The sequence below is a fragment of the Myxocyprinus asiaticus genome, chromosome 25, assembly GCF_019703515.2.
Source record: "Myxocyprinus asiaticus isolate MX2 ecotype Aquarium Trade chromosome 25, UBuf_Myxa_2, whole genome shotgun sequence".
Classification (NCBI taxonomy): domain Eukaryota; kingdom Metazoa; phylum Chordata; class Actinopteri; order Cypriniformes; family Catostomidae; genus Myxocyprinus; species Myxocyprinus asiaticus.
In genome coordinates, this window is record NC_059368.1 from 14,095,979 (window position 1) to 14,331,556 (window position 235,578).

At 39.6% G+C, this 235,578-nt stretch overlaps 1 protein-coding gene and 1 pseudogene across 1 annotated transcript; one reads left to right on the plus strand and one right to left on the minus strand.

The window, feature by feature from the left end:
- Positions 1-20,841: 20,841 nt before the first annotated feature.
- Positions 20,842-171,109, plus strand: LOC127416380 (hemicentin-1-like). Its single transcript, XM_051655706.1, has 107 exons — positions 20,842-21,423; positions 50,020-50,090; positions 54,846-55,004; positions 55,324-55,446; positions 57,657-57,828; positions 58,356-58,462; positions 60,423-60,543; positions 62,336-62,599; positions 62,715-62,859; positions 63,422-63,543; positions 69,945-70,214; positions 80,308-80,449; positions 80,554-80,681; positions 81,143-81,256; positions 81,337-81,495; positions 81,728-81,922; positions 82,301-82,396; positions 85,359-85,486; positions 85,941-86,085; positions 89,717-89,829; positions 90,667-90,826; positions 91,230-91,413; positions 92,018-92,145; positions 94,139-94,405; positions 94,540-94,635; positions 94,744-94,938; positions 95,034-95,164; positions 96,196-96,343; positions 96,473-96,599; positions 96,698-96,852; positions 96,965-97,243; positions 97,519-97,800; positions 98,606-98,714; positions 98,808-98,977; positions 100,609-100,763; positions 100,917-101,040; positions 101,144-101,245; positions 101,877-102,053; positions 102,144-102,295; positions 102,582-102,705; positions 103,214-103,389; positions 103,995-104,091; positions 104,392-104,514; positions 118,664-118,819; positions 118,918-119,199; positions 119,440-119,607; positions 122,839-122,952; positions 123,323-123,409; positions 123,526-123,717; positions 123,802-123,975; positions 124,183-124,296; positions 124,397-124,542; positions 124,636-124,786; positions 125,086-125,268; positions 125,399-125,512; positions 125,676-125,863; positions 126,051-126,147; positions 126,359-126,520; positions 126,629-126,742; positions 127,151-127,353; positions 127,474-127,555; positions 140,048-140,179; positions 140,274-140,423; positions 143,475-143,631; positions 144,094-144,218; positions 144,343-144,526; positions 144,646-144,743; positions 144,933-145,211; positions 145,309-145,505; positions 146,216-146,297; positions 146,402-146,538; positions 146,995-147,136; positions 147,227-147,371; positions 147,454-147,581; positions 147,663-147,819; positions 148,200-148,321; positions 148,404-148,568; positions 148,657-148,764; positions 148,939-149,076; positions 154,323-154,457; positions 154,548-154,817; positions 155,037-155,227; positions 155,307-155,520; positions 155,662-155,796; positions 155,972-156,162; positions 156,433-156,514; positions 156,679-156,948; positions 157,053-157,223; positions 159,007-159,177; positions 159,259-159,429; positions 159,580-159,750; positions 159,965-160,135; positions 160,375-160,545; positions 160,660-160,806; positions 160,933-161,070; positions 161,156-161,277; positions 161,409-161,646; positions 162,111-162,173; positions 162,268-162,387; positions 162,499-162,633; positions 162,882-162,995; positions 163,080-163,205; positions 163,563-163,691; positions 164,857-165,219; positions 166,462-166,581; positions 166,723-166,849; positions 167,186-171,109. The coding sequence occupies exons 1-107, from the start codon at positions 21,174-21,176 to the stop codon at positions 167,550-167,552; spliced, it is 16,881 nt and encodes a 5,626-aa protein (XP_051511666.1). The 5' UTR covers positions 20,842-21,173; the 3' UTR covers positions 167,553-171,109.
- A 23,139-nt stretch (positions 171,110-194,248) lies between these two features.
- LOC127416393 (cytosolic phospholipase A2-like) lies at positions 194,249-201,994 on the minus strand (annotated as a pseudogene).
- Positions 201,995-235,578: the final 33,584 nt, after the last annotated feature.

The window sequence follows — 235,578 nt, forward strand, 5'->3', positions numbered from 1 at the left end:
AGGGGCTCTAGAAACATCCTGGCCATTGTGAGCAAATCCTGGCCAACAACTGAATCGACATGGATCAGGTTTTTTTTTTTTTTTTTTTAACATAAATGTATGCATAACTGAAAGATAGGATTAACTGGAGATCCTGTTTGCATGTGGAGCCATTGTGGCCCTATCAGGGAGCCAGGCCAGCGTTTGTACTTGTTCTGGTCTAATAACTGTAATTTGTGTCAACTCATTCCTAAGCAACTCGACCGCTCATGTGTTTCCAAAATAAACCTGTTCTGCACCATATAACGCATGATTATACTGTAAAAACAATGGGTTGTTATTTATTATGTGATTTGTGATGCTCAGTGGCAACAACATAGGAAACAGAACTGATGTGAAAATATACTTTTAATATCTTATGTAAAATATCTTAATATCTTTTATGTATTTTGGGATTTCAATAAATCTAAGAGTGGTTATATTTCACTTTAGAGATCAGGGATCGTGGACTGAACACCTCCATGGAAATAGGTTTAAAGTTTTAATCAGATAGTTACATAAAGTTGTATTAAAGGGATAGTTTACCCAAAAATGAAAATCTCACATCATTTACTCACCCTCATGCCATCCCAGATGTGTATGAGTTTCTTTCTTCTACTTAACAGAAAGATTTTTAGAAGAATATTTCAGCTCTGTTGGTCCTCACAATGCAAGTGAGTGGTAGCCAGAACTTTGAAGCTCCAAAATCAGATAAAGGCAGCATAAAAGTAATCCATATGACTCCAGTGGTTAAATCCATATATTCAGAAGCGATATGATAGGTGTGGGTGAGAATCAGATCAAAATGTAAGTCCTTTTTTTACTTTAAATATTCTTTAACTTTCACATTGTTCTTTTATTTTTGGCTATTTGCACTCTACGTGAATATCACCACCTACTGGGCAAGGAGGAGAATTTATAGTAAAAAAAAAAAAAAAAAAAAAATGGACTTAATGATCTGTTTCTTACCCACACCTATCTTCTTCTGAAGATAATGATTTAACCACTGGAGTCTTATGGATTACTTTTATGCTGACCTATGTGCATTTTAGAGCTTCAAAAATGTGGTACTCTTTCATTTGCACTGTTAGGACCTACAGAGTTTAAATATTCTCCTAAAATCTTTGTTTGTGTTCAGCAGAAGAAAGAAAGTCATACATATTTGGGATGGCATGAGAGTGAGTAAATGATGAGAGAATATTCATTTTGGGGTGAACTATCCCTTTAACATTAGTTAATGGATTAGAAACTAGCATAATCCAACAATGAACAATAGTACATATAACATTTAACCATATATAATAAATGCTGTAAAATATATATATATATATATATATATTAGTTCATAATACCCAATGCTGTATTAACTAAAGTTAACATATAAAACCTTGCTGTAAATCTGTACCGTTCTTACCACAGTTCCACAATTGTTAATTCCCACATCCCATTGCACTAAAAGATTTCTTATACAGTTTTTGAGAGCTAATATGAAGCATATGTATCACCCTCCAAAACTTTATGAGACTGATGAGATTTGTGGTGTCAGTTTTGACCCTGTGCAGTGTTCCTGTGCCCTCAAGATTCAAACAGATACACAGCCAATCTGACGCCTCATGCTTAATTGGATCATTTAATCATGTTTTGTGTGTGTGTGTGTGTGTGTGTGTGTGCATGTGGGTAATTGTGTGGTTAGTTTGTCTGAAATCCTCAGGCTCAGTCTAGTGGCAAAGATGTGTTCTGACAGCAGCAGTATTAATATTTCAGGTGCGAGGCCTTGTCTCACAACAGCAACTAACACGTGAGGGGTCCAGGGAATGTTCTCGTCGGGACATTCAAATCAGCACAGCGCTAAAAAGGAAAAAAAATACTTTGTTCAGCAGAACGAAAGCTCTAAAAGGGAATATAACTGTGGACTATACAAAACCTTTGCTGTCAGTTGTCTCTTTAGCATGTTAAACCCCAACATGCTACTTGATTGAGTGTGATTTTGCATTCATGTGAATATTGAATGGTTTTACAGAAATTGTTTGCTCATTTATGATGAATGAGGCCAAGTGGATCCTTTAAGACCCAATTAAATCAAAATTGGAGTTTGGTGGCTTTTAGTGCGTAGCTATTACCTTTGAAGCCACCAATATGACAGTGCACTCCTCAAAGTTTACAAATGTAACTTTTTGCAGATATGCACATTCAAATTGCTGTCTTTCACTCCTAGGAAAACAGACCACAAATATTGATGACTCATCTTGAACTACACAGATTTTTGTCCAATCAAATGCCCTAGAATGAGAACTTCCCTCCCCCTATACCACCTGCAACTGACTAGCACATAGCAAATCATGTTATGTGGCTAATGCCTACTGGCAATTAAAAAAAGAGACAAGCCCTTCAGTGTCCTGACTTTCAATAGGAAATAGTATGTCAACACAGGTAAGAAAATTGTGCTCATGAAAGGATTTATTTTACCTTGGGGTCTTAAAGAATAAGTGCAGTCTCAAAGATGGCTATGCTCACATGCAGCTAACGTACACTATGTTAAGTTAAAACCGGGTCACAGTGTACTCATAAAGACCAGATAAAACATAATTAATGCATGCTTCATGAAGTCACATGCATTAACGATGTGGCCTGGTTTTATGAAAGGCAGCCAGTTTAAATTTGAGTTATGTAGGGTGATGATGTCATTTCTAGTAGTTTTGACTGTCAGAGACTTTCTTCTGAGTGAAACACTAATAGGGGATGCTGGGAGATTTAATAGATTGCAGTTTATGTCATGTTTTTTAACGTTTAAGGGATAGTTAATAAAAAATAAATAAATAAATAAAAACTGTCATCAAATACTCATCATGATGTTGTTCCAAACCCGTATTACTTTTTTCTTCTGTAGAATACAAAAGGAGATGTTAAGCAGTATGTTAGTCTCAGTCACCATTCACTTTCATTGCATGTTTTTTTTTTTCATACAATAAAAGCAAATGGTGACTGAGGCTGTCATTCTGCCTAAGATATCCCATTGTGTTCCACAGAAGAAAGAATGTCATGCGGGTTTGGAATCAACATGAGGGTGTGTAAATGATAACAAAATCTTCATGTTTGGTTAAACTATGCCTTTAAGATATTTTTTAAGTTATTAACTATATGTAATCACAATTTCACATTATTGGTTATGAATTAGGTTATTAATAGGTTTCCAGGATGCAGTGAAGACTTCATCCCTGTCTGTAATATTCCTATGGTCATAAAAGCAGTTCATAACAAGTTTTTAATAATCTCCCATAATTCCATCAGAATAATACTCTGTAAGTCTATACAGTAATAACATTCATCCCAGCCAGTGGTTTGTAACTTGTGTTCTGTTCACTTCATTACTCATAATATATACCAGTTGCATGAGTTATTGCAATGTGTTAATTTAAAACACCACCGAATGACTCTAGAATAACAAAGAAATCAGCATAAATGAAGAACTGTCCCAGTAATTTTACAACTTAAAATAGTTCATTAGCCTTATGAGTTGCAGACATTCTGACTGCTAGCATCTGATGCTGCAACCTGGTCATTAATTCTCCAGCAACTGTCTGTCTTACACATTTATTGTTTATATCGAGCAGCTAAATGTAGCAAGTCTAATTTCATTATTCTGCCGGGCAGGTCATTTTTCACTCTGGATTTTTATTGCAAATATCACACATTAATCATAACAAAATGTCAGATTTGACCTATGGAAGCAAATTAACCTGTCTTATGGTGAAATTAGTTCTGAGCATCATTATTTCCAGATAAACCATTTTTGTTAATTTCTTTAAAAGACTCTGTAAGTCTGTAGGTAGTCTGATTTATTTAAAACAGGTTTTCAGGAGTTATAGGATGCGATATTGTTACCGGAGACAAGAAATCACACGTGTAATCTCTTATGACGACTTAATTGCTGGATTAGAAGAGTTCAGACCAACAGCCATCTCGAATGATGGAGCCTAGACAAAAGACAACCCAGTGACTGTGGACGCAGACTTTAGACCTGCGAGACACCCGGAGAAGAGAAATGAATCTTAAAGAGATGGCAGTTTTATTTTGTAACAATCTAAACCACAGAACATTCTATGATACTCCATACGCACAGAAAGCCCACGTACATCTGTGATTAAAATGACAGTTGGATAGTTTGTATATTGTGAAAAAAGATAACAGGAAAATAAAACATTCAAGGACAGCTCTGTTCAACCTTCCCGCCACAGATATCAAACCGAGTTTGATATAAGAAGTTAGAAATATATTAAAAGATACAGGATAAGCACCTCCATGCATACAGACTAATGTATCCATATAAACACCAGAAGATTGGGTCATAAATGCTTATTGTTCCAAAAAAAACACTGATATGTACAGTATATATACCGATCAACCACAACATTAAAACCACCTGCCTAATATTGTGTAGGTCCCCCTTGTGCCGCCAAAACAGCGTCAATCCGGTGCTATTCTTCTCACTACAATTGTACAGAGTGGTTATCTGAGTTACTGTAGACTTTGTCAGTTTGAACCAGTCTGGCCATTCTCTGTTGACCTCTCATCAATAAGGCATTTCTGTCCACAGAACTGCCTCTCACTGGATGTTTTTTTGTTTTTGGCACCATTCGGTGCAAATTCTAGAGACTGTTGTGCATGAAAATCTCAGGAGATCAGCAGTTACAGAAATACTCATACCAGCCCATCTGGCACCAACAATCATGCCACGGTCCAAATCACTGAGATCACATTTTTTCCCCATTCTGATGGTTGATGTGAACATTAACTGAAGCTCCTGATCCGTATCTGCCTGATTTTATGCACTGCACTGCTGCCACATGATTGGTTGATTAGATAATCGCACGGATGATTGTTGGTGCCAGACGGACTGTTTGAGTATTCCTGTAACTGCTGATCTCCTGGGATTTTCACACACAACGATCTCTAAAATTTACTCAGAATGGTGCCAAAAACAAAAAACATCCAGTGAGGGGCAGTTCTGTTGACGGAAATGCCTTGTTGATGAGAGAGGTCAACAGAGAATGGCCAGACTGGTTCGAACTGAGAAATTCTACGGTAACTCTGTACAATAGTGGTGAGAAGAATAGCATCTCAGAATGCTATTCTGAGATGCAGGTTGACGCTGTTTTGATGGCACAAGAGGGACCTACACAATATTAGGCAGGTGGTTTAAATGCTGTGGCTGGTATAGTGCATTCATAAAGTATTCAGACTCCTTCATTTTTTTCACATCTTGTTATGTTGCAGCCTTATGCTAAAATGCTTTAAATTATTTTTATTTTTTTCTCATCAATCTACACTCCATACCCCATAATGACAAAGAAAAAAACAGATTTTTGATAACTTTACAAATTTATTAAAAAGAAAGGAATGAAATATCCCATTGACATACGTTAGTATTCAGACCCTTAACTCAGTACTTAGTTGAAGCACCTTTGGCAGCAATTACAGCCACAAGTATTTTTGGGTATGATGCGACAAGCTTTTGCACACCTGGATTTGGGGATTTTCTGCTATTCTTCTCTGCAGATCCTCTCAAGCTCTGTCAGGTTGGATGGGGACCATTGGTGGACAGATATTTTCAGGTCTCTCAAGAGATGTTTGATTGGGTTCAAGTCCAGGCTCTGGCTGGGCTGCTCAAGGACATTCACAGAGTTGTCCCTAAGCCACTCTTGTGTTGTCTTGGAGTCATTGTCCTGCTGGAAGATGAATCTTTGGCCCAGTCTGAGGTCCTGAGCGCTCTGGACCAGGTTTTCATTAAAGATATCTCTGTATTTTGCTGCCTTCAGATTTCCTTCAAGCCTGACCAGTCCCCCAGTCCCTGCTGCTGAAAAACTTTAGGTTACTCACATAACCCCGGTTCTCTGATAACATGAAGTGAGGTATCTCACTAAGGGAACGCCTCTGGCATGACCGATTGAGGAAGCTCCAATGACACAACGTTTGTCAAGATTGACAGACCAATCGCTGCAGCCCTTAAGGAGTCCCACCTCCCTAATATGAACCACAGCTATCTGTTGCTGCCTTATTTTCTGCATATCTCTTCTCAGTGCAAACTGTAAGGAGGGCAATGATGTGAGATACTTCACTTCCTGTTATCAGTGAACCAGGGTTACATGAGCGCTCTTTTTACCACTCGTTCGGTGTCTCAATAATGGATATTGACAACTCCCAAATTGCAGATATGCTAGTTGAAGCAGACGCCACAAGCAGATAAAACGCAGAACCTAACAATTGTACTGAATCACACATCCTGATATTCAGGAGATGATATCAGAAACAGAAGTATATGGCTCCGCTTATGCAGCCTATGTCTTTAAAGAGGTTCAAAGGGGGGCTGAGACAGCGAGTTCAGGACCACGAACAGGTCCCACAGCAGAACGACTGATCTAGAAACCTGGTGTAACTTCTGAGCGCCTCTCATAATATGACAAATAAGTGGGTGCTGGCCCAAAATGCCATTGTCAATGCCGACATGACATGCTGATATAGCAGCCAAATAGACTTTGACCATAGAAAAGGCGCTGCCCTAATTCAAAAGGTCTTGCAGAAAACACAATACATCCATCACCGAACACAAGTATGGAACAGTATGTCTGTCTGCACAGCATCATTCAGACTCTTCCCATTTGAGATCTTATAATGAACGTGTAGAGGCTGCTCTTGTGCTCTGGATCGTTTCAATCACTCTCGGGTGCAAACCGGTTTGATTTAAGTTTAGCCTCTCGTGGGCCAGGCCCAGAGAGCCAACATCTGAGGAGAGGGATGGAAATCTTGAGAGAGAAGATCTCTACGCAGTGGTAGAGGCCAGGGGTGGTCATAAAGCAGTTGAGCTATCTCTGCCATCAACAGCTTCCCTGGCCAGTTCGGAGCAATTCGAATAAGAGAATGACCAAACTCCCTCACTCTCCGCAGCGTGGGTCCGATTAGGCTCAGTGGGGGAAACGCATAAGTTAGGTTGTGTAGCCAGTTTTCTGTGTGTGGGTCTAGTAAGAGACTATTTAGCAGAGATGGGCCACTTCTATCAAAATGAATGGGAGAAATTGGAACACCCAACCAAGGAGCTCTAAGTGCCCAACTGTCAACGGATGTAGAAAGGAAGTCCCGCCTTACAGAAAAAAGAGCCAATAACATTTTAGATACAGACATCGCCTGTCAATAAATTCGAGAACGTGCATGCACTTTAGCTATACAAGCCGAGAAGATAGCATTTTTAACATAATATGAGGTAAAGAAGCACAATTTATGATTCCAGTATTGTCAGATTGTATTGCTGATTTGAAATATGTTCTTTGATTATAATCTTGACCAACTGTTTTTGAGATTTCTGACTTTCTTTATTCAAGTAGATAGGAGCTGCACTGTCATGACTGGAAATAGCGTCCCGAGAACGTTCGAAAGATGGCTGACAGAGGACTGACTTGCTAGAAAGACTTTGGTCTAGTTTAGAGAGTTGGAAATAGAGAAGGAAATAATAGCTGTGCTCTACATTGACCCTGAATTTTAAATAAGAGCAAGGCTACACTTAAGCACATTGCATTCTGGCCTTTATTGTTATTATACAGGCTAAAGCTATGACTGATAGCACAGGCAGAATCCTATTTTACACACACACCCTTGACAATTTCCATTCAGTACTGTGCAAATGTTAGATGTTTCACAAAAACTTTTGCCTTCAGATTGTTATTTTATATGTTCTGCTTTAGTGTGTCACTAAAAAATATCAATTTTAGATTTCCAAACATACCTTTTACAAATAGAATATATAGACGTAGAACAAGGAGTCCTGCAACAGTTGGTATATGGCCTTCACAGAGCCCAGATACTGTATCAACATCATTGAGTCACTCTGGGATTACATAAAGAGAAAGAAGCAATTGAGACAGCCTAAATACATACAGTACAGCTGTGGCAAGTTCTCCAAGATACTTGGAACAACCTGCCTGCCAACAACATTGAAAAAAGTGCGTAAGTTTACCCAGAAGAATTGCTGTTTTAAAGGCATAGGGTGGTCACACCAAATATTTATGTATTTTATTTATTTATTTATTTATTTTTATGTTTACTGCACTTTGCAATAAAAATTGTTTATGGCATTATTTTTTAAAAACATTGTCACTATATAATATTTTTCATTGTGCCTTAACCATTTGCACAGTACTGTATCTCTATGAGAACGCTCGGTGGATTATTAATATGAATAAGTAATTTAAACATTTTCTGAAGAAATTATGAGTGCTGCTGCTAGCCACTCACCTCCATGCAAGTGTCTTGTGGGTTGTTGCCAAGATGTTGCTATGTGGTTGCTAAGGTGTTCTGAGTGCTTTTTTAACTGTTGTTATGCGGTTGCTAGGGTGTTATGGGTGTGTGACAGACTTGACAGATTTGTGTGTGTCTTCCTAATTACTACTAATAATAAATAGATAGGGTGTATTTATTTATTTATTTTTATTGCTTAAACAGTATTTGCTATGACTGTATTTCAGCATTCAACACCCAGCTTTCAAGGGTATCAACTGATCTTTTAATGGTATTGTAAATATTTAACAGCAGACAAGTAATGGTTCTGTATAGCTGAAGCAGTGTTATGAATGAGAATCGGAGTGTGCAACTGCCCTGCTTTAAGCTTGTGGGTCAGGGACATATCCATGCAGACTGCAACACGTGAGTCTTTTCCCCCCTGACCCCGTTCTAGAAAAACAGCAAATGGATGGCACCATGTCAATAAAGGGTTTAAATTTTAACCAGCATATGACTAGTTGAGGGGACTGCCATTTCACTGTGACCCCTAATATCTCATGCTGAGTCAGGGGAACGGATGAGTTTGATGGGATTGTACACTGATGGCAAGAGGCCAAAAGTGGTATGATCAAACTAGCTGTGATTGGATGAATGCTGTGGAACAAGCTTCAGCAATGGAAAACCCTGTTCACATTTGCATAAAGTGTTTGTAAATATGAAAAGCTGCTGCCTTTAGAAAGGGAGAGAAGAAAAGAGCAGTCTGGCCATATGAGTTAATGTGTGAATGCACAGCAAATTATGGAGGGAGAAGAGAGATATCAGATATCAGTGAGAGATAAGAGCTTCCCATGTTCCTGTATGATCATATCATGTGCTTTCTGAGAACTGAATGTACAGTAAGCAGAGTCCAAAATTAACTTTTTGCCACACCTGCCATTGGCCAGGAGAATTGAAAAGATTTATTGGTCATAAATATTTCTTGCCCGCCATGAAACTGTATTTTGTATCATTTGTTAAAAAAAAAATATTCATATCTCAATGACAGTGGAGTTATTTAGCTGTTTTTTTCCTTGCTTATTCTCTTGCTTAGTCTCTGTCTTTTGATGAATTTGAACCTGTCACAAAAATTTAAGTTTAGCCTTCTTAGTTTTTATTTTGGTGGCTTAATACAATGAATATTCCACATATGAATATTTCACAAATTCATGTTTTTTTGACTGTTTGGATGCCTTTGATTTAAATTGTACATGTCACTTACATACTCTAAATAAGGGTCGGGTTATCGTTCTTGCAGTTTCACTTTAAATATAGTTCCTAATAAGGTTATTGGTCAACTAGCATTTTATTTACTTGCCAAAGGCAATTTTTATTTGAATTTGTCGCTTGCCGGGTGTTCATTTTTTAACCTGCTATCGCATTACTAACATTAAGATTAACATTTAAATTCTGAAATTCCGTTACATAGTAGATATAGTAGATCACATACATTTTTGGATTGTAAGATTGTTTAGACAATGAAAGATAATGAAACTCAGTATTTGTGTAATTGTTTGCTCTTGCTCAGTGAGTGCAGACAGGTTTATAGACAATCAATGTGCTTTTATCTCCTCCAATATAAGTGACTCTTTTAGCTGAGTTAAGCAGGCTTTATCATTTTAAAATCAACTCATCTCTTTCTCTCTCTCTCTGCCCCCCACCTCCTCCTCTCTTTCTCTCAATCACATGTTGTTCGAATAGGCAAATCTCTTTCAGGACTCATGGCCATAGGTTTACTTTATAAAGTTTCTGTCCTTCATCAAATGTCACTGTGTTCTAAACAAATACATTCTCCTATGCACAACACATACACATACACACAAGCACAATTACATTTTGAAAGCCATGCAAACATGTTATGCATTAAGCACATTGTTGATGCAGGATGAAAAATACCCTGGCAGTCAAATCAAGTTAATTGCACAGACAAACACAAGTGCTCTGTGTTCTTTTATGGGGCCATCATTTTGGAACATTTGTGCTTGGATTCACATTTATGTGGTGCCCATAATATGTACAAAATACTGTAGGTTTTATGGAAAGATAAGCTAATCTTTGTTGTTAAGGTTATGCTCCAAATATGAGCTGCTCACTATACTAAACAAACGTATTAGAACGTATTAAACAAATCTCTGCATTAAAGATTTTTTCAAGAATAAAACAGTACAACAGAACCATATGGCATTTAGTAGCAATATCATAAATATCTTTGACTGAAAAAAAAAAGTCAAATAATTTCTTGAATGTCTTGGCCCTTATTTTTTTATTCTTGGTTTTTTTCTTAGTTTAATTTTAAAGGAATATTCTGGGTTCAATACAAGTGAAGCTTCTATTAACAGCATTTGTCGCATAATGTTGATTTCAACTAAAAATAATTTTGACACCTTGTTTAATAATAAAAAAAAAAAGCAAAACCTTGACAATCTCATAGTATGGCATAGTTTTTGGAACGCATGTTTCCCACAGTTGTTTGCTCAGAATGTAATCTGTTGTTGTTTTGAAATGGTAATGTATAAACGTGTCCCCACAGCTCCTCTACGAACTTGTGGCCCTTTGCCTTACTGGATCTCTGCACACACACACACTTAAAGGTGCCATTTTGTCATCACTCATCATGACTTACTCACATGCTCATACCAAGCAGGCATTAAATTCCTTAAGTGATTCACAGATGATAAGAATGACCTTCATCAAGGCTTAAAGGACTTCTATTACCTCATTCTGTCTGCCTCTTGACTGACAGCAAAGAACTCTGTGTATTTTATAGATGTGAAATAATAATTGAAGTGACGTGCAAGCTGTTTATCCTTTCCATTTGAAAGCTCTGACTGCTGAAGTGTGAGCGCACTGACGAAGCTGGTCAGTGCTTTCAAATGTAAAGTAGACAAAGGACAACACAGGAAGTATATAGTTTATTCAAGGACACAGATTAAAGGGGGCCTGGGTAGCTCAGCGAGTATTGACGCTGACTACCACCCCTGGAGTCACGAGTTTGAATCCAGGGCATGCTGAGTGTCTCCAGCCAGGTCTCCTAAGCAACCAATTTGGCCCGGTTGCTAGGGAAGGTAGAGTCACATGTGGTAACCTCCTCGTGGTCGCTATAATGTGTGATTCTCGCTCTCGGTGGGGCACGTGGTGAGTTGTGCGTGGATACCACGGGGAATAGCGTGAAGCCTCCACACGTGCTACGTCTCCGCGGTAAAGCACTCAACAAGCCACGTGATAAGATGCGCGGATTGACGGCCTCAGACGTGGAGGCAACTGAGATTCGTCCTCCGCTACCCGGATTGAGGGGAGTCACTACGCCACCAGGAGGATTTAGAGCATATTGGGGATTGGGCATTCCAAAAAAAACTAAAACAAAAAAAAGGACACAGATTAAAGAGAATAGGTTAGTCAATGGCAGGATATTCAGCTTTAGAATTTGGAGAGGATTCAGTATTGAGCACAATTTAGTTCTATTAAACATCAATCCAAAACAGTTTAAGCTGAGAAAACCTGCTGTTTATATTTTAGGCATATAATGCTGCCAGAGGAGATCTGCTTCAGCTCAAATGCACTCATATACATACACACTTTTATTAAAGGAATAGTTCACCTAAAAATGAAAAATCTTAATCTGTGTTCTGCAGAAAAAAAGACAGTCATACACATCTGGGATGGCATGAGGGTAAGTAAATAATGAGAGAACTTTCATTTTTGGGTGAACTATTCCTTTAAGCCACATAGAAAATAGATCACAATTACAGTATACAAGACAAATAAATTATTTCAAATAAATCTCTTCTCAACAAAAGGCCTGGTTTCAAAAAAGTGATTTTGTGTCCAAAGAAGTTGCACATGATTTCTGCTCTGATAATGAATGACCTCCCTTTGATTTAAAAAATGTCGATCCAAACACACAGCTCTGCTTACAGTAAAACCAAGTGACTCTAATCCACCCCCTTTAATTTAATCGGTGAAACTATTCATGCTCAGTGTGCTTGTGTAAACTGCTAAGTAATATCGTAAATGACTACTGTGTGACCCACAGAAACATCCTTTCTTCTATATAGTAGGCTCCAAAAGCCAGACTATTTTGCTTTCTTTTCCAATTTAATGTAATTTTTTAGTAATAATATTTGTATATCAGCATAAATGCTATATTCAGTGGCATGCTGATATAATTCTCATATCAGCATATAATGACAATTTACTGTTAGTGAGACATTACATAGAGTGAAGCAAGAAAGTAATGATTAAAAAATAGAAATGTTATATCTTTCCCAGCCTGTTTGCTCCCTGTGCTCCATCCCTTGTTGTCAAGGATGGTGTGAGTCTTGTGTCTGAGAACAAGCATTGTTTCATTGGAAACAGGATCAGTGAGTGTTGTTCCCACATACACACTGTTCCTGTTTGGCATTCCATTCTGAGACAAGAGATGGACAAATAAACATGGCCAATCAGCACCTGTACACAGGCCGGACCTGGAGTATTATGCAATGTTTGAGCCCAGAAAAGGTACTTGTTATGGGAAAGCGTTTTACAGCTGGATTCGCCAATCAATGTGCGGCTCTACTACTGTATATTGATATTAATAGTGTAACTACTTGAACTGACAGTATATTAAATCAACAGTGTGTTTTTGTGCCATATATTTATTAAAGCCTGTAAACTGGTCAGGGAACAGTATATTCCTACATGGGCTTAGGTGGAGATCACAGGGCTCCCCCTGCTGCCTGTTACTTCCAGCCAGTATCACCCTGTTACATTATCTTGTGGCCCGTGCACTATGTGTACCTCTTTCAGTACCAACCAAAGCATTGTTGTGTGCGTTATTACTATAAGGTGACCAGATTTTGAAATGAAAAATGGGAACATTTCAAGTTCAGTGTTCAATAGGTCATTGAAACTTCATGTTACTTATTAAAATAGGGGACAAATCGGATTTTATGTATTTTGACCATGGTGAATGTGGTAATGTGCTGAACTATGCACTGTAAGAAATTTAGTTAAACTTAAAAAAAAGAGTAAGTAACCTAGTTATTTACTTTTGAAATAAAATTTGATAATAAAATAAATAAATATCATAATTTCAATAAAAATATCTTGTCAACTAACAGTGGAATTAACTCTCTCTTTTTTTTTTTTTTTTTACATTATATCAGTGTATTGCCATTGTGCCATTAGTTTACTCTAAAACACAGATTCTTATGTTATCTGAAGAAATTAGTAAATCTAAGTTGATCTGTCAAAAATATAAACTTAACAAATCATGGAAATATTTTTTTACAGTGTGGTATGTCATGCTCTATTGAATACTGTAGCCTATGTCTCAATGAAATTCAAATACGGAGGTAAAGTTGATCATTTTTAGTGCTCTTCTGTTTCATCTTCAATGAGTTCATTCTTTTCTATGCTGTACAGATGTCATTGTGGCATAAAAGTGAACTAAACAAACATGTATAAACAATGAGGAGCTATTGCAGCTGACTCCACAGCACAGGGTCCTGCCCTTTGTGCATCTTAATCATTTCATGAAATACAGTGAAGAATGTAAACCTTAAGCATCTAAAACTTTTTATCATGTGACACAAAGATATTCGATATTGTATAATAATGATAATAATAATTATCATAATGCTATTTTACCTAACTGTTTGCGTATCTCATATAGACCTGTTTTTCTTAATTACTACCTTTTATTTTGATCAAGTCTTATGTATTATGGTGCTCCTTTTCACTCGTTTCCCTGCAAAGTGCAAATCTATGCTGTAATGTACTGACTTACTGTACATTTCTTTGCAGGTATTTTATTATTTTAAAAAATCATGTTATTAATGTCATATTCTTATTTTACATTTATTTCGGGTATAAATTAATACAACAAATGAGTAAATATTTGAGAAGGTGCTTCCTTTAGTGTGTAAATATTACTAGTGTGAGAGGGAGGTAGAGGGGGTGGTGGGCCGATAGCGCTGATATACACAACACACACTGATTAAAGATAAAATTATTAATTTTATTTGTTCATCTGCAGGGATTAATTTGACTGCTTTTCACCAGCATGTTGTAGTACATTCAGGAACATGTTACACTGTGCAATACAATCCTGCACCAAATTCAGAACCTGTTAATAAAATACATAACAATGTAACATTATTACATAAATAGCTAGTATGTGCCTTACTTTGAAGCTTATAAAAATGATGATAATTCTCTTCAATTGTCTGGTCCAGTTCTTAATGGCAAAACTGGCCTGACGAAGTAATCAGTAAAGGAAGACAAATGAATTGAAGATGCTATAGTGAGCAGCCCCCTCTGTTGGTCAAAATAAACAGCACATGGTAGGCTTTGCTGCTCGAGCTTTCTTGCAATGTAATATTTCACTATGAATGCTGTCTTGAACGCTCGGGAAAAACAGGGACATTTACGAGAACAGCTCAAGTCGAGGAATGACCGGGAATGTCCCCAGAAAACGGGGATGTCTGGTCACCTTACATTACTAGGTTAAAAAAATGTGCAGATGGCACAGAATTGCAAGCCCAGAAAAAAACAGCGGAGAGAGGTTTTATCTTGCCACTAGTGACAGTTCACATGGCAGCTACACAACATTCCTGTAAGCTTCATCAGGGGGGCACTTGTACCCTTCTCTCATCTCTCATGCCTCATTCTTTCTTTCATTTGTGTGGGTCTATTAAATTAATTTGGTCCTCGTGTCTCCATTCTACAATCATGTACTAACTATAGTATATAATAAACTGTGGGATATGTATTTACGGTATATACTGTATATTATTATTGCACAAAACCCGTTGTCCTTATGAACATACTGTATGTTGCCAGTGCAAGTTACTAGTGTATTGTGTAGGTTTGCATGTAGATTGAAATTTTGTATCTCATTTGAAGCAGAGTTTACACATTTGTATCAGTGTATATCTGTGTGCATTTGTGCAAGTGCAGTGGACTGGATTGACTTGTGTAGTCAGACACAAAGAGGGTCTTTTTGGGGATTAGGTGCAGTATAATCCCTAGGATTAGGGCTATTGAATTACAGCACTGAGGGTGCTTCATTAGTGTTCAGTTTGTGTTGGATGTGGGGGCGGATGGGACAGGGTGTCATGTGTCCTGTTTTTGGGAAGAACAGCACATGCTTACGTTTGTAAAAGCTTGTTCTGCATTGTTGATGTCAACGTCAATGGATGGTTTTTATATACTGTAAATACTAACGCGCTAACTCAAGTGTAACAAGTAGGTCATAAAATCTCAACAGGGCTTCCAATTCGCCAAAATACATTTTTGGTCTAGATTTGTGCTTGTAGCTGTGGGGGTGAATGTGGTGAATATCAGACCAGGGGAAAGTCTAGAATTTATTCTCCATGTGTTCAGTATGGGTTTGTATGTTTCTTTTTTATAGAATGGTAATGTCAATGTTCTTATATATTAAATTATTAAATAAATTGGTTTACCAGTTTGTCCTCTTCTCTTTTGCTGTTCTACTTGCTTTTCTCAACAAATAGGAACATTTGAGAGGAAGTTCTGCATCAGATTGCCATGGTTGTGGTAATGTCTTTTGGGAGGTTGCATAAGATTGGGAAGTCTATTGCACAAGCCAAACACGTAGAGAACTTTCTGTATGTTCTGGCACAATTACACAATCCCCATCCGGCAATTAGCCTTTGCTCAGTATTGCATTTCCCTGGTTTCTTCCCATTTAAACAGCACTTTTTTAGGTTGGCATCTCACTGTTAAAATGCCAAACTAGTTGGGTGTACAAGTAGGTAGGTAAGTATTCTGTGACTGTTATGTGTGCCTATGCAAACATTTACTCTGGATTCATTAAGTGTAGACGTTTGCATTTGTTTTGTGCCTAAATAGAATCAAATTTTAATAGAATTTTCCCACAAGAATTCCTGGTACAGTATTTTTACCTTTTAATTTTATTCTAAACCACATATGACTTAAATAGCACTAATAATACCCAAGCAGCCTTAAGTTTTTTAAAGGAAAAATTCTGTCATCATTTAATCACAAAATGAGATGCTAGGCAAATGTTAGTCTCAGTCACCATTCATTTTCATTGACCCCATTTTCACCTGGTATTAAGATGCGTTTTTGGTGATCCGATCACGTGTGATCATTACTAAATTCAGATCTAAATGGGGTCTAAAACGTTTTGTGATCAGATCACAAAAACCACAAATGAATGTGGTCGAAATGCATATGACCACATCGCATTTGAGGTGTAAACGCTAATCCGTTCTGTATGCGTCCTGGCAGCAACGAAGCTCCACCCTCACCTGTCAATCAACCACTGCGCTAAAACAAGTGTTTAAACTTTGTTGGTTACAAGCGGCTTTAAAAGGAAATAACTATCTGATTGGAAATTTTTATTTTTAGTCATTAGTAATGTGACTTTTCCAATGATGTAATCAGTAAATTAATTTGATTACAATTTTAAAGTAGTATTTATTACTATTTTGTAGTGTTTTACTTTTTAAAAGTAACTTACCCAACACTGATGGTGACTGAAGCCCTGTACACACATACAGCTAATTTATCTCTTAGTCGCTAGTGGGTGTTTCTACTACTGTCACTCTAACTTTATTGGTGGACTGCACGTCTGTCCATGTCTTTTGAAAATCTGATCACAGATGAGGCATTTTGACAGTGAAACTAAGATATCACTCTAATTTGACAAGGATTCAGTTTTCTTTTCCCTAAAAATGCATATTCTACAGGGGAGATTGTTTTTATATAACCTGCAGCAGTGCTCAATGCATCATATCATTAGTAAGATGAATCTGTCAATGTACAAATCAAATTGACTCAGACTGCCGTCAGTTTCTTTTCCATGCATCGTTTTTATTATATCCATGCATGTGATTACAGACGAATCATATAGAACAGTGAAATCGCTGACAGAAACTTCTCCTCTGTCTTGCCTTCACTCGACTCCATTATCTCGAAGGAGACGTTAACGTGAGCTCCACTGACACCCTCTTCACTCCTATTGGTTGTCGCTCCCAAAAGTTGCTCCTCATTTGCATAAAGTTAACGTTTTCTCAACTTTGTAATGTCACTCACCACACCCACGTGTAGATGTCAGAGGTTGCTGTCGCTCGTGTCGTCAGAAGTCGCCAGCTCTCATTGAAAATGAATGAGAAGATGTTGCTGCATGTGTGTACAGGGCTTGAGGCTGTCATTCTGCCTAACATCTCTGTTCTATGGAAAAAAGACAGTCATACGGGTTTGGAACAACATGATGGTGAGTAAATGATAACAGAATTTTCATTTTTGGGTGAACTAAGCCTTTAAATATGTGTGTGTACATACATGTGTGTGTAGCAGGCACAATGTCTTTTTTTGTTTTTTTTTTCCTAGCATTGTGTATCTTTGGCAGCAACCCGCACTGGCAGCCTGCTGGTTTTGGGCCCTGATTCAAACCCGCAGCCAGCAGATCAATGGGCATATCCAACATAAACATCCCCGCCTCAATTCCATATCATCCCCTCAAGCCAAAGGAGAAATAAGATAAACACACGTGTGTCAACATGGTGGGACCATAAAAAGAGGATCGTATGAGAGTGAGCTCATAAATGGTCAGTTACTGGTCAACTTGGTAAAGCTTTAAGATCTGACTTTTTTATGATGCCAGTAGAGTGTTGCGTAAAGGCTGCAGTTTTTATTGCATCGGAGCACCTCATCTGTTATCATTTTGATGTTCACCAGACATTTTAATCTAATATGAATGAAACTTGTCTTAATATGTATTTAGGTTTGTCTCATATTAATAAGTCAATGGTGGTATGTTTGTAGCTTTCGTGATATTGCATTTTAATTTTAATTCATCAATAAATTAATAATATTTGTTAAATTCTTTAAATTATCAAATATTGTTATTTTTATGTATCTGTGTTGTGTTTTCTTATTTTCTTTCCCCATGCAATATGTGTTGTCAATAGTTTTCATGGGATTTTAGATCATGCTGATTTTTCCTGATATGTTGCGCCCTCTTTTGGACAAAATCGAAACTTCATTCTTTTTCTTATGTGGGGGTGCTTTGAGATAGGTGAGAGTGTGGGAGAGTAAGCCACCCTTGTAATCACTCAAGCCCTTGGCAGCATTGCTTTGAACTACCATTTTCATAGAGATCAGGATTTTTATTAATGTTGGACTAATGGACCAAAGTCCATAGGAAATTGGTTGCTAATTGGATTTTAGAAAAGTCTCTTTTTTTTTCTTCCCTTTAATGATTGAAAAGTGTCAGGTGTTTCATGGAAGAGAATGGAATGTCTTTAAGGAATTAAGAAAAGAGCCTGACCTAGCCATTAAAGAGATCACAGGGTTTTGTGTGTGTGTGTGTGTGTGTGTGTGTGTGTGTGTGTGTGTGTGTGTGTGTTTTATTATTATTTATTTATTTTAGCTTGAGCCACATCCATTCAAATGTGGAAAAGCATCAGTTGTTCTTATTTTTGCATTGTATTTTTGCAAATTTACTTCGGAAGGACTTATGTGGGGAAAAAAGTATATTTTTGAAAATACGTTAATTAAGCAGATTAGTTTAGTTGAATGCTTGAAACTAAAGAAGACTAGGAAGATATCTAAGATTTAAATCTGGGAATAGTGACAGGTAATAATATCAGTACATCTTGTGTACAGGAGATAAAAACCCAGATAAAAGTGTTCTTTTGATTGCTAATAGTCAGAAGAATGCTTTTATACCATGTATTTGGATTGTCGAAGAAAGAAACATTAAATCAAGTCTCGAACAAGTCTTTCCTATCCAGTAAGGCTGTGGATCAGTGTTTCCTAATTTTGTCTTTCAGAATTATCATCATCGTTAAAAAATAAAATAAAAATGCTGTGGTGACATCCAGTGTCAAACATCTTTCTTCAAAAACACACCAACACATTTACATTAACACAGAACTGTGAATTAATGACAAACTATTCCCTTTCCCCCTCCTGCCAAATGCCTTAAACTTAACATCTCAATCAAACAAAATGGCATTATTGTTTTGTGGTCTGACGGATGGCCAACTCAAAGCTTCTCACCAGGATATATTCATGAACTGGTCTACCATGCATGGTCCTCTGTTTTTGGCTCCTCTTTTGCACAGTTTTCCTTTTTTTTACTACTCCATTATGCCTACACACAAAAATCTGCTGACGCTCATCCTTTACTAACTAGGCATAAAGTCTTGCTTTACAGGCAGACATTTCATTGACTCCAAAAATGTACCACCAACCCAATTATGTCATTTAATATTTTCAACAGTGACCTTTCACAGATTTAATTGCCTTTTACAGCTGGCTGACTTCATTTTCTGTGCACAAGTGGTGTTTTAGAAGAGACATGTTGTCTCAACATCTGTTGCCTGCCATTAGGTGGTGGTATAAGGGAACAAGAACACAGGCGACAGAGCTTAGCGTTGGACCTGTGTCTGTGTCCATGCAGTCCAGAGATCCTGAATACATTGAATGGCTGATAACCAACACTGTCTTAATAACTGACATAAATTAAGCTACTTTTCATTTCTAATTTATTTGATATCTACTTCATTGAAGATACTGGATAATAATGTGCAGAATTAAAATGTAGATTTTTTGGGAGATAGGCCTATCTATACTGGGTTTTATTTTAGGTTATTGCTAGGTCTGATCATTTAGGTTATTGATTATTTTTCTGTTATTTATTGTTTATGATATTTTACAGTGTATTTTATTGAGTTGGATGGGTTACTTGGGTAATAGGCACAGTTTCTTTTATTTTCTCCCAAAACACAAAATTTCAACAAAAACTACAGCACTTTCCTTAACACCTGTTTGTGGCATGCAATGTCTAAAGGTTAATTCTGAGGTCATTTGATGTAATATTTTATAAGGTTTAAAATGTTGCAAATTTATGTTGAAAATCCATGAAATTATCACATTCATTTTGAGACAAATTACTTATTTGTCATGTTCAGTTTTGTTCAAGGTGATTAAATCACAGGTTTTTCAATAACTGTTCAATAAATGAAAAGAGAGAATTTGGGGTAAAAAGCCCCCATGAAACATAATAGATTTGTTATGAAGAATGTTCAAAGTGGGCTCACATTGACTGATCCATTAACAATGGAGATTTGTTTGTTAATAGAATAGGTTACTTCAGATGTTATGAAATACTAAATCTGACAGAAACAAGAAATAAGAGGATTTTTTTTTTTTTTTTTTTTTTAAGTGATCATTTTGAATAAACAATCTTTAGTTGTTACACAAAAAAGCATCTTGCTGTCTCAAAAGTATTATAACAATGTTCTTAATTTAAACGGTGTTGCGTTGGGTGTAAATACAGTTTTAACAGTAGCCTATTTTTAATATCCTTTTTTTTTTATTTTTTTTATTTTTTATTTTTTATTGGATAAGGTTTCATGTTTCCTATTATCCAACTCATAGGTCTGTCACAATGCACAGGACACCCTCAACCCCAAAAAGAGCTTCAGACCAATCAGAGCGCAACGGTTTAATACAGCGAATTCGCCTGAGGTGCTTGTTGTCTCGCGCCTGGTGAAACGAATTTAGAAGATCAGCAGTTAGAAAGGCGACAGTTTGCTGAGAAACTTCAGAGGAGGAGGACGCGAGCGAGAGAGGGGTCACGCGCGCAGGCTTAAACAACTCGCAAGCATCCTCGCACAAACAACGGTTTTCTCCCCTTTTTTGTCTGTTGAAAGACTTTACTTTTTACATTAGTGTCTGTTTCGAAACCATGTCTTGCCAATTCCCTTCAGTTAGTCGCTAAATTTTGTATATCTTTTTCTTTTTTTTTTTTTTTTTTTCCAGCTGTTTTGCTGAGGAACAGAGGTTCCTCTGAACTGGGAGACCTCAAGATGGACTTGAGACTTTTGCCGTTTTTGCTTGGTCAGGTATTAGTCTTTGTCGTTTTGTCAGCAGCCCAGGACACAAAAGAAAACATCCCAGAGGGAGCGTCGACCTTGGCGTTTGTTTTTGATGTCACCGGCTCCATGTACGATGATTTGGTGCAAGTGATTGAAGGAGCGTCGAAGATTTTGGAGACTTCGCTCAGCAGACCCAAGAGACCACTGCACAACTTTGCCCTGGTTCCCTTTCATGACCCAGGTACAAAATAACCATAAACATGACTTTTCAGTATGTCTTATTAATTTCTGTTATTCCATATCGTACTTAAAATGAGAATTAATTAAATTACTCTGTATCAGCCTTTATGTTTATTCACATTTATGTTCTTACAGAACTGAATTTCACTTCACTCAGTATCCTTGTAGAATTTGAGTAAAATGCCTGTTTCTGTTTTGCATGTTTGAATACTTCTGACTAGTTTTTACAGTAGAATAGAAACTTTGTGCTTAGTTTTCACAAGAACACTCCTCCTATCTGCGTTCTTGTGAATTACATAGCAACACTGATGCTGAACAGACCTGATGAATGAATGCAGCTAATCTAAATTCTTGTTGCCAAAAACACGACAAATCTGGTAGTTTGCTGAGAGCTGCTTGTTATTAATGCTGAAGCGCCTCGCACCTACGGGCGGTATCAAAGCATTGTTTGTAGCTCCCAGATGTTCTGTGTGGTGAGTTCACTGTCATTATCATTCCCTCTATTCAGGTGGAACAACCTTGGAAGCAAGCATTTGACTGCCTGCTCCTGCAGTCTTTTTTCCAAGCACCATTGTGTGACTGTATAGGAGGATAATGTTACTCTAATAGCTCTAATAATCAGGTATTTTCAAAGTAGATAAGTGTGAGTTAAAAATCATTAAGTTAGAAACATATACACACATACTGGACTCTTTTGTCTAAAGGAAGCCCACACGTTCAGAAGTCCCTAAATGATTGATCAAAAACAGACTCTTTGGTCAGTGGCACTCTCATCTCCAAACTTTATTTTTTTATTTTTTGAGAGCTGAACATGAAGGAGTCTCTATCATGTGAAAAGAGAAGATGTATGTGTTTGACTCTGTAATTAGTTGGTGCAAATACGAGTACAAGTTTACTCAGCCTTTTTAATCTTAACAAAGCCCAATGAAAACTTGTGGAGTATGAGGTGAGAAATGACATTTAAAGTGTAAACGTGAAGAGCAAGCAACAACTTGTTGTAAATATGGCAGTAAGGACAAAAAACGATGTATCTAGAATCTCCACAAGCCTACAAAGAATGAGCAAGAGAGTCTCAAAAGAAAGTATTGTTTCAAGAGATGTAAAGCCTCCCCCTTCTTCATTCCCAACCTGAATCTGACCTAGAGTGTCCAAACACAGCGTGCCAAATACATTTTCCATCCACTCCTTGGGGCGCTGTGGAATTTCTTTCAAGATGCACGCTGTATCTGGTTATTGCTTCAGAATGCGCTGTCCACTGTAACTAAACCGAAAGATTTGCAACACAAAAGAAGACTCTTTGAAAGTGAGAGAGAGAGACTGAGAGCGAGAGAGTATGCCTCTTCCTTTGCAAAAACGGTAAATCAGTATTCCAGATGTGTGCAATCATGTACTGAAATCAGGCTGTTGCCTATTTGTTTGCATTATTGCAGATCGTTTTACAAAGCCTCACAGATGGGGAGATGCTGCCAAACAAGTGGAATACACATTATTTAGACAACACATAACATGAACAGCTTGTTTGTCAAGAAATTGTCAATCTGCAAGGAGCTTTCTGGAAAGTGTCCATTCGTTTTATTACACAAATCAAAAAAACAACATTACTCCCAGGACAGGAGGAACTGGATGGAGCTCAATTTGTTGACATTTAGGGATCTATGTATAGGCATTAGTTTTAATTCATTTTAGTCATTTGCCACATATGGCTTCTGCAGCTTCAGTTGTGAATTAAGGTATGCATACCCACCAATTTATTTCATTTTTTTTTAACATGCAGAAGAATGCCTTGTTTAGTCTTCTATGTTTTAGTCAGAAGTTTGGGTCCATTTGTTTGTTTGTTTACCTATCCAACCAAGACAAATGCTGAGGAAGGAGAGCTCTAATTGGAGAATTTGATGAGTTTGTCAGTTCTTGCAAGAATATCTTTAATTAAGGTATGGGTGAAAAAACATGCTTATAGAGTAAAAGGATTAATCCCCTGGTAACTGTCTGGCTTTGACCTGGAAAAGGTAATAGAAAGTTCTTTGGGCACTAAAGAAGGGTTAATAGCTAGAGGAGACTTCAATGAGTTTCAGATGTCCAGAGAGCTTTTAAAGAGCAACTGGCTCATTGATAAGTGTGTGGCCACAGGCTCTCTGTGCTACTGCTTTCGTGAGAGTCCAATGATGTGCTTCCCACATACACATACATGTATATAAATGCACACAGACAGATGCCAGTAAATGTTACTCCCTGTAATCCAGTTCCTGAACTTACATGTGTTTATATCTTTGTGTTTATGTATGTACATGCATGTGTGTGATTTTGTGCTTACATATGATTGTCAGGGACTTAATACTGAGTGGGGATACTGACATCTGTCTCTGGTAAGCCACTGCACATTTAGCATGTTAATTTGTCATTGTAACACTTGCAGTATATGTCTTTAAATACCATAGATTCATAGGTTGAAGAAATACCGGTAGTTCACACATTATTTCATTCCAAACCTGTAGGCTGTTAATTTTTTTAAAAAACACCAAAATACAATTTTTAATGATCTTTATGCAGCTCTATTCCACACAACAACAGTTAATAGTGACCACATGCTGTCAAGCTTAAAAATGAAAAAGTATAGAAGCAAGTACTGGATTCTGGGCAGGCTTTATGGAGATGGCGAGTCTCACATCAGAGACTAAATATTTTTTCATATTGTCACATGTAGTCACACCAAGAATATTTATTCTGTTCTTACCTGTGATCCTAAAACTGTCAGGACTGGCAGTGAAAAATTATATTAATTTTATAACGGACAATTTGCAGAATGATCAAATGGGATTCTTATTGGACCATTATTCCAGGGGACTGGCTGAATTTCCCAGGTACCTGAAGATCCTGATGGTGGCTGGGTGGTTATGAATATCGCTCACTGTGGTGGAGAGAAGGGGCTTTATTTTGTTTTGGAAGTTAATGATAGCTTTAATTTCCAAAGCAAATAGACCAAGCGCTTTTGTCTTTCTCTTGTGGATGAAAAAAGTGTACTTATTTTGGTGTGAGCTCTGAAGCCTGATCTCATGAAAATTATATGACTGGTGATATTTTTGCTAAATGATATTATGTGGTTCCTACATGTATCGCAGCAGTTCTGGGGTGAAATGTCCACTTTGTGGCACTAAAGGCATGTTAAAATGTCTCCCAAAAAGAGGAGGATTTGAAGGTAAATGCTCTGTTGAGTTGTAAATCAACAAAACCTACTTCCCTACCCTAAACCCTGAACCTAACTGATAACATCATAAAAAGCAAATGTGAGATGAAAAACAGATGATTTGTTAAAGGAATAGTTCACCCAAAAATGAAAATTCTTTCATCATTTACTCTCATGCCATCCCAGATGTGTATGACTTTCTTTCTTCTGCTGAACCTAAATTAAGATTTTTAGAAGAATATCTCAGTTCCGTAGCTCCATACAATGCATGTGGATGGTGATCAGCACCTTAAAGCTTCAAAAAGCTCAGACACTCCAGTGGTTAATGTCTTCTAAAGTGATACAATCACTTTAGGTGAGAAACAGATCAATGTTTAAGTCCTTTTCATTATAATTGTTTACTTATGGTCTCTCTCTCGCTTGACGTAAGCACGTTGGCATGTTCACACGAGAACTGACATGAAGCACCGGAAGTGCAGCTCAATTTGTTGACAAGAAAATACAGTTCACAAGCTTCAATGGTTTGCTTTCATTTGAGCATGCCAACTCGCTTATGTCACATGAGAGACTGCGTGAACTCGGTCCTCTCATGAACGCGCATTGGAGGGCGACCAGAAGAAGACAATTATAGTGAAAAGGACTAAAATATTTATCTGTTTCTCACCCAAAGTGATTGTATCGCTTTAGAAGACATTAATTTAACCACTGGAGTTGTATGGATTACTTTTACTATGACTGTCTGTGCTTTTTGGAGCTTTAAAGTGCTGATCACCATTCACTTGTATTGTATGGACCAACAGAGCTGAGATATTCTTCAAAAAATCTTCGTTTGTGTTCTGCTGAAGAAACAAAGTCATACACACCTGGGATGGCATGAGGGTGAATAAATGATGAGAGAATTTTCATTTTTGGGTGAACTATCCCTACATACTGTACATAAAACCTACCTCAATACCCTAAACATTAAACCTAAACTTAACCGACAGTGACATAAAAAGGAAATGTAATATAAAAAACACAATTGCTGAAGCAACCACATAATTTTGTGGTACTTCTTTGAAACTTTCGGCAGTTTTGGTACTTCTATGACACCTTAGTATCGCAAGTGCAACGCTCTATCAGTTGAGCTACCAATTTGATTGCATTGGAACAAGCTTTTAAATGTAGTTGGTTGTGTAATGCAAACATTAAAATTGATCACCTTACAAGTCATGTGCTATAGTAAAAGTGTTTTGATGTCATAAGATAGCATTAAGAGTAAGAGGGTGAAAGGTAAGTGTTTATGAACAGATAATCTGTCATGTTACTTGTAATTTGTGTGAAAGGGAATAAAAGTCTTTGTTGTAACGCCTCTAGTTTTCAATTCACCAGCAAACTGCCGTGATGTACAACAAGCCACGTGAAAAAAATATTTTTTTCGAAACTGTAGGTATAGTTACATGATTCTATGAGGCCAAGTTGCAGCTTTGACTCTCTGTCTTCTCTTTCATGCACACACACAGACACACACACACACACGTTGGTGCGGCTATCCTTATGAAGACTCTCCATTGACATAATGATTTTTATACTGTACGATATAACTATAGATTCTATCCCCTAAACCTAACCCTCACAAAAAACTTTCTGCATTTTTACATTTTCAAAAAAACATCATTTAGTATGTTTTTTTTTAAGCGATCTGAATTATGGGGACACTTGAAATGTCCTCATAAACCACATTTATAGCATAATACCCTTGTAATTACCAGTTTGTAACCTAAAAAAATTTCCTTGTAAACCACCTAAACCTACAAACACACACACACACACACACACACACACACACACACACACACACACACACAAGCGATCCTTCAACTCTACATCCAGTTATGATTTCAAATAGTGTATAGCTGACAGCCAGCTTTGTGAATGAACATCGGACTGACATGCTTAACACCAGTTGATGCCTTTGGAGCTGTAATAACCTCAACATTCTTAATGAGCATTCTTTTCTTAAGTTTGTCATCTTAGGTTTTCATCTATCTGCTATCATCTATCTGGCCACATCTGCTCCCTATAGTTAAACATGTTACTAAAGCTTTCAAAATTGGGTAGGAGGAACACCTTGGAGCTTAGATGCTTTTAACGCTAAACATTTTCAAAGCTCATTCCACAACTAAACATCTCTTTGACTCTTTAGGTGCTAACTCTTAGAGTCTACATTCATCTTAGAATAACCCTAGATTACAAGGGTATTGGCGTGAACACCGTCCGTAATGATGCCATTAGGGAGGAATTTGTGGCATTGGGTAGGGTGGGTTAAATAGGGTTTCAGAGTATGGTGTAATTCTCCTGCCTCATCTCTTTAATAATAAGGAGAGAATAAGATAACACTCTCTAATTTAAGAACAGTGTGTGTGCTGATTCTAGTGCCTCAGTTATTACACAAGAAACCATTTTTAAAAGTGCTTCTGTACCCAGTAGTTACTGTAAAGCAACAAGTGTACCGTTGATTCTCAGCTATTCAAACCATCTTAAATTTATAAGGAGACTCATGAAATTCTATTTTATAGGTTAGCAAAGAGCTCCTCTTTTATACATATTATATATAACATTCATATTTACATTTATGCATTTAGCAGACATTTTTATCCAAAGCCACTTATAATGCAGGTATACAGTTTTGTGTTCCCTGGGAATCGAACCCAGGACCTTGGGGTTGAGCAGAGCCAACTATTTATTTTTCTAGCAGGGCTCTTCACAGATTCAATACAAGTTCTATTGGAAACTATAAATATCATGAGCAATTTACTGCAGTTGTTGGGATTCCATCTAGATTGTGACCACACATTTGGCAGCTGATTGCGCTTCTGAACAGTAGGACTTGTGTTGGCCTTGACAACTTCTTCCTCTTAGTTTAAAAAAAAAAAAAAGGATGACATGATTTGCATTTGGTCTGTTTCTACTATGTTTGATGATTTGAGTCCATACTTGTCTATTCAAAATGAAACTTTTTTCGAGCAAGCATGAAAAATGCATGTGAAATGTGTACATTTTTGTTTGAAATGAAACATGCTGCACATGACATGTTCCACACTTCCTCTCTTTTATCTTAAGAGCTAACTTTTACTGCATTTGAGACACAATGAGTAGGTTTCACTAGACAGCTGGAGTGCTTTTTTTAAAAAAAATTTCACTTAAGGTAGTAAAAATGAGACATTCTTGTTTTTACATATCTAATTTTCTTAGAAAAACATTCAGAAAGATCAGGATTAGCAAGAGATATTCTTGATAATTTTGTCTCCTTTTCAAGGATTTGTTTAGCTTTCATTTCAATTTTTTTATTTCTCCCAACTCATGACCCCTGATTTGCATTACTTTCTTAATCGGTCTATTCACATCTCTCTTCATCACTTTCTGTCTCCCTGTTTTTCTCCTGGGTGAGTCGCTGTCTTACTGCTGAAACATTTCCTGAATGGCTGAAAAAATGCCACTCAGCTCCCAGTTGGCATGTCAGCATCTGCTGTGTGTGTGTGTGTGTGTGTATGTGTGTGTTATGATCTCTGGCCTGATCTCTGGCTTTAAGAAGTCCAAGCGATGGAGACCTTCAGACCCTCAGTTCAGGCTTTATCTTTAGTCCATTGTCCACCTTGTTGAAAGTTTTGTGGTGTGTGCATGAGAGAAGTCTGAGAAAATGGATGGTTAGACAGATCCCTCTCTTGGTTAGTGGTTTTGAGTGAGTGTAGCATGTGTGTGGTCGATAATTTGGTTGATGGTTTAGGACTTTGTCTATACGGCATTTGACACATTGAGGCAAATATACTTGACATCAAAGCAACAGTTGCCATTGCTGAAGAAGTTTGTACACTTTACATCATGTATAAGCACTGGCCAACATGCTCACAGTGACCTCATAGAAGCTCTATAGGCCCAGGTTCTGAAATACAACTGATGTTTCTGGTTTCTAAATGATTGTATTTTAAGGGTAATGGAAGCCATATGTTATGTGGTTGTAGATGCCTTTGCATATTGAGTACCTAAGATGAGCTGCTTTGATTTATGAGGCATTACTCAAGTAAGACGAATTTTAGGGATTTAAAGGATTAACTGTTTTGAATGTGATCCAGATCCTAACTTTTCTTTTTTATACGTTAATGCATAATCAAAGAAAACTGTGTGAAAAGTTGATCTGTCCACTTACCTAAAGTACCTCCTATCACTTCTTTTAACTCTGCCATAAATTGGACGTTGAGTCAAATTTTGAGTAAAAAGACACAGAGGAGGGTTTTATACAGTCAGATGTGCCCTGAAGGCTCAGCTCTAACCATCTCTAACCCTCTCTGTCACTATAAAGCTTCTATATAAATAAGTTATGGAACTGTCAAGAGAGGGACTACATTTCTGTCAGATGCTATGTGTGCCTTGCCGACTTGTGTAGGGTTTACTTGTTTAGGCATTCTATGTCCTTTAAGTTTTGAGTGAATATAATAAGATATAAAGATGATATCTTTCTTCCAAAAAGATCAGGAGAATAAAAAATGAATATGAATAAAGTGAGAGAATAGTTTCCTTAAGCCCCGTCCTACGGTTCAGAGCTCAGATTATCGCTCGAACCGTCAGATCATGCTGGAAGACAATGACGGCAGGGGAGAGGGCTTACCCCTTACATCAGGATGGGACCTTAACAGTGGAGGGTGAAAACAATGGCAGCATAACAAAGCAATGAAGGACAGCTGTGCGGAGTTATGAAGTATAGGCTGGATTATGATTGGATGAGATGCCTAAATTGAATGAATGATGTGATGCTTACTACAAGTCTTCCTGATAGAACTATCGCTTCTGCTTCCATTTTCTTTGGTCTTCTTTCATATTACTCTGTAATAGTGTTTGATACAGTTTTTCTGCTAGTTTGACAATATCACTTGTTAGTAACAAAAAAAAAAAAAAAATTAACCATTTGGTGACAAACTACTATGATGCAAATTAACAAGCTGTCCCCATGAGCACAGCTGGATGAATAGATGGGCAGGGGTGGACTGAGCCCACCCAGATGTGAGTCTTTCTCAACCAATCAAACATTAGGTACACAGGGTATTAATTAAAAAAATAAATTTTTTACGATTTGTGCATTTGTTAAAAGCAATCTGAGGGTGGGCTGTGTGTTGCAATCTTTGAGGGTGGGCTGTAGACCTCCGTAACCAATCACAAAATTGCACTAGAAATTTTTAGAATTTTTTTGTTTTTGTCATTGGCCAAAGCAACATGTTCTACACTCAAGATGCAGCTTCACTCTGCTGCAAACCAGAGAGTCAGAGACAGTCACGCAAGTGAAAATGTTAATAAGAGATAATTTTGTGCAATTTTTTTTTTTTCGTGCCTTGAAAAAAGCCTGGTGGTGCTTCTTGCAGTAATATTGATGTAGCTGCTGTTAAAATACCACCACAGACTTCCCCTTCCCAAGACAAACATGCCCGTTCCCCCGTTACCGCTCATCAAATATCTCTCTTCAACTCAGCTCCTCAGAATACATTGCGGGAGCAAGCGAATACTGAACCTCAATTCTAATACACCATCCCAGCTAATATTAGCTAGCTACCCCAAACGGGCATTTTGGGGTGCTATTTATCCTGATTAGTTAAGGCCAGATGGTTCCGTTCGTGACCATGGCTGGAAACAGTGTTTTGGAGGACATGTGCTTCTGTTTCTCCCTGTAGTATGTTTGGTGTTGCTGAAAGATGCATCTTACATCTCTTTTATTTACAAATTTTTACAGTCCTGTGATAGTTTGTTGTTTATTGTTTGTCATTGCACTTTAAATTACTCTGTTTTGCCATGAAAATAACTTTTGGTGCTATCTGTCCGTCTGTCCGTCCGTCCATCCATCCATCATTTATTTATATTTATTTACTGTATGTATAGTTTCAGAAGTTAAAATAACAATACCATTAACTACACTACAGGTCAAGTCAAGTCATTTTTATTTGTATAGCGCCTTTTACAACACACCTCATTTCAAAGCAGCTTTACAGAAGATCATGCATTAACAGAAAATGAAACTGTAATATCTGTAATATCTTAGAGTCATCATTGTGTAGTTTGATAAAATAAGATTGTGAATTGTGTTTAAAAATAAGTAATTAAATAATAATTGTATTTATAACCCCAGTGAGCAAGCCAAAGGCAACTTGTGTAGGGTTTTGGCCAAACTCAGTAACTACACCAACACTGGAACTGAGAAAATGGCTTGAATTGTTTTGATTTGGATTTTGTAGCTACTGCATTTTCACAACATTTTTTTTACTGAATCTCAGCATATAAGCCAAACTCATCTGTCACAGGACAGAACAGTCTAAGATTTTAATTTACCATTTTGCCTTTGTAGGGCAGTATAATTGCTAATTATATTTCCATTGAACAAATGAATCAGAAAAGTCAAAGCAAAAGAATAATCATCATTTAGTTTTATATAATTACTTCTTTAAGCAGTTCCCATCTGTGTTCAAATTTTAGGTTCTTAATCTTATATGTAATTGATCACCCCATCTAATATATATCCTTATACTCCGTCCTTGTATTCATCCTTGACATTATATCTCTCCACTCCATCCTTGCATTTGTGGGGACTCTGATTTGTCTTTGTAATTTCCTTTAAGGCCACTATTCTATTTACTAAAAATATTACTAAAATATACAAAAAATGAAAGTGTTTTTTTATAATTTATTTCTTAGTAATGGATGTAGTATACCAAGAATAAGGTTGTCACGGCCCACTTTAATCTAATGATTACATATAATGCTTATCTGTTTAATTTCTGTATTAAAATATATTATTAATATGGGGAATAAGTATAAAATATTGATATAATGGGCCTTATGATCTTCACAATTACGCCAGCAGCTCTCTTTCACAGAAATTTTATACTCTAGGCTTATTTAGTGTGTATAGTTATAAAAAAATAATAATCTTCTTCTATACATATTCTCTCCAGACAGATACCTCCACAGAGACATTCTCTCCACCTATGACATTCTAAATTTGCCCCTCAGTCCATGTCCATGAATACTAAAACAATGTTTCAAAAGTATATCCTCAAGATTTAAACATTATATATTAACATGATTTTAGTGAGAAAATTGCTTATTACTCGTATCTGTGTAAAGTAATTCAGTATTAATGTTATGGCCCTGTCACCTCGTCAGGTTGGGTTTTTTCTGACGGGACCATGACATCATCGCCCCATGTTCTGTCTTGTGTTTCGTGTCCTGTCTTTGTGTTGAGCGCACGGGTCCGGGTGTGAGTTACCGCCGTGCGCTCTTTGGTAATGTCACGGTCCTGTCACTCTGTCAGGTTGGGGTTTTGTCTGATGGGACTGTGACATCATCATCCCATGTCTTGTGTTTCGTGTACGTTCTTTGTGTGAGCACACTGGTCCGGTTGTGAGTTACCTCCGTGCGCTCTTCGGTCGGTCTTGTTTCATGTCTGGAGCATGGTGTCTGGAGCAGTATAGGACTTCCTGTATGGTTCGGTTTTGGTTTGTGTCGGGATCCGGACACTCATGCTCCATGTTCTGTTTGTTTTGTTCTAACTGTGTTGACTTTTTCTCCCTCATGTGTTTCAGGTGCCGCTGGCATGCAGAATCAGCATTTCCATGGGAACCCTGATTGTTTCCATGGGAACGCTGATCATGCAACGTTCAGCTGGCGAACGGCACCTGTCCCTTGTTTGTTCCTGCTTTTTAAATCCCTTCGTGTGTCATGTTTGTTGCTGGATTGAAATTAATGTGTTTAGTGTAGAAGTGTGTTTGGTGTGAAGTAACTTACCTCACTCTCTCTGCCTAGTTGGTCCTGTCTCGTGTATCTGATTGGTTGCTCGTCTCTGCCCGCATGTCGGGAGTGTGGTTGCCTTCCGGTTTGCTGTACGCTTTAGCGGAGGTTTTCTCGCGGGTCTGCTCCTCGCTGTCACGCGAATGCAGTCTGGAGCTGAGAAACTTCTGCTGGATTCATTGGTGGCGAAGTATTCTCTGAGGGACTCGACTTGGAGGCGAAGGTAGAATCCATATTTAGGAAGTTTATTACACACAGCAAACAAATCCAAAACACAGGGCAGAGACGTAATCGTTGAAGCAGGCAAATTAGTCATTATTAAGTAATCAGTCCAATGAGGCAAACAGAGCAAAACAGTAATCCAAAAATTAGTAATCCAATAAAGCAGGCACAATGGTCATACAAGAAGGCAATGAAATTGGCAATGGGAAAAACGCTTGGTAAGGCAGTGAAACTGGCAATACTTCGCAAAGTCACATTGGAAAGGCATGGCTATTTATATAGTGTAAACAGGAAGTCACCATAGAAGAAACGGTTCAATGTTAGTATTCGGGAGAGGGCTCCCTCTGGCGGTCGGCTGAATGAATACCAGCCTCATTCGTTACATTCAGATGTGAAGGGGGAGGAGAAATTATGCGTGCGTTAGGTGCTTCGACACAGAAGTCTTTCGCATAGGATCCTCTGGTGTTTCCTCGCTCAAGCATCCTTGGGAAGCTTCCTCCTTCCTCGATCCTCGCCTCCTCGAGGTGCGTGTAGAGGATCGATACGTCCTTCATCATGGCTGACTTTGAACGGTTTTCCGGGTCACGGGCTGAAGGACGGAGGAGCAAGGACACGAGGATGCCCATTTTGGAAATGAGAAGCACCCTTAAATTAGAGATTGACTGAGCAGGGAGGAGAATTTATGGTAAAAAAAAGGACTTACCTGTAAATATTGATCTGTTTCTCACCCACACCTATCATATTGCTTCTGAATACATTGATTTTACCACTGGAGTCTTAAGGATTACTTTTATGCTGACTTATGTGATTTTTGGAGCTTGTAAAATGTTGGCACCCATTCACATGCATTGTATGGACCAAAACAGCTGAGAAATGTATCTAAAAATCTTCCTTTTGAGTTCAGAAGATGAAAGAAAGTCATACACATGGCATAAGGGTGAGTAAATGATGAGAACATTTTTGGATGATCTATTCCTTTAACATCTATAATGTTTACATGTTGTGCTATAGTTTTGAAATGGTGTGTATTTTAGCATTTATGGACCCCTTTCATTACCATTGAAAGTGCCTCGCTATAATGTAACTGCAATTTTTGTTGTTTTATAAATAAGGTAAGAGCCAAAGTTATTGATTTATTGATTTTTTTTTTGTGGTAGTCAACATTATGCCACAGATGCTGTCGATTGAGCTTAACTTGTATTAAACCTGGAAAACATTCCTAACATCCATCTAGATGTTAAAGGGTGAAAGATCCAAAGAACTGAAGATAAAAAAAAATTTCACCACTTTATGAAAGCCGGAATTTTAAAGTGGTGAAGTGTGCTGTAGGGACACTAATGGCTCTCAGCTGCATTCCAGCTGTATTTAGCTACATCCAATAAAGAACGCATACTAACATAGCTCATGAACCCTACATATTTCTGGTACAACAACAGGATTTGTCTTCCTAAGTCATAAATTGGATTATTTCAGAAATCTTGTCAAAGTTGTGTGGGATGATGTCTGAGCTTTCTGCGTGGGTGGAGGGTGCTGACTTTAATAATGTGTTCAAATCATCCTGCATTCCCTCCCTATTATCCCCCATTATAGCTGCATGATGGCTGATTGTAAGTATGTTTTTGGTCTACAAAGCATTAATTACATGCAGATGCCTGACTTCATCTTTCAGCATGGTCAGTTTGGAATGCAGTTGGCTACATGTGGGACTTTCATAAGAATTATTTGATATTTATTAAAAACTATTTATTTGTGTATCCTCAGAAAGGAGTGATCATTACTCTATGTGCTTTGTAAGTGTTGTATGCTCTTTAGTTTTGATTATTTTCAGAAAATAATTTTCTTTGTGGTGCTTGTGGCAGCTGCAATCACATACTTAGGGAAACACCTTGCCCCATTTTGACAGTTTTATGGGGTGCTGTTACACCACCAGCCATCTGATAGTGTCAGTCAAATGCAGGACCCTTCTGCAGAGGACTCCTACTGAACATTCTGAGCTTCTCTAATGCAATGACATATAGCCAAGGCTGACCAAGCCAATCATGCTGTCTTAAATTGGAAACAGACTGGCTTTAGACCCCTGGGCATATCCTGAGTCGGACTTCTGATAAGGTCAGCAATACCAGACTTCTGCTCTTTATCATTAACAAACACTTTGTAAGAAGGTCTTTTGCAAAGGTTTCACTATCTTGGATTTTACATGATCTTTAGACTAGGTATGGGCATGAGTACTAGGGTACTCGGACGTAGCAGCAATGATCGATCATGAAAATGATGATCGATGGTGATCATACATGATGTGACTTCTCACTTAATTCGAAATTCAGTGACAATTACCTGACAACTAAACACAAACGTGTCAAAGAGGGAGCTTATTTTTAATTTTGAGATTGATTACATTGTAATTTTGAGGGGTATATTGATTGTCAGAGACGTCTCATAGCAACCAAACTGATATACGATGCTGCAATGCTATCGTTACAATAATCAAAAGGGAGTGTAATTAACCGTGTTTTGAACACCTGTCTCTGCAAAACGTTTGCTAAACACGTTTTATTATCATTTAATGTAAGAACTTTGACTCGTTAATGGATGTTATTTAATAAAAGTGAATGTGTGTCACTGACTGAAAACCTCCCTGCCCTGGGTGCCGAAATGTTTACGTGAAGTCACACACACCTACATCTCGACGAAATGGGAGTTGAAGATTTTCGCACAAGTTTCCAAGTTAGAAGTCATCCAAGAAAGTGTCATTCATTTTTTATTAATGACTGGTTAGGTGTTTATGGAAAATATGTGTTTTTAGTCGTTTATTGAAGACAGAGAGTGAGTCAGCTTCATGGATGGAGTTGGGAAGGTCATTCCACCATCGTGGTATGATGAAGCTGAAAGTCCGAGAAAGTGTTTTGGTGCCTCTTTGTGTTGGTACAACAAGGCAACGTTCCTTAGCCGACCGCAGGCTTCTAGTGGGCGTGTAGCTCTGCATAAATGATTTTAGGTATGCTGGAGCAGACCCAGTAACTGTTCTGTATGCCAGCATCAGAGCCTTGAATTTGATACGTGCATCAACCGGCAGCCAGTGGAGAGAGAGACAAGGAGTGGTGTAACATGCGCTCTCTTTGGTTCATTAAAGACCAGACGTGCTGCTGCATTCTGGATCATTTGCAAGGGTCTAATTGCACATGCAGAGAGGCCTGCAATGAGAGTGTTACAGTAGTCCAGTCTAGTTATGACAAGTGACTGGACAAGCAGTTGTGTTGCATGTTCAGAGAGGAAGGGTCTTATCTTCCTGATATTGTAGAGTGTAAATCTACATAATCTTGCGGTCATTGAGATGTGGTCTGTGAAATTTAGTCTGTTGTCGATGGTTACCCCTAGATTTCTGACCGTTTTGGAAGGTGTTACTGTAGTTGCACCCAGCTGCACAGTGACGTTGTGTTCAACAGCAGGGTTGGCTGGAAAGATAAGGAGTTCAGTCTTGGCTGGGTTGAGTTGCAGGTGGTGTTCCTTCATCCAGGCCGAGATGTCTGCCAGGCAGGCAGAAATTCACTGTGGTGTCGTTGGGCTGGAAAGACAAGTAGAGTTGCGTGTCATCAGCGTAGCAGTGGTAAGAGAAACCATGTGCCTGAATGATGGGTCCCAGTGATGTTGTGTATATAGAGAAGAGAAGTGGCCCAAGCATTGATCCCTGAGGTACCCCAGTAATAGCTGATGTGGCTTGGACACATCACCTCTCCAGGCTACCTTGAAGGACCTACCTGAGAGATAGGAATTAAACCAGTCAAGCACAGTTCCTGTGATGTCCAGCGAGGAGAGTAAGATGGAGTGGTGGTGGTGTAGTGGACTAAAGCACTGAACTGGTAAGCAGAAAGTTGTTGGTTCAATTCCCACAGCCATCACCATTGTGTCCTTGAGCAAGGCACTTAACTCCAGGTTGCTCTGGGGGATTGTCCCTGTAATAAGGGCACTGTAAGTCACTTTGGATAAAAGCGTCTGCCAAATGTGTAAATGTAATGTAAGATCTGATGGTTGACTGTGTCAAAGGCTGCAGAAAGGTCCAGCAGAATCAGGATGGATGATCTCGATTCAGCTTTCGCCTGTCTCAGCGAGATAGGCAGAGATTTGATTGAAAACTGCCCTTTCAAGTGTTTTTGCCATGAATGGGATGAGATAGACTGGTCTGTATTGTTCTATTTGTGTGGGGTTAAGTGTGAGTTTCTTCAGCAGCAGGGTTACTCGAGCCTGCTTAAATGTAGTGGGAAAAGTGCCTGTAAGTAGAGATGTGTTAATTAGGTGTGTGAGTGCAGGCAGGATGGACGGAGAGATGGCCTGGAGAAGGTGAGAAGGAATGAGGTCAAGGGAAAAGGTGGTGGGGTGGTTGGAGAGGAGGAGATTAGAGACCTCAGTGTCAGTCAGAGGAGAGAACATAGAGACAGAAGAATTGCATACAGGGGACAGGTGTTTGACAGGGTGTGGTGCTGAGGATGTATTGCTGATGGTTGTAACCTTAATAAATGTGGCAAAGACATCTGCTGTCAGTGATGTGTCAGGTGGTGGAGGGGGAGGGCAGAGAAGTGTGTTGAATGTTCTAAACAAGCTGCAAGTGTCTGTGGTGCTGTTGATCTTGTTCTGGTAATAGGAGGTTTTTGCAGATTTAACGTTATCTGAAAAAGTTGCAAGCAGAGACTGATATTTACCTAGATCTGCTGGATCTTTAGATTTCTGCCATCTCCTCTCAGTTGCCCTGAGGTCAGTCCGATGTTCACGAAGGACATCAGACAGCCAGGGGCTGGGTGGTGTAGTACGTGCTGGCCTAGAGGAGATAGGACAGATGTTGTCTAGACAGGTTGTTAAAGTAGAGCTTAGTGTGTCTGTGGCAGTGTTTACATCAAGCGTGGAAAATACATTTAGTGTGGGAAGAGAGGTAGAGACAGCAGTGGAAAGGCATGAGGGTGAAAGAGAACGGAGGTTACGGCGAAAGGAAACCAAAGGTGGAGTCTGTTTTAATGTAGATGGGAGAGTCATGTTGAATTGAACAAAGTAGTGATCAGAGACATGTAGAGGAGTAACAAGAATATTTGAGTTGGTACAGTTACGTGTAAAAATGAGGTCCAGCTGGTTGCCCGATCAGTGAGTTGCTGTGGTGTGTAGTCTTTCCAAGTCAAATGAGGCCAGAAGAGTATTCAGTTCAGTGGCCTGGGGCTTGTCTTGGTGTATGTTGAAATCACCAAGAACCACAAGTGGCCTACCATCCTACGGCAAGGAGGACAGCAGGACATCCAACTCCTCAAGAAAGTTTGTCAGCTGACCTGGAGGGCAGTAGATGATAACAACATGTATTTTTGTGGGTTGCATTGTAGTAATAGCATGGAATTCAAAACTAGTATTGTTACATAGTGAAGAGTGTGGTGAAAAAGTCCAATTGTTATGAATGAGCAAACCTGTTCCCCCACCCCTACCGGTGTGTCGAGGGGTGTGAGAGAAGGAGAAGTTGTTGGAGAGAGCAGCAGGTGTTGCTGTATCCTCTGGACGTATCCATGTTTCTGTCAGTGCCAGGATGCTGAGGGTGGACTGTGTGGCAAAGGCTGGAATGAAGTCAGCTTTGTTCACAGCTGACTGGCAGTTCCAGAGTCCCACTGAGAAAGAGAACGGAGCAGGTGCTTAAGTGCAAAGTGGCCATAGGTTGTGTGGGTTGCGTTTGGTCTTGCATCAATATTGTGTAAACGGTCTGTAACAGATAACAGGGATGTGCTTGAAGGCATGTGTTATTCGTGAAGTAGACATGTTAGTATATAGAAGGAAAATAAGACAAAAGATAAAAGTAAAAGATACTTAAGTGCTATGGTGAGTGGCACCTTGTCGGTGTCCTTGCTCAGTGGACTCGCATAGGTAGACTCGCTGGTCTTTACACAAGTAGGTCTTCACAAGAGGAGGGCTTTACACGAGGGCTACCACTTCCGCTGCCACTTCCGCGTCAGCATTCAAGTAAAATATATACACGATGTTAACAAGCCGATCAGTAAAAAAAGCAGGACATGCCTTAATGCTACTTAGCGCAACAAAGCTAGTCACGTGGTCAACTGAAACTGAAACTAAGGGTTGCACGAGGTGACAAGCGTGTGTACAAACGCAACTTCCGTATACCGCAAATGAATTATGCTGCACTTTAGCAATAAATAATACTCTAAAACAAGTGAAGCACTGTTTATAGACATTAAAAAGAATGATAGTTTTACACACAGGACAACCAACTCTAAATCTAGCAGTGAATACCCTGGGACAAGTAAAACAATATAGCGCACACCAACACACCTTTAAGCGACACTAGTTCAAGACAGTAAACAAACAGCACAAGTCTAGCAATGAATACCACTCTTCAGCAAAGTAAAACAATGAAATAAACACACTTACACGTAACTGCAGACTCCTGTAGATAGATCGCTTCTCATGCTAATGGTATACAGTATATCACAATGTTTTTTCTGGAAATTAAATGAAAAAAGGCTAATATATTAAATAACCTTGTGGTAATGTCTGTTTTGGATAATCCAGTGAATTAAATACGTTTGAAATGAAAGGTACTTAATTTCAATTGATGATGTTCTGTTATTAATTGGAACTTAATGGATGCAAAAGAAAGAAAATTCATAACAAAGAAAATCATTCATAAACTTTGAATAGTAAGTCTTGTATTAGTGTGGCTTCACAATAAAACATAAGATTCAAACAGTAAAACCAATATAAAACAAATATTCTAAATTCTGATCAGAAGAGCCACATTCAAATTTGTAAAAAAAAAGGGACAATACACAAGCACCTGTGACCATACATCAGTTGAATTCTATATATTATTGTCACTGTGATATTCTATTCTGCTCTTGCAATGTTGCTCTGCAACAGTAAACAACTATAAACTCGATTTTACATTGTGAATAACAATTAAATAGCACATTCTTCCTTGTACTGGCACGTCTCATTCTGTATTTTCCCATTACTACAAATTTCTTCATTGCATTCACGTGTAAATATCGATTTCCATTTGTTCTCTTGTTACCTCTAGGTGTATTCCACAAAGACTGTGGAGTCTATCCTGAACACTGGGTGTGCCAGTATGCTGGCAGCCCTGGCTCGAAAACAACGTAGAATTGTTCTTTTTCATTAGTAAACTTTTTTCTTTCTGCTTTTCTTACAAAGACTTACTGTTTTGGTAGTTTCCTGGCATGATGTTGAACCAATTGAAATGATTATCATACATCAGAAAAATATTTCTGTTCCTAGAAGAGTCTGTGCAAAATATTTGCTGTCAGTGTATGTTTTTAATAACTTGCTGTTATTTCATCCAAATGTTTAACAATTCATTATAGTATAATTTCTGTTAGTAATTTGGTGTATTCATTGTTATGTTATTTGGTTATTTCTGGAGAAGGTTGCTGACTCATGTAACTACAATTTAGAAAAATATGGCTATCAAATCCACATAGACCATATTGGATCTACCTCCAAAATGAAAGTGTAGCTTTTGTTAGAAATTGAAAACTGAAGGGGTCCCTGATGATTTACTATGAAAAGACTCTTATATTAAATTTACAAGATCTAAATAAGTTTAAAGATTTATAAAAATAACAACTAAATCATTTAAAGTAATTTTAAGTATCTACACTAGTATCAAAGTATTGTCATTGCAATCCACTGCCTGTAATTAATGCAATGTGTTTATCCCTGGAGCATAAACAGCATCTAATTCTCTTAAATTGTTCATTTGCACAGTACATAGTGAGTTTGATTCAGGAAAAACAATTAAACAAATGTTCAGGACTGTTAATATAATTGCTTCCGCATCTATATAAACTCAGTGGCCATTGACAGGAGAGATGTGGTGGAGGGCTACTAACTAACTTCCACAGTGGCTTCAAAGCCTCCATGCATCCTTTTTTTTTATTACACTGACAAGCTGAAGTGATTTGGCCTCTAGAGAAGAGAACTTATTTTATGAAAATGAGCTTTTAATAATAATTACAGGGAGAGCATATTTGAACATATTTTAGACCATTAGTAACTTGGGCTAAAATAGAATATTAAAAACAATATCAGATGTTACAAAAAAAAAAAAATCATTCTTCTGAAGGAGATTTTTTTGCCTACAAATTTTGAATTTTGGGGGCATTTTGTCACATTCGTTGGCATTTTTGCCCCGAGCCCCCTTAATTTCTGACTTAAGTTCTGTCCAGTTCTTTGGCCATAATTCTTGGAAAAAGACATGGTAGTGATTTTCAAGGCATTGATTGGTTTTAAAGGGTCATGACACACTCTTTTTTTTTTCTGTTTTGTTATTAAATTTTTTTTATTGATTCATATATTAAACACCCCCAAACCCCACCCCGACCCCCAACAACACCCCAGTGGTCACACATGATTATAGACACACAAAAAAACAAAAAACAAAACAAAAAAGAAAAGTATATAAAAATCAACCACTACACCTCTCTCTCCACTGCCCCTCCCCGAGAGCCCTTCAGAAATGGCAGATATTTGCCCCATTTCCTCACAAACAATTCCAAATTCCCCTTCTTCAAAAGCTGCCACCCTCCCCATCTCTGAGCACCACTCCTGGAGGCGCTCCAGACGATTTCCATCCCCTTAAAACTATTTGTCTGGCGATCATGATGCTGGTTAGGACCCAATTTTTTGTGTGCTTATTCTCTATATTGATGACCACCCCGTCGTCTAAAATACAGAGTCTGGGGCAAAATGAAATTTGAGTGCCCAATACATCACATATAAAATTCTGAACCTTCAACCAAAATTCTTGGATATTAACACACCACCAAAAGACATGGGTTGTGTTTCCATCTTCTGATTCACATCGCCAGCAGGTGGGTGTGTCTTTAATACCAAGCCTATACAATCTAGAGGGGGTCCAATAGAATCGATGTAAAATCTTGAATTTCTCAGACTCTGAATTAGCAGGGAGTAATACACTGATGCCTCATGACCTTTTCCAAAAGCAGTAAACGCCACTCTCAGAGTGTCTGACGCTTTAGGGGGGTATATGCTACTCCCAAAAATAGTACAGAGCAGCTATAAATACCTAAAAACTGAGATCTGGGAATCCCAAACTGTTGAACCAAATTTTCAAAGGATCTCAACACTCCACTCTCATATAGGTCACCGAGTGAAGCAACCCCCCTTACAATCCACTCTGACCAGCAGAAAGGGGACTTATTAATACATAATTTTGGGTTCAGCCATATGCTCGAGGTAACATTTAAATAAATGTCCGAATTAAACACTCTGGACACTTTTGTCCATACCGAGTGAAAATGCGAGACAACGGGGTGTAACTTAACTTCTCCAATTAGTTTGATAGAAAGGCTTTGCAATGGCGAAATAGGGGCAAAAACTTCCTGTTCAATTCAAAACCAGGGAGGGGCTCTCTCAGGTGGAAGTGACCAATGAGCCAAATGTCTGAGACCGAATGCATAATAATAAAACAAAATCTTGGGTAGGCCTTGCCCACCTTTGTCAATCGGTTTATGCAGCTAATGAAATGTAATCTGGGACATTTACCATTCCAAATGAAGGACTTCGCTATGCTAAAAAATTGCTTGAAATAAGAGAGGGGGACATCTATAGGGAGAGACTGTAGCAGGTAGTTGAATTTTGGAATACAATTCATTTTAATAACATTAACCTTCCTAATCATAGATAAATGTAATGAAGCCCACCTGCCCACATTGCTCGAAAACCTTTTTATTAAAGGGTCAAAATTAACAAAAGTATGCTGTCAGACCCAAAGCTTTGGATTTAGACCAATTAACTCTGTATCCTGAGAACTTTGAAAAGGAATGAATAATTCTGTCGAGGCAAGGCATAGATCTAGTAGGGTCAGAGACGAATAATAAAATATCATCTGCATAAAGCAAAAGCTTATGTGTCCTACCTCCCACCACCACCCCTGGAAAATCATCTTCCTTTCTTATCGTGGCTGCTAATGGTTCCAGGGCAAGACAGAACAACAATGGGGAAAGAGGGCAACCCTGAGTAAAATAATCTGAAATTAATCTATTTGTTTGTACCGCCGCTACCGGGTGTCTATAAAGTAACTTAATCCATCCAATATATTCCCGAACCCATATATTTCCAAAATCTTAAAAAGATAATCTCATTCTACCATATCAAACACCTTTTCAGCATCAAGTGAGATGGAATCGACCGGAGTCTGATCATTCGCCACTGACCACATGATATTGATGAAACACCTAATGTTATCAGAAGAGCTGCGGCTCCGAATAAACCCCAACAGACCTATATGTATAAGAGATGTCATAACTATACTTAATCGGTTAGCCAGTATTTTTGACAATATTTTTATGTCTAGCTGGATCAGGGAAATTTGCCGGATCTTATGTCACTTGGATCTTTGTCCTTTTTAAAAATCAAACTGATCCTGGCTTGTGTCAGGGTTGGCAAAAGTCATTCTTTAATGATTCCATATAAACTTCAAACAAAAGCATAAGATCCATAAGAACTGCCTTAAGTGCCTTCCAAGCCACACCCACAGAGGATACTGAGGACCAGTTGGTCTCCATATAAACATTGATTTCAGCCTTTAACATTTGTTGAAATTCAGGATTTTGCAAAAGGGATACATTAAAGCGCCAACTATATGAGTTCTTTTTCTCCGTATGTGGCAACACCTCTAAACTCACCAGGGCATTGTCTGAGACTAAGATGTTTCCAATTGAGCAATCAACAACAGATGAAATGAGGGACTTAGATATATATATATATATATATATATATATATATATATATATATATATATATATAATATAAAAATCTATTCTACAATAATTCTTGTGGACTGATGAATAAAATGTATAGTCCCTACCAGATGGGTTCAAAAGTCTCCAAATATCTGTAAGACCAAGATTTTTACACATCCTGTGAAACATCAGTGTTGCTCTAGGGGGCTTGCACACTTTTGCTTCACAATGATCAAGAACTGAGTCCATCAAAAGATTAAAGTCTCCTCCCAGTATTATATCATGAGGGGTGCCAGTGGCTTGCAACATTCTTTCAGGATCTATAAAAAAGCCCTGATCATCAACGTTAGGTGCGTAAAAATTAGCCAAAATAAGACTTTGCCCCTGAATTTCTGCTAAAACAATAATGACTCTTCCTAATTTATCTTTAATCAGTTTGAGACATTTGAATTGTAGATGTTTACTTATCAGTGTAATGACTCCCCTGCTCTTACTTGAGCCAGCACTAAAGAAAACCTGTCCACCCCATATCTTCCCAAATTTTCAGCTTCCTGCGGGGAAAGATGCGTTTCTTGAAGAAACACTATATCATATTTCTTACACTTAAGAAGAGAAATAACCTTCCTTCTTTTTATGGGGTGCCCCAACCCATACACATTCCACGTGGAGAGAGACAATTTGACATTTTGACATATGAGAAAAAATAAATTGTGTGTCAAAAACTAAATTATAAAGACCACATTCCAGCATTAGAGTAACAATCAAACCCCAAACTTCCCCCAGAACCAAAAAAAAGAAAAGAAAGAAAAATGTGCGCATTAACCCCACGCATGACAGCACCAACTGGCGTCCATCCCTCTAAGCTCAAACAGTCCATGTATGCCTACTATGCTGTTATGCTGAGCAGACTCGGAAAGAGCCCGCCCAGGAATTCCACCATATTCTTACCCTCTGCTCCCTCAGGAATTCCAACAATACGGACGTTATTTCGCCAACTACAATTCTCCATATGCTCCAGCTTCTCTCAGACGTGGTCCAAATCCGCCTTGGTCACTAGCAGATTAGCGGCTAATTCTCTCTCCGATGACTCCATATAATCTATCCATTTCTCAACGTCCCCCACTTTTGTAACCACCTCAGTGAATTTCGTCTCCATGGCAGTGATTGATCGATGTATTACAGCAAGATCCTCCAAGTCAGCAACGACCTTCGTCAGCATTGCCGACAAGTTCAACAATTCTCGCCGAATTTCCCGCACTTCAACAGCCAAATCTGCTCCGTGGTCTTGTCAGGGGTGTCAGCTTGAGCACATAAGTGTCTTTTAATGTCTCCAGAGCCCAAAGAGTTTGAATTCTTTGACATATTGTCTTCCTAGAACAGTTATGGAACAGGGTGTATCGAATCTCACTGGTTTATGACAATAATAATGTTAAAACTAGCAAAGTGCGCAGAGCTCGCCATTCATACGTCCGAACCTCGCAGGGTGCCACGCGACTCCGACTTACTCTTTTTTCAATATATTTTTATTATTATTATTTTCCCTGAGGTCCACTTATAAAGTAAGTAAAGCTATTTTTGCCCCATCTTTCAATAACAGTTCCTTTTGCAAAGCTTGAATCATATTGTGGCTGGTTCACAAGCAATCCATGCTGATATGAGCCAAAAATAAATATAATACGTGCTGAAACATATATAATCAAAATAAGTTTTGAGTTCTGAAAATTACAGAATGTTTGTGTTATACAATGAACTCTTATATGTCAAAAGATCAAGTAAACTTAATTCCTCATGTGTTGACACCTTCAAAATTGGTGAAGATTTTTTCCCCACTGTGCCCATCCTTTCAGTCCACTATAATTTTTGACTGCCCTACCCTTCAATAACGGCCTCTTTTCAAATCCTGCATTACATTGTAACAATATTACAAAACAATCTTTTCTGAAATCTTTCTACTGTTGGGATTCTTTGGACGGATATTCCTGTGTGTCAGGTGCTACATACAGCCAGGAACTGTCACAGTCTGGCCTGACTGTGCCTCTCCTGACTGTCTGTCTGGCTCGTCTGAGTGTTTTCTTGTGTTGGTCTTGTCTCTCACTCCCTCTTGTGTCTTGCAGGTGCCACGTTAAGAACGGAAGCTCCGTTACCCAGACAATGGCTCGTTCTCCAATTAACAAACATTGGCGGCACCTGCTCCCTATCAACCTGTTCCCTTCTTAAGCTCCACTTATGTTTAGTTCTTTGTTGAGTCCATTTTTTTTGTGCTTGCTGTTATACAGTATGTTTGTCTCCAGTTGGTTGGTTCCTGTTCCTGTGATTACTTTGGTCAGTTTCTGGTTTTTGAGTTTTTCAAGTATATCATTCAGTTTCTGTTTTTTTCTCCTTGCGGGTGTTTTGATTTGTACTTTTAGTTTTGTAAATAAAGCCCACATCCTTGCCTCTCTGCGTTTGGGTCCTGCCTTGCTCTCGTGCTCTCCGTGACAGAATGATTCAATCAAACATGGACCCAGCAGAGGCAAGGGACATTTCTTTTGATCCTGCTCCAACCCGAAAGGAATGGGCCTCTCAAAGTACCGCCCAGCTCAACCACACCCTGGCCAGCTTCCAATGGTTCAATGGGATCTTTGTTCTGTCAGTGGTTTTGGCATCTATGCTATGGAGCTGGTCAGTGAGCCTCACAGGTGGTGCTTTGACGTGACACAGTTGAAACAGCTTTTCCTTTTGGGCTTGGACAATCCGGGCTTGGAGATTTTTGTTTTACCCTTCTGGGATCTGTTGGACCATGTCTGTCGCCTTGCAGAGATTAAAAGTCTGCTGCAGAGATGGAATGCCAGATTAAAGAACCCCTCGCAGCCCATGCCTTGTTCCCCCCCGGGCACTTCTCGGGCTTCATGTTGGTGTAGGAGGAGGAAGCTCACGGCTGACCCCCAGGAGGCAGAGGAGCTCGCTGGTGACAGCCAGGAGGCAGTGGTCATTCCCGCTGCAGCGCTCTCAACCACGGCGGCCGCGGTCCAGCCTGTCCAGTTCCTCCCAGCCATGTAGGTCGTTCCCTTGCCACAGCCAGTGCTCAAGGCCACGGAGGGCGTTCCCCAGTTGCTGCCAGTTCTCATGGCCACGGAGGGCATTCCCCAGTCGCTGCCAGCATTCCTGGCTTCGGAGGCCATTCCCCATTCGCTGCCAGTGGAGTATTATGGATTACTTTTATACTGCCTTTTGAACCTTCTGGGTTATGGTCACCATTCACTTGCATTGTGAGGACCAACAGAGCTTAAATTTTCTTTTAAAAATCTTCGTTTGTGGTTTGCAGAAGCAAGAAAGTCATACACATCTGGGATAGCATGAAGTTGAGTAACTGATGAGAGAATTTTTGTTTTTGAGTGAACTATCCTTTTAAGCTTGGTTTTGATCACCTAAATGTTCTTTTTCTACACTTAAGGGCTCATTTTAAGCTTGCTATGTCTTAAGAGGTTTTGATATTTTTGTGCAAGCAAGCGTGCAAGTCAAGGTGCAAGTGGGCTGGTGAAATTGCACCACAAAGAGATAATAGGCTGGGTCAAGTGCAGTTTAATTCTGAGGATTTCTCCGGTAATTGCACCATCTGCGTCCTATTATACATTACATTCCCTGTGTTCTCTATCGGCCTGTCTCACCTGTGGTCTTGATGGTCTTACAGGACACTTGAAACATGCTGTGCTGCTCTCCCACTGTTCATTGTTTTGTGATGTATATTTGTTACATGTTTCCATGTTTATTATGTTATGTTTAATTTCTGTACAGCATCCTTAAGCTTTGGAAAAGCGCTATACAAAATAAATGTAAAGTATTATTATTATTATTATTATTAATATAGATATACTGTTACTGACAGCCCTTTAATATCATTGGTGGATTTCCCAAAATGCAGATGCAAGAACTGAGTTTAGACATTGCGCCGAGAATAGACATGCTTCTCAGACTTAGTGCAATTACCAATTTCTCAGGAAAATAGCAAATTGTGCTTTGCACTCTCACCCAGCCACTTGCGCTTTGTGCTGGCACGAAAATGCACTTAGAATAAGCACTCGCAGGAAAATGTGATTAGATGTAGTGCACGGTCTTTGTGCGTAGCGCTGCAGCTAGCGTGGTCACAAAAATAGAGCCCTTAAAGGGTTTCTCATATACTGCCAAAATATGAGAACTTTGAAAAGAGTTATGCACGCATTTGATTATACAGTGTTTTGAAGAAGTTACATTAGACCGTAATGTTTGTCTTTCTTTAAATAAACTAAAAGAAGCCATAAATCAATTATAATTTTTTTTTTGGCTGAATAATGTAATGTACTGTATGCAAAAAGGAGAAAACAACATATAGTGTTACAGACTTAACAGTTCTGTAGGGACTACGTAACTTGTGCTAAAGTGACCTATATAATTTTGGTGTCAAGTAATTTGTAGTTTTTGGATGCCTTCCTTGCCATAAAAAAACATAATGATAATAATATGACTACTTTGTTTTCATTAAAGGAATAGTTCACCCAAAAATGAAAATTCCATCATCATTTACTCACTCTTGTGTTGTTCCAAACCATATTACCATTCGCTCTCATGGCATCTTTTTTTCCCATACAATGGAAGTAAATGGTGAATGAGGTTTGATTTTATAGATGGCTTAGGTCGGACTTGTGAACAAATGTCATGACGTCAAACCTGTGGTATTGCTGTCATATCTGATTTGGGCACCACATACTCCTCTCATCAATGATTTGATTTGAGAGTGAATAACGACATAAATTTCAGTCTGTTCATCACACAAAGTGATTGTATGGCTTCAGAAGACTTGGAATTTAGTGTACTAGTCATACTTTCACTGTCCTTTCATTGTGTTATTTTTTCCTTTTTGGAGCTTGATAGACCGAAGTTACTATTCACTTTCATGTTGGGCAAAAAGCTGCGTGACAACTTTTACAATTATTTCCTTTTGTGTTCCACATAAGAAAGAAAGTCATACGGTTTTGGAGCAACATTAGGGTGGATATAAAATGACAGAATTTTCATTTGTTGGTGAACTAGTCTTTTAAGCTGTTGGCACTATAGTTAGCTGGTCTCTTTGTATGCTTCCATAAGGGGGAAAAAAACTAAACATGTATAACAGTTTTACAGCTCATCAAACCTTGAACAAAGAAAGCTGGAAAACGAAGACAATATGGCTTCAAAAACAGAGCATGATGTCATTGGCCTTGCACACTGACACAGGCAACCGCAACACAATGACCTCACACCAGATTCCCGCCGCTGACAGAAGAGCATACCTGAGTTATAAGGTCTTTCCTATCACGAAGGAGACCAGCTGATGTGAAAGGAGATGAGAGCATAATAAGAACAAGCTGAAATTTCACAGCAGAGCCACTGTAAATTAGACCCAGCAGGGTTACCTACCACAGCATTCATGGTTAATTAATTTGATATTAGCTCAGCACAATCAATCAAATTAAAATCGTGATGTGGTCTTATGTGGTTGTTAAACCATGAAAGGCTGCAATTTAAATAAATATATAGTCTTTTTGCAAGGCTGTTTAGTTGGCTCCACACAAACTCCATCTCTAAACATGGTCTAAACTCAGTTCTTCTATAACATGATGCATTGTGAAACCTAAGCACTTCAGGTTCATTTTATTTTCCACATTTGTGTAATTCCAATTTATTTATTTATTTAATTTTGAAGTTGTTGTGAGATACATATGTATTGGGATGACAGTATAAGGAGGTGTGTATTAAAAAAACACGTGGAAAATAAAAGAAAAATTTTGTGAAATTTAAGGCTTCAGGGTTTAACCTGAGCTCTTTTCACTTCTGCTTGAAAGTGAACAAATAATGACAGAAATATACTGCTGTTATATTATAAAATTTTAATATAAAATATAATAACAATGATTCAGTAATATAATGATAATTAAATAAGTTGAGTGGGTTACAGAAATAACTGGATCTTTCTACTGCTACTACTGCAACTTATATCATAGATTTTAAAATGCTTGAGTTGTCAGATTTGTTAAGAAGTGTAAACTAACCCAGAGAGAGAAAACATCCTGTCTTTGACTGTGTTGTATTGAGGAGATGCCACTGGATAGAAGGAAGACTTCTTATCTGTCGAGTTTCACTAAGACCTGTCCCTCTTATTGTCTCTGTTCCACACATACATCAATGAAATCCACAAGTTCCCAATCTTGCTTTCTGAATGATACTCCAATGAAATGTCTTTGATGGCCCTCAGCACTTAGAGCTCTTATCAAAGCCACAGTCACCTATGTAGAGACCATGATTCTGTACAGTACTTATTCTGTGCATGTATTTTCAGATCTCTTTAGTCCTTTTGACTCCAGTATTGGTGTTTGATGTATATAAGATTTCCTACTACTCCACTTTTATGACTCAGAAACCCTCCTGGCACTGAACAGGAAGCTCCCTGTCACTCCAGTTCAACTGTGACCCTTGATCCTAGACATCCGCCACTGGCTGCCAGCACAAATATTTGGCATCTATGTGGACAAAAGAGAAACAGTTTTAATCTTTCAATGTAAGAGGCCATTTGACTGTGATCCAACAGAGTATATTTTTGCCTCTAACAGCAGTCGTTTTGTTTCTGCAGAGATTGGACCCATTACAATAACAACAGATCCAAAGAAGTTCCAGGATGAGCTAAGGGAGCTTTATGTCCAGGTGAGTTCATGCGCTTCACATTGTTTTTGTTGATATAAACAAGGGATAATTCACACACAAAAAATGAAAAACCTGTCATCATTTACCTTCATGTTGTTTCAAACCCATATGAGTTTCTTTATTCTGTGGAACACAAAAGGCAATGTTAGCCAGAATGACAGTGTCAATCACTATTCATTTTCATTGTATGGAAAAATATGCAATGAAACTAAATGGTGACTGTGACTAACATGCTGCTAAAATCGTTATCTGTGTTCTATGGAAGAAATAATGACATACAGGTTTGGAGCAACATGAGGAAGATTAAACAATGACAGAATTCTCATTTTGAGGTGAACTATTATTAAACATCTTTGATCACAGGGGCAGCATGTGTCCATTTGGATTCATATTCACTCTATAAATGTGTTCACATCAAACTATTGCAGAGAGTACATCTTAACAGCCAAATGAAGATTGCAAATGTCTTGGTTTTACTGAGAATATCTATCAAAAGTGATATGTTTCCTGTGAAGCTGTGTATATTCCACCCAGGGGATGGCATCTTTGGCTTGTGTAAATATATATCTGGCAAGTAGAATTATTTAAATGAGCATGTGGTTTGAGAGCTGTGTAATCTGTGCATAGAGGTGATCTAAATGGTACAGTATTCATTGCAAGTTTGGCAACTGAGAGACAGATGGTATTGTGTGGAGTTGTTTTGCCTTGGGAGCAGTTTAATATGGGCACTCTATTAAAGATGCACCATCTTCTCAAAACAATGCCAATTTATCTGCCATGTGCTTCACATCACTCTCAGCATTTGTCCCAGCTGTTTCGGCCAAAGCAGAGGAAATGCAGGCACCCTGATTAAGTGCAGTTCTGTACTGGCACAAAGAAAGTGTTTTTTCTTTCTTTCTTTCTTTCTTTTTTTTTTTACTTTTTTGAGGCAGAAGTTCAAGCAGAGCAGGATTTGTTCTAGTTAATTCATTGTAAGTGTGTGTGTGCATTTTTCATTTCCAAAACATTGGCTTCTAATGGATAAATCACTCAAATTGCAGTTGCTGTTAATGTCTTTTCCAGCATTCTGAGAAGATACTGTCATTTTAAATGAACTACTAGGGTACATTCTGAGAACATTCCGTAACCTTTCCTACAATCCGGTTGCTGTTTAGTGTTTGTGTTGCTATCTGCTGTTTCACTGTGTGTGTATGTGTTTGTGTAAAGAACAGAAAAGGAAAGATCACTTGCTTCCAGATGTTTCATTCAGACACGTGCCTTCTAGAACACATAATGAAGAAGACAAGAGTCATCTTTGATTTCCAATTGAGAAGAGACAGACATGCATACAGGGGCATAGGAATGATCGAAAACTGGGGGGGACACATTCTAATACCCTGTCTACACCAGACACGAGCGATGCGTCGTGTCAAAAGTGATAAGACCCATTAAAATCAATGATGCTGTCTACACTGGAAGCGTCCGTTGCGTCGCATCATGCCAACTGTAAACAAGTGTCCCATTCCATTTTTGTACTGCACGTGCTGGCGCTACTACTGCCAACAACACAAATAAGTGGTTTAGAATGTTCATGTCGACTCATCTAGTGTAGACATCCTCAAGCCGTTGCATTGCGTCAATAGACCTGCCCGGTGTAGAAAGGGTGTTCTCATCTGCCTCTCTTCACAATACGACAGTTTTAAAGAATTTTATGTTTTTAAGAATATGTGATATAATTTGAAAGAAAGCATATCAACTGAACTTTTAAGAAACATCTGCATTTTTTATGATAGAAATTTAATAATTAGAACTAAAATGTATGAATGAAAATTTTCATATAAAAAAAGAAAATGAGTCATTTAATTTAATGACTGCTGTCAAACATTTTCTGTCAGCCAGAACCAAAGAATCAAAGCACAAAAAAAAATCCTTTATGTCCATGTCAGATATGATCTTACCTGAACATTTTCAGAAGCTTGTGTCACCTCTCTGTCTACACTGTTGGTGACTTGGTCACTGATCTTTTTTCTTTTTTTCTAAAATAGATATGCCACAAACATCACCACTACCATTAATCTAAAGTCAATATAATAGCCAAACAAAAAACATGGAAAATTCAAAGAATTGTATATTTTTTAGAAGTATACTATGACATTAGATTATTGTTGTCACACACATGACTCTAATAAAAGAAATTCCGAATGTCTGTCCCCATCAGTTTTTTGGCTGGTGGTTGTAAACTCAGCAAAATAAGAAACATCCTCTCACTTTCAACTGCTTTTATTTTCAGCAAACTTAACATGTGTAAATATTTGTATGAACATAAAAATATTTAACAACTAAGACATAAACTGAACAAGTTTCACAGACATGTGACTAACAGAAATGGAATTATGTGTCCCTGAACAAAGTGGGGGTCAAAATCAAAAGTAACAGTCAATATCTGGTGTGGCCATCAGCTGCATTAAGTACTGCAGTACATCTCCTCCTCATGGACTGCACCAGATTTGCCAGTTCTTGCTGTGAGATGTTACCCCACTTTTCCACCAAGGCACTTGCAAGTTCCCGGACATTTCTGGAGGGAATAGCCCTAGCCCTCACCCTCCGATCCAACAGGTCCCAGACGTGCTCAATGGGATTGAGATCCGGGCTCTTTGCTGGCCATGGCAGAACACTGACATTCCTGTTTTGCAGGAAATCATGCACAGAACGAGCAGTATGGCTGGTGGCATTGTCATGCTGGAGGGTCAAGTCAGGATGAGCCTGCAGGAAGGGTACCACATGAGGGAGGAGGATATCTTCCCTGTAACGCACAGCATTGAGATTGCCTGCAATGACAACAAGCTCAGTCCGATGATGCTGTGACACACCGCCTCAGACCATGACGGACTCTCCACCTCCAAATCGATCCTGCTCCAGAGTACAGGCCTCGGTGTAACGCTCATTCCTTCGATAAACGCGAGTCCGACCATCACCCCTGGAGAGACAAAACCGCAACTCGTCAGTGAAGAGCACTTTTTGCCAGTCCTGTCTGCTCCAGCGAAGATGGGTTTGTGCCCATAGGTGACATTGTTGCCGGTGATGTCTGGTAAGGACCTGCCTTACAACAGGCCTACAAGCCCTCAGTCCAGCCTCTCTCAGCCTATTGCGGACAGTCTGAGCACTAATGGATGGATTGTGCATTCCTGGTGTAACTCGGGCAGTTGTTGTTGCCATCCTGTACCTGTCCCGCAGGTGTGCTATTCGGATGTACCGATCCTGTGCAGGTGTTGTTACACGTGGTACAGCTGTACATCCTGTCTCCCTGTAGCGCTGTCTTAGGTGTCTCACAGTATGGACATTGCGATTTATTGCCCTGGCCACATCTGCAGTCCTCATGCCTCCATGCAGCATGCCTAAGGCATGTTCACGCAGATGAGCAGGGACCCTGGGCATCTTTCTTTTGGTGTTTTTCAGAGTCAGTAGAAAGGTCTCTCTAGTGTCCTAAGTTTTTATAACTGTGACCTTAATGGCCTACCGTCTGTAAGCTGTTAGTGACTTAAAAACCATTCCACAGGTGCATGTTCATTAATTGTTTATGGTTCATTGAACAAACATGGAAAACATTGTTTAAAACCTTTACAATAAAGATCTGTAAAGTTATTTGGATTTTTCAAAATTATCTTTAAAATACAGTGTCCTGAAAAAGGGACGTTTCTTTTTTTGCTGAGTTTATATGAGACATTATTGGTCATTCAGTGTTTCAGTGAAAAAGACTAACAATAAAGAGGTCAGTGATTTAAAACTCGCTGAAAGTTACCAAAATGTAAAATGTTTTCATTTGTTTAACAACATTAACTTACAATAGTCAAAAATGACTCTGTTTGCTCACGTCTTTTCTCGTGTAGATTGCAGCTCAGTGTGTCTGTCGCTGCTGGCAGGTTGTTGGGCTCATTAATATTAATCCTGTTGTCTGCGTTCACTCGAACTGATTAGCTGAATTAAAACGTGGACTGTGAGCGCTAACCAATGTGATTGCCACTTTTGTGTTAGTTCTGCCCACTGCCTAAGCAACCAGATGGCAGAGGCTTCGCCTGGGTCTTAAAGGCTTCGGTTTAGGCGAATGGCTGCACTTTTTTCCCCTTGCACTACAATTAAGCAAAGTAAACGTATTAAAATTTAATTATTATTTCACAAAAAGTGGGGGGAATGAATTTAGTAATTTAGTAAAAGGTTAATCGTTCCTACACCCCTGCATGCATATATCACCAAACATGGATGTACACAAACAGTTGACTTAAATCCATGCCTGTTTTAAGTAAGGCACGTATGTAACTGGACTCTTGGAAGTCATCCAGTCCAGGCCCTCAAGTTGGGACCAAGATTGCGCTGGACAGGCAAATTCATTCCAAGGTCAACATCAGTTGCAGACATGACTGACTCCCATGACAAGCATGCAAAACATTTATGCTTTCATGATTAGGCCAAATCTGCTTGCTATCTGCCAGTTGTTTGCCCATTTCCAAATTGTTGCAATTAAGATAAATATCTGGCTTTAAGGATTTTGGATGTTCCACTGACAGAACACATCGACTATGTCTCCCATTAATGGAAAAGCCAAGTTTGAAGCTAAAGTGCTAAAAGTTTGGCCTTTTTCTGTTTTTGAAAGATTACATATACAAAGAAAATCCAATGGTTTTTTCTCTAAGAAAATACGTAAAATAGTATCCAGTTCTCTGCGTCTTTTACCACATGATGAATAATGATATTATGAGAAATAATGATGGTAATCTTCAGGGAGGGGGAGACTGCCCAGAGATGAGCATTGGAGCCATCAAGATAGCCCTTGAAATCTCCTTACCAGGGTCCTACGTTTACGTGTTTACTGATGCCCGATCAAAGGACTACAAATTGACCCATGACGTTCTGCAGCTGATTCAGCAGAAACAATCACAGGTAATCCAACTATTTTCAATCAACTCCCTCATGTCCTCAATTAAGTATTTTGTTTGTTCTGTTTTGCTCTGTTATCTCTTTTGTAGCTTGTTCTTTTCTGGTCAAGTAAGGAACTTTGTATTGTAGCACTTTCTTTTCGTGATGTTTCACTTGTGTTGTAGCATTCCACATTTGTGAGTCACTTTAGATAAAAGCATCAAAATGCAAATTAATTAATGTAAATTTTATGCAAATGCACCTGGAGGTGTTATTCCGTTTACTGGAAATGTGCAGTAGAATAGCACTACTAATGGTCTGTGTTGTTTGGGTGTGTGGACAGGTGGTTTTTGTGCTGACTGGAGACTGTGATGACAGATCCCACATCGGCTATAAGGTGTATGAAGAGATCGCCTCGACCAGCTCAGGACAGGTCTTCCATTTGGACAAGAAACAAGTCAATGAGGTGAGACACTCATCTGATACATTTATTTAGACATTGCTATGTAGTGGGTAAAGTCTCCATCCACAGTGATTGACTTTGGCTGAATGGTAGAGCAGAATCATTTGTTTATCACCACACAACTAAGGTCAGCAGAATTCGTTCCACAATATACTGAATGTTAAGTTAAAGAAATAGTCCCCTTGACACCTAACATGAGTTTAAGTGTCTTGTTTAAGGGCCCAATGATGATAACTCAAGTATGAACTTTTGTTAAGTCCAAACATGCAACCTCTTGGTTACCGGCCCAGATTTTTAAACACTGGACTAGACCGTCCCATATATGATGAAAACTTGTTTGACAGGTAATTAGAATGAATAGAAAAAAAGATCTGACAGAGGTGCAATGATGCAACTTGCCCTCTTTTGAAGCTTTTTCTTCATTTGACCCTGCTAACATGGACATATGTCCAGGATACTGTTTTATAACTCTCTGAAAAACATGGATCTTTTAAATGTTCCAAGAAATTCATATCAATCTTCATATGCGTCAAGCTGGTGATGCTCCAGAATTTTTTCAATTCAAACCCAAACTGAAATATTTGAGGAGACATAAAAGAGTTTTTATTTGCAGTTATAATTCTAGATGTCTGCAAAAGCACAGCTGCTGATCATTTACTATAATTTTAAATCTTTCTTTGCTTTGCTGTCAATATCAAAAGGCTGATGAATAGAATTGTTAAATTTTCTTTTATTCTAATCTTCGTTATTCTTTTTCTCCTTTATATACTTTACAGTGTTTTTCTGATTCTCTGATTTAAATTCAACGTGAAACAGCATTAAGCAGCCAATTTTACTCCCATAATGTGACATATTTCTGTCACAGTCTGTCTCCCTCATTTTCTACAAGGATTCTTATTTTGAAGTTTTCCCCCGGACTTCATTTCCCATAGTGCACTGCCCTCATCACTTTCATCTGTTTCTTATTATCCTCACCTGTATTCCATTCACTCATTAGTTCCTTTTGTATAAATATCCTCTAGTTTTACCCACTCCTTTGTCAGTCCTTGAGGTGTTACATTGAGATTAAGAAGTGTTACGTTGTGCTTGGTTTTTGATGTTAGGAGTTAGTGTTTGTTCCACTCCCGTGATTACTGTTGTTGAGCCATTTGTTTGTCTACTGCAGTGATTGCAATTGATGGATTTAAAGATTCCACTCCTGCGTCTCCCCTCTTTTCTTTTTTTAACAAGAAAAAAAAATATAGGACAGCACTTGATTTTATCAATTGGGATCTGATTGGATAGTGAAAAGTGGGTGTTTCATACCAGAATTGAGCCAGGTGGTGGAGGGGAAGAGTTGGAGGAAAAAAAAAAAAAAAGAGTTGACTTGGTGACGTATAGTAAACAGACATAATAAATTACAAAATTTTAACAAAAGATTACAAAGACAAACATTGTGCACAGTTGAATCGTGCACAGTAAGACCAGTAACATGTATTAAGAAAGCCATTTTTTTTTAATTTTATATTGACTTTAAAGGTTACATAGAACTCCTCTTGATTCTAAGCAATTCTACTTGTACATTAAAAAATATAATTTTTTACACTTTTCAACTGTTTGTGACAAGGGGGATTTTGACAGAATGTACATCTGAAGTCTGTCCTTATATGTCATGAATGCATCTGGGTATCAGTGTGTGTTTGTTGAGGGGCCAGAGAGATGAAAGGCATAATGACATGTTAACCTTGACCTATCAGTTTAACTTCAGGAGCTTAAATGAAGAATGGCAGAAGTCAGATCTTGCCTACCCATGTCTTGGCCTCTGTTAGCTACCCTGACACTTATGAGAGCTGAGAAGCTGGACACAGTTTTTAGTAGCTGGGATGATGGAGGAAGGCCTTGTAGTTTGGCACTAGATGTTCACTCATGCCATTTAGCATTTAGAGAAAATTAGATCACTGATTTATAGGTGAAAGATATTTTTCTTTTATTGTCTGGTGATGAACAGACCTCCCGTCAAGGGGTTGGACTAAGAGGTCACATGAATCTCGCAACCATTCCTGTGGCATTTACATTTTTGTCCTAGTTTCTATGGGTCCATGGATCCATAACTGTGTAAGATAATCATATAAATTGTATTATATGTGCATCCATCCATCAATCCCTTTCACCCACTACTGTATTTACTGATGAAGTTATCTGGTCATCTTTACACTGTAATCCTTTCGCTGCAGGTGTTGAAATGGGTGGAGGAGGCAGTGCAGTCCTCTAAGGTTCACATGCTCTCTACTGATCACCAAAATGGGCTTACTAATACCTGGCAGATCCCCTTTGACCCCAGCCTGAAGGAAGTGACTGTTGCCTTAAGCGGTCTTGCACCAAACATCGAGATACGAAATTCTCAGGGTAAGGAGAGCAACGCAGAATCCAGACACATTGTTTAATATTAGATATATGTAGTCTCAGTGTTATTTGGTGGGTATTTGGTGACTCTCTAAACCTACACCTTTTAAAGCTTAGTCATTTATATTCAACTATTCAATAAAAAAAAATTTCATAATGACTACAGGAAAACCGTCATTTTGCGGAGGTTTTTATGTTTTGAAATGTTAACATGTTTTCTGAAATGTATAATATTTGATGACATATAACTTTGCCCACTCGAGTCTGCACACTTTTTTTTTTCACATTTTCTGAGCTGACTGTGGGGCAAAAACAACTGAATTGTTCAGAATTTAATGAATTTTTGTCAAATGTGTTAAAAGGAGATGAGAGTACTGCACTCTTATTTGTAGCTGAGAGCATGATCTAATTAGCCAAAATATTTAATAAACCAGCATGCAAGGGGCAAGCGATTCTGTGCAGGCCTACATGTAACATACATAAATGTTCCTTAAGAGATTGTAATATGTATCTACTGCATGTGATCCTAGGAAAACTTATTGGGAATAAGGAAGGTCTGTCTGAGCTTCTTCACATCCCCAACTCTGCCAAAGTCCTCAACCTCAAAGACCCAACACCAGGAATGTGGACCATAAAGGTGATTATGAAGTTTATCACCAACTAAGATGCACAAACACAGTCGACAGGTCTTTTGTGTCTTTGTAGATGATTTTACTGTGTAACTAGTAAATTGCCAGAAAGGTAGAGATCCTTTTAGTCAGAATTAGGTCAGTTCACATAGTGAAGGATAGGTACGGAAGTCCAAGGTTGTGTGGTGAAGTCATTGATGTTGTCACTCTGCTGCTGTCGAGGAGTCTTGGTATGTGCCTTTAATTACCCCGCTGTGTGGTAGACAGGAACAGGGGGTTGCTCCAAGTTACCCAAAGTCACAAAATGCCAGTTAAAGGAAATGACAAAATTGACTGATTTGTGTTCCCCGTGACTCGTGTGCACTCTTGGATGCCTCTCAAATGCTGCTCAATCTGTTCTCTATAACTGTACTTCGAGTTTGGAGAGCAGAATTTTCAGTCTACTTTTCCTCTCAACTAGTGAGATCTTTGTCTGGCACGATGCATGCAGAATCCACCCTATCTATCTGTCAATTCCTTTTTCCACCCAACCTCTTCCTCTCTCTCCAGTATTCACTACTGTGTGAGTCTTAGTATTTGTGCTTTAGTTACAAACTCTGTGCATCTCACCTGTCACTTCTGTGCCCCCTGATACCAAAGGATATCTATCTCACTCTTTCTCCCTCTCCCTCTCCCTCTCTCTCTCTCTCTCTCTCTCTCTCTCTCGCTCTCTCTCTCTCACTCACTCACTCACTCTGTGTATTTTGCTCCCCATACCCAGTTCATATTTTGTCTCTGTTTCTTGTAATTATTTAATGCTGTTATAATAGTTTTAATATAATGTAATTGAATACTAGAGAATTTCATTAAATTGTAATGTATTTTATGAATACAAACGAAAATCCAAACAGAATGTGTAACAGCTAAAATGAGGTGAAAAAATAAAGACCAAAAATAATTAGCATGATCACTTCTATTACTCTCTTTATTTGAGCCTCAGTGCATTTACTATAAACTCAAGTGCTCAGACAGCCCATCTCTCACAAGAACTTGCCACTGAAATAAGAAAAACTCTTCTTATATTTATTTCATGCCAAACAACTTTTGATAGTGTTTGTTAGAAGAAAGCAGGCAGATTGTGATCACTTTCTGTGGGTTTTGTCCCATGTTTTTGGTGGCATCCTACAAGTTTTACTGCCTCATGGCTGTTTTAGGTTGGATTAGAGAATGTTTGACATGAATTATGCTACCAGTTTTAGTGCTTGACTGTACAAGTTCAAAGTGGGCTTTAAAACTTCAGGATGAATGAATGTAATCTTTATCTTAATCTTTTGTTAATTGTTCTGTTATGGCCTTTTGGAGGGTGTTTGTCAGCTTCCCATTCTAGCACTGAGATCATCCCCTGAACAACCCCTTGCCCCTTTTCCCACATCCTATGTCTTTCCTTCTCTCTCTTAGTCCTGCGGCCCTCTCTTCTGTCTCTCTTCATCTCTTCGATGAATCCCTCAGGATCTTCTTTTCACTATTGACCCAAGCTATGAAGGTTTCTTGGCGTCACACCATGCAGTGCTTCACGGCCTGTGATAATTCTTTAGGATGGTTGTAATTTTAAAAGAATGCAAGCAGAGGATGGGTTACCATGGCTCACCCTGGAGCAGTTAGCTGCAGACAACATCAAGCATACGCCAGGCTCTCAGCACCAAAACACTCTTAAAGGACAGCAGAGAACAGCAGGGATCATGTTTAAATGACTGGGACTAATCAGTCTGCCAAAAGTGAAAGAAAGAGAGTCAAACTAAATTGTTCCAATGTTTTGGATTTTGAGCTTATTGTCATAAATTGGTTTAGGTGTGTCTCTCCTGTGCATCTCACTATAAAGAGCAACTAATGTCATAGATAGGAATGGATTCTGTTATCTTTAAAAAAAAAAAAAATACTGTGTAGCTTCTGTTTTATTTATGATATTCTTTTGTTGTCATTTGACCTCAGACGTCCAGTGAGGGCAGACATTCGGTTCGTATAACAGGCCTTAGCACCATTGATTTCCGTGCAGGCTTTTCCCGAAGACACACTCTGGACTTCAAAATGACATCCAGCAGGCCAGTCCAAGGTGAGTTAGTGATCAGACATTTTTGATACAATAGAAGGTAGGTTTTAGGAAGTGTGACTCTATTCTATTTCAGTGGTCCTTAACTGATTTTGCTTCCTGACCCAGATATTACATTGGACATTAAAGAGATAGTTCACCCAAAAATTAAAATTCAGTCGTTGTTTACTCACCCCTGTTTTGTTATAACCCAATATGACTTACTTTCTTTTTCTTAACACAAAGGGATATTTTCTATGTTAATCTGAGTTTTTGTCCTAACTAGCTGTGACGAGCTAAGGTACATTATTTCGTTCACTTGGTTTATTTTTTCGGCATTGGCGCTGGGTAGCCCCGCCTGATGTGAACTGACACCGGTCCAAAAACTTTCTCATAACAGTATATTGAAGCCAGCATATAATGAAACGGTTACAAACTACTTGATTTTGGCAGAAAATTTCAAACTTACCGAATGAGATACTTTTGCATCCTTTTGAAGCTTGAAGAGGTGGTCACCATAAAACTGCCATTGTATGACATCACTGAGCACAATTTTTTTTCACAGTTTCTCCCTTTGTGTTAAGAAAAAGAAAGAAAGTCATATTGGGTTATAACAACACAGGGGTGAGTAAACAATGACTGAATTTTCATTTTGGGGTGAACAATCCCTTAAGTGGTGACACAGTTACCATACTTTTATTGATTATTTTATAATTAATTTACCAAATAATTATTAATACCATGTTTATGGTACAATAATTTATCAAACGTTTATTGTATGAAAGTAAAACAATATCCTTAAAATCAAACCTTGAAATGTATTAATATTACCATAAACTGCATTGGCCCAACAATATGCAAGTAAACCTGAATTTAATGTAATCAGGATGTATTTTCTTTTGCTTTGCATAGTTGTGTTCATGGTTTTTGAGGATGAGGGCATGTAACGCAACCTGTCCATGTTGTCATCTGCCTAATTTGGTTAGGTTCTACCAAGTGACAGATTATTTGCTCCAAAATACTGTGGAGGCTGATTGGATTTTGACATCAAGATCTAGGAAGAATAAAAAAGTTGATAAGCCTATTTATTTTGCTATCTTAACTATGCACTGTATTACTAATATTGTAGTACCCATGTTTTTTGGCAGAAACCATAGCTTTAATGCAATTACCATGGTGTTAGTACAGTAATATGATGATAATATAGTAACCATGGTTAATTTTGTGGTTACTGTAAATTTAAAAATATCATGGTGAAACCATTGTTACTGTAGTAAAACCAAGGTTGTTTTTCTAAGGTAAGGTTAAGGTTCGGTTTAGGGGTAGGGGTTAGTGTGTGTCTGTGGGACTCTAAATAAACACAATAAACACACTGCAGTGATGCCCATACTGTATGTTAGTATTTAAATATGGGTGCAAATAGTGTCTGACACTATTTGCATCAGGTTGCAAATAGTATCTACCATTATTTGCACCAGGGTTGGGGTGCAAATAATATCTGCCACTATTTGCACTGGGGTGTAAATAGCATTTACAATTATTTGCACCAGGGTGCAAATAGCATCTACCTTAATTATTTGCGTTTAGCATTCTTTTTCCCCTAATGTCCCCAAGAACAGAACTGCGTCAGTTAGGAATCACTGTTATATTCTTCTATACTGCTGTTTGTGTTTCTGTCTGGACCACACACATTGTCAAATTTATAAGGTCATCATAGTTGCTGTTTATTTGAGCATTTAAAACATGTTTTGGTTAACCTTTCTAACCTCTATTCCTCTACACATACACAAACACACACACACACATACACACACAGGAATCCCCACCTACATCCTGCTGAACACCACAGGTCTTTCCCCTCCTGCTCGTGCTGACCGCCTGGAGCTTATGAGCATCACTGGTAATGTAATGAAGACGCTACCCATTCGCTACTACCCTGAGCGACGCCCTTTTGGCATTTGGAACATCACTGAGTTTATTCCACCCAAAGAGGCCTTCTTTCTGCGAGTCACTGGCTATGACCGTGATGGCTTCCTCTTCCAGAGAGTGTCCAGTGTCTCCTACTCCAGCATTGTACCAGGTCAGATTAGTGTAGACAAATCCCACCAGAGAGTATTCAGTCCAAGTATCAAATACATGTATGTGGTTTCTCTTGTATTTTACTCTCTGTGTGGCCTTTCATTCTTAATTTGTAGATGCACCCAAAGTAAGCATGCCCACTCATACCCCGGGTTATTACCTCCAGAAGGGAGGCATTACTTGCTATGTGGATAGCCTGATCCCCTATACCTTGCGTTTCACCAGGGAAGGAATACGCCTAGGTGTGGAGCAGCTCTTCAGGTACTAATTAATTTAAGGATAAATATAGGGCAACCTGATGCAAAACCATGTACATTGTCATATTTTCTTTTTCAATGTCATAGTTAGCTTTGTATTATAAAGCACATACACATGTGTAAATAGTCTAAAGTAAATTTATAGGTGACATACTGTATGGTGAAAAACAAGATTTCCCTTGCCTAAATTAAGACCTGAGAAACCATGACTAACATTATAAGTGGACTTAATGGAAAAAAAAAAAATAATAAAATGCTATGCAACTGTAGAATATGGCTCAGTGATCTTTAATTACTTTCTTAATAGAGGTCACTTGTAATCAGGCAGGCACAAAAGCAATTTTCAACATGTTAATTGCTGGAACAGTCCCCCTGGAGCAACTTTAAATTAAGAATCATTCTCAAGGCCGCAGATGGTTATATACTGATGGTTAATATATTAACTCGTTATATACTGCATCTGCCCAGTGATGGTGGCCTGATGGTTAAAAATGTTTGTTATTGTGTCTTTGTGTGTTTATTTTGGAAAGGATTATTTTATGACATTTTTGTTAAATCTGTTTTAGTGAGTCCTCTAATGCATCATGGGAGATTGCCCAAGTGTCTCTGAAGGACGAGGGCTTTTATGAGTGCATCGCCATCAGCAGTGCTGGGACAGGACGTGCTCAGACCTTCCTTGATGTTTCTGGTTAGATTATCACTTTTCGTTTTCATCTACATTAAAGACTGTTAATATGAGTAACAGACATGATGAGAAATTATTGTATCTATTAATCAAAGTTTGCATAGTCTCAAGGAGATTCCTACAATTAGATGAGCACTGAATCATGCTGCCTTTTTTAACTCTTTGCATGACTGAATGGTCAGGCTATGCGTGTAAACCCTATACCCTGGTGTGTAATAGATATCATATGAGGAATTTGAGAAAAATAAATACAAAATAAAAAACGAATTATTGAGATGTTTTGATTCTAACATGCCAATTCTCTCATGTATACTTCAGAGAGAGTCTGTGTATATGTGTGCATTAATGTGTGTGCAGGCTCTATTTTCGTGAGTGCACAAAGCGTAGCACTACACGCTACGACAGTGCGCAATGTCTTATCTAATTGTCTTGAGAGCACTAATTAAAAGTGTAATTTTTGTGCCAGCGCAAAGCACAAGTGGCCGTGGGTGGGAGTGTCTGCACAAACTGTGGGTGTATGCACGCAAACTGTGGGTGTATTGTATTGTAATGAAGTGGCACAAAGCACAATTTGCTATATTCCTGAGAATCAGGTCATTGCGCTAAGACGTTTCAAAACCATGTCTTATCTCAGTGCAAAGTTTAAACTCGCAATGGGAGAAAGGTGGCGTCAGGTTGTTCCTGGAAATGTTCTTAGCCTTACAGGCTCCATATGGTTAGGATTAGGGTGGGGTGGGGTTAGGGCATCTGCTGCATGCCAGGAACAAAAAGAGGCACTCTTGTATAATGGGCAAACCCTTGTATAATAGACAAACTTTATCCAGACTCTGAAAGTATTGTGGAACATCAAATTAAGTCCCTGACATTCACTGTTGTAGCCGTTTTATGAAACAAAAATGTTTTTGTGTTAAACTATCTATAGATCATGATTTATTTTTCAGTTATTATTATGTTTATATTTACAACTGTATTTATGATCTTATTTAGATTGATATTTTTCCACCTGTTGTCATAGAGTGATTTTAAAGTCACTGCAAAAGTGGCCAGTGGATGAAGTTGGAGAGGGTAAAAGGTTTGGATCTGGTATGATTTTTTTGAACACTTTGTTATTTTGATTATGTTTGCTTTTTTTTTATTTTTTAAATGACACTAAATCGACCGGTAGAAGTGAAATGTGTGCCTATACATTCACTGTTAATACTAGCCATGATTTGTGTCAGTAGATGAAAATTATTAGTAATACTTAAATTCTCTATAATTTAGTGGAGCATTCACTTCAAATTCTGATGAGAATCAATTCACGAGAAATTTACATGCATACAAAAGGAGCACGTCACTGTCATAGAAATATTACTGACATTCATAAAGGATGCAGTTAATGCACAAAAAAGCGTAATTTTCAATTCTTCTAATTCATTGTATGCAGTCCATTTACTCTACCAACTTCTTATGAATGTGCTGTCTTTGTTTATATCACTGGTGCCTCAGGTGATGGATTATATAATAGGATGCAGACAGTGGAATAACTGTAGAAGAACCTCAGAATTAAATTGCATTTGACCCAGCCTGTTTGCGCGTTGATGATTTTGCCAAACCCACTTGTGCCTAGGCTTAGCGCATGCTCGCACGAAAATACCAAAACTTCATGGCCATGCTCACTGACATTGCGTTTATGACTTATGGCATAGCGCTGCACATTTTTTTCTTTTGGATTTTTCCCCTTTTTCTCCCAATTTGGAATTCCCAATGTGCTTTTTAAGTCCTCGTGGTCGCGTAGTGATTCACCTCAGTCCGAGTGGCGGAGGACGAATCCCAGTTGCCTCCATGTCTGAGACCGTCAGCCCGCGGATCTTATCACTTGGCTTGTTGAGTGCTTTGCCACGGAGACATAGTGCGTGTGGAGGCTTCCCGCCATCCACCGCAGCAACCACTCTCAACTCTCCACGCACCCCACCGAGAACGAACCACATTATAGCGACCACGAGGAGGTTATCCCATGTGAATCTAACCTCCCTAGCAACCAAGCCAATTTGGTTGCTTAGGAGACCTGGCTGGAGTCACTCAGCACGCCCTGGGTTCGAACTAGCGAACTTCAGGAGTGGTAGCCAGCGTGTTTACCACTGAGCTACCCAGCGCTGCACTTTTCACTAGCACTCTTAAAATAGGGCTCTGCGTGTGTGTGTGAGTTCAATCCACCTGGCCAGAATCCCGATGTAATCAAATCAGATATAAGCATTGTTCCATAAATCTGCCCCCATTTCATCCAAAGTAGGGAAAGCACTGGATTCCTCAGATTAAATGGGCCAGTTAGAGTCTTCAGTTTACTTCATGCTCTGAGTAACACACGTGTTGCTCATGAAAAATCTTCTGTGTGTGAGTTTGTGTGGATACAGCTTTAGTTTGACTCATCAAGGATTCAATGTGTACTTGCATTGAACCCTGTCAAACTATCTGTGTGTGGCTTCACCATTGGAGCTTGATTGATGTCTCTACACATATCCGTCGTATTTACCTCATTTTACTGAGCGTAATTAATTGTTTCTGTACTCTTTCAGTATTATCTTTATGTGCAGAAGGTTAAAAAGAGGATAATTACTTGTACTCAGGCTGTAGAAAGGAATATTAATAGACTAGTAGATTAACAGATCTCTAAACAAGTACAACATCTGTCAGTCATTTGATTGCAGTTGACCTGAGGATATTAGCTGTGTTTCAAAAACCTAATGGCACGTTCAGCTGTCCAAATGTGGCTATGATGCCCAAAAATGCTGTTTAGGTAGCCGGCTCATAAGATTTGAGTCACAGCCAATGTCCTCAGGTCAACTGCAATCAAGTGGTTTGTAGGTTTTGTGCTTGGAAGCAAGAGCAATGTTTTTATTATTGGACGTTTTCAGTAAGATAAATATTTTTATGTTTGGTTTAGTGCTGCTCAAGAACTCAGCAAAATATAGTATGCAATAGCATGTAATTGTGGTGGTACCAACTGTCACTTCTCTCTTTTTTACTTGTGTGTTATTTAAATACTTGTTTCACAATACAGAATCAGAATGAGCTTTAATGCCAGGTGTGCTCACGTACATGGAATATTTTTTTGGTGATAGGAGAAACAAGCAAGTGCACACAGAACATTACAGTGAGACAGAATATAAAGCAATGTAAGAGTATAAATAGATATACAATATAATAGGACAAATAACATAGAATGGCGTATGTCAAGTCATTTTTATTTGTGTAGCGCTTTTCACAACACACATAGTTTCAAAGCAGCTTTACAGGAAATCATGCATTAAAAAAACAAAACAAAAAAAAACTGTAATATCTATAATGTCTTACAGTGATCATTGTGTAGTTTGATTAAATATGATTGTAAAATGTATATAGAAATTAAATAATTAAATAATAATTGTATTTAGAACCCCTGTGAGCAAGCTGAAAGCGAATGTGGCAAGGAACACAAAACTCCATAAGATATTGTTTAATGGAAAAAAATAACCTTGGGAGAAGCCAGGCTCACTGTGGGGGCCAGTTCCCCTCTGGCTAGACAACATGAATATAATGCCAATATTAGTTATTTGTGTGCAGTGCAAGCCATTGTTTACATTTGTAAATTAAGTAGGATTTTTTTTAATGAACTTTAAGAATAATAACTAATGTCTTTGAAGTCCATCCTGGATTAACTGCAGATGTTCACATAGATGCATTGTCCTTTGTTAGTTGGCTGATGGAGGCTTTTTTTGGCAATTAAATGATAGTCTATGTATTGTCCATCAATAGATAAAGGTGATGCAGGCAGAGATAAATTATGAGGTGCATCGCAGTTCAACCTGCAGGGCATTTCAGTGAGGTTTGGTGGGGTCCATCCGAAGTCCAAGGTTCAGGCAGTGGCATATGAAGTATCCAATGTCTTGCAGTTGGAGTTGGCATTAGTTCATCCTCTGAAGTGATGTCTGGCTAGCACCAGCTGTAGTTTGTCATCATCTCTCAGCGACACGTAGCAGTGGAGTCCCTCACCAAGCAGGAGTGGAGCTGGATCTGGCAGGCTCTGGTAACAGACATGGAAACAAATAAAATAATATTAGCATAGATGCCATTCAATTTTATGCAGAGTTATAGATCATGATGGATGTTTCTGGTTCCGGCAGACCTAACTAAAGCAGCCTAATTGTGAGTTGATGGATAAATTAGGTGTGTAAATAGAAGAGTCTTTAGTCTACACTTAAACTGAGTGAGTGTGTCTGCATCCCGAACACCGTTAGGGAGACTATTCCATAGTTTAGGAGCCAAATATGAAAAGGATCTACCTCCTTTTGTGGAATTTGATATTCTTGGGCTTATTAACAAGCCAGAATTTTGTGATCATAATGAACGTGATGGAATATAGTGTGTCAGAAGGTCACTTAAGTACTGTGGAGCTAGATCATTCAAAGCTATGTATGTAGTTAACAGAATTTTTAAATTAATACGAAATTTAACAGGTAGCCAATGTAACGACAAAAAAATTGGGCTAAAATGATAATATTTCTTGGTTCTAGTCAGCACTCTTGCAGCTGCATTTTGAACCAATTGAAGTTTATTTATTGAATTTGCTGGACATTCTCCCAGTAATGCATTACAATAATCTAGTCTTGAGGTCATGAACGTATTAATTAATTTTTCGGCATCAGCAACAGAGCATGTGTCGTAATTTAGCAATATTTCTCAGGTGGAAGAATGCTGTTCTACAAACAATGGAAATTTTCAAAGGACAGATTGGTATCAAATATAACACCCAAGTTCTTTGCAGAAGATGACATAACAGTGCATCCATCGAGAGTCAAATGATATTTTAGCATCTTATTTTTAGAGGTTTTTGGTCCAATCATTAGTACCTCTGTTTTGTCAGAATTGAGTAGAAGGAAATTGTACATGCAAGTGGTAATATATGTGCAAGGTAGGGGTATGTCCAGTTATTGAATTAAATATGAGTGAATTTACATATGTACATGACATATTTATACATTATTGCACTATGGGAGTCCTGAGGGCAGTTTAATTGTTCATTTGGTTAATGGCCAGAGGGCAACAGTTCAAAAACAGAGTGGACATGGTGAGTGGGGTCCAGAGTGATTCTACCTGCACGTTTCCTCACTCTGGAGATATACGGGTCTTGGAGAGTGGGCGGGGGGCACCAATAATCCTCTCAGCAGTCCTGACTGTCCATTGTAGTTTCCTTCTCTCTGATTTGGTGGCTGAACCAAACCAGACAGTTATAGATGTACACAGGACAGACTCAATGACAGCTGAGTAAAACTGAGTCAGCAGCTCCAGTGGCAGGTTGAACTTCCTCAGCTGGCGAAGGAGGTACAACCTCTGCTGAGCCTTCTTCACAATGTAGTCTATGTGAGTGTCCCACTTCAGGTCCTGAGAGATGGTAGACCCCAGAAACCTGAATGACTCCACTGCTGCCACAGTGCTGTTCATGATGGTGTTGGGGGGTGGGGGGTATTCCTCCTGAAGTCCACTATCATCTCCACTGTCTTGAGCGTGTTCAGCTCAAGGTTGTTGTGACCACACCAGACAGCTAGCTGTTCAACCTCCCATCTGTATTCAGACTCGTCACCATTGCGGATGAGGCTAATGACCATGGTGTCGTCTGCAAAGTTCAGGAGCTTGACAGAGGGGTCTTTTGCAGTGCAGTCATTCATGTACAAGGAAAAGAGAATGCATGCCCGAGGAGCACCAGTGCTAATAGTGAGGGTCCCGGATGTGATTTTCCCCAGTCTCACTAGCTGCTGCCTATCTTTCAGAAAGCTGTTGATCCACTGACAGACTGTGGTTGGCATGGAGAACTGGGTCAGTTTGGTTGAGAGAAGATCAGGCATGATGGTATTGAAGGCTGAAGGCCTATGTATTGTTATCTAATATTCAACGCAGAGGAAAGAATTAATGAATGGAAACTAATTTTCAATGTCCCATTTTCTAGTTATCCGTGGCTGAACTGTCTCCCTGGCTGTGCTGTCGTAGGGCCAATGGCTTGATTAGCAGAGTGACAAGAAGAACCTCCCTTATGAAATTTATATGTTTCTGTATAAATTCCCCACTTATGCCCTAATCCACACATCTGTCAACACCCTCCCCGTTTCCCTTCGCATTGCACACTCATTGCACAAACTGTCAGATTTGCAAAGTTCACAGACATCCAAAGACCTTATGAGAACTCAGAGATACCTGGAAAATAATTTGTGAAGGTAAACTGATTCAGATGTCACAGATCAGGCTGTTGACTTCATTTGTTTCTGAATAAACACTGAAAGCACTTTGTACATACAGTATGACATATGATTTAAAACAGTATGACATATGATTTAAAACATATGATCACACATTATTCTCTTTGACTCATTATTGTCTTTGTATTTGTGCAGAGCCTCCTCCAGCTATCACAGTGCCCTATAACGCAACAATGCCTCCTGGTGCAAATGTGGTTCTGACATGTCTCGTAGCCAGCACAGTGCACTTTAACCTGACCTGGCAACGTGGGGATGTGGATGCCAGATTGGACCCACGCATGCGGGTCACTGCCAACCTGTCCTTGGAAATCCAGCGGGTCACTCCTGATGATGTTGGCTGGTACACCTGCATTGCAGCTAATGAGGGTGGAATTTCTGCCTCACGTGTCTACCTTAGTGTGCAAGGTAAGTGTATGTCTATTGACTTGTGTCTGTGTGTATTTTTGTGTTACTACTAAAGCAATTAGCCTCAAGAGGCTGTGTATTGTATTGAATTTACCATTGTTAAGTGGTGTTGTTTGGCATGACACAAAGCGGAGCAAAGTATACCGATCAAAAAGAACTTTAAACATGGCTCATCGAATCAGATTTTTGAGCCAGAGCTATCAGTTTTATAATGAAAGTTTTATTCATTTTTATTGTACCAATTGTTATTATTACATCAAAGGTCAAAAACAGTTCACGGTTTTAATTAATGACCACATTTATTTTCCACAAAGGATGTTTAAATTACTAGGTACTAAGACTCCTGTAATACATGCATAGAAAAAGAAGTGCCACAGGTCTCTCGGCAGCTCACTCTCTCATTCCTCTCTAACAAAAGATATGTTTTCATTGCAGCCTTGCTCTAATATTTCACTGCAATATTTTATAGCACTTGTGAAAGTGATTTACGCTGTGCTTGTTCACTGTTTGAGATCCTGTAGTTTCCATTGTTGTTTCAAGATTCACTTCTCTTACATGGAATTAGGAACACTGTGAAAGATACTACTCAGCACTATGTCTGTCAAAGCATTTTGCTTTCTCTCAATGGGTAAAATAGTCATCCCATAGGAAATAAAAATCACAACTGCGATCTCTTAAATCTCTCAGTTGTTTTTCCAAAGAGATTACATGGAGGGCAAAGGAAAAAAGTTTCCATCTGCTTCTCAGGTTTGTCTCCTTTAGAGTTTCAGAAGACATCTCAACAATGTCTCATACTGTGCACTCCCATTTGTCAAAATACAAAAATCTGCAATCAAAAGTAAGAGATTTCAATATGAACTCTTCATATCAATATCAAGATTTTTCATCAAATTCTAACAGGCCCAAATGATAAGGATCATGCTGTCCATTTTAACATTATTGCTACTCTTATTTTATGTTAACAATTGTCTCATGTGTGTGTATGTATGTGTATGTATATATATATATATATATATATATATATATATATAATTTCTCCCAAGCCATTTTCAGATCTGCATTTTCGGCTATTTGTCTCAAACGTGAAGTCTCATGAACAATGAAAAAGCAACCTCTATCATTTTCTGGGATAAGCTGTTAAACCAAAAGTTAAACCTCAAAATAGAGGGGTTACAAAGACATGTCTCAGTCTGGTTGAGATTCTAAAGGGTCATGAGATATCAGATATGGAATCATGGCTTGTCTTCTGTTTCTCATAGTAAAGCAATTTGTATGTTAGTCATGCTCAACTGTCATGGATTAGTAAAAAGCTGTTGAGATTTGGAAGTATGATGAATGGAGTTATAGATGGATAGATGTGACTTAAGACTGTCCTTTATGATGATAAAATGTGTCAAGCCCCTGAGAGCCCCAGTAGGGCTGGGTTTGAATTTATAACCTGGAGAGCGGGAGTGACATTTACTGTATAGTTTTACCTCATTGCTAAGTGATGAGTCTTTTAGTTTTCCAGAACATTCTTTCCCAAGACCTGAAGAACGGGTTTTCCCTGCATCCTACTTCTCTCTGTCTCTATCTCTATCTGTCTGTCTTTGTCTCTCAAGATTCAAGTAGCTTTATTAGGTAAAAAAAAAAAAAAAGCTTTACCAAAAAAACATTGCCAAAGCATTAGTAACGTTATATACATTTGTGCACATACATGAAAAAACGTACATTTCACGTACAAAATTAAAAAGTTCATAAAAATTAATACTATTAATAAAAAATGTAAACTAAAATTGATTCATTTAATATAATTAAAATAAAATAAAAACAATGCCTGTTTTACTATTTACACAAATCTTTCTATCTCTGTGTCTGTCTGTATCTCTGTCTCACTACCTCTCTCTGTTTCCTTTTCCCTTACCCTCTATTTTTGTTCTGTTTCTGCTCTTTAAGCCACTTTGTACTTATTGTGTGTCAGTCTTTGGCTTTTTAAACAGCTGTCACCATTGGACTGACACTGTACATGTGTGTGTGTGTGTGTGTGTGTGTGTGTAATCACCACCTGCTAGGATTCCAGTGCTGTCTTAGTCATTATGAGCCCTTTGAAGTGGGACTGCTGACACAGGGAAGTCTGGGCAGTCCATAGTGATCTGCCCTAATCCCTTAAACAACATTACTTTGACCTGCACAGTCCACACTCACTGTTTACAGCTTCAGTCCCTCTGACACAAGTACATGTGTGTCCTACAAGCCCCGAGAGCCAATGAGTGTCTAGAACGTTACACACCCATGATGAAGTCATATACAGTATCTGTAAATGGGGTCATGTCAAGGAATTGTATTTTTTCCTTGAGGAAATTATAATGTTAATAAAGATTTTTGCAACAATTTTTTTTAAAAATGTAAATCATAATGTAGTTATTGCATGACCTTTTTCCACCCTGTCTCTGGCCTGAAACGCGACTTGACGTGGCTACATGGCATGGCAGTATCCTGACTTGGCCATGGTAGGCGTGGATGCTGGCTCGTTGGCCGTGGCAGGCATGAGCACTGACTCGTAGAGCAGAGGCGGGCCTGGACCGTGGAGCGGAGGCGGGCCTGGACCGTGGAGCGGAGGCTTGCGTGTGACATGGCATGGAGCAGTCTGGGGCTTGGCTGTGACATGGCATGGAGCTGACTCTGGCGTGGCTGTGACATGGTATGGAGCTGGATCAGGGGCAGAAGGTGGCGCAAGCTCTGCGACCATGACGTGGGACCCTGGCTCGGTGTCCACCTCCCCCATAGTGAATGATGAACCACATCAGTAGGGCAAATTGATAAATTGAGTCAGGCTGTAGGTATTCCGGCTGCCTGGCATCAAGGAGGAGATTGGCTCATTCAGCCCAAAGTGAAAAGCAGTCCTTGAGGCAATCTCATTAAAATCGACCCTGCTGGCCAGAGCACAAAAGTCCTCTACATATTCCTCCAGGGGACGATTCTCCTGACGTAAATGAAGAAGCTGAACTGCTGGGTTCATTTTGCGGTCAGGTATTCTGTAACAAAGTTGGCAGGCAATGGCAGGCAGACGAAGATGATGATGATGTGAAGAACCCAAGTGCAGTTTGTTCATAAACGTAAAATCCAAAAGCCGTGAACAGAAACATAAACATGAACTGAACTGAACTGAACTGACTTGACTTCCAAACAACATGACATAAACAATACCTGACACTGAACAATGGCAAACATGAGGATATAAATACATGGACAAAGGTAACAAGACAACCAATGAACAGACAGAACTATAAACAAGATAATACTAATAAACTAAAACCAATGACAAACTAGAACTGATAAAGAGATAAGACAATGACCATGAACCAATGACATAACAGAACTAATAAGACTATAACCAATAGGAACAGGACGCATGAACATGAGGGAAACAGGATAATCACATGACTTGACATGGAAACAGGAAATAACATGACATGGAAACACTTTTCAAAATAAAAGTCATTAACACAAAACATGAACAAAAATACATCTAGACATGACAGAATCAGTCAATTTTAATAATATAAGTAGGCCATATGTTCCAGTAATAATATACTGTGCATAATAATAATAATAATAATAATAATATAAATACTGTAATATTAGTAATGTACATGCATAACATTCAAAATATTTTATTATCTTTCAACAAACATCATTGTTGTTCGACTGAAATAACAACAGACAACTGAAAAAAGTTGGCACACTGTTGCTTCCTAATACTTAAATTATCCGGCGCACAAGATTCTGTAATAAAATAATTCTATATAAAGCTGAAAATAAATCTGTATCCAGCTGTAGGTAGAGTTAGGGACGGTCGGTCCAGGGCTTCACCTCTGTTGTTTTGCCGCTTCAGTTCGCATCCTGTAAAAGAAAACAGATGTTCACTGGGTGGGGAGTAGCCATTTTGCCACTTAAATAAACAACAATGGGTGTCCGAGGGCCTGGGTAGCTCAGCGAGTATTGATGCTGACTACCACCCCTGGATTCGCGATTTCGAATCCAGGGCGTGCTGAGTGACTCAGCCAGGTCTCCTAAGCAAACAAATTGGCCCAGATGCTAGGGAGGGTAGAGTCACATGGGGTAACCTCCTTGTGGTCTCTATAATGTGTGGTTCTCGCTCTTGGTGGGGCGCGTGGGGAGTTGTGCGTGGATACCATGGAGAATAGTGTGGGCCTCCGTGGAGACGTAGCACGTGTGGTAACGTGCTCAACGAGCCACGTGATAAGATGCACGGCTTGACGGTCTCAGACATGGAGGCAACTGAAATTCATCCTCCGCCACCCGGATTGAGGCGAGTCACTACGCCACCACAAGGACTTAGAGCGCATTGGGAATTGGGCATTCCAAATTGGAGAGAAAAGGGGAGAAAGAAAAAAACAATGGGTGTCCCGATGCCCTCATATTGGCCAAATAGGGGGTGTCCTGGCTAATACAAGACAGCTGGCAAGCTTACTAGCGTATACTTCATTATCATTTGTTGCACTCTGTGCTGTTTTTTTTGTTGTTTTTTTTTTTTAAATAATAAAATAATTGAATTTTAAATCAATATTTCATGAGCAATTCTGAATTAGATGGTAAATAACCATGTTATTATGATCATGGTTTATTTTGCCATAAAAATGGCTGACTATATAATTCCTTACAGTATCAAACAAACACAGACAGATTAAACATTAGGATTACATTTGCAACTCATCGTCTCAAATATACTGTAATGGGCACTGCTCTATCTTCCATATAAGTTTCTTTGAAAAGCATGAATCTTGGTCCTTAAAAAATACATCAAGAAATGTGCCCAACAAAAATAATGTAATCCTACATTGTGTTCAGGAACTTTGTTTGAATAAGACAGTCATTCCTAATGGTGGGATCCTTCCGTTTATGCAGAGATGCAGTTTTTCCACAACAAGGAACACAACATCTGGGGATCTTAATCGATATATTTTTGTTAGTTACAGTAAAGTAACAACAGAGTGTTTTTGCAGAGTGGAAACAATACATTCTCTTTTTGGACTGGAGAGGAAGTTTTGAATTCTGAAACTTACAGTATGTTTTTATAGTACAGTGACCTTACTGTATACTATGTCAAAATATCAAGGAAAATGTTATTCCTCATGACATGACCCCTTTAATTTAGTTAAACAGCATGAACCAAAGGTGTAGTTCATCACATTGACATTATGGACTATGGACATGTACAGTGCATCCGGAAAGTATTCACAGCGCTTCACTTTTTCCACATTTTGTTATGTTACAGCCTTATTCCAAAATGGATTAAATTCATTATTTTCCTCAAAATTCTACAAAAAATACCCCATAATGACAACAGGAAAGAAGTTTGTTTGAAATCTTTGCAAATTTATTAAAAATAAAAAAACGAAAAAAAAAAAAACACGTACATAAGTATTCACAGCCTTTGCTCAGTACATTGTTGAAGCACCTTTGGCACCAAATACAGCCTCAAGTCTTTTTGAGTATGATGCTACAAGCTTGGCACACCTATTTTTGGGCAGTTTCTCCCATTCTTCTTTGCAGGACCTCTCAAGCTCCATCAGGTTGGATGGGGAGCGTTGGTGCACAGCCATTTTCAGATCTCTCCAGAGATGTTCAATTGGGTTCAAGTCTGGGCTCTGGCTGGGCCACTCAAGGACATTCACAGAGTTGTCCCTGAGCCACTCCTTTGTTATCTTGGCTGTGTGCTTAGGGTCGTTGTCCTGTTGGAAGATGAACCTTCGCCCCAGTCTGATGTCCAGAGCACTCTGGAGCAGGTTTTCATCAAGGATGTCTCTGTACATTGCTGCATTCATCTTTCCCTCGATCCTGACTAGTCTCCCAGTTCCTGCCACTGAAAAACATCCCCACAGCATGATGCTGCCACCACCATGCTTCACTGTAGGGATGGTATTGGCCAGTGAGCGGTGCCTGGTTTCCTTCAGACATGGCGCTTGCCATTCAGGCCAAAGAGTTCAATCTTTGTTTCTCATGGTCTGAGAGTCCTTCAGGTGCCTTTTGGCAAACTCCAGGCAGGCTGTCAGGTGCCTTTTACTGAGGAGTGGCTTCTGTCTGGCCACTCTAACATACAGGCCTGATTGGTGGAGTGCTGCAGAGATGGTTGTTCTTCTGGAAGGTTCTCCTCTCTCCACAGAGAAATGCTGGAGCTCTGTCAGAGTGACCATCGGGTTCTTGGTCACCTCCCTGGCTAAGGCCCTTCTCTCCCGATCGCTCAGATTTGCCAGGCGGCCAGCTCTAGGAAGAGTCCTGGTGGTTCCAAACTTCTTCCATTTACGGATAATGGAGGCCACTGTGCTCATTGGGACCTTCAATGCTGCAGAAATGTTTCTGTACCCTTCCCCAGATCTGTGCCTCGATACAATCCTGTCTCTGAGGTCTACAGGCAATTCCTTGGACTTCATGGCTTGGTTTGTGCTCTGACATGCACTGTTAAATGTGGGACCTTATATAGACAGGTGTGTGCCTTTCTAAATCATGTCCAATCAACTGAATTTACCACAGGTGGACTCCAATCAAGTTGTAGAAACATCTCAAGGATGATCAGTGGAAACAGGATGCACCTGAGCTCTATTTTGAGCGTCATGGCAAAGGCTGTGAATACTTATGTACATGTGATTTTTTTTTTCGTTTTTTATTTTTAATAAATTTGCAAAGATTTCAAACAAACTTCTTTCACATTGTCATTATGGGGTATTGTTTGTAGAATTTTGAGGAAAATAATGAATTTAATCCATTTTGGAATAAGGCTGTAACATAAAATGTGGAAAAAGTGAAGCGCTGTGAATACTTTCCGGATGCACTGTACCTGTATGGAAGCTTGACAGTCAGAAAATTTCCAAATGCTTTTTATCTTTATTTTATCTTCATTATTCATTATCTGTTGGATACTAACTTCTTTTGTTAAATCTTTGCCTGAAAACCTTGCTTGTGCTACCATTTTTTTTTTAAACAAATGCCAGTTGGTTTGATATTCTGATACTGCAATGACATTCATACAATAGAGGGAAGTCAGGTTCCGGAAGTATAAATTTTTTCCACAGGCAAATACATTTTTAACTTTAACTTATAAACCTTTAAAGACAGACCTACCACGAGCGAGAGGTACTCGCTGAGCTACCCAGGCCCCTCAACTTGATTGTTTAAAAATTGTGTCTAATAGTGGAATTCCTTGTGAAGAACTTCACTACCCATGCAATAAAATAAAAAAGTTTTGTTTCTCTACTTATACTCAACAACCAGTAGTTTTATATTTTTTCCATTGTTTTTAATTAGATTATGTCATTCGCAATGCTTTATGAGATTGTAGTTCATGCCATCATAAAATACGTTAAGTACACAGTCTTGTACCTTTGTCTTCAAATCAAAGTTTATAATGCCGTGATCCACATCTAAGTTGATTGTTTGGTTCGTGGCTTAGAACTCTTATGAAGGATTTTATGAAACCCCTATTGAAAAAACAATTATGGGAAAAATACTTCCGGAACCCATACAGCTGAAAAATTGGGCGGGCACAGTTGCACTATATTTTAAGTGTAACTTAAGTATCCAAATGGTTTTCGGGGCCACTGCACTATACATCACCTGGACCCCTGGTCTTTGCAGTTGACATTTTGCACAGTATGTTAGAGCTGACATTACCAACATAGAATCTGCATACTAAAAATGTGTCATAACATTTAAACCAGAACTTAAAGAGTGTCATTTGCTTTGAAACTAAACTAAAGAGAAGCATTTTAGCTATTTGAATTAGGGTGTGTTCACACTTGGCAGGTTTGGTTCAATTAAAATGAACTCTGGTGCGATTGCTCTCTTAGTGCGGTTCATTTGAACAAATGTGAACGCTGCCATCTGAACCTTGGTGCGCACCAAACAAGCGGACCGAGACCCTGACTAGTGGGTCTTAGTCCACTTCCAAATGAACTCTGGTGTGGTTCGATTGATATATGAACGCAGCATGGACCAAAGACGTCTAAATGGACCAATAACAGGAAGTAATTTGCCTTATACTGACCTCAAGCATACCTGGTTCTTCTAATCATAGGAGCTATGTTGCCCATTACAGTTCGGTACAGCATTGTTTTGGATGTTCGGCAAGTTCCGTCACAAAATATACATCATAAAAGCTGTCCAATCAGGTTGTGACCTTATCTTTATACCTTTTGTTTTGTAGCTTAGGTTCGGTGTTAAAAATGCCAGTGTGAACGCTAAGCGAACCAGGACTAAATGTATCATTTTTTTTCGGTCTGGACCAAGAGAACCAAACTACAAGTGTGAACACACCCTTAGAGTAGCCCCAGGCAAAGAATTGTAGATGAAGCTTAGCGTCAGTGAGTTGTTAAAATTGAGCCCTTAGGCTGACAGAGTCTATTAGAGTACACTTTAGTGAGTAAGACTTGGGATAATTACAGCTTTTAATGCTACACACAAAGTGACCTCTCAACAATAACACTTTAACTGCCTGAGCATGCTTCACACAACAACTCTCCTTCACAGCCATAGTTACACTTGTGTTCACAGAAGACTCTTTTTATCTCTCAGATCTAATTTTGAATGAGCTTTAATCATAAAAAGTAGGGTTCTGGAAATTACTTCACTCTATCCAGGCAAACATTCCGTTTACAAAACAGTAGAAGACCTCTTAAGCTCTGTACCCCATGGAGCATGTTAGCCTTGCTAATAATGCTCAAGTTTCTCATTTCTGTCATAATATCTCAGCGATCCAGTACTTAAAAATTCTGTCATCCATTGCTCACCCTCATGGCGTTCCAAACACGTATGTCTTTCTTTTATCTCTCGAACACGAGAAATTTTGAAGAATGTTGATGCTGCTTTTTTTCCATACAAAGCAAGTGAATGAGGACTAATACTGTCAGTCTCTATTATTCTTCATAACATCTCCTTTTGTGTTCCACAACAAAGGTTTGGAACAACATGATGGTGAGTAAATTATTTAAAAAATAAAAATTTTGGGCGAACCATCTCTCTGGGCATGATGTCACACATCCTGCTCTGCATGGATCTGGGACAGGCAAAGACTGAGGTCAGAGAATAGTGTACACGCACCTCATATTTGCTTCAGCAGGTCATTTTGACAGTGAGGAACAGTGAGAAAACACTTTCATTCAGCAGGGACTGCACATCATTAATTGATCAGAAACATGCCTCATTTTTAACAGCTGAGAGAATCTGGAACCAATAATCCCACTTTAGTGGTTGTGCAAAAAGGAGAAGGAATGATGGGAGATTTGCTATGAAATGAGTTTGGCTGGAGCCAGAATCTTATCATGGATGTAAAGCAGGACATTTTTAAAAGGGTATTGTGTAGACACATGAAAATTGCAGAGTTGTGTGTTCATGTTTGTAATTAAGATTACAAGCACTAAAGACTTTAGTCACATACAAATATTTGTCTATGAATATAATTATTTTCATGAAAGTTATAAATCTTTTAGAAGTTAATTACAAATAATTACTAACAAATTACAGCCCAGAGTTTGATGTGTGAAGCATGACCTATTGATTAGAAAGATGAAAAATAGATATAATAATTTTTTTCTTTTTTCTTTTTTTTTTTTTCCTGAAATAAATGTGTGGTGCTTGGCCATGCAAAACTTGCTGCCACAATGCTTGGGTGTTGTGGGTGATTGCAGGGGCGTTGCTTTGTGGTTGCTAAGGTGGTTTTAGTGTTTATGCAGTTGCTAGGGTGATCTGGGTGGTTGCTAGAGAGTTACTAACTCAGTTCATACTTTGGGTTAGGGATTTAAACAAAGTAAAATTTACATTTACATTTATGCATTTGGCTGACGCTTTTATCCAAAGCGACTTACAGTGCCCTGATTACAGGGACAATCCCCCTGGAGCAACCTGGAGTTAAGTGCCTTGCTCAAGGACACAATAGTGGTGGCTGTGGGGATTGAACCAACAACCTTCCGCTTACCAGTTCAATGCTTTAGTCCACTACACCACCACCACTCCAAATTATGCTTGATATTAGCAACATAACTTGTTGAACAATTTCGGTATGCTATTCAACACTATAATCAAACTGTTTTCACACCAGAACCACCATTGGCGATGGTGGATCCGCGGAACCAGACGTTTCAAACTGGTCAAGAGGTTTGGATCAGGTGTACAGCCAGAGGCTATCCCTCACCCATGGTGGTGTGGACACACAATGATATGTTCATTATGGGTTCCAGCAGGTAAGAAACACAACAAGCTTAGTTTGAAGATGCTCTCTATTTGTTTTCCATTATTGTACTCTGGTTGTGCTGTGTTCTTAGCCTGTTGTGCTCTTGTTACCCAGGCACAGAATGACCCCTGATGGCACACTGGTCATCAGGAACACAGCGCCAAAAGATGCAGGGACATATGGCTGTTTGGCTAGTAATGTGGCAGGAACAGACACTCAGACTGCTATCATCAGCTACATTGGTCAGTGCCGAGATCAATAGCTTGACTCTGCATTTACTCACCCTAATGCGGTTACCATATGACTTTCTTCCATGGAAAACAAAAGAGAAATTTTGAAGAAAGTACTGGTTGCTCTTTTCCATGCAATTAAAATGAAAGGGGACTGGATCTTTCAAGCTTTGTAAAGGATGCAAAAGCCCATAAAAGTATCAAAGAAATGGTTAAAATGACTAATGTGCTATGTTCTAAGTCCTTCTAAGATTTGTTCCCAAATTGGACATTAACTATTCCTGCAACACACATAAATAAGGAAGCAATTCCCAAACCAAAGGTCTGAGATGTTTTTACTGCTAAACTTTAAACTCAGTCAAACAATCAGAGAAATGACTGTAAATCAGTGAGAAATGTGACATATAGAGTCACACCCTGTAGTTCTACACTAGTCTTTAATTAAGCCTCCTGTGATCTTTGTCCTTCTATAGAATCTCCGCAGGTGACAGTCCCTCACTCTGAGCTGCTGACTGGTCTAGGACAGACAGTCATTATGGAGTGCAGGGTCACAGGAATTCCAAAGCCTGACATCCTGTGGTACAAAGGTCAGCTGGTCAACTTATCTTCTTTAAACTAGTTCTCTATTGATTGATGCCATCAAACCTAATGTATGTTTGATCTTTAGGTAATGTTCAGCTGAGGCCATCTGCATTTTTGAGTATGGACCCTCAGCTTGGTACTCTGAGCATTCAGCAGACTAAGGACACACATGCAGGAGAGTACACATGTGTGGCTGTAAACTCAGCCGGCTCTGCACAGGGGTACATCACACTGGACGTGGGCTGTAAGGATATTTTACACACCACACATCTAAAATAAAATAGATAATTATTTAAAGGATTCCCAAAGCTACTGAAGGGTGATTTACTGACAATCTTTTTTTTTATTTTATTTTATTTTATTTTTTTTCAGTTTTGAAAAATAAACAAATAAAGACTATGGATAAATAAAATGCTGAATAATGAGTCATCACATTTTACAAATAAAGCTTTTGGTCTTTCACCTGTATTCCACAGCTGCCCCTCAGTTCACACGAAAGCCTTCTGATCTTTCTGCTGATATTGGCACAAACATTACCTTACCATGTCACGCCCAGGGTCACCCAGAACCTCAGCTCTCCTGGAGACGAGAGGACAATGGCGCTCTCCTCTCTCAGCACCATGGTCCCAGTACTGTTACTCAAAAAAGTGATGGGGACCTTTTCATCACTAGTCAGTGTCTTTCTCTTTCTGTCTCTCTTTAGGCCTGTTCACACCAAATTTTAATGTAATTACATTAAAATTTAATTTAAAATTGAATTGAATTTAAACTGAAACAATGCATCTCAGGTAAATTTTTCTTAATTGTTCGGAACTTTGTTTTTGTTTATATGTTTTTTTTTTTTTTTTTTTAGAATAACCAACATTCAGCATCAGACTTGTTGTGAATAATTTACCTATATTTATTGTTTGCAAATATTTTATGCTTTCATGTCGCTTCAGTTGCATCTGAATTGGTGTGAACAGGCCTTTTCTTATTTATTTCAAGATATTTATCTGTATTTTACAGATCGCAAAGGTTAATGTCCTTTTTTGTCCTTTGCATTTTAGACCTTTGGGTAGACGATGAGACCACTTATGTATGTGAAGCTCAGAACCCTTTTGGAAAAATACAGACTAAGGCCAAAGTCACTGTTACTGGACTGGGTAAGACATCTGAGAGGTTCTTCACTCATAAATGCTGTATATGTTTTAAGTTTATACTGATCCCTCTGTCAGCAGACCACTTGAAGCAAGAAGGTGGTGTGGAATATTAATTGTTTTGCACTTCCGTCATCTTAGTCACATGCACATTTTTTTTGGCTTAATGCCCAAAAGCATGAGTTTGAGAGAAGTTCAGTGTGTTTGAGAGTATATGAATGTATAAGGCTCAGGGGTACATGTGTTTCCAATTAAGAGAGAAAGGATGCTATAACACAAGGTCAACACCAAAGTAAAATTCAATACATTCTCTGTAGATGGGGATATACTGCACAAAATCCATGCAGGACATTAAAACATCCATAATGTATGTCCATTGTAGTGTCTGTACCTTAGTGTTTAGATTGCGTTTGGATTTGAGGTTGTTTAATTACATTTTAAATGTTAGATCGGAGTATGTGTTCTTGTATTTGAAAGAGCTCTTGTTTCATACATGCCTGCGTGAATAGGTGTCAAAGTGGTTTTTGATCAAAGTGTTGTAGACCGGGGGGCCTGGGTAGCTCAGTGGTAAAAGACGCTGGCTACCACCCCTGGAGTTCGCTAGAATCCCAGGGCGTGCTGAGTGACTCCAGCCAAGTCTCCTAAGCAACCAAATTGACCCGTTTGCTAGGGAGGGTAGAGTCACATGTGGTCACTATAATGTGGTTCATTCTTGGTGGGGCGCGTGGTGAGTTGAGCGCGGATGTCGCGGTGGATGGTGTGAAGCTTCCACACGCGCTATGCCTCCGTGGCAACGTGCTCAACAAGCCACGATAAAATGAGCAAGTTGATGGTCTCAGACGCGGAGGCAACTGGGATTCATCCTCCGCCACCCGGATTGAGGCGAATCACTACGCGACCACGAGGACTTAAAAAGCGCACTGGGACTTGGGCATTCCAAATTGGGTGAAAAAGGAAAAAAAAATAATAATAAATGTTGTAGACCGAGCACTGGCTCGTGGTCCATTTCTCTAGCTAAAGTGTCCTGCATCTCTGATTTTTCTTCTGAGATTTTTTTTTTTTTTTTTTTACCTGATTTGAGCTAAAGAAACACAAATCACAAATACACTTTCTATCGGTTTGACCGATTTGTCGGTTTGACCGACTTTCTATCGGTTTGACCGATTTGTGATACACTTTACACTGTGATCCATTTGTGGTTTCTACAAACACTGAAGACTGACTGTTAGTATCAACACAAAATCTCATCAAGAGTCAGTTGGTTTTGTCATTGTAAAGTACACAGTGTGTGAGAGACCTTTAGTGTCTGCATGCTTGCATTTTTATATGTTGTAACAGATCTCTACTTGTTTGGGAAAAGAGGAAGCAGGAACCAGATAACAATCAACAGACTTTTAATAAAACACTGACAGAGACTTAACATAAACAAAAGTGCACACACACAAAAACTGCTGCTTGCCTCTCTCTTTCTCTCTCTCTCTGGCATCCCCGGCTCCTCCTTTTATCTCACTCCCACTGATTGGGCAACTGGCGTGCATCCTCTTGGCCCGGCCACGTCCTCCTCCACGTCACATACCCCCATGCCCGATTCAGGCCGGGTAAACCTTTGGTCTGACTTACCTCCTGGAGGGGAGGAGTTGCCCCTTCGGCCATTCCATCGCCAGCTAGTCTTCCCCACCTCCTGGGTAGGATGAGGGGAGGGTTGAGAGAAAGAGAGCGAGGGAGACAGAGAGGGAGAGAGAGAGAGAAAAGAAAAGGGAAAAAAAAACTTCAGTTCTCGACCATGCCGCCATTTGGTCCTCAGCCAGCTGTCCAGCGATCCTCTGTGACATGGGGTGATGGCACTGGATTCCGCCTCCTGGCGACCGGCAGCAGCTCCTCTGTCCCCTGGCAGAGGCAACGGCTCCTCTGCTTCCTGGTGGACGGCAGCGGTTCCTTCACTTCCTGGCAGACAATAACAGCTCCTCCGCCTCCTGGCGGATGGCAGAAGCTCCTCCGTCTCCTGGCGGACCGCTCCAGTACCATCGAACCAATCCTCTCCTTGGCGACACGATCCTCCGTCAGCGGCGAGGGCTCTCCTCCAGTCCAGGGTTTCGGCACCAGTGAAACAGATCTCTACTTGTTCGGGAAAGGAGTAAGCAGGAACCGGGTAACATTCAACAGACTTTTAATAAAACACTGAAGACTTAACATAAAGAAAAGCGCACACACACAAACACTGCTGCGTGAATCTCTCTCTCTCTCTCTCTCTCTCTCTCTCTCTGGCATCCCCAGCTCCTCCTTTTATCCCTCTCCTGCTGATTGTGCAACTCAGCGCCGGGCGTGCATCCTCTCGGCCTGGCCACGCCCTCCTCCTCTTCACATATGTGTATGGCATATCTCTCTGTGTGAGTGAGTGCAATGTGTCTCTGTCTGATAATTCCCCTTTGCTGAGCCCTAATACCCCAATGACACTTTTTATGTGTATTCCAAGGTATCTATGGAAACTCAACAAGCAAAACACCAGAGGTGCAGCCAGTCCACTGAGTTTTCAGTGTCAGTATTTCCAATGGAGACTTGACTGTCCTCTCTCCTGATTTAATCAAACAATCTTACTACAAACAATCAGTTGCAGGATTGAAAAGCAGTTATTCCAATATCTCTACCTTTTCCTGAAGATAAAGGTTAAGAGAATGCATAATACCTCAGTAATAGAGGTTTTGGTGTGAATGGCTCCTTTGCTGTCAGAATGGTATGTGTGACGGGTGGACTTATGTCTGGACACCATATTGAAACTATCTGTCTCTTGGAAACTGCAGCGTTCTCACACCACTGTTCAGAGCGATGGAGTGATTTGTTTGACTTCTACAGCTCTCAGCTAAAAAGCAATATTTCAGCGAGCTGTATGTTCAGTATATACAACTTTTAATTTCCATACAACTGTAGATATTAACATTTAAACTCTGTGTGTGCATATGTGTGTGTGCAGTATCTCCTGTGATAGCGCTGAGCCCAACATTCGCCAATGTGATAGAGTACCAGCAGGTCACTCTGCCCTGTGTGTTACTGGCCGGAAACCCTCTTCCTGAGAGACATTGGCTGCATGACAATGGCTTGGTGAGTTTACACATCCACACACACTAATACTCAAATTTAATTTGACCAATAACGTTCTTAAAAACATGAAATTCAAGTTCACCTTATTTACCCAGTTGATAAATGCCCCTTGTCTCGTTGCGCATGGTTCAAAATAAAAAATTATTCGTTCATAATTTTTAATAAAACAATTTAAAGATTTTCTCTGTGTCTGAAATGGCATAATCTTGTCTCTGACATAATCAAGGTTGTTCTGGCAGGGAAAATATTATTAACCAGCCTAATTATGCAATCCTGATGGATAAAATCAAGTACCACCTTCCTTTATTTCCCACCCTACTGTATATTATCTCAAAAATTAAGTTAACTGCTCTGTGAATGGCATTCATGTTGTCTGTAAGCAATCTTGGACAATCAAATGTTTTAACGTGATTGTGATTTAATGCGACTGTACATGTGTTTGACCATGTCTCAGGTTACATCAAGTCCATATGTGACTGTGAGACGTGATGGTAGTCTACATATAGAACGGGTCAGTCAGCAGGATGGAGGACAATACACGTGTTTGGCTGAAAACGTGGTGGGATCCAGCAACCGCACCACCATACTCCACGTGTATGGTAAGATATAAAACAAAAACAGACACACACTGCTGTAATTCTGTCACAGTTTACTATAAGCAAAATCAAACCTGAATTACACACTGTATAGGGCTGCACAATTATGACAAAAATTATAATTAATAATTGCCAATTATTGCCCTTGATATTGAAATCACAATTATTAATGTTGATTAAAAGATTATATTATTGTGACGTCACAAAGTAGGCAACTGCATTGTTCTTCAGAGTAGTAGATTTCAATGGTGGATATGAGCTGCACTCCAGTTTCTTTTCAGCATCTTTTAAGCATTAAATATTCTAATAATGTTTGTTAATGTCTGGCCTAATAAAAGTTATTTTAACGGGATATCTTTGGTATAGAAGAAATATATGTAGGTTCTTTCTGAACTATTGACAAAACCAGTTTTTACTTGATTCTGTATGCCTGTGTGACATGTAACAGGTTGATAAATACACATCCCCACACGTTTAACACAGAAATTGAGCAACGAGACGAGCACTTCCATACAATGACTGCTGTCACTGACTTCAGGTTTATACTGTTTGAGCCCTGCTGTTCAGCGCAAGCTCACTGATGCTCCGCACAGGGTTCTACACTCTTAAAAATGCTCTCATTAAAAATTAAGCTGTCTAATCAGCATAATAAATCAATTCTTTTTTATTTATCTTACCTTACCTTTATATTTGCTTTTGTTCTACAGCTTCTATTCGAGTGTCAGGTGATTGTTTCTTCAGTAATAATTTTCATGTCCCACAGAGGTGAAACATAAAGCAAGCATCTGGGCATCAGACTGTTTAAACTTTGCACAATAGAATCAGTTGTCATTACTGACAGGACGAGGGACTAATTTAAGCCTTGCCCTTCTAGTCAGTGAGTCACATTTATGATTAAAAACAGAGGGAAGGTGTCACACTTAATGACTGCTGTAACGAATTCACAAGATGGGCAAAGAGGAGGCAGGAACCAGCTGAACAGTCTACATAAAACTTTAATCAAACAGAACTAAAACATAACATAAACTGCAAAACAAACAAAGATGCACACACACACAGCTTCATGCGTCTCTCTCTCTCTCTCTAACTGGTGTCTCCGGCTCGTCCTCATCCCCCTCCCGGCTGATTAGGACGATTCAGCGGCGGGCGTGCGTCCTCACGGCCTGGCCACGCCCTCCTCCTCGTCACACTCCTCCACCACCCGGTTCAGGCTGGGGAAACCTCCGGCTTGATGTACTCCCCTCCCTTCCTAGAGGGGAGATGTCGCCCTTCCGGCCATCCTTCTGCCGGCAGGTCTTCCCCGCCTCTTTGGACCCTGGGAGAGACAAGGGAAGGTAGAGGGGAGAGGCTGAGAGACAGAGGGTGAGAGAAAAAGTGGTTCACTGGTCCCCGGACACACTGTCTCCTGGTCCTCAGCCACTCCTCCGCCCCCTGGCGGACGAGAGCCGCTCCTCCCCTGGCAGACAGCAGTGAGTCCTCTGTCCCCTGGCAGACGGCAACGGCTCCTCTGCTTCCTGGTGGATGGCAGCGGTTCCTCCGGCGGACGGCAGCAACTCCTCCGTTCCCTGGCGGATGGCAGCAACTCCTCCATCCCCTGGTGGACGGAAGTGGCGAGGACTCCACGACAGCGCATCCCTCCTCCTTCCTGGGTTTTGGCACCAGTGTATTGGGTTCAATGAAATGAGGAAGCGGGAGATGGTGATTCCAACTCAGGAATGTCACTTTTATTGATACACAAAATAAAACACATTCGCTCAAGCGTAACGATGCAGCTTCAATTCAATGGCATCGGCCAACACACAAACAGCTTCTCAGCTGGGCTCTCCCTCTCTCACACTCTGAGGACTGGCCCTTTTGTTTCCCCCGTCTCTCACTGGGAACACAGAAACAAGCAATTACCAGCAATTCATCTCAGGTGAGAACCCTTACCACTTACTCTATTTCCAGACAAACGCTCGACCATGCCCTTGCCTCCACAACTCTCTTTGACTTTGTTCTGTGCCTTATCACTGCAGCAGTAGTATAAATATTAATTACAACCTGGCAACTCATAATCGTTATTGTATATTTAAACGATTCCTTACTATGTACATTGAGTTCAGCAGCGATCTCCGAACACTTTTTTTCTTTTAATGGTCTGTCATGATAAGACATATGAGATATGTCATACAAACATACTGTACATGCTGAATCCAAACGAGCACTTTCCACACACCATGCTTTTTCTGCAGAAAAAAAACACTTCTGTCCTCCAGCAAAAAAAAACAAACACTTTATACATGAACTGCACTCATTGGTCACTACTTTGGTGGCGTGTTCCCGCCCCACCCGCAGCCAGTGATAATTTCAAGCAAGCCGGATGTGCATTTTCAATGTTTCAAGGCATTAAGTCCAGACAGTCAAGTAATTAACACCTCCCACTGAGAGGTGATAATGGGCACTCTGTCTCCCTCTGCCTGGCCAGTGATTATGTTAATGAGGCTAACACCTGAAAATCATTGGGAAAATCAGCTAGTCTTTAAGCCATCTTTAGAATACTCAACCAATGCAAAAACACATTGTTAATAGAAACCATTGACGCAAAAGGTGCAGACTTAAATTGAACGCTAAAATCGTCAGTTTTCACAATTACATAGTTGTGGCAGCCATAATCGTGATTAGTTTTTCAATTAATTGTGCAGTCCTAATACTGTATAAATCAGATCTTGGATCAGACCTGTTCTGAAAGATTTGGATTATTCTAGAATCAGACCTGAAATTATTCTTAATTGCAAGTTGACAAGATATCCTTGATTAGACTTCTGTCCACTTTGCACTCAGGGAATTTGGTTGGCTATTTGTGGTTGGTCACTTTACATGTCAGTCAGATGGCCCCAGTCGATGGTTCTCTGCCAGAAAAAGCTTAAAGTTGGACAAGACTTTATGCTGATATTCAAAAGTTAGGCTCTATGGGACTGTGTACAATCAGACTTGTCCCAGGGGAATTATGGAATGAGAAACCAGACCAGTCAATAAAAGCAAGACTGTAAAAATCAGACCAGTCTTAAAAAATGACATCATGCATGATTACAATTCCCAAAACAGACTTCCAGTTTTGATCAGATCTGTATTTCAAAAGACCATGCATAATCAGTCCTGTTGTAAAGGATTTATTTTCTGTGTAACCAGACCTCTATTACATAGCCCAGTCCTCTGCCTCCTCCCTTCCATGACTGTACTGTATACAATAAGCCTTTAGTTCAATCTCCCCCTAAAGCAGATGCCTTCATCATTCATTCATTTCACTTGTGAGAATTAAAAACAGAACCAGCAGTGTGAGCTGAGCACTTCTGCAGAGAAATAAAAAATTGACTGCAATTTTTTTTTTTTTATGTGATCACTGTTGGAGAACCAGTCTGCCTTCACAGATAGAAATTCACAGAGTAATCTCTGAGACTACATTAGTTTATGCAGTGCTTGTATACTATACTAAGGAATGCTAAATAATGTAAAGTGACAATGTCAGGGACATGGATCTCTATTTTCTGCCATACATTCACAAATAAGATGCTCTGTGTAGTGATGCTTTTGTAAGTATTTCTTAATCCCACCTTATATTCAGCCAAGTGTTTCTGTATGTGGTTTCCCACTCTAGTGATGCCCAGTATTCAACATGGCCCTCAAATCTTCAGTACCATTGAAGGGAGACCTGTTTCTCTGCCATGTCGTGCACATGGAGTCCCCAAACCAGACATCACCTGGTCTAAGGTATTTCTCTATCTCTATGGAATCTCTCTCTCTCTGTCACTCTCTCTGTCTCTCTCTCTATCTCGCGCACACACACACAAATACAGTATATTGTGAATTAGGACAGAAAATATACTTTTTAGAGTATGTTTGAAACTTTTGAAAAATAAAAAAGAAAGCGGCAATTGATTGTTCCAAATCCAAATGTCACAAAGCTATCATTGTCATGGGTAATGCAGTGCAACCACATTCAAGACATGTTTTGCCACTTTACAACTTAACAAATGCATTATATCACTTGTCAAAAGAATTACATTTCTTTGCCAGTCTGGACAATAAACATGTCAGTCCCAGAATTTGTTACTAACCACTATGCATTCCCAAAAGTTTGGTGTGGCACCATGTCAATGTGTGGGCTTACTTTTGGACCTATAAATGTGCTATAAATGAGGTGAGGGAAATGTGATGCTGTTAAATTGTACAGCAGCTGGAGATTTCTGATCACATTAAACCTTTACATTCACTCTGTGGTTTATCCGGATCAGATTTGAGAGCTTACAGAGACAGTTCACCCCTGGACTAGCCTTTGCTTTTGTGGTGATTTATGATTTTGCAGGTACAGATTTTGATGGTTAGGAGCTTGTCTGACCTTTCAAACTCTAAATGTTCTATTTACGTAAACTAAATAATTAAAATTCTGACTGATGTTTCACATTTGTCCTGCTGTTTATCAATCTAGTTTTTAATCTGTATATCTATCTGTGTATCTATCTGTGATCATTACAGTCTTACATTGCACCCTGATATTGTTTTTAAATGAACTGATGATAATGACATTTTGTGATGATGTTTTCTGAGCGAGGGGAGTTGCTTGATCTGAATGGCAGTGCCTTTTCTCTGGGTGAGGATGGCAGTCTTCACATTGTCTCCCCCTCTGGTGAAGAGTCTAGCGAGTTTGTATGCATGGCTACCAACGCTGCTGGATACAGCTCCAGAAAGGTCCAGCTCACTGTCTATGGTTAGAGCAGCTTCATCTACTGATCTCTCCCTTTACCTTGAAACCTTTTCATTTTCATCTCTGCTCCATGTGTTCCAAGAGCTTCCTTCAATGGTTCTGTGAAACATGTCTTGTGTTGTCTTCAGTTTTTCACAGCGTCATTCTGCGGAAATGAAATGCAGCATCAGAGCCATCTTAAACTTTGTCTCTGTCAATAAGAATGTGTCTTGTTTTCTGTGGCTTTGCACGTTGATCACTACATTGAGTGTACTAAACGATACTGGGACTTTGTTCTCAATCATCTAGTATATCACTCTCATTGTTTCTGTGTCTTCATTTGTGGACTGAGATGTTTTTGTGTAATAGTTATGTGGATTCTCTACTCTCACTAATTTAACTTGCATTTGTTTGTGGACTTGTGCAGTGAGGCCCAGGCTGAGCGGTGCAGGGGCTGGTGGAGCAGAAAGACCGAATAATTCAGATGGGCTGTTGGAGATGTCAGTAAAAGTGGGTGATGATGTCACACTGCCATGTGAGGTGGAGAGTGTACCTCCTCCCATCATCACCTGGGCCAAAGACAAGCAGCTTATCTCTCCCTTCTCACCCAGGTGTCACTTTCACTATGTTTTATGTCACTTATATTTTTATGATCTCATATTAATTTAGAGCCTACATGGAATATGTGTACTTTTAAAAATGTATTTGTCACATAGCAGGTTTATTTAAATTGAACTCCTGAAGGCATAAACATGAAAAAAAACAAGAAAATTTTAAAAGAATGGTGACCAGTAACAGGACTTAAGGTATACTTTTACCTAGATATATTGTAACCTAAAATCTTGATGTTAAAAAGTTCATGGACATGTTATATGTCAACTGCCATGTGATAAGTACATTATACTTACTGTACAATATGTCCTACTTTTAACTCATTTTATGACTTCACACTAAAGCTTTTATGCAAGTAGCTTTTTTTTCTCAGCATTGTTTTTCAAGGGTTGATGTTTACTGTACAGCCTAAAGGCAGAAAGACTGTGGTCAGATTAAAATTACACATTAAACTCTCTTTTTTAGCTTACCATGACATTTCAGAAGCTCCTCTGTAAACTAGGAGCACCTGTGTGGTTTTACTGTAGATGTGTAAATCCAAATTGTATTCTCCCCATGTCATGAATTAAAAATGATTTCCTTATTTGACCTCCTCTTTCATAGACACACTCAACTATCATCAGGCTCTATGAGGATCACAGAAACACATGTGACTGACAGTGGCCTGTACCTCTGTGTGGCTTCAAACATAGCAGGAAACTTCACTCATATGATCAAGCTCAGAGTTCTGGGTAGGTGAAACAGCAACAGTTAACCGTAGGCAATGATTTATCTCTATCTCTGTTTAAACACATTTATTTACTTGCATGCTTTTACAGCTGTAAGTTTATCCTTGTAGGTGAAATGTGTTCATTAAAGCAGCAATACATTTTGTTGCTAGGTTTAGTTTTATCTCATGAAGTTGTGAGCACACATAGGCCCGGAGGTGTTTAAATGGATCACAATGGCACATTGGTCCTGCTATGACATCAGGCTTAAATCAGTCATATTTTAATAGATCTTTTGTGAGACATCCTGAATTGATTTATAAGTTGTCTGATCTAACCCACATCTATAAAACAAATATTTTGAATGAAAACCACATGTAAATCAAAGCTACATGAGGATCATTAAAGACTGATTATTGCATGTTTAAATTTCAATTTCACATCCTACACCACAGTGCCGTAAGTACATCCACATGTTTACATTTCACACATGCTAATGTACTTATACCCAGGGCAGTCACACATCAGAACACTTTCCTCATTTGTTTATTGTTCAGAGTATTCCCTCCAAAGATATTTGTGTTGCATAGATTTGCCCCTCTCCCTTTGAAAGATGATTTTAAAGAAGCAAATTCAGTAAACTGGCTCTCCTTTAAGCAGATCATTTTAATATAACACATCTGATTTATTCTATATTCTTTCATACAACTGTTAAAGGGATAGTACACTCAAAAATATATATTCTGTCATAATCCACTCACCTTTATTTTGCTCAAAACACATGGATTCTTTTTTTCCTGTGGAACACATATTTAGCTAGATATTTAGCTTAATGTCCAACATGCTCTTTTCCATACAATGAAAGTGGATTGTAGGGGGTCAAACTCCAAAATTTAAACATGAAAAGTGTAATTATTGTATGACTAGCAGAACCAAAATGGAATAACAAAAAAATAAAATAATAATAAATCTCAAACTACTTTAAAACACTCCCTTTGTCTGCCATTGGTCATTCAACAGGTAGTTATGAGTACTCCTTTAAACAAACTGCTTGCAACTAAATTTTATGTCATTATTGATGCAGAAATTTACCCTTAAACTACTTTTTAATAGGATGGCTTACTGAGATTAAATTGAATCGATATACATAAACAAGTTGGGCATTTGTTGATTTCATAAAGTGTTGCACACTGTACATGTGAGTGTGTTTAAGTGGGTGTTAAGAGGCCAAATGAGGTTCAGCACTTCTGAGCTGCAGCAGAGCTGGCACTATACTATATATGAGAAAGCATGGAAAGAAAGATCAGCTATGCCTCAGTTGCTCTGAGCAAAGCCTGATAAAATTATAGTCTCATTAACATAAGATGCTCACAGAGCACACTTAAACACATCTGTAAGTAAAATTATTTATAATGACTGCAATTAAACCCCAAGTCATTTTAATCTTGGATTATAGTCCTCCAGACGACTATGAGCAGATACATTCTAACTTAGTCTGAGGAATGAGAGGGACATAAAAGGGGGAGTGCACTATTTGATTTATCATAGCTAGCAAATGTCTCATCAGAAAGATTAAAATCCAAAAGATGTGAGAAAATTATCAGTAACAGCCGAAGGCAAATAAGGACAGGTTGCTATTTTTGAGCACAGCCAAAAAATATCTTTTGAATACTTTATAAGCAATAAATTATACCAAATCACATGTTATGAAAGAATATATTATTTGTGTGTAGATTTCCCACTGTTTCCCACAAATGCAAGAGCACATGTTTGCCACTTTGTCCACTTTGCTCTTTTCTTTCTCTTTTCTTTTTCATTTTTATGCAAAAATGAATATTCTGTCATTCATTTACTCATTCTCATGTTGTTCCAAACCCATATTGCATTCTTTCTTCCAAGGAACACAAAGGGCAGAATATTCATTTCACTTTCATGGCATCTTTTTTCTATACAATAAAAGTGAATGGTGACTGAGACTGTCAGTCCCTATCATATATATATAATTTTGCCCCCTCAGTTCCTCCCAGCATCCGTGCAGGTCCTCGAGCCATGAAAGTGCAAGTGGGGCATGCCATAGACCTGCCTTGTGTTGCACAGGGTGTCCCAGAACCCTCTGTATCATGGCTGAAGGATGGCACTGCCCTTCTGGCCAGTTCTCTGTACAGGATATCAGATGGAACTCTGACTGTGAGCCAGGTGGGGCTTATTAATGAGGGTGTCTATACCTGCTTGGCCTCCAATATCGCCGGACAGGATGAAGCCAATATTCAGCTCCAGGTGCAAGGTCAGTCTGGAATTGGCATTTAGAATTGTAAATGCAGCAATTCAGCTTGAAGTGGATGATAAATTACATGTAATCATATGGAGCTTGGCTTGGTAATCCACTTCTTTATCATTCACGGCCTCCATTCTCTACAGTCCCTCCCGTTGTGGAGGTTTCTGAGCCCCCTTTCAACAGTCCCTTACAGGAGAGAGTGGCTAACCAGCAGATCGCCTTCCCCTGCCCTGCCAAAGGTGAACCCATACATTTATCTTCATAAATCACTAATTATACACCTGGATTACCAAATGCTTACAATATAAATGCTTGTTACACAACTCCCTGTCATTTTACTTATGCAGGTACCCCTAAGCCAGTAATAAAGTGGTTTAGGAATGGTCAGGAGTTGACAGGAAAGGAGCCGGGAGTGTCTATTTTGGAGGATGGCACACTTCTCATCCTAGCCTCAGTGTCCCCTCTTGATAATGGGGAGTACATATGCATGGCTGTCAATGATGCTGGTACAACTGAGAAAAAATACCAGCTGAAGGTCAATGGTTAGTGCAACAGTTAAAAAAATTCTTAAGCTTGTTATCCTGGCTCCCCATTCATCACATTTCATCACATATGTGTCCTGCTTTTCTTTATCTAGTCCCACCTGATATTCGAGATAATGGCCTGCTGTCCAATGCCTCTGTAACAATGAATCAACAGACTAGCCTGGTGTGTGACGTCACAGGTACACCTGTACCTGTCATCACCTGGTACAAAGATGGAGTTCTGGTCAGTTCTTAATATTAATTCACTCATTTACTAATGCATGAAGCATACTTTCTTAAAACAGCTGAAAAGTTTTTAGTTGTGGAGCTATATTGCAGTATTATATTTTAACTGGCCAAAGAAATGCTCTTACTTTTCACTTTTCAGCTAACTTCTTTGTTTTATTTGCATTTCAATCATTTCTCTTTGTCCTGAGTCAACCTTAGTCAACCATTAAAAACATGAAATAAAAAACTGATCCCAGTTACTTTATTAAACATACATAGTCTTATTGTGCATGTTATTCTTAATAATAAAAAAGTGTAATAATTAGCTAAATTTCTGTCTTTAAAGCAACTTTTCTGCTGATCTAACCAAGGCCACACAAGGAGAATACTGTAATGTTAACCAGTAATATCATTGCCTAACATGTTCCAATGCAATTAAATTCACTCTAAATATTATTTTTGGAAAAATGTCACATTACAGACAATAAATGCATTGAGAATGCTAATTCATGTAGTCTTTATGTGCATAAACCACTTTATGTAAGCCTAATGAGAATTACCGAATGAGGCCTATCACAAATTACTTATTTTCAATCACTGGGTTGGAGCTTCAAGGACAGGTCATGAAATGCCAGTGCCTCTCATAAATCTGCCTTTAAGAGAGTCAATTTCAGAATGAAGTGTACATCATAAAAAGACCCATTAGGAAATCTCTAATCACACTGCAGGAACAGCAGTCTCATGTCAGCTAATTCAGATTAATGATAGCGTACAAAAATACCAGACGTTTGGATTCTAATAAACACATTTTCATGATAAACATTACCTTTCCTAATGACATTTTTGTGATGTTTGTGTGATTATTTACCCTGATCAATTAAAGCCATTTTAATCAGCTTCATAAAGGATGCAGTGTGAAAGAAACAGCAAGGTGGTTTTGTAATGAAACTAACAGTGAGTGTGATTTGGATATATTATGTAATTTTGAATATGTATTGAAGTTGTTATTTGTAATTATTTAAATAGCTGGTTTTACTGTTTAACCAGGTGGTTCCTAGCAGTAATGTGCAAATTCTTCAGAAGGGAAAGACTCTAAAGCTGCTGAAAGTGGCCGTTGAAGATGCTGGACGCTACAGCTGCAAGGCCATTAACATTGCAGGAAGCACAGAAAAATATTTTTACTTAGATGTTTTGGGTAAGTTGTGGTTTTATGTTTCTTTTCATGTCACTAGGGAAGATATTTGCTTATATGTATGGTATTACCTAGGTTTGCTTTTTTACAAGTTTGCATTACGTCTTTACATATTCGATTTCCTCCGTGTAGTTCCTCCTACAATCATCGGGACAGTTGGGTCACGTGACCTCTCTGCTGTGCTTAATCAGGAGATAATTTTGGAATGCAGGGTCAAAGGTGATCCCTTTCCAACAATTCAGTGGTACAAGAACAGAAAGTAAGAACACTTTATAGCTGGTCCAGATTTATTTTTTGAGATAACAATACTAGGAGCACAGTGCATTAGGAGTACTATCTCCCTCTCTTTGCTTTTAGGCAAGTGTTTTTGGGTGACCCCAATATTGAAGTTTCAAACCAAGGACAACAGTTGAAGATAAAGAGTGCTCGTTTAGGTGACCAGGCACGATACCAGTGTAGCGCCACTAACGCAGCAGGAAAGCAGTCCAAGGAATTCAACCTTAGTGTCTTTGGTATGCTAAAAAAAAAAAAAAATCAGAAACAACATGAAAAATGAGTTTCACATCAACAGAATAGAACTAAATTTCCTGCACTTTCTGTCTGTCTATCCATCTGCCCACTCAGTGCCACCAAGTATTAAGGGAGGAAATGTGTCTTCTGAGGTGACAGTTGTTCTGGGTAATGTGGTGACTCTGGAGTGTGAGGTACGGGGTGTGCCTCTCCCTTCCATCACCTGGTATAAGAATGGAGAGGCCATTCTGTCCAGCAGACAGGCCCAGTATGAGGACCGAGGACAGTTCCTCAGGATCCTTAGAGCTCAGATGTCTGATGTTGGACAGTACACCTGTAAAGTCACCAGTGTGGCTGGTACTGCTGAAAAGGTTTATGAGCTGGATGTCTACGGTGAGGACTAACTAAGGAGTGCTTTATTGTAGTTTTCTTTTTTTTCTGGATTTTCTGACTTTGTAGGATTTTTAGCTTTTTACCTTTTGTTACTTTGTCTAAAGGCCTTTTCAAACAATGTCCATATTTTGGAACAAAAAACGTGTTCAGCTGGATTTTTAAACAAAAGAATATGAAATATTAATATTCAAATTAAAATATTAGTAACAATAACTATACGTCTTTACATAACATTTGTTCACATATGCTGTTCTCTGCTTTTTTCCATCATGTAGTTCCTCCCTCTATCACTGGGGTCTCTGATGGTCCCACAGACATGAAAGTTGTGCTCAGTAAATCTCTGATTTTGGAGTGTGAGGCTCAAGGTCAACCTCCTCCCTCACTAACCTGGCTGAAGGATGGTTCACCAGTGACAACTAGAGAGAACCTGCAGGTTCTAGAGCAGGGTCGAAAAATCAAGATCCTCAATGCACTACCATCTGATGCTGGTCAATATGTCTGCGTGGCAACCAGCATTGCTGGAGAGAAAGAGATCAAATATGATGTTAATGTTTTAGGTATAAATAAATTTACACACACACACTTAAACAAAACAATATCTGCAAAGACATTTAGTTTTCTAGGACATGGTAGAATAGTTAAGCTCTTCTAGAGGTATTCTTGTCAACTGGATGTGTTACTCTGCTGTTGAAAGACCTTTTGCCATTCATCCATGTAACTTCATCCAAACAATACTGATCCTCTTCTCATTTGGTCATTAGGTAAATCCAACAAATTTTTTTTAGCAATCCTCGAAACTATTGTATCAATATGTTAAATGTTCACCAATCAAGACAAGAGTCTTGACAGAGTCTTGCAAAATATTTCCAGGCACCCCATTCTTCACTATCCACGGGAATTCAGCCTCGTGACGTGTTTATGTGTGCATGAGCCAGACAGATCTTGTTTCATCCGGCACATCGATCTTGTGAACATCTGGACATCACTACTCTCCTAATTCATGTGCAACATTCATTCAATCCAAATTTGTGTTGTACATTCACTGGAATGTCAGTGCAGGAAATCAAGAGCAAAGTGTGCTTTATGAGCCAATAAACTGGTTAACAATGAATGGAGGAAATATTTAAAATATACAGCGAGATTAAAATAGTCTGTGATAGAAACTCAAAGAGACAGCATTTGATGATGTGACTGAAGCATGTGGCATTCATTAACTATCTATGTGTGTCTGTGAGAACAGTTGCTCATGCATTATTTCAAAGACAGTGTTGATCCATGCATTGTTTGGTTTATAAGATGGACCAGTTCCAGAAATGCTGTAGTGTTTGATAGATTCTGCTCTTATTTTGTTTGTTTATTCAGTTCCTCCTGTTGTTGATGGGGCAAGTGACACCACAGTCACCACTGTCATCATCAACAATATTGTAGAGCTTGAGTGTCACGCTACAGGCACACCTACACCAACAATCACGTGAGAACACAAATACACACACACACATACTCACACTTATGCATAACTCTCTCGCAAGTCACTCATCTGTAACCTCACTCTCTTTCTCTGAAGGTGGCTAAAAGATGGTGTGCCGCTGAGGCAGGGCGAGGGAGTGAGGATCACATCTAATGGCCGTCGATTGGTCATCTCTCGTGCTCAGGTGTCTGATACAGCAGTTTTTCACTGTGTAGCGACCAATGAGGCTGGAGAAAAAGAGAGAGAGTTTAAAGTATCTGTACATGGTAATGATCAGATTTTGTTTTTTGATTTAAAGAGATAGTTTACCCCAAAATTAAAATTCTGTCATCATGTCATCATCAAATTCGTATGACTTTCTGTCTTCTGTGGAACATAACAATAGGTGTTCGGTATTATGTTAGGGACTGACAGCCTCATTTGCCATTCTGTTTCATTGCATCTTTTTCCATACAATAAAAGTGAATGGTGACTGAGACTGCCAGTCCCTATCATTCTGCCTAACATCTTCTATTGTGTTCCGCAAAAGACAGAGGGCTCTGTTTTTGTAAGCATGCAAAGCACAGTGCTACGAGCAAAGACCGAACACTACATCTTATCCAATTTTCGTGAGAGCGCTAATTCTAAGCTAAATTTTTGTGGCAGTGCAAAGAGCAAGTGGGCATGGGTGGGAGTGTTTGCGCCATCTGTGGGTGTATGTGGACAAGCTGTGGGTGTGTATTATGGTAAAAAAAAAAAAAAAAAGCAATGCGCAATTTGCTATTTTCCTGAGAAATTGGTCATTGTGCTAAGACTTTGCAAAGCCATGTCTGTTTCCAGTACCATCTAAATTAATTTCCTAAATTTGCAGTTTGGAGATTCCACCAGTAGATTGTAATAAAGTTCATGTCCAAAATATAGTGGAACATCAAATTATTTCCTTGACAATCGCAGTTTTATGAAACAAAAATGTATTAGATTTGTGTTAAACTATCTATAGGTCATGGTTTATTTTTCAATTATTATTATTATTATTATGTTTATACTTACAATTGTATTTATGATCTAATTTTTATTGGTATTTTTCCACCTGTTGTCTCAATAAATGAATTAAATTTTTTTTAATCAAATTCGGTAAATGTGAAGTGCGTATATTAATAATATAGTACATACATTCTCTATAATTTAGCAGAGCCTACATACAAATCCTGAACCACATTTTCCATACATATAAAATGAGCGTGTCACTGACATAGAAATATGCCTGACATTCAACAAGGACGCAGTTAATGTGCAAAAGAATGTGCATATTCACATAGTCCATATTTCTATTCTTCTAATTCATTGCATACAGTCCATTTACACTACCAACTTCTTATGAATGTGTTGTCTTTAGGGAATGGACTATATAATAGGATGCAGATGCTGCAAAAACCGGAGAAAATCCTCAGAATTAAATTGCACGTGACCCAGCCCATTAGCGCTTTGCACAGGCGAATTCACCAAACCCATTTGAACCTAGACTTAGTGCATGCTTGCACAAAAATACCAAAACTTCATGGCCATGCCCATTGACTTTGTTCTTATGACTTATGGCATAGTGCTGCGCTTGGTGCTAGCGCTCTTAAAAGAGGGCCTACAAAGTCAGACAGGTTTTCTTGAAACAAACACAAGGGTGAGTAAATGATTACATAATTTTCATTTTTGGGTGAACTATGTCTTGAATATCTATAATTTCCTGCAAATGTTTTGTTAAATTTTTGCCTCATCTGCTGACAGAGGGGATATTTTAGGTAACTTTTTACAGGCTTTTACTTGTATCTTTTATGTTCCTTTAAATATGTTTCAGATACAAACATGTTGCAGGCACTTTTGTGGTTACATTTTGCTTTCTATTTCTGTGATATTTGTCTGTCAGTTCCCCCAACCATCCGTTCTACTGGTCCATCTGAGAGGTCAGTGGTCCTCCACATGCCCATCAGCCTTCAGTGTGTGGCCAGTGGAATTCCACCTCCTAGCATTACATGGCTTAAAGATGGCCGTCCTGTGGACACTACACAAGAATTCCTGAAGGTCAGACTTCAAAGAATGACTTTAGTTCCCTGAAGCCTTTTAAAGCAAATAAGGTGTTGGCAAGGTTTATTTAACCACACTTACCCAACAGTTCTGTTTTATAATACAGTTGTACTATCTCCTCTGTCTTTATCTCTCTGTGGTTACATGTAGCTGGAGTCTGCCGGCAAGGTGTTGCACATAAAGAAGGCCAGACTGGAGGGTGCTGGGAAATATACATGTGTGGCAACTAATGCGGCAGGGGATGCACAACAGCACATTCGGCTCAATGTGCACGGTAGGAAAAATACATTTTAACTTCGCTAAATAGTTGTACTTAAATACCTAACATACATCTCAATTTAAAATGAAGTTATTTGTACTGTATATGTGTTTTGTAGAACCTCCAAGCATTCAGCATGCTGGAGAAACACTCAATGAAACAATTCTAGCTGGTTTTCAAATTCACCTGAAGTGTAAGGCAACGGGAAGTCCTCTGCCAGGTGAGTCCCACATTTCCCATCTTAGGACAATATTAGGTTACATCTCAATTTGTCAAATTATACTATACACTAAAAGTATGTACTGATGTTTGGACAGTACATACTTTTAAGTGTGTATCAAAAGAGTATGCCCGTATAATACCATGTCATGACATTTATACTACAGACCCCTTTGTCACGTACCGTTTCCATTTGCCACATGTTTTCATCCATTTTAACTCATTACCTTAAAATTAATTATTGCTTAACTTTTACATTTCATACATTTAAAAACTTTTGTAAAAGCTTCAGCTTCTCATTCCTCTCCACTTTTCTTCTACTGAAAATAAAGTCGTCACAAAAGTCACAAACTCTTCCTCTTCCATTGCACAAGGGGTTGCGGGTATTAATAAGCTTGAATGAATTTACATTTAAAAAATTCACAGGAAATGTATATCATTAGGGCACCTTTGGCTTAATGTGTTCAACACTGATGATTTGGGACACACAAATTCTAATCTTGCATTCTGTCTAGGATGAATAGTATGCAAACTGGACTCCAGGTTTAAATTTGCACTAGCCAATGATAGATTCCGAAAATAGAGATAAATGCATCTCTAGTTTATACTGTGTGTTTTCTCTCTTGCTTTAGCTGTGGCGTGGTATAAGGATGGCCGTCCATTGACAAGCGCTGCTGGAGTGAACATACAGAGCAGAGGCCAGGTGCTGGAGATTGACCGTGCGCAGGTGTCAGATGCTGGTCTCTACAAGTGTGTGGCCATCAACGTGGCTGGCAGTACTGAGCTCACACACAGCCTGCAGGTGTACGGTGAGTGTGTTTGAAGGAGGTGGTTGTCAGTTTTTCCTAAATGTTCCTAAAAGTTGTCACTGTTTCCTAATACACTTTTCTCTCTGTTAGTTCCTCCCACTATTTCCAGTAATGGAGGAATGATAACAGTGGTGGTGAATAATCCAGTCAGGTTGGAGTGTGAAGCCTCAGGAGTCCCTGTGCCCAGCCTCACCTGGCTCAAAGAGGGCAGCCCTGTCTCCAGCTTCTCAGATGGCATCCAGGTGTGTGTTTTTGTGTGTGTTGGTGGTAGAGTGGGGGTTTGGATACTGTAATGTGTACATATCCATATTTATTGCACTCAGCTCCACCAGCTTTGCTGGACAACCAGCTTAACCATACAAGCAAGATTGCTGTGCTGGTTCACCAACTAAACTAGCTTTAAACAAGCACTAATTAGCATCAACTAGTTTGCAAATGCATGGGAATTCATACTCAAGCTGGTCTCTTCAGCAAGATAATTACAAGTTTTAACCAGTTTAATTCAGTGTTCAAATTTCTCTCTTTTAGGTATTGTCAGGTGGCAGGGTATTGACGTTCCTTAGCGCACAGGTCAGTGACACTGGTCATTACACCTGTGTGGCTGTGAATGCAGGTGGAGAAAATCACAGAGACTATGATCTGCATGTGTACGGTGAGCCCAGAAAACTCTCTCACTTCAAACCCAGTGAAATTTTGGTTAGGCTTGTTTGCATGTAAATAATTCCAGTTGTTTCGAGTCTTAATTCATATGCTGACTGCTTATCATTCACACAGAAAAACAAGTTGATGATTGGAAATGCATGTATGTGATTAGCATCAATAAGAATCTTGTCAAAAATCTCTTTCACATGAAGAGTGAATAATTTCTAATTTGTCATGTCAGTATGTCAAGAAGTTTTTTTTTAGCTCAATTCCCTGTTTTATAGCATGACGTAAGGTTGACTGTGCTGAAAAGCAGACTGAATAGCTATGGTAGTCATTTGTGAACCATTAATAAACACTTTGTGTCTAGGAAAGGTTTGGATTAGTGCATGTGTCTGGACACATGGCCAGACTGGCGAATCATGCCAGTGTTTAATGAATATAAGAGATCATACTGCTTTCAGATTTCAGATAAAGAAATATTTATGTTTATATGTGTGTGTGCTTGTGTCCCCCAGTGCCACCCAACATCATGGGTCAGGAGGTGAACAACACAGTTTTGATTGGTCAGACAGTGCAGCTGCATTGTCAAAGTGATGCCATCCCTCCGCCTACACTGAGCTGGCGGAAAGACAGTCGACCACTCTTTAGAAAGCCAGGACTGAGCCTATCAGAAGACAGCAGTTTGCTTAAGGTACAACACATCAACCAGCATGTAATTGCTACATCAGCATGTAATTGCTACACGACTGCTTCAGTAGCTTCATGGTGACTTGAAGCTTCATGTTAGTGTAATATTGCTCATTCTTAGAGTTAGGGGTTTGAACAAACCCCTAAACCGAAGTATTAAACTTTGGCGCATAACTCATCCCCACACCATTTGTTATACGAACATGAATGGCACCACGAATCAAGAGGCGTGTTGAGGAGAGGTGTGCTATTACTTTTCAGACATTGGACTTAATATTTTTGGACAATAAAACAGGCGAAAACATCACATTGACTTACATTGAAGAAGTGACCCAGGCCATATCAAGGAACCATTATATCTTAAAGACTTGAGTCTTTTGACTTGGACCAGTAAACAAGGTTTTCTACTGGCAAACACCACACACATTTTCTGCAAAAACTTATATAAAAAAGTTATTGAATTAGATTTTGCATAATTTTTGGTTAAAAAGGAAAACAAAATAGTGTGATACAGTGACAAGGAAGGAATTTGTTGGATTGTTTTTCTAGTTTACAGAGCATGACATTGATGGTAATGTTTTGATTTTGGTAATGGTTTTCTATTGACAGATAAACAGTGTACAGGTCCAGGACACAGGCAGGTATACATGTGAGGCTACCAATGTGGCAGGAAAAACAGAGAAGAACTATAACCTGAATGTGTGGGGTGAGTGCAAATTGTTTTCTACTGTATGTCAGACATTACAGGCTAATGTACCATGTTGCTGGCTACCACATTGTCATTGCTTTACATATTATATATTCTAACAGGGATTTTGGGTGGTGTTGTCAGTAGTACAGTGATGACCCACTGTATTAAATTCCCCCCACCCCTGTGTGTGTGAAATCTAGGATGGATGAAGCATGATCTCATCTATGACCTGTTTTAAAGTAACTGCAGTGCACACCAAATTGTTTGCCTCTCTCCCTCTTTTTGTAAACTTATAATACACTCCCTTTTTCCCAGTTCCTCCCAGTATCCGTGGATCTGATGAGGTGTCTCCTCTGACTGTGATTGAGGGCAGCCTCATCATGCTTGTATGTGAATCCAGTGGGATCCCTCCTCCCAGTCTCACCTGGAAGAAAGAGGGTAAGGCTTATCTTCACTGTTTTCATCACCATCTTCCAAATCCTTATAACTTTATAATCATGACCATCCTTGCTACATTTATCATCAACTTCAGCCTCCTACTCCATCTGTTTTAACTAGGGCTAAGTGCTAATGTAAGCATTACTATTTCTATTGGTCATGCTTAGGGTTAGGGATTTGACAAACCCCTAACTTTAGGTTTTAAACTTTGTTCATAACTTGTCCCGCCCAACTTCTGCTCAGGCAAGCATCTCTCGCATTTTCTTGAGTGAATTAAAAAAATCTAGGTGTCTTGGACTTCTGGTTTAGCATCTGCCATGTGAGATCTTAAAGTCGGGTGCTCTACAAACCATCCTTTAAAATTTGCGTCAATACTAGATACAGTGTTATCTTTTGTGTCTTACACAATCATAGACGATTTTTACAACAGCTGTACCTGATTTTTTTTTTGCATTTATCCGGGTTGATACCATGTCTACAAAAGCCCAACATTGAAAGAAGGCTGATCTGGTCGCTGCTAATGAACGTTCGTCAGAATCGGCTAAGTGTGACAAACCAAACTCGCCTGAGAGTGTTGCGATTATGGCTGCCATTAAAACGGTGAAGAGTGGAATTTATGAAAACTTTTATGCACACGCCGCTGTAATTCGAGGTTAAATTTCCTCAATTCAAGAAGAAATTCATAATGCACTCTCATCCTTGATATCAGATGTTAAAACCCAAGGTGAGCACATAACTAGCCTAGAGACTGCTGCTTTGGATTGGACAACCAGGGTGCTTCTCAAACGGAAGGCTGCAGCCTAGTTAGGCTGTGTTTTTCCTAGAACAGTTCTTCGGAGGCTGTAGGCTAGACTCCTCCTCAGCATTCAGTACTAGAATGAGACGGTGAAGTAAGTGCACATGACAAACCATATTCTTAGAACCATGTGATATTTTACTTTGTTTAGAAAACCCATATACTTCAGAAAACAAAAAATATGTCCTTTATCTCTTAATTGTTTTAACAAATACACTGATGCATCCTCCAAAATATGGCAAAAGAAGGCAGCGAATTGAGGCTGCCTTCCAAGTGTCCTCACAATTGAGACAGACTTTGATGGTGCTTGATGACATGGCAGCAGAGATATCCAGCCTAACGAGGCTGCAGTCTTCAGATTGAGAAGCACCACCAGTCTGCACTCACTTGAGCCTACTGTTGCTTCTCATCAGAAGGAGGTAACTGCATTACAACTAAATGCATCAATTTAGAGTGCCATTCCTGGAAAAGTAACCTCCGTCTGGTGGGAATCCCAGAAGGTCTGGAAGGTCCACAACAAACGAAGTTCATGGCAGAAGCATTGGCTGACATATTCAACCTACCTGTGCCCATCGTACACTCGCACTGAAACCAGCAGAAGGTAGCTGACCCTGTGCTTTCATGATTTGTTTTCATCATTATGATGTTAAGGAGGATATTCTGCGAAAGGTGAGCCAGGCTAAACAGCTCAAATTCAAGGACATATTTCTGGATTTTCCTCCTGAAATTGCCAAGAAGCAAGCTGCCTATTATGAGGTGAAATGACTGCTGAGGACTTTGTCTGAGGTGAAGTATGGGTTGAAGGGTCTTGCCAGTTTCAGAATCAGGCAGAATGGTGTCAAACACAAGTTTGACACTCCGACAGCGGCAATGGATTTTGTGAGACAGTGCCTACTACCCGCTTGAGTAAATGGGTACAATGTATGCCGGGTTTTGGACACAGCTTGGATGGCCCTTTTCCTCTTTGTCCTGGATAACACGACGGCTTTCTTTTTCAAAAACTTCAGACCAAAAAACACAGTTCCACTGTTCAACTTTCCATCTAAGATGAGACCGAGTCCAGAGAAGTTGGCAGCGCTTCTTGACAGTGTTGATGTAGGGCATCTGCTTTGCATAGTAAAGTCTTAACTTGCATCTGTGGATGCAGCGGCGAGTGGTGTTGACTAACAAAGGTTTACTAAAGTTATTCCAAGCCCATGTTCATGATATCCATTACAGATGTATGCAATTTTTTAAGACCGTGACGTCTGAGGGATAAGAGATCAAGCGCATTCAGAAATGGTTTTCATCTTGCCCTTTATGCACCAAGATTTGACCAGATTCCTTGAATATTTTAACTATATTGTGCACTGTAGAGGGTGAAATGCCCTAACTCCTTCCAATTTGTCTTTGGGGAACATTGTTCTGAAAGTTCTGGATTATTTGTTTAAGCATCTGTTGGCAAAATGACAAGTCTTGAACGATCCTTGCTCTTGAATGTAGGAACATTTTTGGTTGTATAAGTATACGTGGTATGATTAAAGTGCCCGCGCACCTCCATCATTAATTATTTTATTTTTTGGAGTCATTAAGAATTTTTAGTGATTCCAAACTCAATTCAACACAAACAGCACATGAAAACATGGAATCAACTTTCATCAATATATGCCATCACCAAAACTCTTGAATCTTAGTACAGTACCAAAAAACGTGGGCTATGTCCCCGTCCTCCAACTGGCATCGCCAGCAAGTAGGTGTGTCTTTAAGGCCAAGCCTATACAATCTAGAGGGAGTCCAATAAAAACGATGCAGAATCTTAAACTGAATGAGGCGCACTCTTGCATCCCTAGACATAGACTTGACATTTTTTAAAATCCTACCCCATTCTTCATCCTTCAGTACTAAAGTCTACAGTCTCTCTCCCATAACTTCTTAAGAGATGTTAAAACCCCATCCCCTAGACTCTGAATTAGCCAGGAATAGTACGCTGAAGCCTTGTGACCCTTTCCAAAAGCCGCAAGTACCATCTCAAGAGTGTCTGCCACTTTAGGGGGCTGAGTACTACACCCAAAGGTGGTACAAAGTAGATGGCGCAGCTGTAAGTACCTGAAGAATTGAGATCTGGGAATCCCAAACCACTGTATAATATTTTCAAAGGACCTCAATGCTCAGTTTTCATACAGGTCACCCAGCATAGCAACTCCCTTCTCAATCCATTCTGTCCAGCAAAAAGGGGATTTGTTAATACACAATTTAGGGTTTAACCAAATACTTGCAGCAATGTTCAGGTAAATGTCTGAATTGAACACACAGGAAACTTTTGTCCACACTAACTGCATGTGCGAGATAATGTGATGTATATTTACTTCTCCAGGCAGCTTGGTAGAAAGACTTTGCAATGGCAAGATAGGGGCAAGGACCTCCTGTTCAATAAAGAGCCAGGGAGGAGCTCTCTGAGTTGGAAGCGACCAATGCGCCAAATGTCCTGGGAGACCAAAAGAATAATAGTAAAACAAAATCTTGGGGAGACCTAACCCACCTTTGTCAGTTGGCCTGTGTAACTTGTTAGAATGCATCCGCTGACATTTACCATTCCAGATAAAGGATTTAGCTATACTATCAAATTGTTTAAAATAAAAGAGGGGAATTTCAATGGGGAGAGACTGTAGTAGGTTGTTGAATTTTGGAATAAAATTCATTTTTATAACATTAACTTTCCCAATCATAGATAAATGTAGTGAAGCCCAACTGTCCACATCACTCGAAAACCTTTTTATTAAAGGGTCAAAATTAATTCTAACTAAATCACACAAATTTGCTGAGAATAAAATACCCAAATACTTAATGCCCTGTTTGGGCCACAGAAAGGCGCCTGGCTGAAAAGCCGTTACCGGGCAGTACGCTGTCAGAATCAAAGCTTCGGATTTAAACCAATTAACTCTGTATCCTGAGAATTTAGATATGGAATTGATAATTCTGTGGAGGCAAGGCATAGATCTAGTAGGGTTGGAGACGAATAATAAAATATCACCTGCGTAAAGCAAAAGCTTATGCGCCATACCTCCCACCACTACCCCTGGAAAATCATCCTCCTTTCTTATCGCGGCTGCTAATGGTTCCAGGGCAGGACAAATGGGGAAAGAGGGCAATCCTGTCGGGTGCCCCTATCCAGAGTAAAATAATCTGAAATTAATCCATTTGTTTGTACCACCACTACCGGGTGTCTAGAAAGTAACTTAATCCGTCCAATAAAAATATTCCCGAACCCATATATTTCCAAAATCTTAAAAAGATAATCCCATTCTACCATATCAAACACCTTTTCGGCATCAAGTGAGATGGCAGCGACCGGAGTCTGATCATTCGCCACTGAGCACATGATATTGACACGGAGTTGCAGCCCCGAATAAACCCCCCCGATCTATATGTATAAGAGTTGTCATAACTTAATCGGTTAGCCAAAATTTTTGACAATATTTTAACATCTAGCTGGATCAGGGAAATTGGATGGTAACTCTTACACTCGCTTGGACCTTTGTCCTTTTTAAGAATCAGACTTATCTGGGCTTGTGTCATAGTTGGCGGAAGTTTTCCATTCTTTAATGATTCTGTATAAACTTCTAACAAAAGTGGAGCCTGTTCTGTAGCATAAGATCTAAAAAATTCAGCGGCAAAGCCATCTGGCCCCGGAGCCTTGCCTGTAGGCGGGGCCTTAATTACCTCGTCAAGCTCCTCCAAGGTTATCCCAGAACCAAGAGAATTTTTCCCCTCAGTCGTCAATCCAGGGAGTTCTAATGGTTCCACAAAGTTTCTAATATCCTCATCAGTAGACGAAGATGTGGAACTATAAAGATCAAGATAGAACTCCCCAAAAGCATTACCAGTATCAATGGCCGATGTAAATATTTCACCACCAGCAGATTTGTGGGAATGGTAGAAAAAGACACTCTCTGCCCCATATATCCAGCCAAAAGTCTTCCTGCCTTGTCCCCCTACTCAAAGTATGACTGTCCCACCTCGAATAACCAAAACTCCACCTTCCGTGACAAAATAGTATTATATCTGTATTTCAATCGGGTCAATTCTCGGAGGCCATTAGAAGACATTCGGTGCTTCAGCTCTGCTTCAGCACTTTTAATATTCCCTTCCAACTCCATGAGTTCTCGTGCTTTGGATTTTTTGGTGAATGAGGCATACTGTATGATCCAGCCCCTAAGAACCACCTTAAATGCCTCCCAAGCCACACCCACAGAAGATACTGAGGACCAGTTGGTCTCCATATAAACATTTATTTCAGCCTTTAACATTTGTTGTAAATCAGAATTTTGCAAAAGGGATACATTAAAGTGGCAACTATATGATTTTTTTTTCTCCATATGTGGCAACACCTCTAAACTCACCAGGGCATGATCTTAGACTAAGATGATTCCAATTGAGCAATCAACAACCGATGAAATGAGGGACTTAGATATATAAAAAAAAATCTATTCTAGAGTAAATCTTATGGACTAATGGAAAAAAATGTATAGTCCCTACCAGATGGGCTCAGAAGTCTCCAAATATCTGTAAAACCAAGATTTTTACACATTCTGTGAAGCGTCAGTGTTGTTCTAGGGGACTTACATACTTTTGCTTCACTATGATCAAGGACTGAGTCCATCAAAAGATTAAAGTCTCCTCCCAGTATTATATCATGAGGGGTGCCAGCTGTTTGCAACATCCCTTCAAGAACTATAAAAAAGCCCTGATCATCAACGTTAGGTGCATAAACTTTAGCCAGAATCGACCTTTGCCCCTGAATTTCTGCTAAAACAATAATGACTCTTCTTAATTGATCTTTAATCTGTTTGAGACATTTGAATTGTAGAGGTTTACTTATCAGTGTAATGACTCCCCTGCTCTTACTTGAGCCAGCACTAAAGAAAATATGTCCACCCCATATCTTCCCAAATTTTTCAGCTTCCTGCGGAGAACGATGCGTTTCTTGAAGAAACACAATATCATATTTCTTACGTTTAAGAAAAGAAATAACTTTTCTTCTTTTCATGGGATGCCCCAACCCATTCACATTCCATGTGGAGAGAGACAATCCACTCATACTAACATTTGACATTTTGACCTATTAGAAAAAACATATTGTGTGTCAAAAAATAAAATTATAAATACCACATTCCCCATTAGTGCAACAATCAAACCCCAGACACCCCCCCCGAACCAAACAAACAGAAAAAAGAAGAACGTGCACATTAACCCCGCGCACGACAGCGCCAACCGGCATCCATCCCTCTAAACTCAAACAGTCCATGTATGCCTACGAGAGTCCCTGCGACAACTTTGCCATCGGATTGCTCAAGTCCGGTGTTTCTATACAAATTTTGTGAAACAGAATTACATAACAGAAAATAATCTATAAAACAAACTCCAGCCAATAGGCAGAATAAACACAAAGAACATGTAGATTCATTCACAAAACTGTCTCAAAGGTGTGTTCCTCCACAAAACAAATTCCAGCAAAAAAATAAATAAATAAAAGCAGACAGTCAATGAATGTTCAATGGGCTGGCTGTTCATGAGTGCAGCAGATTACCTAATCCTTCCAATGTCCTGCAAAAAATACTCCATGAAACAAACTCCAGCCCATAGGAGGCATAAACACAAAGAACTAGCAGATTCATCCACAACTGTCCCGAAGGAGTGTTATTCCACAAAACAAACTCCAGCCGCTAGGCAGGACCAGCACAAAAAGAAACAAAAAAGGCGCCCAGCTTCCTCGGACAGTCGAGTGTATGCTCAGCGAGTTAATTCACTTGGAGGCACGTGAGAAACACACCATGAATTTCTCAGTCCCTTGATTTTATGAAAGACATCGCTTGTTGTGGGCATGTAAATATTTTGTGGCCATCCTTAGTATCTATTCTTAATTTGGCCAGAAACATCAGTGCAAAGCGATCCTCCGTCGATGCAAGAGTTTCTTGAAGGAGTATTACTACACAAGACAAACTCCAGCTGCTAGGTGGAACCAACACACAAAGAAACAAAATGATGCCCAGCTTCCTCAGACAGTTGAATGTATGCTCAGCGAGTCAACTCACTCGGGGGCCACATGAAAATCACCAAATGGTTTACTCACCCCATTGTCTCTATGAAAGACAATGCTTGCTGATGGCATGTAAATATTTTGCGGCCATCCTTAGTATCTATTCTCAGTTTGGCCAGAAACATCAGTGTAAACGCGATCTTCCGTTGATGTAAGAGTTACTTGCATTCCTTGAATCTATCACATTTCTCTCATCGAATTCGCAAAGTCTGGGAACAAGAAAATGCTGTGATTCTTCCAAGAAAGCTTTCCTTTGCTCCTTTCCTCGCGCAACACAAGATCTTAATCGTATGATCTCAGAAATTAGGCCAGAATTAGGCCAGTGCCTGTCTCCCTCAGCTGACCTATGAGCTGGGACTCTGTGAGCTCGCTCGATTTCCAGCTTGTGGCCTGTTATGTTGAGCAGACTCGGGAAGAGCTCGTCCAGGAATTTCGACATATCTCAACCTTCTTCATGCTCAGGAATTCCAACAATTCGGACATTGTTTTGCCGGCTACGATTATCCAAATCCTCCAGTTTTTCTAAAATGCGTTGCAAGTCTATCTTGGTCGCTAGCGGATTAGCAGCTAATTCCCTCTCCGATGACTACAGATAATCGATCCGCCTCTCGACCTCCCCGATTCTTGTAACCAACTCAGAGAATTTTGTTTCCATCACAGTAATCGATCAACGTATTACAGCAAGATCCTCTAAGTCAGCAACAACTTTCATCAGCATCACAGACATGCTTGCCAGTTGCCACTGGATTTCTCCCACTGCACAGTCCAAACTGAGTCTCTGATCTGTGTCCTTGTCAGAGGTATCAGCTTGAGCACATAAGTGTCTTTTAATATCTCCAGAGCCTGAGGATTTTGAATTCTTTGCCATATTGACTTAAAAGAACAAATATGTAGCAGAGCATATCGAATCTCACCGTTTTATGACATAAAAATAATTAAAAACTAGCAAAGTGTGCAGAGCTCGCCGTTTACTTGTCCGACCCTCGCATGGCATCACGTGGCACCTCCATCATTAATTAAGGGAACAATATGTGTGTTAGGAATTTAATTAAGCTGTCTGTATGTCTACGTCATTAATGTAGGGAAATTTAGTAATGGAATTCGTCGTTTTCGACAACATTATAAGAAAGATAAAGGACAAAAATTAGATTATTTGTCTGAATAAAATTCTCCACCATTAAAATCGTAATAATACGTCTCGTATCCGCTCACAAGTTCTATTGTAAGGAATTAGCTTTAAGAAGGGAATTATGATTAATTCAATTATTGGAGTAATATTATTTTCATGGCTTATTGAAAATAATATCACAAATATTTTAGGTATAGCTTTAGGGCTGGATCTTTGAAAAAATCAAGTCACGAGATTATCAAAATATACCACAGTCAAATTATCTTTGAATACAAACAAGACTTTATTGCTAATCTAAACATAAAACTAATCTAACACATACAAACATGAAACAGGTTGGTGAGTAAAGTGAATCGAGTAGCTTGACTGGAAATGATCTATACAGAGAAAATGAACTTTACGGAGTCTGTAGACAATGCCTTGAGAACCATTGATACTTAATTCAGTCTAACTCGATTTGCAATTGGGTAACTCGAATTATATTAAAGAGACACCAGCACTTTCAGCAAAGTCTGGAGATGTACTTGCGTTTCCTTGCGTTACTTGTTTCTTTGGCTTGTTGTAGAAAGTTCTGGTGTTTCCGTCTATGTTTTGGACCTCTGTTAAGATTGTGGATAGTTTGTTGCTGGGATGATGAGGCGGGGCTTTGAAGCGAGGCCTTCCGTGAGGGAAACTCGCCACTCCCGTCACATGTGTGTCGTAGTGCAGAGAAGAGAAGGGCTTCCTCTGAGCTTTATTCCGAGCCTTCCTGGACTTCTACATTGCATGGAACTTGAGGGATGCCAGGGCGAGGCTGCAAGCCACAATGTCAAGGGCGTGGAGGAATGAGGAGCTGCAGAGGAAGTGAAGAAACAAGAGAAGAGAGAACTCAAGGGGGTTATTCAGGATGGTCTTTTAACCCATTCGATTTGTTCACACCCCAAAGAGGCAGAGGCGGCTTTTCAGAGGGCCCATGGTCGAAGTGTCCTCACCTCAAATAATTAATTTATGGCCTTTGTTCCAAGGTTTGTAAGTTTCCTGCTCAAAAACTGAACATTTTAATCTTGAGTTTCATAAGAAAACTATAACTGCAAATAACCCGAAAATACTTCACACCATCATTCTGGAATTTAAGAGACAATCAATTACATACCAAACACTTGTACATTCTTATTAAATTACAGTTATAATTCAGTTATAATGCATGATAAAACTTCCTACTAATTAGTTTTTTAGTTTTAACATGGATAATACAAGATTAAGGTTTATTTGTCAGTTATAAGTGATTACAAATCACTACACATATTTTGAAAGGTACATCATGCTATAATCATTAATTTGTCAGTTATAAAAGTGACAATAGGTCATACCACATCATTTTCAGAATGATCTAGCAAGGCAAGGTATTGTGTACATTTCAGTGCAAAAAGGGATTCTGTGCATTTAGAGGGTTAACTCATCGAAGTACTGTGACTTTGTGTGAAATGTTCCTGGATTAAGATGAGATGTCTTAGTATCATAATCATGCAAACATGAGGGTCTCACAAGGAAGCCTGCTTTAGCTCTGTGTGGAAGTTCAGAAGGTCATGCTGAGTCTGCCCCATGTCACTGTCCTGTGGGTTGAGGGGCCTCTCTGACCAATGGCCCTTTTCTTTTAAATCATGCTGTTTTAGCAGAATGGTTAATTTCCTTGAACATTTTATCATCCAAAGGCAGGCCTCAACTAGACTCCTTGATGCCTAGCAGAGCAGAATCTTTTAATTTATGACGTTGAGGAATTCCAGGGTTAAAAGTTTGGGTTTTCTGGATTCAAGTCATTTTGCATAGCATTTGTTTGTTCTTCTGCACCGAATGTACTACATGAAAAGACTAGGCTGTTTTTGGAGGCTCCTTATACAGTATACAATATTATGACACAATTGCCTCACCTGTTTAACATCTCCTGTTTCACATTGCCTTGTTATTTCAACTCGTCAAATTGTTATTAGTCTTAAATTGCCCCTGTCTCAACTTTTTTGGAGTGTGTTGCAATCATCTGATTTGAAATTACTGTACATTTAAAAAAAAAACTATGAAATTCACAAGGTAAAACATCATTTAATGTGTAGTTGTAATGTTTTAATATGGCAAAGGGTGAATATAATTTACAAATCACTCCTTTTTGTTTTTATTAGCACTTTTCATACTGTCCCAACTTTTTCGGAATTGAGGTTGTACAAGGAAATATTCTTTTTTTTTTCTCATGAACATCAGACCTTTTCCCAAATTGATTTTTTTTTCATAGATCAGAAACTTCTTCCTTATCTTCAGAATTGCTCATATGAAAGTATAGTAATTTCTGATCATTCTCCAGTTGTTGTAGGGCTTCAATTTCCACAGACACCACCAATAAATCATCAATGGTGACATAATCCAAGTCTTTTAACTGACAAACAATTTGTTAAATTTATTTCCTCCAATATAACATATTTTATTGAAGTTAATGCTACACCAGGTATGGCTTATTCTACAATTGTGGAAGTTTGAAATGCTACCTGTGTGGTTTAATAATCTCATACTCTTCTCATAACAATAGAAAGCAAAATAGTCACCTTGATGAACTGTCCCTCTCTATAGCAGCTTTTGATGATCAGTATTCCTCAGATCCTTCCTCTAAACTTTATGAAGAGTGTCAATTTGCTTTTACGTGCAGATTCATAAATCTGAGATGTCTCGTCTGATATCCCAACTTAGACTACCTTCAGGAGCTACTGTTTTTGATTAAAAAGAGATAAATGCTCAGTTTAAACAATTTTATGTAAATGTGTACACTTCTGAGAAAGCGTTTGACTGTATTGAGTGGGACTGTCTTATTAATGATTTGGAAAGATTCAGAATAGGTCTCAAATTTATTTCTTGGATAAAAATTATTTATACTACTCCCAAACCGTCTGTACATACAAATAACATTACCTCTGATTATTTTTCACTATGTCGGGGAACAAGACAGGGGTACCCCCTCTCTCCTCTTTTATTCACAATTTCCATTGAACCTTTGGCAATTGCACTACGTGCCGACACAGAGGTGCAAGGTATGTTTCATGCTGGTCTAGAACAAAAGATTTCTTAAACGCTGATAATCTTCTTTATTTTTATCGAATCCCCTTGTTTCAATTCCCATGTTCTTTCAATATTGGACTCATTTAGTACCTTTTCAGGGTATAAGCTGAATCTCTCTAAGAGTGAATTATTTCCGGTGAACTGTGCTGCATTAAAAATCTCATATTCAGGTTTCCCATTTAAAATTGTTACTAGTCAATTTAGGTATTTGGGTGTTCAAGTGACTCACAGGCATGCTGATTTGTTTAAAGCTAATATTATCCCTCTATTCAGTCTCACAATGTCTTTGTTTCTGTCATGGAAATCCCTTCCTCTTTCAAATTATTATTTTTTTTTAAATATTTATTTCAATGTTTACCCATATTTATCCCTAAATAGTTTTTTACCAACCTGGAAAAAAGTATTTTTTCTATTATTTGGAATAATAAATTATAAAGGCGAATAAAACAAAAACACCTTGTGAAGCCGAAAGAGCTGGGTGGCTTAGCTTTGCCAAACTTTCAAACTTATTACTGGGCCCCCAATTGTAGAAATGTATTGTACTGGGTACAATATGACCTCCAGCAGTGTAAACCTCTCTGGGTTCAAATGGAGGCTATATTTTGTACCCCAGCAACATTAACATCTTTTATTTACTCCCCTATTCCTCCCACTCTCAGTATATTGATCAAGAACCCTATGGTTTAGCATTATTTGAGGATCTGATCTCAGTTTTGTAGAACACTATGGCTTAAGTGTCTCTCTCCAGTTTCTCACATCTTTGGCAATGTATCTTTTTCACCCTCATCTTCTGATGGGGCTTTTAATACCTGGAGAGCACAAGGCTTAGTAAAAATTGGTCAGTTATTTATTGATAATAACTTTGTTTCATTTGACCAACTTAAAGAAAAATTTAAGTTACCTAACTCACACTTATTCCAATATTTTCATGTAAATATTTCTCTGATTTTCCCTCTATTCCACCCAACAGCATTCTCGAGTGCATTATAGATCAGCATAAATGGATAAGGGGTGCCATTTCTAGAATTTACAGTTTAATAAATAAAAAGCAAGCCCCTTTTAATGGGCCATTAAAGTTTCTTTGTGAGGATAACTTGAAGATGACAGTGGATGGTGACACTTGGGACTCTATCTTAGAAAGAATATACAGTTCCTCAGTTAATTCTAGGCACTGCCTTATTCAGTTTAAGGTAGTACATTGTGTCCATTGGTCTAAAGCCCAACTCAGCAAAATATTTCCTCATCTTGACCCCACCTGCCAACGATGTGCTGTAGAGCCAGCCTCTTTGTGTCATTCATTTTGGTCTTGTCCTAAATTATTAAAGATTTTGGGAATTTTGTTTTAGCTGTTTTTCAGACATTTTGCTATGGTAAGACCCAACCTCCTGACAGCCTTATTTGGTGTTCTGCCAGAAAATATTAAATTAACAGCTTTAGAAATTGACAATATAGCACTTTCCACACTGTTGGCCAGATGACTTATACTTATTAATTGGAAGCAACCATCTCCACCATCCTATTGTCAGTGGGTTTTGGATCTACTTTTTGCCCTCAAACTTGAAAAGATTCAATTTGGGATCAGAAAGAAACCAGATCTTTTTACTAAATCATGGAGCCCTTTTTTACACTATTTTAAGGAGACAGGTACTTATTAAAATCTGTTCTTTTCTCGTTTTATTTTTGTGTCTCCTTTCTTTTTTCTAACGTTATATTATAATTTTACTGTAACTTAAAGACCCCCTCCAGTGAAAACCAAGTTTTTAACCTTGTTTACATGTCCATATGGTGTTTTTTTATATGCGAGAAGACATACCATATGTAAAATCAGCAGTCAATGCCATGGCTAAGCATTTTCGCTTTGGAACTCAGTGTACCAAAGACAGTCTCAAAAACATGGATTCAGACAGCCAGGGTTTCATACGTCACAAACCTAAGGAACCAATCCCGTCGACTTGTGGGGTGGGGCTCTCCATACCAATAGCATATGCTACGGCGAAGCAAGGGGTATCAGGAGAAGCCAGGTGTTGCTACATATTGGTATTTTGCAAGACGTGTTCTGTTTTTGGATGCAAAGTTGCGAAAGGACAAATGGTGAGCCTTCATGTATTACCAAAGGATCTGAAAATACGAAATAAATGGGTGCAGTTTATTTGGAAAAATCATAATGTCCCAGCAAAACTTCCAGAGAAAACTCAGGTATGCAGTAGTAATTTTCCAGAGAACTGTTTTGAAAATTTTACCCAAAAATAGATGGGTTTTCCACTAAACTTATTTTGAAGCCCAACGCGGTTCCATCAATTTATCCTGGGGACACAGCGAGTATGAGCCAACATGTTGGTCAACCGGTAAGTTTCTTTTTCTTGTGTTTTATCCATTAACTGTGTCCAACAAATCTGCAGTGTGCTAGATAAAGTTAGCCAATGTTAGCATGCCAAGTTACATGATGATTCATGTCAAATGCTGACAGGAAATTACTGTTATGTAACTTACGTTTCTAACGTTGTAGAAAGCAATACATAAAATACATTACCATTGTGATACCTCGACTTGTAGGCGACCCTGTACAATTCGCTCTTCTTCATAATCAGTTTCTAGTTCAAACATATATGGCTGAATTACTCCAATGTTACCACTTGCCATCGTGTAGCGTTTAGTACTTTTACAGTGTACAGAGTTGAAGGTGAGCAGGTAGCCCGAGCTTCAGGCGAGCGGTGCTTGGGTGAGTGGAGATGGAGACGGGGACTAATTTGCATATTCATAGATCCATGCATACTAAATGAGGCAAAGGTGTAGATTGATATCTAAGCCATTTAAGGCATGAAGAGATTATTTTCATGGAATTTTTTTTTTTTAAATATGTAATTTTGATTAACAAAAATTAGTTTTAGGAGTTAAACCAGTAACTGAAGAGGGACTTAAATTTTTTTAGATGTGACTTTTGTAGTGTATGTTAACATGTAAGGATGTCCATGTCATCCTCGTAATGTGAAGCTCTGTCTTGAGTGGGTTTTTGTAATTGTATTTTTCGAATAAAAAATAAATAAATCTAGGTGTCTCGTCTATGTCTCAGGCTCAGAGCTAAAGGGCGACTCTCGGGTGCGTGTTCTGTCTGGTGGTCGTCAGCTGCAGATCTCCAGTACTGAGAGAAGCGATGCTTCTTCTTACACCTGTATGGCCTCCAGTGCAGCCGGCAATGTGATGAAAGAGTACAGCCTGCAAGTTTATGGTACCTCATTCTCTCTCACACAATACTACAGGCACCACTAAAGGATCCCGTAATCCCACTTTTACTACTATGTTTGTTATTTCCTTTGCACCAAACAGCTCGTCCCTCCATCAGCTCCTCAGCTCAGGGTCAGGATGAGGAGACAGTGACGCGTGGTGGAAATGTTACCCTACAGTGTGAAGCTGATGGGGTTCCCAGGCCTGCTATTACATGGATGAAGGATGGCAGACCTCTGAGCACCAGCCGCAGGACTCAAATACTTAATGAGGGCAGATTGTTACACATCCAGGATGCTCAGGTGGCCGACACTGGACGATACACCTGCATCGCTGTCAATGTGGCAGGACAGACTGATAGGAAATATGACATCAATGTACATGGTAAAAAGTTCGAGAGAGAGAGAGGAAAAGAGAGTGCTTGTGATTTGAGACATCTTAAAATCTATTGAATGATAGGTGCTTGTTATTAGCATTATTCTATCATAATTCTATTGTTCATCTTACCAGCAAAATTAAAACCAGTCCTTCAGATCACTAGAGAAATAATGTTACTTATGTTATATATAATGAGGTTCTGTGATGTCATTCACAAATTTTCACATTTTATATGTGTCTCTTCAGTTCCTCCCACCATCATGGGACAGACATTGGTGCCTGAGAATGTGAGTGTCGTTGTGAAGAACCCAGTTGTTCTTACCTGTGAAGCCTCTGGAATGCCACCACCAGCCATCACCTGGCTCAAAGACGGCCAACCAATCAGCATGTCCAGCTCTGTTCGGGTCATTTCAGGTATTTATTTCTGCTTCTGGACCGTATTTGGCTTGTGATTGGTCCAAAACGTCTACACCATACAGTATATCTCTGCTGAGACCAGGTAATAAGGTTAACCAGGTGTAATAACTCAAACAGAAAAAGGTGCAACAAGATAGTTTCAGTAAGCGGCCAAACACCACAGATCAAAAGATAATTAAAAAGAAAAACAGTGCGACAGATGTTCTCATAACATGTGAAGGCTCTCCATTAATGACTTCCAGAGTAAATACAGACTGATCCTCTGCCAACAGCAAGTATAAGGTACATCCATCATTGTAACCTCAGACATCATAAACTACCAGAGGTCACCTCTGTAAAGTAAACCACATTGAAAATGAATCTGTGCTGAGCTATTCAGCTGGGATGCCACAGACATGGAGCTGTACAGGAAACATCATCAAAACTCCTAGTAAAGGGCTCCTAGTATAATATTGAAAACAGTTATTCTGAGGGGAGGAATAAACATGTGACCACATTATTGATCATGGCTTCATTCAGTAAAATGGCCACAGAGGAGAAGTAATGCGAGCCACAGTCACACCACATTCATAGATGCTGTATATTATTTCTGACCACAAAATTCTGTCCCTCTGTATTAGAGATTGGGACACAGTAGTCTCTGACAGCACTGCCTCGGACCATCCATTGTCCATTCACTGACCACCTGATGTATATTGCACAAAAAATGGCAAATGCTGGCCAAATCAGATCAGATTGGTTGGCTTTACAAAACTTCCACAAGTAAGAGCACAGTTTTTTTATCAATCCGCCTGGAGCTGTGTTAAGAAGGTACCAGGTTGATACACCTAGTACTTTTGAGGAAGAACCACTCAAAGTTTAAAAAGCTAGCAGCATCAGGGCCTGGGTAGCTCAGCGAATAAAGATGCTGACTACCACCCCTGGAGTTGCGAGTTCAAAGTCTCTTAAGCAACCAAATTGGCCCGATTGCTAGGGAGGGTAGAGTCACATGGGGCAACCTCCTCATGGTCGCTATAATGTGGTTCTTGCTCTCGGTGGGGCACATGGTGAGTTGTGCGTGGGTAACATGCTCAACAAGCCACGTGATAAGATGCACGGATTGATGATCTCAGAAGCGGAGGCAACTGAGATTCGTCCTCTGCCACCCGGATTAAGGCGAGTCATTACACCACCATGATGATTTAAGGAATTGGGAATTGGGCATTCGAAATCGGGGAGAAAAGGGGAGAAAAAAAAAAGCTAGCAGCATCAGAGTTTTGTCTGAGGCACTTAGTAGCAAGTAAACTAGATATCCACTAGAATATCTGTATAGTCCACTTTTTTTTGTTTTCTGAATTATGTCTGTTCTGAATTTGTCTCATGACAAAAATTCATAAATCTTAAAGTTTATTCATTTACTGCTATTTTTTCTGTTTTCTGTGCAGCCGTTCTTGAAAACTGCCACACTACTATTTGAATTCATTTTCCATGCTGGTCTGATATTGTGGTTTATACCATGGGGCTTTTGAATGCTTGATTCTGATAGTTTGACAGACGTTCTGAGATGTGCAATTATTTTTCAGTAAACAAACGGCTATGAAGTAGTTCCAGGTCTTGACCACATAACGGTTCCATATCACTTTGCCAAATTATTTCAGTTATATCAAAGATCAGTACATGCTACCACAGCAAAATAACACATTAAAACAAATGCAATGGCTAAGTACATTGGATAAGAATGACAATTTTTACAATATCCTACATTTAAATACATTTTTGTGTAAAGCCTTAGCTCACGCTACCTTTCTCTCTCGCTCTCACCCACACTCACACACACTGACACACATATTGTACATACGCGTAGCATAACACATAGAGCCTTGATATAAACACATCGCTTTCGATTTGATCAATACAACAGTTTCTATATTATCCAAAATAACTTTTAATATCTATGGAAAGCACCTTCATGCTCAATCTCTCTCTCTTTCACCCACACACTCACACGTGGACACACATACATACACACACACACATGCGAGCAAGACACCTTTAATGTCACCTTAAAGGCCTTAATGTCAATGGACACCTGTGACTCAATACAACAGTTATTTAGCAATGGAAAAGCTACACTGCTGTTGAGAAGTCTACTTAACTAAAATATTGGCGATTTGAAGCGATGTTACTGCTGATGAGAGTCGCAGCAAATACAGGTAATCCTGCACACAATCTCTCTCCTGTTTTATTTTTCTTTGTTTCTCTTGCTCACGCACCCACACACGCGCACTACCTTGTTACTCCAGTAAGTGCTTAAAAGCAGTGGGCACAAGCCTCCGTTACTAGTTCTAAAGTAGTTTTCAAACTAGCAACGAAGGCTTGGACTGTATCAAAGTAAGACGCTGAATCCGTGGCAGAAAAAAGTAGTTTCACACACAAGAGCATTTTAGGGACAAAAACCAAAAAAAAATTCTTGAGAGAAAACCCTGAAAGATGTATTAAGGTGTGGTAACCATTGTATAAGTGGAATAATTGACTCCGGCCCATTGAATTATTGAAAAATAATGCACACCCGAGGTGTAACGGCCACTCTGCTTTTGCATTACCACCTCAGGGTGGGCATTATTTTTCAATAAAAAACAGGCCATCGTCAATTATTCCTTACATAATTATTTCAGATAGCCCTGCCCTAAACAACATGTTAAAACAAAACAAACTGTGGTTGGTTACTTAACAGGTCATTTCCTGCCAAAGCTGCAGTGGAGACCACTGCAGGAAGTCTAGCTACTCAAGATTAGGGACACAAGTGAAAGAAAGAAAGGGACGTATTTGTTCAGGTGATCAGCTTAGAGCTCTCCTGGGGAGTGAAAATTATTCGTTTACAGAAGCTGTGAGTGAAAATGGGACGTTTGCCTTGTGTTGGTGGGTTAAGCTCTGTTTAAACAGCTGCTGACTTAAGGCCTCTCGTTTCCTACCAAACAATAAGGACATTTATACAGCCTGTTTTTCTGAGACAAAGTGAAACTCTTTCTCGCTGTTTGATCATTTTTCATTTTGCAGATGCAGCTCCCCTCAGTAAATCCCAGATTCTTAAGTAATTCCCTAAGAGAACAGTACAATCTATCCTTAAACTAATTTTTTTCCTGAATTTCAATATTTGTAGAAATCATTCAGTCACTAAGCCAGCTGTGCTGTCATCAGTGAAGTGCCAGTGGCAACGGATGATTTTAACATATGTAAGTGTCTTCTTAGGTGGGCGAGGCCTGCGTTTGATGCATGCTGTAAGCAAGGATGCAGGGAGATACACCTGCACTGTGTCCAACTCTGCTGGAGAGGAAAGGAAGAACTTTGACCTCAATGTCCTAGGTAACACAACACTTTACATGGGACAGTTTTGAAACATAGGCCCTTTTCCAAAACCTAGTGAGCTGCCCCTGAAGTGACTGATTTGAAGTGGTCTGCTTCCAAAAAAAGTTTACTCGACTCTGTCCGCAATTTTGGATGGACATTTTCAGAGCTCGTCACAATGCTTTCTGGCATTGCTTTATTTGCAAAGTGTCCTTGCGATGTTACCTTAGAATCTGGCCAAAAAGTGGTGTCTTACAAGGCAGCATACTTTAGTTGTGCTGCCTACTGCTTGAAACAGCCTTTGCCTAAACATTTTGCCTAAGCAGCTTGCTTGACTTTTAAACAAAGCTTTATTTTAATCTGTAAATCTTTGTTCTATCAACCTAAGTACCACCCAGCATTGTAAATGAGGGCACAGTGGAAGATGTGAAGGTGAAAGAGAGACAGAATATCATCTTGGCCTGTGAAGTCACTGGTAGGTGACACAAATCACTGGCCTGTCCGCACAAATATGCAGACAACATATGCTCTCAAATTCCTCTGTGTTTATGTCTTACCATTTGTTAACCTTTAATTTTTTGGGTTGCCTAGGTAATCCAGTCCCAGAGATTACATGGCTGAAAGATGGGCAGCCTTTGGCTAGGGATACAAGGCTGCAGGTGATGTCAAATGGCCGTTTCCTACAGATCAATGGATCTCAGGTGGGAGACATAGGCAGGTATAGCTGCTTGGCCTCTAACAGTGCTGGAGACAGGACCAGACACTTCAACCTTAATGTTTTAGGTATATTTATGTTGCAACATTAAATTGTGTCTCCAGTGGACTTTTGTTAGTACATTTTAACCCTATGAATGTTTCTGTGCCCAGTCTCTCCCACTATCACTGGTTCTGGTCCTGAAGGCTCTGCTGAAGAGGTTACTGTTACTTTGAACAGCCCCACCTTTCTTGTGTGTGAAGTGCAGTCATACCCCCCTGCCATCATCACCTGGCTCAAAGATGGCGCACCCTTTGAATCCAGCCGCAATGTCAGGGTACTTCCAGGTCAGATCTTAACAGTTCCAACTTGCACTGTTCTGCTGTGAGCTGTTTAAAGGGAACTATCTCTTTAAAGCTACATTATTACTTATTTGTATGCTTAATATGTCTTACGTCCTTCTTTAGAATTGTGATGTAAACAGATGCTGTAATAACCTGACTACACTAACACACATTACAGTTTAGAACTCTCACTGCTGTGTCTGTCATCAGGTGGCCGCACTTTACAGATCCTGAATGCGAAGGAAGAGGATGCTGGGAGATATACATGTGTGGCGACTAATGAGGCTGGAGAGACTCTGAAGAACTATGAGGTCAAAGTTTACGGTGTGTGTGAGAGACAACATCACCACCTGTTGGTGTATAGGAATGTAACATCTATGTGTCAGTTCTCTGTAACCCGTTAGTAAATGTCCCTTTCCTGCAGTCCCTCCAGTTATCAATAAAAATGACATTCCAGTAGAGGGTCTGGTCCCTAAAGAGGTGAAAATCAAGGTTAACAACACCCTTACACTGGAGTGTGAGGCTCAGGCTATCCCAACACCTACATTAGTGTGGTACAAGGATGGCCAGGTATAAAACACATATCTCAAAAGATGCAAACTTTTGCTAGGTATACAGCTGTGATTTTTGAGTCTTGACTCTGCTGTTTTTCTCTCTCCATAGATCCTGAAAGCAGATGGTCACCTCACTATTACAGCTAATGGTCGGATAGTTCAAATTAAACACACTCAGGTTTCTGATACAGGTCGTTACACCTGTGTAGCCAGCAACATCGCTGGAGAGGATGAGAAGGACTTTGATGTAAATATACAAGGTGAACTGGGTTTTACAAGCTTGAGTTGAATAAGAGTTAGAATATCGTAGTGAGGAACTCCACTGACTATCCTTTAAACTCATACAATCAGTATGCAGAATTCAGTAGTCATTAGTTTGATAAACCAGAAAAAAAAATAAGGAAGATGTCTCCCTCTCGTGGCTGCTTTATGTATTGCTAACTTAATGGCTGTACCAAAGAATACACCATTTATCAGCTGTTTTTTACAACTTGTATCTATAGATAGTTAATTTTGTCTTTAGGCTTTATCTCTATCCATAATCCTGTCTGTATCTCAGTTCCCCCTAGTTTCCAAGGCTCTAGAGACTCAGGCCCTGGTAATAATGGAGACGTGAGGGATGTCATTCTCAATAATCCCATCTCCCTGTACTGTGAGACCAATGCCGTCCCCCCTCCTGTACTCACCTGGTACAAAGACGGACACCTGCTGTCCTCTAATGATAAAGTAGTCATCCTGCCTGGTGAGAGACTGATTACTGGTAGTTACATTTTGATTTGTCATGGTAAAATAATTTGTTTAATATGTTGTGTCCTTGTTGTTGTGCCTCCTTTTATAAGAATTGTATTTTGTGCCTTTTATTTCTCACACAGGTGGAAGAATCCTCCAGATCCCCCGGGCCCAGGCAGAAGATTCTGGGAGATACACCTGTGTGGCTGTTAATGAGGCTGGAGAAGACTCAATTCAATATGACATCAGAGTGTTGTGTGAGTCCAACCTGAATATAAAATTTTCACGCAGAACCTGAATATTAGCTTTTTTTCTTAATTGCTGAAATATGTCAAGAGAAACAAGTAACATGTAAAGTTTGTGTTTACTGTTTATGTGCTTACATATGTGCATATTTTATCGATGTCTTGATTGTGATAGTGCCCCCTTCGATTCGTGGAGTTGATGGTGACCTGCCTGATGAAGTCACAGTACTGGTTAACAAGACCAGATTACTGGAGTGTCAGGTGGATGGAAGCCCTACCCCTAAAATCAGCTGGATCAAAGACAGTAAACCCCTCACCCTAGACAGCACACGCAAACTTCTGTCTAATGGCAGGACACTGCAGGTGAGAGACAGAAAGATTTCACATCAACACTGTGATACAATAGTGATTAATTGTAAATATTTTCAAGTTAAGGAATAGTTCACCCAAAAATGAAGTCATTATTTACTCACCCTCCATAGAACACAAAAGGAGAATTTCTGAAGAAAGTATACTTCATAAGTGCCATCCGTTTGTATGTGTGTTACAGATTTTGAATGCACAGGTGATAGATACAGGACGTTATGTGTGTGTGGCTCAAAATCTAGCTGGAACAGCAGAAAAATACTTCAACGTCCATGTACACGGTGAGATTATCTTAAAGTAAGGCCTGTTAAGATATGCTAGGTCGAAAAAACTATCCCCATATTCCTTGAGATTTGTATAAGGGTCTGTGTTGCTTTTTTATTTATTTATCATAAATGAAGAACGTTATATTTTTTTCTATGTTGATGAATGTGAAATGCTGAATAACTGATTAAACATAAATGGTTGCATCATGATTGTGTTTGTTGTCAGTGACTCCCTTTATTGTGGGCATCAGAGAGGAGAATGTGACAGTGGTGCTGAATAACTTCATCTCTCTGAGCTGTGAGGCAACTGGACTCCCACCTCCCACCCTCAGCTGGGTCAAAGACGGGAGACCTTTACAGGCCAGCACCAATGCACTCATAATGCCTGGTACACACACACATTATATGAGGACTATATAGTCTACACTCTATACATATTACACATAAGTTGCACTTCTTCCACTCCGTATCTTACTCTAGTTTTTTCTCACACTAGGTGGTCGTACTATCCAGATCCTTAAAGCAAAAATGTCTGATGGTGGGAAATACAGCTGTGTGGCGATCAACCCAGCAGGAGAGGCCCAAAAACTCATTTATCTTACAGTATATGGTTAGTATGTTTCTGCATGTGTGTATGTGTACAGTGTTTGTGTTTTATATTTGCTTGTTATAAACCTGGTGTAAAACATTACAAAAATTGTTCTGATTAATTATATTCTTTTGTTGAATACACCTACAGTATAAATGCAGGTGCTCTATAGTCCTTCAGTTTCAGAAATGTAAGAAAATACTATTTGAGTAAAGTAAAAAATTACAGTTTTGAAGAGTAAGAATACATTTAGTTTTGTTGCTTTTTGCCCTGGTGCCATGGATTGTAAAAAAAATTTCCACCGCAAAGCCTACTGTAGAAACTTCACTCACATTTGACAAAAATGACATGGTTAAGTAATTTTATATTTCATGATATATTACTCTGAGGAAGTTATTGACCTAAATTACTAATGTCTCATCTCTTTAGTGCCTCCCAGTATCAAACAGAGCAGTGGGGATTCTCCAGTGGTGTTGAACGTGCGGGTAGGCAAATCCGTCACTCTGGAGTGTGTATCTAATGCTGTGCCTCCTCCCATCATTACCTGGTACAAGAACGGACGCCCCATTACTGAAACTGCCAACCTGCGAATACTAGCTGATGGACAAATGCTGGAATTGAAAGAAACAGAGGTGTGTTTAAACAAATGAGAAAGGGTTCGGTTTGAATGAGCATTTAAAACAAAAGCATTTGCTTGCTAGAAAAGCGGAATGTATAATTTGATCTGCTCTACCACTCTTTCTCTCTGTCAGGTGTCCGATACGGGCCAGTATGTCTGTAGGGCCACAAATGTAGCAGGTCAAGTGGATAAGAACTTTCATCTCAACATACATGGTGAGAAATGACAAACTGTAACTTCAGTTTGTGATGCAAAGTTTAACTCCTTTTGTGCTGTTGACTGAAGGTTAGTTTGAGACTAAGACCCCGTTTACACCTGATATTAAGATGCATTTTTGGTGATCCAATCACATGTGGTTAGCGCTAAATACAGGTCTAAAATGTTTTGTGATCCGATCACAAAAACCACATATGGAGTTTCATAAAGTTCGGGAGGAGCAATTTCATTTAATATGGCCTATCACACGGCCAGAGTAAGCATATATAAACAGCTGCTTAACTCTACGTGGCATTCTTCTGGCATTTGGCTCCACCCACTTACCCATGACAGATCCATGCGACAGTTTTGAATGACACACTACTCTGCGCAAAGCATTTGCCCTCATCAGAAAAGCTCTTACATTTACATTTATTCATTTGGCAGACGCTTTTATCCAAAGCGACTTACAAAAGAGGAAAACATAAGCGAATCATCTTAAGGAGACAGTGGTATGAAAAGTGCTGTATTACAAAGTTTCACTAGCTTCATAATATTATTCAAAACAGAATAAAGTGCAACAGGAATTTTTTTTTTTTTTTTTTAATGACTGGTTAAGTACTCTTCCATTGTAATCGCTACATTATTCACCAAGCTTCTGCAGCAGCCACTATTCATATTTCGTGGCAACGCTGGCTGCCAATTTAACCATTGTATTTGCATCTTTCTTTTATTCTCATTTTGACACAGACCTGCAGACCTGGCATCGAGGCTGCCTCCGCATAGGTCACTGCTTCGCCGTAAACCTGTCGTACAGCCCACTATGACTGTACACAGGTCCTCTCGTCCTATTTATCTGCCTGGAGTGGTCCCAGCGTGAGGCTGCCTCCTCGAATGGGCGCTGCTCCGGCTTTATGCCACTTGAGCTCTATTTCAACTTTTATTTAAGGCGAGGGAATCGAAAGATTAACAGTTTAATTCAAACAATATTCCAATGCACTCCAGCGTTTCAATCCGGTTTTGCCGCACAAGTGATTCCTGTCAGCCCGATTACCTCACCATGCAGCTCGTTTAGGGCGTGTTCCATTCAGTGATCATTCCCATGCCCTATTCCCTTCGAAGACTTTACCATCAACTATGAGATATTTGGTGGGGGGCTCAGAAAATTCAGAACTCACTTTTAAGCCTTTATTATCAGAAATTCCGTTTGAAGTTATCTTCCAAAATGACTATCATGATTGTTCTCCCTTCAAAGTGCCCTTTGGAGTGTGATTTATTCCATTTGGAACACAGGGGCAATCATGCAACAAGCAAACTTCCTTTCAAATGACCACTGCTCTAATTACAAACATCTTTCCAAATCAGTACAGACATTTTAGCGCGAGCTCGCTGCCACAGCAGCATCCACTCAGAGCATGCTACAGCTCACTACGGCTATATACAGCTTCTGTCCCAACAGACCCGAGCCGAATTCGGCTCTACAAACGATGGGTCACACTCCGCGTCACAACTCATTCATGAATCATTCCGCAAACATGTCTCGCCTACTCACAGCATTCGAGCTTGCCATGCAGCTCAGATAACTATGAAGCAAGCACTTTACAAACTTGTAAACTGTTCATCTCTAGACTATAACATGACTTTCTCTCCTCCCACCCTGGACAAATGTGTCATGCAGGTTAAATCAATCCATCATTTTAATTTTGACAAGTCTTCTCTTTTATGAGGGTCTTCTCTTCTCTCTTTTATTTAAAAAAACTTTGTGTTTGAAAATAGTAAATTATTGAATTGAAATTAAAAAATTGGCTCCTTAGTGAAAAAAGGTTCCCGATCCCTGGTCTAAGGTGTCTGTATGTGTGTGGCCGAACTCTCGCACAGGTGTCCTGTTTTGTTTTTGTCACCTGTTGTGGCATTTGCCTCATGATGTACGCTCTGGTTTCGTTTAGTGTGAGTATGTGTGGTATCGTTTTGTTTGGCATTGCTGTGCATTCTCTTGTCTTGTTTGTCGGTTGGCATGGGCGTATATTGCCTTATTGTCTTGCGGATGTGCACTCATGACATTCGGATGTTTTGTCTTGTGAGAGCAGATGGCTTTGTTTTGTTTCTGTATCACTGCATGTCTCTCTGTCGTACGTCATACCCCGCCTCCTTGTTTGCCTATTATTAGTCACACCTGCCCTGTCTTGTTAACCTGTTGATTTCTCTCCCTGTTTTAGTCTCCTCATGTTTGCTGTCCAGTGCCAGTTCTTCTTGTCTTCCAGTCAGTCTTGTGTTTTGTTCCAGTCGGTGTTAATTACCTTTCCTCATTCTGTCGGTCCGGTTGGTCCTTTTTCCCTGTTACCCTCTGCCCCAGCCTGGATACATTTTTCCCCTATGGGGAGTTTATGTTTGTTTTTCCCCCTTGTGGGAGTTTTTGTTGGTTTTTGTTTTTTATAAATAAATCCCCTTTTTTACTCTGCGTTTGGGTCCTGTCAATCTCTGCTAAATTGTGACAGTATTTATTCACAACACTACTGCAAACGGTGCCCATATTGTATCTATTAAATCCAATTCTCAGGCACAAACTCCAAATGATTTTGTATGTCCTCGTCAAAACAAGACGAGTCACCCCGAGCCAATAATACAGAGTTAATTGAATTACTCACATTATGTTGGTGAACAGTCTACAAAGCTCCAAACCATACGCTTAAGTTAAATAAATATCAGACTACGGTATTCATCTTGGTACCTAGTTTCAGGTGCCTTCTAATTTAATGACAAATCACAACTTTAAATGATGTTGTACGTATGCACATCCAAGCATGTATCCTGACATTGCTTCACATATGTTCCAGATATTTAATCTAGCAAACAATTAAGTTTAAGGTGTCCGGGGGACACGTGACGCCATGCGAGAAGCAAACGTGTGAGCGACTAGCTCTGTGCACTTTGCTAGTTTTTTAATTATTTTCATGTCATCCGGTGAGATTCGATACACCCAGTTACATATTTGCTCTTTGAGGTAAACATGGCAAAGAAGTCAAAATCCTCAGACTCTGGAGACATTAAAAGACACTTACGTGTTCAAGCTGAGGCTTCTGATGGGTCTGGGAGCCGGGGACTCAATTTGGATGGCGTGTCGGGAGAAGATATTCAGCGTCAACTGTCCAACATCTCAGTGATGCTTACGAAGGTTGTTGCTGACTTGGAGGATCTCGGCGTAATACATCGATCGATTACGCCGATGGAAACAAAATTCTCTGAGTTAGTCACAAGAGTTGCAGATGTTGAGAAACGAATCGATTATCTGGAGTCATCGGAAAGGGAAATTATCCGCTAATCCGCCCGCATCCAAAACAGACTTGGAACACATTTTGGAAAAACTTGAATATTTCGAAATATGAGCCGAAGGAATAACATACGAATGGTTGGAATTCCTGAGCATGAAGAGGGCAGAGATATGGTGAAATTCCTGGATGAGCTGTTCCCGAGTCTGCTCGACATAACAGGCCATAAACTGGAAATTGAGCGAGCTCACAGAGTCCCGGCTCGGAGATCTACTGAGGGAGACAGGCCCCTCTCAATTCTGGCCAAATTTCTGAGATCATCCGATAAAGATCTCGTGTTGCGCCAGGCGAGGAGCAAAGGAAAGCTTTCTTGGAAGAGTCACAATATTTTCTTGTTCCGGGCTTTGCGAGTTCGACGAGAGAAATGCGATTGGTTCAAGGAATGTAAGAAACTCTTACATCATCGGAAGATCGCTTTTGCACTGATGTTTCTGGCCAAACTGATAATAGACACTAGGGACGGCAGCAAAGTATTTACATGTCCCAAACAGGCATTCTCCTTTATAAATACATTGGAGTGAGTAAGCCCTTTGATGTTTCTTATATTAGTGGACTGACTCGCTGTTCAGTAACTCGATTGTCTGAGGAAGCTGGGCGCCATTTTTTTTTTTTTTTCGTTTGCTCCATCAGAATTGCTAGCGGCTGGAGTTTGTTTTGTGGCATGACTCCTTCAAGAAACTTTTGCATTGATGTAAGATCGCTTTTACACCGAAGTTCCCGGCCAGATTGAGAATGAACACTGTGGATAACTGCAAAATACCTACATGCTCACATAATGGACGTCTTTTATAAAGTTGACAGGCTGAGTAAGTCATGATGTCTTTTTTTATTCGGCCTCCGAGTGAGTTTGGCTCTTGATCATCCGAGGAACTGGGATGCCTGTTTTGTTTCTTTTTGTGCTGGTTCCGCTAGAGTTTGTTTTTGTGGAGTATTTTTAAGAGACATTAGAATGATTATGTCATCTGCCGTACTCATAAACAGCCGGCTCACTGAACAATTGTTTGTTTGTCCGAGGACACTGAACGGCTTTATATCAGCTGGAAGTTGTTTTGTGGAGGAACACACCTTCAAGACAGTTCTGTGAATGAATCTACATGTTCTTTGTGTTTATTCTGCCTGTTGGCTGGGGTCTGTTTCACAAAGTATTTTCTGTTATGTAATTTTGCCTCACAAAATTTGTGCAGAAGCACCGGACTGGCAAAGTTGTCGCGGGGGTCCCCGCATGAAGCGGAAAAATTTGGGAAGATATGGGGTGGACATGTTTTCTTTAGTGCTGGCTCAAGTAAGAGCAGGGGAGTCATTACACCAAGCATCTACAATTCAAATGTCTCAAACAGATTAAAGATAAATTAGGAAGAATCATTATTGTTTTAGGAGAAATTCAGGAGCAAAGGTTGATTTTGGCTAATATTTACGCACCTAACGCTGATGGTCAAGGCTTTTTTATAGATCTTGAATGGATGTTGCAAGCCGCTGGCATCCCTCATGATATAATATTGGGAGGAGACTTTAATCTCTTGATGGATTCAGTCCTTGATCATAGTGAATCAAAAGTATGTAAGCCCCCTAGAGCAACATTGATGCTTCACAGGATGTGTAAAAATCTTGGTCTTGGCAGATATTTGGAGACATTTGAACCCATCTGGTAGGGACTATACATTTTTTTCATCAGTCCATAAGATTTATTCTAGAATAGATTTTTTTTTTTTATATCTAAGTCCCTCATTTCATCTGTTATTGACTGCTCAGTTGGAAATACCTTGGTCTCAGATCATGCCCTGGTGAGTTTAGAGGTGTTGCCAACAATGAAATCATATAGCTGGTGCCTTAATGTATCCCTTTTGCAAAATTCTTATTTCCAACAAATGTTAAAGACTGAAATCAATGTTTATATGGAGACCAACTGGTCCTCAGTATCCTCTGTGGGTGTGGCTTGGGAGGCACTTAAGGCGGTTCTTAGGGGTCGGATCATACAGTATGCCTCATTCACCAAAAAATCCAAAGCACGAGAACTCGTGGAGTTGGAAGGGAATATTAAAAGTGCAGAGGCAGAGCTGAAGCACCAAATGTCGTCTGATGGCCTCAAAGAATTGACCCATTTGAAATACAGATATAATACTATTTTGTCACAGAAAGTGGAGTTTTGGTTATTCAGGGCAAGACAGTCATACTTTGAGTCAGGTGACAAAGCAGGGAAGCTTTTGGCTAGATATATAAAGCAGAGAGAGTCTTTTTCTACCATTCCCTCAGTGAAATCTGCTGGTGGTGAAATATTTTCCTCGGCCATTGATATTAATAATGCTTTTAAAGGATTCTATCTTGATCTTTATAGTTCCACGTCTTCGTCTACTGATTAATATATTAGAAATTTTGTGGAACCATTAGAACTCTCTAAACTGATGACTGAGCAAAACAATTCTCTTGATTCTGAGATAACCTTGGAGGAGCTTGATGAGGTAATGAAGGCCCTGCCTTTTTAGATCTTATGCTACAGAACTGGCTCCACTTTGTTAGAAGTTTTTACGGAATCATTAAAGAATGGAAAGCTTCCGCCAACCATGTCACAAAACCATGATCAGTCTGATTCTTAAAAAGGACAAAGATCCAAGCGAGTGTAAGAGTTACCGTCCAGTTTCCCTGATCCAGCTAGATGTAAAAATATTGGCAAAAATTCTGGCTAACCAATTAAGTAAAGTTATGACATCTCTTATACATATAGATCAGGTGGGGTTTATTAGGGGCCGCAGCTCTTCTGATAACATTAGGCATTTCATTAATATCATGTGGTCAGTGGCAGATGATCAGATTCCGGTCGCTGCCATCTTGCTTGACGCCAAAAATGCATTTGATATGGTAGAATGGGATTATCTTTTTAAGATTTTGGAAATATATGAGTTCGGAAATACATTTTTCGGATGGATTAAGTTACTTTATAGACACCCGGTAGCGGCGGTACAAACAAATGGATTAATTTCAGATTATTTTACTCTGAATAGGGGTACTCGGCAGGGTTGCCCTCTTTCCCCATTATTGTTCTGTCTTGCCCTGGAACCTTTAGCAGCCGCGATAAGAAAGGAGGATGATTTTCCAGGGGTGATGGCGGGAGGTGTGGTGCATAAGCTTCTGCTTTATGCAGATGATATTTTGTTATTCGTTTCCGACCCCACTAGATCTATGCCTAGCCTCCACAGAATTATCAATTCCTTTTCAAAATTTTCGGGATACAGAGTTAATTGGTCTAAATCTGAAGCTTTAGCTCTGACTGCATACTACCCAGTAACGGCTTTTCAACTGGGTGCCTTTTAATGGCCCAAACAGGGCATTAAGTATTTGGGTATTTTATTCCCAGCAAATTTATGTGATTTAGTTAGTTAATTTTGATCCTTTAATAAAAAGGTTTTCGAGCGATGTGGGTAGGTGGGCTTCATTACATTAGGTTAATGTTATTAAAATGAATTGTATTCCAAAATTCAACTACCTACTACAATCTCTCCCTGTAGATGTCCCCCTCTCTTATTTCAAGCAATTTGATAGCATAGCGAAGTCCTTCATTTGGAATGGAAAGCGTCCCAGGTTACATTTCATCAAGTTACATAGGCTGATTGACAAAGGTGGGCTAGGCCTACCTAAGATTTTGTTTTATTATTATGCATTCGGTCTCAGACATTTGGCTCATTGGTCACTTCCACCTGAGAGAGCCCCTTCCTGGTTTTGTATTGAAAAGGAAGTTCTTGACCCTATCTCACCACTGCAAAGCCCTTCTATCAAACTAATTGGAGAAGTTAAGTCACACCCTGTTATCTCGCATTTACACTCGATATGGACAAAGGTGTCCAGAGTGTTTAACTCAGATATTTATTTAAACATAGCCTCGAGCATATGGCTGAACCCTAAACTATGTAATAATAAGTCCCCTTTCTGTTGGTCAGATTGGATTGTGAGGGGGGTTAATACACATGGTGACCTATATGAGAGTGGAGTATTGAGATCTTTTGAAAATTTGATTCAACATATTGGGATTCCCAGATCTATTTACAGCTGCGCCACCTGCTCTGCACTGTTTTTGGGAGTAGCACGCACCCCCCCTAGAGCGGCAGATACTCTGGGAGTGGTGATTGCTGCTTTTGGGAAGGGTCATGAGGCATCAGTGTATTTTCGGAGCTTTAAATTCTCTCAAAAGATTATGGGAGGAAGATTTAAATTTGTTATTGGAGGAGGGAGTGTGGGCTAGGATTCTAAAAAACGTTAAGTCTGCATCTAGAGATGCAAGGGTTTGCCTTATGCAATTTAAGATTTTACTTCGATTTTATTGAACACCCTCTAGATTGTATAGGCTTGGTCATAAGGACATACCCATCTGCTGGCAATGCCATTCTGAAGATGGAGACACCACCCATGTTTTTTGGGGGTGTCATAAGATCCAAGAATTTTGGCTGAAGGTGCAAAGTTTTGTGTGTGATGTGTTGGGCACTCAGGTCTCGTTCTGCCCCAGACTCTGTATTTTGGGAGATGGGGAGGTCATGGATTTGGAGGATAAGTACATGAAGGACTGGGTTTTGACCAGTGTGATGATTGGTAGGCAGGTTATTTTGAGGAGTTGGAAGTCAGATGGAGCACCCTCGTTCCCGGAGTGGTGCGCAGAGATGGGGAGGGTGGCTGCCTTTGAGGAGGGGTCGAGCAGAAGGATGGGAGTTAGGGATTTTTACAATAAGAAATGGGGCAATTACTTAGCATTTTTGGGGGAATCTCGAGGAGGGGCGGTGGAGGGAGTAATTTAGAGTTTATTTGTATTTTTATTTATTTATTTTTTTAATACTTGATTTTTCTATTTTATTTTTTTAATTTATTTTTTAGTTTTTTTTTAGTTTTGTGGTGTTGTTTTTTTTGTGTGTGTGTCTGTATTCTAGAATAACGTAATGGTTAGCTTTTGCTTTTAGAGCAACCCATTACTGGATTTGACTTCCAGCTGATTTGAAAGATCTAACAATTCATGGTGATTTCTCAGAAAATTAAAAGTCTGGTTACTGTCATACCAGAATTGCTAAAAAAAAATGTTAAAAAATAAAAAGGTTTAAGGTGTCTGCAGATGCTACATTGAATCATGTCTCCCTCAACAAATGTTTGTACAAGCATATTCGCAGGTGTCTTGCGACACCACCTAATCGTGAAAAAAAAAAAAAAAACGCAAGTTCAAAATATCTTCCTATAAGTGCTTTTACTTGGGATCCCTTTTTATGATCCTGGCTCAACTATTTGTCTGTTACCCCAATCGCCAGCGGCATTTAATGCTAGGTCTTTCTGCAAATGCATGTTTTACATATTACTGTTTACATTATCCGTAAGTGTTATATTATCCATAAACCTATCCCTCTAGGAAGCAGCAAGTACTGGTAGCCCTGCTTCCAATGTTTCCAACAATGTACACCCACTATCAGAGTGCTGGGCTAGGCCATTATCTGAGCAGAATGCAGATGCCTGCCTAACTTTGAGCCTCGGCTAGCCGCAACGTTAGCTGCGGACCAATGTGATCTATGTCCGACTGCTTCAGGTTCCTTTGGTCACATTCACTAATGGCTCTAATACCAACCCACTGCAGCCTCAGTATTTTACCATGCTTCTGCTGAAGCCCCTTTTGTCTATGCCTCGTCGCAGCTGTGAAAAGCCCTGACTTTGCAACTGCAAGTCCCTTTTTCCTCTAACTCATACGTACCACCCCGGTACCTAACTGCAAATCCTCTCTTCGGGCAGTGCGCTCAAGCTTGGCGACACCGCAACCACGGCGCCCCTGCTATTGGCTCAATACATCTCCAAAGCAGCGCAAATGCGCCGTTCACGTGCTGCAACCGCAGCATGTCTCTCAGGCCTTGCATCTAAGCATCCATGGCTCTGTAACCGTGATGTGTTTTTCTGCTTAATCGTCCCATATTATGCCACTCATACCAAACGAACCATTACCCACCTAGTGATTGACAACAATCGGACTGTTTTAGGTCTTCCCTAAACAGTTCACCATAAGCCTGCTTATCTGCATAAATCAATTTCATTCAAATATAGCCTACAATATGCCCTCTTGTCAAACTCCATGCTTGAAAACTCAGCCCATTCGTATCACAGAGTGAGTTTTTTGTTTATATGCAGTGTAAACTTTTCACATGAAAATACGAACTCTTCCTGTTAAATGCCGTGTGGTCTCGTGCTCGAGGATTCAGCCTTTTTGTTTTGCATAGGGAGTTCTTTTAAAATGCAGCATATATCACTTTTACAAGAATCAAGTGTTCTTCCATCAAATGCTGTGCGGGCCCATGCCTGCAGATTCAGCCACTCACTGCACTGAGAGAGCTCAGTAAAATACAACATAAACCATTCTCACATGTATCGTATGCTCTCCCATTGAATGCAGTACGGTCCCGTGCTCGAGGATTCAGCCCGTTCATATCGCAAAAAAGGGGGAAGGCTCTAATTTTAAAGCAAATTTAATCACTTCATTTGAATGCAGCATGGGCTCTTTCGTTTGAATGCAGCAAGAGTCACCACATCCAGGCCATGGACTGGGGGGGGACTCTCCCGTTCAAACGCAGTATGGCTATCCCGTTCAAACGCAGTACGGCTATCCCGTTCAAAAGCAGTACTGCTCTCCTGTTCAAATGCAGAACGGGCTCTCCCATTTTGAATCACAGTAAGAGCTCTCCAGTTCGAATGCAGCGAGAGTCACCACGTGCAGGCTGTGGGCTCTCCTGTTCAAATCGCAATATGGCACTCCCATTCAAACACAGTACGGCTCTCCTGTTCAAAAGCAGCACGGGCTCTCCCGTTCTAATCGTAGTAAGGGCTCTCCTGTTCTAATGCAGCAAGTGTCACCACGTCCAAGATGTTGGCTCTCCTGTTCGAATCGTAGTAAGGGCTCTCCCGTTTTAATGCAGCAAGTGTCACCACGTCCAGGCCGTGGGCTCTCCCATTTGAATCGCAGTGAGGGCTCGTGGGAGGACCTCCATTCGAATGCAGGCTGGGCTTACCCGTTCGAATCACCATACAAACCTTACGTCAGTAAGATACAGGATATGCAGCAGAGTAAATAATTTACGCGAATCAGATCAACAAAAGAGGACATTCAGTTTTCATCTTCAATCTGCCAACTCCTATCCAGCCCTTCCAATCTCTAGCATACTATCTCTATTACAGAGGGTCCCAAACCAAATCCTCTTTCGATCCGCTCTTCATCGACGACAAAAATCAAGAAGTTTCCCGATTCTGGTTTCAAAAACACTTAAAATCCGTCCTGCTCAAATCCTGCATCTCAGCAAAACTATACTCAAGCTATTCCTTCTGCATCGGCGTCATGACCACAGCAGCCCACAAAAGCCTGCCTGAGCACCAAACCCATTTAATGTGTTTAATCCGTTGGTCATCCAATGCATATCACAGCTATATCTGTACCAACCATCTCCACATCAAAAAAGCCACAACAAGCATTTATCAGCTAATCACAAAATCATTAATAGTCGAGGCCAGGGGGCGCTTGCTTCATCCTTGTCCATTCACTAGTATGGCCCTACCATTTGGATGGCGTGAGGATCCCACCGGCCAGTCTGGTAGCCCCCTAGTCTCAAATCGCTGTGAGGCCCTGCCTGCTTAAGCACATCAAGGGCTCTCCCGTTTGAATCACAGTGAGGGTTCTCCAGTTCTAATACAGTGTGAGCTAACACACATTCATTTGTATCATGGGCTCTCCCATTCAAAGCGCTGTGAGGACTCCCCAGTTCGATCGCAGTTTGGGCTTGCTAGCTCAAAGGTTCACTCGTTCGCTGCACGGGCCCATCTCGTCAAACCAATTGTGTCTGGAGGCAGTTGCACAGGGGCGGCCTCCACGTTCACTCTGCATTTTCTACCTATACTGCACTTCCCAGTTTCCTATCCCTCAAGCGGACCTTAGCATGAGGCTGCCTCCGCTAGCGGCTCCGCTCATTCTATCATCTTTGGCACCTCTGCCCACACACAAGGGTTAGCAAGCGCCCCCAGGTTCATCTTTTTTTTTTTTGGGTGGAGGGGGGGGGATAAGAGGCATCATAATAAATTTGATCTCTTCCCAAACATATCACTTCGTACTACAAGACTCTGTAGCTAACTGTTCGCTGTTGCTGTTTTTTGGGGGGTATTTGAGCTCAGGTCAAGTCTCGAGCCTCGAGCCCTTCACCCAGGACAACGAGCCAAACACATTTATACTATCCCCAATGCAGGATTATATTAACTTGCAAACTACTGAAAAGGAGTTTCATAAACAAAGTTCGGGAGGAGCAAGTTCATTTAATCAGACCTATCACACAGCCAGAGTAAGCGTATATAAACAGCTGCTTACCTCTACGTTGTATCGATTCTTCCATCTTCCCTCCACTTCCCCATCTCCACCTATCTATTCAGCAGTAACTAATCTAAGTCCGGGGGGTATTGGAGCTCAGGTCAAGTCTCGAGCCTCGAGCCCTTCGCCCAGGACAGCGACCCAAATACGTTTACACAATCCCCAATGCAAGATTATATTAACTTGCGAACTACTGAAACGAATGTGGTCAGAAACGCATTTAACCGCATCACATTTGAGGTGTAAACAGTAATCCATCCTGTATGCATCCCTGCAGCAGCAAAGCACCTCCCCTTACCTGTCAATCAATCACTGCGCAAATACAAGAGTTGAAACTTTGCCGGTTACAAATGGTTTAAAAGGGAAAAAAAACATCTGATTGGAAAATTTAAAAAAGTGGTTACATACAAAAACACAAGAACTTTTTGGATCTTCAGTGTGTCTGAAAGCAATATGCAGGGACCTATGAGAAGCACAAACATCACTAAATCCACTAATTATTGTTGGTAATCCACTAAAATAATGGACAACTCTGCTCGAAATGTTGCTTTTGTGCTTAGATTAAATTTCAGCTGCATCTGGGAGAAATATCACACCATTTTTTTGCAAATTATTTGTCTTTTCTGACTTTGCTGCGCTTTAATGTCATACTGTAACACAATGACATAGTGATTGATTTATGTCATCATGAAACAGAGTCCCTCCCCTCCAAATCCAATCGTTAAGTGGTCACAGGAGACACATTTAAGTGACCAGGTGTAAACAGCGATGTGTCTCATCTGACCACGAACCAGGTTTTAATGGGGTCTAACAGAAGTGAAACCATTGTGCAGTTCCCCCACAGCTGGACAGCCAAGCAGTGGAGCATGTGGTGGAAACCATCAGCAATCCCATCACCTTTGCTTGTGATGCCACAGGAATCCCCCCTCCCTCTCTCACCTGGCTAAAGAACGGCAGAGTCATTGGTGAGAAAATCTAATGAAAACTTACATGTAAGCTTTACATTTCACTATCACGTTTTAAACTTAGCATATGCTCATGTTTTTGTTTTCTTTCTAGAGAACTCTGAGTCTCTGGAGATGCATATCCTGTCTGGGGGCAGTAAGTTGCAGATTGCCCGCTCACAGTTATCTGACAGCGGTATTTACACCTGTGTGGCCTCCAATGGGGAGGGCAAGGCCCACAAGAACTACCATCTTACAATACAAGGTACAGAAACATTAACAAGCAAACATACAGAACAGAGCACAATAACACATGCTGAAATAACATTTGCAAAAATTGAAATGTCTTAAAGGAATGGTTCACCCAAAAATGAAAATTCCCTCATAATTTACTCACCCCCATGCATCCAAGATGTGTTCTTTTTTTCTTCTGGAGAACACAGTTGAAGATTTTTAGAAGAATATTTAAGCTCTGTAGGTCCATAATGGGAATGGGAGCCAAACTTTTGAAACTCCAAAGCACATGTAGCCATTAGGGCTGCCACGGTGTATGGTGTTACCGGTTTTACTCGGTACAAGGGACAACACTGGTATAAAATGTTATACTGTGTTAAAGGGGGAAACATTATGAATGGAACTTCCAATATCAATACAATAGCATAATGAATAGAGTGTAGCAGAAAGTTCGTATTTGGGTCAAAAGGAGGCAGTGGGACACGCCGATTCCAACTCAGGAATGTCACTTTTTATTAACAGAAAATAAACAAGCGCAAGGGTGAAGCTTAAATTCAAACACACAAACAGCTTCTTAACCAGGCTCTCTCTGCCTTTCGGTGGACTGGGTCATCTTTTATCTCCCCCAACTCTCACTGTGAACATGGAAATGGTAATTAGTCACAATTCATCTCAGGTGGATGTCCTTACCACTCTCCCTCTCCCCAGATGGGCGCTTGACCACGTCCTAACCTCCACAAATAGCCTTAAATAATAAACGGGAGAGCCAATGATAAATGAACCAAAATAACGCATTGAAAGCCAGAGTATCAATTTACACAGGCAGCAAAGTATGCACACTGACAGAAGACGTTTAATTGCAGGTAGCGAATATGTGCATGGTGGGTAACTGTAAGATGTCTCGGATTCGGAATGACACAAGAAATGCTGTTAGACACACTGACACATGCTTGAAGAAACAAACTTTATTATATTTTTAAGGACAGATAACAGAAAAGCCATCTATGCGCATGTCTGACGTGCTGTTTGTTCGGAGGCGTGCAGTCTTGTGGAACACGTGTATGTAGAGGGTTCTCACTCTTTCTTTGTTTTAGTCTTCTGAAAATGTTTTGCAAGAATAGTATCGTCTATGAGAATGATGCAAATGACCTCAGACCATCTCAGCTCAGGAGGTGCTCTGAGTTCAGTTTGCTTTATTTCCACAGAGCAGTTCATTGTGAGCGCAACTCTGCAGGGTCACTTTATATATAGCCTATACATCTGTGATGTAATTATTAGAAAAACACATTCACCTTGAACCATGATTTATATTTCAGTGATTACCATCACTATAATTATTATGTTTACATTTATAATTGTTTTTATATCTTAATTTGTATTAGTAGTTTTCCACCTGTTGTCATACATGGATACTTGTGTGACAGTAATTGGAAAGGTGTTTTTTTTAACCACTTTATTTAATTGATTTTTCATTTCGTTTGAAGTGCAATTTGAATTTAGAAATGACTTTGGTTTAAGTTTTCAGTTTTTTAAATAAATGAATTTAATTTTCAATGCAAAATCACTAAAGCAAGTATATTCACCGATCCCTCAGCCAGGGGGTTGACGATGTAATTGGATATTGTGATATTTTTTTTTTTATATAAAAATATTGTGAACATATTTCTTGTATATTGCCCAGCCCTAGGAAGAACAAAACAAATTTATTCACATACATTCAAAGCCATTACCCTTCCGAAGCAGCTAAACTGGGATGGGATGAAAGGTAATAAAACACCAACATTAAACTCGCAACAACCCACAATAAGTGATGTATTTGCCCAGACAACAAAAAACCTGATTGGTAGCCCATGATGGAGAGAATGCACGGATGAAGCAGGTTCGTTGCCAAAGAGATGTTGCCCTAAAGCCATCTTTCAAAAAATTTAATAACACACCTTTTAATTGCACTTCATTTTTTTCAGTTTCATTTGAATTTTTAGTTAAAATTAAATAAAAAATAATGTTAAAAGTTTGAAATCAAGCTGCCTTACATTATTTTGTAGGCTATTGCTTAACGAAAATTACCACATATACCACTAGCGTCCTACCAACGGTAATACCGGTGTTAGTCGGTTTGAACGTGAACACCGCACCAGTGTGAAAATTATGATATCGTGGCAAGTCTAATAACCATTATAAAAGAAATCCATACGACTCCAGTGGATTCATTAATGTCTTCTGAAGCGACGCTAGGTGTGTGTAAGGAATAGGTCAATATTTAAAACTTTTTTAACTAAAAATGTTCACTTCTGGCCAGCTTGTTGATGATGGAGGAGTTCAAACTGCCTCTCACGTGACGTAAGCGCGAAAGCCTCCTCTACATAGATATTCATATGTAGATACCTTATTAGCAACTTGTCCTATGGACCTTGATACTGTTTCCACACAAAAGCTGTTTGTGGAGCAGTCTGAGCAAGAAGCTCAATCTGAGGCATCTCCTCCATTCACCTGCACTCAAACTGATTCAAACAACTCTCCTTGTTGACCTTTCCAAGATGGCAGCGCAGTTGATATATCCAGCCCAGCCGAATGAGGCATCCATGTATGAATATCTATGCTCCTCTAGTCTAGTGTAAACAACACAGCACTTCCAATTTTTTTTTCCGTATTTCATGCGTCAGTTCTTGCATGAACTTGCCAACGTGCTTCTATCACGCGAGAGGCATCGTGTATTAGACCCTCGTAATTTTTTGTAAAAAAAAAAGTTTCAAATATTAATCTGTTCATTAAACACACCTAGCGTTTCACTTCAGAAGACATTAATGAATCCACTGGAGTCGTATGGATTACTTTTATGATGGCTATATGTGCTTTTTGGAGCTTTCAAAAGTTGGCACCTATTCACTTTTATTGACCTACAGAGCTGAAATATTCTTCCAAAAATCTTCGTTTGTGTTCTGCTGAAGAAAGTCATACACATCTGGGATGGCATGAGGGTCAGTAAATGATGACAGAATTTTAATTTTTGGGTGAACTATCCCCTTTACACTTGTTTCTGCTGTTATTAGATATTTACCATCTTTTTTTGTGTGTTCCTCAGTCCCACCCACCATCGCAGGCTCTGACTTACCTAGCGAGGTTAGCGTTCTGCTAAACGACAGTATCCAGTTGGTGTGCCATGCTGTAGGAACTCCAACCCCTGAGATCCAGTGGCTGAAGGATGGAAAGATCCTTAGCAGAAATGCCAAGAACATCAAGTAAGATCTTTGTCTGTTTTTTGTCTGTGTGTGTAAAGCTCAAGATTATGCTGTTAAACTGAGTCTGTTTTGAATCAATTAAATATAAATAGAAAATAGATGCTAGGAAACAACATATCTACAATAAATAGTCAAACCTCTATTGTGTTGTTCTTGCTGGCTGGATGCAACAACAAAGGTTAGCCGATCCTTTTTAATGAATAAATTTTTGAAAGACATGCTTGTAGATTTATGACACTTAAATCAGTCTAATTATACTTACTGGTTGTCTATATGACAATGTCCAAATAAATAAAATAAAAATATACATTCCACAAACACAGTTTGGTTGTAATGCATGGCATTTTAATATAAAAAAAATACAAACATTTGCATGTTGTTGTTGCAAAAACAGAATCCTGAAACAGAAAATTTGGTGACAATACTAGTTAGTAAATATGAGTTAAATCTCCGCACCTGCAGAATCAGTCTTGATGGCGGCACACTGACTATGACAGCAGTCAACACATCAGACAGTGGGAAATACACTTGTGTGGCCACCAATCAGGCTGGAGAGGAAGACAGAATATTCAATCTAAATGTATATGGTGAGTTTTATCTTTACAGGGTTCTTCACTGCATGAGGTGTAATTTTGTTACAACTGTAGAATGCATCCAAACCGAACAGTAGTATATTTCCAGACATCTGATAGCTGCATGTCCTGTTCCCAGTTCCTCCTCTGATCCAGGGGAACGGGCCTGCTGCCAAGGAACTGACCACAGTGCTGGGCAGCTCAATAAATATTGAATGTCTAGCTAGTGGTTCTCCACCTCCACAGCTCAACTGGTTGAGGAACGGTTTGCCGCTGCCAGTGTCTTCTCAGATCCGCTTGCTGTCTGCGGGCCAGGTCCTGCGGTAAGAGATCTCGCACTTTCAAAACAAGATGTCTAATTAATGGAAGATTTCAAAGTCATATTACTGAATGCCTGACATGTCATTGTAATTCTCCATGTCTGATGGTAATTTTCTTTTAGAATTGCCCGTGCACAAGTTTCAGATGGAGGCATCTATACTTGTGTGGCCTCCAACAGAGCCGGAGTGGACAACAGACACTACAACTTACAGGTGTATGGTGAGTTAACCTGTCTGTGTGTAGGTCTCGAGATTTATTTAAATTTAGATGCATTTACTGTGAAAACATTCTGCCTTAAAAAATGTAATAACATATTTGTGTGATATCGCTGATGTTTTCATGTTTCGTGTTGTAGGACTACATCCCTGCATACTGAACAATTTCATTTACTGTGTCAATTTTTCTCAGTTCCGCCCAGTTTGGACGGGGCAGGCAGCACAGAGGAAGTGACAGTTGTGAGAGGAAATACGGCCTCTTTCATCTGCAACACAGATGGGAAGCCCAGCCCTACCATTACCTGGCTAAGAAATGGTGCAGTACTGCCTAAAGATACGCACCTGTCGCTCCTTAATCAAAACGCCACCCTGCAGCTTTCCCTTGTGAGAGTCAACCACACTGGACGCTACTCCTGCACCGCACATAACCAGGCTGGAGACGCGAGCCGCCACTTCAGCCTCAAAGTATTGGGTGAGAGAAAGAGTCAGAGAGATTTATCAACAATACAAAACAAGACAAAATTCACACCTTCTTTCGCAGTCACATTGACATCTATGCCCTCTCTCAGACCCACCGCGGATCAATGGCTCTGGTGTGCCCACTGAGGTCTCTGTGGTCATGAACCATGTCCTATCGCTGGTGTGTGAGGCTGAGGGCATACCTGTGCCCACTCTCACCTGGCTGAAGGATGGACGACCGCTGCCTCAGACAGACAGCATTCGGCTCCTCAGAGATGGAGAGGTGCTCACAGTTGCTTCTGCTCAGGTAAGACAGATGACTACAATAAGAACTAAAAGTCTGATGTCAAAATAGCCAGTAGCATTCTTTTTCCCATTTTTTCTGGTGCATGTTCCATCTCCCATGCTGCACAATGTGCACAACATAAGTAGGACATTTGTTGTTTCTTGAACAATACTCTTATTAATCAGTCAGCCCTGGCCCTAACTCTAAAATCAGAGCTTTGATTGGTTGATTGAAATATTGTTCCAGGAACAACAAAATATGTTGTTCCAAGAACACACATACATGGTCAGTATGTGGAAACCCAAACACCAAACCCATATGTGCCTGTTGAACATTTAATTTAAAAACCATAATAGTGAGATGGTGCTCCCATTCCTAGCTTCCACTCTTTTGGGATGGCATTCCATTAGATACTGAAGCATTGCTGTAGGGATTAGCTCCTATTCAGACAGAAGAGTATCAGTCAGGCCAGGCTCTGAGGGACACTGGCATGCAGGAACAGAAAAGGGTCCCATTCTACTGAAAATGTTTGTCTAATGAGATTGCCTTAATTTTTTAATGTTCCTCTTAGTAATGTGTGTTGCTGAAATGGCCTAACCTGTTAAATAGAAGGGGGTGTCCACATAAGTTTTAGCCATTTAGTGTATCCTACTTGTGTAAATAATTTTGTGTCTACTGTGCATGTGTTATCTTCCATGTTCCTTTGTCCTCTTTTACTAACTTACATGCAGGTGGAGAACACTGGACGATACACCTGTTTGGCCACCAGCCCTGCTGGAGATGATGACAAAGAATTTCTTGTCAGAGTACATGGTAGGTCTTAGAAGTCATTATCTTTTCCATAATTTCAAAATAAGATGTCACCACACCTAATTTGCAGTAATCACATATAAAGAACTTTTTTTTTTTGCCAACAGTTCCACCCAACATTGCTGGAGATAGTGGTGTCCAAGATGTGTCTGTTGTACAAAACCGACAGGTGACCCTTGAGTGTAAATCTGATGCAGTTCCACCTCCAAAACTCTCCTGGCTTCGAGATGGAGCACCTCTGAAGGTATCATGATGTGAAATTATTAGGTTAGGGAAAAGCCATGATGTGAATAATTAGGTCAGAGGTCGGCGACCTTGTGACAACCATGCAGAGCATGCAGTGATAGTCACTGGTCTGTGATAAAAAACATACAATATGTTTTTTTTTTTAATATATATTTTACTATGGGTGAAATAGCACAGAGATTAACAAGGAAAATTAAAATTGGCACTTCTTGTCAAAAAAGGTTGCTGACCAATAGATTAGGTACTCTTGGGTTTTATATGCAGATACTTGTTTGTTTTTAGAGTTTTCCTGTTTATTTGTTGTCTTTGTTGTTTATTTGTTATTTATTTGCTGTCTGTTTCACCACATTCAGTTGCACTCCAATGTTGTCAGTGATAGAAATGGAGAATTCATGATTAGATTACTAGCCAGTTTTGTTTGTGAGGCTTAGCAACTTTTCAAATCCTTTTCTAGATGTCTCCACGGGTTCGTGTCTTGTCTAGCGGTCGTTACCTGCAGATCAATAATGCAGAGCTTGGAGACGGGGCCCAGTACATTTGTGTGGCGAGCAATGTTGCTGGGGAAACCAGGCGTCACTTCAACCTTAGTGTCAATGGTGATCAGCAATTTCTTCAGTTTCATTGTTTGTTTTACTGATGTAAGCACATCCCAGTATATTAAATTAGTAAAATGTGTCTATCGCCAGTTCCTCCCACAATAAAAGATGGTCCTCAGTCTGTGTCAGTTCATATTGACCAACCGGTGTCGCTAGATTGTATTGTGAATGGAGTACCTGCTCCACGCATTACCTGGAGGAAAAATGGATCCATCCTCGCAGGAAACAACCATAGGTCAGCAGCACCAATTCAGTCCAGTTCACAGCTCTCAATGTGGTTAATAGGAAATAACACAATGCATGTGTCATCCATTTAGGTACAGGTTTGGTGAGGATGGCTCACTCCACATCCTCTCAGCCCAGGTGACTGATACGGGCCGCTACCTTTGCATGGCCACCAACCAGGCAGGGACAGAGCGTAAGAGAGTAGATCTGCAGGTATATGGTAAGTTTTGAAATTTATACATATGCTTTGAAATACATACAGTGCATACAGTGAAAACGCAAATACTTTCTCCCACCCCAGTGCCACCCTCCATTGGAGAGGGTCCCACTAACATCACTGTGACGGTGAACGTCCAGACCACCCTGTCCTGTGAAGCTACTGGCATCCCCAAACCCTCTGTCAGCTGGACCAAAAACACTAAAGCTCTCAACACTGACCAGGACCAGAATATGTACAGGTTCAGCCAGGTTTCCTCCCTCTCCTTTTATCACCTGTCACTGTATCACCAACCAAATGAGTATTACTCGCAGTTTGGTCAACATTATACTCTCAAGTCAACATGAAATGGCATTCGCAATCCATTTTGCTTCTGTAATGTGACGGATTTCCAAGTAAAACGGGCTGTTCATAAAAAAAAAAAAAGTATAGGGCAGACTTGATTTTATCCATCGGTAATTGCTTGAATTGAGAAAAGTGGGCATTGCACACCAGAGCCTGGTGGTTGGAGTATGAGGGATTGGTGACATCAACCAAAAAGGAAAGTCATTCCAAAGGGAGTGCAGGTTATTACATTTTGATGAAATATTACGAAGACACACTGTTTTTTTCTTTCTTTAGGGTTCTGTCATCAGGGTCTCTGGTTGTCATAGCACCCACAGTGGAGGACACTGCATTGTACAAGTGTGTTGTATCCAATGAGGCGGGCCAGGAGAGTAGAACCATTCAGCTGACTGTACATGGTGAATGCTCTATTAACACATGTGACATCCATCATAAAGATCTATATCTTTATGTAAACTTCAAGTTTATTTTCTTCTACAGTTCCTCCCTCTATTGCTGATGAGACCACAGAGCTTGTGGTGAGCAGACTGTCCCCAGTGGTCATCGGCTGCACTGCCTCTGGAGTGCCTCAGCCTGTTCTATACTGGAGCAAAGATGGACTAAGACTAGCTAAAGATGGAGAGGGCTATAAGATACTGCCGTCAGGTACGCTTTAAAAACTGCAGTAAAAACAAAAACAAAAAATTAAGTTTATTAATCAACTTCTAAGTGTTGTTTTCCTGGTCTCTCTTAGGTCCTCTTGAGATCACTGCTGCAGAACTGAGTCACACAGGCCGTTACTCTTGTGTGGCCAAGAACGCTGCAGGGACTGCCCACCGACACGTTCAGCTCACAGTAAACGGTAAGAGACAACAAGTGCTGAAACATAAACACTTAAACAGAAAAAGACAGCCCAACACACTTTCAAACATGCATCTTTATTTATTCATTTATTTTTTTACCTAGTAAGATCACGTATGATATGCAGCCATACATCCATTTCGATTAAAGATTGCCTATCTTTTCATTTTCTTAGAACCTCCGGTGATACAGTCACACCCCTCAACACTGGATGTAATCCTGAACAACCATGTGACCCTGCCCTGCAGAGCGACAGGCTCTCCACGCCCAACCATCACTTGGCAGAAAGAGGGCATCAACATCTTCACAACAGGTGAAAGCAAAAGTTGCCACTGAGGTTACAAGCGGTGGCATGCTAAACAGGTTTTCCAAAAAACATCTCCTGGAAAAATGTATAAGGACATTAGGTACCTACTTTACAACCAATTAAAAAATTTTTGGAAGCATGTTTCAGCTTGAATGGTTAGATTGGTTTACAAGTAGTTTATTTATTATCATTTGGGATGCTACTTGTATTTAACTTAATACACAAAGCCCAGTAGTGTCTACTGCTGACACTCATTATTGCCCATATGTGAATTTCACTATGTATTGAATGGTGAATAAATGAACGTGTGTGAGTACTTTAATGGAAATTAATGTGTAATTGATGTAATGCCTCTGATGCCAATGTTATCTATGATGGACATGAGCAGAGTGAAATTTTCAGGTTCTCATTCTAACATTCGTTCGGTATCTCACTATGGGAAATGCCTCGGCCATGGCCAATACTGGAAGCACCAATAACACCCAGTCTGTAAGGAGGGAGTTCCACCTCCCTATATAAACCACTGTCATAGGTCCCTACTTCATTCTCATTCTCTTCCCCGTGAAGATCTTTGGAAGCTATACTCAGCAGGACTTATAAGATGTGGTCGCTTAACAGTTCATTAGGCGAGCCGTTCAGGTACGTCCCAGAATGCGGCTGTTCTTTTTGCAAGTATATTCACTGTCAAAGTGAATATATTTTCACTATATTATATTGTTTTCTTTAGATGGCGCGAACCAGCGCGTCGAGGTGGGTTTGCGTATTTTCTGCTGAGTTTCAAGCTATTATAGCTTCTACCTCTATGGCAAGAAAATTAACACAGAGTCAAGTGGCATGTTGTGGTGAACTGCTTCTGTGTTCTTGAGTTCGGGTTCTGTCATGGCAACTGCAAGCTCACCGAGAGGCAGAGCGAAGGGGAAGGATCCCTCCCGTCCATGCGCTTGTGGATCTATGATCTCACTGAAGGATTCCCACCCGCTATGTATCGCCTGCCTGGGGGTCAGGCATGCACAGGCCACACTCGCTAATCCCGAGTGTTGCCCGCATTGTTCTCATTTCGTACGGAGAGTTTTGGAAAGGAGGGTGCAGGTCGCGGCATCGAATAATGAGGATCCCTATTTTTCTCCACCGCCAGTGGAGAAAGACCCCAACCCCAGCTGCAAGGATAGCGAAGCTAGGGTGATCTCATGGAGGAAGTCTCCCCCGATCTTCCTCCCCTCTTTGAATCAGCCCCTTTGGTGAGGGACAGGGAAGAGGAGGAGTATGATGCTGATGATCTTCTTTTGGAGGACGATGACGAGGAGGATGAAGATGATGCCATTCTCCCCACTCTTCCTCCTTCACGGCCGGGTAGCGCTATGGATGCAGCCCCTCTTCTGTCCAAGGAGAGCTAGACATTATTGAGATGAGTAGGAGGGCGGCAGCCAAGCTCTCCATCGACTGGCCGTCACAGCAGACTGGCCAAGGTACAGAGAGGGATCTGTACGATGGCAAACGGCTGCCGTCTCGTGCTGCTCCGGTAAAGCAATTTATTCCAGCCATCCCAGCGTGTGTTGCAGAGATGTGCCGGTTTTTGGACAAGCCTTTTTCACACAGAGTACCTGTTAAAGGTTACTCTATGCTGGATGTGCATGAAATGGAGGACCTGGGGATGTCCAGGTCCCCTCTAGTTGAGGTGTCGGTGGCGAATCACCTTCACCCCAATCGTTGGGCATTTTTTTAGTCTTCATTGCTGGGATGGACGGAGAGGTTGTCAGCCTCCATTTTACCAAAAGATCTACCGATCTTCAGCCCTAGCTGTAAGGGCTCTTAACGTGTTGTGGGAAGAGATCTGCGTTATTGCGGATCTCAACCTACATACATCAAGAGGGGCTGTCCAGAGCTGTGGCCGCAGCATGGGTCTCGCCGCTGTGGGTGAATGGGCTTTTTGGCTCGGTTTGTCTGGCCTGTCTGAGAAGACACATTTCCTCTGCCCCAGTGGATCCAAAAGCCCTTTTCGGGGTTACGGTGTCCACAATGCGGCAGCAGTGTGATTTGAGGAAACAGGATGGGGAAGTATTCGAGACTTGCCTTCCCTTAAAAACCACTGCTCGCCTCCCGCAGCCGTCATGTTCTGGGTTCACAACACATTTTAGAGGTGGACAATCTGGTTTGAGAACCCAGACCAGGCCTCCCCCACCACCCCAGCAGTCAGGGCAGGGAGGGGCACAGCCGAAACAGCCCCAGCTGAGAAGCAAGGCTTCTTTCGCGGCGGCCAAACATCGTCCGTCTAACCATCAGGGAAACAAGGAGACGGGTGACCTAACTAATGTTCTAGTTTGGGACATGGAGTGGGTGAACAGCACTCGCAGGGTCTCTGTTCTACTCCTCCCTCAAGAAGTGAGTTTGTTTTCTGCCCATCCAGCCAAGAGGACTTGGAAGGGGAATCGAACCATAAGTTTTGTGTTACACGGTTCATACACAAATGATTTAATGGGAGTGTTGGTACCAGTTCCCTCATTGTCTCTCAGTTTTCATCTCCCCTCTCCACCCACGGGGTCAGAAAAGAGAGAAGAGAAAAGTTTTCACAAAAACATGTGTGTGACAAAAATAAAAATCTCCTCTGTGCATCCAGGCAATGGGCCAAGGGCACAGCAGTGTGTGAAAATAAATAACAAAATAATACCGAACTCAGAGCTGCAATCCCCAGCTCCACTGCTAGATGGTGCTGCAGCACTATCAGTGAGCGAGAGCTTCAGCAGGCCTCTCTCTGTTCACACAGAAAGTTGGCACACATGCACAGTTCATCCCTGGGTTTTATCTATGATAAAACGGGGTTATCGGCTGCAATTCACCATAAAACCACCTCTGTTCAACAGTGTGTTAATGTCAACAACGAAGGGGGAGTCAGCTTAGATTTTAGAGGAGGAAATAGCCAATTTGCTGAGCAAAAGAGCAATAAGGATTGTGCCGCTGGAGGACAGCTGTCAGGGCTTTTACTCCAGGTATTTCGTCAACTCCAAGAGAGGAAGAGGTCTCCGTCCCATTCTGGATTTGCAAAACCTCAACAAATACCTCAGAAGTTACAAGTTCAAAATGCAGTTTATTCGTCTCAGAGACTGGTTTACGTCAGTCAATCTGAAGGACGCATCACTCAGAAAATTCCTAAGATTTGGCACCGAGAGTCTACAGCAAGTGTGTGGAGGCAGCACTAAAGTCGCTGAGGTTAATGGGTTTTAGGGTGTCTGCTTATCTAGACGATCTACTGCTCTGCACACTGTTGCGGCAGCAAGCATAGATAGATATGAGAACGCTGGTGTCTCATTGAGCGAATCTGGGATTCAAAATAAACGAGACAAAGAGCTATATGATGCCCTCACAGGAAATAATTTATCTGGGTCTCAGATTGAACTCTGATTAGTATCGAGCATTTCTGTCAGAGGAACGCATCGGATCAATTTGCGGTTGTTTGTCCCTTTTTCAGAAAGGGAAAAAGTCTCATTCAGGTTGTGTCTACGCCTATTGGGTCTGATGGCCTCAACGGTGTCAGTCATTTCTTTGGGACTACTGCGAATGAGAGTTTCAGAATTGGGTTGCAGCGTAGCACTTGTGTCCTCGCAGTCACTTAAATTTGAAGAGTAAGAGTGACGTCAGAGGGGATGCTTGTTCTCCATCACTGGAGAATCCCTGCTTTCCTTAACGGTGGAACCCCTTTGGGGGTGGTCTCTCTGAGGAAAGTGGTGATGACAGACGCAACAATCACAGGTTGGGGTGCGGTAGGTGAAAGCAGAATAGTGAATGTGTAGTGGAGATAATTCAACTTTTATGCGCCCAGCCTTAGCAGCTCCCGCTGCGCTGGAACCGAGTCGCTCTTTGATCCTGGCCCATGAGAGGCTGGATCAAATCATTTGAGTGCCACTGGTTCCATCATGGGATCTCTCTGTGGTCCTAAATGCGCTTTCTCAGCCTCCCTTTGAGCCAGTTGAAAGTATAGAATTAAAGATCCTTTTGCTAAAGGCAGCTTTATTATTGGCCTTAACAACTGCAAAGCGGGTTAGTGACTATATGCTTTGTCAGTTCATCACTCTTGCTTTGTGGTGGATTTATCGAGAGTGTCTTTTATTACGAATCCAGCTTTTGTGCCTAAGGTGAGCATCTCTGTGCTCAGCTTTAAGCCGGTGGATCAGCTAACATTTCACCCATCGCCTTTTTCCTTGCCAGAGGACGTGTGGCTTCACTTTTTGTGAGCAGTTCGTACTCTGTTTTTACGTAGAAAGAACGAAGACATTGAGGAAGAGTAATCAGCTTTTTGTTTCTTGGGCTGATTCTTGTAAGGGTAGACCCATATCACGACAGCACCTGTCTCATTGGGTAGTAGAGGCTATTATATTAAGTTATAATAGTCTGGGGCTGCAACCTCCGGAGGGCTTGAGAGCTCATTCTACCAGAGGCATGGCTACCTCATGGGTGCTGTTTAAAGGCATTTCAGTCCAGGACATTTGTGCAGCTGCGAGTTGGGCATCGCCTCACACTTTTGTCCGATTTTATAGACTGGATGTCACAGAACCATCATTGGCTCTTTCAGTCCTTGGTGTGGGTAGTCAATCTGCTGATGTGTACAAAAAAAAAAATACACACACAAAACAACAATAACACAGTGAATTGTATTATTTTGACGGTCTGCTTCAGACAGCATATCTGCAATACAGGAGTTGGCTATATCCCATAGTGAGATACCGAACAAATGTTCGAGAAATTTAGGGTACTTACGTAACCCCGGTTCTCTGATAACAGGAGTGAGGTATCTAACCATGCTTCCCTCCTTGCAGTTGCACAGAGAAGAGATATGCGGAGAATGAAGTAGGCACCTATGACTTTTTATATAGGGAGGTGGACTCCCTCATCAATGCTGTGATTGGTCTGTCAGCTGACAGACTGGGTATTATTGGTGCTTCCAGGATTGGCCATGCCCAAGGCGTTACCCATAGTGAGATACCTCACCCCTGTTATCAGAGAACCAGGGTTACATAAGTAAACTAAAGTTTCTGTCCTCTCTTTCCACAATGGCAGCTACTCTCTAATGTCCCTCGACGTTGTGCCAAGTCATTACTATGCCAACCAATGTATAAATACTGGATATTGATTACCCTGTCTGAACAAACTTATCTGATTTCATTGCTTGCAAAATGACAGTCAGTCCTTAAGATCAGATTTGAAAAACAAATTGGATTTATGTGCAATTTGTACAAAGCTTTAATGTCTTTCTCCCTTAGGAAGTGGTTTTACAGTGCTTCCCAATGGTGGTCTGCAGATCTCTAAAGCCAAAGTGGAGGATTCTGGAACCTATATGTGTGTGGCTCAAAATCCAGCAGGCACTGCATTGGGCAAAACCAAACTCAGAGTGCAAGGTTAGTCTCACACAGAATTTGTTCAAATTTAAGAAGTCTGTGTGGAAGGGTCTCTCAAATATTACATAATGTATTTCTCTTTGCCTGCAGTCCCTCCTGTAATTACTTCTGACATCATGGCGTACACTGTGGCACTGGATGCATCTGTAACTCTGCAGTGCTATTCAGAGGGTTTCCCATCTCCCTCTATCACATGGTACAAGGATGGGCAGCTGCTAAGCGAGTCAATGCGCCAGCGGGTTCTCGGCACAGGGGCACTACAGATCGCTTTTGTCCAAACTGGAGATACAGGCAGATACACTTGCACTGCTGCTAATATGGCTGGAAGCGTCAGCCTGGAAATGAGCCTCACTGTACAGAGTGAGTCATGGATGGATGGATTATTTTTATATAGTGATCAATATAAATTAAAGTATACTATATACTGTATAGTGATCTGTATAATCATTGTGATTAATATATTGTATTTCCCAATATAAATAGTTCCTTGATTATACATTGATAACCTGGTAGAATAACTTCAGTAAGGCTGTCAGGCTGTCTCCTGTTATTATTACAGTCTCTTTCTCTTTACCTCAGTCCCTCCCTCCATCCGTGGAGGAGAGTCAGAGGTGTCTGTGGTGGTGAACACCCAAGCTCTGCTAACCTGTGTGGCAGAAGGGGTCCCACAGCCCATCATCACCTGGGAAAAAGATGGTATTGCACTTACCGACACCACTGGAGAATACACAATCCTGCCCACAGGAGAGCTGCTCATAGTCACTGCACAGGTCAAGGTCCCAATCATTCTTGTATTCAAATTGATTATTTATTGTGAAATTTTTCTGATGCATCTCTCTGTATCTGTAGCCTGAGGATTCTGGGAGTTACACATGTGTCGGCACCAACTCAATAGGGCAGGACAGTCGAACCATTGGTCTATCCATCCACACACACCCAGCCTTCACTGAACTCCTGGGGGATGTGGCTCTGAACAAGGGAGAACGCCTCCTACTGACCTGTGGAGTCACTGGTATCCCTCCACCCAAGATCACGTGGGCATTCAACAACAGTATTATCCCTGGTATGGATCATACCGCTAATCCTGTTGTTAGATTTATGAGCCTTCCTCTGTTCAGCACTACTAATAATCAATAGACTGTGATGCATGAATAAGCTTGAAACAGGAAAGTATTATATAATACATCCTTGTCTCTGCCCACAGCCCAGTATGATCATGCTAATGGCCACAGTGAGCTAGTGATTGAGCGTGTGAGTAAAGATGACTCAGGCACTTACTCCTGTTTGGCTGAGAACAGCGTGGGATCCATCAAATCTCTGGGATTTGTCTATGTTAAAGGCAATCAACTGCACTTTTCACAGTGTCTTAATCTGCTTGTGGCATCACCTTTTTCTGCACTCATGTCATGTACAATTGAAACCCAGTGGACCAAGTCCATTATGACTTGTTTATCTATTCCAAGGTTCTTCAAAGTTTTTCCAATAGCCTCAATGTCTTTTCTATCTTTCTTCAGAACCACCAATAATAGATGGAGATGTTCATTCAAATCGCATTGAGCCACTGGGAGGGAATGCCATACTCAACTGTGAGGTACGAGGTGACCCTCTGCCCACCATCCAGTGGAGCAAAAAGGGCATCAATGTGCTGATTAGCAACCGAATCCGCCAGCTTGACAACGGATCTCTAGCCATCTACAGCACAGTGGTACACAACACAACAGTCCTGACTTCACACTTCAGTCACAGACATAGCTGCACAAATGCAAAGAATATAAAAAAAAGCTGTAAAGTTTGTAAAGTTGCTTTGGAGTAATATACATTGTGAAAAGCACTATACAAATAACTTGAGTTGAGTGATGTTTTGTATAAACTTGTATAAACTTTAACCCTTGAAATATAATGTTATTAATAAAACGTATTTTTAGAGCTTCTCTATTCATTGTATTTCTAAACTTTTTTTCCTAAACTCTTGCAGAGTGAAGATGCCGGAAACTACAAGTGTGTGGCCACAAATGATGCAGGAGTGGTGGAGAGAACAGTCACATTAACTTTACAGAGTAAGTAGTCTGATGTTCAAACATCATACTTCGTCGTCCTTAGTCAGATTGTCACATAAAATATGTAAAATATGTAAAATACTGTAACTTACAAAAATAAACTCTAAATTGCAAAATATTGTACTTGCTTGTGTTTCTGTAGTAACATCAGTGCTATCCCATAGGTTCTCCAACCATCACTGTAGAGCCAGTGGAGACAGTGGTAGATGCCGGTTCCACAGTGGTGCTAAATTGTCAAGCAGAGGGAGAGCCCATGCCTGTCATTGAATGGTCTCGTCTAGGGCGCCCCCTGTTGGGTAACATGCACATTACTACATTGAATAACGGTTCTCTGCGGCTCAGTAGTGCACAGAAAGAGGACACAGCTGAATATGAGTGTGTGGCCCGAAATCTGTTAGGCTCCGTGCTGGTGCGCGTGCCCCTCACAGTGCGTGGTGAGTTAAACTGGCTTTCACTCTTTTAGCCAGTATTCAGACTTTTATTATGGAGTCACATATATTATAATATGGGATTGAATTGTATGTGTTTTTTACTATAGTTCATGGAGGGTTCTCTGAATGGATGGAGTGGGGAGCCTGTAGTGTTTCCTGTGGTACAGGAGCTCAGAGGAGACTGAGACAGTGCAATAACCCACTACCTGCTAATGGAGGGCGTCGCTGTATTGGTTCAGCAACAGAAATGCGCAGCTGTCAAGGCAAACCTTGTCCAGGTAATTTAATTTTTACATTTTAAATGAATCTTTTGCTGCTTTAGACTAGGCCCAGCATTGCCGGTTAAGTTTCCTAAACACTAGTATTACAATCAGGGACAAAAAAACGGTTCAAGGAACAAACAAAAAATCAAATCAAATCACCTTATTGTCTCACAGCCATATACACAAGTGCAATGGTGTGTGAAATTCTTGGGTGCAGTTCCGATCAACATAGCAGTCGTGACAGTGATGAGACAGTACCAATTTACAGTAACATCAAATTAACACAACACAATTTAAACATCTGATATACACATAATTACACTCAACAATATACAAATAATAACATACACTGTACAGTATACAATACGCACTATAAAAAACCCAGAAAAAGAACAATGTTTAGCAGAATGTAACCGAAAACTGGAAGAAAGTGATTTTCAATTGTTCTGGAGTGAAAACGTTATTTTTAAATGCTGGTAACCGGTTACAACCAGTTAATTTTGTTACGATAATTTTTTCCTGAAACCAAAGGCCAAAGGGTTTATCACAGTACATTTTTGGAACTACACCACTTCATGTTGCCCGAAAAAATTAAACATGTGCTTTGATCCTGAAGGAAACTGCTGCATCACACATTTCAGCCCATTGTGGATGTTGCATTCTCTGAATGAAGACCTTTTTAACAACTATGTATAATTTCTACATATACATGCACAGCTAATCCAGGTATAAGGAAAACATTATTAGAGGTAAAAAGAAAATTTCTCAGTTGTTTCCAAGTTTTCACTGAATTATTGTTAGATATGATGCATTAATACAGATTTGCTGCTGCTGGGTTTTGACTCAGAAGCAGATCTAAAATAATATTCTTAACTGTTAATTAACTACTTGTTATGATTTTTATGCTGATAAATCCATCACCCAGGAAAACAATTAATTGCTTATTTTTGCTTATTTTGGTGAGGCAAGTGGCTTATTTTGGGCTTGTTTTTTTCAGACCATGCTGCTTGTTTCTCTTGTGAGATCTGGAACACTGCAAATTGGTATTTCACCCACCCCTTAGCACAGAGTATTGTCATTTTTAAAAGAACATTATTAACCGTTCTTTTATTTTGTTCTAACCGGTAACCTTATGGAAAGGAGGCTGTGGAACTTCTGAACCAGAATGAAAAAAATACTTTTTTTGCTCAGAACGAACCGAAATGAAAAACAATTTGTTTTTAGTCCCTGATTACAATCCATTCTTGTCGCGCAACTTGCAATTACGAGGGTGTTATGAGCCATGTTTCAGTAGCATCTCTGATTTAAACATCAGTTGCAAAAATGAAATTAGTTAAGTTCCATTCATTTCTGTGAATAAGTTCACACTGTTCATTTCAATGAATCTATTAAAAATGTTGCGAATCGCTTGCCTCATAACTAATGTTCATGGAATTCTCAGCTTGGCATTTTTCATATAAAAGTGTTTTAGTAAATATTTATAGAAGTTGATGTTGCTGTTTATTACTATGTATTGGACAATGAGTTTCACTGTGCGAGTCTAGTAGTACACATACAGGCTAAAATAATGCCAACTAAAAACAAATGCATTTGTTGAACATAAACAAAAGGCTTAGATAATTTTGTAACCATGTTGTGTATATTGGTGGACAACATGAATATGATTAACTAGATTTTTAGTTTTACAGTAAACATTTGGAATCTACTTTCAATCTCTGATTGAACAAAAACATCATTTTAAGCCATTTCAGAGTAAATTCATATATTCATTATTTTTTTTTTGTTTGTTTTTTTGCAGTGGATGGTAATTGGTCAGACTGGTCTCCTTGGGAGGATTGCTCCCGTACCTGCGGTCAGGGTAACAAGACTAGGGTGCGGAGCTGTAGTAACCCTGCTGCACAACATGGAGGCAGAGCCTGTGAGGGCAAAGCAGTGGAGGTCATCATGTGTAGTATTAGGCCATGCCCAGGTGAGTGGAGGAACATACCTTCTTTTGCACATGCATGAGAATATCTGTTTTTGTCAGTCTGACTGCCTCCTTATTTGTCAGTGGCGGGGAACTGGGGTACCTGGTTGCCATGGAGCCCTTGCAGTGAAACATGTGGCAAAGGGATGCAGACAAGACTCCGACTGTGCAACAACCCTCCACCCTCATTTGAAGGACCATCTTGTGGAGGACCTGACACACAGACACAAGTGTGCAATGAGAGGAATTGCCCTGGTAAGCGTTGTGGTCAAAGTAACTCAAGAGTATATTTTATTCCATTTTTTATTCTTTCCCTATTCTCAATTTAATATAAATATCTATTCAAATCCAAGTTTAAAAGATAAAAAGTTGCATTGGCTTATTCCTTTTCCCCCTCTTCAACAGTGGATGGAAAGTGGTCATCCTGGGTGAGCTGGGGAGCATGCAGTGTTTCTTGTGGAGGCGGTACTAGGCAAAGGACACGTCTCTGTGCAAGTCCCGCTCCCCAGCATGGGGGACGTCAGTGTGAAGGAAATGACATCCAAATTGATTTCTGCAACACTGAACCCTGTCCCAGTGAGTAAACACATTCTCTGTTTAACACACACACATACACAGGACTGTTTCTAGTCATAGGCGAATCAGGCGGTCGCCTAGGGCGCCACCTGCTGGGGGTGGCACCAAAGAGGAGGCCCGCCGCCATGCACCCCAATAACACTCCCACACACACACACACACACACACTTGTGTAATGAAGAAAACAATGAGTTGAAATAATCTCTCTCCATAGTCCATGGTAACTGGGGCCCATGGAACAGCTGGGGCAGTTGTAGCAGAACCTGTAACAGTGGTCAGATGCGTCGTTACAGAACATGTGACAATCCTCGACCAGCCAATGGGGGCAGAGCATGCACTGGATCAGATGCACAAATGCAGAAGTGCAACACAATCAGCTGCCCTGGTAAAGCAATCAGATACACATAATGCACATACAGTACATAACACAAAAAAACAACAACACACAACCTGTGGTTTGCATACATGAATAAGCAAACTAGTGATGATATACAGTAGCATAAAGATTATGACTGACAAGATTACTTTGAACTTGAACAAAGGATACATGCTAAATTGGATAAAATGTTTTTCTAGAGTCATTTTGTCCATAACTCTTTGTGCGCTCTGTGTTTGTGTATGTAGTTGATGGAAAGTGGGCCTCATGGCAGTCATGGGGGGAATGTTCAGCATCATGTGGGGGTGGAGAACAGACACGTGTCAGACTCTGTAACAATCCATCACCTAGCAACAACGGTCGCACCTGTCCAGGAGACTCTAGCCAGTTATCAAGATGTAACCTACAGCCATGTCCAGGTGCATTTCAAACTAGCATATAGGGTTCTCTTAGAAATTATTAAGTTATTTTCTTATGATTAAAGGGGAAGTTGTTTACACACAGTATGAAACGTGTTCACCTTTCTCTCTAAGGTGGCCCTCAGAAAGCCAGAGGGAGTATCATCGGAAACATTAATGAAATGGATTTCGGCATTGCAATCCTCAACGCCACCATCTCCAGCATTCCCACAGGAGGGAGAGTTATAAAGGCCACCATCACTAATATACCCAGGATTCTGGGTCGGTCTTTGTTACTCATTCTATGTTTCCCAATTGAAGAAGTCATCAACACACTGTATGTTGTGTTTTGAATGCTGGTCCTGCCCCCACCAGGCCTATAAATATGTTCTATGCATCATTCTTTAGGCCCTGCTATGAGGAAGTTGATCTCTATCCTGAACCCCATCTACTGGACCACAGCAGAGGAGGTGGGTGAAGCCATCAATGGCTACACGCTCACAAATGGCATCTTCAGACGAGAGACTCAGGTTGAGTTTGCCACAGGTAAATGCATTTACCTCACTTAATGTGTAGCAATGCTTGAAAGTGACTGTTTTCTTTTTTCATACTGTGTTTGTGTTGATTGTAGGTGAGATTCTAAGAATGACCCATGTGGCACGGGGGCTGGACTCAGACGGAGCACTTCTACTGGACATTGTAGTTAATGGACACATCCTGCAACTGCCCTCCAACACAGACATCAGTCTCAAGGTAGAAGCCCAACACTTATACTGTTAGGAAATGTTTTACCTTGAAAATGATATACTACAAAATTTAATTTTCATCTCTTAATCCCATATAAGAAATGTATTGTAAAATATAGTTTATTTTTTAAACTCTAGGACTACACAGAAGACTACATCCAGACTGGCGCTGGTCAGCTCTATGCTCTGTCTACACGTATGTTCAGTATAGACAAGGTGAGTGTGCCTTACTCCTGGAATCACACCATTACATATGGGCCCTCCAGAGGCAAGATGCCCTATCTGGTGCAGACGCTCCACGCCTCGGCAATCAACGCTCTTTACCACCCTCTAGAGGAGATGCTGGATTTCACCATCCATGCCACTATTGCTAAAGGTAAAATACACAAATAAATCAGAAAACAGTTTCATTAGGGATGCATGATAGATTGGTGACCATGCTGATATTGGCCAATATTATTTCTTTTAATTACTTTTTATTCTTTTTTAGTTATTGATCTGATTAGGCCAGTATTAAAATTGGTTATCCATCCAAGTGGACAGTAAATTGTAATGCTTTGATGCCAGATTTCACTTAAAGCACATAAAACTCTTTAGTGATAAGCTACAGTAAAAACGGATAAAACAGTTTAGATTTATTATAGTGGCAGTCATATTGGTTACCACTTACAACATAAAAGTAATTTTTGGCTGTTGGTATTGACACCAAATTTCTGTAGGCAAATTCTAGTTAACAGTTTTATTGTCATAGTTCAATTCCATTCAAACTGTTAAATGTAAAAGTTTATTTGAGCTTCAAAATGTTTTCCCTCTCTGAATAAAATACACTTTACTCTTCAGGAGAGCGCAGTTATCAATGTCCCAAGGGTTTTCAACTGGACTCCACGGGCCCATATTGTGCAGGTAGAGTCAGTGTTTATTTATTTAACATTTATGAAAATGTAGTTTTTTTTACTGAAGGAAAAACATTTGTGCTTGTCTTCCTTTCCGGATGAAGATGAGAATGAGTGTGAGGAGGGAAATCCTTGCTCACATGCCTGCCACAATGCTATAGGCACATATTACTGTTCCTGTCCCAGAGGACTCACCATCTCAGCCGACGGCAGAACATGTCAGGGTACGAGACACACACCCAACTCACACATAAAAGAAAGCAGGACTGTTCTGTTATTTCTCTAAATTAGAATAACATTCATGGCTGAGATACTGCTTCTATTGTTTACCCTAGATATTGATGAGTGTTCTTTGGGTGGGCACACTTGTCACAATGGACAAGATTGTGAGAACACCATTGGCTCATATCGCTGTGTGATGCGCTGTGGGCGGGGCTTTAGGAGGACAGCAGATGGGCTGAGCTGCTCAGGTTCACAATTTTTCCTAATTGCATGTTTATGTATATACTGTTGAAATATATATATATATATATATATATATATATATATATATATATATATATATATATATATATATATTATATTTAAGGCTGCAAAACCTAAACCATTCTATCTTTTATATTAATGACCAATGAGAACATAGGTCTGCCCTCTGGCTATTCATCAATGCCTGCATTCTATCATACATTTTAATAGCTTGTTGTGATGTCTTTTACAGATGTGAATGAGTGTCAAGAATCTAACCCCTGCCATCAGCACTGTCTAAACACCATTGGCAGCTTTCGCTGTGCTTGTGAACCAGGGTACCAAGTCAGGAGTCGGCGCTGTATCGGTACATTACAGATGTCATATAGCTTAGAAAAAGGGTCAGTAACACAAAATACTCTGCAATAAAAGCATTTCTTCTTCTCCTCAGACATAAACGAATGCAAACAGAGAGTGTGTCGCTCAGATCAGCAGTGTAAAAACACACGTGGTGGATACACTTGCATTGACCTCTGCCCTACTGGCATGACCAAAGGAGGCAATGGCACTTGCATAGGTTTGTGTTTGACCACACTTCAGAGTTAAATCCTATCTTTTTAAAGTTGCTTATGTTTTGTGTATAAAGTGCTCTTAGAGGGCCGTTGTGTTGCATGATGCCTAACTTTTATTACAGGTGAAGTGCTGAACCTTTGTGCCTCTAGTGGCACCAAACTGCATTGTCAAAATAATGATTGTTTCCTAACATACTGAAGCCCATAGAGGCTGTTCATTGTTGGTGCCAATATTGTTGCAAAAATGACATATTTCTCCTTTTAATATATTTTATTAATAAGTTTGTAAAGGATATTAAATAATTAGTGTCTTTAGATTAATGAAAGAATAATGTGTACAATAATTTGGATTCTGTTTGCAGACATCGATGAGTGCCATGATGGCATTCACCAGTGCAGGTATAATCAGATCTGTGAAAACACCAGAGGGAGCTACCACTGCACCTGCCCCAGGGGGTACCGCTTTCAGGGTGTGGGCCGCCCATGCCTTGGTATGTAGCAAGTCCCCCACACCTAACTCAAATCCTCTCCAACAACCTAACATCCTGGGCTGCTGCCTGCTGGCAAATACAAACCTGCATCTGCATCAAACCTTCAACTTTTCCTTCATTCTATCATTGCTTTTTAATTCTGTCACTTTTTATAACTTCAACAACCAACTCACACTGCACAAAATAATTTGTTTAATCAGTATTTTGTCTTATATCTAAACAAGATACATTTACTTGTCTTGAATTAAGTTTATTTTTCTAACCCTATTGGCAGATTGTTTCTTCTTGTTTCAAACATACATTTAGCAAAGTTTATGCTTAAAACAATAAACAAAATCTCAAAAAAACAAGTAAAAATACTGAATAAGAACATGATTTACAGTATTTTTGCAGTGCATCCAAACATCATTCACAACCTGTGGTCACTTCCTTCCACACAGCTTGCTTATGTTGCTGCAGTGCTTTTAACTTAACCGACCTGCAATCTTTAGAAAAGAAAACACCACTGATAACATATCAAGGATCCAAACCATATGAGCTGCTGCAGGTGAAATTATTATTTAAATTGAGCACATGTTCGTGCAAGTGGTTGATAAGAGTGGCAGGGGATTTTGTACTGGTAAGTAGGTCCACTCTCACAGCAAGGCCAGCACGACTGACATGGCTCTGTCCTCCCTCTTTGTCTATCACTTTTGATCTTTTAGCTTTTGCTTTAGATCCCCCTGAAGTGCTGTGCTTTGCAGTTACATTTCTTGAATGTCCTCAAGTGGCAATTTTGGCATTCAAGTTTTTCTTTGGTCTTTCTCAGTTGTGCTTGTCTTCCCTCAGAGTTTCAGAACTGAGACTGTATTCACTTATAAACTGAATTGCATTCATTACTAGAGAAACAATACTCCTTATAAAAAATTACTAAATTCACTTAGTATTTTTGCATGTAAAACATGCTGTTATTGAGGGATTAATACTCATCCCTAGTGTTTTTTCTCATCCCCCTCCCCTTTTTTCTACTTCACTTTTGCTTTCCTCTATCTTTGATCTGCTTATATTCATCTCATCTTTACTTCCATTCCCTGTCCTTGTCCCTTTACTTTTCTTCTGTCCATTATTTTTTCTTCTTGCTTTTCCCCATTTCTCCTTCTCTGTTTTGGGCTTGCTTTGAGAGCAGACATAAACGAGTGTGAGCTGATACCTGTGCCCTGTGCCTATCGGTGCGTGAACAGTCCTGGCAGCTACAAGTGCCTCTGTCCACCGGGGCTCCACCTGCTGGGTGATGGCAAGTCCTGTGCCGGACTAGAGCGCTTGCCCAGCTATGAGAGTTACTCATACGGGTACAGAACCTCCCAATCCTCCTCTGATCGGAGCTCCTACCAGCAGCACTACCATAGCCTGGCCTCCCAGAGTTACCACTCATATACCCCCATCGGGGGACGCTATGAAGCCTACAGACCATCCAATGCCCCTTCACGCAGTCGTAGGGACACTAATACCTGCCCTCCTGGTTTTATGGTACAAAAGGGCCTGTGTTTAGGTAACTACAAGAGTAACTGTTGAGCTCTAGTGGAGCTTGGGTTGTCAAATGGTTGTCAATGTCATATGCCAAGTCAGATGATATGATACTGCATGTTATACTGTACCTTTCTCCTAATAGGTTTTAAACTGCTGCTACTATGCTCACTGATATGCTAAAACATTAAAAAGAAGCAATACTGTATGTGTTATTTTGCAATATTATGTGAATGACATTAGGGTCATGCATAAATGTAAACAAAATGAAATACTAATTAAAAAATATAATAACCTGTCAATATCGGACACATTTCAACGGCTTGTGGCTGTCTACACTGGACGCGTTGAAGTGAACATTCTAAATTACGTGTAGCACACACAGACCAGTCAGCTGTGAGCTTGAGTAGATATTTTCAATGGAAATCCACTGTTATAAACTTTTACTTATTATAGAACTTTTATTATAATGTTATTGTTAGAAACAAAAGATTATTTAAATTAGTAGATCAGAGACCAGAAACCTCATGAGCTGGCTTTGATGTAATGGTCAGTAGTTATAAAAAAATTTTTTTTTAAATCACACATATGATATTTGGTAAGTAAAATCATTTCATTTAAGATGGACGGGTTAATAAAGTGACTGGAGTAGCTCTGCGGCGCATCAGAAATAGAACAGGGCATCCGTCAACTGAAGGCGAATCACGATGCAACATATGCATCCAGTGTAGACTGCATCAGTAATTATAATGGGAGTGATTTGCTTTAGATGGGATGCAGTGCTCAGGGTGTTAGAATAATAATCACGTTAATCCCTTAAATCATGTCAGAAAGATTAAACCATCATTTATAAAGGGAGAAGATTGACAGCATAGCAGGGTTGAACAGAAAGTGAGGGACAAAAACAAATTCTGCCTTTTTTCTGTGCCTTTTAACAGCCTTTTACTACATTGACAGTGAAAGCATGATATTCTAATTTCAGTAAAAGCCAATTGTAGGTAGAATTCGACTTTTCTATATAACTAATGAACCTGTAACAGTGATAACTGGGGATGTCCAAATTGGCTGATATCCCAATTAATGTTTTATTTTTAAAGAAAATTGCATTACCCTACTGAATAGGGTTAAGTGTATCAAATAATGTGACTAAGTATCCTGTTAAATATCAGTTGTACAGTAAATCAAGGAGACTCGCAGAGCACATAAATAGCACTGTTTCCTAAGAATGAGTAATGAATGAATAAATGTTTCTTTCTTGTGTTTGTAGACATTAATGAATGTGAACACAGGGATACTTGTCAACATGAGTGTATGAACACACCAGGCAGCCATAGGTGTTTGTGCCCTAATGGCTATCATCTTATGACCAATGGCAAAACTTGCCAAGGTAAGAGAAATTAGAGATAAGGAGTACTCACAATATGTGTGCTTAGTTCAAGAGAGCAAGCTAGCAGATTAAAATGTGCTATTTCAAAGTAGGTTTAAACATTTGCATTTCTCACTTTTTGTTTGGTCTTTATATGGACAGACATAAATGAATGCTTGGAACAGAATATTCAGTGTGGTGCAAACAGAATGTGTTTCAACATGAGAGGGAGTTACCAGTGCATCGACACACCTTGCCCGCCAGATTACCAGAGAGATCTAGCCACAGGGTGAGACCGCCACTTTTTTCTTGCCATTGCCTACTTTTACTTAAAGGCATAGTTCACCCAAATATGTCAATTCTGTCATCAGATACTCACCCTCATGTTGTTCAAAATCTTCATGACTGACTTTCTTCCATGGAACACATAAAGAGATTTTAGGCAGAAAGTTGCCTCAGTCACCACTCACTTTCATTGTGTCAAAAAAAAAATAAAAGATGCCCAATATCTTTTGTTTAGCATGGAAAAAGATAAGTCATACATGTTTGGAATAAAGTTTGGGATAGTTTTGCATGAACTATCCCTTTAATTCATTGTTATAAAATTTGTTCTGCTTTCTCTCAGATTCTGCCTGAAGAATTGTCCACCCAATGATCTGGAGTGTGCCTTGAGCCCCTATGCACTGGAGTACAAACTGCTGTCCCTGCCCTTTGGCATCGCTGCCAATCAGGACCTGATCCGGCTGGTCGCCTACACTCAGGATGGAGTTGTCCACCCCCGCACCTCCTTCTTAGTGGTGGATGAGTACACAAGTCTGCCCTTCGCCCTGAGAGACGAAAACCTCAAAGGTGTTCTGTTCACAACCCGACCACTGCGTGAACCGCATACGTACCGTATGAAGGTGCGAGCCCTCTCTTATAGCGCTGACGGAGTGATAGAGTACCAGACCACCTTCATTGTCTACATTGCTGTCTCAGCCTATCCCTACTGAGAGCACTTTACTACGTCCAGCCCACAAAAAGAGAGCACGGTGCAGTTTTTGTACATGCACGATTGAAAAGTGTATGTGTTAGTATGAGAGTGTGAATGTATGTGTGTTTGTAGTTGCAGATCCGCCACTTGAAGAGATTCACACAGGTCATGAACAGTTCAGGATGAACTGTCCCTTTAAAATTTAAGACCGCTGACTGGGATAGCAGTTCAGCCAGTTCTTGGCATGGGTAAGAATCCTTTGTCAGAATGTAGAACAGACCAACTTTACAGGACTATGGGTGGTAAATACATGTGCATATGTCTACCTATTAACTTATTGGGAATTGCTTGAATATATGAAAGAAACTCAATTCCCTACATCTGATTGGTTGCTGTCTATAAAATGAGATGGAAGAATGGTTTTATTAGTTGAAATTTGTGATTACAAACGTGGGGAAAAAAGGTTTGGGGTTGAGCCATATTCAGTATGTAGTAAAAGTGAAAATAACATCCATCTCAGGTAAGCACTACCTTTACTCTGGAAGAGAGTGTTGTCCAGCAATAATTATGCACAGATCATTATAGCAATATCTAATTATTACTACAGGTTCATACACATTTGGAGTATTTTTTGTAACATGAAGTCAGTAATCAAGGTGTATTCTATTTTCATTATATGTATATAAGTTTTTTTTTTTTTTATTGTTTTATTCCTTTTTTCAAAAACCAATACAAATGTACAATTAATTCATTTTAGATTCACTTGTACTTTAGGGCAGAGAATCATACTGGATTTTTACATTTAATACTGCACACCTATATAAATAGCACTCCTCTCCTCAATAAGCCACAAATTGTGTGAGGTGGGTAATGCTGTGAAATGTACTATTTAGAGTTATGGGTTTGTTCAGATACCTAACCTTAAGCATGAGCAATAGTAACAGTGATGCTTGCCTTCGCAAGTACCTGTAATAACATGCTGCTGAATGTACATACAATACATTTCAAAATATAAAAATAAAATTTCCAGGCAGAAACTTGGGTGTATCTTTTAACATATTTTATTATTCAATCACAAAAGCACTAACATAAAAAAGGAATATAAGGCAGTCATTATACTGGTTTGGTTTATCGAGAGTTTACACTTTGTCATTCTATATTACTGCATTGGAGAGACAGGTGCCTGTGATCATTATCTCAAATCAGACTGGATCAGCATTCTTTCATGGTTGGCTTAAACACCTCCTGACATACATGACTGGATACAGACATATGCATTATGACACAGATATGCCTTAATGGTCCTTTAAGATAAGTTCTTTGGAATGCTGAAATTTGAGATACAGATACAAGAAGACAGGACATTAATATTTTATAATAGCATTAGTGAAAGCCAGGATTACTGAAATGGCTCCCTCATAACACATAACTGCAAAGAAAATGGCAGATGGGAAAAACTGTTTTCAGCTGTTTCAGATGAAGCACAATGAGCTAAACCTTCAACGTTTTCTCAGAGTAATGAGCTGAGCTTATGTGTGATGGCCTGTTAACGCCCTTTGGTTATGGAAAAATAAATACTATGGGATAATGTTCAGCGACTTAGAACAAAGGAGAAGGGATCAGTGATGGGAAGCTTTAATGCACCAGAGAGTATGTATAATCTGACATAGGCTATGTGGACAGACTCTGCCAGAAAGAAAATAATATTGGGCATGCTGTCCATCCCTATCTGTGTCTGTGCATTTCAGGCCATTCACACACAGGCACACTAACATAAGTTACATGGGAATAGTCATCTCTCTTAAAGAAGAGTACAGTAGCAAGTAAATTACTATTAATAATAAAAAGTTATAACAAAATTAAGAAAGGTTTTATAAAATTCTAATAAGTCACTTGTATTCACAAGGCTGAATACAATAGAGCTGGTCAGTCATTATGTCAATTTGTAGGCATTCCTTCTGGAATTTCCAATATCTGTTTAAGATGTGTGACTAAAATGTATTAGTTGCGAGGTGTTGAAAAAACTGTTGCAACTTATCAGCATACGTTTTTAATGCACACAATTGCTTCAAATTTTACATTTATGGTATTACCATGTGTAATTTATTTTGTAGAACAAAACGTAAGAGTTATTTTAAAGCTGAAGTTTGTAACTTTTTTCTGTGTTAATATGCTTTCTCCTGTCACAGCTTAATATGCAGAGACAACTATAAGTAAGCCATTCATTGGTTAATTTTCTTGAAAACTGTAAGCAATCTTTCTCTCTGGCACTTTGAAAATTCCTGTTTGTTTAAAGCGACCCGCCCCAACAATGTTGATCAACCAGTGGCGTTTGTCGGGGGCAGAACTATCTCTTTGTTTGACCAACTTCACACAATGGGGCGTATTTAGAAAACTGTTTTGAAAACAACGTTTATTTTTGCAGTTCCGTTTGGTGGCGCTAGTGTCGCAGAAAATACATACTTCAGTTTCAAGTAATGTTAACCACAGACCTAATTTTACTCATAAATTGAAAACTGCCCCCCTGCTGGGTCTGACCACCTCCCTCTGCAACTGGATTCTGGACTTTTTGACTGGGAGACCCCAGTCCGTCAGGATCGGCAACACAACCTCCAGCACCACCACAATGAACACCAATGTGGTGAACAGTGTGCTCCCCAGGGCTGTGTGCTCATCCACTGATGTTTACCCTGCTGACTCATGACTGTGATGCAAAGTACAGTCAGGGTTGGGGAGTAACGGAATACATGTAACAGGATTACGTATTTAAAATACAAAATATAAGTAACTGTATTCCACTACAGATACAATTTAAATCATTGGTAATTAGAATAGTTACATTCAAAAAGTATTTTGATTACTGAAGAGATTATTTTGCATTTTATTGTCATTTGTTTCATTTAATATTTAGTCCTTTCAGATGGAAAACATTTATACATATAAATGATGCGATCAAAAGTGCATTTGAACGGCAGTGAAACACTTTCTTATGATGCGTTACATTCATACGAGCAGACAGAGAAGTAAGTTTGAAGTAAGTTTGGAGCAGAAGAAATAGAAATAAACCTTGTGTAAATTGTCAGTTTTACGCTAAGCAAAAATGCTATTTCTACATGCACATGTTACCAGGCACGATCATATTTATTTATCAAGAAAATTCACTTTGGATCATAATTTCTTTTCTCTAGTAAGACCTTTGATATCAGGGCAAAAATCATATTCTTGACAATAATTTTTTTTTTATTGTTTTCCAGTAAAAATATCTACAAATCCTTAAAACAAGAACAAATTGATTTATCTTGTTTTGGAAACAACACTGCATAAGATATTTAGGTTTTTCAGAGAATTTATTTTTAACATGTGTATTTTGTCTTACTGTACTGGCAGAGTTTTTATAGTCAAAACAAGTGAAAAAATCTACCAGTGCTGAAGAAGTAATCCAAAGTATTTAGAATACGTTACTGCCCTTGAGTAATCTAATGGAACACGTTACAAATTACATTTTACAGCATGTATTCTGTAATCTGTAGTGGAATACATTTCAAAAACCCTCCCAACCCTGTGTGTGTGTGTGTGTGTGTGTGTGTGTATATATATATATATACATACATACAAATTTTGGTATTGTGATTATGTACAACCATACGTAACATAAAATAAATTTTCATATGACAGTAGCCTCCTCTCCTATGCAACGCAGTTTACATTTCAAGTTCAAGGAAATCCACTGTTAAAAAGACAATTTTTTTCAATAAATGCATGATGTTTCCAAAGTCAGTGAGTAATCGTGTTAAATAATCGTGATCTCAATATTGATCAAAATAATCGTGATTATGATTTTTGCCATAATCGAGCTGCCCTAATCTACATTACTGCCATGGCCATGGCTTCAAATTTAAGCTTCCTCGCCTATGGAAATGAACAACTGTTTAATTTTCACTATTACAAATACTTTTTAGATAAATGGGTGATTCTGTAATTATAGGCACTTGACCTGTTTTTTTTTTTTTTTTTTTTTGATCCAGAGATTTACATCTTTTTGTAAATGTATTTCTGTCTAAAACTTAATTTCTTCATATTCCATCTCTATGCAATAATGTATTTCTTTCCCACAGCATTCTCAGAAAAGTCTGAAATAGTTAATTACAAAAAATACATATTCTCTCATGAGAAGTGATGGTTACCTTGATATTTTATGTTCTTATATTTGGCATACAATGAACCCATTGATGTGGGAGCCAGGCAAAATCGGTTTGTCAAAAAAAAAATAAACAATTCGGATTCATATCACACATTATTGTTAAGGACAAAGTGATATGTCATATATAACTAACTATTTTCTTTCCAGTAGCCTACATTTATTCAGCCATTTACTTTTAATAAAAAGAAAAACACAAATAGTTTTTCTGTAGGAAGTACAAAGTGTCAGAAGTTATAGAATCGATAACCATCCAATCAGAAGGCGTCGTCAAGCTAGTGATGTATAGACAACTTTTTCCAATCATTTGACGTCTAAATATATAAATCGCGGGAGTTGCCGGAATACGGGTGGGAAAAAAATAACGCGCCCTCTGTATCTGAGAGTCAGTGGGGGATTCCACATAGCCGCATAGCGCGCCCTCTAGTGGCGGAACACTGAATTCTGGGACCCATCGAAAGTGAGCAAGCCTACAGTATGCTCTTGAAGTGGATACTCTCATGCGTGTCCGTTGGAACACCCAACAACACGAAAGCATATTTTCATGATATTTTAATTAAAAAGATAAGTAAGGAACATTTCCCGTTTGGTTTAAATCCCTAAATAAATAAAGGCGATGTTTCATAAGCCATGCTGAATGTGAGATCTGCGTGTCTGTTTACTATGCACCACTAAGAAAGAGAGAATGCTCTCTGACAGTTATTTTGCCAATATAAAGCAAGATGCAGTTTTAATGCAAAGAAAGCTGAAGCAGCATTTGTGTAAAGTTTGTGGAGGCGTGACAGAAGGCGCTGAAAACTGTCCTGTCAGTGCCTGATCTCTCATTCATTCTGCCTGTGCAACAGTGTGTGATAAAACGAAGACAAAATGCGATAAAAGGCAGGGGCGCCTGCAGGATTTAATCTGAGGGTACGCACAGAAATCTGCCTAATAAACCCTTATATCTAGGGGGGTCCGGACCAGCAGCATGCTCCCCCATGAGATTTTTTTTGGTTGTTGCAAAAAACAACACCAAAGTGTTCAATTCTGGTGACTTTGAGATAAGTACAGGTGCATCTCAATAAATTAGAATGTCGTGGAAAAGTTAATTTATTTCAGTAAATCAACTCAAATTGTGAAACTTGTGTATTAAATAAATTCAATGCACACAGACTGAAGTAGTTTAAGTCTTTGGTTCTTTTAATTGTGATGATTTTGGCTCACATTTAACAAAAACCCACCAATTCACTATCTCAAAAAATTAGAATATGGTGACATGCCAATCAGCTAATCAACTCAAAACACCTGCAAAGGTTTCCTGAGCCTTCAAAATGGTCTCTCAGTTTGGTTCACTAGGCTACACAGTCATGGGGAAGACTGCTGATCTGACAGTTGTCCAGAAGACAATCATTGACACCCTTCACAAGGAGGGTAAGCCACAAACATTCATTGCCAAAATAGCTGGCTGTTCACAGAGTGCTATATCCAAGCATGTTAACAGAAAGTTGAGTGGAAGGAAAAAGTGTGGAAGAAAAAGATGCACAACCAACCAAGAGAACCGCAGCCTTATGAGGATTGTCAAGCAACATCGATTCAAGAATTTGGGTGAACTTCACAAGGAATGGACTGAGGCTGGGGTCAAGGCATCAAGAGCGACCGCACACAGACATGTCAAGGAATTTGGCTACAGTTGTCGTATTCCTCTTGTTAAGCCACTCCTGAACCACAGACAACGTCAGAGGCGTCTTACCTGGGCTAAGGAGAAGAAGAACTGGACTGTTGCCCAGTGGTCCAAAGTCCTCTTTTCAGATGAGAGCAAGTTTTGTATTTCATTTGGAAACCAAGGTCCTAGAGTCTGGAGGAAGGGTGGAGAAGCTCATAGCCCAAGTTGCTTGAAGTCCAGTGTTAAGTTTCCACAGTCTGTGATGATTTGGGGTGCAATGTCATCTGCTGGTGTTGGTCCATTGTGTTTTTTGAAAACCAAAGTCACTGCACCCGTTTACCAAGAAATTTGAGCACTTCATGCTTCCTTCTGCTGACCAGCTTTTTAAAGTTGCTGATTTCATTTTCCAGCAGGATTTGGCACCTGCCCACACTGCCAAAAGCACCAAAAGTTGGTTAAATGACCATGGTGTTGGTGTGCTTGACTGGCCAGCAAACTCACCAGACCTGAACCCCATAGAGAATCTATGGGGTATTGTCAAGAGGAAAATGAGAAACAAGAGACCAAAAAATGCAGATGAGCTGAAGGCCACTGTCAAAGAAACCTGGGCTTCCATACCACCTCAGCAGTGTCACAAACTGATCACCTCCATGCCACGCCGAATTGAGGCAGTAATTAAAGCAAAAGGAGCCCCTACCAAGTATTGAGTACATATACAGTAAATTAACATACTTTCCAGAAGGCCAACAATTCACTAAAAATGTTTTTTTAATTGGTCTTATGATGTATTCTAATTTTTTGAGATAGTGAATTGGTGGGTTTTTGTTAAATGTGAGCCAAAATCATCACAATTAAAAGAACCAAAGACTTAAACTACTTCAGTCTGTGTGCATTGAATTTATTTAATACCCGAGTTTCACAATTTGAGTTGAATTACTGAAATAAATGAACTTTTCCACGACATTCTAATTTATTGAGATGCACCTGTATTTGTTTTATTTTCTTGAGTATGAGTAGCATTCATGTAACTATTGGCTAAAGCATTTCTTTCAGTGACCGTTCAGACAGACGTGTTTTCGCTCTAAAAAAGCAGAATGCAGGTGTCTGGAGACGCATTTTTAGCAGTTGAAGAAGTTTTTTTTTTAACTTTACAGCGTCTAAAAATGCAGCGTTCCGTGAGAGATGCTAAAAAACACACTGAAACGTGACGCAGTTGTCAAAAGACATCTATTTAGCGAATTTTTACAGAAACACGTTCAGTTTGAACAGCCCCTTGTTCACATGACACAGCACTAGCTGAAGTTTCTCAAAGTTACCTTTAAAAAAGACAGACTTTTGTATCAGTTGATTGTTGTTATATTTCCACTGTGTCCAGCGCTGTTTGTTCTCTGTATTTGTAAATATCCCGATACTGTTTTACTGTGTGAAAACCGCTCCAAATGATTCAGTAACGGAGCGGTCTGAAGGAATTGTACTGAATCACGAATCGATTCAGACCATTTTGCAAGCCTGTTTGGCCAATTCACTGAAAAGAACCGACTCAAAATAATTATTCATTCACAAATTGGGCATTGTTATTTCTCTTAAACATTCCACAGAAATACTGGACACATTTCATGATTGGTGAAATATTCTGAGAGTAAATGTTTCTCAGGTCAGTCAGAACGCTCATGGTGAGTGCAGCTGCCACTGATAAAACGTAAAGGCTATATGCGCACAAAACCAATGAGTTTATGAAAATCATAATTAATGATAATAATATGTCACCATTTATTGCCAGCCTGTAATATAAAACAGCATTATTTAGCATTTTCGTATAGCTAAAAGAGCTGGAAGTGGCTTATACCGGAAGTGGTCCACATTCAAGGTTGATAATGGCGGCGCCCTAGTTTTGCTGAAAATAAGGTGGATACACCGAATGCTTTTTTACCAGGGCTTTTTGGGTATAACGACTTAAGTATACCCTCGGTATACCCACTTGTTTTGCTGCTTCAGAAGTCCATAATCTACTGTTGTGTTAGTTTCCTTTTAACTGTATTCGATGCTGTTTCGTGAAACAGGCGATTCTTTGGTGCATTATAAGTTGAATTCTACCATTCCCGCCCCTGACAACCGCTGTCACCGCGGTTAATTTAAAATTAATTAGCAAAATATATGTTGCCAAACGTCTCATAAAATAAGGAATCGTCCCGTAATTGAGGGACAAAATTGCGTTCTGTATGAAATCCAAAAGCGATGCCGTTTGTCCCATATTTCTGTATCATCACACACCCAAACTGCTAAGAATGTTTCACAAATCGAGAGAAATGAACACACACACTTTTCAGATATCGGCTGTTGCTTTACATGGACGCTACATTTGAAAGAAGCGGCTGGGGGAAATAAATAACAATCAGCGCACGTCTTATATCTTGATTTCTGTCAGAATCAGAAGAATTTTGTTACAAACGCACCTATTCATGACATGGCATTACATTTTATTGCATATGTCAGAGCTTACTCTGGAAGAGAGAGAGAGCTGAGAAAAACTGCAGTTCTTTTAATACAAAATAAAAGTACAGTAGTACAGGTTTAGTTAAAACACTGAACGTGATTGTACATTTCCCTCGTAATAAACACTATTACTGCCAAAACAACGATACTAATACAAAAAGAAATACACTATTTTCATGTTAAGCCTTTTCGCGCCCTTTCATCTAACTGGTCGTTGTATTAAAGCGTTTTCCATTTTTAGTAGGGGACGTTCGCACTGAACGTGTTTCTTTCGTCTGTCCGCGCTGTTTTTCAATGTAAAGCAACGTCTCGCGCAGGAGCGCCCTGGAGCGGGTTTATAATTTCTGAGACCCCAATCAACCGACCAACCCGGCGTCCCATTTTGAACATGTTTGCTTAAAAAATTGCATAAAATTGATTTTAAATCACAATTTTAAATTCGTCCTATAAGCCGTACATACATTCAAAATGTTTAATGAGTTACATTTAACATTAAATCCAGTTAAATGTAATTAATGCACCTTGTCCCGTTTTTCCACAGATAAAAAAGCTATATTTACCTCTATTCTATTTATACATATATTTGTACAAAACACTTTTTATTTTTTGTGAACAGGGTGTGCAAAACCTACTTCACCCAGTAACATTTTGGAATTTAGTTGGTATTTATTAATATTGTAACCCATCAATTATTTATTGTTGTCCAGTTTGTCATTATAACATGATACAGTATTATTACTTTGAGGATTTGTTGTAATACAATAGTGTTATAGTATTATTATTATTATTATTATCACTTTGAGGGTTTGTTGTATACAATAGTGTTATAGTATTATTATTATTATTAAAATTATTATTACTTTGAGGGTTTGTTGTATACAATAGTATTATATTCTATATATAGTCTTATTTACTTTACTTTCACCTGGAGATTATATTCTGACGCTGCAGTGTATTGTTCACCATGTTGCAAAAGGCTGTATTTTTTTGTAAGCATCGTAGGCAACATTCATAACAGTAACAGTAAACACACAAGGCATGGCGGCCCCTCAGCACAGCAGGAGGGGGAAAAACGTTTATCAAGCGCTGAAACTTTACTTAGTGCATGCACTAAGTTGAAATTTTTTTATTAAAACATTTTCAACTAAAAGTTGCATTTATTTTTTTTATTTTTTTTTTACTTTGTAGCTACATCTTAATTTACAAATTTAAAACATCTTTATTGACTATATTTTTTACAAACGAGGACGTCCCCAAAAGGAGGTTTTGCTCACATTTGGGTATACAAATTTACACACGTGTGTGTGTGTGGCCTATATATATATATATATATATAGGCCACACACATCAATAAACCGATGTCTGATTAAAGAAGAAAGGTAAATATTCTCAAGTTGTGATTTGTATTTCTTGTCAATGTTTCCAAGTTTAAAATACACAGCTGTCATTTTATGTTTTCCCTTTTTAGAGCCTAAAGGGTTAACAATCTCAAATTCATCAATGTAGAAATGTAGACGTAGATTGGATAAGGAAGAAAGATGACTAATTTTGAACTGGTCTTCATCAGTGTACCCTTCCAAAATATCCTGATGTTTGGGTGCTTCCTCTTGGTTAAGCATTGCCCACACAACCTCATTCTGAGCAGTCTTAATCAGCAGTGCCTGAAGAGGTATATACTGAAAATGTGCACCATGTTGTTCTGTTTGATCCAGAGGAACTTGCACTGGTGCGATGTATTCAAGTTCATCTTCACAGTAGCACTCTAGCATCCATTCACTACTGATCTGTCTGAGGCATTTATCAAAAGCTTAAGTCATCATCATCATCAGTGTCAATTTGATGTTGTTGCTGAAGATGAAATCTCAGCATCTCAGTGTAATAAGTAGTGAAATCCTAAAAGATGATTCGCAGGTTCTCCATAATACTGAATTGAACTGTGGCAGCAATACAGTGCTTTGCTCTTAATTTTAAAATGAACAGACAAAGATTGTGCTTTAGGTTTTGCAGTAAATCTTCTGTTGTAAACTCTCTGCAGTTGGTAATGTCCACCAAGTCAGTGGTAGGAAACTCCTCTTCAAAATCATCAATAAGTTCCTCTGAGTTATTAACAGTTCCTTTACAGGGAGAAAAAAATACATTTATATATTTTTTATAATAACTTATTCACAGTTCTACATCGAAAATAGGCTACATCACTTTTGTGATTCATATCTTAAGAGTCACATAATTACTGGGGCTTTAGTCTTATTTTTTTTCCCCCTTGGACTTAAAATAGGTAACCCACGCCTTAATGTTAATGTTACCTTGCGTTCATGTTATTTTAATAACTTTTCATAAAGGTAGTAGTAATTTCGTTAGGTCTTCAGATATTCTTCAGATATATATTATATATATATATATATATATATATAGGCCCATCACTTTTTGAAAGCCAATTGAAAAGATGACTTGCGAAAGGTATATAACACACAGAAAAAGCATCTCCAATTGTCATACGTCATAACTTAATTATTTAATACATGTAAATTAAAATACATTTGCGCCGGCCAGAACATCATCTCTTTACAACGGCATAAAATATGAATAGTGAAAAATATGTTTAGCTGGCAGGAAACGTCTGTGAGGCCATAAAACTGAGGCGTATCGGCACCTGACGTAATTAATATTCACGAGATAAGTCCAGTAAACGCCCTGAATCTCCAAATGTCTCTCGCGCAAAAAACGTTACAAACGCTGCAGCGCGAGCACAGGGACTGAGAGGAACTGCGCGAATATCTGAAGACCTAACGAAATTACTACTACCTTTATGAAAAGTTATTAAAATAACATGAACGCAAGGTAACATTAACATTAAGGCGTGGGTTACCTATTTTAAGTCCAAGGGGGAAAAAAAATAAGACTAAAGCCCCAGTAATTATGTGACTCTTAAGATATGAATCACAAAAGTGATGTAGCCTATTTTCGATGTAGAACTGTGAATAAGTTATTATAAAAAATATATAAATGTATTTTTTTCTCCCTGTAAAGGAACTGTTAATAACTCAGAGGAACTTATTGATGATTTTGAAGAGGAGTTTCCTACCACTGACTTGGTGGACATTACCAACTGCAGAGAGTTTACAACAGAAGATTTACTGCAAAACCTAAAGCACAATCTTTGTCTGTTCATTTTAAAATTAAGAGCAAAGCACTGTATTGCTGCCACAGTTCAATTCAGTATTATGGAGAACCTGCGAATCATCTTTTAGGATTTCACTACTTATTACACTGAGATGCTGAGATTTCATCTTCAGCAACAACATCAAATTGACACTGATGATGATGATGACTTAAGCTTTTGATAAATGCCTCAGACAGATCAGTAGTGAATGGATGCTAGAGTGCTACTGTGAAGATGAACTTGAATACATCGCACCAGTGCAAGTTCCTCTGGATCAAACAGAACAACATGGTGCACATTTTCAGTATATACCTCTTCAGGCACTGCTGATTAAGACTGCTCAGAATGAGGTTGTATGGGCAATGCTTAACCAAGAGGAAGCACCCAAACATCAGGATATTTTGGAAGGGTACACTGATGAAGACCAGTTCAAAATTAGTCATCTTTCTTCCTTATCCAATCTACGTCTACATTTCTACATTGATGAATTTGAGATTGTTAACCCTTTAGGCTCTAAAAAGGGAAAACATAAAATGACAGCTGTGTATTTTAAACTTGGAAACATTGACAAGAAATACAAATCACAACTTGAGAATATTTACCTTTCTTCTTTAATCAGACATCGGTTTATTGAAGAAGTGATGCATCTTGAGACTGAAGGAATGACTCTGTCATGTAATGGTGAAAGCAGAAGACTGTATGGCACAATAGTCACCATATCAGCAGACAATCTTTCAGCTCACTCTTTGATTGGGTTGAAAAGGAACTTTTCACATGGAAGAATATGCCGGTTTTGCATGGCCACAAAAGACAACATCACTGCCAAATTCAGGGAAGAGGACTTTACTCTAAGAGACAGTGCTAACTACAAATACCATCTTCAGGTTGTCGATGAAAATCCTGATTATGTAACTGTTTATGGTGTGCTGAGAGAGTGCTGTTTCTCATCTCTTAACTATGCTCCTTCATTGATAACTCAGTTGTTTCCACCTGATGTGATGCATGATATTTTGCAGGGAGTCATCCCTAATGTTCTGAGGTGGACTCTTTATCAGCTTATCCATAATAAACACTTCACCCTAGCTCAACTTAATTTTGAAATTGAACATTTTTTCATATTCTGTAAATGACAAAACATCTAAGCCACAAATCCTGACTGAGAGAATGCTGCAAACTCATCTCTCTGGTAAAGCTTCAGAAACCTGGACACTGTTTCGACTGCTACCACTGATGGTTGGGTCTTATGTCCATCCAAACAAGTATTGGAACTGCTACATTTTACTGTGAGAAGTGGTAGATGTTATCCTGGATACCCTATCTGGAGGAGAAAATTTCAGAGTTTTTATCAACATTTCATAAAACCTTTCCTGATGGTGTCATTCCGAAAATGCATTTTTTAGTGCACTACCCTTCACTTATGCTGAAATAACGGTCCATTAGTTCATTTATCTTGTATGCACTTTGAGGCAAAGCACCAGTATTTCAAGAAGGTGTCCACTGTTGTTTGCAACTTCAAGAACATCAACAAAACACTTGCTAGAAGGCATCAGCTGAGACAATCTGAGAAGAAAAGCATTGGATATGAAGTGTGCCATGCCTCAGGATCATCTGAAGTCCCATCAAACACCCTGCCCTCTTTAGATTTGGCTACATTGGAATCAAAGGTTGGCAAACCTCTGTCTAGCAAAGTCCTACAAAAAACAAATTCCATCACAGTTAATAATACAACTTATAAAACTGGCGAATGCAAAGTGATTGATACTGTACACACTGAAGAGATTCCAATATTCCTCAAGATCAAGGCAATATATGGATATATTGGTTTGTGGTACATGTTTGGAAAAATACTTACTCCATTCAAATTTGACAGCCATCTCCATGCATACAGTGACTGAAACATCTTGGTGTGCCCTTGAAGTAGGGGAAGAGTTAGCCTACCACAGACTGGACTCTTATAAAGACATAGAAGGAAATGTTTTGATCCCCTTGCGACACTGCATCACTAAACATTAGTATATGTGTATATGCTGCAATAACAATTCAGAATGCAATGATCATCTTTTACTCCTATTGACCTATCGTTTTAGAGAATGAAATTGATGGGGATACGTTAATCAACCTAACTGAAACTATGATAGCTAAAATATTCCCTAAAATGAAGGATCAAGTTAAATTCATAAGATTACAGAAAAACCTGAAGACTGAGATGCCCACTAAGACCACACACACCAGTCATGAGTATGTTTATTACTATCTAAGCAAAATTTTACAAGAACTAAAAAATCATTGAACTTGTTTGGTGTTCGTGCCATGCAAACATGCACCACTCTGTAACATACAAACATAGACTTCCTTGTATTCTTTTTCTATAGGACTTCATTTGGTTTCCAGTTGGGTCAATCCCAACACACTACATTACTCAAACAGGGAGGCCAGCAAATTATCAGTTACCAAACTTTCCTATGTCAATTAAAAAAAGACTTGATGAGGAGAATGGGGATTTTTTTTCTTCGACAGGATGGAGCAAATGGAGATCAAAAATAATTCAAGCACTGTTTGATCAGATGTGCACATATACATGGTAATTTTAATACAGTAAGTGCAATATATATAACCAATAAGTGTATATATATATATATATATATATATATATATATATATATATATATATATATATATATATATATATTTTTTTCTTCCGTTTTCAGGTATCCAACAAGTGCCCAATAAAACAAGGTGTGCTTATCCCTTGTTACCAAATACCAGTTCTTGAGAGACAAAACTGGAAGAGGATATGTAAAAACATGTCAAAGAGCTTTTCAGTTTCATAAAACCCTGTATAGTTCTCAGATATTGTTATCTTGAAGGTGATACATGTTAGAATAAATTAATAATGTTATTTTTTTCCATTCAAGGAGTCATGGCATGAAATGCTTAAGAACAAATTAAAAAAAGAAAGATCACCCTTGGTTGATGTTGATAAGATAAAGGAAGTTTGTTGCAGGTTCGGAAAAGTAAGTAACCAAGTGATTTCATCAAGGGTCCAACAGAAAACCAATGCAGAGACACCTTAATGGACACTTACAGTATTAATATGCTGTGAGTGTGTTATGTTTTTATTTTTTAAGACTGAGGGGAAACCAAGACATGTATAGGAAGAGGCCTAGGTCTGTAGAGGTAAGTGTCACAAATAGAATCATCTTCAGGATTCAAGAATAGCAGTAATGTATACTGTTAATAAATGCATATGTGTTTTTGTGGGTAGACTGAGTCAGGGGAAAATGATTACAGCTTTGGGGTCCACTTGGAGAAAATGAAAACAGAATGCTTGAAAAGAACACCAAATATCAAACTTTTAGAGGACTGCATGGTACGGACAAGGAATGAGAGGACAGACTTCATAAAACATCACTCTACAAAGGAAATATTATCATGATATCCAGCCCTTAAAGTCCCCACAGTTGTGAGTAGAATATTGTTCCAAATTAAAAAGCAATAAACATTTGCCGAAATATTGTATCAGTTAATACTGTTGTATTGGATTCCAGTAGCTTGCATTTGAGGTCCAAAGCATACTTGATTCAAACACTGACAGAAACATCCTGAAAAATCTGGGCCTGGTGGCACAGGAAGTGATTAATGAGTGCCACAGAAGACAAGTTGGAGTGGACATCTGTACCGAATTGGATGAAGCAAAACAAACCCATGCTGATTTGGCACACAAAGGTAATAAATCCCTGGTTTGCATGGAATGTAAGACTAAGAATGACAATTAACAGTGACGACATATGTCGTGCAATTTCACAATTTTATATTAAAGGTCTCTCAGTGGCTGCTGCTGCCCTGTTGCTTCCACTTCTATTCAAGGAGAGTCCAAGATAGCTTTATGTCATCAATGAGGTAAGTGTAGTTGGGTCAGTTCATTCATTAAACATTTAAACTATAATATTAATTTTTCAACTCCTTCTCAATGTTATGATTTCCTCTGAACATCTGTTTACTGGGTTATTCATTAGAACTGTTTGATTGTGTGCAGGTTCATCTGTAACAGCAACACAAGGATTAAATGGATAGTTCACCCAAAAATGAAACTTCTGTCATGATTTACTCACCATCATTTTGTTCCAAACCTGTATGACTTTCTTTTCCTAGTGGAACACAAGAAGAGGAATTTTGAAAAATGTTGACACTACTTTTGGAACAACATAATGGTGACAATGATTACAGACATTTCATATTTGGTGAACTATCCCTTTAATAGGGACACATACATTTGTTCCTAGTTTTTATTATATTTATAATATTATTTTTCTCAGAAGTCCACTTACAATGTTGGTCAAGGTTTCTTGCACCAAAAACACTCTTCCTTTACTTTTCCATAAACATTTTCCACCCTCTCTCTTACAATTTTTTGGTCATTTAAGACTTCTTTGTACATGCCCTCTTTTTACTCACAGGCTGTGTACTGTGGGCACTGCCCCGTCTTTCAATTGTAACTTTTCAAAACCTGTATTACATTGTGACAGGTTACATTTTCAAAAACATTTAGAATGTTTTTTTCTTTTTTTTTTAAAGATAAAAAAAGATTTTTCATAATATACCCACTAAATATTAGCCGTGTATAACATTATCCCTTTCTTGTTTAGGAACCAAATATACCCAACCCTGTACTATATATTAAAGGAAGCCCCTTGGGTGCCTATTCAATCTTGGAAATAATGATGGAAGGCGAGAAGGTCTGTGAGGTAGAAGATGTCATGGCTCTAGTGGTTCTGATGGCAATCTACTTCATCTTCAACACTTAATATGCTCCAAAGATGAGAAACATACTTTTATTCATTGAAAAGTATTTGATGTGCCATAATGATGAAACCAAAATGCCACCCACAGTGATTAAAATGGCCAATTTTTTGTTTAAATAAATTTATATTTATGTAAATACATGATGTGGAGGAAGCAGCATTATTTTGCTTTCTAAATGGTATATATATTCAGTTACATTCTGTTAAATGTTGAATGAAATTGATTGTTGGTTGGGAGGTTGATTGTTGATGGGTGGTTGTTTTTGTTTTGTTTTTTTAGAGAATATTTCTTTGTTTCAGGGCTATTTGCTCCTATTTGCTCCTATTGTGTCCTGTCTTCAGATTTTTTATATGCAATAAACATTTAATGGAGAATCATGGTGTTGTGTCTATGTTATGAAATGGTGTAATGGTAGTAATGTATAATAATAATAATAATAATAATACCATACAGTATGACTAGAAACAGGTTCAAAAACGAACTCTGCTGGGTCTTAATGCACCTTTAAGAGAGGGTTCTAATTGGAACCTTTTTAAAAAGGTTCAAAAATGAACCTTTAAGGTTCCTCCACAGTTGCAATCTCCAGGAACCTCAAAAGGTTCATTTTTGAACCTTTTCTTCTTAGAGTGCAGAACAATCTGGAATAATGTTAAGCATCATAACAGTCACCTCTTAGCAACCTGAACTGGTTCAGAATGTTAAATCTTTGTGACACCTGCGATAAAAACAGTCTAGACACAGCACAACGAATGAAACAGTGCTGATGTCTCGATATGCGTTTTTGAAACCTGAAGTTTTAACTTGAAACAGTGTCTAAAAATGTGCCGGTCACTGCGTGACACACTGAAGAAACACCGAGACGCGGTGCAGCAGTCAAGGATGTTCGTCCAGCGCGTTTACATAGGAAAACAATGAAAAAAACAGAACAGACGCACACAAAAACACGTTTGGCCCCTAATTCATCCGTTCGTGCCCTTTCCGAGTGTGTGCGTGAAACAAGTTCGGAAGGCCTATATATTTTTTCATAAATTACAAACCTAAACCCAAAGTCCTACTGACCTGAACCCGGCAGCGTCTAATGCGAACCACCCTGAGAGCGCTGACAATGGCGTGTCCGCGCGTGTACCCAGAACAACATGTCACCTCAAGCGGTTTTTGCGTAGCTTTCCTACCAGGGTGGGGACCCTCTCGACGTCCGGTGCCCCACGCCATTGTGTGTTTTTGTTTTGTTTTTTTGTGGTGGTTAAATCTGCTACTGGGAGCACCTGTATAGAGCTTGGGAAACTACGTCACTACGCATTGCATTCTGGGTAGTTGCCGCCATGTTTTAGGACACGCTCATCAGTTATCAGCGATAATCAACTGAAAAAAAATAAAAATAATAATGGACAGAACAAAGACCAAGTGCAAGATTTTATATAGAGAAAAGCTCAACAAGGAAGCAAAGTTGCAGTACTTAAAAAAAAAAATCAAGGAAATCAACGGGCTCGATCCGTACGGACACAAAGAGTGGTCCGATGATCTTAATGAGGTACCGCATGGCAGATTCAGCCTCAGGCGCATCAGAGTTGAGAGGAGCATCTGAAAAGGTGAAAGTTTTCGGCCAGTCTGTGGCAGGCCGAAGAAGCTATGTCAGCACACCCATCAGAACCGCAAAACATGGAAGCCCAGTGTAGTACCTGACCTTCACGTCATCATCTTTTAAAAAATCCTCATCCAACTTCTTTTGAGAGAGCTCTTCCTTCAGTTTCCTGTTCTCCTTAAACAAGCGGTTAATTTCGGCACGCCTGCAGCTACAAAAAAGACATTCCTGCTGTTCTGCAGTGTTGTCTTTTGAACCAGAGTCATCCATCTGTGAAGCACCATCTGATGTTGCAACTTCTGTGTGCCTGAGATGTAATGATGGTACCCAGTCAGGATCACACTCTAGCATTTCATAGGCTGGTTTGCCTAAAAAGAATAGGCCGAATTTATTTGATTAGTTATGTAGCTATGCAGCCAGTTACTAGTGCAAAGTTAGCAGTGTAGCAACAACTCTATGCCATGTTTGCATTGCAAGCGGTAATAACAAAAACAGTTAGATGTGCTTTGATTATATCTTACCTTTGTGAAAATGATGTGAACAAACAAACATGTGTCGGGGAATGTTGCTGAAGGTGATGTTTTTCCATCTTACTGCTGCTACCCATGCCATGCAATGCCGCTTTGTTAACTCGGAGACCTGAGATCCAACGTGTTGTTTCCAGGCGGGAAAGCTGAAAAATCGCACTCCATTTGAAATACAGTTTCCACGCCGGTCGTGAGTGCGATTATGGCAGTTAATTACACAACAAGAATTCACCAGTGTTACGTATTTTTATCTGTATAATACAAACTATACCGTCTATTTCCAATACAACACAGTATCCACCACAGCTTCCGTGTCCTAAAGTCCCAACATGCATTGCGTTGCTGACGTCACATTCCCAGAAGCTATAAATGGGTAAATTCGGTGACATTTAATTCCCCTGTCAGTACAAGTGTGTGTGTGGTATTTATAATGTTTAATTTCACCCGATTACAATTTTGAAAGGCTAGTTAAAAAGAATAAATCTATTTATAATGTTACACACTTATGTGGGCTTAAAAGTTAAATTTGAAATAACAGCTATTGCACTGTCATTTCCTCATGCCCCCATACAGCTTTGACAAAAATAAGTGCTAAATCATTGGATTTCTATTTTTTCCCCATAATTTTTATTTTATTTTATTTATTCATTTGCAGCCCCAGTCCCCGGTTAGGCTTTTTTAACAACAATAAAACAATAATCACTCAAAAAGTAAGCAAAAAGTTAAAAAATATGACAATAATAAAAGAAAGCTGAGACTGTGCACGACCATCAGTGTTCACAAACCTGCTTTTTTTGTATCACTTTTTTAGATTTCTTTGAAAAATGTTCAACTCTGTTTGCATTTTCAGTTCAGCTGGTAGGCTGTTCCAAAGCAGTGTACCTTTAACTGAAAATGTGGATTGTGCAAATTTAGTTTTTCTCCTCGGTACTGTGCAATTCTGATTAGTTGCACCTCTTGTAGTGATCCCCTTACTACTCTTTTTTTATATTAATTGGCATATGATATCTGGAGCAAGATTATTTACACATTTAAAAGCTATTTTAATGAGACAAATTTATAAAATTTTCAAAACTAAGCAAACTATATTTTTGTAAAATATTACAATGATGCCATCTAATTGGTTTCTTGTCCAAAAATGTTAGTGTTTGTTTATATAGAGATCTAACAGGTTTGATGGTCAGTTGAGAAACCTGACTCCAGACAGTCACACAATAAGATAAATGTGAGAAGACCATTGCATGCACGTATAACTTAGCTGCTTTTAGGGATAGATAAGGTCTAATCATATAAAAACAGTTAATGTTTGTTCTGATTTTCTACACAGCCTATTTACATGCACATCAAATTTAAATTGAGAATCTAAAATAACACCTAAATATTTAAAATCATTAACTGTCTCTATTGCCTTTTGATTGTTCTTAATTATAAAACCATTAATTTCCTTCCTTCTAACTGAAAAACACATTGAGACATTGAGTTGTTTTGCAGCCACTGTGACATGCCAGTCATTTCATTTGCTAATATATCTGCAGCTAAGCGTGGAGTCTGTGCTGATACATAAATGACTGTGTCATCTGCATATAACTGACATTTACTTTCCATACAACAATTTGGTAAATCATTGACATATAAGGAAAACAACAGTGGACCTAAAATTGACCCTTGAGGGAGACCCATCTCATTGTTTCGTAAAGATGATCTTGAGTTATTTATTTTAACACACTGATCTCGAGATTCTAAATATGATCTAAACCAATTTATTGCCTGCTGTGAGAAACTAAACAGATTTAATTTATGCAGGAGTATTTCATGATTCACAGTATCAAATGCCTTTTTGAGGTCTAAAAATTCTGCGCCTACCACATTACCATTATCTAAAGCTCCCTTAATCAATTCTGTGAGAAAGCAGTTTGCCATTTCTGTTGAATACTTAGGCCTAAAACCAAACTGTTTAGAGTGAAGTAGATAATTTTTTTCTAGATAGTTGATAAGTTGTTCAGCTACCAACTTTTCCAGAATTTTAGAAATTGCAGGGAGTATAGAAATTGGTCTATAATTCTGAACCTCATCAACTGATCCTGCCTTAAAAATTGGGGTTATAATAGAAGTTTTCCAATTTGAGGGGAATTTACTCTATATTCTTCTCTAATAGATAAATGTATCAAATTTACCAAAGGCTTTATCAATCAAGCACTATATTTTTTTTTTTTTACAAATTTGTGGTAAATGTATAATTTTAACACTGATGCTGGAGGGGTTTTTTGTGAGTCCCTTGATTTATTACCCACCCTGTTATTTTATGATACTATAACCTTTCATTGAAGATATATGTTATGAAATGACATCACACACACTGGAGGTGTACATCAGCCTTTCTGCAAAATTATTTTGAGTAATTTGAAGTTTGTATCTCTTTTGTTTTATTTATGTTTTCCTTTATTTTGTGGCGTTAGTCATATGTTGTCAAGCACAACATGTCCATCCTGTTACGGGAAGATATGTGGGAAATAAATATAATTTTAACCCTTGTGTGTCAATTTTTTACTCAGAGGTCCTTAGAGGACAAAAATGTCTGCATCAAACAACTGCAAAAATAATATTATATATTAATATTATTTTCCACTTTCAATTAGTTAATTTTTTTAACCAACATCAGTCCTGATCATAACTACCAAATATTCATACATTTTCAGGATTTTAACCCTTTAAATTCCAGTTTGTTTACATAATGCCACTGTCGTTTTTACACACACACACAAATTTCCCAATACACACATACAAAACACACTCTGACATCCATACCAACACACCCACACAATTTTAGCTGCATCATTTATTCAATTGGCCTGCAGTGCTCTATAATACAGCAAACAGAAAATAGGAAAAAAAGCATGTTTTTGCTCCATAGGCTAAATATTAGAAAAATGGCACCATCTGGTGGAAAATATTAAAAATTTAAATTTTTTAAGCCAGGGCTCCGGAATGAAAGCATAATATCATAGAATTCATGATTTTATGCTTTAATGGCAGTGGGATCAAATATTGTAGCTTAAATAGGTTTGTTCTTAAAGTCCTGAGTGTAACTATTTTGTGTACACAGTGTATTATAGATGTATTATAGGAACTGAGGTTGAAATATCAAAAGTCCCCAAAAAATACACACCATTGGCAAAATTTATGCCGTTGCATTTAACACAGCCAAAATGATAGAAAAAACGAAAATGAAAAAGACAAAAATGTCCTGAAGGTCGCACAAGGGTTAAAACTTCAAGATACAGTATTTATGCTAACCGTTAAGTTTACAAATATGTTTGCTTGATATCAATCACAGACCATGAATTGGCTAATTTATCCACTGTATATCCTGTTATTTTCCACCCTGACGCTGCCCATTTAACTGGATGTACATCTGAACTTTGTAGTCATTTACCTTGACCAGTATGACTAATACAATCTTTAACATGTCCCTGTAATGATGAAACATGAAGATACTTGTAGAAGTATTTTTTTTTTATTTTTCAAACGTTTCAAAGCCGGAATGTCACCGAATTGTAGGAATTACCTAAATTCAATATTTACAGACTTGCAGTTTTGCCGCTCACTATTTACAGATTATGCAGCATATAACAGACCACAGAACCCTAAACCTTAAAAACAATGATTTAAACAACTTAAATAATACATAGTTTTAACAGAGGAATTAATGTAAGTGCTTTTATAAAATGATAAGCTTTACATTTCTGCCTTTATTCTCTTAACATTCGGCCTCTTTTTGTGCATGAGCTTGAAAATGACATACCCAAAGTAAAACTCTTCCAGTTCTTGAACCCTTTAGTCTACAAACACAAACTTTGTCTCATTTGAAAGTAGACACTTAGAAATTTGTAATTCAAGAGTAAAAATGTATTATTGTAGTAGGCTATAAAAAAATTAGTTAGAGCTATTCAAATATTTTGAATAGTGACCACAAATTTAATTTATAAAATACTTTTTTTATATATATGCAAGACTATGCGCAGTGCCTCAAAAACACATCTGATACAAAGCCACATGTCTGATGAAGGTCTGACTCAATTTTGAAGTTGATATGACTAAAACTCATAGTTCCATAATGATTTATGTAAGTGTACTTCTAAAAAAAAAAAAGGCCACTTGGAGGCACCAATAGACCACTTGTAGTAACTCCGTAAACCAATTATGAAAGTGGTTCAAAACACACAATTTGTTTATATTTCAATGGAAAAAATACCACCCAAACCAAAATATACATGAAAATATATTAAAAAATTTTTTATATGGGAATATATTATAATGCATTACATATATATTTATGCATTTTATAAACAATGTGAAAAGAACTTTGCAATTTGAAATGTTGCAATGGAAATAAACTTTTACATACAATAAAGATGCTTCTGTTAATTTTTTCCCCCCATACAAATGCAAATTGATTTGAGCTTTTGATCTGCTGTTCACCCAGGGTCTTTAGCCACTGCCTCAAGCCGGGGAGCCTCACTTTCCCTGGCTTCGATCACCGTAAGAGAAGCCTGGAGCACACCTGCTCCCAATGCAAATTGAACGAATAAATATGCAAATTAAAAAAATATGACACTGAGTCACTGAGGGAGTGCCTGAGCTCCACAGTCTAACTCACGGTGAGCAAAGCCGGGGAGGGTGACTTATCTCTGCTTGAATGACATGTCCGAGCCCCCTGGATGTGCAGATGAACAGGGGGTTTGATGAAAAAATGCAGTCGGGAGCATGTGTTCTCCAAACCCTCAGTGATGGTGACTGAGGAGGGTGGATCATATCGCGGGTCCAAAAGCCAAATTCTTTGTCGACAGTACGGCAGTAACACGCTATAACTGCACACGTGCATAAAAGCTACTGAAACACTACACAGAGTGCAAGATTTTGCAAAGAACGGACATGAATGATAACTTGTATTGAATATATAAAACCTGAACAAAGACAGACTGATCAATATTTCTTCATATTTGGACTAAATTCTCTAATGGATTTTATTTATTGGACTCTTGCAATGAAAAGCTTACCGAAGTTTGGAGGATTGTGCTCATCTGTGTTTGGCTGGAAGACAATAAAGATCAGAAACTCCGGTTTCATTTGATTTTCACTAGACACGTTTAATAAAATATTATTGTTGTAACTTAGCAATCGTCAAAATCTCTTTAAAATATCAAATCTTGAGACCCAGATCTTTCAAATGATATATTGGATGTCAATATTAGTTTACAATTTCACAGTTTAAACATGCATTAAACAAATTAAATGTAAATGAATATGCAAGTGGGTCATTTTTGACCCACCTGTCGTTAAGACTTACAAATTGGCCCCATTCACTTCCATTGTAAGTATCCCACTGTAACCTTTGCTTTTTAAAAGGAAAGAACGAACGAGGCAATATTATATCACAAATGCTGCCGACTGAGCTTAAATGTAGTTCACTCAAAAATTATACTCCCATCATTTACTCACTCTTATATCCTCTCAAACCCGTATGACTCCAAAAAGCACATAAAGGCAGTATTTGGTCATCCATACGAGAAGTAGATTATTTTATATAGTGCCTTTCCCAAGCTCAAGTCGATTAAGAGGTTTAATTCATATCTTCTGAAGAAATCCAATCGATCTGGGGTGAGAATGGACCAAAATATAACTTATTTTTCACTATACTGTAAATCTTTACATCAGCAGCCTCCTTGGCAATCATGATTTCAAGCTCGATTACATTTCCTAGCACCATTTAGCACTCTGCACATGTGTGAAGCACTAGGAAGTGTAATTGAGCTTAAAATCATGATCGTGCCTAGAGACCACAATGGCAAGATGTACTGTGAAAAACAGTTTTGGCATGACAAATTTGGCATATTCTTACCCATGGAAGAAAGTCATAAGAGTTTGGGACGACAAAAGAGTGAGTAAATGATGTGAGAATTATAATTTTTGGGTGAACTATTCCTTTAACATGTATTGAACATGGAATATTCCTTTGTATGGGCTGCATCCTCAGCTCCTGACCGTAAATTAAAATACTACTGCTAGCCTACTAGTAGAATGTGTAAACCCTTCCTTGGATTTGCAGGGATTAGATCAACAAAATGTTAGTACCCATGATTGTTTGGTCAAAAAAGAATTAATAAAGTTCTTTAATGCTGTTTGCAATACAGTTATACTCATGGAATAGTAAAAATCTTTATAATGCAGAGTTTTTACTGTTTGAACATAGACGTGCAAGATAATTCATTTATTTAATTTTGAAGTGGTGGTCAAGGGACGGTAGATGGCGACACAACACTTTCAGTCGCTGTCTCAAAATGTTTCCGTTATAGAACATGGGTTTTCTTAACAGTTCCAGGAACCCCCAATATAAAAAGCTAAATATTCTTGGTTCTACTTTATAATAATTTTCATTTTCAATTTATAATAACTTACAAGTTATAATCAATAACTTTCGTTTTCAAGAAAATTAACATTACTTTTATTCTATAACTAACAATACTATTATTATATAATGTTCTAACCAATGATGCAGATCATTAGTTTGAATGTAAGAAATAAGTTCAAATGTAATGAAAATGTTGGTTCAGTATGCTGATTATATCTTATTCACAGCTCCCCCAGGTTGAAAACCATGCTTCTAAAACACTTAAGTGTAAATGAGAAAGACTTTCAGACATGCCCAAATATGAATGACTTCACCTTAAAAACATAAAGCCTTTGAAGTCTCCGTAAGAGATGAAAGATACGTGGAATTCAATGTATTGTTGTGTTTATTATTAGCAGTCTGCTAATGTCATGGCTCCGGTGAGTTTGCCAGTGTTTTGTATGTTTTGTTATTTTCACTCCCTCATGTCTCGCGGGCGCGGCCGACATGTGCTTCGTGTTCGTCTTTGCTAGACTGTTGTTTGGTGTGAAGTAACTAACCTCACGCTCTCTGCCCAGTTGGTCCTGTCTCGTGTATCTGTTGTTCGCGTGTGTTCGAGAGGTAGATTGCCCTACCCTGCTGGGCGTCGTTCTACACCTCACTAAGCTTCAACGGAGGAATCCACGAATCTAGTCCTGGCTTCCACAATGCACACACTCTTCACAGACTGCCCCGAGCACGATCACAGCGCGTGCGCTTCTCTGTCATCTCTCCCAGCTGTTTCAGCCGGTGCCGGGATCCTTGACATCCACAATGACTGCTCACATTTATTGTAAATAAATCCTTTGAACTGTTCCTCTGCATTTGGGTCTGTTTGTCTCGCTATCGCTCGTTACAGTTAAATTCATAGCAGGAGATACTAAGTGTATGTGATGTCATGATGGTGTGGGCAGCGGATGTTTAAGATAGGTGGTTCATACTTATAAAGACTTTTCACCTTCTTCTGTCACATTTACTTACAAACACTTTTGCCTCCCCAAAAGCGCCATACCTAAAGTTCCTCCATTTTATCTAAACGCACATGTTTACATGTTTGTAAGGGTATAGAAGGAAGCTGCATCTTAAGTCTGAGTCATCTTGTGTCTGACATTAATAATGATTTATCGTTGTTTCATTGAACGTTTCATTGATACATGGTGCAACTCATGATGAGAGTGCAGTTTAGCAGTTTTTCAGTAGAACAGTGTATGATGGACCCTCCTTTGAGATCATATTATTTGGAATTTGAAGTCAGTTAATTCAGTGGGAACTTTCAAAGTAGGCTTATCTGATACCTACTCATCAGTTGGGTCTGAAGCAAATAGTTGTAGAGAAAATCTGACTAAGAAGTCTGACTAAGAAAAGATATCCATAAACCATATAGGCCTACTTATAATGTTATCACCAATATCAGTGTTCTATAGTGTTTTTGGTGTGATTTCTAAAAAGGAAAATGGGTTTAACAATGGTTATGCAATAGTGGGCAGACATACTGTAAATCTGAGACCACTGGTGATAATGCGTTTATGTTGCATTCTTTTAGAATTTAATACAATTAAAAATTATAATATCAGCATAACAATTTGAGTGAAAACATTTACATGAATTTGACAATTTCTTTGTATTCGTTATGTCCTATTTTGTTTGTATCTGTTACAAAACCTGATGATCCATGTTAATATTCCAGAATGATTTAAGAAGGTTCCAAAAAGCATCTTGTGTGCTTCAAAAGAAGGAAATCTGACCTTTCTAAAATGAGTTAAATTCATCAGCAATATATGCGCTGAGTTTTGAGAATAAGGTCTATCTAGGGTGACCATATGTCCTCTTTTTCCCGGACATGTCCTCTTTTTCGTACCTTAAAAAAGCGTCCGGCCGGGATTTCTACATTTGCGAAAATGTCCGGGATTCGGCTTTAGTTGCATTATGATGTGCATCTGGTCTAATACTTTTGTGTATGCGCATATTTGCATTGCTTTAACCCCTCTTTGTAAGTCCCGCCTTCTCGCACACCAATTGGTCGATTATAAGAGGCTTGCAGCAACTATTGGCCAAATTCCTGCCTGTCAATCTCTCCACGAACTGTTTGGCATCAAACAGTTGCTTGACAGTAGCAACAAATGAGAGCTGAGTGGAAACAATGCCCAAGCGAAAGTGCAAATTTACATAAGATTTTCAAAATTTTTCCCATGCTTTCGTCCAGGTCGAGATCCGTGGGAAGCAGAATGTATGACATGTAAATCTGGCACTTATGTGTCAGTTGCTAATAAAGGTGCAAGTGATTTAGAAGCACACATTAGCTCTGCGAAGCATAAAGCGTCAGCAAAAGGTGAAAGTTCATCGGGTAAATTAACAGACTACTTTTTGCGACCAGGTAAAATTATCACATTGCTTCATTTTCCATGGCCATTCAAAATAATAGTAATAGTAAATGAAGGTACACTCATAGCATCAAATATTTTATTTTAGTACATGGACATACAAAATAATGTTGGAAATTTTATATTTATGTTATGCTAATAGAGTGTCTTTTTCACTGTATTAAAGTTTGCATTCATAGTAACACTGTTTTGAACCCTATTAATATGGTCACCCTAGGTCTATCTATAATGAGCCTTATTTACACAGAAAGGAGGAATGTTTGCCTTAATTTAAATGCTCACTACGCATTTAGTGCCTGGTTAAACTGGATTGCAGATGGTTAGGGATTAAAATGCAGATTTTTGCCCTTAAATCTCATGCATCATTTTATTGCAATGCTGACTTCAGGATTAGCTAAAATGCTAATCACTCAGATGCTAACAGACAATGGTGGTTCAGGGTAAAGGAAATGAGTCGGCAAGATCTCTGCATCTCAACGGAGGCCTAAAATAACAAGAGTGGGCTATACCTGTTCAACAAACCAGCGTTAAATAATGGTGGGTGCAGGTGATTGCCATGGTTGCTGGCATGGATGTTGCTCTTTAGTTGAGGCACTCCCTTATTTCACAAAACTAAATCTGATGGTTGACTGAGGCTAGACTACTCATATGATGTTGTTTTAGAAGTTGCCATTGAAAACATACACAAACATGCTAAAAGCCCAAAGGTTTTTTCGAGAACATTCTTGGAAAACTTTTCATTTATACTTCAAGCCTTCAAAAAATAAATCATCTTTATCGAGAGGCACATAGTCAGTTGTGTCTGAGTCACTATTCACTTTCATTGCATCTTTTTTTCCATTCCATGAAAGTGTTACACAAAAGCAAGAAAGTCATACAGGTTTAGAACATCATGAAGGCAAGTAAATTATGACAGAGTTTTTATTTTTGGTTGAACTATCCCTTTAAAGAGACATTATGAATCTTGAAAGAAATTACCAGTATATATTTGTTTACATCTGCTTTGAAACAATGGCATCACCTTTCACTCCCACAACTCAATGTTAACAACTAGACTGTAAATTATTTACTGTTTTCATGGTATAAGTCACAGGGATTTCTGAAAAATATGCTCTTTTTCTTTTAAAGGCTAGAAGGAAATATAATAGATAATCAGATAATAGGCCAGATAATCTTGTTTCACAGTTATTTCTGAGTAAAAAAAAAAGTTTTTTCCATGATGAGACGTGTGACATCTGTAAACTTCCTGTAGCTGGACTCCACCTCCTTATTGGCAAGCTTGTCCTTTGGACTCCCTCTTTAAGAGTTTTTTCATTTTGAACTTCAGAGAGAAAGCGAGAAGATCAGTGAGACGGAACCTCCGTCCTATACAAGATACTGTCCTTGATCGCTTCTTTGATGACCTAGACAAAGTGTGATAGAAAATATCAAATGTGACTTGCAAACAAGCCACATGAAGCACAAACATGCTGATGCTCCCACACTGATAATACCAAACTTTGATACAATCGCAAATGACTGCATTGATTGTATTGCAATGAAATAATGTAAAATGCCTGACCTACAGTATGAGTTAATCATACTGTTGTGCTGTCCTACATAAGCACACAGTTTACTTGATCCACCTAAGCCAGCATTTCGTCAGAAATCATTGTACCCACATTGTTCCTTATGTAATCCAATTGAAAAAGTGAAAACAAAGTAGTAATATCAATCTTTTTCTAAGGTAAATTACAGAATTTTGATGAAAGTTTTCATAACAGTTTTATACACTCCCCCGCCCCATCTTTTACTGTTCAGGTAAACAGGTAGCCCCACATAAAGTCAGTTGAGCTGCTCAAACAAACAGACTGTAATAATTTTTGCTGCCACAAAAGGCACATCATTTACACCCTTGACCTTTAAAGGAAATGTTCACCAAAAAAATGACATTTCTCTCATTATTTACTTACCCTTATGCCATCTCAGATGTGTATGGCTTTCTTTCTTCTGCAGAACGAAAACGAATATTTTTAGAAGAATATCTCAGCTCTGTAGGTCCACACAATGCAAGTGAATGGTGACCAAGGTTTTGAAGCTCCAAAAGCACATAAAAGCAGCATAAAAGTAATCCATATGACTCAGTGGTTTAATCCATATCTTCTGAAGCGATCTAATTGGTTTTGGGTCAGAGAGGGTGAGTAAATGATGAGACAATTTTCATTTTTGTGTAAACTATTCCTTTAAGTGGAATTTTAACAGAATATTTGAAGGAGCATGAATTAATGTTGAACTGACCTCTATGTTGTTAAGTGTGATGAATTCCATAAGGTCATGCAACTGGGTGAAAGCTTTATTGGAATACTGGAAGTTGAATGTGGAGTAAGGTGTCTCAGGGTCATCGAAGATGTCAAAGTCTGCAAATTCTCTCTCTTTGTCCGTCTCTCGTGGAACCCCTTCAAAATACACCACACACTATTGTTTAAAACATTTTGAAATTTTTAATGTACATGTTTTCTTGACTAAGAGCAAAGAGTCAATTCCAAGTCACCAATACATTGTTGACTATGTTAAACACTATTATTATTTATGCTAAGGTTGATTTGATTAATGAACAAAGTTACTCAAAAACATAATTATCGCCTTCAAAGCACATTAAAACCAAAGTGTGTAAATTCTGCACCACTAGGGTCATATCAGATAGCATCACAAATAGATAGTACCACCCCTAAATCATGGCATTGGTTGAGTCAATTTTGTTGTGTCGGGCTAGACGGGCCACTTAAAAAAAACAGAGGAATTTTTATAGCGCCACAGAGACATTGTTTACAGTTTACAATTTACCTGAATGGCTTCCTTATAGTTGTCTCTGCTTATTAAGCTGGGATAGGATAAAGCAGTGTAACACAGAAAAAGTAACACACTTCAGCGAACTATCAGTCTGAAGCACAGATACATATAGAAATACGCCCACTTCTTGCATCATATAAACAAAAGTGTAAATCAACAAGCTCATAAAAACCTCAATCACAGTACTCCCTACACAACCTCCTACTTACAACTGTGCAAATCAGAGGACAGACTAGGATGCACCGGAAAGATCTCGAATTTAGGAGATTCCTTGACTTGTCGGAAATGACTATAAATCTGATTATATAATGCTGACTTGTCCATAGAAATCCCCCAAGTACACACACGCATCCATAAACACAAACAAATGAGCACACACCTGGGGCTTTGAAAGTCCGGAAGTCGATACTGACCAGGACAAAATGGATGACAGTGGGGCAGTTTCGTTCTCCTTTTTTGGGCTTAAAGACATAACACTCTTTCAGCCCCTCCCGATCACACACCTTCGGGTCAATCTTAGGAAATGGAAGCTTATTAATTCGTGCCCATTTCTCAGCCAGCTGAAGTTCCTAAAGTAAACCAATCAAAACTTGTTGAAAACATGCATGCAGGAGTATAATATTTATGTGTGTACATACTGTAATAGGGCTGCATACAGTATATAATACTATATATATATATATATATATATATATATATATATATATATATATATATATATAGATAGATAGATAGATAGATAGATAGACAGATAGATATACTTTATATACTGTATTTAATCAGCATGACTACATGAGTGTTCACATGAATTTCAGAATCTCTTAGTACTGTAGCATGACCCCCTTTTGCTTTAATGCCATCAAGTTTTCAAGCTGGTGTGGACTCCACATGTTTATGTAAAAACCTGATGATCCATATTATTCCAGCATGATTTGAGAATGTTCCAAAGAGCATCTTGTGTTTCATTAGCTATGTTTCCATCAAAGTTGCGAATTTAATTTATGTGAAAAACCATACTATTGCAAAAACAATGTGTGAATAAAGCCACGTTTCCATCCCATGCATTCAAAAGAACAAAATCATGTCACTTCTGGAGAAATTGCAGCTACTTTAACTTAATAATTAAATACTTGAAGTTTAGACCACACACACAAAACACTCTAAAGAACTTGTCTCATGTCTGCGAGCAACAGCACGTAACACAGTTCTGGGAGCGCTTTGTGTGTGCATTCCTCCTCCTTTATGTCTTTGCAGTGCTGATCTATAATATATTTTTCAGAAGTGTCAATAAACCTACTCTTCGGGACAGTTCAAGTTTGTATTTGACTTATTTTCTCTGCAAACTCTATGTAGGCTTTGGATTTTCTAGACACCGTTATTTCAGGATGACTAGAGCAACATTTCAGATGCAATGATTGGTCAAGTTATGAACAAGTTATTCAGTCACATGACTTTTTTTATGCGGATCATGTATTCCTAATAAATTTAATAGGAGTTTATTCTGTAAATGTGCTTCCATCATAGTTTATGTGCATTTCTTCTTATCTAATAAAAACTGTATCTACCTCAGTTTAGCGTGTACATTTTTTTATGTGCATCTTGGAGATTTTTTTTTCATCTTGGTGTTTCTATCCACCAGTTTTTATGCGATATGCCAAAGTGCACGTATAAATACGTGAATGGAAACTCAGCTAATGAAAGCAAGAAAATCTGACCTTTTGTACAAGAACATGGTCACAAATCTGCCTAAACTTGATAAATGACCTAGAAATAGTGCAGAACCTTGAAAATGTCTTCTTCATTGTACATCATAACCTTTCCTTGTTTACAGTGTGTCAAAATCTTAAAACATTGTTTATATGTAGGTTTACTGTAAAAGGAAAATCCAAGATTTTCAATGTGGTCTCAGACTGTACATGTGTATTAACCATAAAGGGAGGACTCAGACCAGGCAGAAAAGTCAAAGGAGATGATGAGGTCAACACCCCTCTGAGGCCTTAGAATCAGAGGATAAGGGAGGTTAAATGTCAAGCCACTGTCCACTACATGGATCTTCATGCTTTTCACATCCAATGGCTCGTGGATGTGGTCAAACACGAACGGGTCTGAAAATGTCCAAAATCATAGAAAATAAAACTATATTTATGACAAAAATGAAAATTCTGTCATCATTTACTCTCATGTTATTCCAAACCTGTATGAACTTCTTTCGCCGAACACAAAAAATGGATGTTAGGCAGAATGTTCACCTCAGTCACCATTCACACTCGTTGCATCTTTTTCCATACAATGAAAGTGAATAGTGAATGAGACTAACATTCTGCCATCTAATTTTTTGCACCAATGTAGAGAGAAAGTCATTCAGGTTTATAATTCTGTCCTCTCCCTCTTAAAACTTAACACTTGTTAATCCATTAAACTCTTAGAAACCTATAAGAACATAACAAAACTTAAACTCTGACCTGTGACAGCATCAACCTCATCCTCTGTGGCACTAAGAGGCTCAGCGAAAGGGGAAAATGGCACATAATTATTGAGGTTTAAGCCCAGCATGAAGTTGTGTACTTTTCCTGCTCTGCCTTCTCGGGTTTTAAAAAGAGCCAAGTCACTGAAAAGAGAGCTAACCATATGCTGCATCCAGATGGCCTGATACTCTTCCTCTGTAGAAAGGAAGAAAACTCTTAGTGTTTGCACTGATATTATCATGAGGATTTACCTATATTCCAGGGGTAAGGGCACACAGGGTTTTTTATCAGTCCATCTGAAAATAACTTCGTGTTTACAAGGTACCAAGTTGATAAAATGTCAGACTTTTTGAGGATGAAATAAATTTGCAAGGTCAGTATCATCAAATCTTTGAAACCTATTTAGAATTTAGTTTGAAGTACTCTTCAAGTTGCAAGTTAACTAGATATCCATTTGTTTTCTAACACATGTCTGCAAAATATTCTTTGGATGGCAAAATAGTGATCAGTAGAGTACAACTGTTCACATAAACTGCCTCATCATTATTTAAATGAAAAACATTTCTCACTGGCCTATTATTGTTATATGATCTATTTCAAATAAACCCACCCTTAAACAGCACGTAAAAACAAAATAAACGGTGGTTGGTCCCTAAATGTTGGTTAGATGATCTCCAGAATATGCTGCTATGTGGACCAGATAAAGAGGCTGAGAACCACTGGTGTAGATGGTGTTAAATCTCACCTCTATTTGGATCCTCATCATTGTCTAGACTGTCCTCTCCTACCATGTGTTCTGGTTTGATCCGATCTGTAGAACAAGCAGCAAAGACATCAGTAGTCAAAAGCCACACTGTAACCCAACTAAATTTTTTGTTTGTACATAATATTTTTTTCCATAACAGAGACTGGGTAACTCCAATATGAAAGTGTGTTTGCATGTGTGTTTGTGTGTTGGCACTTAAAGAATGTATATATCAGGATGTTTGCATGCATCTGCATACCATTTATATATCATTTCGAATGCCACCACACAGGAATTCAAAACTGCTGCTTCATTCAACCACAATTTCATTAGTAATCACACTTTGGTGCAGCTGTTTGATAATATCTAACTAATCTTATGAATCTAAACCCACAATCAGACTGTCAAATACATCAGTCATTATAATTCAACACATATTTTACTCTTTTAACTTTGCTCTAACACAAGATAACTCATGAATATTTGTATTAATAGAGCCTTATAATACAATGATGATGCACGCATGATTAAAAGAGGAGGAGGCTATAAAATTGATCTTGGATCTGTAGAAAACACACCTGACGTCAGGGTAGTAACCTGTCTGATCTTACCTAGTTCTTCCTCCATGGTGCTGCCTTTTGTCACGTCATTCAACCCCAGAATTCTGTTGAAGAGGATGGAGAAGGCACTGCCCCACACACCCGTACAACATATACACATAAACAAACACTGTATCCCATCTACCAAAACAGAATGTGGTATAATTTAGTACTGACAGGCTAAATCTCAGGTCAGGGTCATATTTCACCCCCAAATCAAAGAAAAGAAAACATTATGTAGGAATGTATTAAGAATGAAGCCTATTTTAAGGACAGTTAAGCTAATTTTCCAACAAATGTTCACTGTATGAAGACAAAAATCCCACTATAATTTTTTTCTTTATAAAAACAAACATTTCTCATTTCTTCCTTTTGATTTTTGAGGTGACATCTGACCCAAACGTTTTTGTGAGACTCACCTGTCAATCTTTGTCTTTATTTCCTAGGTCATGTTCTAAAACAATATTTAAGTCAGAAAAACAAGAAAATTTGTAAATCTGCGATGAAATCTCACAATACACCCTAGTAGGACTGTTCGTTTAAAGTATACAACGAATGACTGTGTGATAATTGAATTATAACACTACCTTATCTTGCATTACAATTCAGTAAAGTTTGAGTTTATTGTAAATGACTGAACCAACACCCTTAATAAGCTGAAATTTAACACAGTGAGGATTCCAACAATACAGTGTCACACATATTCATAAATAAACCATGACACAATTTCACTGTCTTCTCCTGGTTCTTTACCAAGAGAGATCCATAAAACGAAGACTTTTCACCCATAAGGAAGTGAAGAGGGTTCTCTTCGTACTTCTTGACCACATGTCCTCTGAAGAACTTGCTTCCGAAAAGGTCAGGGGTTATGAAGGTTCCATATTTAGCCATTCCGATCTCATAAGGACTAAACTCCACCCAATCTGTCAATTAAAATACACCAATAAAAACACAGAATAAAAACAGAACTGAATCCACAACCTACATAAGTCTGAAAAACATGTCCATGACAAAAAACAAACAGCAGTGATTGCATTCATAACAAACCATCGAATCAGGCCTATTTCAAAAAATGTATGTTGACAAATCACAATGTTGGAAAACAGAGCAAAACCTGATTCTAAGAACCACAATGAAGAATTGCATATTTAAAATTGTTTTGGCAAGGTGTTAACACAATCTGTCTCAGATTTCAGTTTCTGGAAAGTAACAGTTATTAACGTATGCCACTTTTGACGAAGGCAGATGTATCAATCAACTGCACATTATACACAACACAAAAGCGGCCAGCAAAAAATTGAGAATAGGTGCAGGTTTAGGTGTAGACAAAATAATTAATGACATTTGAAGGTACTGACAGCCACCACACTTGTAGTCTATTGTGGAAGTAGGAGTGGTTCAGACTATTCGAGTAACTGAATGACAAATGCCATGCCAGGGTGATTCCTGAGAAAATGAGAAATGGTGGTGAAACTTCAGAGAAATCTTGCTTTCTAATTTTACAAAGCCAACCTTAACATATGCATCAGAGCTTGTAAGAGCAAGTCAAATGGTCAAGACAAATGAATTCTGACAAAAATATTCCACTTATGATTTAATAGATGGTTATTCAATATATCAGTGTCTAAATAGTTACATTTGTTGCACCAGTTATATAGACTTATATATTGACACGTTTATACCGAAGCAAAACACCTGGTAACTGTATTAATGCGCTAATTAAGCTGCTACGTTACTTGGCAGCCACAAACAGCCTAAAGTTAGGATAATTAACTTTATAACTTAGTGGAAGAATTGTTTATTTTGATAATTCTGAATAATACAATTGACTGTTTATTGAACATTAGTCTCTTTTATTGTCTTTTATCATAAGCAACAAGCCAGTCAAGTCTGTGCATTTCAGTGATTTTACCATAGGTAAATTTTACCTAAGAACACCACTTACCAGTGGTAAAATCACTGTAACTCTGTGCCTCTTGTGGCTTATTGCTTTTGTAATGTAAACCTTTCCTCCGGTTAGAAAAAATGTATTCACTTAAGGTTAATATTCCATTTCTCCATTCTTCACATAACAGAAAGAGCAATTTTCAGCTCAGATGACATGACTTGCTCAGTCAATTGCCAGTGTCTGCTCCTCCCTTTAGACTTCACAGAGCAGTGCATTCTGCTGACGTAGTGTTTTTATACCAGCTTGTGCACAATTACAATAGAACTACGAATGTTTGTTGCCTATATTCAATTACACACTGACAGACAGACTTTTAACAACAAATGCGTGTGGCGATTCAGGGCTTTCTTAGTGCTTTGAAAAGAACAATGCCAATCCACTTTGAACTAAAAATAGTAATTTTACACATAGGCTAGCATACTTTCATTAATCTGTTCACATAATTGGATTCTCCCCATGCAGTTCAACAAGTCACGAAATATTGATTTGAGTTCTGAATTTGTGATTTTGAACAGAGACAGCTGAGTGCTATGAGAAACATGGAACTAGCACATTGAAGGAGATAGGTTGCCAGGGACAACAGTCAAATATACAGTTAAGCGGCATTATAAAAAAAAATATTTGACTGTAGAATGTCCCGATTGACCAATCAGAATCAAGTTTTCCAGAGAACTGTGTAATTCCGCTTATCTGAACAAACTCATGCTTGTTATAATAATCATATAAACGATGATGCAAAAAAAAAATAGTATAATAAATACATATTTATTTTGAAAAATTTGCCAAATGGGTTGATCCACAAAAAGACAGAATTATACATATATGTACCCTTTTACCTGCAAACTTAAGCTCAGTGACATTTGGTTTTACATGTAGGCAGGTGAACAAGGGCAGAGGAGCCTGAGCTTCGTTGATCTTCTCTTGCAAATCACTTAACTTGGTGTCCATCGTCTGTGGAGTGAGCATGAGAGAAAGATCAGGATCTGAAACCTATTTCAATCTACCAGAGAGCAATCAGAAAGAGAAAGTGAGGAGGATTGTGTATTTCTGACTAAGGACAAAAGAAAAGTAAAGATCTTTCCAAAAGAGCAGATACCTACAACTGGAATAAGGGTCTCGCCAATCAACATTCCGAAGATATCTGTGAAGATGACAGGCTGCCCTGCGGCCTTCTTGCTCCACAGGCCATGCATGTAGTTAGTGATATGTTTGGGATGGAGAAGTCTGAGAGGGTTACTGCTGACACGATTCATCAGCTCCTGGTTGATCCGCTCTGGGCCTTTAGCAGGGAACTCTGGGTGGGAGTACAAAGTGGACATGTACCTATGAGACACAAAACTGCAAATGCTGGTTTGCACCAGGTTAGGATGGATGGATGGATGGATGAAACGTCCTCATACCATGTGGATCCAGAAAGGCCAGCAACATAGGTGACGCAGTCTAGAATGCCAGACTCGTACAAAGCCTTCATAACACCTGAAAATCCAACCATTGCTCTGAAACATCCCACTGCCCAAGCACAGCTATTACTGGAACCTGGATAAAAGAAATAAACTTTGCATTAAGGTTCTGTTCAGTAACATTAGTAATGCATTTGGTATCATGAACTAACACTGAACAATATTTTTAAAGCATTTATTAATCTTGGTTAATGTTAATGGATAAATATGCACATTAAATGTGATAGGAGCTGTTTCCTGTTCTGGTTGCTGCACGAGTCTGTTTTTTTGTAGCTTGCTAGCCTGCTTAGCTGCTTATTCCTCTGCGCTCATCATTTTATCCTTTGCCATTTTACCGCATGCTTCGTTTTTTTTCCCCGCTTTTCTATTGTTTCAACTGCTTGTATATTACCACGCACACCATTTTCTTTTCTTTTTTTACACTTGTCTACATCTCGCATTTAGACTGTGGGCATTCGTTTTCTTCTCTGTGTTTTACACAGATTATTGCATCAATCTCAAACATATACTGATCAGGAACCAACACAAAAACAGCAGACATCAACTCACATCGATCACAAACCCTCGGCGCTCAAGAACAACCATAACAACAACAACAAAAAATTGTGGCAACACACACACTTTGGTTCAGGGCAGGGCATTTGGGTGACGTCTTGGCGGCATACTCGCTCAGCAAAGCGACACCACTCTCCCGTTCCTGTTAGGGTTTCCAATTTATTCTCCCCACTCAGTGATGCACCCACTGAGAATCATGTTGAAAGTGCACTTGTTATAGGAGTTTTTATTGTAAGGAATGTGGAAATAGAGACTCCATTGTTAAATGCATTTAGAGGGCTCGGTGTCTGACATCAGATCAAATTTGCAAGTGCTGGCTAATTCTAAACATAGATTTTCTAAAATTGTTATTCATGTCGGCACTAACTATATCCAACTTCGCCAGTCAGAGATCACTAGAGATAATGTTAAAGAGGTGTGTGAACTTGCAAAAACGATATCAGACACTGTAATATGCTCTGGCCCCCTCCCTGCTCGTCGTGGTGATGAGGTTTATAGTAGATTAGTGTCACTGAATGGCTGGATGTCTGAGTGGTGTCAGGAGAATAGCATAGGATTTATAGACAATTGGAAGAGTTTTTGGGGTAGACCTGCCGCTCTCCTCTCTAGTAATTTGGCTCATTGTCTTAATAGTGATATTATTTGACTAACTGGGGCCCAGGTCAGGAAGCAGACAAACTGGCTAATCCGAATGTCTGCTAGCTGCCTTGAGATGTCACACAGGTCACAGAAACTACAACACATAGAGATTGTATCACCTAAATATCACATACAGACTGTGTCTTTTCCCTGAACTACCAAACACAAACCCCTCACTAAATCATTTAGAAAAAATTTGATTAAGGTAAAACATGAAAAAAATTTGTTTTTAAGATAAACATCATATAAAGGTAGGGCTACTTAACATTAGATCTCCTTCAACTAAAGCACTAATTGTAAATGAAATTATTACAAATCATAGTTTGGATGTGCTCTGTTTCACTGAAACCTGGCTTAAACCAGATTAATATATTAGTTTAAATGAATCTACTCCCCCAGGTTATTGTTATAAGCATGAGCTGTCTGAAAGGTCGAGGAGGAGGTGTTGCTGCAATTTACAGTGAATTTATTGGTGTTATTCAGAGTACAGGATAAGTTTAAGTCTTTTGAACTAATTATGCTTAATGTGACACCATCAGATACAAATAAAAAATCTCTGTCGCCTTTTGCCCTTGCTACAGTATATAGATCACCCGGGACGTGTTCTGATTTACTTGGTGAATTTGCTCATTTTCCATCAGATCTGGTAGTTACTGTGGATAGAGCTTTAATTGTTGGTGACTTCAGCATTCACATAGATGATGAAATGACACATTGGAATTAGCATTTATCGATATTCTCAACTCACTTGGAGTCAGACAAAATATGACAGGACCAACTCATCACCATAATTATACACTAGATTTAATTCTGTCATATGGAGATGATGTTGATACTACTTAAATTCTGCCACAGAACGATGATATCTCAGATCATTACCTCATATCTTGTATGCTGTGATCAGCTAATGTTACTCAGTCTACACCATGCTATCATTCAGGTAGAACTATTCTTTAGACCACTAAAGATAACTTCATTAATAATCTTCCAGATTTATCTCATATACTCAGTAAGCCAAAAAGTCTAGAAGAACTTGAATTAATAACAGAAAATATAAATACAGTCTTCTCTAGCACTCTTGATAGTGTCGCCCCTTCGATTAAATAAAAAATATTTAAAAAAAGGCCTGCACCAAACTTATGCTCTCAACAGAGCAGCTCGGAAAATGGAACGTAAATGGAAGAATACAAAATTACAGGTATTTCGTGGTGCATGGAAGGAGCTATAGACAGGCACTAAAAGCTGCTAGGTCAGCATATTTTAGCAAACTTATAGAAAATAACCACAACAAGATATTCCATTGCAGCACAATAGTTATGACTTCATGAATTTCTTTACTGATCAAATTTAATTCATAATAAATAAAATTGGAATTATGCAATTGTCTGTCAAAGTACCTCAGAAAACAGTGTCTCATAATTTTCCTCACAAGCAACTTAAATCCTTCGCTGTCACAGGTCATCAAGAGCTAACAAAACTTAACGAAACATCAAAAGCCACAACATGTATGTTACCAACTAAGCTCTTAAAAGAGATATTACCTGTCATCTCAGAACCTCTTCTTAATATAATTAACTCCTCACACTGTTCGGGACACAAACACACTCACTCAGTTTAAGTCTAGACTAAAGACTCATCTATAGCCAGAAATACACCTAATTTATCCAACTCACAATTAGGCTGTTTTAGTTAGGTCTGCTGAAGCCAGAAACATTTATCATGATCTATAACTCTGTAAAAAAACTGAATGAATCCCGAGGTTACCAGAGCCAGTCAGATCCAGCTCCGTTCCTGCTTGGTGTCAGACTCCACTGCTACGTGCCTCTGACTGATGATGACTAAATGCAGCCGGTGCCAGGCACATATCACTTCACATCTCTGCCTGCGTCACCTTGCTCTAATGATGCACTATACTCTTAAAATGGAATACATAGACTATCAATTAATTGCCAACAAAAGCCTATATCAGCCAACTAACAAAGGACAATGCATCTATGTGAACTTCTGCAGTTAATCCAAGCTGAACTTCAAAGACTTTAGTCATTAATCTTACAGTTCATACAAAATCTAATTTTAATCCATGACTTGCACTGCACACAAATAACTAATATTGTCATTATATTCATCCTGTTTAGCCAGAGGGGAACTGGCCCCCACAGTGAGCCTGGTTTGTCCCAGTGTTATTTTTCTCCATTAAACAACATCTTATGGAGTTTTGTGTTCCTTGCAACAGTCGCCTTCGGCTTGCTCACTGGGGTTCTAAATACAATTATTATTATGTTTTGTTTTTTTTTTTACACAATTTACAATCATATTTAATAAAACTACACAATGATGACTCTAAGACTTTATAGATATTAGTTTCATTTTCTGTTAATGCATGATTTTCTGTAAAGCTGCTTTGAAACTATGTGTGTTGTGAAAAGCACTATACAAATAAAAATGACTTGACTTAACTTAAATAGTGAAGCTTACTAATGTTAATGAATACAATCTTATTTTAAGGTGATACCAATGATAAAAACAAAGAATGCTAGCTAAATACTTAAACCAACAAAAGGCTAGCAATTTTAGCATTTAGCCTTAGGAAGTATTTGTCAGACAAAGAGATTTACTGTACTTGATGACAGCAAAATGCTTAATTTAATCACTGCATTAATACACCTCTGTATGCTCTTTAAAAATATTTAAAAACAAAAATGTGCACCAGGTAAAACTGGCTAAAATGGCATGTCAAACAGTAATATGTGCTCAATTCCCAATGTGCTCTAAGTCCTCGTGGTGGCGTAGTGACTCGCCTCAATCCAGGTGGCAGAGGATGAATCTCAGTTGCCTCCGCATCTGAGATGTCAATCTGCGTATCTTATCACGTGGCTTGTTGAGCTTGTCACCGTGGAGACATAGCGCGTGTGGAGGCTTCATGCTATTCTCCGCGGCATCCACTCACAACTCACCACACGCCCCACCGAGAGCGACCATGAGGAGGTTACCCCATGTGACTCTACCCTACCTAGCAACCGGGCCAATTTGGTTGCTTAGGAGAACTGTCTGGGTCACTCAGCACACCCTGGATTTGAACTCGCGATTCCAGGGGTAGTAGTCAATGTTGCTAATTGCTGAAGTGGCTGCCATTTTGGTTGTTTTTACAACTGTCAAGTGAGAGAAATCAGAAGCTGTGTCCGAATATGCATGCTTCTGGACTATAAGTATTCCAAAAACAGTATGATAATGGATTAGGGTGTCTGAATCCTCAGTATTCAAAAAACATTAAGTGAGAATTACCCAGATGACCTACTATTTCTGGCAAGATTCTGAAGGGGGCATGAACTGAACTCTTTATGATCCCATAATGCTACGGAAGCTGAGGAAACGTCATATTCAGAAAAATGTAATTGAATTTTTTCAGAGAACCATGAGTTGGAGTCCCTTAAGTAAGAAACCTCTTTAAGTTCTTGTATTGAAATCTGTTTGGTTGTAAAGAGTAGTGTCTCTAGTTTCATTTAAATGCCGCTTTAAGCTGATAAAGATGAAGTCCACATATATGGAAATCAGGACCGCGTTCCCTCAAAAGTTGAAAAAACATGTACCCTATCAATTCAGTTCACGAGACATTGCAGTGAACGCTTTGGGGAATTCCTTTTCCACGACCTAGTCGAAGCCCTTGTACCATAATGCCAATCGTATGATTGGCAATGGTGTTTGAGCCCTGCCCTTTTAGGCGCGCGCTTGCACTATTTAAGCGGGCACTCAAACACCATTTCTTCAGAATTTTCTTGCTTCAAATCTGACATCATCTCATCTTGATTACACATCTTGATCAGCCCTCTCTTCGCTGTCGATGGACACCCATCAGTGGACGGAATTCCCTGCAGACACATCAGGACATTCTTCGCCTGACTCTCAGCACCTGCAACAAAGATTCACCTGCCCCCTCTAGTGTTCCAGTGAAGAAGTCTCTCCACCTCACAGCCAGATCGGGTTCTTCACTCAGCAAGACATCTACCCGCTTCCCGCAGCATCCAGGTAGGAGCTGTATCCTTTCATTCACACACACACACACACACACACACACACCAACAGGAGAGCTGCGTTCGCTGCCTGGGGCACACCCACACCGAAGCAGCTCTCATGGGGACAGACTGCCCTCACTGTGAGGACATGAGTCCCAAGATGCTCCACTCTAGGGTTGCCCTCGTTCTGAGGAACAATTCCGCCTCCCGTGCCCTCCTGACTGCTTCCTCTGTGTTAAGTCACGAGGGACCACATGAGGAAGCATGGCGGGCCGCGAGGTAGAGCTGGAAGAAACTGAGGAGGATCTCGTGCAGGCGCAAGCCCCACGAGCCACTTGATCTTCCCATGCAGCGTCTTCGCCAGTGCAGTATGCACGTGATGACCTCCGGCCCTCTGTGAATGAGCGCAGTGTTGTCGTATTTGGCTGGTCTGATAATGATAATGATGCCGTATCCCTCGCAGCATCGGACAAGGAGGATGCTGCAGCTCCTTCCCCCTGTGAGGGTGAGGAGTGTGCACTGGCCACAGACAGATAGCTTCTTTGTGTCCTCACACGGGCGGTTGAGGAGCTCAGTCTTGAGTGGTCCCTTCCAGAAGTGCTGGTAAAGTCTCGCCTAGACGAGTGGTTCCTGCAGGCCGGCCACCGCCAGCAGGCCGCAGCCCGTAAAACTGCACAGTTCTTCCCGGAAGTCCACGACAAGCTCACAAAGTCCTGGTGTGCTCCCTATTTGTCCAGAGAATCTGCGGTCCTCACAAAAGTGGACCATGTTGAGAATAAGGGATATGCTAAGATTCCCCCTACTGAAGAGGCGGTTGCAGCCCATCTCTGTCCCTTTGCTGCTGTGGGATGGAAATCCTGTGTCGCCCACCCTTCCAAGACATGCCGACTGATGTCCACACTGGCTGAAAGAGCTTACACAGCAGCGGGCCAGGCTGGTTTGGTGCTCCATAGCATGGCAGTGCTTCAAATCTTTCAGGCCAAGCTCCTCAAAGATGTGGATGAGCAAGGCCCGAACGCTGACGTGGTTAAATAGCTCTGCACCACCACAGATCTGGCGCTGCGAGCTACTAAAGTTACCGTGCAGGCCATCGGAAAGGTGATGTGTAATCTGGTGGTTTTGGACCGGCATGTCTGGTTAACGCTCACGGAGATGCGTGACGCTGAGAAAGCCACCTTACTCGACACCCCTGTCTCCCCTGACGGCCTTTTCAGAAACACCGTGGAAGGCTTTTCTGAATGATTCATTCACCACATAAACCGAGGCCCAAATGGAAGCCTCGCCCGCCTCAGCACGAACCTCGCACCTAAGGGAAAATTCCGGTGCAACGTCATGAAGAGGAGTCTGGAGCCCGCAGTTCTTCTTGGCCTAGATCCAAAGAAAGCCCGGCTCAACACACATGCTGTTCCGCTTCCCGCAATTCACCAGGACCGGACTGTTTTACACAATGTTGTTCATATGTGTTGTTTGCAAATAAAGAATGTATTAAAAACGAAAAATGAAAAGCACTTGTGATTGCAAAAAGAGAGATTCTCAAAAAGAGAGCTCAATTTCTCTTCACATTTCTCATACCCCACACACTATGCTCAACCGCTTCCCTATGGCAAGTGCTGCTCTATCTCTTATAAAGAGCAAACTGATGCACCCGCTGTCTCACCAAGCAGATGCGTGGCGAGCTCTCACGGGTGTGTCAGTCTGGGTGCAAAAAACTATCGGGCACGGTTATACGCTCCAATTTGCACACCTGCATCCAACATGGGTTGGGGCAAGCTGTGCAATGAAACGGCTTTCGGCACTTGGACAGGTGCGAAACAGGCATGGCACATCAACTACCTTGAAATGCTAGCCGTCTTCTTAGCAGTGAAAGCTTTCCATTCCAACATAGTGAATCATCACGTTCTGATTCAGTCAGACAATATGTCAGTGGTAGCGTACATAAATTGCCAGGGCGGCACTCGATCGCCATCAATGATGAGCCTGGTGCAACGCCTCCTCATGTGGAGCATGCGTCATCTCCTCTCCCTGCGCACGACATATGTTCCAGGCTGAACTGCGGAGCGGACATGCTGTTGCACCAGGGACCGATGACAGGGGGAATGGAGACTTCATCCTCAGATGGTTCTGAGGATTTGGGAAATGTTTGGCAAAGCGGAAGTCAACCTATTTGCCTCTGCAGAGACAGCCCATTGCCCTCTTTGGTACTCCATGTCCCATGCCCTGCTGGGAGTGGACGCCTTGGCCCACAAGTGGCCGACAAATGCAAATATGTGTTTCCCCTGGTACGTCTTCTGCACTCTGTCATCAGCAAAGTCCAATAGGACAAGGAAACGGTTCTGTTTGTTGTGCCAAAATGGCCCAACCAGCCATGGTTTCCGGAAATGGTATTAGGTGGCCCTCCATGAGAAATACAGCTGAGGAGGGATCTGCTCTCTCAAATGCAGGGCACGATTTTGCATCCCCAGCCAGAGCTGTGGAACCTACACGTATGGCCCCTGAACAAAGTACAGCAGACGAGCCCGAATTGGCTCAGTCTGTAATGAACACCATTTTGCAGGCTAGAGCACGGTCTACAAGATGCCTCTATGCACTCAAATGGCGTGTGTTTGCGGACTGGTGCTCTTCATGCAGCAACGACCCAGTAAACTGCTCCATAACGGAGAGCCTTACATTCCTTCAAGAACGGCTGGACACAGGTCATACACCGTCAACACTTAAGGTCTATGTACTGACCATCTCGGCATTTCACACCCCAGAGACTGGCTCCTCTATAGGCAGACATGATCTGATTATAAATTTCCTTAGGGGAGCGAGGCGCTTGAACCCCCCTCACCCTGCTACGGTTCCAACATGGGACTAAAGCTGGTGCAGAGGGCACTCACGAGCCCCCCGTTCGAACCATTGGAATCCGTTGAGTTACGTGAGCTGTCTTTAAAGATGGCACTGCTGTTGTCTCTAGCATCAGTCAAATGGGTTGGTGATATACAGGCGCTGTCAGCTGACAGTTCATGTCTGGAATTCGGTCCGGGGCTTTCAAAAGCCACCATCAAACCCAAAAAAGGCTATGTTCCTAAGGTGCTTTCTCCTACAAGCTTTCTCTTCTCCACCGTCTAATTCTGATGAGAAGCAGTTAGCGCATTTATTATGCTCCGTGCGGGCATTGCACACATATGTGGAGCGCACTCGCCAGTTTAGACTGTCAGATCAGCTCTTCGTCTGTTATGGAAGATGCACAAAAGGCATGTCCATCCCAAAACAAAGGCTCTCTCTCACTGGATTGGTGATGGGATCGCCCTCGCTTATGAATCATAGGATGTGAGATGCCCTATTGGTGTAAAGGCATTAGAGGCATGGCTTGCTCATGGGTATGGACCAACAGTATATCCCTACAGGATATATGCTCTGCAGTAGGATGGTCTTCGCAGAACACGTTTGTGAGGTTTTATAACCTAGACATGGCGTCCATCGCTTCGTGAGTCCTCTCTGTCTAGTGAGCTTACTATTCCAACAGCCAGCAGGTGAGCTGTTATAATTTTAATACAGCAATCTGTGTAGGCCACTATCCAGTTTACTCCCACTAGAAGTCACAAGCACTTCCAATAGAATACAACCTCCTTCCCCACCTCTGCTTATGAAGGGGTTAAATAATTCTGTATGTATTATACACTCATATAGATCCTCAGATTAAGATTAACTTCCCGTCTGGTTTTACCATGTGGGGTTATTAATTTTCATACACACTTGAAGACATATTAAGTCACCTCCTGACGGGACCTCATATACATATTCTAATAAGTGTTTATACCCTGGTGCATCTTAGGGTATCATGCTACGTAGTGCGGTGTGATGGGACTCCATTCCCTAAAGTGTTCACTGCAATGACTCGTGAACTGAATTGATAGTTATTTTTAATATTTTTCAACATTAGCACATCTGTGGGTCATTTCACATCATTTTAATATAAATGTTGCTATTGTTTTATTTTATTATCACTGTAAAATACGGTTCTATTCATTAAAATTAGTAAATGCATTCCTATATATTTACTATGCATTTTCACACTGACAATAAATTAATTTTAATATATTGTTATTGTTTTATTTTGTTACTGTACAATACGGTTCTATTCATTAACATTAGTAAATAAATTCTTTTATATTTACTATGCATTTTCACATTGATAATAAATGTATTCATGCAAAAGCTGAAAAATTTTGCTTTCAGATGCTTTATCTGGAGTTAGGATGAAAATAAGGTGCATTTCTTTCCGATTAACATTTTTTATTGATTCATATAGATAACAAAGCAAAGCAAAACATATATATATACATAATCAACATTTAACCCCACTATTACCCCTCCCCTCCCCAATCCCCAACCCCATTCTGACCCTCAACAACATTCCTGTGGTCATACATGATTATAGACACACACACATAAACAACAACAAAAGAAAAAAAAAAGAAAGAAATATATAATAATCACACAGATTTAAAACTAAACTTTTCTCTCCACTGCCCCTCCCCGAGAGTCCTCCAATAACGCCAAATAGCTGCCCCATTTCCCATCAAATGAATCCCAACTCCCCAGCCTTCTACATGATGCTTCCTCGAAAGCCGCCACCCTCCCCATCTCTGTGCACCATTCTTGAAATGAGGGCACTCCAGCAGACTTCCATCCCCTTAAAACAATTTGTCTGCTGATCATGACACTGGTTAGAACCCAATTTTTTATGTGTTTATCTCCTACATTGATGACTGCCCCATCTCCTAAAATACAGAGTCTGGGGCTAATTGAAATTTGAGTGCCCAATACATCACACATAAAACTCTGAACCTTCAACCAAAATTCTTGGATCTTAACACACCACCAAAAAACATGGGATTTGTCTCCATCTTCTGATTGGCATCGCCAGCAGGTGGGTGTGTCTTTAAGACTAAGCCTATACAATCTAGAGGGAGTCCAATAGAATCGATGTAAAATCTTGAATTGCATTAAGGCGCACCCTTGCATCTCTAGATGCAGACTTGACATTTTTTAGAATCCTAGCCCACACTCCTTCCTCCAATACCAAGTTTAAATCTTTCTCCCATAATCACTTGACAGAAGTTAAAGCTCCATCCCCCAGACTCTGAATTAGCATGGAGTAATACCTTTTCCAAATTTATCTGAATCTAAAAAATTCAGTGGTGTAGGCAAGGCCTTAATTACCTCGCCAAGCTCCTCCAAGGTTATCTCAGAATCAAGATAATTTTTTTGCTCAGTCGTCAGTTTAGGAAGTTCTAATGGTTCCACAAAGTTTAATATCTTCATCAGTAGACGAAAACATGGAACTATAGAGATCAAGATAGAATTCTTTAAAAGCATTATTAATATCAATGGCTGAGGTAAATATTTCACCACCAGCAGATTTTACTGAGGGAATGGTAGAAAAAGACTCTCTCTGTTTTATATATCTAGCCAGAAGTTTTCCTGCCTTGTCCCCCAACTCAAAGTATGACTGTCTTGCCCTGAATAGCCAAAACTCCACCTTCTGTGACAAAATAGTATAATATTTATATTTCAATCGGGTCACTTCTCTGAGGCTATTAGACGACATTCGGCTCTTCAGCTCTGCTTCGGCACTTTTAATATTCCCTTCCAATTCCACGAGTTCTTGTGTTTTGGATTTTTGGGTGAATGAGGCATACTGTATGATCCGACCCCTAAGAACCGCCTGTAACACTTCTCAGTTAAAGGAGGAGGCGAGAAGCAGATTTTCTGGTTCAGGTGAGCGTTTTATTCTCCCCACTGCAGCAAATGCACTCTTACAGGGCTCTCACCGTGTTCAATAACTCAATTAAACATAAACAACTACTTCAGTAAAATAAACTCTCAGCTTCACACTAATAAGCTCTTGGCTTCAGAATCAGGTCTCTAGTGCCCAGGTTCTCTCTCTTCTGAGTGCTGCGTGGCCCTCTTTATGCCGCTCTCCCCGTGCTCACTGAAATTAGAGACAGGTGTTAAGACATAATTTAGCTCAGGTGTAAGTGCCCTTACCGCTTTCCCTCTCTCCGGAGAGATGCTTGACCACGCCCCCGCTGCCACATATCCCCACCGCCCGACTCAGGCCGGGGAGGCATCCGGCCTGCCTACCACTGCCCCCCCATTCCTGGAAAGGAAGTCGGCGACAGCCATCTGGGCCCCCGGCCTGTGGACCACCTTGAACTTAAACGGCTGAAGAGCCAGATACCAACGGGTGATCCGGGCGTTAGTATCTTTCATGCGGTGGAGCCACTGGAGTGGGGCGTGATCCGAGCAGAGGGTGAAGGCCCGCCCCAGCAGGTAGTATCGGAGAGTGAGGACTGCCCACTTGATGGCGAGACACTCCTTTTCCACGGTGCTGTACTTAGTTTCCCTTAACGAGAGCTTACGGCTAATGTACAGCACCGGGCGCTCCTCCCCCTCCACTACCTGCGAGAGTACGGCCCCCAGCCCCCTGTCTGAAGCATCTATCTGTAAAATAAAAGGGAGAGAGAAGTCAGGTGAATGTAAAAGCGGCCCCCCGCAAAGTGCAGCTTTAACCTGCGTGAACGCCCGTTGACACTGCTCCGTCCACTGGACCGGATCTGGAGCTCCCTTTTTAGTGAGATCAGTCAGCGGGCTGGTGATGTCCGAATAATTAGGTACAAACCTTCTATAATAGCCAGCCAGCCCCAGGAACTGTCTCACCCCCTTTTTGGTCTTGGGTCTCAGGCAGGTCGCAATCGCCGCTGTCTTGTCAATTTGGGGACGCACCTGCCCATGGCCCAAGTGGAACTCCAGATACCGTACCTCCACCCGCCCAATCGCACACTTCTTCGGATTCGCTGTGAGCCCCGCTCGGCACAGCGATCTCAGAACCGCCCTCAGATGTTGCATATGCCGCTGCCAATCATTGCTATAAATGATGATGTCATCTAAATAGGCAGCGGCGTAAGCTGCATGCGGTCTGAGGATTCGGTCCATGAGATGCTGAAACGTAGCCAGGGCCCCAAACAAACCGAACGGAAGTGTCACAAATTGGTGTAATCCAAATGGTGTGGAGAAGGCGGTTTTCTCAAGGGAAATTGGTGTCAAGGGGATCTGCCAATAACCCTTTGTCAAATCCAATGTCGAATAAAAACGAGCAGTGCCCAACCGATCGAGCAACTCATCAACGCGAGGCATTGGATATGCATCAAATTTAGACACCGCATTGACTTTTCTATAATCCACACAGAATCGCACAGACCCGTTGCTCTTAGGCACTAGAACAACTGGGCTGGACCAATCACTGTGTGATTCTTCTATTACCCCCATATCAAGCATCGCATCCAATTCTTCCCGAACAATTTTCTTTTTGTGTTCGGGTAGTCGATAGGGGCGGTTACGTACTACGATCCCCGGCTCGGTCTCGATGTGGTGATGGATGAGGTTTGTATGTCCCGGTAGAGGGGAGAACACATCTGCAAACTCCTGTTGCAACCTAGCAACCTCCGCGAGTTGAGAGGTGGTCTCCGCAAATGAGTGGGGTGAATTGTTTATGTTTTGAACTCACCTCCGGTCCGAGCTCCGCCTTCTCGGGAACTACCGTAGCCAACGTCACGGGAACCGCCTCCCTCCACAATTTCAGGAGATTGAGGTGGTATATTTGACGTGCTTCCCCTCTATCGGTTCGTTTAACCTCATAATCGAGATCTCCCACTCGTCGTGTGACCTCAAAGGGTCCTTGCCACTTTGCGAGTAATTTAGAGCTCGATGTGGGAAGCAATACAAGCACTTTATCTCCCGGTGCAAATTCCCTTAGCTGAGTTCCCCTGTCATACAGTCGGCGCTGTCGTTCTTGAGCTTGGAGCAAATTCTCCTGTGTTAGTTGCCCCAAGGTGTGGAGTTTTGCTCTAAGATCAAGAACGTACTGAATTTCATTTTTACTGTTTGAAGGTCCTTCCTCCCAGGCCTCTCGCATTACATCAAGCACGCCGCGTGGGTGTCGCCCATACAGCAGCTCAAATGGGGAGAAGCCAGTGGAGGCTTGCGGGACCTCTTGTACTGCAAATAACAGGGGTTCGAGCCATTTATCCCAATTTCTAGAATCATCGTGCACGAACTTACGAATCATGTTTTTGAGGGTTTTATTAAATCGTTCCACCAGGCCATCCGTTTGAGGATGGTATACACTGGTGTGAATCAATTTAATATTTAATAACTCGTACAGTTTGCGTAGTGTTCGTGACATAAATGTTGTGCCTTGATCGGTGAGGATTTCTTTCGGAATCCCCACCCGGGAGATTATTTTGAAGAGTGCCTCCGCAACACTGCATGCTGAGATGTTGCGAAGAGGCACTGCTTCCGGATATCGCGTTGCATAGTCCACTAGGACCAATACAAAGCGATGTCCGCGTGCTGACCATTCTAATGGCCCGACGAGGTCCATTCCAATTCTCTCAAAGGGGACCTCGATCAGAGGGAGAGGGCGCAATGGCGCTTTTGGGGTGGCCGGTGGGTTAACCAGCTGGCATTCGCGGCATGCCGCACACCACCTGCGGACATCGCCGCCAATGCCCGGCCAATAGAAACGGGCTATTAGACGGTTCAGTGTTTTCCTTTCTCCTAGGTGACCTGCCATGGGATTATAATGAGCCGCCTGGAATACCATTTCCCGACGGCTCCTTGGAATCAACAGTTGGGTTGTATCCTCTTTGGTCCGAGTGTCCTGTGTCACTCGATACAACCACTCATTTATAATTGCAAAATAGGGGTATGAAAGTGCGATGTCAGTCTGGAATAGTTGACCATCGATGACTCTCACTTGGTCAAAGGCGTGTTTGAGGGTTTCGTCTCGCGATTGCTCCAAAGGGAAATCCCCGTCAGGGAATTCCCTGAGAAGGGGAGGGGCTGCAGCCTCTCCCGCTCTCTCGTCATCATGACGTGGAGCTGTCGAGGACGGCCCCGGCTCCGCCTCCCCTGCCAGAGCATCGCACATCACACATCTCCCTATTTTCATACAGGACCCATCCGCGCAAATTCCCTTTAATAAAACTCTAAAATCAGGCCAATCAGTCCCCAAAATCAGCGGATGGGTGAGGTGGGAACTAACCGCAGCCTCCACTCTATGCTTTTCCCCCCGAAATTTAATCGTCAGGGTCACCACCGGATACTTGTGAATATCCCCGTGTACACATTTCACCTTCACCGTTTTAGTTGTGACCAATGCCTCGGGTTGAACCAGGCGTTGGTGGATAGTGGTTTGATTACAACCGGTATCCACCAACGCCTGGTGAGTACCCCCCTTGACACTTACCGGTATCCGGTACGCTCCGGCCCGGTCGGGGGCAGCCTGTGGGAGGTCAGAGACCCGCACCACCGTCCCCAGCTCCATCAAAGGGCACTGATCTCGGAAGTGGCTCGGGTCTCCGCACCTCCAGCAGGCCGGCCCAGGCGCTACGCCCGCACTTCCGTCAGCGGGCGCCCCCCCCAAGGGGGAGAGCGGCGGGGCATTGGAGTAGGGGAAGGTGTCGCCTCCCACACCCGGGGAACTGGTCTCAGGGGCTGAGGTCCTCCTCGTCTGCATGGGGCAGGAATGGGACCTGGAGAGAGAGCAGACGAGAGGGAGAGAGGGGAGGGGGAAGAAACAGAGGGAGGAGAGAAAACGTAGGAGGGCTCTTCCGCCCTCGGGATCGCCACCATGTGGTCCTCCGCAAGTCGGATAGCTTCCTCCAACGACGCCGGGTGGTGGCACTGGACCCACTCCGCCATCCCTTTTGGCAGTCGAACTATGAACTGTTCCAGTACCACCTGGTCGATAATTCCCTGGATGTCGCGCTCCCCGCTAGCAGCCATCTTCGGCAGGCGTCACGGAGCCGCTGGGCAAAGGCAAACGGGTGGTCGGAGCTCTCCAACTTCAAGCTCCGGAAGAGTTGACGACTTTCCTCCGGAGTGCGACCAACCCGTTGCAAGATGGCTCTTTTTACATCTCCGTAGGCCAGGAGGCTCGACGCTGGCAGTTGTTGAGCCGCGAGCTGGGCTTCCCCGGACAACAGTGGGATCAATCGGGCTGCCCATTGGCCGAGCGGCCAGCCCCAGATCTCGGCGGTCCACTCAAACAAATCCAGGAAGGCCTCGGGGTCGTCCGCCGCCCCCATTTTCTGTAATGCTGGTGGGGGTAACGACGTGGGAGTGTCCGGGGTCGTGGCTGAGGATGCCCCTGGCTGAGGAGGCTCCGGATCACCTGCCGGTCCTCGGCTTGAGCATGCATGAGCTCGACAAACCGGCGGTCTTGATCTTGTCGGAGCTCAAGCAGCATCTGTTGGTGGTTCTGATGTAGGCTGGCAAGGGCTTGGAGGATCTACGCCAACTGGGAGGACTCTACGGGGCAACTTCCGTCCATCTTCAAACCTTCCCGGGTTTCGGCACCAGTGTAACACTTCTCAGTTAAAGGAGGAGGCGAGAAGGAGATTTTCTGGTTCAGGTGAGCGTTTTATTCTCCCCACTGCAGCAAATGCACTCTTACAGGGCTCTCACCGTGTTCAATAACTCAATTAATCATAAACAACTACTTCAGTAAAATAAACTCTCAGCTTCACACTAATAAGCTCTTGGCTTCAGAATCAGGTCTCTAGTGTCCAGGTTCTCTCTCTTCTGAGTGCTGCGTGGCCCTCTTTATGCCACTCTCCCCGTGCTCACTGAAATTAGAGACAGGTGTTAGACATAATTTAGCTCAGGTGTAAGCGCCCTTACCGCTTTCCCTCTCTCCGGAGAGATGCTTGACCATGCCCCCGCTGCCACACCGCCTTAAGTGCCTCCCAAGCTGCGCCCAAAGAGGATACTCAGGACCAGTTGGTCTCCATATAAACATTGATTTCAGCCTTTAGCATTTGTTGGAATTCAGGATTTTGCAAAGGGGATACATTAAAGCGCCAACTATATGATTTATTTTTCTCTGTATGTGGCAACACATCTAAACACACCAGGGAGTGATCTGAAATTAAAATGTTTCAACTACAACAACAGATGACATGAGGGACTTAGATATAATAAAAAAAAATCTATTCTAGAGTAAATCTTATGAAAAAAATGTATAGTCCCTACCAGATGGGTTCAGAAGTCTCCAAATATCTAGACCAAGATTTTTACACATCCTGTGAAGTGTCAATGTTGCTCTAGGGAGCTTGCATACTTGCTTCACTATGATCAAGGACTGAGTCCATCATAAGATTAAAGTCTCCTCCCAATATTATATCATGAGGGGTGCCAGCGGCTTACAACATTTCTTCAAGATCTATAAAAAAGCCCTGATAATCAACATTAGGTGCATAAATTTTCACCAAAATAAGACTTTGCCCCTGAATTTCTGCTAAAACAATAATGACTCTCCCTAATTTATCTTTAATCTGTTTGAGACATTTGAATCGTAGATGCTTACTTATCAGTGTAATGTCTCCCCTGCTCTTACTTGAGCCAGCACTAAAGAAAACCTGTCCACCCCATATCTTCCCACATTTTTCAGCTTCCTGCGGGGAAAGATGCATTTCTTAAAGAAACATTATATCATATTTCTTACACTTAAGAAGAGAAATAACCTTCCTTCTTTTTATGGGGTGCCCCAACCCATTCACATTCCGCGTGGAGAGAGACAATCCACTCATATTGACATTTCACATATAAGAAAAAATAAATTGTGTGTCAAAAACTAAATTTTAAAGACCACATTCCAACATTAGAGCAACAATCAAACCCCGAACTTCCCCAGAGCCAAACAAACAGAAAATAGAAAAACACACACAACAGACCAACTGGCATCCGTCCCTCTAAACTCAAACAGTCCATGTACACCTACGAGAGCCCCAGCGACACTTTTGCCATCGGAATGCTCAAATCCGGTGTTTCTATACAAATTTTGTGAGACAGAATTACACAACAAAAGATAATCTATAAAACAAACTCTAGCCAATAGGCAGAATAAACACAAAGAACGTGTAGATTCATCCACATAACTGTCCAGAAAGTGTGTTCCTCCACAAAACAAACTCTAGCCGCTAGTCAGAACCAGCACAAATAATAAAAAAATGTAAATTAAAAAAAATTAAAAAGCACTGTCATTTTCCTAAGACAGTCAAACGAATGTTCAGTAAGCCGGCCCATTCGACTGCTACATGAGTGCATCAAATGACCTAATCACTCCAATGTCTTGCAAGAAATACTCCACAAAACAAACTTCAGCCAATAGGAGGCATAAGCACAAAGAATGTGCAGATTCATCCACAACACTGCCCTGAAGAGTGTTATTCCACAAAACAAACTCCAGCCGCTAGGCGGAACCAGCACAAAAAGAAACAAAAAAGGCGATCAGTTCCTCGAAGAGTCAAGTGAATGTCCAGTGAGTCGGTCTGCTCGGCTGCAACGTGAGTACCACAAAATAACTTTACCAATCCATTGACTTTATGAAGGACAATGCTTGCTATGGGCATGTGAATGTTTACTGTCATCCTTAACATCTATTCTCAGTTTGGCAGGGAACATCAGTGCAAAAGCGACCTTCCGTTGATGCAAGAGTTTCTTGCATTCCTTGAATCGATCATGTTTCTATCTTGTCGAATTCGCAAAGTCTGGGAACAAGAAAATGCTGTGGTTTTCCCAAGAAATCCTTCCTTTACTCCTCGCCTTGTGTAACATGAGATCTTTATCGGATGATCTCAGAAATTTGTCCAGAATTGATCTGGGCCTGTCTCCCTCAGCGGATCGCCGAGCCAGAACCTTGTGAGCTCGCTCAATTTCCAGCTTATGGCCTGTTATGCTGAGCAGACTCGGAAAGAGCCCGTCCAGGAATTCCATCATATTCTGACCCTCTGCTCCCTCAGGAATTCCAACAATACGGACATTATTCCACTGACTACGATTCTCCATATCCTCCAGCTTTTCCCAGACGCACTCCATATCCACCTTGGATTAGCGGTTTAGCAGATAATTCCCTCTCCGATGACTCCAGATAATCGATCTGTTTCTTGACATCCCCCACTCTTGTAACCACCTCAGTGAATTTCGTCTCCACGGCAGTGATCGATCTACATATTACAGCAAGATCCTTCAAGTCAGCAACGACCTTCTTCAGCATTGCCGACATGTTCAACAATTCTCACCGAATTCACGCACTTCTCCGGCCAAACTGGCTCCCTGGTCTGCGGCCTTGTCAGGGGCATCAGCTTGAACATGTAAGTGTCTTTTAATATCTCCAGAACCAGAGGATTTTGAATTCTTTGACATATTGTCTTCCTAGAACAGTTATGGAACATGGTGTATCGAGTCTCACCGGTTTATGACATTAATAGTGTTAAAACTAGCAAAGTGTGCAGAGCTTGCCGTTCACACGTCCGAACCTCGCATGGTGTCACGTGACTCCTCGATAAGGTGCATTTCTAACTGTTCTGAGACCAGTGTGGACAGACTGCACACTGGAGGTTAAGTCATTCACTAAATAGGGAGCAAGGGTGCATCCTATAGCTTTCCTATGCAGCTAAGTGCATTCACTCCTAAAATCCGACCAAAAGTTAAGTTTCAGGCTGCAGATGATGTTTGGACAACTCAGCGTGTTTGGCAGACATGGGACAATGATACATGGTACATAAATTCAGAATTGTATAATGCTAAATTTAATTTAACATGGCTGGCAGTGATTGGATGATGCTGACCATTACTTTTTTTGGGGGGGGGGTTTACTCCAACTTGGAGTACCCAATTCCCAATGTGCTTTTAAGTCCTCGTGTTTGCGTAGTGATTCGCCTCAGTCTGGGTGGCGGAGGACGAATCCCAGTTGCCTCCGCGTCTGAGATCGTCAACCCACGCATCTTATCACATGGCTTGTTGAGTGCATTGCCACGGAGACATAGCACGTGTGGAGGCTTCACCCCATCCACCGCGGCAACCACGCTCAACTCACCACGCACCCCACTGAGAACGAACCACATTATAGTGATCACGAGGAGGTTACCCCATGTGACTCTACCCTCCCTAGCAACCGGGCCAATCTGGTTGCTTAGGAGACCTGGCTGGAGTCACTCAGCACACCCTGGGATTCAAACTAGTGAACTCCATGGGTGGTAGCCAGCGTCTTTACCACTGAGCTACCCAGGCCCCCGATCATTACTTTTAATAAGAATTATTAATTCAGCTTTATAGAAAATCATAGATAATGTCTCAAAAACATGAATAACCAATACTCCTGGACACATAATAAATGAAATATCTCACTTTCTAAAGCTTGGTATAACTTAGTCCCGCTCTACACATACAGTTAAAGTCAGAAGTTTACATACACTTAGGTTGAAGTCATTAAAAATAATTTTTTAACCACTCCACAGATTTAATATTAGCAAACTATAGTTTTGGCAAGTTGTTTAGGACATCTACTTTGTGCATGACACAAGTAATTTTTCCAACTATTGTTTACAGACAGAATTTTTCAAATTTAATTGACTATATCACAATTCCAGTGGGTCAGAAGTTTACATACATTAGTTAACTGTGCCTTTAAGCTGCTTGGAATATTCCAGAAAATTATTAGACAATTAGCCAATTAGCTTTTGATAGGAGGTGAACTGAATTGGAGGTGTACCTGTGGATGTATTTTAAGGCCTACATTCAAACTCAGTGCCTTTTTGCTTGACATCATGGGAAAATCAAAAGAAATCAGCCACATTTTTTGGACCTCCACAAGTCTGGTTCAACTTTTGGAGCAATTTCCAAATGCCTGAAGGTACCACGTTCATCTGTACAAACAATAATACGCAAGTATAAACACCATGGGCCACGCAGCCATCATACCGCTCAGGAAGGAGATGCATTCTGTCTCCTAGAGATAAATGTAGTTTGGTGCGAAAAGTGCAAATCAATCCTAGAACAACAGCAAAGGACCATGTGAAGATGCTGGAGGAAACAGGTAGACAAGTATCTGCAGTACTGTGCAAAAGTTTTAGGCACTTGTGAAAAATGTTGCATAGTGAGGATATCTTCAAAAATAATGATATAAATAGTTTTAATTTATCACTTAATGTCATACAAAGTCCAGTAAACATAAAAAAAGCTAAATCAATATTCGGTGTGACCACCTTTGCCTTTAAAACAGCACCAATTCTCCACCTGTTTTTCTTGGTTGTTGGCAGATAGGATGTTCCAAGCTTCTTGGAGAATTCGCCACAATTCTTCTATCTATTTAGGCTGTCTCAATTGCTTCTGTCTCTTTATGTAATCTCAGACTGACATGATGTTCAGTGGGTGGCATTGTAGGGGCCATGACATCTGTTGCAGAGCTCCCTGTTCTTCTATTTTAATCTTTTCTATTTGCAAAAGTAATGTTTGGGAGTCTAACATTTATATTTCCTATTGACACACTAAAGCTGAAGATATAAATAACCATCTTAAGACAAATGCTTTTGTGAAACATCTTATGTACCTAAGGCTTTTGCACAGTACTGTATATCCACAGTAAAATGAGTCCTATATCGACATAACCTGAAAGGCTGCTCAGCAAGGAAGAAGCCACTGCTCCAAAAGCCAGACTACAGTTTACAAGTGCACATGGGGACAAAGATCTTTCTTTTTGGATAAATGTCCTCTGGTCTGATGAAACAAAAATTGAACTGTTTGGCCATAATGACCATCAATATATTTGGAAGAAAAAGGGCGAGGCTTGCAAGCCGAAGAACGCCATCCCAACAGTGAAGCATGGGGGTGGCAGCATCATGTTGTGGGGGTTTTTGTTACCAAATTTGTTACCAAATACTAACAAAGTGTATGTAAACTTCTGACTCACTGGGAATGTGATGAAAGAAATAAAAGCTAAAATAAATCATTCTCTCTACTATTATTCTGACATTTCACATTCTTAAAATAAAGTAGTGATCCTAACTGACCTAAGACAGGGAATGTTTTCTATGATTCAATTAAAAACTGATTTTAAATGTATTTGGCTAAGGTGTATGTAAACTTCTGACTCCAACTGTATGTGGACATTGATTTTTAGGATTTTTTTTTTTTTTTTTTTTTGCTTATTTATTAGGTGCTAGTTACAAATCAAAAAGGGAAATGGAAACTACACACAGCAGTCACGCAGGGGTCTCAGGAGGTTAAATCTCAACCACTGAGTAAGCAGCCCAGATCCGCAAAGGGATAGTTTGTCTGAAAAAAATAAATAAATAACGCTTTTTTCCAGACATTGAAAGTGAATGGTTAACCTTCTGCCTAACATCTCCTTTTATGTTACACGGAACAAAGAAAGTCCAGTTTGTAACAGTATGAAGATGAGTAAATTATGTTGTTGTTGTTGTTGTTGTTGTTGTATTTCTTTTTTTTTTTTTTTTTTTTTTTGGTTGAACTATCCCTTTAAGCCATTAGGCTACCATCACAGTAATCTCAGGCACCTTTACTTGAACACAAAATCCATGCGTCTCTCCTTGCGAAAGAACATCACCGTCAGTTTGTTGTAAAAGTTGCCTGCTTGTTGAAGTTTCGATAACCTCTCTTTCTCTATTTTTTATTGAAATGAACTTTGCCAAATCCACGTAGGTCGTCGATGCTTACAATGCAGATCCATTTTAGCGCTTAATAACGTGTTTACACAAAACTAAAATCTAGCCTATCAGATAGTGTGACTGAAGGAAGGAGCTTCTGATTGGCTTATTCATTTTGGTAAGCATGCTTACCTTAGCCATTTGTAGTAGCAGGCGTGAATTTTAATGAACACAAAGTGTTGAATGAAAGGGCGGTAAACAATGCATTGAATCACAGAAAGCATAACAAAGTGCTTATACCTGATGGTGGCACCAAAGCAAATAAATGAACAACTGTCTGTGCTGCTCAACTGAGATGAAAGATGACAAATTTGAGTGAAAACAGTAGTTTATATAAACAATTACATTTAAATATTTCACAGTGTCATTTTTCTTTTCACCCTTCGGTTAGGTAAGCACTGCTTACCTTGCTTTAATGGACGGCATGTCCCTGAGTAATCTAAATGCAATGACTACATGACTGTAAGTCATGAACAAAAGCAGTTCAGTCTGTATGTAATTTCCAGTCTTTGAGACCTCCACTGCTGTATGTTTTTCTTCATTTTCAGTTCATGAAATCCTTCAGTAATAATACACCAGCCTTGTGAGTTCTCACAGGTCTCTGCTAACACTTCCTCTTTAGATTAGGATTCCATTCATTCCATACATGCTGCTAGCTGAGCCAAGACTGCCTTAGCAAAGACAAAAGTAATACGCGAAATAAAACAAAGACTTCAAAATAAGGAGGAACAATAACCCTCAGAGAAGCAAACCTTGGCCAGTCATCAAAGTGCTCAATTGACTAAGAACTCTAATAGTCAAGCGTTTTGACTATTTAATCATGTCTAGTTCATCACATGCTCAATGTGGCTAAATATCTTATGTGTTACGTAATGACTTTGCTAAAGTAATGTAGAAATCTGAGCTGCCTTAGGGAGTTCTGCGTCAGTGGTACTTCTCAGTTGCATGTTTTCTCTAATTATTGTTTCATGGAATGTCTTGGCTGTCTGCTATCGTAAAACATGCACTTTGTGTGTCTTTGTGTGTCATTTACTGTACATGACAGCCTGATGATATCTGCATTAAAAATAACTTTACTTTCTCGTGCAACCGCATCACTTGTGCCTCATTCAGGACATGCTTACAGAAATGATGGCAGTGAAAACAGTGAGCAAATATATTTGAACCTATGGTTCTCCTGATTCCAGATATGAGTACTAACCTCATGCCCTGTTTTAAGAGGCTGTGGGAGAAAGCACTCAATGCATGGCTGATACCTCATGAGGAGAAGAAGGGAGGAATGAGGGATACTCCTTGTGCAGCAATTACTTGATGCCTGACATGACCCTGTCTCGCCAGTGTTGTCTTTACAGTTAGTTTACAGAAGGTCAGTTGCTGAACTGAGAACAGTAAAAAAGAGAAAACAAGAAAGTGGCTCTTCAATCATACAGTTATAGGGGATAATAATATTTACACTCTCTTAATAGAATAGTCCATTATGGAGAAGGTGGGTAGAGCTGAAATAAACAAACATTATTTCAAAGAACTGAAATAAAATGATTTACTATAAGAAATTAGTTCTGTGTCATTTATGATCCCACAAAATAGGTTACAGAGACTGAAGAGTAACAAATAAATGCATTGCCACACACGGAAAAATGGTTAGTTCTTCTCTGATGGTTAGTTATTCTCTGAAATGTATCCTAAGATAGTGAGCTCTTCCATTAGCTGCTCATCCAACAATTATCCAGAAACTATGGGTAAAACTGTTGGTTTTGAATACTAATGAAAAATAATCCAAATAATCTCTTAATTGTCCTTAAATACGTACCACTCCTCCAAAGAGAGCTCTAAGAAAACATTGGTTGCCTGTAAAAACAACAATAACAAACTTTATTAGCAGAAAGAAAGAAAGAAAGAAAGAAGAAAAAAAAAAGAAAGATCCTTACATTTCCTATAAGGAATGATGCAAGTTCTGTTTGTCCAACTTTGAGTTTTGAGATGTCATATGAGAATGTACCCAACATTTCATCCACAACGTAGTTTGCATCCATTAATTTCATCTGGAAACAAAAGACAGGAACCATATCATTTACTCTATGTCAGTCAACTTTTAACTAAACTTGATCACCATAAACAGATTCCAAGAAAGTTTCAAATTACTACAGGCTGTTGAAACTGCACAGGTTGAAAATACAGTAATAAAAAGAGATCTCATTAATGTCCCAATGTTCCTGAAAATGGAATTTCCAAACATTAAAAATGAACAGGGATGTGAATATATTGTACAAGGAAGTGCTTAAGTGTTTATACAAAGATATTCGTAGGTTGGCCTCCCAAATAATGGAATGGAACACTGCGGCTCTTTGGTGCTCTCTAAATATTATTCCGTTTTTTTGTTTTGTTTTTTCATTTAAACATTGTCTGTTGACCCAACACATCAACTTCTGAATCAACCAATGGCGTGAGTTTGGGGCTGGACTACCTGTTTGACCGCAGACCGGAGTATGTTTGGGAAACCTGTTTGGAAAAATGCTTGCAAATCTGTTGCAGTAAGTTTTTAACAGTGTAATTATTTTGCACTTATTTTTAAAATCTCCTTCTCTGCAGCAGTGCCAGAATTTAACTTTTACATTAAGGAGAAATATTTGCACCCTGGATTTTTCAGGGGCATTTTTTCCCTTTATGGGGGCACATTTTTTCTAATCATTTAAAACATGAACAAAATCCATTTTTGTCAAATATGACTGTCACAATGACACTGTAATGTCTATAATTCAAAGGGAGCGAATTAATTGTAATTTGACATTACTTTGTTTTTACCTTTAACACGTTTTCTTGATTGGGGTCTAGGATGAATTCAAAAGTCTCATTCCACTCTGGATTGATATCATTGTCTATATGTCATGTTTTCTTCCTGCTCTCAAGGGAAGTGGGTATGAACAGCTCCACATATGGGTCTGGGGTGTCCACTACATGAACAAACATGTTTAGTTAGTGTGTTAGCAACCTTCATGTCCTATTGTGTAAAACGAACAAATCAGATCTTATCCTTTAAACTTGTGTTTTTAATCTGAGATTATCTGCTTTAGGTAGATTACATAATGTCTAGTGACTTGTGTATCTATAAGTTCCTCAATTTCGCCATTAAAAAGTATGTAAAAAGTATAATACAAATCTATAACTCACACAGGTTTCCGAGAGGTCCTTTGGTGACATTTTCTGCTCGCAACACTTTGACTTTTAATTTGTGTGAGATCCGATGTTCAACCTGAGAAATGAAGGTAACACTTAATTTAACAGTTCTGCTACTACAATGTCCCCTCCTCCTAATGCTACTACTACTATTATTCATCAGCAACGATCAATATCATCATCATAAATATGTAAGTCTTAATTTTTTATATTATCTGGAAATATTTATTTCTAAATTTGAATTTCAAAAAATCAAAATTTCTCATCAGTCTAAATTTAGAAAAAAGAGCCTATCCAAAAAAGCAGCAACCCTAATCTTAAACTTACCAGAAACACAAGAAGTTCTTGGAAGAGAAAGAATGCCTTTCCCAAAAATCATAATCTGTGTTGAGAAACTGCCTCAGCTTTGGCTGACCACATTGAAAGCCAAACTACAGTGATTAAAGTCTCTACTGTTTTTATTAGAATTAGCTCTATGAATTTTGTTCTACTTACAAAGATGTGATGATCTGTGAGTGACATGGTGGCTTCACAATTCAGCCTCCCTAGACCTCTTCAAAGACTTTTGCTCCAGGAGAAGTCCTTTACTAGTGATACTGGACATCTAAATGTTTTAAAATAAGTAATTCGACTCCCAGGGTATATTTGATTGAAAAGCAAATTAATAACTGGATTTATCATTTACATGAATACTGGCATTACTAACATTCAATTACATGATATTGTATTATAATTTTCTACTACAAATGGAAAATAAACACAAAAAGGGGCATGGTGTGTGTGTGTGGGCAGGTTTAAGTGGTTTACGAGGACTTTTTTTATAGGTTACAAACTGGTAATTACAAGGGTATTATGCTATAAATGTGGTTTATGAGGACATTTCTGGTGTCCCCATAATTCAAATTGCTTAAAAAAACATTAAACGATGTTTTATTAAAAATGTAAAAATGCAGAACTTGTTTTGTGAGGGTTAGGAGTAGAGTTAGGGGATAGAATCTATAGTTCTTACAGTATAAAAATCATTATGTCTATGGAGAGTCCTCATAATGATAGCTGCACCAACATGCGCGCGTGTGTGTGTGTAATGTCTGCATGAAAGACAAAAGAGGTTGTGATTACAGACATACAGAAAGAAAGTTAAAATGAACATTGTGAAAACGGGAAGTGTGCAGTCAAGAAACAGAGATGTGTCTGCGAGCAGGATAAAAGGTGTAAAAGTCTGACTTCCATAATTATGCTCAGGGCTGCATTTTTGCGCACAGTAAAATGGAAACTACAGGACGTTATATACATTGATTGACTACTACATTAATTACTATAGCCAAACATATCATCAGCATATGTGCTTTGTATGTAACATTATAAATGATTGCTTGTATTATGAAGTGCAAACTGTGCAGCATTTACCAAACAGCTGAGAGTAGCATTTCTCTGATCAAGTTAAGGTGCATGTCTTCAAAATTATTGCACATGAAGTAGGCTATATTTTGTTCATTAGTCAGCCATTGCACAATATAGTATAGACTACTTATGTAAAGAAAGTAACATCAATGATGACTGATGAAAGGCAACCACAGTGTCCACTTAAATGCCATAGACTAAACTGTGTTAACTTGGTATTAAATACATTAACACTCAAGCGCAACACTATTTTGCCAGGAATCGAGATCACGAGAAAAACGCTAGATCAGTCCTTGATCAAATCCTTGGGACGTGGACTGTCTGGTCCTATTGGAGATAAGGGAAAATGCGCTGTTTGATTTTCAGAGCACGTTCACTTCGCTGTGTGTGCTGTTCATGGTCACGTAGACACGAGAGAAGTGTCAACACTGCCAAAAGCACATCGAGTTTTTGCATCCGCCTGCGCTGTTTTCCCAATAGTTTTTCCATATACAGGTGCATCTCAATAAATTAGAATGTCGTGGAAAAGTTCATTTATTTCAGTAATTCAACTCAAATTGTGAAACTCGTGTATTAAATAAATTCAATGCACACAGACTGAAGTAGTTTAAGCCTTTGGTTCTTTTAATTGTGTTGATTTTGGCTCACGTTTAACAAAAACCCACCAATTCACTATCTCAAAAAATTAGAATATGGTGACATGCCAATCAGCTAATCAACTCAAAACACCTGCAAAGGTTTCCTGAGCCTTCAAAATGGTCTCTCAGTTTGGTTCACTAGGCTACACAATCATGGGGAAGACTGCTGATCTGACAGTTGTCCAGAAGACAATCATTGACACCCTTCACAAGGAGGGTAAGCCACAAACATTCATTGCCAAAGAAGCTGGCTGTTCACAGAGTGCTGTATCCAAGCATGTCAACAGAAAGTTGAGTGGAAGGAAAAAGTGTGGAAGAAAAAGATGCACAACCAACCGAGAGAACCGCAGCCTTATGACTGTCAAGCAAAATCGATTCAAGAATTTGGGTGAACTTCACAAGGAATGGACTGAGGCTGGGGTCAAGGCATCAAGAGCCACCACACACAGACGTGTCAAGGAATTTGGCTACAGTTGTCGTATTCCTTTTGTTAAGCCACTCCTGAACCACAGACAACGTCAGAGGCGTCTTACCTGGGCTAAGGAGAAGAACTGGACTGTTGCCCAGTGTTCCAAAGTCCTCTTTTCAGATGAGAGCAAGTTTTGTATTTCATTTGGAAACCAAGGTCCTAGAGTCTGGAGGAAGGGTGGAGAAGCTCATAGCCCAAGTTGCTTGAAGTCCAGTGTTAAGTTTCCACAGTCTGTGATGATTTGGGGTGCAATGTCATCTGCTGGTGTTGGTCCATTGTGTTTTTTGAAAACCAATGTCACTGCACCCATTTACCAAGACATTTTGGAGCACTTCATGCTTCCTTCTGCTGACCAGCTTTTTAAAGATGCTGATTTCATTTTCCAGCAGGATTTGGCACCTGCCCACACTGCCAAAAGCACCAAAAGTTGGTTAAATGACCATGGTGTTGGTGTGCTTGACTGGCCAGCAAACTCACCAGACCTGAACCCCATAGAGAATCTATGGGGTATTGTCAAGAGGAAAATGAGAAACATGAGACCAAAAAATGCAGATGAGCTGAAGGCCACTGTCAAAGAAACCTGGGCTTCCATACCACCTCAGCAGTGCCACAAACTGATCACCTCCATGCCACGCCGAATTGAGGCAGTAATTAAAGCAAAAGGAGCCCCTACCAAGTATTGAGTACATATACAGTAAATGAACATACTTACCAGAAGGGCAACAATTCACTAAAAATGTTTTTTTTATTGGTCTTATGATGTATTCTAATTTTTTGAGATGGTGAATTGGTGGGTTTTTGTTAAACGTGAGCCAAAATCATCACAATTAAAAGAACCAAAGACTTAAACTACTTCAGTCTGTGTGCATTGAATTTATTTAATACACGAGTTTCACAATTTGAGTTGAATTACTGAAATAAATGAACTTTTCCACGACATTCTAATTTATTGAGATGCACCTGTAAGCATGGGCCAGACAGCGTCTCGTGCAGGAGGGCCGCGTTTTCAGACGCAAAGTCAGTTTAAAAAGAATGTCAACTTTTATAATTGCGTCTCGAGACACTTGCATTCTCTTTTATGCGTTGCGCTGCGTCGAGCTTTTTAGCGCAAAAAAATAAATAAAAATAAAATAATAAATAAATAAAAAAAAACACATTCGGTCTGAACGGCCCCTGGCATACGGTTCGAGCGGAAAGTTTTCAAATGTAATTACAAAAAGATCTCATCGGAGACATTATTGCAGGCTGCATCTGATTCTGAGTATAGCCACGATACAGTACGGAAATTCAAACCATCAAACAACTGTGAAACACTTTATAATAACTCTCACTATGAACGTTACAAATATTACGACATTATACAAAGATATTAGATTATGGCCTAAATAGCCTAACACACTAATGCATTATTAATGTACGATACAATTCTGTTACTATATCTATAACGTTATAACTTTATTTTTCCATGGTAAGAAAGAAAGAAAGAAAGAAAGAAAGAAAGAAAGAAAAAAATAACTGTACTACGCTTTCTGTTCTATTATCTCCTGAAATCATACCAAACCAAGTTAATTTGATTGCAGGGACTTCTCGGTGGCGAATAAAACACTGCTCATGTTTTTTTTGTTTGTTTGTCAGCCAAGTGCCATTACCGTTATATGGCCTGTTACAAACTCTTGCAACAGTCCTGTGGTGTGACTGATAAAGTGCAGCAGCGACCGTGCGTCCTAGAAGAACTGACATGCGCTGTATTTTGTCTTTTTTAAATAGGCTACATTCGCAAACAAATTCATAGTCATTTTGCATTACATTTCGCCCATGCAATCGTCCCTACTGTCCGTAGATACAACTTTGCACCGCTAATTAAACGCCGGTACATGATGTGAAAAACAGCTTACCTGTCGTTAACTAATTACAGCCTGTGTAATCAACTTCCAGGTATATCAGGAGAAAAAGCCAAGTCAAAAACCATGGAAAGTTAGAAATGGTTGTATTTCTGCTATCCAGACAGAATGGCTTCGGTCAGACTGTCATTTTGAGAAGAGGAGGAGGAGGTGCAAGAATTTAAATATGCATCCTATCGATGATCAAGTCTCCACTGCGCTCTGCAGTATCTTGTCTGGTCAATTTCTTTGCCCCTCACTGTAAAATTACACTTTGCTCGAATGTACGATCAAATGCGTGCAAAACGAACATTAGGCTATGTGATAAAAAGTAAAGATGCTCTCTTGATGTTACAGCGGAGCTCAATATACTAGCGGACCTGTTGTGCGGTTGTGTTTCATTTATCCACAAGGGGGTATCATTACTTTGTCTAACGTCTAAACGACCATTATTAAGCGTCTTAACTTGGATTCTTAAAACGGATGCCACTTGATTATCACTTGGAAAAGGGGATATCAATTTAACTGTCCTGACGTGCGTCCCCGTAGTCATAAAATATTCTAAAAATGCCAGGTAACTTTATCATCATCCATCATATTTAATATCACACGAGTTTTTGTTTGTTTTGTAACGGTATAAATGATCTGATAAATAATACACTACATAGAAATAAACCAAGAAGCTAATATAGTTTGAAATAGCCCCGTAGAGGCTCGTCGAGTTAGTTTGTGGCATCCTATAATCCGATGATCAGCAAGTACAGGTGCATCTCAATAAATTAGAATGTCATGGAAAAGTTCATTTATTTCAGTAAATTATTGTGATGATTTTGGCTCACATTTAACAAAAACCCACCAATTCACTATCTCAAAAAATTAGAATATGGTGACATGCCAATCAGCTAATCAACTCAAAACACCTGCAAAGGTTTCCTGAGCCTTCAAAATGGTCTCTCAGTTTGGTTCACTAGGCTACACAATCATGGGGAAGACTGCTGATCTGACAGTTGTCCAGAAGACAATCATTGACACACTTCACAAGGAGGGTAAGCCACAAACATTCATTGCCAAAGAAGCTGGCTGTTCACAGAGTGCTGTATCCAAGCATGTTAACAGAAAGTTGAGTGGAAGGAAAAAGTGTGGAAGAAAAAGATGCACAACCAACCGAGAGAACCGCAGCCTTATGAGGATTGTCAAGCAAAATCGATTCAAGAATTTGGGTGAACTTCACAAGGAATGGACTGAGGCTGGGGTCAAGGCATCAAGAGCCACCACACACAGACATGTCAAGGAATTTGGCTACAGTTGTCGTATTCCTCTTGTTAAGCCACTCCTGAACCACAGACAACATCAGAGGCGTCTTACCTGGGCTAAGGAGAAGAAGAACTGGACTGTTGCCCAGTGTTCCAAAGTCCTCTTTTCAGATGAGAGCAAGTTTTGTATTTCATTTGGAAACCAAGG

Bases quoted from the DNA above. Each gene is read 5' to 3' on its own strand.
- LOC127416380 (XM_051655706.1), top strand. From the start codon at position 21,174: ATGGACTTGAGACTTTTGCCGTTTTTGCTTGGTCAGGTATTAGTCTTT. The intron at 104,515-118,663 runs GTAAGGCTTATC...TCTATGTCTCAG, and splicing joins TCTCACCTGGAAGAAAGAGG to GCTCAGAGCTAAAGGGCGAC. The intron at 157,224-159,006 runs GTAATTTAATTT...GTTTTTTTGCAG, and splicing joins TCAAGGCAAACCTTGTCCAG to TGGATGGTAATTGGTCAGAC.